Below are 211,384 nucleotides of genomic sequence, written 5' to 3' on the forward strand. Positions count from 1 at the left end.
TGTGGTCGGATTGTTTTCAGATTTAGTCAGTTACTGAATACAAATAGAATTGCAATTTTTAGAATTAGTAATGTAATCCAATGGATTACAATATTAATCTGAGTACTTTTTGGATTATTTCAAAATAAAACACTGAAAAAATTGCACCTTACACTAAAAAATGGAGACAGTAGCAACACTTCCACAAATATTCTTCTTTCTTTTTAAACATCTCAAAACATTCTCGATGCAAACGAAATGCATTTCCATTGCGTTTCCATTTTGTAGAACACTTGCTTAAGAAACCCCATATATCAGATGCACCTTTAATGAGTTGTTAGAGCTTTGTCTATCATGAAAAAGTGTCATAATCTTAAAATCACCGCATCTTAAAGGAGAAATCTGTATTAATTAGACCATCTGTGGCTCCAACTCACTATTTGGAGTGCAGTAATCATTTTTGCATGCGTAATTGCTACATATTGCTCCTTTAAAGATGTATCAACTGTATAATAACATAACCCTTGACAATGTAACTATAATCTAATTGCACAGTTTTCAAATGCAATATGTACTTGTCATAGTTATTTATTTTTTGTAATCTGATTCTCTAATCCCAATTACATGTAATCCCTTATTACCCAACCTTGCCTACTATATTGGAGAGAAGGTAGAATCTCTATGGCCGATATCTCCAAAACTTGGCAACTCACACCAAAACATTCTAGATGGATAAAAGCCAGAGGATAAAATATGTATTTCTGACTCGGGGTTAACTCTCCCTTTAAGTTAATTTTCTACAGATCCATCGTTGGAGAAGAGAGAGTGTGTGCTTTAGACTGAAGTGAGAATTTTCTCAGGGTTTATTTCTGCAGCTGAAATTTTGACAATTGATCTGGCAAGAAAAGACAACTTTTATGTTCAATTCATCTGAAAGATTTTCACCAAGAGGTAGTGGGCAAACAAAAAAAAAAAAACAACATCCATCTGTTTGTTTAATGTCTTTTTGGCTCTGCCTTAAAGCGTATTCACAGCTCATTGGTCTCCTCTCCACAGCACCCTAAACCAACAACCTCCAGGAAACCTAACTAGACTAGACGAGCGACACCGACGGAAGACAGGACCTAAAAGAGGAAGAGAGGGTGAGAGACGGTGTGCAGAGGGTGGCAGTGAGGTGAGTCATGGGGCTACACAGAAAAATGTGAAGAGTGAGAGGTGATGAGTGACGGCAGAGAGACAGACGAGTATTTTATCATCTCTTTAAGTGAAAAAAAAAAAATCAAGAGATGACTTGTGTGGCTGGAAAACAGGGGTAAAAGGAAGCACCAATGATCTAACGTTACCATCTAAAAGAGATTCATTAATTTTGTTGAGTCACACCTTTTCCCCCCAAATGGCACATCTGTAGTCAGTGTACTTAATCAAAAAAACACTATTCAGGTGGGGGTAAATGTTACCAGGAATGAGCTGAATTCACTTTCAGTTCAGTCAGTTATGAAGTGAGCTTTTCCATGATTAAATCAATCAATCAATATGAAAGGATTATATATACAACATGTATAGAAAATAAATAACTAGTGCCACAAATGTGCTGCCATTAAACAGACAAACTGCATCTTCAGTTTCTATTTTGAATCCAACTGAACTGAAAATGAATCAATCCCGATCCTGAGGTGTCGACTTCCACACTTTTAAACAGCATCGTGATCAGAGAGACAGCTTGGAGCTCTGAGGCTGTTCCTTGCACTAATCCAACTCTGCTGCTATGCTGCTGTCCTAAAGGTCAGAAGGACAGAGGTCAAAAGGTCAAAGATCACACCTCTTTCCTCTTCTCCTTTAGTTCACATTATTTTCATTTTTTAGGAGAAGTTGCCCCAAACAGCAAACCACTCACAATATGCTTTTAAACTTGCGTCAATCCTGTTTCTCCCCCCCTTTGATAGAGCCAGGAAGTCAATTTACGAACATGAATTGAATGTGCCTTCGTATGTAAGGAGTTACAGGTATAAGTACAGTGATATGTGGTAAAGTGGAGTTGGGAACAACTTCTCCGACCCTGCTACACACACTGAAACTCTCACAGGGCTCAGGATTCACAGTTCAAAGGCTAAAAGTTCACAGTTCACAGTCAAAGTTTATCAAACCCCTTTTCCCACCCCTTAACCCTGTGTGTCCCCCTGTACTTGTCGTCATCCTCCTTCTCTTTGATACTCTGATTGGGCGATATCTGCAGCCAGCACCTCTCACACGGGCGTGGTCCTGCGGTTGGGGTCCTTGCTGTAGTCTTTAGTGAGCGTGCTGCTCTGGAGGAACTCCCTCTCTGAGTTGAGCAGCCCGCCCATGCCAGCGCCAGCTTTGGTGCTGGCGTTGCCTGCCTCACGTGGGTTCAGCGTGTACATGGGCATCTCGGAGGCGGCGGGTCCTGTGTAGCCGCCTTTCCCCAGCGGTGAGGCGTCGCGGCTGGGGGCCTCGGAGGAGCGCACGCTGGAGCGACGCCGGAAGCGGTAGCGGTAGGAGGGGATGCGGCTGAAGGCGGACTTTTTGATGAGCTCGGTGCGGGACTTGGCCCGTAGCTTGCGGTGCTTCTCGATGAACATGTGCACAGCTAGAACACCCACCATTTCTGCCATAATGAAGGAGAGGGCACCAAAGTAGAAGGACCAGCCGTAGGAGTAGGACTTTTTGCTGTCGCTCTGGCCCGGGTCACCCGAGTTGGCTGAGATATAGACAATAATTCCTATGATGTTACTGAGCCCTGGAAGGGAAGGAAAGAAAAACAAAGGTCATAAGAGTTGGGAGAGGAAAGGGCGCAATTGTGGCTAAAAATTCAGACACGATAAAGAGTTAGATTAGTGAGTGAAAATCTGAGAAAGAAAAAAAATGTTGAATTGGGTAGAGAGGAAGGGTGATGGGGGGACAAAGCAAAGTAACAGAGGAGAACATGAGAGAGAAGAAGTAGAGCTTGACAGAAAGTCATTGCACACAGCTGGGCTCTCTTATTCCATATCATTAGTCCAGAATACAGGGACAATTAGCCAGCTGTAATTAACCAGAATCAGCCCAACACTATTGTGGTAAATAATTGCCAATTTGGCTCCATGCATTTACTACAAAACCCAATGGGACCCTACACATCCCACTAAATAGCAATTACAACCCTTTGTGTGTGTGTGTGTGTCAGGGTGTGTTTATGGGAGACCAAGTGTCAGCATCCATGTGATAGATTATGTGCGCGAGTATGTATGTGTGTTTACACTCTCACACCCTCACAGTGCATCGCAGCAGCATCATGGTATTCTTGCTGATTGATTAATCAGCTGCTGTGTCCAATTTCCACACTCTGGATTCTCACGCAGGCACTTCTGTATGCTTTGGATGCCTAACGGGCTTCTTCTGCAAATATTTGAGTGCTGCACCTCTTCTGTTTAAAGTGGCTCCACAGTAACACAACCACACACTAATACACACATACACGTGTAGCCCCTTGCTGCTGTCTGAGATGCAGTGGGCATTCCTCAAGATCTGACATATTTGAACCTGCTGAGGTCCTCCTATCATTTATGGGTATTTAATGTGGCTCTTACTGCAGCTAAAATGGCTTCTATGTTGTGTTTAACAGTGTTATCATGGGGATGAACATCAGTCCCTCATGCTTTATAAACAAAGCAATTCTCATTTCCACTGCAACCACATACATGGTCTATAGTCGCCATTTTAAGTTTTAGGGGTCATTAATTTTTATCAACACTTTAAATACCAAAATTAAAAATCACATTGTTGCAAAATTGGTGTCTTTTTTAGTTTTTATAGACTTGTTCGTGTATTCATGGTTCTTTCCATGAACGGAGGCTAGGGATGTTAATGACTGATCATTAATTGATTAATCACCATTAAGGATTTAACAGATTAAAAATGAATTAATTGATAAATAATCAATAATCTAAAAATGGCAGTAACTGACAGATAACTTTTGTCAGACAAAACAATGTTTTTTTTCCTTTTTTTTTGGCGAAACCATTTATTGATAAGCAGACTTAAAATTAAACATAAAAAAAAGATTGAATCAATGATTAGTGATTAATCGATTATTAGCATTTTAAATTACTGGTTGAGGACAATGCACAAAATTTGCAATTCAAATGGGGGCATATTCTGAGCTGTTTTCGCCACTAGAGGATGACATCAAGAAATGCCACAACTTTCTGATGTGTGGAAGCAAAGTGGAGAGAAGTGAATTTAAACAGATCTGCTTTTAGTTGAAGTCTGCAAAAAACAAAAATGAAAACAGCAAGATCATGGTACACTTTTCTATTTCTTGTATGACTACGTTCTTCTCATGCTGTTAATTAAGAACTTCTTTACTTTCATGCTTTCTGTGTGGAAATTGGGTCATTACAGTGGCAAAAGTAAAAGGAAACAACAAGCAGACGAACACAATATTAAACATTTAACCACCTACAGTAGCAAACAACTAAAGTCTCTGCGTGTGGCAACTTATGCGTGACTCGAGTCCAAATCACAGAGTCGAGTTCTGGTATCTGTCTAAATACAGGATCTATTTTATGCACTGATGCTCTGATGACTGATTAACACTGCACCTCAACTCTAAGAAGAGGCAGGCACTCTTTATCAACAACAAGACACACACATACAGACACACAGTGCAGACTAACCTGCAGAGACAAAGAAGATTCCTGCACTGAGGATGACGTTGTGTCGGCTGCGGTAAAACTCGCTGGCGGCCACACAGAGCCCGCCGAGGAACAGCAGACCCACACTCATGATGGGGAAGATACTGGAGGCACGCACAGCACCTGTATATGCACACACACACACACACACGCACACACACACAAGAAGAAGAAAGAGCGTAAACACATTTATCACTGAAAGGTATGAACATTTTGTGAAGATGTTGCCTTTCAGACTCTGCAGAATGAAACTGGTGAAACTGGTCATTTGTGTTGAAGTGCAGAATGGAAGCAGGGACTTTCTTTTATCATATATATTCTGGTCAAAATTAGGCAAACCTGTGTGGATGGTTAGCTTCAGCAATCCATCTGACTCCTGATTTTGGAATATAATTAATATATAATTAAAGCTGCAAAGCTACACTTCAGGTCCCATATGTTAGGAAGCGTTCATTCTTAAAAATGTCACCAAAGAGTAAAAAGAAGAATGTTACATTTGTTCTGCTGCTCTCAAAGATCCATAAAGTAGAGTTTATCATTTTAACAGCATCAGCAGTGGAATTAAATGACCTGTCTCAAATGGAAAATGACTTAATAGACAGATAGAGGACAGAATAAGTGACACTGACTTCATAAATCTGCATGTGAAGGTGGTAAAATATCATTAATGATGATGAAGTGTAATTTAATTTTCAAACTCAAAATATCTTCAAACTAAAGAAATATACAGTCATTGGTGGAAAACTTGATTTGATTAACCTACTTCAGGTCTGGAACAATTGTAAACTGTGTTTGTACCTGAAAGAAAATTGGCAAATGCAACACATCCTCTTCATTCACTCTTACATACCACTTAAGAACACATCTGTTTGTATGAGCGGTTCTTGCACGAGGCACATTGTTTCATTTCAGATCCACCATGCTGGAAGACAAAGCTAAAACAATGAAAAATGTGTCACTTTACACACATGCACACACACACACACACACACACACACACACACACACACACACACACACACACACACACACACACACACACACTAACACACACACACACGAGACATGCACAGGCACTTACACATGGGCCACCTTGCTGCTACATGCTTGACTGAGCCTGAATCCAGAACATGTTAAAGCGTTCAGAGGCCTCGCTTAAGAGAGAGTGAGAGATGGATGCAGAGGGAAAAGATGGACAAAAACCAAGACAGATGGAGAGTCGCACTGACACATATGCGAGGCAAAAATAATGAATAGCGGAGATCATGAAAATGAAAGCCAGGCTTCAGTAGGAGTGGAATAGTTGTCAGAACCCCATATGTGTAAATGATGTGATACCATATTGAAGGATATTTGCAAACAGCTTGTCACGCAAAACTGAGCCGCGTGGCATTTTTTGATAACAGCTGATGTGTACCCATACATGACAGGTGCATCATAAAAAAACAAAACAAAAGACGACGTGAGCAACATCTGATTTGAGTTCCTGAATGTGTCTGTTTTCTTTACGTTTCAGTCCTCTTGCTTTCCAAAACATTTCCAGCATGACTGACAGCTGCAGTGACCAGTGGCGTCACGCTGCTGAGCATATAAGCCCCACCCCTGTGGCCCACACCCCTGGGCTGTATGAAATGCCGGTCACTAGGCCCCCGCTCCCCATTGGCTGGCCAGCTCTGAGGCCTGCAATCTAACTGGCTGCCTCTGGGGATGTTGCTCTGTGTTCAGTGGAGCAATGAAAAAGAAGCACAAGCTGAATCCATTTTCCCTTTTTTTCTTTTTTTGTTGTTGCTGTTGACGTTTTCTTGCTCCGTCCATCTTTACTCTGTGTTTACTGTGAAAGAAAGAGCCCCCTCCTCTCTGTTTTCCAGTAAACCATCCTCTCGCTATCTCTGTGGCTGCATCCTGTTTACCTCTGTTCTATTACTCTTTCTGGAAATAACAAGGGGCTTCCTCCTTCCTCCTCCATCATTTTCTCATCATGCCAATGTTTTTTTTCTCATTTTTCTCATGTGTACTGATAAAACCCTGCCATCTGTTTGAATCCCCTGTTCTCTCCATTATACCTTCTCTTTTCATCCATCCCCTCTCTCTTGTTTTTGTAGCTACTCGGCCTGTTCATTCTTCCCAGCCAACATTACGTGAGATGGTTCTATCAATCACATCTGCAGTGATTTCCTCTCTGCTGGTTGTACACAACCCCATGTTTCTCTCCACTGAAGATCTCATTCAATTGACTGTTTGTCCACTCTAATGTAAGCAGCAATCGTTAGCCTGTCTGCCTAACTATCTTACCACCGACTATAGTGACAGAGTGTTGCTTCAAAGGCCAAGGGGTACACACTTTATTACCTAACTACATTAGTTTGTGTTGTTATATTTATTGGAAATGTTCCGATGCCACTTTTTCCTTCCCGATACCAGTTCTGATACCTGAACTTTCAGTATCAGCAGTATTGATCTGATATCAGGGGGTTAAAAAATAAAAAAAACGAGAATCATTATATTTTGCCGGCTGTATATCACATTGTTGTATGGCTTGGCTCAGGTTGAACCCTTTGTAAAACATAAACAAATATGTACAGAGAATGAATGCCAGAGAACATGACTTCACCAAAAAAACGTACAGAGGCGTAAAGAGGGCTGCTGGGAAGTAGCAGGGTTTAAAAAATTATATTATTTTATCTGTGCTTAGATGTTCAGATAGATAATGGTAGAAAATTAGCAGAGCTCATCTTTTCATTGTTGGAGGGTTAAAGGTAATCTGAACCATCTGCCTTAGAAACTGTTTGGAAAAGGGCAGGGACTTAAAAAAAAAAAAAACTTGGCAGGTGATTGGATGAACCATCTGTCTATCACATCTAACACGGGCAAACGTCAGTCAGTCAGATACTACTCAGACACCATCAGATAACACAGCTCTGGTAAAACTGATGCTATTGCAGTATCTATGCTAAACTCAAAAAAATACAATGACATCTTTCACATAACATCAAAACTGTTCTTTCTTCACTGTCTGTTTTCTAATTTTAGGTCTAATAATATAGGTTTAATTTTCTTACATATTGCTCCTTTAAGGTCAGACCCAAATTGAGGCTACTAAATGCCTAAATTAAACATGTTTCATTTGATAAGCAAGTATTTGTAGTTTGTACCAAGATACTTTTGATGTATTTGTGCTGATCTTTGCAAAAGAGTGGATGGAACAAATGCCATACCTACAATTTTGTGATTCTTAGTGGCAGCGATGCTAAAAATCTAAAATTATTTGATTCTAAAAGTAGAAATGGGGTTATCCATTTGGGCAGTGTGTCCAGCAAATTTCAAGGTTATGAAAATCATCATTTAGGATCCTTGCAAACTTCTGCTATGGTTATAATAATTTTAGGACCTAAAAGTGGGGTTAGTGGCCAGTAAAAGCTGAGACTAGATGTGAATATTACAATGTATTTGTGCATGCAATGTGTGCGCGCCTTGTGCTTGCGCTCGTATCAAACTTACGGAGGAGGTATTCAGCAGCATCTGCTTCATAGTCAGCATCCTCTGGGAAGTGATCAATCTTCTTACACACACCTCTGAATGTTCCTGCAAAGGAGAAACACACATCAGTTCCACAAGAGAAAATTAAATACAATTTGTTCTATATAAAACAAACACACACAATATGGAGTAGAATATGGAATAATGCAATACTATAAACGATGCAGACAGATTAAGTGTTGATAGATGATAAATTCTCAGTGGAAGTCAAAATGAAATATATCAGAATATTTTTCATGTAGGGAGTCGCTGTGTCTCAGAGTGTTGCTTACACAATTCCATAATGGTCTGGGCATGTCCTGTACTCAAGGTTGGGAGGGTTACTTTAAAAAATAATTGCCTGTCAGTAAATCTAGTCAGTAACCTAATCCAAGTGTTGCTGTATTAAAGTAATGTAACTTGATTACTTTCTGTTCATTTTGGATTTCCTCATTACCAAATATTGTGGAATTGTTTAGGGTAATAGAATGTGTGTTTTTTTAATCTTCATTGTAAGGTTTATTAATTGTTTGTCCAGCTATTCCGTCCTTTGTTATGCACAAATTCATGTTTAGATTAACAATGGCAACACTCAAACTTATTCTCATCTGGGGCTTGTTGTCAACATCACCACTTACAGTGCCAAAATATTTTTCAGTAGATAACTGCGTTTCTGTGTAGCTAATGTTAGTAGTTGGTCTTTGCTGTAATTGTTTATTTGAAGTAGATGATGAGTTCTTGGATGATGACAGTATTTTCTCAGCTGAAGGCAGAACTGTCACTGTACTGTGATGTTGTTTCATGTTTCCTGATTAAAAGACAAAATAATGGAGAAATTTCAAACCAGTCTTTTCTCACCAGAGGCCATCATAATGACTTGAGCTGGTTTCACTGAGACCACAGTGAACAGAAATACCAATATCAGCTACATTTTCAATTAAATGATTAATTATTACCAGCCATGACAGTAGGCTGGTAGACAAAGTTCTCATTTGTCAGAATTTTAACATGTTAATAGACATTGCAACTGTTTTGATCCCATCGCAAGATGGTCTCTAGTTTAGTAATGGCAATATCAAATATAATAGCAAGAATACATGGGAATTTAAGTTTCTTTTGTCAATCAATAATCATTCATCTTGTGTGATTATACTGCATCAAATCACATTTTCAGGAGTGTGAACATGTACACATCCATATACATGTACATGACTACACATCAAACAGAAAAAAAACAGCAGGGGAGACACAGAGAAGGATGACAGATGATGCAGGACAGAGCTGCAGCCTTCAGGGTATGTGCGGGAAACACCAATGAAAAGCCTTATCACACCAAGCACACACACACACACACACACACACACATGCACACACAAACACCAACTGACACACATACTCTGATATAAAGGCTTTTAATTACATGCATGATTGATAGTGCTCATGTATCAGTTTAATGGGCTTGGTTGATGTGTGTGTATACTTGATGTCTGTATTTTAGTGTGTATTTTTGTTCTCAAAGTGTGTGTGTGTGTGTGTGTGTGTGTGTGTGTGTGTGTGTGTGTGTGTGTGTGTGTGTGTGTGTGTGTGTGTGTGTGCGTGCACGCGCGCATGTGTGTGTTGTATTGACGCAGATGCAGTCTCCTACAAGCGTGCCGTGTGTCAGGCAGAGTGACTCATCCTCCTTAGTACAAGTCCTCCTCAAACACACACACATACACACACACACAGCATCTCTTCTGTGTGCATATGAAAGTGTGTGCCGTGTGTGTGCGTGTGTGTGTGTGTGTGTACACTGCATGTAGCTTAATTCCCACCCATCATTCAGTCCCATTCACACATGGTCAACACCACAGGGGATCTGAGAGGGAGAGATGGGGGTTGACTGAGGAGGGATGAGGGGGAAGAGGAGAGAAAGCGAGATGAAGGAGGATGAAGAGAGAGGAAGTGGTGGTTGAAAGAGGTTTGGTGGTGAAACGACACAGCAGAATTAGAGAGAAATGGGAGGATAGAGGCTGGCGATGAACAACGAACGACTCAACCTAATTGCTTATTTGCATATGAAGAGCTTCTTTCCAGTACCCACACTTAGAAAATCATTCATAAATTGATTCATCCAGCTCATGCAGTCAGGGATAGTAACTAACCTCTGACTGAGACTCTGATTGACAAAAAAGACGTTTATACAGTGTTTGATATCTCAATTTAATAAAGTAATAATCTGGAAAATTTTCATATGAATCAAAGTCTGTTTTGCTGTACTCATAGAGCTATTTGGTCTTTTTTGTGCGTCCATTAATTTACAAACCCGTTATCTGAATAGCAGCATAAGTTGCTCCAAAATCTGTATTCACCTTTCAGCATTAATGGGGCCTTCACAGATGTGACAGTTTGCTGTGCCATGGACACTAACATGACCCCATACCGTCACAGATGCCGGCTTTTGAAGTTAGAGCTGGAAACAATCTGGATGGTCTTTTCCTCTTAGCCATTTTTTTTTATTTTGTGTAAGTCCAGCAGTGTTGCTGGGTGTTGCTGATGTATGACTTTTGCTTTGCATGATAGCATTTTAACTTGATGCAGTGCCAAATTGTGTTAAACAACAATGGTTTTCTACAGTGCTCCTGAGCTCATGAACCCTTGAGGGGTCAAAGGTCGCAGGCATTCAGTGTTGGTTTTTGGCCTTGTCCTTTACCTGCAGAGATTTATTGCAGATGGTGAAATCCCTAAATTCCTTGGAGTTTTGTGTAGAAAAATGTTGTTCTTAAACTGTTGGACTGTGACTGACTGAGCCTTGGAGGATGGCCACAATCATGATACTATCATCTGTTACCAATTAACCTGATTACTTGTGGAATTTTCAAAAACAGTTTTTTGGAAAGTCTTAAGTTGCCCCTTTACAAACTTTTTTGAAACATGTTGCAGGCATCAAATTAAGAATGAGTATTTACAAAAGGTTTATCATTAAATATCTTTTCTTTGTACTGCACTCAATTGAATACAAATCAGAAAGTATTTAGATACCATTGCATTCTGTTTTTTATTTGTTTCACACGGCATCATAACTTTTAAAAAACCATGAAAAAAATACTTCAGTTTCTCAATACTTTCTGACTTCTCCACCGTTTGTGGTTTTCAGTCAGCGGAAAGTCCATTTGTTCCTACTGAGGAGGTATCTTTAAAACTGCTAAAATGCTAAGTCATTTATCCAAACTGCTTACTTAAGTAAGTAAGTACTTGAGTAAATTATCCATTTGTTGAGGGTTATTTTCAGCCGGGCATTAATACACACACACATGATGTGTTATACGTGTTTATGGCAGCTGGATCGTTTACTGGGACTGACTCAAAATAAAAGGCATTCAACAAGATCATTTACTGATGTGTTTTACACAGTTTTTGGAGAACCACAGACCTCTATGGCACAGACGAAAAAGATATATCAGGCTTTGGCTACACTGATAACACTTCGTTGTTGGTTCAATTCACCATTAGTTTTGGCCTTTTCATGAGATTTGTTGTCATTAAAAAAACAGAAAAACAAAGCAAATAAAATGAAAACATCACTCCCTTTATTCTTTAATGTAGCCTAGTTTGACTGGAGTCTCATCAGGTAATTGTTGTCTTAGCTGTTCCTGTTGGATGCATTAAGGTGTGAAGCATCATCAGTCAGAGCTCAGCCTTGTGTCTGTCAGCTGGGAAAATTTATTATACGTCCTGCCTTTTAATGTATCGAGCCATCCTGATATATAGGGCATTAAATGGCCTCATGCAATGAATACCTTCAAGAAGTTAATGGTGTGACATCATCAGGTATACTAACACAAAGCTGTGTGGTATTGAGGGTTGTATGTATGTATGTGTGTATTTGTGTCCGTGTGTCTGCTTTTAACTGCATTTATTCAGTTTTGATTTTGATTCTCGGCCACTAAGAGAGAAATAAAAGCAGCCATCTATCTCTCTGTGTTTATGTGTGTGAAGAACTGCACACACACGCACACAGAGAGTCATTAAGAATGTTGTGTTGGACCTCCAGGTCAGCATGTTCATCATGATAATGTGTGATGAACAAACAGCACACCGGGAATCTTTAAACAATAAAATGCGCGCACGCACACACAAACACACACATAAACAGGAAGGAGAGGGTATATGGAGATATGTGGATAGATGCAACCTACAGTATAAACTGAAATACGTTTACTTTCAAAACAACGTTACAGCACATGAAAATGTCTGTATGAGAAAATGAAAATTTAAAGCTTGAAAAAGAAAAGAACTGAAGACATAATATAAAGAAATTGACAGTTATATCCAAGGCAACAGTTAGCTTGTTGCACCATTAGGGACAATATCCCCAATCCTGATCTGAAAAAAGGCTGCATTAAACCGACAGAAAAAAAAAACTTGCCACTTTGGTATTTTCAACAACCGACTGTTAGTTCATTCACCCTAAAAATAAATGAATAAATAAATAGGGTCAGACTTTGCTTAAAGGATGATTTTGGTCCATCCTCCATCCTAGACCTCTGGTGAAAGTGACCATCTCACATACCATTCGCTATTCAATCTCATTACTACAGGCTGCAGCCGAAAGCACATTGCCTAACATTTGTGCATGAAATTATCGATTGGGGACAATGACCTGGCTGGATAGCTTGCTAGTTTTGTTGTTAAAAATAATGTCAAATTATTTGCTATTATTTCAATAATTAATTGTCACTGAATCTTGAATCTTGCTACCATAACATTAGCTTTCTGGCTAATCACTGAGCCAAAGGCTTCTATGAGCTGAGCGGACTAGAAATATCTCCCGCTGGCAAGTCGTATCCTGTTCATCATATCTGCTGGAGTAGTGAACAACATTTCCATTGCATAAGAACCTGATGGGTTGATGATGGTATTAGTCAAACCCTGATACGATACCAGGGATGAGCAGGATGATGGCCTTCAAGGTGTCCATAAAAGACTTAAGGACTCCATGTTGTCCATGAAGTCCTGATAATAGACACCTTGTTGGGTATAATCCCTTACATAATCAATAAATACCATTAAAAGACCAAAACCAGCAAAGAACTGATAGTGATGAAATATTTACTGTCTAAACCCAAACATGTCTTATTTCTCTGTGCCACAAACCTCAGTTTTTGCCTAACAAATGTTATACACACGTCGGTAAGTCACCCTGTTGTTTATCAGGACTACTTCTTTCCATCACTTGGGGCATTTTCCCATGAACTGGACTTTTAATTTTCATGATTGTCTAACACTGTATTTGTACTTTTACGCAGACGTGGATCCAGATGCAGATTCATATCTAAAAATCATTAAAATAACAAATTTATTTGGCGGAGGTATCCACTTTCCAGTTGTTGTTTTTTGGTAGTGTGCATTCATTCATAAGTTTTTTTTTACACTTGATTATCCTGTTCATTTTCACAGGTTGCCTGGGTTAGTAGTAAAGGTGTGAAGAGGTCGCCAGCCTACTGTAGGATAAATATAGAGCAGAGTTCAATGTAAATAAAAAATGTTTAAAAACTGGTAGCAGAATAACAATTTTTAATCAGTCTGGATCAGGAACACTCACAGGTACCACTGTCAGTCTGCTCATACATTATCACTTCTACACCCAAACGTGTGTGTGTGTGCGTGCACACAAGCGTGTGTGTGTGTAAGTGGGTCACATACTGTACTTCTTCAGACCGCACTTTGGTTTTAGAGAGCTACCTCCAAATGCTGCATCAGTGAGTGAGTCAGTAGCTGTCACACAGACTTATGTCAAGTGTCACAACCAGTCTATGATCTCATCAAAGAGAGATACACTCTTATACACACACACACACACACACACAGGGCCAAAAAATGTATTGTAAATGAATAAATGTGTCACACATACACATTTTATGAATTACAAGAAACCCAGGCTGCAGCAGTGTGTAGGTTTGATTAACATCCCTCCATCTAATTTGTGTTCATCTCTGTGTAGTTTTGTCTTAGTTTTGTTTTCACCTTCTCAATCTGCTTTCCTTGCTCTCTCTGTGTGTCCCCTAAACAGCATACTCTGTGATCGAATGTTAATGCAGATTGATTATGTTGTAAACCTCAACTTTAGTAATATTGGCCCTCAAGGTTTTCGTTCAGGAAAAAAGAAAAAGGAAACAGAGGAAGGCAGAGATAAAGAAAATCCACCTCAAACCTTCTAGAAAAAGTGACAGAATTATTAATTTAGTGGAAGTGTCTTTAATTCAATGACGCCATTACACAGAAGCTCTGACAAAACAATAAAAATTTGATTTATTAAGAAAGCAGCACCCCTGGTTGCAAATTTTGTGCATTTTCCTTGATTGATACTTGAACATGTTAACAATCAATGATCATTTAATCATTAATAATTATTTAAGATATAAAATGCATATCTTATTCTCAGTTTAAGTTTCATTTAAACAATTCTAGTGCCATATTAGTTACACAAAATATAAATCATGACGCACAAACTATTCAAATGAACAAAGTAATAAAACAATAAGGCTCTCACACAAAACAGCTGCTCCTGTCTGTCTGTCCTTATTCAATAAATGGCTCCGCCTAACTAAACTATGCCAAACGGGGCATAATTACTGCCATTTTTAGACTAACAAGGCAGCTCAAACCAAACTGCAAGAAAATCTGTGACCTTTTGGAGTAATGGTGCATAACACATATACATATTGATGGTTAAGAAACTTTTAATCATTTAAATTCTTAACACTGATTAATCATTTAATTATTAATACCTAATACCTAATACCTAATATGCATCACAACACTTTTATGAGAAATGGAACATAGGGGATGCGGCTCACACAGCAAAATTCACTGTTGTATAACTTCATACCTTCATACACTCCTGACATTTTACTGGGGTATATAGTCTTTAGGACTGCAACTAATGATTACTTTCATTGTTGATTAATTGAAGCAACATTATTCCTGCAGAGAAACAACACAAACACTCAGGAGCTTCGCTTTGGTCTCAAGAAGCTGCACCTTTTATTCACTGACAAACCCAAAGCTACACTGTACATTTACTGCCAGACCCACAACTTCACTGCTCACGTTTTCCTTGCTCTATCTCTGACTGAGCCTTAAATATTCCCAAACGGGGGGAGAAGCATTTTTCTTTTTTACTAGTTACTCCTATAACTTTGTCCCCCAGGCTAGGCCTGGGCAATATATCAATATTATATCGATACTGTGATATGAGATATTTAGATATTGATATTGTCTGTGTTATCTTTTCCTAGTTTTAAAGACCGCATTACAGTAAAGTTATATAATTTTCTGAATTTACAAGACAGTTCCAGTTGTTCTATTTATTTGCCCTCACCCCCTTGGTCATTGTATCTATCTTACTCGTGATTATTTATCGAAAATATAATTTTGTTAATAAAAGGCACCTATGATATTTTCACAATATTGATGGAGGTATTGGTCAAAAATATTGTGATATTTGATTCTGTCCATATTGCTCAGCGCCACTTTATATACTGTTAATTACTTTAATCTAAAGCAATACGCCATATTCTATAAGATTATCACTATTTTCAAATTTATTGCATGTTATTTTAGATAAAATGTATATATTGAAGTATATATCGTATATAGCAGCTCAGCCTAAAAATATCGAGATATTATTTACAAGCCATGTCGCCCAACCCGACTACAGACTGGCCTCTGGTGGTGCATGCTGCACACTACAATACTTGACCTCAATACAGCATCTCTGTGTTAGTTTAATAGAAAGAGAAGCATCTGCATGTTTAACGGCACTGAAAATGATACTGTTGAGATTTCTTAATACTCCAGTATACTGAAATACTTTTATACTGCCCGAGGCTACTGACATTACTGCTTTATGCAAGATGTGATTGGCCATATTCAAATAGTCTCCATCTATGTAGACAGATACATAAGGGTGGCATATGGGAAGCCATCATGAAGCTATAAACTATGAATATATAAATACATTTCTCCCTTGTAACCTCTGATTTTTTTTACCTCAAAGATAGGCTACATGTATGCTGTAGCAAACAAACTCTACAGAAATTTTCTCTTCTGTCTGTCTGTTCCAGAGAGAGATAATCCTTTCACACATGCAAATGCCTATGATCACAAGCAACCACACAAACATTCATTTGCACATACAGTAACATTGACATGACAGCTCATTTGTTATTGGGATTACGTCACACTGCTGGTTTGTTTCTCTAATTCAGTGCACCTCGAAGGTCATGTAAGCATGTGCATACATGGGCATTCAAGTGTGTGTGTGTGTGTGTGTGTGTGTGTGTGTGTGCATGTGGGTGGAAGTATGTGTAGTGGATTCAGTCTAATTAACAACAAACTAATGAAGACACACATACAAGGAAAGAAAACAACACACACACACGAAGATAACAAAAACTCACACAAATGACTTTTCACACACACACACACACTCACACACACACACACACACACACACACACACACACACACAGTAGGAGCATCTATCAGGAGACATTTGTCTCACAAAGGTCAACGTGGCCTGAGGGCAGCTGCAACCACAGCCACAGCAAGGCATTATGGGACACAGCGAAAGGGGATGGGAGTCCAGTGTGTGCATGATTGCCTGCCTGTATGTGTGTCTGTATGTTCATGAGGTTTAGTTCCCTCCACTGGGCCCAGTATGCTGCTGCTGTCACTTAGATGTCTGTATAAACCCATGCACATATGAACATGGACATACACATGCACACTCCCTCTTGTGTGCTATCATTTTCCATTAAGGCGTAAAACCATGATGTCATTATTAGAAATCACAGTTACCAACAAAAGACACAGTAAATAGACAGGAACATGTACCTGTACTATTGCTACTAATAATAATTGCCTGTCATGTATGAATATTGGCATCACAGAACATTCACACAATGAAGACCTTTGTTTGAAAGCAAAATGCCATATCTTAAAGCAACTACACTACAGCCACAGCAAGTTTCATATTTTGTTGATTTTTGAGGGCCCTACGGACATAAGCTGACGTGTTTCCACTTAAGCGTGAAGAAATGTTCTAGCCACCTCACTTACAATAACAATGTAACAATAAATCAGAGCAAAAATGACAATTAACCAACATAAACCACCATAAACCATGTTCTGAACAAACATACAACAAACACATTACAAACATGAACAAACAGTTATGTTTGCACTGTGGACTATAAAAAAGCAAACTTCAACTCGTGGAAATGCATCATGGGAAAAAACGCAAATGAGGGTTATCTCTCACCCTATCAGCTGCACATGTGATTGTCACAAGCCAGAATCCTACAGCAGCCAACAATGGTTGAAGGATGCCATTACACCAAGTTACATTACACAAACTACACAAGCTTTCCAGACTGAAGTTTTAGCCACATGTACTTCTACTACTTCCACTAAACAAATAAGTATAAACATCAAGAAAAAAGTGTGTTGGTATCAACATAGTATTGGTATTGGCCAAATTCTGACACTGAACTTGGATTGAAACAGAAAAAAGTGTATTAGTACGTCTCTAATAAAAATCTCCTCCTTCTTTTTATCTGGCCAACATACTCACTGTAAGTTCAAGAAAATCTAAAAACAGGCTAGTTTCATGACAATCCAACCCTGTGGCAACAAAATTAAGAACTTAGACTTACTTATAGAAATGTCCAATCTTCTCATGGATAGTCCTGTTCACTTATGTAGGTCATAAAGAGACATCTGTATTAAACTGAGACTGTTTCATGACCAGTTAAAAACTTGTAGCAGCTTTAACAGACAGATGAAGCCAGCAATGTTACAGCTTCCATTTTTGAAAGGGCTCTTAAGAGAAACACACAGCTGAGCACACACACACACACACACACACACATTTTGAAATTATGTATGAAAACAGTAGTACAGCAAATCCAAAGGCTAAAAGACGAGTTAGAGGAGAGACACTTTCCGTGTCACTGACTCCTGACTAACTGTTAGCTATTCTTTCCCGATACAAACACACTTTTATTATTTAGCACTACATCACATCTTACTTTCTCTTTTTGCACCTCCATACACCTTTTTTCACTCTTCATTCTCTCTTCACTTTGCTCTCTGGTATCTCTTAACTTTCCCTGGTCAGCCTGGTCTCTCTGCTGTCTTTCTTCCATCTATCTTTTTAATTATACTCATCATAACATCAATATAATAGAGATGCACTGATTTCAATTTTCTTGGCTGATTCCGATTTCCAATTTCTTTAAGGGTATGACCTGCCCATTGTGATTTTGGCTGATTCCAATTTTTAGTCTTTCCAAGAATTATAACTGACAGCATTAAAAAACATTTTTGCAGCTTTTCTTGTAAAAAAATAATAATAATAAATAAATGAACAAATTGGATGTTCATAATAAAACACTGATTATTCATTAAATACTATTTTACATTTTCTCCAAAGTCCTCCAGGTTACAGCCAGGCCTTATTATAGTTTTATATTAAGATTATGAAAAGGAGGAACGTGATCTTGCAAGATCATGGAATCTCGCAGGATTTCACGGGACGCAATTTCATGTGATCTCATGAGGAAGCAGATGTAAACAAACCGGAGACTGATGCGGTGCAACGGTTTGCTGCAGTAAAACCATGAGAAAAACAGACACAGAAGTTAAACGAGTCTGGATGAGAAAATAATTTAGGAGACACATCAACACAGGTTGTTCAGTCAGAACAGGAGGTGAGATTTTAACTGTCCCTCTGTAAACAGCAGTCTGCTGCTGGCTAACATTAGCCTGAAGAGCTACAAAGTTTATGGCTATTCTGCGACATTGTCAGCTGCTCTGTCTCGCTGTAGACTGTCTGTCTTCTCTTTACCCTGTTCTTGGAATCTGTCGCTAACACCAACTTCATCCAAGCATGTGTCTGAGTGTGTAGCTGTGATCAGCGCTGTGGTGGGTGTGATATCATGGTCGGTTTGTCTGCTGCGCGCATGACCATCGTACAGAACACGTGTGTGACAGTGACGAGCACGGAATCAGATATATGATGCTGACCAGCTGGTCACCAGTCAGGGGCCAGTCATGCTGAAAACCGGCCGATTCCAGTCTCTGGCCGGTTGATCGATGCATCCCTACAATATAATTAAATCTCATCATCATATCAAAGTCAAACAACTCTCAACAGTTAATATATGATTTCAAATGAATATCTGCCCGCTGTGTCACTGCAGATTTGCTTGTTAAAGTACATGCAAGCAATGCAATACGCATAATAAACAGTGAAATATTCCACTGGAAAAACACATAATGCCCCAAATCAAGGTTAAAAAGGAGACAAACACAAACAACACTGTGTGTCCAGATGCCCCCATGATTGTGACGAGCTGGCCATGAGATGCCAGCTGTTTGTCCTCGATCTCACTCTGTCCTACACACACACGCACGCACCAAATGTACAGCAGAGTTACAGGTAAAACACAGAAACAGTGTAAATTGCAAGATGAAAGAAAGAAAAAACAAAGATGACTGATAGACAACAACCACCCAAGAGTGCTCTGATGTAAACAAGGATTCAGGTTACTAAAATTTATTCAGAGACCAGAGCAACATGCACAGTACAGGATGGACACATTTCTGACAAGTAGGGGATCAAGTGATGTCTTACAGCAAACTGGCGCTAAATAATGTCCCAATATTTCAGGGACAACAATATTCTTGAACAAATGACAAAATACTGAAAAAAATATTTGTGGTCTAGAACTCATAATAGCTGTTGAGCTCTCCTCTGAGGATGTGTACTCAGCCAGGTGCCTCTGGTTCTGGTTTGTTGTATTGCTTCATTTAACTGTCATAGTTTTCTTGTACTTCTTACATATTACCACAGTTTGTTGTACTTCTTATGTTTTGTAATGTTTTGAGGCCACTGCCCCTTTTGGAACTAAGGCTGTGTACTGAACAAGGTCAGAGGTTGGAATTTAGAGATGCACAGATTAAGTTTCTTGGCCAATTACAATTTCCATTTCTTTAAAAGGGTCTCTCTTTTTTTTGGCTTTTTAAGAACTTTAATTGATAGCATTCACAAACTTTTTTTCTTGTGAAAATTAATAATAATAGAACACTGACTATTAAATAACTCACATTTTCTCCAAAAGTGCTCCAGGTTACAGCCAGGCATTAATATATTATTATATTCAGATTATGTACTAGACAGAGCACGATTTCACAGGATCTCCTGGGACATTATTCACGTGATCACCAGAACAGGAGGTAAGATTTTAACTGTCTGTCTGCGATTAGTAGTCTACTGCTGGCTAACATTAGCCTGAAGAGCCAGCAAGTTTATCGTTGTTTGGTGACATCGTCAGCTGCTCCATCTCTTTGTAGACTGTCTGCCTTCTCTTTATCCTGTTCTTGGAATCTATTGTGAACACCAATGTCATGCAAGTGTGTGTCTTGAGTGTCTGTGACCAGCACTGTTGTGTCTGTGACCGCCGACAGTCTGTATCACTGCGCACATGATGTCATCATTGTGCAGAGCATGTGCGTGAATATGACTGGTACAGAATCGGATATGCGTTGTTGACCGGGTGGTCACCAGTCAAGGCTGGTCATGCTGAAAACTGTCCAGTCCTGGTCTCTGGTTTCATCCTATATGAATATTCACATAAATGTGTAAACCAAATTTAATGGCAATTCCAAAGCCTTCTCTTCCCAATGCATAACGACAGCATGTGCCCTCAGCATCTCATACTGAAATAGAAGGTACCTTTTACCTGCAGTATGTGACCCTGTCTGTTTTTAACATGTGATTGACATAGTTTGGTTAGGTTTGGGCACAAAAAAGTACCTTGTTAGGTATAGGATAAAACCATGTTTAGGGTTACCATGACTATGTAATGCTAGGTATGTCATGTGACTCACAAAACAAAAGTCATGTGTCATTGGCGTGACTTAGAACATGAAAGTCACATGACGCACGTAAGTTATGTGTCACTGAAGCAACTTGCGACACAAAAGTCATATGACACGTAACAATATATACCTCACAATTTTTAATAACATTTTGGTTCACTCGGGACACAAACCCTGGTCTCTCAGGTTAAAGTCCTGTGCTCGCTTGAGGCATCCATCCACCACACCTCTTCCATGTGTGGACTCTGTCCCTCCTTAAACTACGTCAGCGGCCCTGGGCATCTTTTACAGCCATGGATGGGTTTACTTTGAGTCAGCTGAAAAGCCTGTGGCATCGGTTTCAGTCGTAAACGGGTACCATCCATGTCCGTAGAGTCGCCAAGGGGCAGTGACTATTCATCTTTATCTGATGAGTTAGGAGTGAGACTGGTCTGGCCAATCCATCCAACAGTTCTCAAGACATTCCACTTAAACTCACAAACCTGAGCCTCATCACCACCAAAGTCAATAGGGTACATCATCTGGAAATCATGAATGCATAATGTCATCGTAATCCATATAGTATTAGTATATTTCAGTCTGGACTAAAGTGTTGGGCTGACTGATAGACAGCCTAATCACTAGTTTGGCTAAAAACTAAGGTCAGGAAATGATCATAGTGATGGTTAAAGAAACCCACTTTTACTGTTGAGAGAACACAAACAGGGGTCTCACTAATTTATAATCCCAGTCTTCACATGCTCAACTATCAGTCACAGCCACCTCCCTACAAGGTTTTCCAGTGCTGTCACAACAGTTTGCTACTTTCTCCTTTGGCTCTGAGAGGAAATAGATCCGCAACAGTAAAACATAAGGTCATTTTAGGCATCTGAACAATTGACCAAAGCTTTAGTCATTGTAGTGAGGACAGCCTTGTTCCCGGGAGAGGTGTCCCTAATCAGTTGATGTGCAGTCCAAAAGCTGCATGTGAGTGGCCTGTCTCCACCCAGCCACATGCACACACAAACACATGCAGTCAGAATATAAAGCGTTTTGTCAACTAGAAAACAGAAGAGACGAAGAGGAGGGAGTGAGCAGGAGCGAGGAAAGGAAGTTGAAAAGCAGAGCAAATTGGACTGCTTGTTTCCTGAGAGCGCCTCTGACAGCTCGGTGTGGGTGACTGTGCCTCTCCCTCTCCCTCTGTCCCTACCTCTCTCACTCTCTCTGATTACCTCTTTCCAGGCGGAGGATAGAGAAGACGGGAAAAGGGGGAGAGGAAGAGGCTAGTTTCCACGGTGATGGCTGATGAAAGAGAACGAGACAGGTTCTGCTTGGTTGCACACCTCTCCTCTTTCTCTATCTTCTTTACCCTCCTTTCTCAGTCTGTTCTTCCTCAAACATCCATGTTCTCGTTCTGTCTCTCTCTCTTTCCCCAAAACACTTCTCTGATCCAAACCTTCTCATCATCCCTCCTTTACTCTAACTCCTTTTCTCTACTCTCATTACCAAAACATTCATTCATCGCCTTCCAATCTCCCCGTCATCTTCTCTCATCTATTCTGACTTTTGTACTAATTGTATTTAGCATCCAGCCACACTACGTTGCCAAAAGTATGTGGACATCTCATTCCAAAACAGTGAACATGAACATGCTGCTATAATAGCCTCCACTCTCCTGGCAAAGTTAAGAGAGTTTTTGAACCTGGCTACATTTTGCTCCCACTCACCATATTCACATGGTAGCCATTTTCCTCTGATGTCACACTCAGGGTGGGAAGTTCAAATGTCATGTGTTCCAGGTTGCAAGTCGTATGAATGTAGGGACAATGGATAGTGAAAATCTGGAGGGACATGTGGTCATGTTTTAAGCTAAAAAACACATTTGCTACCCTGAGACAAGAGCTAATGTTAGTATTTAGCCACTTCGTAGCTAACGTTACCAACAGCATTACTGCCATACAAAACACTAAACACGCTAAATTGCTTGTAACATGCTCACATAAAGTTACTGACATCCAGAACATTTCTGAGGTCAGGTGAAGATACAGCAAGGCAGTTAACGTGAGCCTACACTGCAAGCTTGATTAGGGACAGGTGGAAAAAAAAAACAGAAATCAAAAGGGCAGGAAAAAGATGAAGACAGAAAAAAGAGCAGCAAAAACAAGACAGACAGGAAACAAGTAAACTAAAACCCCAAACCATGATAACTGAGAGATCAAAGGTGTTACAATTTCATTTCTAAATGGGAAATCAGAGGCAACAATTTTCACTCTCCACTCATGCCTTCCTGTGTTTCTGCCATCCAATGTTTGTCTTTAACAGTGTGCCAACTGACTGTGAAATAAGTGATTGTTATTGTAAATTATTTAAGTAAATTATTTAAATTAGAGCATATGTCTTTCGTGTGGCACATTCACCCCTAAAAATATGATGGTTACATCACACTTCATACTACATTACTCACCTTTTGAAAATATAAATAATAGTTGTCAGGACATAAAACTAATGATCTGTTGATCTTAAAAAATAAGAGTCAATATGGCACCATTTTAAGTCAATATGGCCTGGTGTTATGGCCACTAATTTGATGTAGAAATAACATTTTTTCCTTCCAGATACAGATTCTAATACCTGAACTTAGTGTACTGGCTGATATAGAGTACCGATCCGATAGGCATTATTATTTTTTAACAGTCGATATTACATTTTAGGCAGTATCAGAAACAACTTCCAATAATGGTATTGAAATAACACTAATAAGACTGTATGTGGCTGGTTTGAAATTGTTAACACATCACCCAACCCTAATAGCCATCAGTGCTAAAAAGAATTGTTGAAATTCAAAGTCAAATCAAATTGAAAGACTAATTGGATTGTGGATTTTGAGAACTGTGACACCCTTATAAGGGATCTAGCTTAAACCATGAAGAACAGCCTTGGACAAGCATGCAAAGGTATGTAGGTGTAGATGTAAGGGTGTCCACAAACATTTGGCCATATAGTTTGTATAGTGTATCTGTCTTCATCTTGTTCTTTTCCCTTCCTTCCAAGCTTTCTTCCCCTTCTTTTGATTCCCACCTCTGTCCTCCATTCGTTGCCCCACCTCCCTTTTTCTTCTCATTCTCTCCTTGCTCCCACAGCCACCTGGCCTGGGTGATCATTTTTGTCCCCGTCTCTGTTTAAAACCCTGTTCCTTCTCTCTATTACCAGGTGATCATTTAGATCCCCGGCATGGTCAAACACTCCCCAGAGATTCACCTGAAACAGAGGCCATGCGCAGCTCATCCATCACTTTCCACCCACCACCCCTCTTCCCTGCTTCATTCATGCACATTCTAGTCCCTCTTCATTCATGCTCTGTCTCCATCCTCTACCACCCCCCCCCCCCTTTCCCTCCTCATTTCCCAGCTTTCCCACGCTCATTTATCACCGAGGGAACTTCACACCTCGGTACACCTGCACAGACACACAACAACACATTCAATGCATGCCAGAAATCCCAACCTGACCGCACACAAACTATCAATAGGTAGAGGAACCACAAAGATACTGTCACGAATAAAGGGCACATTAAAACAGTAACACAGACCCCATATTAACAAGTGATCTATATCTGGAGGATAAGACATTACAAATGCCTATAAAATATGTGGATTCAGTGAAAACTTATACTTCGAAGGGTACACACTCCTGGTGTTGTATCTCCTAATTTTCCCAAGTTTTTGTCGTGTTGATATATTTAATTATATATAATTTGATATATTATCAGAGGTGGGCCTTTAGTTATCTTTAGTTGTGGTGGAGAGTCCCTGCTCTACAGCTTTTAAATATACTGTATTTTGTGTTTGGTTAGACATGTTGCCCTCGCCAGCTTTGCATTTCACATTGCCAGCATTGCAGCAAGTGTCGAGTTTATCAAGTTATGAGAAATTTAACCATACTATGACTGTTTTTGGCTCATTATTGACTTACTGTGACTTGAACAAGCTGCAGGAGGAACATCACTCTCTCCTTCTCTCTATACTCTCACCCAGATGCTCTTCTAGGTACTGAAATTTGGCACAGATCTATTTGTTGTGAATCAGTACTTGGTAGTACCGACATAATTGGGTCTGACATTAAGAGTACCTGACCCTGCATAGTATACAAGTAGCCCAACTATACCGCAGGAAACACACAAACTATACTTTGGTCACCTTCATCTTAATATTTTCTTCACTAAAATAGGCTCTTTTCGTTTTGCCCCAAATTGTCTGTGAAAGAAACTGTGCCACTGTAAAATGTGCTGCATGCTATATGCTGCACAGTTCATATGCATGACTGCTCTATACATTTCCTGTAAGAACACTGCATACATGATGTTTTTCTACCCCCCTCTCTCGCTCTACCTCTCATTCACTCACTCTCTGATGTCAGGCAGAGTACAAGCCACATGTACACGAGTCAGAGACATCCATTTCCTGTCAGTTTATGAGGCGTTTATGAATTATAAAACCGTGACAACCAGGGACCCGGAATGAGCGAAGGGGGGATAAAGATGGGCAGAATGAGAGAGGAGATAAGAGAACTTATTCACTTTAGTTGAGTTATGATGTGTGTGTGTGTGTGTGCATGAGTGATAGAATGTTTCTGTGTCTGCTGCATGTGTGCCTGTGTGTGTGAGCATGTGCGTGCACTGACATTGTGCTGACATTGTGTTAACTTGGCGTACTGCTCCCACAGCTGTGCTTACTTGGTGGCTTGGGAATATCCTAGAATTTGTCTATTTATTCATTCAATTACAAGTGTGTGTGTGTATGTGTGTGTATGTAAATGAGTGTGTGTGTTCAATAAAGCCTTATACCTGCACCATCTGGCCCTGTAATAGCCTCCTATGCCCCCCAGAATGAGATGGTTATGTCTGGCTGCATCACACACACACACACACACACACACACACACACACACACACACACACAGGCACAAAAGACACACGCATGCCCCTACCAGAGGCAATGTATCTTTTTAATGATAGTTGAAACCAAAGTTTGCTTTCCCTTATGGAGAGAAATTTAAGAGGATCAAAGTCAAAGTCAAGGGCTGCCGTCTAATAGTCCACTAAAATGTTAGTCAGTGAGAACACTCTTTTTTGACCAAGTTTTTATTAATTCACAGAAAAAGAAAAAAAACCTGAAATTCCATTGAGTGCCGTCACGCCTGGGGGTTTGCCACAAGATGGGCCTTTTCTCTTGTAACACTGAAGTCACCAGCACACTGCTGCTAGATATCTCAGTTAGTGGTCACATTAGATTGGGCTAATTTGATAACCAGTAACACAGTAATGTTACTAATGGTGTCAAGATTCTCCAAATCCACAAATCAATTTTTAAGCACTGACAGCTACACCATTGTTAGAATATCAAGTTTTGATTTGAACAGACCAACAGATCATTTGTAGTCTATTTCGTATCAAGTGTGATATAATGGCTGCTGAGCAACATGGTGTTGAGCTGGATGGGGCACAAGTAAGCAGGGGTGGAGAGAGAAACAAATACCAAGAGAACTGCTAATTCTACTTTTCGATACAACCAAAAATTAATATAATAATAAATGTCTTTGGGTTGCAGGCAAAATAAGACATTTCAGGACTTCACGTTGAGTTTTGAGAAACAGTGCTGACATTTTATAGACCAAACAACTAATCGATTAATGAAGAAAAATATAGATTTAAATAATTAAATTAGGCCTGCCCTTATAGTTCAGTTGGTGGAGCGTGCGCCCCATGTGCTGAGGCTGTGAGTCCTCAGCAGCGGCTGTGAATTCAATTCCTGCCTGCAGCCCTTTGCTGCATCTCATCTCACTCTCTCTCCCCCTTTCCTGTCCTCACCTCAGCTCTCCTATCAAATACAGGTAGGAAAAAGCCCCTAAAAATTTATATCATAAATCTTTTGCAGGGGTAGCCCTTGTCTACCCCCTCCTGATGATGTGAATTATACTTCAGTTCATAATGAATAGTCAGATAGGAAAAATATAGATTTACTATCACTTTTTGGCAACACATCCCCAGTCTAAAATAATCAGAAATATGTTTGTTGTCTTGTTTGTTGCTATCAGTTTCATCTCAGTGTGTTCAGTGGCAAGACTTTGTCATGTCTAGCCTAGCTAAGCACAAAGAGCAGAAGCAGAAGGGTACAGCAGAGGCACAAACATATCCTCCAGCAGCTCCAAAGTTAACCAGCGAGCTAGCCAAGAATGATCCAAAAAGCAAACTGTAACTCTTACAATACAAAGATGGAGAGGTATCAATAAATTAAAAGAGCCTTATTTAGAGCCTTTTTGTAGGTCCCTCCAGACAAGTGATTTGACTTTTCTCTGACATAAAAAGCCACGTTATAAAATGACATTGTGGCATCTCTGCTTCATTCGAGATTCCACAGGGAAGGCAACAGGAAAAGTGGAAAGAGAAGAAGGACGACGGGCTGCCAAGGTCAAATCCCAGGCTCAAATCTATGATACACACACACACACACACACACACACACACACACACACACACACACACACACACACACACACACACACATTTATTTATCTTTCTGTTCCAATTATCTCTTCCCACTGTCCTTTTATCTTGGTTGAGGCTTAGGTTTCGATTTTCAAGTTCACCAAATAGCCACAAGACCTGAGGACTGGAAATCAGATGGCTTGATGAACCAGAGAGCTAATCCAATACTGTAGTCAAGGTATCTGAAGCTACAGGCAAGGGATGTGTGTATTGCTGGAAAAGCCATGATTAAATGGGGCAGCCAACCCCTTGCTATCACCCCTCTTAATAATCAACTGATACAAAATAAGCCCACATACCCAACAACAAGTGCTAATGGTGGTGTGCAAACTCAAGCAGTAGAGGTAACAGTACTGAACTCACTACAGAAATGACTTTTATATACTTCTGATGGGGAACAATAACTATTAAGTGGCACTAATGTTACATTCTTAAAGGTGAAGCTCCACCATTACTTCCTACTGGTTTACACACCTGATCCCAGCACCAACCTAGGCTACGCTGTGTTGCTCAAATTAGTATTTTCTGGCTCCCAACAACAAGACAACAAGATGGCTTCAAAAGAACAAATTCCTAACAACACTATGTGCAAGAGTCAACACCGTGCAGATCCAGGTACTTGTTAGTGGTGCAGCTGACTGGCCAGTGACACTGCCAGCTGTTTGTGTTTCTGCCTGTTAGTGCTTTATTTGTACCTTCAGCCTTGCAAAGTGATGACAACAGAGAAACTTGCATCACAGGCAGGTAGGGTGACCAGATATCCCGAAAAAATCAGGAAAGTCCTGAATTACAAGGAAATGTCCCGAATCTTATCCTGTTTCTTGCACAAATTCACCATTATGGTAACAGATAATATGGACAACATATGAATGAGTGAAAATATTCTGATCAGAATCACCTTTGTAAGTTATAATTCCTGCTTTTAGTTATTAAAAATGTTTGTTTTTGTAAAATATGCAAGAGTATTGTTTCACTTGTTTATTGCAGTGACTAAGCTATCATAAATAACAACTGTCATTTGACCAGTTTAAAACAGAGAGTGCAGCCACCACTGTAGAAGGAATGTGTGAAGAAATATCTAAAAAAATGTGTTTGTAAGCACTTACAGCTTAATGACAATAACATCTGCTGAACAGACATTTGAAATGAGTGTGACACACCTCTTACCTGTGTGTACTAGTTCATGTGTCTTGGAAACACAGCCGGGACATGAGCTTCATAATATTAATAACAAATTATCTGAGTTACTCTAAATCAGTGGTTCTCAACTGTTTTGTGTCATGACCCCTCAGAATAATGAGGTTGGGGTTCGAGACTCCACAAAAAAGTCAGTATTGCAGTAAGTCAAGGTGATCCTTCTGAAGCTTAGTCTGAGCTCAGGGCTCTGGTGGAAATGCCCCATGTGATAGCAAAACTGGTTACAGCTGCTTGGTTAAGCATGATACTGTGGCACAAACTGCGGCCAAAATGAAAAGGAGTTTTGTGTGTGTTTGTGTCAAATCAAAACTCATGTGCACACACTCTTTGACTTTCACAGACACACTCAGTAAAACCTGTACAGCTCAACAGTAAGATTCCAGAAGTGAAAATCCCATTCATATTCTGAATATAGCGTTTACATTATTAGTCATGATGTCATGACCATCCAATGTAGACTCACCATGAGCTATGAGATCATGAAACAATGGTATATGCTCCTGTAAAAGCTACAAGTCCGTACAACATCAGCCTTGTTTTCAGAAAAACACATTTCAAATGTGATGTCCTGGCGAAGTACTACACTACCCACAATCCTAAAGTGTAACAGCGACATCTCTGATTGGTGGAGCTCACTGCTACCATGGAAATGTTAACCGCATTTCGAACAGGTAGTTCCCCTAGCAGGCTAGCTAATTTGATGGCTAACACAAGTCATACTAACAATGTCGTTATGCCGCCCTGAATATAAATTATATACACAAAAAACACTGACTAGGACATATTAGTACACTGTTATTAAAAATGTAAATGCCATTATAATGACAAACGTTACATTTAAGAAGCATTATCATTAAAAATGGTTTATGGGAGTAGTCCCTTCACTCTTGAAACAATTATGTCAGTTTTCTTTTTTTGTTGTTGTCGCTGCTCTAAATCCATTTTTTTGTGGTTATGATTCATATTGTAGTTGTTTGGCTCAAAATTCTTTATGCAATCATTTCCTGAAATAAATTTTCTGAATTACCTGAATAAATGGGGAAACTCACTTTTGGAACGAGTGCCATTGAAAAAGTGGACAGTCTCTGCTGAGCTCTATTCTAAGGCAAATTATATGATTTATACAAGCGATGTAATGTTAAAAAAAACACTCTCCAGTCTAAAATATGGCCTCATTTCCCATCATGCTTGCTGGACTGAGTTTGGCCTTTTATGTTACAAAATGCAAATGTTACTTTTTGTTAGTGTCTGTATCTGTTCAGAACATGGTGGTTTAGTCATTAGTCATTTTTGTGCTGGTTTATAATTTTAACCATTAGTGATTATTTTATTCTGAACAACCACCTGGCGACCCCTTGGAGGTCCCAGCCCCCAGGGTTGAGAACCACTCTTTAATCCAACTTCCATGTGCGGAATTTCACCCGTTCTCATCTGGTCACCCTATAGGCAGGATCAGTAAATAAATATTCTGTTTTATGATGTTGCAGAGGAAAGGACAGCTTCTAGAGAAGTAAGTTTCAGGGATTATAGGATGCTGTCACACTCACACAGGCACACAGCTACAGACAGACTGGGACCACTAATGCTCCTCTGGTGTTACATAGACAGAAGCAGACAGCAGGAGACGGCAGGGACAGAGAAAGACTAATACACACATGGATTCACACTAGGAAAAGTGTGACAGAGAAACATGGAGACACAGACAGAGACAAGTCCGTGTCCACAGACAGAGACCCTGCTGTTACAGACAGACAGACAGACAGCCATTCAGACTGATCACGTACCTTCCAGACAGCAGGTTCGCCAGAGGCCGGAGTGCGTCATCACCTCCTCGTTCTTGCGGCTCGTGTCGTTGTCGCCGCTGCTCTTCACGCGGCAGACCCCGCGCGAGTACAGCCAGTAGTCGGTACCGACGGCGATAGTCATGAGGCTGAAGGCGGCGAACGCGCCCACCGTCGTCACGAGCATCTGGACGCCGCGGTCACACATCAGCATCTTCATATAGGCGGCTCCTGTTTGTCTTAATCTGTTTTTCTTCCTCCTCTTCTCTTTTAGATTTTTGTTTCCTTTATATCCCGCGAGACTTGAGGGGTTCAACAGACAGTCAGGCACTCAAAATAGTTCATAAAAATAGAATTATGGTTAAAAAAAAAATGTGGTGGTTTTTCAAATGTGGAGCGAAAAAATGAAGTACTTGGCCGCCTCGTCCGTTGAGTTGACAAGAGGCTCGTGGCAAAGGACGGGAAGGTGGGAGGGCGGCACGTCACTTTCTCGCGCATCAAAAACCGGTTTTCACCACCACCACCAACAACACCACCCTCACACACTCGCAACGGGGGTTTCACGACCACCGGTTGTCCCCGACTACCCGACACTGCTCTCACCCAGTCAGAGTGGAGGGGAACGGCGATGCCACATTCCGCCTCTCCGTCCCCTCCCTTCCTTCCCTCCTTCCTTGCTTCCTTCTCTCCTTCCTTCTCAACTTCTGCTGCTGCTTTCCCAAAACAGCACCCTTATTAATCTGTTAACCATTAACAGCCGAGGTCTGCGTGGGGGGACTCCATCTTTAAAACAACAACAAAACGACGGGTTAGTTTGTTTTCTTCACTGTGAATGAAGAGGTAGTGTGTTTAAAACATCTCTCACTCACTCACCGCTGGATTTCCTGACCGGTGAAGGATCTCCTCCCTCGACAGTCTCAAATTATGAGGCGGTACAGTGGATTTGGTCGCTTTCCTGCTGAAATACTGAATGAACGGACGGATGAATAAAGCCCATACGTCAGCTATGAAGAGACAGCGGACACTGACCGAGATCCGTCGTGTGTTTTCCACTCCAGCTGTTGACTCACTGACATGTTTTTTTTCCTTCCTTCCTTTCCTCCTCGATGTCCACAGTATACAGGCTGCAGAAACTCGTCCAAACACGCAGCCGCTAAAATAAATTCTTTTTTTTTCATAGATTATATCTGCAGTAGAGAGACAAGCAGCATTTCTGGCAGTTAAGTTGGACAGGCTTTAAATAGGCACCAAAAATGAGACCAAGACGGCGTTAATCAAATTTTCTCCTCCAAAACAGCCGTCTTCGTTCTCTCTCACCGCCGAAGTTCAGCCATAACCGGGACAGACCGCCTGCTGATGGAGCCTGTAGGACAGCTACACCCGCCTGGGTTTGCTCCCGAGAAACGTGCCCGTTGGTACAAATGAAAAAAAAAATGACAGCCGTCGCCTCCTCCTCCTCCTTCGCCTCCTCCTCCTCTTCGTCTTCCTCCTCCTCCTCCTCTCGGTCCAACCAACACAAACTAAAACTAACCGCGCGTCTCCTCAAACTCCGCCTGAGGCCGCGCCGCTCGGCTCGGATTGGGCTTGTGAGTGACAGCGCCCTTCAGGAGCTAATCATGTGCAGTCACTGCGGTATGTCCCGCCCACCGCCGCAAAGCCGTCACTATAAAGCATGGGGGGCTCCAGTTAAACGAGGAGAGGGTATTTTGAATTTCAGCAGAAGAGGAGACACTTCTTATAGTGAGGGTATTATCAGAGACACAGCACGGTATTTTTAACAATAGAAGCTATTAGTTGCCAAACTTATTGTGATTAAATATTGGACTACACAAAGGTGTTATAAAAACACTGATGTTGACCAGATTTGTTGACAAACCACCCGCCTCTAATGTGTTAAATGCAGCTCTGAGGTCAGGCGGTGCTGTGCCGCGCCGCTGCCGCGCCTGTTGAGCTGTTCGTGGTGCTGAATGTGCGGCGGAACGCGCCGCGGCGCTGTCCTTGGTGCTGACTCGAAGCTTAGCGTTCCTCTCCTCTCTGCTTTCTTCTCTGCTCCGCCTGCGCGGCGCCAGCAGCCCCCTGCACCGCACTGATTAGTTCGAGGAGAGAGTAAAAGAGAGAGATGTATACATAAAGAGAAAGAGAGGGAGAGAGATTGGCAAGCGATGCATGAAGAATCGCGCCCGGGAGAGACGCAGAGACGCCACTTAAAGAGCCACGGAGCGTTTTTAATGATTCCACTCCAGCGAGGCTTCCACACAAGGCGGTCTGAGCTTCACACTTCACTTAACACGCGGGAGTGCGTGCGTGTGCACGTGAATGCACGAGTATGTGTGCATGTATTGTAGGCGTATGCCTGCTTATGTCTGTGTTCACGTGACTCTGTTGTGTGTGCACATACGAACATGTGTAAGTGTCTTGTCTGTGTGTGTGTACGTGTGTGTGTGTGCCGCAGGCGGCTGAACAGATCTGACTGTTTTAAAGCTCATTGTATTGCCTGTTTAAACAGCAATGAATGGAAGCCCGTCTGCGTCACTGGAGACCAATACAGATGACAGAATGACAGGACTGCAGGGACGAATACATGTATCTTCCCTCACTAATTGCTATCTGTATATGCTTATTTACTGGTAACTTTTCAATATGCAGACCCATATTCATTAATCAAACAGGACCAATGAGTAGATGGCTCTGTGATATCCAGTGTGCAGGTACACATGCTCACATAGGTGTAGATTTCAATGTGGAGGGGACAGATCCCCTTCAATACTTAGAACATGTGCATTTGTCCCTCCCAGGACTTATTAATTTTTTAAATATTTTATTATTCTGACAACTTGTTTGAGAGCATTACTGCATCACATTCTGTTATATTTTGAATTGTCACCTACACCTAAATTTTGTGTTTTCCTTTACATGAATAAAGATATTCCCACCAGAGCCCAACAGATGTATGGGTTGACCAATATTACCAGCCTGATTTTGGTCTCTCACTCCAATATCAATCTATGTTGTCCGATAGGTACCTATATGAATTTGTGTCTTGTTTTTGTGCCCCACAGTTATTTATAATTATTAAATACGGATGAAAATTCAGTTTCAGTTCAATGTTCTGCCTTCATCGCATATTTTTGTCACAAGAAACTACCTTTGAGGCATCATAGCAAAATTGTTACTATAAATTGATGCAGAAAAAGCAAAAGATGGTGCATAAAAATCACAAAATGAAATGATGAATGAAATGAATTTTCTTTCTTTCTGTCTTTCTGTGTATGTTGTCAAGGTGACAAAAGACCAATGAGCAATGATGCCTAGTTAAACATGTTGGTGTCAATCTGGTTCAGCGTGTAAGTGCCATAGCTTACTGACTGATTTACTGAAAGACTGTTAGGCTGTAAGTGACTTAAAGATGGAGTGAGTGATGCTCTGACTGACAGAGAGGCTGGCTGTTTAGCTGATGGAATTGGTGGTCGTCAGACAGACTACAGAATAAATAGAGGAGGAAACAGAGGAATTAAAGCGATCAAAAACAAACAGAGAGGGAGCAAAGTGAAGACAGAGAGGGAGAAAGAAGGATTACAGTTAATAATTAAATAATTGCATGAACAGATCAACAGAGAAAGCAGTGACAGGTCCTATCATCCTTCTCGCTTGCTCTGCCAGTGCGTGTGTGTGTGTGTGTGTGTGTGTGTGTGTGTGTGTGTGTGTGTGTGTGTGTGTGTGTGTGTGTGTGTGTCCGAGGCCTTTGCTGCCTGTGTTATCTCACAAGGAGACTCATTAACATAGAAATGACTTCAGGAAGAGAAGTACAGCGTTTCACCTCTGGTGAGAGACGGGGGAGGGAGGGAAGCTAAAGAAAGGAGGGAGAAGGAGTGACAGCACAGGAGGAGAAGAGGGAGGAAGAAGAGGAGAGGCAGGGAGAGGTGAGAGAGACTGGTAGGAGGGAGAGAAGAAGAGTGAGGAGATAAGGAGGCAAAGCATGAGAAATGGGAAAGACAGAGGGGAGAGAGGCATTGATGGACAACAAATTAGACAGAGTGAGGACGATAGAAGGAGGTGGTAGAAAAGGAGAAGAGAGGAAGGAGGAAAGAGGAAAGAGAAGAAAGAAGGTAGTAGAGGGAAGCAGAAAGCGAGAGGAAAACCAAAGCAGTGGCATATCAGGGTAACCCTCTCTCCAAGAAATTATGTAGGCTACTAATATGTGTTGTCAAATGACAATTTGAGGAAAACTAGTATGCTGCCTGGATTATGCTCACTCCTAGTCCTAACCTACCCTATTGTTAAACTGTAACTTGAACTTTGAATTGTCACCTGGACCTAAATTTTGTGTTTTCCTTTACATGAATAAAGACATTCCCACCAGAGCCCAACAGATGTAACTGTAACATAATAAATGATTTATTAACCTCAATAAGCATTTTTCACACCGTTAATAAGTGCATATTAACAGTTAATAAGTGCATAGTTGACTGTTAGGAAGTTCAAAATAAATGTAATATGTAGAATTTTTTATAAAGCAACAACAAAAAACCTTGTTAAAGTTTAACAATGACTAAGTTAAACTAACTCAATGTTTGTAATGCTGTTATAAATAATTATAAGAAACTCATAAGGCTTTTACGAACATCCTTCAAGAGTGTATAGACTGTTAACAACTTTCTTAGTGCTTATAAATATATTATAATCTAACAATAATCATGTTTATTATGCTATTATTATAACTTATATTGTATTATTAACACATTAATGTTAATAACAGCTTATAATGGCTGTATTACCTACTAATTAATGCTTATTACAAGAGCTTTAATATTGGTGAGTGGATGAGTGTTATTTAAATTTCATCACTGGAACATGAAAAGAAGTACAGTGTAGGCTGACAGCAACTTTTAGATACAACTTCAATTTAAAATCTGATCACTATTTGTTTATGACCCTGGTGCTGTTAGGCAGCAGCAGGGTCACAGGCCCCTGTGGAGAAATGCATCATAGGACGTGCAGTTTGCAATCAGTAAAGTATCTTGTGCTTGTCATTTCTCTCTCTATGTCTTCATTCTCTCTCTGTCCACAGTTCTCACTTTCCTCTCCTCTCCTCTTTTAATGGCTGTAGTACAGGAGGATGAGGAGAGGAAAACGGGGTGGTTCTTGAAGAGAGAAAGAGGAGGAGGAGGAGGAGGAGGAGGAGGACTGCAGGGTTTCTGCTCAGTGAGCCGGAACCTTCTCACGCCTCTGGCCAGTGCTCAGAGACTGGGAGAAAGAGGAGGAGAGGGAGGAGGAGGAGAGCAGGCAAGACAAGAGGAAGAAGTTAGAGGAAACTGAAAACCACAGAGAAATTAGAGAGTGAAAGATAAACTGTATGGAGGAAGAGAGAGGAGGAGGAAGGAAGATGACTGACAACACAAATATACTGCAGAGTGGGTGAGCTGTATACATTCACATTCAGAGGGACACAAACACAAGTAGTTTAAGCATTAAAGTGTGAGTTTGCATTAAATATTATGTTTTTACTCCAACCAACCAGTTTACTCATGTCTTTAGATGCACACGTTTATGAGGATCACAGTGTGGATGTGTAGACGCAGCAATGCATATCTCTGCCTGTGCACAGTGTGGGTGTGTGTATTTGTGTGCACCTGTGTTTATATTTGTTTCTGTGTGTTTGTATGTGTTGTACCAGATGGGAATGACTCCAGGGCAGAGAGAGGACATATGGAGATGTGGCATGATTCTGGCGTGATGCTAATACGTCAAAACTGTGATTTATGACTTAGACACAGACACAGCCTGGGGAAATTCTCTATGAAAGAAAGTGTTTGTGTGTATTTGTGTGTGTATATTGAAACCGAGACATTATCAGATGTGTGTTGCCTCAGTTGTCAGCAGAAGAAGTATGATTTCTGGACAGATTTAAAGGGACAGTTCACCCCAAAATCAAAAATACATATATTTCCTCTGGCCTGTGGTGCTATTTATCCATCTAGTATGACATCATGACTCGGTTAAGCAAGACAATAGACAAACTTTGTTGTGAGAGGTTACTTTCTATGGTAGAATCTACAAGAGCTACTTTTTTCTGCAGGAGAATCCACTGGAACTACTTTCTTAAAGTAGGGCTGCTTGTGACTGAAGATTTTCTTTGTAAACCAATGGTTGCAAGTTTAAGCCAATAGTCAACTATTTATTATATTAATTTAGTAATTTAGATATAAATATTTTGGGGCACAAAGTGAGCCACCATGTTAACCACTAATAGCCAAAAGGGTAATTATTCTGAATGTGTCAGAACAACTAGTGGAACTAAGAGACTGGACATTCTGTTAATTTATTTTAACAGAATGTAATCTCACACAACTCTCACTGTTTAAAACATGTGAATAAATTACCACAAAAATGTGAATAAATGTTTTCTTCACCAAAACAGTTACAAACTCACTCCTCAACCGCTTCACGTCTTCTGTCCCCACCTGAACCCGCTGTGTCTTCATCACCCCTGGGGTCTGGTTGGAGCCACTGTAATGTTAAATAACCTGATGTGCTGTATTCCTTGTCAAAAAGCCTCCATTGATGCCAGAGGCTGTATCTTATATGACTGCTAACTGAGTTAACTAGCTAATGGCGGCTACAGCACAGTTAGCAGCAGTGAACCAGAAAAAATGTCTGTGTTGCTGCAATCTTCAAGGAATCTTATGTAACCAGGTCATGATTTCTGAAAAGTATTTTGGTGCTTTGAGTACTTGAAGTCGAATGCCATTCAGTTCCATTATATTCAAGGGAAAGGAGACATCTTTTTGGCTAATATCTCCAAAACGTGGTAACTCACACAAAAACAATCTAGATGGATAAATAACACTACAGTTCAGAGGAACAATATGTCTTTTTGATTTGGGGGTGAACTGTCTCTTTAAATTATAAAAATTTAATTTTCACTGTTTTGATAATTTTGTAGAAAGCTAAAGGTTCTGTTGATAGCACTCTAATGTGGAGTAATAATGTGTGTTTGTAGGAGTGTAATGTGTAATAGAGGACACTTTTAGATAGATATGAGGTCATATGGAAGTGTTTCTAATATGCGTGCATAATTAAAATGTGTGTAAGGGTGTTTGTGTGTGTTGCACACTGACTGGATGAGGGAGTGACAGTTAGATTGATTGACTGATTAATAGAGAGAGAAAGTGGAGAGAGAGAATGAAGGGGAGACAGAGAGAAAGAAATGTCTCTTAATTGTGAAGGCACATGTCTGATGGTGTGTAAGTGTGTCTAATATGTTTGCCTAATGAAAATGTGTGTAGGGCTGCATGAGAGAGAGAGGGAGAGAGTCAAAGAGAGAGAAAGAAAGATAGTGTGAAATAAATCCAATAAGCCCCTCCGTCATGCTCCCCTCTGGAGCGTTTTTAAGATCCACTGAATGAAATAAATAAGAGATTCTTTTGCTTTTGTCAGTTTTCCCTTTTTCATCTCTCTCTCCAGTGTGCTGCAGTGCCCTGCTGTCGTTCACGCCAGCCCCCATCTTCCCTTCATCCTTTTCTTTTCCATCAACAACTACAGCTAGCTTCTGTGCTAGCCAGCTAACCAGTTCTTAGAGTGCAAGAATCATGATCTGGCAAAACTGTGCAAATGGCAAAAACTTGGGTTTGCTTTGACGAGAGTTTTTTTTTTTTTTAAGGGAATTTTTATTTAAAATAGTTGCTTTTTACAATAGTATAGATGATTGTCACAAAATCCCATGGCACACCTGAACTTGCCTGCCGGCACATCAGTGTACCTCGGCACAACATTTGCGAGTCACTGCTGTAAACTATGAATTTCTGGCATGGTTTACACAGTTATACATCATTTTATCAGTTGGCCTGCACCATAGATTATTACACCACAGTTAAAATACATGAAACTGGAATTGTCCCTTTTTTATTTCATACATTATAACATTTGATATTCTACTGATTTATTGACCACCAAAGTGGAAATGCCCCCCCGAGTTTTCATTTCAGAAATGCGGTCACTTGGTTTATTTGGAGAGCATCATTACCCTCTGGGAAGGGAACTGTTTGGCAGGAGAGAAAGTATTTGTTTATATTTGTTCTACAGGTCTCTGTGTGTATTCTCATATGGAACAAATATGTGTCACAGTACTATGTGTATGTGCCAACTGTGTAGGCAAGGGAGTGCAGCAGTACATTAGCATCCCGTTGTGTTTCTGGTTCTTCATCTCCTGGTTCTTCTTTCCCCATCACATCTTTCTCCTTTTTTTCCATCCCCATGTTTGTTTTAATTTCATCTCTCTCTCTCTCTCCCTCTCTCTCTCTCTCTCTCTCTCTCTCTCTGTCCCTCCAACTTACCTCATACTCTCTGTGGCAGAGGATTATATTGATGTTGTCATTATGGGGAGTCTGATTATTGTTAGAGGCAAATGAAGCCAAGCATAACCATATGGGATGTACATATAGATATTTGTGTATGTGTGTGTATATGTGTGTGTGTGTGTGTGTGTGATGGCTGCCTGCCGACTGAATACTATGCATAATAATAAAAACGTATTCTACATTTGCAGTCAAACCTGCATAATAAAGAACACGTCAAATTCTCAAAATTCTCACTGATAATCAGGAAGGAAGGAAAATCCTATGGGTTTTGTAATTCTGAGAGAAAAAAAGTATTCTTTTGTCGTGGTTAGATATGTTTTTTTTTTCTGGCACTGAAAATCTGAAGATTTAAACAGTTTCTACTAAAGTTGCATTGACAATAGTCACCAGTGGTTAATAAATTCAAACATAGCCTATTGTCAATGGCAATTTAATTTAAGTGAAAACAGGTTGCATCACTGCTGTACTGATAAGACATAACAAGCTGTACTTTGTATTTAATTAGACCTAAACTAGAAATAATATGTTCTTTATTAGTCATTAAACAAACACAGCTATACCCTAATCAGACACCATACAACTAACATAAACTAAAAATACGTCACAACTGGTATTTTGTATCAAATTTGATTAAAACTGGTCGGCCTCTTTTAGACTTTATTATGGACACATTAGGGTCTAATCAAAGGTCTAATACTAATAAAGGACAGATTATAGTTTTCATCTAATTTGATTCAAAGTATAGTCTTTTACATCGTATTAGTGTACTGTACAATAAAGTGTGACTCAGTGATATACTCATTAGTATATTAGTATACTCAGTAGCATAAGACCATATTCATAAATATATGTACTCCTACCTACATTTACAAAGCACTGACAGTTAAGTTAAATATATTGTTTGACCTCCAAAAACTGTTATTTTTGAAATTTATGTTGGGGTCATTCCCATTCTCCTATGGCACTTAAGGCTAAGATGACAAAAGGTCATTCCCAAGGTCATATGTCTTCAGGGTCCTATATTCCCATGTCTGTATTGCACAAAATGGACCATGGGAACAAATATGTTCCTCTTATGTTGCAGCTTGTGATGATACAGTGACTTCCTGTTTATAAATTGATTGCTTTTGATTGGGCAGCACAACAGGTGTTTCCTAACTACAGATTAACATATTACTGAAGTTTACTAAGACATTTATTGTGTTTAAGAGTGAAACAAATCACTTGTTGGAAACTAGCTAGGAGTTACTGAGAATGTAAGAAGGACTTTACACAAAAAAAAAAATCAAAAGAGCTTGTATGTTTTAAGTTGTAGAAACAAGTGATATAAACTTTTAGTAAGACGACAACATAAGAAGCATCAGTATCTATAATTCAGGAACATGTGACTGGAAACAAGGCCATTTTTGATCTTTCAACATGATTTATTATTCTACAAACGAAAACATCACAATACACATTTTCTTAATAGTAAACTATCTCACAAAACACATTCTTACTCTTCCTTTGCAGTATTTTTTTTTGCTGTTATCTGCATGTAAAAATTGTACATTATCTTCAGGTTATGGTTAAACTATTAGTTGTTTAGCATGTAAGCCTGGCTGAAATCAAAGCAGATATAAATTCAAGAAAAAAAAAAACCATCAAATTTTAATTGTACAACTCATAACTCATCATGTTTCAAGTTTTTCAAGTAGCCTCAGCAAGGCCACAGACTGCAAAAGAAAAAGGGTGAAGTGTAAACGGAAGCATTACGGGACAAATTCGGGAGAATGATACAGAAATTATTACAGACAAGAGGAAGCAGCAGAATAAAAACAAGAGAAGAGAAGAGAAGAGAAGAGAAGAGAAGAGAAGGCTATAGAGAGGGGTAAAGGTCAAGAGAAAGGAAAATGAGGTATGAAAAAGACAATGAGGAAGAGGGAGAGGGAAGGAGGATAGGGAAAGGTCAGGGGAAAAATAAAATGACAGATGGAAAGGCGTGATCAAAGAAAAGGTCGCAAAGAAAGGAAGGAGTGAGGGAAGGAGGACACCATTTAAGAGTTGGCACACTTTTAGGCCCTAACTGTTCCACTCTGCAGAGCCTATAAAACTGTATGAGTGGGTGGGTGGAAGGTTAAACAGGTATTTTTGATCTAAAATGTCGTTATATTTCAGTCATCAGATGTTTCAGCCCTATTTGCATGTTTTCTATTGCGACTCATATATATATAATTTTACCCCTAAACACATAAACTTCTCTATGTTAACATGGAATCATGGAAATGGAAGACTCTTACCCCTATAGACTTGAAAAATATTTATATATGTACAAACAAAGCAGAACATGGCCCTTGTATAATATTTCATAAATAAGTTACAATGACATAAGACGTACTTGTATCATAAATTAAGCAACATAAACCCTATTAATGTCTAATAAATAATCACACACCAGTCCATCAATTAACACTTAATATAGGATAAATCCATATTATATGGAACAAGATATGAAAGAGAAAGAGAGATCATCAAATGCATGCATAGTATAATTCCCTATAGTCCTGATCTGGAATTTTTAACACCAAACATAACCATAACGAGTGACAGGCTGATGATTATGTTACCGCTTCTTAAAACACTGTGAATGGAGCTTGATGGTGGAGGAAAAACAGGTTTATGTGTGTGTTACTGTAGATGTGCAGCAGTTCATCATTTCATGTCGTCTCTCTCTGTGCCGTTTGGTCAGGTGCTGATAGAGGTTGTCAGATTGCCAGTAAAGAGAGATTTTTTATAAGATTTAAAGACCTATATTAAATTGTACAGCATTTAAATGGATAGTTCTGATTTTCTAATGTATTTGTATAAGGTACTCATTGATGGTCAGTGTATTATCTACAGTAGATAGAAGCAGAGAGGAGTACCAGCGCAGGGTGGGCATTAAAATGTATTTCAGTCACCTAAAAAAAATTAATATTAGCTTAAGTGTACACTATATTTAAAATATTTTCACCACTGTCAGACAGCCTTATCCGATGGGAAACCACTATATTGCTCTGTACAAACTGACCAAACTCCAGAGGCAAAATCAATCATTTTACTTTACAGAACACAGGAGTTTGTTTGACTTATTGTGTGATTTCAGGGTTTTCAAAGTGTAGTTCAGATGCACCAAATTCATACAATACCACAAACAGACTGAGGCAGTGGTAGCGACCCGCATGTTCTGTGAGCACTGTAAAAAAAAAAAAAAAAAAGTTGTGAGAACCTAAAATTTCAACTTATGTACAGAAGAAAAATAAATTATCTCAGCAAAAGACTTGTAGCTGGTAAAACTTTTTCAAAACCTAAGTTGCTTGTAATTTTGATGTCGCTCACCTTTTTTTTACAGGGAGGTAAAATGAAATGATTTTGCCAATGAGTTGAGTTGAGTAAGAGGGAATGATATTTGGCGGATATGTAACAGCAGTGAAAATACAGTAACTATAGCATACAAATAAACTGACACTAGGTTTTTTTTGGGTTTTTTTTACATTGTCCCTGTCCACAGCACTCCTTTGCTTCTCCAAACTGAGGGCGTGTTGAACACAATCTACTGCAGCTAATACACTGCCGAAAAGTAATTCACACAACCCTACATCAAGTAATTTGAACCATCCTTTAATATATCTGGATAACATGCATGCACGGTCACACACTCACTCATTCACTCTGTCTCACACACACACACAGACACAGGTAGACACAGCTGTCGAGTGCTATTGAATGCTTCAGGGTCTACGATTCCCAACAGCAGATGTTAAGAGTAGGCGTGATTAACATTAGGAGATATTTACACTCTTGACCTGAGCAATATACAGCTCTACACTTGTGAAAGACCAACACACAAATTATACTTTATTATGTTTTACATCAGCTAAATGTAAGAACAGGACTGCACAGTCAGATCAGTGAAATTTCCCAAAAGGTGAAAGAGTTGGGACGGATGCTGTGTGTGTATGTGCGCTTCTATATATAAATATGTACAATATGTGCATATGTACTGTATATAGTATACATGAGGGTACTGTTTGTGCTGATTAAAGAAGGGAACAACAATCTAGGCCTGTGTAATGGACCTACAGTATATGTCTTGTGTGCCTCCAGGAGCGAACATTTCACAGTCATTGTCCGCCTTGTTACGCTTCACCTAATAATTCCAACCCTCAGTCATGGATTGGACTGTATGACTCTGTGTGTGTGTGTGTATGTGTGCGTGTGTGTGTGTGTACAGTACACAGAGCTAGTTGGCATCATAGCCAGTGTAATATGGTTTGAAGCTGGAAGGCAGATTTGTGGAATTTGAGCTGAATTTGAAATAATTGGCTTTATCCAATGAAGCCTTTAAACCACACACACACACATGCACATATACGCATACACACAGACAGACATGTTTATACATGTATTCTAGCATATGGATATTCGTCAAAACATGCACACAAACAGCACTAACACACACACACATACACAGATGGGTTAGAAGAAGGGAGTGCAAAGTAAATAATTGAGAAAAGCAGCATTTGTTATTATTGCCGTTGGTGAAATCGCTCACTTGGGGGTTGTCAAAGCAGCTCCTCATTCACTGTGTGTGCATCTGCATGTGTGTGTGTGTGTGTGTGTGTGTGCTCCACTGGTGACTGCCGCACTGCCAACCCTGTGACACCACGTCATCACAGCAGGCTCCCAGCGAGGCCTTGTCAGAAGTACGGATTAGAGCCAAAACAAAAAAATAAATAAAAGGAGACAACAGGGGGATCGGGGGGTAAAGGAGAAAGGAGAAGGCGAGAGCCAAAGGAGGAAAAAGTAGGAAGAGAGGGAGGAAAAGGTTTGACAGGCTGTGAAGTTTGCTCATTAGGCATATTCCTCTGTGACGGCGCTGTGCGAGACGCTCGGTCTGAGTGTGTGTCAGCATTTCCGCCGTGCACCTCGTGACAGCGTGCAGGCTGGCTGAAACAGGCAGCCATGGTCAAGACACACAAATTGAACTGATACAAAATTGCCAGTCCCTCCAGGAAGTTGCGATGTTGCAATTGCAACAATTCAACCAAACTCTCCATCACCGTACAATTTTGTCCAATCACTGCAACTTCTCTGTAAATTTGTCAAATCGTTGTAGCTTCCCATGAGTCATAACAGTTCCCCGTGAGCTGACTAAATGTTTTTGGTTTTTTATTTATTTGTCACAGATTCTGAAAAGAATGCAAAGTTCCTTGTAATTGATATTTATCAATGCTCTGTGCCCTTTTATATTTAATAATTTTGTGCTTGCTGTTTTGACTGAATTTGAGCTCCAAAAACATTTTGATTCTTTGAGGAATACACCCCAAGTGCACCTCTTCATTACAAACAAATAAACAAATAAAGCATACGCTAACTGTTGTAATCCTGAGACATTTTGGCTAGATAGGAACAGAGTGTGTTTTTCCCTGGAAGAAATTACCTTCGATTTCTAATTGATTTCTAAAAATGCTTAAAAACACTGCAACATACTGCAACATCTCAATTTTTTAGAATAACTGCCAGGAAATTAGGTATTTTAAGGCGCAACAATCCATCAAAGGACCTGCAAAATCCTGGAGGGACTGAATAGGGCTGTCACGATTTCACACTCACGATATTATCACAATCTATAGAAAATTAAAAAAAAAAAAAAAATCAGTGAAATCAATTTTGTATATTTTGCATTTTGTCTCTGTTTTGGCAAATGAGATAAACTCAAAATATGAGTGTAGGGAGGTGGATGTAGAGTCTGTAACCATAACTGTACAAAAGCGTACAAAAAGTGCACTTCCACTTAATGGATAGTGAAAATGTGTGTTTGTGTGTGTGTGTGTTTGGGGTAGGGGGGCACAAAGCAAGAACGGAAACATAACAGAAATTATGTAACAGCATACGGTATGTTTAAGAGGCGCTGGATTATTTACACAATATTATCATATGTATATATTATTAACATGATATCAATATTAAAAATATCACGGTTATTGTCACGACACTCCTAACACACAGTGCTCCTCAAGGTGCACTCTCAGGCCTCTGTTTAAAGGCTGCAGGAGATGCAGGTGTGGATGCAGTTTGTTTGTCTCAGGAAGTTACAATTATTACTCTTAAACAGTTTTACAAAGTGATGAGATTAACAAGATTTAAGTGTATAAAACGTCTGACTATTTGGTCCGCTCATGACGTGATCTAAAAACATCTGCTAATCTAGAGTACATTTTCTGTTTGTTTTGGTCCCATGTCTCCATGTCCCCTGTGTCGGCAAAAAGCATTCATCCATGTATGGACAGGGGACAGAATCAGGACTAGAATGACTGTACCATGTTAAAAAAACAGACTCATATATACTTAAGACAACACTGCTTTCAACTCGTAAATGGCATTTTAACTGCACCAGGCAAATCACACCAGAGACCGCTGCTTGTATCCATTCAGATTGGTTTAACATGGGTTTATGTGGTGTCACATCTCATTGAATAGTTACTCTCCTTACATGGTTTGGTATGTGATGTCACAATGATGCAATTCAGAAAACTCAAAGTAGGTTTTGTTTGTTGTAGCATTTAAGCAGACTTGTGCTATAAACAAGCAAACCAAATTATATTGTTATCATAACCATGGAAGAAAATGGAGCACTTGTTCAGTTGGCAAATAACACTTGGGTGGTGTGGTGTGCATGGCGTCTGTGCTGCCCATATCATTGTGATGCATTGTCTGTATAATTGGCCAATTGTCATATTTGAGAAGTGATATTTTCCCACACATATAGCATGACACAGATGCTTTTGTCCTGTATAAAAAGCACATTTTGACACCTAGGGCATTTTTGATACAATACTTCAAATCTTTGGTATCCAGTCTATTGTGCAAGTTTGGTGTTGTGATACCTTTATTACGATGAAGTATTGGACAAACCTCAGCAGGGCCTAAAAGGAAAGCAAACATTTAGTGAACAAACGCAAAATAATTAGGCTTTTAGTGCTAGTTTGCCTTCCTATCTGCTCAGAATCCTTGTCTTCTACCAGTCCATTGGCGTAATCAAGTGTTGTTAATTTGCAGGAGCCACATATTCGGGGTTAGTGTAGGAGAAGCCGAGGAAGTCGTCCTGGTCCAGGTTCATGATGACGAGCTTGTCTGTCGGCGTCAAGTCCACCGCCATCTTGGTGAACTCCTTGTCAAAGTTACAGGTGTCCCGACGGTTCCTCTGCAGTTTATGAGATTATGAAGGACAGAGGGTATGATGGGAGGGAGAATCGAACAGAGGGAGGACAGATTAAAATGATTGGAGGAGAATGGCATGGATTGGAAAGGACAAGAAGAGAAAGAATTACTATTAGTTATTTTTAATAGAGTATCGTCTGCATAAAAGCGCAAGTCATCTTCATTTGGACTTAACATTCATTCATGTTATAGGTGCATATTTTCAGATAGTTTAATTACTCAGGTGTGTCAGTTTCTATACAAAGGCTGGTGGGCGTATAGACTTTTTAATACAGCTGTATTCTTGTGAAATTGATTCTAGGACTCTGAACAAACGGTACTGTTGTTATAGGAATAGTTCATCTATTTGGGAAATTTGCTTTCTTGTCGAGAACTACGTGAGAGGTTCAATATCACTCTCATATCTGTCCTGTAAACATGAGGCTGGAGCCAGCAGTTGGTTCGCTTAGTGCAAATTCTCTATTCTCCTCCTTATGCTATGACAACAGCCCAGGGGGTCTCACACAGCTGTAGCTGGGTTTACATTCAAGTCACTTGAAAGCCGGGTGCATCTCTTTCAGTTGCAAACAAGTACTCTGTGCATCTGGATGAGTCCCCAAGAGGCAGTGACAAAATGTTAGTATTTGACAAGTTGGGAATGAAAATGGGCTGTGTCCATCTAAAACTTACCAAATTTGCTATGAAGGTGTTAGTAGGCAGACTGTAGACTAGCTGTTTCCCCCTGTTTCCAGTCTCTAAGCTGCTTTTAGCTGCCTTTATGACATTTGGCTTTTGAAGTGTTGATGTCATTTTGGGCTACTTAAATTATATTTTGCTCTCTGATTGGAGAGAATGTTTTTTAAAAAAGCAAATGCAATGGTACTGCTGCAATATATATCCAGAAAATCATACAACAAGTGTCCCTTCAAAACACCTTTTCCTTTTGGGGGTTTCTTTTTTAAATGGATAAAAAAAAGGAGCCCTCAAACTGAATTAGAGAGTTATTTCATTTGATGGAAGACAATTTAAGTGTGTATCTCACACCATTGTTAATGTCTTAAAAGGAATGTCACCATCTCCTTGTGGCAATAATGTTTGCACCATCTGACAAAGCAAGAAGCTGTGTGCTGTCAACGCCATCACCCAGCATCTTGTGCATGAAATACATAGCACATAAAGTGAATCTGAAGTGCTGTCCTTGACTTTTATGTTACTTCCATTTATTTCTCACCTGAAAATCCAAACTCTCCCGCAGCAAATGTCTTTTTTTTTTTTAGAAATCGTTATCTCTATAATGCCAGAACTGTAGGTCAGAGACATCAGGATATTTTTGCAGCTCAACGATGAGCCTCCCCTTGTCCACTGAGACAGGTACAAGACAGGAGAAGACATACTACCTGTATACCTGATGAGGGAAATTGTTGGTACAGTAGCCTATCTATCTATCTATCTATCTATCTATCTATCTATCTATCTATCTATCTATCTATCTATCTATCTATCTATCTATCTATCTATCTTCTGGAGTTTCAAGCATGATAAATAGGTCAGTGGTGTATTAGAAAGTAACAGGAACAAACACAGCATCCTCCTCTTGTCCTGTCTTTACTCTGATGGCCCCTTTTATTGATGCTATTTTTGTGGGTAGGTCTCATACTCCTGATAATTATTTGCTAATGTTAAGATGCTACAAGTTCCACCTGTATGAATGACGGAGATAAAAATATACATGGACATGGTGAAACAGAATGAGAGCCAGTCAGACCTTAAAAGACCAGTCTCTCAGTTGCTCGCTTGTTTCATCTCTCAAAACAGAGATGAAACAAGAAGAACAAAAAGATGAACACAGTATATTTAGGGATAAGCTGGAAGAGTAAGTAAAGAAAGTGTAGAGGACAGTCAACACTACGGTTCTGTTTACACCTGGCATTAAGACAAAATAAAAGAAAGAAGAACAAAACATTGTGTCCAGTTGTCTTGGCTGAGACACATGTAAAGATGCATGTTAATACCAGGTGTGAACTGACGTACTTGTGATCGGATCACTAAAGACGTTACGATCTTAATACCAGGTGTAAACAGGTTGTATGGCCGAGGAACAAGGGACATGAATCAAGACAGGCTGTGATGCATACTTTAGTTGACAAAATATTTTCTTAAAAAATGTATTCAGACCTATACTGGATTTTTTAGACCAACACTAATTTTAGATGGGAAAATTCACAGATTACTGACATGACTATGCAAAGGTACTCAGAACTGGGTGTTTTCTTAAACAAATAACTATTAGTAAAGAATATTATATATTTTACTCTACTGACACAATATGATAATAAAATCATATTGTGATTATTTTTGATGAGACATTGCGATTGAGATATGATTCACGACTAAGAATGATCATTTTTGCATCACAATTTTCATTTTTGCTGGAAAAAACTATTCAAATCCTGATGGTGTGTAATAGTAAAAATGTTTTCTTACATCTTGAGAACAAGAGGACATGTCATGATTTCAAAAATATTTTGATTAATTGTACAGTCCTAATTTTATTTAAACATGTTAAATAATTGAACATATACATATGCCGAATAACTACAGAGAGGAACACTGAGAAATGAAGAATACATAAAAACAAAAAAAGTTAAATAAGCATCCATAGTGTTCAGTATCAGTCAGTCGCTGAATATTTTAATAGTGTCAGTCAGGTGGGGGCAGGATGATAAACAAGAAGCAGTTTCTTAGCATTTACACCTGCGAGGGAAAAACTCTTGTCCTCATACATGTTCCACATTGTGCTGAATCTAAATCACACCAAGCATCGTTTTCTGCATTATACAGTAAGCTAAAAAGAAAAAGGATACCAATATATCTGCAATAGGTCCATGTCAGCCATCAGGACAACCAGGCTCTAATTCAGTGTATAGACTAGACCTTTTTACAATTGGAGAGTGTAAGAATCACTTAGTCCTACCAGTGAAAATTCAAATGTTAAAAAAATAACTGTTAATCACATCCATATAATCCTCTGGAGCCGCAGGTTGCTGACCCCTGGTGTAGGATGTGATGGAAATCTGTGTGTGTGTGTGTGGTTTCTCTGGGGCAGGGTATTGTTAATGCACTGTTTGGCTCAGTTGGTGTATGGACAGAAGAAAGAAAAGAGCGAGTGGGGTGTTTAAGATGGAGATGTGTACGTTAGCGAGGCGGGGGGGAAGGGCCAGTTAGACGCAGTAAAACAGAGAGCGGCTGCCATTTGTTTCGCTGACACTGGCACACTCACACGGTTGGGGATTTTAATTCTGATTGGGTCTGCCCATGCTTTACGCACACATGGTACTGAAAGGCTCTGTGTATAAGAGCAAACACCCAAGGAAAGGTGGCACAGGAAGTCACATCACTGTATGCCATATATGGCCTGCAGGATGTGTGTGTTGTCATGTCATTTTGCTAAAACTCGTGGAGGAGGATTGTATAGGGGCATCCACATACTGTACTTCATGTGCATGGAACATACACTCAGACATTACACACATTTTATCAGGGTAGCCTTCATCAGAGCCAGTGCACATATTTGTGATACAGTAGAAACACATTTAATGTAATTATCATGGTCTGTCCTTTCATGTGTATTGCTAATGTTCTTTTTTTTTTGTCTATGTGCTCTATTTCTCGATCTCTCCAGCACACAGCTCATGAACAAACACCTGTGTGGGCAGGCCGTTAAAGCCCATGAGGTCTTTTTGCTGTATTCATCATGGGGTTATTGTAATTATGCGTTTCCAAAGATGTAGATAGCATTCACATCAACATCGAAGTCGTAATTAGGACTGGGTAAAGCGGGAATTCTCTGAAAGCTCCAGTATATCCAGCTTGGCACGTCTGAAAACCAAGCAGTCAAAGTCAGTTGTTTACAGTTTTTTTTTTTTATTCACTTTGGCTCAATTCTTAAATGTGATCTTTTCCCCAAAAAACATTAAGTTAAATTCTCTGAATAATTAGTTAGTTTTTCATAGCAGACTTGAATTTCTCATTAATTCAAGCTAATTGCATGTGTGAAAGAGTAAGAACAATTGGCTATAATTTGCATAATAACCACTTAACTTTTTAACTCTGACTTTTTATTCTTGGAAGCACACCCTGTTCATTGGAAACTGACATTAGTTCTCTTGTAGAAAGATACAAAAGAAATAAATAAATTCAGCTGGTATCCAGCTGAACCTCAAACTTCTCCTTTCCAGTTTCCTGTACTAAGATATGCCGTGTGTGAGAATCGTCTATGTTGAAAAGAAAACAAAATTTTGAAGATGGTTAAAAGATGTTGCTGAGGGACCTGTGAAAGCCATATAGTCAGTATATTGTCACATCTTAAGTTAACTAAGCTTAGTCTTTTTTTTTAGGCTATATATATTACTTTTACAGCAACATCTGTTAAACATTTTCAAAATTTGGGTTTCTTTTCAACATAGACAAGCCGAGCACGTAGCATATCTAAGTACAGGGAAACAGAAAGTTGACCGAGATTCCAGAAGAGACAGGACTAATGAAGGATCAATTATTAATCATGAGACTCTCACTCATGGGATTGTTGTAAGCCTGATGTGTGTTCTTGTCAGCTCGCTTGTCACTTTCTGGATGAGCTAGCAAAAAGATAAATTGAAAAGTTGTTTATTGACCTAATCTTTGCCTTAACCCTTAGATTAAACCCACAGGAGACCTCATGCCCAACTGTAACTTCAAGCAGAAATTTTGTGATCATCAATTTACAAAGATGCTCTTAGATTTTGACTCCTTGCTGGCACGGCTGCAACAGCGACTAAAATACTTCTTTGCAGATTGTCAGATGACTTTTTACTGACTATGGATGAATTCTCAAATTGACTATCATAACATATATGGAAATTATTAATAAATCAAGAGTGTAGTAACATATCTGATATTGTGTATATATGCGTGTATTATTCTGTCAAGTTTTTCTAATTTTAGAAATAAAACTAGCTGATACTTTGCCACTCAGCCCAACTTTTTTTTGTGCGATCAGAGAACGGCCTGAGATGGTCACGAAGCACGCTCTGTTATTTCCTATAAAACCACGCCCATCTGGGTGAAATACTATGTTTTTCCCTAGTCCCTATTAATCATACTTACCGTGTAGGCCCACATTGGTGCTATCTCACACATTAATGAGAATCAATTCACAGATAGATAGATAGATAGATAGATAGATAGATAGATAGATAGATAGATAGATAGATAGATAGATAGATCTATTCACAGATAAATGATGGGTTAAAGTGGGATAAAGACAGCAGCAGAGAGGGAGAAAGGAAATGGATCGTGTAAAAGCTGGCCACATAAATATTCACATCACTAAGCAGGCAACGGTCACAGAGAAAACCACACAAGGGACAAGCTCAGAAAATCCACAACTAACCATAAATACATCCAAATAAACCCACAAAGTCAAGAGTCAGAGCATCTTACACCATGTATGTTTGAAAAACACACATAGATAATCCCAATCACAGCACAAGGAAGAGGAAGGAGAGGGGTGAAGATAGAAAGAGACAGGACTAAAGAGCTAAGTAGGTGTTTATTTTAACGTTGGTCCCGACACTTCTGAAGGTAGAAGATCGATAGAAACTCGTTTGACAAGAGCGAGGCAGAGGAGGGTGGGGTCAGGAACAACAACAACGAGAGAGACAGAGAGGGACAGGAGAGCTGGATCACAGGAACCACACACCGATGTTGCATCTCCTACCTTCATCTGCCAACCCTCCCATCGCCTGAGAGGATCTCCCTCCATCCGCAGGGACACACCTGCCACTGCTGGCCCAGATCCACCTCACCGTCCTGGGCATGATATACACTACGCCTCGCATCAAGAGAGGCTCCGATAAAACACTCAAGTGGACGTGGATATGATTTACTTTCCAAAATAAATGTCATAGAGAAGTTTATATTTAATTTTATTTAACCTTGTGCAACCAAACACCATTAAAATCAATATGGAGCTTTAGAGGTCCCAAAGATATTAAATATGTCACTCTGGAGATATGTGCATAAACTATTGCCAAGATGTAAAGGATATTTTTATTTCATGGAGGTGGTGCAGCCATAAAAAACATGGATTGAATATTTCACTGAGTATAAACATCATATAGCTTCAATAAAGAGATACACAATTTTGTCAGACAGTGTGGAATAACATGACTTTTCCAGGTTAAAAATACTTTAAATTTATTTAAAGACTCAGCACACTTACACATTTTTAAAATGGTTGATTAGACTTTTATTCCCTCCCCTGGGCAGCCAGTCATAAGTTTGGATTCTCTCCATGTTGAAGCGGTGTGCATGAAGGACTCCTAAGAGTGATACTCTACATGTTAAGAGTTTGTTAATGTGAGCTGTAATTGTTAGCAGGTCTGGCTAAATATTATTATATTATCTTATTACCAACAGTTGTAAGCAATAGTACTCTGAGCGTGGTTATTAATTTGTTTGTGGTTTGTTGTACAGGTCAATTTAAAAAAACTCAAACTAGCCTTGTTCACAATGAGCACATCTACTGTATAGTATTTCTCTACAGTGTAGAAGCTGGTCCTGGGGGCTTTCAGAGCTTTATGGCTAATGTTAGCAGCTCTGTCCTACTCTTTTGGATTTAGGGAAGTTTACACTGCTGCAATGCAATCAAACTATTTTATGCAAGATAAAATAATATTTGTCACAAATCAGTAGCCCTCATGATTACAGCCTTTAATTCCAACATTAAAAGTTAAAACATGTAATTAAGTAATTATACACTACAAGGCTGTTTCACCAAGGAGGATGCTGACTTTTTTCCTGGAACATCAGGCTTTAGCCTCATGTATGTAGCAAATTTCCCTACGCAAACATTAAAGTATATCTTATCCTGTCTGTCAAGTTACAGTGACCAGACATCCTGGTGTGACCTGGACTGTCCCGATTTCAAACTTGGTTCCCCTACGTCCCAGCAAATATTAAACTGTAAAACCCTAAAATGTCAGCGTTCACTACCAAATTGTCCGGGTATTTACCACAGTTATACAGGCCTGGGCACAAAGGCATATGTACAGAGGTGCAACATGCAAAAGGGCTGGGTGGAGGTGAATATAGATCGGTGGGTGTGGTGATTATTGAATACTTTCTCAGCCAGTCCCATCACTGGTTTAAGCGCTCTGAAACAGTTGTGCAAGTCACACATAAACGTGGTAATGGAGAAATATATCTGACCTCGTACATGGCCTCATTAATAATTAATGCTAAACAGCAATGTTTACACTACGACGTGTTTCAAGGATGTTGTCAAAGTTGGAAAAGAATTGAGCCCTGCAATCTCCTTCATTAAAAAAGCTGAACATGGAGTTATAACCAACCAGTCTGACGTGTGTAGAGGTCTGTACGGTTATGCTGTGGTAGCCTGGTGTCACTTTCATGTGATTTAAGTTAAACACAATGAGCAGCTGTGCATAACAACACTGCGCTCTGGCACGGCACTTAGGCTGCTGTTTTATCAACATCAGTTGTGCTATATCAAGTGCATAATTAAGACCCCCTTTTACAAAATTCTTGTTTAAAACAAATCCATTGGAAACATTAAAACATCAGCTGGACTGTTTTCAATCAACTCAGGAGGCTGACATTAGCTATCTACCTACCTACAGCTGACAAAATCTGCTTATGAACGCTGTGATTTCAGCTGACAATACCACCAGTTGCTACTGGCTGGAAGTAAGAAACCTGCTTTTGTTTCCCTCTGTTTACTTCTGCAATCAAGGACTCATTGTTTTAACATTACTAAGCAACTGAGTGGTAAATGCCAGACTGTATGAATATCTGAGGCATCGCAGCAGTAACTAAGGGGTGGTGGGGCTTGGCCAGTTAAAATCACCTGCAGGTTTATCTTGAGTGTGCAGGGCCTTAATTCTGATGGATGGTGTCCATCAGTGTAGTGTGAATACAGCATAGTGTGCCAACATATGCTTTCATTATTATATCCTGCAGGAATACTCTGAAATATTACTCATGCAGTCAGAACTTGCTAATCAATATGCTGTCAAACTAAATGTCACTCAACTTATGACTTGCAGTTAAGACATCTGAGTGGAAATATGAACACATGCACAAAGATATGCGTGCATGTGTTTATGTCTAACCCCCGGTAAATTCACTGTGTACACTGCTGAGGACCGTGCACACAGTTATTTACCAAAAATACACATATAACCACACACACACTCACACATACACACACACACGCACACAGCTGCCAGCCATGTAGGCCAGCTCATAATGTGTTCCATCTCAACACGCTTCAATTGCAGTCAATGCTGTGAGGCAGAGAGACAGAGATATGGAGGGAAAAAAAGAGAGAAAGAGATGCAGCAAAGGACAGGGAGGGAGATAAATATCAGTGGCCTGTGGTGTAGATGTATAGATAGAAAGCTTAGAGTATACAGTGGCATCAGGGCAAACACACACACAATTGTTTTTCAAGTCACTGTGTTCCAGAGGAAGTGTTTTTAATAGAGAGACATGACTCTGAGAAGACTTTGCCTCTTTACACCTCCCTTTCGTCTCTTTTTCTCCTCTCCTCTCCTCTCCTCTCCTCTCCTCTCCTCTCCTCTCCTCTCCTCTCCTCTCCTAACTCCCCTCCACCTCTCCCTTCCTCTCTCACCCCATCTCTTTTCAGTAACGAGAGGATTAGCGGGAGACGAGCCGATGTCAGCTGAGGATGCGGGGAGAGTGGGAGGCACAGAGGAAAGGGGAGGTGAAGAGGAGAGGAGGGTGAATGAAAGGCGGTATCGAACGCTGACCTGTTTTGGGCTGATAAGCGCAGGCTGCTTTGTGCTGAAGCCACTGGCTTTAATTTGGGGGCCGCAACATTTGGAATTAATTATCACACACACTCCAGCACTGCTGCGGCTTACTGTGTACATGGCTATTACATCCACTCCAATACAAACTTTATACAGCTTATGTGCTGGAACTTACTGTTACACAGGAGTTTGTATTGCTGTTATGATAAATTTGCATAAAATACAGCTGCACTACAATGTTAGTATGCAGTTATACAAAGACGGGTGTGGGGTATGAAGAACTGTTCAGGTTATGCACAACAACGAAACAGGAATAAGTTCTTTTTCCAACATTAAAACATAAATAACAGCATATAAAATGTACAAGTTGAGGTAGAATGCAGTAACCAGGGAAATTTCCTTCACTGCATAAAATATAGGCAGATGATATTTGCACCCAGGTTGGAAAAGCTAATGTGGTTATTTACACCCAGGTGTATATAACTCAGCATGGCAGAGGCAAGCACCAAGGTGTCTGTTGCCAACAATGCTATTTACACCTGGAGTGAAAATAATGAATAAAATAAAATGACTAAGATTGTGATGATGGCAAATTTGTTTTATAAATGTCTGCACAGTTAACAGGCATAGGCCAAATCTGCTACACTTTCTGGTTTCGCTTTATTAGTAATTTAATAATAATCACATTGTGATAGCAACTGTGGCACAATTGTCTGATTATGCATATGGAATAAATGCACTTCTTGTTGTTGCACTATTGTGTTATTAACTATGGTTGCACGGGTGCTATGTGATGATGAAGTCTTTCACCTTTGAACATGAAAGACATTTTGTCATTGCTCGGTGGTCTCTTGTATTGGGCTTTTCGATGAATATTCTTTGTCCAAATTCAATAAAAAACTAAACTTACATGAAATGAGCTGTGTGACGCATCTGTTTTTACTGAAAAAATCAACTTTTTCTTGAACACCCCACATATTAGTCTAACCAGAGAAAAAATCCTGGAGCCAGCCATGTGACAAATGCTAAAACCATCTGAGCTAGATGTCTCACTGTTATGGTCGTATGCCTCGACCTTCCTCTCAGATGTAAAGAACTTAAAGGTCATTTCAACACGTTTGACTAACTTCATTAAAGTTTAACCTCACTGGCACAGTTTTTCTTTGAACCATAACCAGTTCAATGATGATCTTCTCACATTCATATTCCCAGTGGATAATTGGTATGTTGTAGACATTTTTATGCATCACGTTGTGCTGTAGCTCAGACCATGACTGCCATGGTCCAAAGTAGTTGGGAGGAATGCAATGATTAGAGAATACTTTTCAACCTATATTCAACTCAATACAGTACAAAGAGGAGATATTTTATGGTCAAACTTAATTGATTTTTACAAATATGCATTTATTCTGAATTTGATGAATGCAACACATTCCAAAAAAGTTGGGACAACCCATCAGATAGCACTGCATTAAACACCGACATGACTGTATCAAGGATACTACATGGGTTAAGTAAACACATTTTATCACTGCATATACAAATCCAATGCACGAAATGTGAAAGCTATAAAAATCAATAACATCCAGAAATGCCCCTGACTTCTCTGGGCCCAAGCTCATCCGAGATTGAATGACTTAAAGTGGCATAGTGTGCTGTGGTCTGACGAGTTCACATTCCAAACTGGTTTTGGAAATTTGGACGTCATTTCCTTCGGGCTAAAGAGGAAAAGGACCATCCAGATTGTTCCCTTTGCAAAGTTTACAGGCCTGCATCTATGATGGTATGGGGGTGGGTTGGTGCCCATGTCATGGCTAAGTTGCACAGCTGTAAAGACCCCATTAATGCTGAAAGGTGCATACAGGTTTTGGAGCAACATACGCTGCCATCCAGACGTCTTTTTCACAGATGCCCCTGCTTATTTCAGCCTGAAAATGCCAAGACATATTCTGCATGTTATAACAGTGTGGCTTTTTTGTAAAAGGGTGCCGGTACTAAACTGGCTTGCCTGCAGTCCAGACCTGGCTGCTCCTGGACATGTGTGGCACACTATGAACTACAACATATGACAATGACTGTTGAGAAACTTCAGTTGTATAGCAAACAAGAACAACATCTTGGTCTCAAAACTTCAACAATTAGTGTCCTCTTTTCCCAAAATTCTTGCTACTGTGTTACTGTCCCAACTTTTTTGAATCGACATAACAATTCAGTGTACAATTACAGAAAACAATAAAGTTAATGAGTTAAATATCTTGTTTGTGTACTGTATTCTATTGAGTTTAGGTTGAAAAGGATTTTTAAATCATTGCATTCTGTTTTTATTTGTGTTTTTACACAGCGTCTCAACTATTTTGGAATTGGGGTTCGTGGTTTGTGCACATAGCTGTAAATACTATACTATAGTAGGGATAGTAAATGGTGCAAGATACAGTAACCCTCCTATTAAAAGTAAATGTGCAGCTAGTAAAAGCAGCAGCAGTGGCTCGACTACAGTGGATTGGGAGCAGCTTTAGAGGCGGCGTGAAGCGGTTGAGTGGCTCAGCAGGGCTGTGTATATGTAGGCCGTGTTCTGCATGTTATTTCCTTGAAGTCATCAGACCTACGCTCCCCCATCAGGGAAAGGCTCTTATGATAAGTGGCAGCCATGAAATATGCACAGCCTGTCGTAGCCGCCTGCCTCGCTTCACAGAGCCTCGCTTTGCCTACTCGTCCCCTCCCTTCCTCCTTTTCCACTGTCCCCTCTTACTACCTCTGCCTCTCTCCTCCTCGCATCTCCTCATCGTGGAACTGCTTCCTTTTTCTTCTCTTTTTCATCTGTGTACCTTTCTTTCTCCCGTTTGGTGAGAAACCCCACCCCATCTACCACCCTCCATAACATTAATTTCTCTTCCTTCTTATCTACCTTTTCTTCACTGTCCACTCGACACTTGTTTTGAAGCACAACAAAATGTATACAACAAACATCACATAAACACAACAAACATCCCCTAACGTATCTTTTAAATTCTTTATTTTAGGTATGCCTGTTTTTCCTGGAAAACAAAAAATTTGGCACATGGAAAGCATTGTGAAGGGCATTTTTTCCTTCTTTTTCTCCTTTAGATATATTTCATTATTTTCACACATAGCGCACACAACAGTAGCTCGGATCACACTTTTTGAAGCACTGCTGACACAGAAAACATGAAATCACCCTAATATGTTAAAGGTATATAAATCCTAACTAATAAAAAGGTAAAACAAAAGCATTTTTTCATGCAGAGTTAATTTTGCTTCTCCTTCAGCAGGAAGGAATCATAGAAACAAAAACACAAATCCTGGAATAAGACTTCTCTCATCCTTTGCAATACTGACCACATGGTGTATAACTATATGGATATATCAACATTTGACACAGCTATATATATATATATTTATGTATACGTATATATAATTATTTGTTGTTGTTATAATACAGGAGACACAGATAATGGACACATTCAGCAGACTGATAACTGTAGATAAAATGTGAACGCACTAAAGCTGCTCTTCTGTGCTGAACTCATCAGCAGTTTAACATTTAAGACTTGAGACAACAGACAGGAACAGACTTGATCCAGATGTTAGTTATGACTTTCCCTAAATCAGTTAATTTATTTTCATGCCAGTCAAAACGTCAAACAGCCACCACAAAGTGCACCGGTGCATCATGGAGGGCCGTGTGTGAAAACATAGACTGTATAGAACGTGGACCAGGTCTCTGTGATATCTTGGGGCCGGACAAGTTGTCATGACCGGGTTCAATTAGAGACCAAAACTGTTCTTTGTATCAGGCTGTAAACATGTTTATTTCTGCTGTAAAGGTGGGCACTGAAATACAAAGGTCAATGGAGACTGACTCACTTTTGTAGCCAGCCTCAAGCGGCCATTCGAGGAACTGCTGCTTTTAGCACTTCCACGTTGGCTTCGTTTTTCAGCCCCGGAGGTTGCCTCTTGGTGAAAACATTCGATTCAGTGATGACACAACTAAAGGGGAACTTGGAAATCTTCAGTGCATGGCTTTCCAATCTGAATTCTTGCCAGTCCCAATGGGATCAGACCTTCACTCCCTCAGCTTTCTGCTAACCCTTTACCATCTGTCCTACTGGTCGGGAATAAGCACAGCACACATTGCTAGCGTCCTGCAAAGATGATATCTTTTAGATATTGATGTTTGTTCAAGTTTAGTTGCAGGTGGGATTTTTTCACCATGTTTCTGATTAAAATGTATCTATATGTCATCAGTTACTATCTTCAAGATAACGTCCTGTCAGTAGTCATGCTTGTGGAGACCACAGGGGTTGTTCAGATGAATTTACTGTGTTACTGTAGAATTATTCCTCTTTGCCTGCAGATACTGTACAGAGAAATTCATGCCACTACTGCTGATAAACACTGGCGAAACTCAATATGGCAGGAAAAACTCCCCTGATGTCCCTCCGTGATGAAGAGTGTGATATGAGGAAGCACTTCAGCCACTTACACACAATTTTAGCTGCATTCAAATGTATCTCTGGCCAAAATAAATATGCCTACCAATAAGTCTCATAGCCTCTTGTATGTAAACTAATGACAGTCCTACTACGAGCTTTCTGAAGTTCAGTTCACTAACACCTCTGCCCTCCTGTCAACAACATTATTGCTAGCTAAGGAAAACTAAAGACGAATCACACACATGCATATCTTCCTGCTTCAGAGAGCCTAGCTTCAATCTGTGTTCACATTTGCTGCTGCTGTCGTCTGGATGGAAATTCTTATTGCGCACGCAGATGGCTACTTGAAAAACACCAATCACAGTGAGTTAAGCCTCAAATCCCTTCTCCAATCATTTGACCAAAAAAAAAGAAAACAGACCACAGAAGTTCAGCTGCATGATATATTGGTCCGCTTATCTTTCTGAAGTCTATTTTTCTACCAGAGAAACTTTTCTCAGGACATAGGAACTTTTTCCAGATGCTCAGGTGCTTCACCTGCATGTCGAAAGAAAGAAGCTGAGTTCAGTTTTCATTTCCAGGCCACACATCCTAACCTGCAAAACATCTCTGGTACTGAGGTGTCTCTTTGGAGGAACTATCAAGATGGAATTTGCAATCCTGAAAGTCAATGCTGATTCAAATGCAAGGTTTAAGGACTCTTTCATACCTGCCTCGTTTGGTCTGGACAATTGGATTTTTCCAGTTTGATCCAAACCAAAATTACATGTGTGAAACATACAGCAGAACAAACAGCCTAACCTTGGCCTGGCTGAAAGAGGTTGTCTCAGACTGGATTAAGATCTCCATACAGACTCCAAGTAAGCATTAAGCGTCTCTTGCATTCTCCTCTTGGCATTTACTGAGACTTCATATTATTTGCTAATTGCTTCCATTTCATTTGCATGCATGCTAAAAAGAATGCAGCTTTTTTTTTCTTCTCTACTTCCATCTTTTCTCTTTTCTCTTCCAGAGTAAAGTAGTATGCGGATCATACCTATACTGCTTCATATGACGGGGGTGCAAACAATCACCTTACAAACAAATGCTAAAGAGGCCAGGCAAGGTGCTGGGCAGGTATAGACACATACATAAATGCAAATGTAAAGTCTTTCATCCACAGTACTTCTTCGCACACATATAAACCATACATGTGCACACATACATTCGTTGTAAACAAACAGGTATCGGAATCATGCTTTTGTCAAACACAAAGAAACTAACTGCTAGTCTCTTTCATTGCTTAAATACTAGATAACAGAAAAAGTATAAGAAGTAGTATAATCTATCTATTCAACTGACTCAAAGCCTATATAAGAGTGCATTTCCCAACAGCATTTTACCATCATGATTTAAGTGCTGAACATCAAATAAGACACATAGAAATTCTAATATTTGTTGAGTCTGATCTTGCACTGTCACACTGGGTAAAATCATATTCCGTGTTTTTTTTTTTAAATACATATTTTAAAATCAAGAAAAACAGCCACACAATGGCAGCAGATGGACATTAGCAGAGATAAGATGCTAAAATGCTGCTGGGAAACCAAGTCCAGGGCTGTTATTGATATAGAAACTCATGCACAAGTATGTGAAGCATTCCAGTTTTAGCTAAGATAAGGATAAACATACAGAAACTATCATTATTATACACTGAATAAAAAGCACACCAGAATTACAGGCCGAACTCAGAATGCGCTGGAATAGCCGAGGAATGACTAAAAGAAAAGTTAAACCACAATTTTCACCAAAAAAAGTCAACATGGAATGTTGAAGATATGTTATATGTGAATGATGCAGTGGTGTATTTGTATGTGCAGGGGGACTCGATATTCTGTAGTTGGGCTGTAAATTTACTGCATTTGTGTCAGTGAATGCATTATTATTCAATCATTTTTGTCCCGCAATTTAAATCCAATTTTTTTAAAGAAGCTTTAAGGGTCACCATTAATTTCTAATCCTCTGATGAAGCACAAACACTTTGTTCACACTGAGTGCAACACAAGTTGAAAATCATCCCAGATTCAACAAACTTGTGGACTTCCAAGCTTGAACAATAATCTGAAAAAGCTGATCACCAAGTTAAATAGGATAGTTTGGATTATTTAAGTGGGGTTGTATGAGGCAGTTATCCATAGTCAGTGTATTACTTAAAGTGGATGGTAGTTGATACGCCCCAGGTTGGACAAGCAGCAGGAGTGTAGGAAGCTAAACACTGTACTGCGGTGGACAGAGCAGCAAAATGTATTTAAGACACCTAAAAAAATCTATATTAGTTTAACTGTATGCCATATTTAAAATATTTTCACCACTTTACCTTGTAGTCAGACAGCTTTTTCAGACAGGAAACCACTAATACTTAAATCTAAACTAATTTTAGTTCATGGGCCACATACAGCCCAATTTCATCTCAAGTGGGCCAGATCAGTAAAACCACCGCATAACAACCTATAAATAAAAACCAATCCAATTTTTTCCTTTCTTTTACAGTTAATAAAACATCCACTTATAAAATAGATAAATGCAATTTCAACAATATGTCTTAGTTTTTTCACATTCAGTCTGATCTACTGTCATTACACATTAAATAGCAAAAACTGGAAATAGGAACTGGTCCATATCTCTTGGAAAACCCAACATTCTGCGTCTATTTCTCTCCTGTATGAACAGTAGCCTACAACTGACAGTGTTATGTCACAAAACCTGTGATCATGTGGGATCTACAAAAGTGTATCCAGCACAGGGCCTGTCGCTGTTACCATCTGCCTGGTGGACAAATCAGGACGAGCGGTGCATTTTATTCAAAAACTGTAATTACTGACACTTTGAAAATCATCCAGAGGGCCAGATTGGACCTTTTGGTGGGCTGTATGTTTGTTTGACAGCCCTGCTTTAAAACATCGACACAGGATGATGCAGACAAACTAACCAATCAAGGCAGCAGTAGACCAGCAAATGATTTTTTTCCTGTTGGAAAGGGCTGTCTGATGGCAAGATACAGCGGGGAAAATATTCCAGGTACAGTACACTTAAATTGATATTTATTTCTAGGTGATTAAAATAGGTTTGGCTACTGACCCTGTCAGCAACCAAACCCTTAGCTTCCTACACCAGTGCCCCTGCTGTTACTTCATACTGGGGGTGTATCGACCAATATTTACTCCAGGTAATAGACTGACAATGGATAAGCACCTCATACAGCCACACCTTAAAAGATCTTTAAATTCACCCTAAGTGAATCAAAATTGTATTTTTGAAGACGCACTAGAGTGCTGCATCTATTACAACATTTTCAAACTGCATCATTTCATCATCCAGGTTGCAGCAGTGTGAACAAATGTGTGCACAAGTGTTATTGTGTGTATGCTGTCTGTGTGTCAATTTAAGTCATAGCTTCTTGGTTCTGAGACAGCACAACTCATTTCCAGGATTTTTAAAATTTATATGGGTTTGTTTGTGTGTGTGTGTGTGTGTGTGTGTGTGTGTGTGTGTGTGTGTGTGTGTGTGTGTGTGTTTGTGTATTCCAGGGTTCACAGGGTTGATAATGGGCAAAATTATTATAAGTATGTTGGTGTGTGTAATTCCATGTGTCCATGCATGAGCTGAAATCAAGCCTGCTCGGTGGCAGTGGTGGTAGCAGAGGCTCCTGGGAACTCTGGGTTGATAAAGGAGAATCCCTGGAACTCGTCCTGGTCCAGGTTCTGAATCACTTCCTCATCGGGAGGGGTCAGCACCGGCGGGTGGCGCGTGAAAAAACGGTCAAAGTTCTCGGCTTCCCGTCCGCACTGTTGAGGAGGGTGGGGAGGGATCGAGTACAAGGGGGGAGGGGGGATCGGGAAGGGGAGGAGCGGGGATGGAGAGGAATGGATGGATTGGGGTGGGGTGGGGTTGAGGGAAGAAGGAGAGGAAAACAAAAGAAGGGGAATGGCAGGGTTGAACCAGGGTGTGAGATGACATTACTTGAACATGGTTTCAAATATGAGAACAAGGTGCCAGTACATGAGGTGTGCTTGATTCAACTCTCTTTGTGAATAAAAGGTCATTTTTATCACCTTCAAAGTGATACAAAAATACCACTCTCAGGAAAGTATAAATCAAGCACGCCTCAGATACATGCTTTCCTTTTTCAAACATTTGAAACATATTCAACTCTGATTTTAAACAGAACATGGTCACTGAAGTCTCAAACGTCCTGAAGTAGTGCACTACTTTGTTTACTACAAAGTGTAAAGCATGGCGCTCTAACTTTTCAGTCTGTCCTCACCAAGGAAAATGGGTGTGGTGGTCAAAAGTGCAAGCAGCTTATTCCAACTTGTATGCCCATTTATTTTAGGCGTCGCCCCCTAGTGGACGTAGTAAGTATGACAGGAGAAGAATAACATTTTACAATGTCAACGACACGTGTAAAGTCAAGTGACATATGTCATCACGTGTATGTTATCACTTCTGTCACATGACATACGTAACTAGTGCAGGGTATCCGTACTTTTAAGGTATCGACTGGTAACTCAGTACCAAGTAGTATTGAAACTTCTCCAGTCAAATGATACCTGCATTCAATCCTTTTGGTAGCCAGATCTAGAAAAAAAATGTTTATTGTTTTGCTTGCAACCAATCACTGCAGGCATTTTTCATTAAGAAGAACCTTTGAAAAAAAGGTACTGAATGAAGTACTCAGTTGGTATTGGTATCACTTAAAGGGTGCTGGTATTGGTATTAGTATCATATTTTTTTAAACAATACCTAGCCATATATGTAACATAGTTGTTTTAACCCAAACCACAAGCCTTTCCTAAACCTAACCAAGTAGTTTTTGTGCCTAAACCAGACCAAACTGTGATTCTTTTACAATATAAACGTGTGTGTGTTATGTCAGGTGACTTTTGTTACATAGTAACGGTACTCTCCACGTTATTTTGTGAGTAACTGACAATCAACCCTTTTATTTGATGTCCTTAGGTTTGAGGATGTGTTGAACTTTTTGATAATGAGAATTTCACTCAAAAAACACTCTAACATGGCAATAAGTAAATAACCAAGAAAAATTTTCCTTTGTATGCCATTTTGATTTTTTTGGCTGTAAAACTTGTATTTAACAGGAACTTCTAAATCTTCGTACCAGAAAAGGCCCAAAGCCATGAGATGATTATGGTGTAATTGTGGGTTAATTGTGGGTTAATTATATGCTGCAGCTGTGGAGACCTGCTGAGATATGATAAACCAAGCTGAGGAGCAGCATAATTTGAGATATTCTGACAATTAAATGTCATCATATTGAAATCACATCCACTAATTGAAAATGTTCACACCTATTCTTGCAATTGAGAATATACACTTAGTGTTCATTGTGCAGTTTGCATTAGGTAGAATTATTTTCTCAAGTAAAAAAAAAAAAGATGAAGTCATTGTTCATTTCAGTCCACTTCATATCCTCGCTATGACCACTGGGAACCCAAAAAGAGCTTATATACCCATGAGATGTGCGTCCATCTAAATACATAAAACAAGTTATTAACTTGAAAACTATATTTTCCCGACAGTATGCCTCGCAGTGACTTTGGGCTGAGCTGTTCCTCTTTTTTCCATCTCTATCACTGCACTGAGCTTTAATTAACACAACAAGGATTCGGTGTCCTCTGACAACATCACCCAGAGGAAAACTACAAACTCATTAAATCTCTGTAACTCGGAAAACCAAATGAAATTAAGCCAGACTGTTTATAGTTTGGGGAAATATGTGAAATGAGAAATACACCAGGGTCAAATAGTATTTGCCGCTAATTACTTGCGTTTGTTTTAACCTGTTTGGGGAACCAGATGGGAAGAGTCTGGAATATAGGGAAATGAAACAAGTGCCACAAAGTTTAGAAGCATCAATTCAGCACACGACACCTCAGCCAAAAATTGGCGGCTGATGTGGTGAGCATCTCCATATGACACTCAAATCAAATACTTAAACAGAGCCAAGAGGAGCAGCACAAGTCTAGTTTTCTCTTAGATCACTTGAATTACATTATGAATCAAGGAGAAATCTGTCATATATTTACTGTAATAAATCACAAAATGACCAGATTAGATTAAGGAAACCTGTCAAGCTGAAATATTGGCTTCTCTGACAACAACACTACAGCCATGGTGTCCTCCTTTGATATTTCCATTCCAGCCTGTAACTTATGTTTTTGTTTGCCCATTCCATATTTATTAGAGCTCAAATTAATGCTGAATGTTCACTGAATAAGTAAATGCCTGTTTATGAGTTGTAACAAATCACTACTAATCTCTTAGATGGAGTAGATATTTATAACGGTTAAATTGAGCAATATGTTAATGGAGTCTGGCAGCCAGTCACTGAACTCAAAATCCAGAGCATGTATTTTTGGAACAGCTTTTGTTTTCAGGATAATGGGCTTAGCTTTTCTGTGATAGACAGCCGACATTTATAAACAGCTGATCAACTTACAGTGTAGGACTCATTTTCACTTGTTATTATATGCCTGAGTTTGCACGAGTCTGAAGACGAGGAGGCTGCAGAAGACCATCTATGGCTCCAACTTGACCTTTTGGACAACAGCACTCATTTTTGGACCCCAGTGACACCAAAAATAAACTGCATACCCCAGCTTTAACGTGGTTTGGTTTTGGTGAAACGCCCCTTTCAAAGAACAAAGGTGATTTCTTTGCATTTGATTCGGGTCAAACTACGAGCCATACAAATTGCAGGGCGAAGAAAGGGTGAGATGTTTCTGTAAGATTTAAAAATTCTGATATAACTTTAACTGCTATACTGTGAGGTTTCAATGAATAGTAGTGCACTCCACAGGTTTCATTTGAGACTGAGCCCTGAGCATGCAAATAAACAGACATAAACATGAGAAAACTGTGAACACAGAGAAAAGGACAAATAAAAATGTGTAAGGACAGGTGGGTTGATGCATGGCAGCGGTGAACAGTGAACAGACAGATGGATTGGTGGAAGGATGGATGGATGGTCTTTAGGTGGATGGATGGATAAATGGACTGACAACAGATTGCTTGATGGACAGACAGATGGACAATAACAAATTAAGATGGCGGTGATGGCAGGAGCATTCTTTATCTGTCGGATGAATCAATAAATCAACCAGTCAGTTGGTCAGTCAGTCAGTCAGTCAGTAACACATTAAAAAGCTCATCTGATCAACCATCAAACAGACTTTTCAAAGGCATTCGCAGTGTGTGAAACCACAAGCAGACCATAATCGCAAAGAGTTAGGAAACTAACTTCTGACCAAAGTGAGGCTGCCAGTGAAAGCATCAAACATCCTTCATAAACAATCATCTGCACAAAAACAGCAGCATACACCACTCTGAAGAAAAATGGTTTGAGTTGGTTTTTATCAGAAATAGCCCCTCTTCAAAACAACACACACACACACACACACACACACACACACACACACACACACACACACACACACACACACACACACACGTAGCTCGAATCGGTCTGATAGCAGAGCACCAAAAAAGATCAAAGGACCACCTTCAGACGCTAAACTGAACCCTAAACTTTCATGCAGTATAAACACAATGGTGCTTCAAAAAATCTGAACCTTTATTTGTTCTAAGAAGGAAAGAAGAAAGACGGCGAGAGATATATAGCAATCGACGGCGCGGAGAGGTGAAAGACAAGAGATGTTAGAAAGACGAGATCAAACGGAGAAGAAGCTGATACAGAGGGAGAGAAGAGAGGAGGAGAGATCAGACAACATGTGTTAGTAGTCACATCAGAGGTCTCTGCAGAAACACACCTGAGTGTTAAAACACAGCCAGGTCCTAATGGTGACCTCTAACATCCACACGTGTAGATCGTATACGCACACACAAGCAAGAATACACACTGCAGCATTAGAATACACACACACACACACACACACACACACACACACACACACACACACAAAACCCCAGCGGGCCAAGACAGCTGCATAAAAAGCACAACTCAGAAAAACTCTTTAGCAGCAGTCTGGCCTAAGGCTGTGTGAGTGTGTGCACATGCTATGGTGCGTGTGTGTGAGTCTCGGTACAAGATGACATCATTCTGACTCTAGTTACGATCAAACTAATTTTGTCGTAAAAAAAAAAGCACAGCACAGAAAAAGACAAACACAGTCGTTTGAGGTCACTGTGTGGACGTCTTCCCTTGAGGTTTTCACTAAACTCAGCATAACCCCGACGAAGACAGAAACTATTTCAGCTCGTGCAGAATGTGAATGCACCAGACACCCATTTTGTGTTGTACTTCAACAGCGGAGGACCGGTCAAACAAATGTGAATTCAAAATTGGTCAAAATATAAAAAACTTCACCACCACAGCCAGTATTGTTGTCACCATTGTTCATTGTTTGTAACTGTCATTCACCATATTCACATGATTTTCCTCTGACATCACATTTAGGGTGAAAGCTTCAATGTTGTTCTGCTGTGTTCTGGGTTGTAAATTGTATAAACATAGAGAATCTGACAAATTGTTAGCATGTCACCGCTTCAAAATTGATCAGCAGTGGAAAAAATGCACACATTGGGCCATTTTACAAGCTAAAACAACATAATTAATAACCCATTAGCTAACAATTACATCAAACCGCTTTCTAGCTAACAGTCCCGTTATTATTATTTAATGCTTAATTCTGGTATAGGGCTGAGACAGAGTGGATTTTTTCTTACAAAGCAACACATTCCCATGGGATGGCAGTTTACCATGACATGTCGTAGCGTAGCGTGGGTCCTTAAAGGGATAAGGCAGTGAAAGTGCTGTAAGGGCGACCAGACGTTCTGAAACATTCAGGACAGTCCTGAATTATGGGCAATTGTCCCGAATCTCGAGTCTTGTCCTGTTTGTCCCAAAAATTATCACTGTTATAGTGATGGATAATACAAAAAAGCTAAAAAGAGAGCTGTCTGTATTCCATCATTTGAAGTAAAAAATGTTGAGGATGCTTGACTTGGTGATACAGTAAAATTTAAAACTGCTGCACTGAACAGTCATCATGTTTTGTTTTCCAAAGGACAGACAGTTGACTGAACAAAAATAACATTTTTGTGTTGAGTTTTAAATGTATTTTACTGTTCACTGACCCTGAATGTAATGTAACGAGGAGGCCACACACACTGCAGCCACATAACCCCAAATTCCCTGTCCAGAATTTCACCCCTTATCATCTGGTTACCCAAAGTGCTGCTCATAGCAGAGCAGAAAATTTTCAATCTGGCAGTAAATGAACAGTACAGGTTACAGTGTGTCAGGTTATAAACGCTGCAGCTTCTCAAGAAAAAGAAAAGTCTCGTCTGTTTCCCCTCGGCTGGAAAAGTGAAGGTAGTTAGCCCTTTAGTAAGTACAGCAGGAAAGGCTAATGCTTTACAAAATACCTTTACAAAATCAGCTCCGGAGAGATTGCACCACTGTTGCTTAGCTTACATAATTGGACAAGAGACAGCATGACAATTAACATCACACTGCAAGACTGTTTACATCTAGTGAGTTTTACAATTAATTAAAGCTTTTTCTATTGTATCATGGAACACTGTCAAACAGTAATGTTAGCCATTCAGCGGTTACATGCTAATGTTAGCTGTCAGTTCAGATTCCCTATCTTTATACCACTTGCAACCTGGAAATACAATTTTTCAGCTTCCTTCTCTGAGTGTGACGTCAGAAGAAAATGGCAGCTGTGCAAATATGGTGAATTGCCAGCATCTTCACCATATTGAGTGTCTTCTAGCAACCCACATCCATCATTGCACCTTTCTCATCATCATCATCATCTTCACAATCACCATTACCGACATTCCTGGTGTTATTATCATCACACACCTGTCACACATCCATCATCATCATCATCATCATCATCATCATCATCATCATCATCATCATTATCATTATTTCCTGACTTACCTGTGTGCATTGTCCCATACAGAAGAAGGGAAGAGACAACATCACATTGGAAGTGAACAGATGAGTATGAGAACAGTAAGAAGAAAAGACAGGTGTCGAAGGAAAATAGAGGAGGTTAGCAGAGGTGGGTAGAGTAGCCAAAAACTCTACTCAAGTAAATGTATTATTCCTTTGCAAAACCAAGTAAAAAAAAGTAAAAGTAGTCAACATAACTACTTGAGAGTACAAAAGTATTTACTTAAAAATACTAATGGGTAAAAAAAATAAGTAAATAAAAGTAGCAACATAAAGTAAGTACAATTTTGCAAACCCACCTCTGGAGGTTGGACTGAAAGAAGGAAGTAAAATGCGTTGTACAACCACAACCAAGCGTCATTCTAAGCAGCATCTTTACCAGGAGTTTAATCAGGAGTTAAACTCCTGGTCTCTGCTGTGCTGGGCAACTAATTAGCCCCTAGTGTCACTCATGTGTTTGTATTTTCTTATCTGGGGGCTCAGGTCGGGTTCAGTGGAGTCAGACTTACAGCTCTGGGTTTGAATGGCGGCTGCACCTCCTTGTTCTCCAGTTTCTCCCAGTCCATGTAGCGGAAGAAGCTGTGCTCCCGGATGTCTCTCTCCCCCTCCGGACCACAGCCCAGCCGTTTCGCTGGATGTTTCGTCATCAGCTGGACGGGCAGAGAGAAGTAAGCAAATTACTGTATGTCCCTCGTTCCTTTGTTCCATCAGTTCAAACCTCTCCTCTGGTGTCTCATGTCACATGTGATTTCACTTATATTCTTACGTCTAGTCTTTATTGTTGATTACCTTTACGCTGTTGTTTGTTATTAATTGAAATCACCTTCTTTCTTTCTTTCTTTCTTTCTTTCTTCCTTTCTTTCTTTCTTTCTTTCTTTCTTTCTTTCTTTCTTTCTTTCTTTCACTGCCTACTCCTTTTCTGTACAGCCTCCATCTTTTGTTCACTATTTCCTCTTTCCTTCCTGATCTGGACCCTAATACCAACAGCCTAAATACTGTAACAAGAGTAAGAGTGTGCTGTAATGTGCGGTGCTGTAAGCCAAATGCTAAAATCTGCTACATTTGGGTACTTGCCAATACCGAGTACCAATACGAGTACTTAATAATGCCATTAAAGTTTTTACAATAACTTTAAAAACATGTTTTATTTTCATTAGATGGTCACTTTCTAAATGTAACAAATCATTGTTGCTGTTTCCTGCTACAAGTGTAACCATAGTTAGTATATACATTGCATTTTTGGGTTATTTGTAGTAAGTTAACTTACTGATTTCAGTGTCATAATTTCACAATATTATTATGGACTTACAGAATTAAGTGTACTGTTACAAACGATAATTATTTCATCATCATTAACAGCAATTTAACTAATACTTTAATTACACATTTTCATGTGTAGTATTTAAGTTTCTTCTTCATGTCCCTCTTGTCTAAGAGCTAATTAGTTCCTACCTGTCATTGTTTAAGGGGGACAGGTATGAGTGTGGTGCCTTGTGTGCAACAGTTTGTGTAACAGTTTTGTTGACCCTGCTGTGAAGTTGGGTGTACTTGGGTGTGCTGTCAGGCCGTTTTGGTGAAGATTAAGTTCACAAAGAGAAGTTGTAGCAGCTTATTACCAAAAAAAAAGAGGGTTACAGCCTGGTGGCAGTTCAGATTAATTACTTGAGGCATTCAACTAGTTTACGCCCGCTGGGACTTACTGGACAGCGGCTGGCTGCAGCCTACAGGTGCACTCCGTGTGTTTATTTCTGTTTTGCACTGACTTACATGGAATTATACGGACTATCTCCAAAGTCGCTGCGGTCATTAGTGGATGATGTTGAGGACAGTGAGTCCCTCTCTGATGATGACGGAGCGTCCAAAAAAAGAGGGTAAGCATCAGCAAACACTTTGGTTCTTTAGATGTTTGCTTGTGTTGAGCAGCTATTTTTCATGACGTGATATCGGGTGTAGGGTATCAGAGTAGTTTTATGAGTATTAGTACAAGTATGTGAGGACAGTATCGATACCCAGTGCTGGTATTGGTATCGGTGCATCCCTATTCATTAGCATGCAATAATATCACAGAGTAATATCAAACAATGGTTAACTAACAGATAACAGGCTAAATGCCTTTACATATTTCATTTTAATGAAATGTGGTATGTTGACATGTTACATTAGAGAAGATGTAAGCAGAATCCTAAACTATAAGATAGTTCTGCATGTGATCTACACTCAACAGTGTGCTGCTGTGATGCCCCAAATTTCCCCTCTGGCATCATTAAAGTTTCATCTCATTTATTCCTGTCTCTTTTCCTCAGTGTTTCTGCCCATGATTCCTTCCGTCATTCATCTTAGTTTATACACACACGTCATTACTACTGTATTATTATCATTTCTTCACTGTCTTTTTTTCTTTCCTTCTTTTTAATCATCTATTAATTCTACTATGTGTCATCTTCGATGCTTCTCCCTGGGGACCAAATATAAGCCACCAAACCACTGCCTGCAGATAAATGAATAACTGTTGTTTTTTTTCCCCTCTTTTACCACAGCAGTTTTTTTCCACAGGCATAATTAAGGACCGTTTACCATGACAGTCCACACAAAACCTTAAGAACAGCATCAAGGCCGGTGACGTCAGTGTGAGTGTGTGTGTGTAGGTGGGGTGTGCCTCCCTCAGGAGCAGCAGTCATAACTCATTACATTATAACTAAAATAACATTTTCCACGGGTCAGTCAACCTTACACAAACACACAAACACACACCAATGCATGTATGTGTGCCCACACTGGCTGCTCACACACACTCACAGACACACAAACACTCGTTCATCCACAGGCACACACGCCTTAATTAACAGGCATTCAAAAAGTCAGCGGTTCAGTTAAAGACTGTTAACTGTTTGTTTGGAATATTTCCTACAGACTCAACAATAATCCATTCCTCATTCTCTCTGCCTCTAACCCCTCTTTTGCTGTGTTGATGTCTTTCTTTCTGTTTTTGCTGGACTACGGCAGGCCCAGTGCCAAAACAAAATGACTGAAATTAGTGGGGCTGCACTAGTATCTACAGTTAGCTAGAAGTCCGAGTGTGGTGCCCTATGAACAGATTATGCTGGAACACGACCAGAAAAAGTTTGTTAACAGTTGTAAATGAATACAGTGCGTCATTCCTTTATAGCAACAGTTTGCTTCATGAGTCACAATGCCGAAGCACACCGTGGTTATTCATGGCTGCTCACTGTGTTTACCTTCATTAAATCATGCAAAAACAACACCAGGCTGCTATACCATAACCATACAGAAATCTTCACACATCAGACTGGTGGCTTATTCATGAACTCATTATTATGCTTTTTTATGAAGGGATTACCAGGGCTCATCATAACCTCCCCAACTTTCTTTCCCAGCAAAAGTAGAAACACAGTGCAGTGCAAACACTGTTATGTGACATTAATTACTAAACTAGAACAATTTTTTTGCTAAAACAGCATCGGTCTGATGTAATCGTCACCAGATGATGGTCATTGTGTCAGCTGCGGGTCATCAGCTGGGAGCACCAGTCACTTCAATTTCCGTGCTTATTATTTCTATTTTTGTCATAATTACCCTAACTACTACTCCATCTGCCTGTCTTTGGGTGTTGATTTGTGGTGATCTGTTTTTCTCTGAACTATTGAGACATTTCTTCAGGTAAAGCTGTCGTTATCACTTTTAACTGTCACTAGTGCTGTTTCAGAGCTTCGTGTTTCACTGATGTGACTGACTGAGAGAGTATTTAATAATCACCACACCTGCTGATCTATATTGATCACCTGCACCCAGCCCTTTGCACATTGCGTGGCTGAGTCAAAATAGAAGATGTACTTGGAGACAGACTGTGTGGAAGATATTTCGAAACAGAGGTGTTTATCGATAGCTCTGTACATGAGCCTACCATGCTGGGTATGGCATTTATTATTCAAATGTCAACTGAGGGATCAAAATATTAAACTCAGGGTGTAATGTATGCTTTGGGAACCTCACAGACCAAGGCCTAGACTATGACTTAAGAGAGCCAAAGTTCCTTACTGACTGACTGTTGACATGCATCGTTGAAAGCACTTAAAACCACACCTGTGATTCTGCAGTAGATTTGGCCTCTTTCTCCACAAGACTCTAGCTACAAATCGGATGGATTTTTGTACTACAGTTACAGCAGCTACTTTCCTTTGGAGAGAGTCTCGGTGTATCTGCAGTCTTCTTCACTGTGGCTGTCTTGAGGGAGTGAGGGGGAGCAGCACGTTCAGCAGAGCACAAAGCAGCCAGACTGAAACAGGTCACTGATTGCAAGGCATAATGGCATATGTGATAATGGCATGGTTTACTTGCTCTGGTCACTCAGCACGAAGGGGCTGCATTCGCCATCTGGCAAAACTGTGCTTACCTAGTTCCTACACAATTGTGGTATTTCTTTTTTACTTTCTGAGCTTGATTTCCATGCAGGCTGGCTATGGAGCAAATACAGTATAATGTCATCATTTCAATAGGTAATTTCATAATTTTTAAAATTACCAAACAGGTGTCAGGACATAAAACTGCTCTGTAGTGGAGTGGTGGAGCTGAGTGTTTGTATTTATGCAGATCAGATGGAGCAGTGGAATTTTAGGTCACATACTGACAGAAAATTGCAATAGCATTTCAATGTGTAGCAAACCTCTTATGCAAAGAAAGATATTTTGTGGCCCGAGTTATTACCAGTCATGTGTTTGTTGAATGCATAAGGCCTTTCCCTTTGAGTTAATTAAATACCTGCAGCAATTATAGAAGGAGGCAGGAATGCTGTAATTCATTTCTAGCGATAATGTGTTTCATCTGCAGTCTCTAATTTGAGGAATGTGTTTTGTGCAGTTATGCAGGGACAAACGCCACAAGTACATGGCAAAACGTAACAAAATAAGGTGTATTCATATTATCACGGGAAAACTAATTTTACACGTGCCTCCTCCTTTATTATGTACGTGGTGTGGTGCAACGGCTCTGCCATGAGAACCTTGCCTTGCTTCTTGCATTGCAGAACGCAGTAGGGAATACCACTGGAAAAAGGCTGTGGATGTGCATGCGTGTGTGCGTGTGTGTGTGTTTGTGTGTATGACTTGCCTTTGCATGTGTAAGGACATATTTGCACAATTACTCTTTGCTGTAGAATCATGTGAAGTGAAGACATCGTGTACCTAACACTACACTGCAGAATATACAGTAGACGCTTGTGTGTGTGTGTGTGTGTGTGTGTGCGTTTGTGTGAATGTATGTGAGGCCCATTGCTGGCTATGAAATATGGATGCTGGTCAGGGTGGAAGCAGGGAAGTGGAAATGTCTCTGATCACTCCCTGTCAACACACATGTGCTCACACACACAAACCACAACCCTGCCCAGTGTATGAACTCAGTACTGTACAGTATGCTGGCAGGAATTAAACTCTTTCTAGTGCTAAATATACTGAAGGAAATAGGCACCTTCAAATGGCTAATTAATGCTACGCCTTGCCCTCCTTAGTTACTGTTGCTAAGCCTGTCAAACTTTCCATTCTTGCACTGCGCAAATGCAGTTTACAGTGATAACAGTGGCAGATTTAACAGTGAAACTGGCAGAGAAGTGAACAAAAGAAGTTTCTCATTTCTAGCCGACAGCTATGGATTAGGTCGGTTAAAATGATGACTGATGCTAACAGATTTCATAAGTGTAACTAGTTAATGTAAGCTAATGCTAATGCTTAAAATCCTTGAGTCAGCTGAGAAGTCCATCTCCGGATGACTTTTTAATGTTTCAATCTGACGCATTTTAAATTGAGAACCCTGTAAAAGTGTCCAAAATATGTAAGTTACTTAACGGCTGTGTACATGATATACCATTAATGCTGAAAGACTGAGGCTAAAGCTAGCTTATATCCCAGCAAACATTGGTCAGACAGTCAAATATGATATGTATATGTATACGATAGATGACAGAAATAAGGAAAAAAAGCGCAGAGATTGAATTTGTGCAGCAGACCATGGGATGGTCACCCAGCCAGACTAGCTGGACTGTGATCACCTCAGGAATAGCGATCAAGAGCTAAGTTAACCTGGCTTAGACCTAAGAAAAGGGGCTAGAGTCATGCAGAAAACTCTTTTGAAAACAATACCTCCTCTTACAAAATTGATTTACAGAACCAAATTAGAACAACTGCTGTCATTTTTCAAAGGTTAAGATGCTATTTAAGCTAAAGTTTTACACACCATCATGTTCAGAGGCTGCACTGAACTTTACATGATATTTTTTTTCTTTTTCAAAATGGAAATATCTTGTAGTGTTTGAAGGGGAAAGCTTCATGTAGTCTTCACATGATGCGCACACACACACACACATATTCACGCATTAAGTTAACCCAGGCAGTGCTGGCAGGGCGCAGTGGGAGCTGTGGGGGTGGACGGAGGCGAGCTTTCATGCTCCACTGAAGATCAACCGTTGTAGCACTACACTACAACCCAGTAATCATCACTAATACATAACACAGCCTGTGTGTGTATGCGTGTGTGTGCGTGTATGTATCTCAATGGACATATTTGTCATCAATTTGAATGCCTTTTAGTGGGAGGACATACGACTAGTCATGCCAGCATAGTCGTGTGTATCTTAATTCAAGCTCGGACTGTATATTGATGTTACTATATACAGCGTGTGCGTGTGTGTGTTCATTGCAGATTTTGTTTAAGGATACAGTTTTAGAAACAATTAGGGGAGAGGTATCTTTCTTTATTGCCACATGACAAGCGTGTGATATGGGTTACAAATAGTAATATATATGCTGCTATATAACTGCTTTCTGCAGGAGGTGCAATATATCTTAAAGGCAAAAGGTGTTTCAAAAAACTCTGACACATATTTTGAAATCATATTGCAGTTGCAATACCAGTCCAAATAATCACAATTAGATATTTTTAGATTTTTGTATACCAGATGGGGCAAACATAAAAATTAAAATCAAATGATCACCATATTTTTGACCAGATATCTTGATATTGATGACAAACATGTTAACCACATACTTTGTGATTGGCACAGCTGTTTCAGAGCTATGAGGTGAGTGATGTGACTGGATGAAAAAGTATTTAAAAAACACCACACTCGCTGATCTATATTCAACTGCACCCAGCCCTGTTGCACGTTGTGCTGATGCACACACATGAACGAACCACATGAACCACGGACAGCTGCAGACACCACAGAGTGCGTGATCTACCGCGTCGCACTTGACATTTATTATTCAAATTCAATTTGTGCAAAATATTAAACTGAAAGTGCAATAAATGCTTTTGCACCCACATAGAACTGGTTCTGAGATCACTGTGAATGATCTCCAGCTACACTGTATGTTCCACAAACAATTTCACTTAAAAACATAATGTATTGTATTCCAGATTGACTTGTTGTTTGGTCCGGACTCACTAGAGTTCAAGAGCTCTAAAACAAAGCTTGGTCAGGTCCTGATGCGTGATTAAATCACTAGAGGGAGATGACCTGCTCTGTGCAAAAGGACTGAATGTGTATCTAAGCATTCCATACATCCTCCAGTGTGTGTGTGCAGTTTGTCGTCATGGTCAGTGAAGCGTAGAATTAGGAGATGAGACAGAGAGGTGGTGGTTTGATAGAAAGGACTCACTCCGTTTATAGCAGTAATCAACACACACACGCGCACACACACACACCAATCCAGTCCAGTTGGGAAGTGTCAGGGCATCATTTGTTACTGGGCGGTCTTTTCTGAAGAGGAGTTTCCACAGTCAACTGAGCACAGTACACACGAGCTTAGGTTATTAGAGCAGTGCAATGTGTGTTTGTGTGTGTGAGCATTTGTGTGTCTATGTGAGAGAGAGGGAGAGAGAGGGAGAATTTGTGTGTGTGCATGTCAGCGTGTGAGAGAGAGAAGATGTACAATGAAAAAAAGCGAAACAGCGGCTTAACAATGAATACTGCAGAGGGAGAAAGACGGGAAAGTAGAGCGTTATGACAGACACACACACACACAGGGAGAGAGACGGAAGCAGGACAGATAGCGAATGCGGACAATGTTGTTTCACTCCAAATAAATGTTCCCCCACAATGGTTTTAATTATGCAGATAATTTTGATGTCCCTCTTTGCCTCCTTCTTCTCTTCCTCCTTCCTTCGCTCACCTCCTCCCTCTTCTCCTGCTTTCTTTCCTCAAACAAATTTAATACCCTCCCAATTGTCTCTTCTGTGTCTGTATGAGAGAAAGAGTGTTGAGAAGAGAGGGAGCGAGACAGAAGGAAAGACAGGGGGGGAGCAAGGTTGAGCTTGCGAGACATACAAGGACTTGTGTTGCACTGTGTGTGTGTGTTTGCCTATGTTTGTGCGCGTGTGTCTTTGTACACTCACCCCTTTACAGATAGCGACAGCCTCCTTGGACATTGACTTGGGATAGGAGACGTGATGCTCCATGATGGACTGAAATAACTCATCCTCATCTTCTCCGTCAAATGGAGGCTGGAGAGGAGAGGAGAGGAGAGGAGAGGAGAGGAGAGGAGAGGAGAGGAGAGGAGAGGAGAGGAGAGGAGAGGAGAGGAGAGGAGGACAAATAGAGGATACTTCAATCATTAAGAGTGATTTTTTGTATGGAGTCCTCAGAATCAAAACACTGCAGGCCTGTGACACTCATGCAATCAAAATATACACTCCAAATGAGATATCCCAGATTTGAAAATGTCACATGTACTCTAACAATTATTAATGCCAACTTACAGAGGAAAAACTCATCAAGGGGTATAATTTAATAGCTAACCTTTCATTACACAATGTCAAATTTTAAAGGCTACGATCACGAGTGTTTGTTTTGTTCACATTCAGTCATGAATACAAATGTTGTTGAGGGAGAAGTTTTTTTTTCTTTTAAAACCATGTTTAATAATTCTATTTGTCAAACTTATTACACCTCCCATTTTTCCCAGCATTCTCACACACTTTTCTTGCTCTCTCTCCTGGTTAAATATTTTTCCCTAAATGTCCTGTATTTTTAACCTTTTTTAACCTTTAAAAGTGGTGGGCATAGTGTTGTTGGTACCGCTAATGCAAAACAGGACATGTAGCTTCAAATTAAAAGCATTTAACTGGCGAAACAAGAGTTTACTTTTAATTTGAAGTAGTAAGAGGAAACAGGATGACTTAGTCAGTAGGCTTAGCTTTATGGCTATCGTTTTTCAAAAATGTGTCTACAAAAATGAGACATGGGTCATTTTCATCATTTTTTGATAATATATAAGTTTGTAAGTTCACAGAGAGTGATGGAACAAGGAGCAGCCACAGTGATCTGTAAGATGAAGAGCTTCAGGCGACAGGCTGCACCAAACTTCTCTCAGCCAGTTAACTAACGATAATTAATGCCATAAAAGAAAATCTTATGAGGAAGTGTAACTTAACAGTAACCTTTCATTACACAATGTAAAAATTGAAAGACTATGACTTTCTTTCTTTTTTTTGACATAACTTACTATGCCATACCTGTCAACCCTCCCATTTTCCCCAGGATTTTCCCGTATTTTTCCCTTCTTTCCTCTTCTCCTCCCATTTAAATATTAACTATTTTTAACTTTTCTCAGGAAAAAAGGGTAGACATAGCATTGCATTATGTTGCTTCTAATGCAGAATGGGTCATTTCCTACAGCTATAGCTTCAAAATAAAAGCATTTACAGGAGGCAACCACAATGAGCTGTTAGATAAAAACCTGCAGGCAACAGGCTGCACAAAACTTCTCAGTGAGTTAACCAACTCCTTTCAATGCTCCCTGCTGTTGAACAGCAGGCTCATGACATGTACAGCAGAAAATCAGATTGTGGTTGATAATGGATAAAGGCCAGTTATTGCCTGACTTCTTTACTGAAATGATTGTTACAGGAAAATAAATATGACATTATTTTGTAAGAAGTGAAAATATTCAACAATAGGCTTATTAGGCCTAATTTGTTTAATCATCATTTGAAAGTTCAGCCCCCACAGTGTCCACTTAGAAAAATTCTTGCCCCTGGACAAATGTAGCTACCTTTCTCAATACAAAATTTCAGTTCTGCACGTAGTTTTATCTATACCTTGACTAATGTAGCACTCAAGAAAGAATTTGATAGATGAAGAGTAAAAAATAGCAAAGGATGGGTAAGTGTTGGTGATGTCGGAGTGGGTGTGGATGGGGCGTACCCATGCATTGACACAGACACACACAGAGACTAACCTGTCCAGCCAGCATCTCATAGAGCAATACTCCAAAGGCCCACCAGTCCACAGATTTTCCATAAGGTTGGTAGGCTATGATCTGAAATATAAGAGACTCTGGTCAGGAAAGTTTCTGTTGTTTTTTTTTCAGCTCACTGAGGCAAGACAAAGCAGTGTACAAGATGTACACTTCTTAAAACGCAAGCTAAAATACCTCAAAGTATGTAATTAAAAGTAAAAAAAAAAAAAGAAAAAGGTTTTTTAGCATTCACAATCAATTGAAATCATCAGTCCATCATGGGCAACACTTTTAGACATATTCAGGATTTGTAAGTGCACACCTCAACAAAATATACAATATATATCTTACAATTTTAGATACTGTAATGCAGAAATGTTACATATTGTAGGTTTAATTCTTGCAAGAGAGCAACTAAGTGTACTTCTCAAAATGTTGAGCTGGCCAGAGCACCTGCGCTGCCAGGCCACACACCACCACTCACGCCTCACACACTCTACCTCAGGAGCTATGTAGTCTGGTGTTCCACAGAAGGTCTTGGTGGTGATTCCGTCATTCATGTTTTCTTTACACATGCCAAAATCTGCTATCTTAATGTGGCCCTCACAGTCCAGCATCACGTTGTCCAGCTTCAGGTCTCTGCAGGAGGGAAAAATGACATTAAAATGGAATGACGCTCGATTCAGTTCATTCAATTCAACTGCCATTTGGTCTGGATCTGGACCTGGGTCCTAACTTTGAACAACCCTGTATGATTAGGGGTGTCTCAATTCTCAAATGAAAAAAATGGTTCAAAATGACCTTTACAAATCAAGACTCTATAGTCTTAAAATGGTATAGCCATCAGTGCCAAAAACAAAAGTTTGAATCAAAAATAGAACTGAATTGTGACCTTAAAATCAGAAGTCAAATTGTATCATCTAACCCCTGTATATAATTATTTGCAGACTTTGATGTTAATGTTATGTAATACATATTATATTAATATATTTTGTATGTCGTGGAGAGGAGGTTACCTGTAGATGATGCCCTTTTGATGTAGGAAGAACAGACCAATGGCTATCTCCGCAGCGTAGAATCTATACAAACACAAGGAGAAACAAAAACTAGTAATTAGAAAGAGGCTGAGGGAAAAGGACAGGAGGAAAACAAAAGGATAATTTGTGTGTGTATGTGTGTGTGGATCTGTGTCTGCATAAAGGTCAGTGCTGTCTCTTCAAGGCCAGAGAGCAGCTGATAAGATCAACAGGAGGAGTCTGGACACACTGACCACACAATCAACCACTGTTTGCGTGGGTGTGCACAATCACTGTCTGTTTGTAAAGTGCAGCTAAAAGATGTCAAGAGGCATCCTGAAGGCGTGGAGAGTAGTCTGTTTAGAGCTGGTTGGATGTTTTATCTGTGATCTGTGAATGACGACCAGGTATCTCTGCAGCTGGAAGGAACGCGGCTTTAGATGCATGAGTACAAAATACAAACTCCAGTTCCAAAAAAGCTGGGATACTGCTATTCAATCGCATACAGAAAGACAATATATTTAATTTTCTGATCTGATCTGATAAGCTTTCTTGTTTTGCTGTAAATATATTCTCATTCTGAATTTGATGTCTACAACACATTTCAAAAAAGTTGGGACGGGGGCAACAAAAGACTGGGAAAGTTGTGTTTGGAGCATTCTACAAGTAAACAGGTTAATTGGTAATAGGTGATAGTATCATGATTGGGTGTCATAGGAGCATCCTTAAAAGTTCACAAGCAAGGCTTTTTGTTTAACAGTTGGACAAAGAGTCCAATAGTTTAAGAACAATGTTTCTCAACACACAACTTCAAGGGATTTAGGAATTTTAATGTCTACAAATCCAAAATACCGTTAAAAGATTCAGAGAATCCAGACAAAAATCTTCATGTATAGGGGCAAACCTGAAACCTGTGACCTTTGACCTCTCAAGCAGCACTGTATTAAGAACCCATTTTTTTGTACAAAGGATACAACGTGGGCTCGGGAGCACTTCAAAAAAGCGCTGTCGGTAAACACAGTTTGTCCTGCATCCACAAATGCAAGTTAACACTCTACCAAAGTGAATATGTATCAAAAACATCCAGAAACGCTGCAGACTTCTCTGGGCTCAAGCTCATCTGAGATGGACTGATGCAATGTGAGAAAATGTGCTACGATCTGACAAGTCCATGTTTTAGTTTGTTTTTGGAAATCATGGACGTTGTGTCCTCTGGGCTAAAGAGGAAAAGGACCATCCAGATTGTTAGTTCAGCATCAGTGGCCCAGTTAATGTTTAAAGTACATACAGGTTTTGGAAGAACAAATGCTGCCATCACGTCTTTTTCACGGACTTCCCTGCTTATTTCAGCAAGACAGTTAGAACAGTGTGGCTTCATAGTAAAACAGTGTGGCTACTAGACTGGAGTAGACTGCAGTCATACATATAGCAAGAATGGGAAATAATGTGTGCTATATTCCACTGAATATATGTTGAAAAGCATTTGCAAATCCTTGCATTATGTTTTCATGTATGTTCTATACAGTAACCCAACACTTTTGGAGTTGAGGTTTGTACAAAAGACAAGGAGATCAGTGCATCATCATTGTCCACAGAGCAAAATATCTTGACTATTGTTTAAAAAAATAACTTAAACAGAGTAGAACACATTGATGGCCTCAGATAAATGAGTTCTTCACCCTGTTCAACTTGCCCTTCAGCAGTCTAAACCCTCTGCCAGAGGGAAGAAACTCTAATTCCCTATAAAGCAGATGAAGGGCAAACTCCTCCACGGCTCTCGCTTTCCCCCGACAGCCCGCTTGTCAAATATGTCAGCCTGCTGGTTTGACTTGACACCAGTGATCTCGCCAGCCACCTTAATTATATTCTGCAGTTTTGGAGGTATTCTACCGCACACCGCAAACTCGCTGCTGGATTACTCTCATTTCTTTGAAGTTCTCCAGAGCAGCAACGTGCATCGGGGCGAACAACATATTTCACCCCCAGGCTCTGCTGGGATTGCTCATCCATCACCTGAGCCCGTCAAAACGCTGATGGCTTATTCACTGTGATTTAAAAAAGCATTACCGCACTGTGAAACACCTATAAGTGTCGGATTAAGATTTTGTGTTATGATGGCATGAGAATGGATCTTTGCCTGAAGTATTCAAAAGCTGCTTTGTGCATATCTGTACTCACACAGCATGGGGCTCTTTGAACTTGCCGACCTGCTGAATCTGATACATGAGATCTCCTCCGTTTATGTACTCCATGACAAAATACAAGCGGTCCTGCGGAGAAATAGAGAGGCAGACAGAGAGAAAGAGAGACAGGTCAGTAAAAGAAAAAAGCATGCTGTCTTCACTTAGAGGCTATTTTACAGACGAGTACAGTTGACCTTTGACCTGTTGGATATAAAACATCATCAGTTTCTCATGCCTATTAGATATTTGTGTGAATTCTTGAGTTATAACCTCTAAGATCAAGTTTAGTCCAAGTGGATGTTGGTGCCAAATTTGAAGAAATTCCATTAAGGCTTCCTTGAGCTATCACGTTCATAAATGGATGCTGCAGACATGAGGTCACAGCGACCTTTAAGCTCCAAAATCTGATCAGTTCATCCTCGAGTCCAAGCAGACATTTGTGCCAGGTTTGAAGAAATTTCCTCAACAGGTTCTCGAGATATTGTGTTCACGGGAACGATCGGACAGACAATCCGAAAAACTAATGCATAAAGAGAGAGTAAGATACTGTAGAGAGAAAAGGATTGTTCAGAGGAGGATAGAGAGTGATGGGTCACATCAGAGAAGATTAAAGGGGAAAGAAAAAAAATAGAGAAAAAAGAAGAAAACATTGAGAAAGTGGTGATTGGGTTGTTGTCTGTGCGTTCAATCAGTCTCCAACTGCGAGAACGCAGCAACTTCAATTTAAGAGCTAATTCTCCTCCATTAACTACAGAAATTGCCAATAAGGTACAGTATGTGAGGGAGTGTGGAGGGATTTGGTATGAGGCCATGTGTGTGTTTGGAGAAAATGTTGTGGAGTGTGAATGTGTGAACTTCCCTGCACTGCCTGATAAGTCTTATGAGCAGTTATCTGTGTGCAATATGCCAGTGACATGATGTGTGATTAAAATGACTTTGTGTGTGTGCTACACATCATATACAGTATGTATGCGTGCATGCATATAATTGCATTTATGAGTGTGCGTGCGCCATAACTGCCTGCTAAGTCCCATATGTACGAATCCTCTGGTCAGAGAATTAGTGCTGAGGAGGATTAACACACTCACTTCTGGTTTGTGTGTGCATGTGTGTCTGTGTGTAGGCCAGGTCAACTTTATTTGTTTAGCCAGGAGAAAGGAGAAATATGTGATGTATTTGCTGCAATAAATCATAAAATTACCATGATATGTCATCAGAGATTAAGGAAATTAAAATACTCACTACAGCCATGGTGTCCTTTGAATTTTCTATTCCGGCCTGTAACTTGTGTTATTGTTTGTGTCATGTTAATTAGGGCTGAAATTAATGCAGAATGCTAATGAAATGAGTGAGTGCCTATTTATAAATCCTAAGAAATCATTTATAATCTTCTAGTAGAGTTGATGTTTATAACAGTTAAATTATCAATATGTTAATGGAGTCTGGCAGGCAGTAAGCTACGGCTCCAGAGTGTGTATTTTCAGAGCTGTTGGCTTTAGTTTTCAGGATAACGGCATTAGCTTTTCACTGACAGACAACTGACACTCATAAACAGCTGATCGACTTACAGTTTAGGACTCGTTGTCACTTATTATTGTCAAATTGCAATTGTCTTGCACTCCTGCAGTGTCCCTGCAGCCTGCCTGAGCTTCCTCCAGTCTGGGGACGAGGGAACGGGGGGAAACAACTCGCTTCAACCATAGACTGTATATGAAATAGGATTTTATCTTATTTAATATGCTGTCTATGGCTCACTATTTGGATTGCAGTCCTCAGATTTGGAGTTACATACTGTTCATTTAACCACAACTGGAAATAGGTTAATTGCACACTATGTTCATCAGTCCATGAAAACATGTACAAATGGTTAAGTGTGAGACTAGTGAGCTGTATTTGCTCTTCTGTTGACTCATCTTTAGTGTAGTATGGATTATTCGTCAGAAGATGAGCATGAATCAAATATGAATCCAGCCTGTGTATTCCAGCTGTGAGCTGGTGACAGCAGGCAGGGTGGCTGCTGTTAAGACCACAGCGCTCACCAGCAGCGCAGCTCTGCCCTACAGCAGGATGCTGCACCGTGGCTCCCTCCATATCAAATATCATATGGAGGCCTATGGGGCCTACAAATGTTGTCAGTTCAGCTTGCAAAGAATGTAAAATGAAATATTTTTAATTTGGCTTCTAGTCGCCATGTGTTAGTGTGTGTGTGTGTGCGTGTGTGTGTGAAACCAACCAAGCAAACATGTTCCCATTAAACCGAAGTACAAAGAGTCCACAGGGTCTGAACCAACAGTCACCCAAAATCTGTATTTCCAGCAATACTAGAAATACAATTCCCAGTTCCACATCATCATCATTCATTTTTCATAGTTTCATAGCATGATGTTATTAAATATTTGGATGTTGAACTTGCATGCAGGTGGATCAAAATCAGTGAGAAAGAACACAATCCTTCATATACAGCCGAGAGATTAAGTGTCTAGTAGTTTTGACTTAAATGCATAATTATACTATGTGTGTGTGTACACTCAGGTGCCACCCATATCAAAAAGACATAGCCACATATTACTAAAAATTGATGTCTTCTTCTGTAAAACTGTAACTTGTAAATAATACAGTGGCGATGACAGTAAATCCACATACAATACTGCCATTTTGAAGATTTGGGGTAAACAAAATAAAAGAGAGTAAAATGAGAAGATTGACACCACTCTCATATCAATTGACTAAATATAGCTACTGGCTAGGTGCCAGCTGGTTAGCTTAGCTTAGCATAAAGACTGAAAACAGGGGGATGCAGCGATCCAGGCTTTGTCCATAGTTAACAGGATCTCTAAAGCACCTCTAAAGCTCAGAAATAAACATGATATTGGAGCACAGAGAAAGAAGGGGCGGGACATAGGTCTCACCAAACAAGCAACAATGTCAATATTAATTTTTTTCTCTTTCTTTTTTTAAAGATATTTTATACAATATCATACAACTGTTGAGAAAATATGTCGGCCCACCTACCATGGTCTGGAAGGTGGAGTGCAGCTGTGTTAAGAACGGAGGTTTTCCAGACAATGCTAACACTCTCTTCTCCACCATGGTGCATTCCACATCATCATCCTGGATCACGACGTCCTTCTTCAGGATCTTTACGGCGAACAACTCCTCTGTTCCTTTACGTTCGGCCAACATCACCTACAGAGAGGAGAGGATAGATGGAAAATACAAGGTAAATTTATTAATATTTAACATATTTATGGCACACAGCTCCTGTCATGCCTTTACACCAACATCACCTTGAAAAAAAGAAAGAGGAAAGAAGGAAAGAAATAGAGGACATATTGTTAAGGGCAGGGATAAAGAAAAATGTCTGACTGTTTTGGGTTAGACATACAAAGTAGAAATAAAGAGACTAAGGACAGCACGGACGGAGAAAGAAAACTGATTCCTCGTCTTTCAAGATGTCATCTGAGGAGAAGGAAAATAGAAAGACAGAGCCAGGACAGACAGAAAGGAGGTGATAAAAGGCTCCTACATAATGATCTAGTAAAATTCTGTTGGCAATTTTGTGCGAGTCTGCTCAATATCAACTTTGATGCATGTCAAATTGTGAGAGAAATGCCTGGTGAACTGAAGCACCAAGACGTTTCAGTAAAAATGAAAGCTCACATGTCATCAACTTGCATCATCTCTTTTTGCGCAGCAAAATAAAAAGCATGTTTTGGCCATAGTGCTGGCATTATTTGTGTTTTCTTAATTATTTAATTTAATTTTTCTAACTAAATATGGGGCTTTTGATTTTATCTTAAACTACACTGTATCTTTTATTTTCCTGTCTTATCTTACTTTTAAACCTATTAAAATGTTTTTATACTGCCTTGTGTTCCCTTTATATTTTGTCATGATGCCTTTTATGTTTTATGTAAAGCATTTTGAATTGCCTTGTTGTTTAAATGTGCTATACAAATAAATTTGCCTTGCCCTTTTTAACTTTCCAAAAACGGAGCTCACTGTCTTGTGTCTGCCAGTGTATTTTGTGTCACTTCATGCATATCCTGAGTGGCTGCTGTGTTGACATCAGTTGTTGCACAGGCCACACTGTGAGAATTGAATGTTTGCTCAGACCCCATGCCAAAAAAAATCATTGTCCAATCATACTGTGAGTGTCTTTTTTTTCTAGCTTCTGGCAAAACAATAGCAACAGTGTAAGGAATGGATTAAACAATGTCTTTATCCACTCTGAGATGCAGTCTGTGCATGTATGAGGCTGAATAGCTTACTACCGACGGTAGGGATGCAACAATTTTAAATACTGAAATTAAAAAAAATGTCTCAATGCTGTACTGGACTGTGACTGTATCTGCTTGTTTTATTATTTGTTTTGGAAAGCTACTGTTTTCACATTACAGATGGTGAAGACATGTGTCCCCGCAGTGGGTGTCTCTCCTGTCTGCTCTTCAGAGCAACACGTTTTTTACAAGGATAGAAATTTACTTAATGTGTTGCATTTAATGCCGAATACACAAGAAGGCACAAAAGATTTAGAATTTGCCATAGCAGTTTCACTACCCCGCTATATAGGCAAAAAATACATTTGCCAAAAGCATTGCTGTTTTTAATCGGCGGCTCAACAGTAGTAGCCATTAACACGCCTCAAACAAACAATCTTTTTTCAACAAAGAAAGAAACATTAAATTATATTTAAGCTGAATTTACAGGAGGGCACAAATAATTATGAATTTGTTGTTGACAGCACTTCACAGTTTGTAAAGTTTCTACCCACTCAACAACTCTGAAACAGCATGATTTTTCAAGGGAGTCTGGGTTCACAAACATCCGCTGAGGGTAAGAGTGTCCAAACATGTAATCTGCATTAAAATGAACCAACTGATGTAACTGCAGCTACCTTTTACGTACTTACTAAGCATTTAATGTGGTCCAGGACACATTTACATCCACACTGCTAAAAGAATGTGGTCATAGTCCACCTTCTGAATGAGAGGACCTCAAATCTGTCCTGGGTGCATTCACACCTGTACTTAGAGCCATCCATCTGTGATTGGACACTTGTAAATACCAGATCTGAGGAAGGTTCCTGCTAGAACAGGTTGACATGCTTTCATGTGTAAAACACTCAAACACAACAGACCCATTCAAAATTCAGTTCAAAACTAGCTGCACATAATGCAAATGTGTTACTTCGTGATGTCACCAAGTTATGGAACAAAGGCTGGATTGCAAACGAGGCATTATAGGTAGATTCATATGGCTACATAGCACATTACAACAAAGGGAAAAACCCAAAAAGCATAAAATGACCACTTTAATGCCACGCAGCTCTGTTCTGTCTTTACTTCACTAAAGAGTTAGAAAAGAGGAAGGGGCAGTGGAGGCATCGAAACTTAACCAAGCAAAGCAAGATTTTTTAATGCTTCTGTATAATTTTATACTGTTTCAGTTTCTCTTTGCCCTTCATGAACATCAGGGAGGAGAAACAGTAGAAAAGAAAGAGAACAGAAAGAGGGGATTATTTCACACTTCTCTTTCTGTAGGGCACACAGTGTGGGGGCGGGTGGAGATAAAGGAAGGTGAATGGGTGAGGAGGGTGGGATTTAAAAAGTGGGGGATAGAATGAAAGAGGAAGCGAAGGGCAGGGGGATTGGAAGGACAGAGGAAATGGTAGAGGAAGAGATTGGCAGCAGTCAAGCAATCCAGAAATCTTATTTGTTTTAATTGTGAAGTCTGGAGGCACATCTGCTTGTAATTACACCTGTGAGATACACACGGGATTCATATGAAATCTGTGGATGTTGATTTCTGAGGAGATCGACCAGACAGATGTTGAGAATGAACCCACTTGCTGTGTATATGTGTGGTTTATCTGTGTGTGTCAGTTTAAATGTCTCATAGCCAAGGTCAGACTGCTTACAGTCTCTCAAACGGAGGAGTAAACATTTCCGTCTTGTCTTCCTCACTCAGGTCTATTCTTTACCGTATCCTGTTCTCCTCTCCTTTTTCACCAGTTCCTCCCTCATGTTTCTCAATTCCTCCCTTTCCTACATTCCTCTTCCTTCCTCCTCTCAACGCCTCATATCTTCTTTCCTGAAGAATCCAGTAGTTGCTGCTGCTGCTGCTGCTGCTGCAAATAGCTGGCAAAATGTAGGTCAAGTCTCAGCTCGCAGGTCATCTCATAAAAGTTGAAGCACACTTGTGACCAGGTCACAAAAGTTCGACTCTCTAGGCTGAAATCTGTGTGAGGGGGATTATGTGAGCAAATGTAACTGCTGAGGGGGTCTGTGGAGCTTTAGAGAGTGAATGACTAAAAAATCACTAAGTGTATAAAATTAGGTGTCAAAATCATATAAAAATGAGTTTACTCTGCTCTGGAACACTGGGAACATCTCCGCTCTGCTGTCTCTGTGTCAAATACCAGCATGACCTGAAAACATACTCAAATATATGTTTCCTGGACACCCAGGACAATTGTCAGAAACTGAGGAAAGTTGTAACTTGTGTAAATTATCAGCAAAGATAGAAATCCTTTTTCTACAAGTGACACAACGACTCTGCTGAAACTAGTCGACTGGCTATATACCCTTCCTCCTCCAATCATTCTTAAACTAAGAAAAGTACTTTAACATTTTATCTTAAGGCAGGGCAGTGAAAAGACAAGAAGAAAACGGCTGAGCTTTACATTACATGGCTAGTATGGTGTGTTTGTAGTTCCCACAAGGCTAATTGAGTTTTGGGACTTCAACAAAGGATCTTTCATCCAATCGTATTTCAAATTAAAACCTTTTATTACATCTCTTTTGTTAATTTGCATAAAACACTGAGTGAACCTAGTGACTCGAAAATTTTGCAGCTGCTCAAATGCTCAAGTTAAGCTGAGTTTGATTGATTTATTGATGTATTTAATATACCATTCCTCTGGGGAAGCAAGATAGACTAGATCTTAGACAGACCACTGTGTAAATGAAACACCACAGGCTTAATCCCCACAGTGAGCTGACAAATTCTGCGTTTGCAAACAGAAACATGACAAACACAGTGAGCAGAACCACAACCTGCTCTTTCATTATAAGTTGCTGTAGATGAATGTCAGTTTAATGATGTAAATGAAAACGTTTCACACTGATTATTCTTTCCAAACCCACCAAGAATAGAGCAATACGTGTGACCTTATGTTCACTTTATAATTTTCTTTCCTAAGAGATCTGAATCTGAAACAGCTTCGCTGTTTATGCCTAATAAATATTCAGGCATGATAATGTAGAGGGGTTATTGGGTTTGGGATACTATGGGGAGTGCAGCACAGATGGACAAAGATGTGCAACAGGCCTGGGAAGTAACGGATTACATGTAACAGATTACATGTAACAGGATTACGTGCTTATGATACAAATAAAAGGTAACTGCATTCCATCACAGTTACAGAGAAAAAAAATACGGAATGAGATTACAGATACATTAAAATTAATAATCCTTTATTGTCCACTTATTAACAGTTAACATTTTTAAAAATATTTTTACTATTTTCAGGCCTTTTTCCTCTGCTAAGAACCTCTAATAAATGCATTATGAAGTATGTACAAGTCTTAATAAACCAACAACTAAAGCTTAGTAAAGGTTTAACAATGACATAATAGGTAAGTTATTTAAACTCAATAAATGTGTTTGTAATAAACAATTAAAAGAAACTCATTAGGCTTTTATTAACATTCTTAAGCAGGATATAAACTGTTAACATGTTTCTTAGAAGTGCTTATGAATGTCTTATTATCTGACAGTAAACATTAATTGTGCTATTATTAACACTTATATTGTCTTATTAACATGTGTTAATGTAATAAGAATCTTATAAGGGCCTTATTACCATTAACTAATGTGCCTTACAAGCACCTGAATACTGATACTTAAGTGCTATCATTAGCTACAAAAAGAAAAAAAACCAAAACAAAACAGGATGGTGTGTGAATAAAAACATGAGCCCAAGAATAAGTTTATGACATTTTACTTTATGTTTGAATGTGAGGTGTGAATAGCATACTTAACAAAGTGGCCTTCATTTAAATCCATATTAGATCCAGACAAACAATAATAAACCTAAAAAAAATATAAATAAATAAATAATAAAAAAAAAAATAGACTAAACTATTTCACCATATTTGGTGTTGCGGTAATCCAAAAACAGAAAATAATTAAGTCACATTAGTTTAATATTGTGATACTTGGATTAGGTTAATGACAATTTTTTTAGGTGATTATTACCTGTATCATAATATTTTTTTTAAAGGAGCCCCTCCAAGCTGTGTGTGTGTGTGTGTGTGTGTGTGTGTGTGTGTGTGTGTGTGTGTGTGTGTGTGAGGGTGTAAATGTTTGCAGAGAGGGCAGCCACAGTTCAAGAATGTGCATTATAATCATTATCATTGAAGTTTAGTTATCTATTAAAGTTGGATCCAAACTGGTGGCATCCTTTGATAGATGTTTGAGGGAGAGTGCGTGCGTCTGTGTGTGTGTGTGTGGGCTCATCACATATGGTGGCAGTGTGACTCTATGTAAATACAAACTCTATAAAGTTGAAACAGAGAGGAAGGACACCATCTGGCCCAAAGCTCATTTTATGCAACCACAAGGACAAGGACAAGACCAGTGTGAGAGAAAGAAGACATAAAACCACAGGGTTTCATCCAAAATCAAAACGCCTCTGCACACAGAGAGCTTTCTGGCATCATTACACACTGTCCACGGTGACACATTTGGTTCATTATAACTTTTATCTTGTGCATTTAGCTTCCGAGCAACATTTCATGATCTCATCGCCGTTCAGTGTCTTACTCAAGGTCACTTTGGTCACACTGTTATTCATAAACTGGCTACTGTACTATGAATTGCGGCATTTGTCACTACAGGCAACACCCTTTTATCCAAGAAAGTTGTTCAGGGTCATTTGACAGAAAAGCAGTCCTCAGGATATTAACTGTCATATGTCGTAAATGATGCCAGTGTGTTTTCTCTGCTGACCTTGGTGAATTTACCAAGGGAGTGCAGTATCATGCAGCACCCTATTCTGACTGCATGAAAAAGTAAACTTTTTAACTTAAATGTCTTTAAATTATGAGAGTTTTCCCAAAATTAGATTAAAAAATAGCTGTATGTCACCTTCCTTACAGTATCACAATATATTGAATCGTAATCCGTGTATTGTGATTGTATGTCAGGAACTTTGTGTAAGACAGTCCACAGTTGTTGCCTGTGTCTGCTCATGAAATACAAGTGTGTGTGTGTGTGTGTGTGTGTGTGTGTGTGTGTGTGTGTGTGTGTGTGTGTGTGTGTGTGTGTGTGTGTGTGTGTGTTATTACCACACTTAAAGCATATCTAGAGTTAACGGCACTATTGTGATGCAGATGTCCTCAGACGCCGAGAGCAGCTCTGAAGGTACCAGTCACCCACACAAACTCAGGAAACTTTAAAATGACACACACACACACACACACCATGTGAATGCCTGTTTATGTGTGTGTATCTCTGTCTAAAAAAACCTGTGTGTACTGTACACAGAACAGGCCTGTGTGTGCATGTATACGTATACATACGTGTGTCTGTGTGTATGCATCGGCAGAAGCTGCACGTGTGTGTCTACATCTGTGCGTTTCTGCATAAGGTGTGTACTCATGCGTATCTGTGCATGTTTCAAGAGTCTGTGTGTGTGTGTGTGTGTGTTTTGGCGTGCGTGTATGTCGGGTATTCCAGTAATGATCGACCCTCGACTCTCTCTACATTGACGCATCAGTGTTGCTTTAAATGCCTGTTACCATGGAAACAGGCTGCCGGCATACAGGTCTGGTACACAGACAATGGTCTCTCTCTCTCTCTCTGTCACTTTCCCTCTCTCTCCCCTGCTGCTCCACCCGTCGTTTACCCAATTTTCCCTCCCGCTCCCCCTCTTTCTCTCTCGTCACATCTTCCCATTCTTTTCTGCTTCCTGCCTCGATTTTCATTCATTCATGTCAGTCTTCCCTCTCCAAGGTTCCCCCTTCCTTTCTGGCGCTCCCTCTTTTCATTCAGTCTGACGTTTTTACCTCTCTCTCAATTCATTCATGTCAACCTCGCCGCCATGCCCGCACATCTCTGTCTCCCTCTCCTTTCATCACTCTCTCTGCTTGTCACGTCATCCTCTTCGTCTCTCTCTCCCTTCATCCATCTCTGTCTACCTGCGCTTCGTCTCCTTTAATTCCTTCTATCTCTATCTTCACTTTCTGTCCATCTTTTCTTTCTCCTAAGCTCCATGTGTGGATATAGAACCGCAACACTCAGTCAAATACAAACACACAAAAGCTCACAGACGTATTTATCATAGCACACAGTAGAGCACTGATATACTGGTTTTAATTATTATCTTTTCATATGTACGATGGCTACCATGCATATAATTCATTCCATGCCAGCACTGGGTGTTTGCATCCTTAAAAAGGACTGCTACATGTCTACAATTAAGTCCATGGAGAGAGGGAGCAGAATATCAGGAATTGTCATGATCTTAAAGTGATAGTTTCGTATATTTTAAGCAGGATGGTATGAGGGACTACAGTAGATACAGTCCCCCTGTTTGATGAAGCAGAGAGGGACACCAGCACTGAAGCTAAGAAATGAACTGCTGTGGACAGTGTCAGCAACAAAAAGGCATTTTAGCCACTGACAAAAGGGACACCTAAAATAAATCACACAGACAAACAGACCAAGACAGTTGTAGGCCAGCAGCGTCTGTGTTCTGCAAAAAAAAATGACTGAGTTCATCTATTGAGGAACAATAGTTGGTTTGGAGAGAACAATATCTGGCTTATTGTTCCTGTCATAAAAGGCTTGCTGAGAGCAAAGTAAACTGGTGAAAATATTCTAAATATAGCGTCCACTTAAACTGATATTATTCTATTTTAGGCAGCAGTTCATTGCTTAGCTTCCATGCTGTTGCCCTGGGGGCATGCTGACCACCATCTAATGAAGCTAAAACACTGACTATCAGTAAGTACCTTGTATAACCTCACTTACATATACACAGTAATACAATAAAACATGCACCTATGGCACAGACTAGTGGCAGACAAGACAGATATAGACGCCGTGGCCTCACCTTGCCGAAGCTGCCCTTGCCCAGGACCATCAGGAAGTTAAAGTCAGACAGCTTCATGCGATCTTGGTTACCATTGGAGTCAAATCGGGCAGCATTGGCCGACTTGCCTTCTGTGTTCTTTCCTGGACCAATCTTAGCCCTCTAAATGAGAACAGAAAAAGAAAAAGAAAATAGTGGGCAGCATTAGACACAACTTCCAAGTAAGTGGACTAATACAGGGTTTACTTGGCACATAATTTTAATATATGTAAGCATGCGAACATCAAAAAAAGGTATGATGGGCTTTTAAATTTCAGTTTGAAATGAATTTGAATTGTTTAAATAAAAAGCAGCAGTACTGCATAACTGAGTCATGTTGTGGGATGTGTGTCTTCCTTTGTAGGAGCAGAATAGTTTCACAGTTTTTAGATAGGTGGGTTATACAACTGCATCCATACAAATGTCTTATTAACAGCGTAGCAGTATCATCAGATACACAAGGTTGTGGTATCATGACATCAAAAAGTGGTATCAAGCCATCCCTAAAAAAAAGGGGGACAGTGGCTTTTGTTTCTATATTAAAATACCTCAAGCTTTCAGAGATTTCTTCAGAGATTTGCATATTGAGACATGTGAAGAGTTAAACATTAATCTCTGCAGCATACCAAGAATTGACCCATCCCAAGTCCCGCCCCTTTCTGTTCTGAGCTCCGACAGTTGAGCAAACTTGGTAACTCGGTCAGCTTTGCTCTTTTCCTATAAAAGCGACATACTGGGTCACATCTTAAGTTATCTAATGCTGGCAAAATGCTAGCCGACTAGCTTGCTAATGATAGATGTAGATTAGTTAGCTAGTTAGCTTTCATTTTCCTATCAGCATTAGAGACAATGTTCAAGTGTTGTTTTTACTAGTCCCACACAACGTCTTTTAACCATCTTCAAAATCTGGTTTCTCTTTCAACATAGAAGAACACACAGCAAATCTAAGTACAGGAAGCATGAAAGGAGAAAGCTGACCACAGTACTAAGCTGGCTCAAATGACATTTGAGCACAGAGCAAAAAGGGGCGGGACTTAAGAAGGGTAATTGACGGCCAAAAACAACATCTTGTTGCAAAAGAAAGCATCAGCGTTTATGTGAAATATTTCCATCATTTATACTCTCACAATAATTATTTGGAAAAGTCATATTGTTTATGGTAAAGTGTGTTGCTCAAGACCTAAGATCCCTGCCAACACTACAATGAATACAAAACATCAGGAGCTTGACTTTCCACAGACATTACACAGAAACACACATTTCCCACGTCAATCTCTAATAAAATATAAGCCTTAAATCTTTAAAATGTCCCCTAAATGTTCAGAGCCTCTTTAAAAAAAACACATGAGAGAGGATATTTTTGTTAGAGAGACAGGAGAGGAATTGATAAATATGTTAAAAGGGGAAAGTTTTCAGCCTTTCGGTTCATTCTATTTCATTTATTCCGTGCAGGCACTTTACACTCCACTTCACACTTTCCATAACAAATATGGCCTCCCTGTGAGTCTGCCACTCTATTCAATCATGACTGTCACCACTTCCCTTGTTTCTGTCCTTCAACCACTCTCTCCCACTCACTCGGAAAGTTTTTCTACCATCTCTCTAAAATTCATTTCTACTTCATCTTTATAAATATGCCCTGTGTCTCTGACTCTCCATTTGTTCATGTCTGTCACTACTTCCCTGTCTTGCTCCTCTATTCAGTCTGTTTCATTTACAACTCTCTCAGTTCATTTGTCTCTGCCTTGACCTTGCCTTGCTCTTTTGTCCTGTCTCTGTCTATTATAATCTTAAAATCTAATCTAATTATAATCTCACTCTCCACTTTGTTAAGCCGTGCTTCAATTTAAAAAAAAAAAACGGTCTTAAGACATTAACAAAATGCCTGCACACTCAGAGACAGAGATACAGGACGAGTACATCTTAGCCTATCTTATCTCAAATTGCTGATCCACATTGAGGCTCCCTGCACTTCTTCTGCCCTGTGCAGTAATTTCTCCGCTGCCTTGTCTCCAAAATTGTCAGAATGAAGCATCCAAATGCTCTGCCGCTCTCTGCACTGTTTGTTGTGTGTGTGTTTGTGTGTATGTGTGTGCATGAGTGGTGCAACCCATACGGTTCTCGACTCATCAATGGATAAAAGGCTCTATCTGTCTCCATCTGTTCTGACACACACACACACACACACACACACACACACACACACACACACACAGAGAGAGAGAGGAGCAGTCGAGGTATTTGTGAGCAGCAGAGCATGCTGAAGGCAACACTCTCAAAGCCTTCAGAGATTAATCCTGCTCTCTGTCTCTCCCTCTCTCTCTCTCTCTCAGTCTACAGCCATGTGTGCACATTACAAACAGTAAACAAAAGGATGAATGACAGAAGCAAAATCTGATATATCAACACAGACTTGTGGTGGGTTTTGCTTTTGTGGATAAAGAGTATTCATACACATAACTGGTGAGGGAAATGCATCTGTACGATTGACCCTCTTCACTCTGTGCTCCAATAACGGTCGAGCAAGCTTGGTACCCAGCAACACTTTCTCCTTCCCTGTTTCCTGTACTTTGATATATGTGGTCGTGTCGTGAAGGAAACCTTCAGATTTGCACATATCATTTCTTCTGGGTAGGTTTAGGGACAAAACGCACTTGGTCAGGGTTAGGGAAAGATCATGGTTTAAATGATCACTCTTACTACATCTTTCATGGGTCTGGATTCCTTTCTAAACACAACCATTCTGTGCTCATCTATGTTGAAGAGAGAACCAGATTTAGAGGATGGTTAAAAGATGTTGCTGGGTGACCTGTAAAGGCAACATACAGTCTCATCTCAATCTAATTTTACAAAAATGTTAGCTAATTAATGATTGATGCACCTTAGTTTTAGTTTTATGAACATAAGTTATCAGAAGTAATTAAACAGGTAACTACTAATGCAGGTTAGTTAGCGTTTTACTAGGAGGTGACTATATGTCAGTTTTACAGGTCCCCCAGCAACATCCTTCAATTATTTTCCAAATTTCGTTATATTTTCAACATTAAGAAGCTTGCCACGTAGCATATCCCCGCCTCTATATTCTTTCCCCATGGACACTCATGGTATTGCAATGAAAAATTCCCCCACAGCCCAAAATGCATTTTTCCGTTTAAGCAACCTTTATAAAAGAGATGTCAGTAAAACCGTTGACAGGATACCTCAATTCAGTGCTGTCAAAAAACCCTGATATACTGATAAATATCAATACTGAATATTTGCAATGCTTTCAATGCTCATTTTTCAGTACTGACACTTGACTTTTCTTGATACTTGACTTTCTTTTCTTTCTTTTCTCTTTGACAGTGATTTGACACACACCGCTGCAGTGCCCACATAGCTCTGCCTCCTCTCACTTACTCGCAATGCTGTCTTCTTGTTGTCATTAACGCCCTCTATGTTGAGTCAGTTTTTCCCTGTGGTATCGAAAATGGTATTGAATACAGATATTTTTCAAGGTATCGTATCAAAATGTAAAATTCCAGTATCATTACAAAACTACCTCAAAGTGTAAACAAGATAATTTATGACTGTTTTTATTATGAATACTTGATACATGGAGTCTTTATATTTGCAAGTAGAGCAGAGAAAAGCAATTTAGTTACCACCAGGTGAGGAACTATGGGCCGAGGGAGAGACACTACTGTGCATATTCAGTGGGCATATCCAGGAAGTAAACCAGGAATATAGAAAACTCATGTAATATATGCAAAAGGAAAGCAACTCTTATTGGACTGAATGGGCACCAACTTTAAGTATTGTATCTAGTTTAATATAATACACCTATAATATAAGTACATGGAATAGAAGTAGGAAGTTGACCAAAGTATTAAGCTTGCTCAACTGCACAACTTTAAGAATTTCATTGATAATTACAGTAGATGGGAACTTGCTGTGTCTTTCTAAATGACAATAAATCCCCCCTCACTCTCCTTCGATTCAGTTCCCTGTATGTGAGTAAGACAGAGAAAAGGAGATAGAAAGAGTGACAGATAAAAATATGAAATAGAAAGATGTGGACAAGAGAAACAAAAAGAAGAAGAATGAAATGAATGAATGTGGAGAAAGAGTAGAAGAGAAGAAAAAAAACGGACAGAGAAATGCAAAGAGCAGGAAATAGTGCCAGTAAAAATTTTTACTGAGTGTTTGTATAGGCTTTGGCAGTGTGTCTTTTGATCAAAACTTCATGCCAATAAAGTTTCTCTAAACTGAACTGAATTGAAGAATGTGTCTCAACTCCAAATGGAGACAACTTTATCGTTACACTAGATTTCTGCCCCCTTACTTCCTCAGTATAACATTTTGAGTTTGATTTGGTCTGTCTGTGTGTGTGCATTATTGATTACTGTGGCTGTCTTGAATGAGTGTTTGTGTGATTCTGGATGGGGCAGGTCATGTTACCAAAGTGCAAGTGCAATCTCCCTCTGTCTGTCTCTGTGTCTTTCCTTCAGTCCACAATCTCTATGAGAGCTTCTCCCTACATGCCATTGTGTGTGTGTGTGTGTGTGTGTGTGTGTGTGTGTGTGTGCGATAGCTGCCCCCCTGAGATTGTGTCTCAGTGAATGTCTGAGGACCGTGACCTTGAGGAGATGGAGGGAAAGAGAAACAGATAAAGAGAGGGAAACACACAGGGGGGCACTGAAGGTGACAGAGGACAAAACAGATAAGTGAAGGAGAGAAAAGGAAACAAAATGAAGACAGGGAGGAGGAAGAGAGGAGGGAAATAGAGGAGAGAGGACTACAATAACTCCCAAATAAAACCAACATCCAGAGTTTAACTAAAAACGCTGTTCAGAATGAAAATAATCCCATTTTACAGCGCTTACCCACCTTTGGTCACAGCATAAATTATGGGGTTAAAATGAGCGTGAAATAAAAGCACAGGTAAAAAAAAATAAAAAATAGGAGAGATGACTATGACTGGGTTGTTGCACCAACAAGGATTAATTTTAAACCTGATTAAAACACAGGGTAAGTTTAATTTATGTTCCACCAAACTTTTAAATTTACTTAAAATTAAGAAAGATTAAATTTAATTCTATTGCATCAAACTTTAAACTTAAATTAAAAATGTGATCCAGTATGAACTTAAAACTTACCCTTAAGGAGGCTAAAATTTTAAATTGGCTGCCTTTTTGAGATGGATTGAGCAAAATCTTCACAGGGCCTTGTAGAGTAGCAAAATGAGGCTAAACAACTTTTTAGCGAGTTGACAATGAGCAATATTATGCTTATGTTGTCCAACAAGTAAATGCAACCAGCATCAGGGCCTGACAGAAGTCCTCATACCTTTCCTGACAGCTGTGCACATGCACACTTTGCACACTTTGCAGGGCTACTGAGATTTATTAGACTTTATAATTATAATAAAAATTGGCCACACCTTCATTTTGCCTTCATTTTTAGACCTCCCACATGGACTAGCTGCAAGTTAATGCAGATGTGGAAAAAATAACAACTGCACCAATGTTAGATAGCAATGCCACCTGCGCCACTGGTTCCATCCACTTTGCACCAGGTGTAAGATAGAGCTCTGAGTATTAAATCATTTTCTGCACACTGTCTGTACCCATATTAGCAAATCACATCAATTTTTGTGCACTCCCTACATCACTTCACATGTCTCTGGGGCATCCCAGTTAGGGGTGCTAAGCTAAGCTAACCATCTGCTGGTGATCCTCTAACTTCAACTGGGGCTAAAGCAGGGACAGGTGGAAAAACAAAAGCAAAATTGCCCCCAAACTGCTCGGCACTTAACTCTGTGATCAACACATTTCAGAATGACTCTGATGTTTTGTGGCTTAATGTCAGTGAGACAGAAGGAGAAGCGGAAAAGAGAATAAAAAAAGAGGAAAGGCACAGAGCAGGGTTATCCTCTCCACTGCCAAATGTGTTAATGAGTGGGCCTACTGGTCAGCCACACACACACACACACACACACACACACACACACACACACGTCTGGACCTGCAGTGTGCCAGACCGGATGGTACTCTAAGTGTGCCTGCCAACTGCTAACAGCTCTCCCAGAGAGGCTCTCACTCTGACACACACAGATGCACAGTGCACACACACACACATTCACAACCATCCCATACCAACACATTAGAACACATGCAGGCACACATTTACAAACGCTTTCGCATAAAAAACACAAATAGGCTAAAGTGACAAATGCACACACACACACCTCAAATTTCTGCCGTAGCTCCTCGTTGCCCTCCTCCCCCTCTGGAGCGACGGGAACATTGAAGTACTCGCCTTCTTCCTGGGAGAGCAGCTTAAACCTGAAGACAGAGAATATTTCCAGTCAAATCAATTCCAAATTAGCTTTACAATTTAAGCGTTTAACTGCTGCCATTAGCTGAGGCTGCTGACAGTTAGTGCACCGCTTTAAAGTCCTCAAGTATAATCGGCTGATTATTTAGCAATTCACTCTCCTTCATGGTGGTCTAGCAGAGCCTGACAGAGACGGGCCCAAAACACAGTCGAGATGCTTAACAGCATTTAACAAAATCAATAGAATATAATTTTTCATATTGGCCTCATTACAACCAACGCCACAACCTCATACCTCCAGCATCACCATCATATTCATAGTAAATAACATTTTGAATGTTTACGCTTCAGTGACACGGATCTCAGCTTTGTACTTTTACACAGTTGATCCTGTTTTTCCTTTTATTCAGGTTTCATCGTCTCAGAGATCCTGTTTGTTGTGAGCACCGACATAATAAAGAGGGACGTCATCCCTTCACAATGACTCACAGTAATGACCTGCTCAGAGCTACAAGGGTATATTAAAATTTCACTCTTCATTTAGGAAGCTTGTTATTGATTGTCACAAAATGTCAAATAACAGTCAGATTTGTCAGGTGAAAGCGGGCAGCAACAGTTTGAAGCCCCTGACAGATATTGTAGCAATCTTTAAGTTTTTTGCAAGCCACACTGTATGGCATGGATCTAATGAACTTGCGTAAAGTTGTGTATCACATCGCATATGTGCACGTCATCAATCTACACTGCTGGTAGAGACACAATAAAATGATGCTAAGCAGGAATCTAGTCCTTGCAATAGTTGCATTTATGTATCTGGAAAAAAAAAGAAGAGGAGGAGTTTGTTTATAGCACCAGCAAAGATTTTCTCTACCGCCAGTGTCATTATGATCATTGAATAACACTAATTTTCTATAGGTTGGTTGGTAGACCTAGGTTGTAGCAGCAGTCACATTGTGAGATGAAATTATCCTAAATTTCTGACACTACCAGACTTTTTGTGACAGGTGTGAAACTACGTCAGATAAGTGAATGTTAATTGCAAATTTATAAATTGAACTTTTTTTCAACTGACCACACAAGGTCCAGCCTGTGGGCCGCAGCACACGGTTTGGGAATCACTGTTGTAGCGGGCAGAAACATATAGAAGGATTTTTAGTTTTAAAGCTCAGCTTTCATGTTCATGTCACTCTTACTGTGCCAGGTGTGAGGCTTACACAGGTTCTCTCTGCTCTGAATATCAGCTTTTTAATGGTGTCTCTCTCGCACCTCCACCATTCCACCTCAAACGACTGGCATCTCATTAAAAACCCTGACAGAGCAGCGTCAGCATAAAGAGAGGAAGATAGAGAGATATAGAGACTGAACTAGAGAGGGTGGGAGGGTGGTGGAGAGATAAAGAAGGAGAGATAAAGAGACAGGGTAGAGATGCTTTGGCACTGAGTACCACCAGAATAAAAAAGAGGGGCTCCAACTGAAGTATTTCTCCAACGGTGCAGTAATGAACAAGGTCACCTTCACTCTCCCTCCTCCTCTACCTGTGCTGTTCCTCTGCCTCACGTCTCTCCACCTCCCTCCATCCCTCCATTCATCCATCCGTCCCTCCTTTCATCTCACCATCCATCCACTCCTTGCTTCTGGAGCTCTGAGATGCCGAAGGACAGTGATCCCATGAAGTCGTTGCGGCTGGTCAGGTCCCAGTCCCACACCTCCACTGACAGACGGCGGTCCTTGTCGTACTCCTTCAGGTGGCTGCGAGAGAAGCAAGGACAATCAACAGAGAGAGATACCTGTGCATGAGTTTATTAAAGTACACACTTTCTTTACTAAAGTAGAACTATAGATTCAAAAGATTCAAAGTAGAAGTTCTGATTCAGCTTCTTTACTTAAATAAAAGTGAAAAAGTACAGGCTCTGAACTTGAACCTAAAATATAAAAGTAAAACTTCGCCCTCTGAGGTACATTTCTACCTGTGGTTTCTGTGCAAAGCTAACTGAACGTCACCTTTTCTCTACAGTCTCCTTCTCTGTCTCTTTCATTTTGTTATGTCTGTTTCATTTGGTACGACTTTTTCTGTCTTGTTACGTCTTTTACATTGTTTTCATCTTGTTATTTTCTTCTTGTTACTTCTTTAACTTTGTTTTGTCTTATTTCTTCTGTCATGTGTGATATGCAATGATGGATATAACAAGGAATTGTCTTTTCTGTGTTATTGTCCCATGTCATTTATGTCTTGTTACATTTTATATGTTCATTTTTGTCTTTTTAAGTCTTGTTTTTGTCCTGTTGTGTCTTTTTTTTTCTTTTTACACTATTTTGCCTTGTTATGTCTTTTCTTGGTTTAGTCTTGTTCCACCGTTGTTTTTATCTTGTTTCATCATTTTTGTCTTGGTTCTTCTTTAATTTCATTTCCATCTTATTACATCTGTCCTCTGTGATATCTATTACTGGACAAACCAAGGACTTGTCTTCTCTATGTGTTTTTGTCTCATCCATTTAGGTTGAAATAAAGTCTTGATGTTGGGAAGATAATCAGTAATTCCCCTTAAATGCATTAAAACTGAAGTAATAGTCTGTTTTGAAAATGTAAGGAGTATTAAGTACAGATATTTGTATTAAAAAGTAGGGAGTAAAAATAAAAAGTACTCAAGTAGAATAAAGATACCTTAAAGATCTACTTAAGTACAGTAACAAAGTAACTGAATTTGTTTAATTCACATCTCTGCATGTCAGCAGTCTTGGATCATTCATTTCCATTCTTGTCCTGCCATAACAATTTGTGGCCAAGTATACTTTCTGTGGGAATCACACTGACCTCATTTTCCAAATACAAGAAACAGCAGCTCTCTGTAAGTCTCCTATCTAGCCTGTGTTACACTGAGACAGCGTTTGAATCAATTTATTTATTTCAATTTGTTGGATACATGCAAAAAAAAGCCTTTCAAACTGAACATCTGCACCCAGATGCCTGAAAATGCAAATCTCAGTCTTCTTCCTAACAAACTGTGATGTAGCTTATTAAGAATGTAATTGGGACCAACTGCAGGAAACGACCCCAAAAGCAAGGTTTTATGAATAGAAGGAGCCAGCGGTTACACATGCTCAGAAAGCCGAGAATAATGTGATGCTTTTAAAATACTGTTCCGAGTGAGTGAGAGAGATGAGGAGATAAAGTGGGAAACAAAAACCTAATGCAGGTGAAGAAGAAAAAAAGGAAAAACAGACAGAAAGATATATAAAACATTGTGTGATGAAGCCTTACAATTTAAAGGTCTCGTTCCAGATGGGGTTGAGGCAGCACTTTATGGTCTTGGTCTTCTGTTTACTCTCGCTGCGGGGATCTGGGATGAGTTTAAGCTTCACGTAGGGGTCTGACAGACCGTTGGGGTCCATAGGAACCAGATTCTTGCCCTCTTTGACTGAGGGAGAAAACAGGAGAGAAAGATGGAGAAGAGGCAGGAACAGAGAGGGTGGAGGTGTGATAGGGAAGAAAGAAATTGGGATAAAAAGGGACATGTTAGACAGATTTGATTTTTACATTATTTTATTATTTATTTAATCATTTTCCAAATTTTATTCCTTCAATATTCAAGAGAGAAATCCTGAATAACTCGTGACCGGGACTTGATTCATGAGCCAGTATTGGGGTGACACAACTTATTTATTACCATTCATTTATATGCATTTATATTCCTCTCTAGTGGACCGACAGGTGAGTTAAAATACATAATCTTATATACATACAACTCAGTCATACACATATTGCATAAAGTTAAAGTAAGACTAGAGGAAATGCAGGTTAAGAGACAAGGGAGATTGAAAACCTAGCTGACAACAGGCTTCTACTACACAAGAATCTATATTGATTGGGTCAAAGCTTAAGTTAAATAAGGAATCAGCTCTGAATATTAGCTTTAAAAGTGAATGTACTGTATCAAAATCCTCTGTCAGCTACCTAGGTTGCATCCTGGGTGGAAACTTAGGGGGAACTTCTATGGCCTTGAAGGTTTTAGGTGAGGTAAATGTCAGAGCTAGATACCAAGCCAGGCAGGCTAAACTGCTGAACAGGAAGTCCCTTAAACTGTAGGCCTCCCACTAAGTCCAGTGTCACCTGGACTTTGCTGTTATCTCATGATACTGGAGCCTTAAAAAAGGCTTGAAACAGAAACTTCAAGAAAGTTGGAGTAAAGTAAGACTCATTTGGGTAGGTCTCAACTTAAACAACTTAATTTGGTTCATGTGATCTTGAATGGTAGAGCCCCTCGTTACCTTGACAATTACTTTAGAAAGTTAGAAGAAATCCACAGTCATAACATCAAAGCTAGAGTAGATAACCTGAGCCTTCATTAATCTGAAATAATGATGGGTGTAGTTTCTTTATGCTGGAGGTGGAGGGCAATAACCTGCCTCTTGCGATCAAGGATGTGCAAGTCTTCAAAAAAAGAGGCCAAACAGAGGCTGTTTGATAACATCTCCAAATAAGAACATCAGCATTTTAATACATTGCAACTGATCCTTCCTAAGTCCCGCCCTTTTCAATCCGTGCTCCAATAACAATAGAGCAATCTTGGTACCTCAGTCAACTTGTGTACATGACCTAAAGCAGCCATGATTAAATGATGGTCTTAATTTGTAATTTTAATATTTACACACATATTTAGCAGGTTGGCTAATTGGTTAATTTCTTGTGAGTGTGTGTGACCTGAATTTTGAGTACTTCCTGTTAGTAATCTACTTAACAAAATTCTCTCCTGATACCAGCCAATTAAATTAGGCATGGTAAACATGTGCAAAACAAAACACACACACACACACACACACACACACACACACACACACACACACACACACACACACACACACACAGCACAACCCCTAGAGTTGTGCTGGGGGTTAAAGCCTTGAGGTTGCCACATCTGTCTGTAATGACCATGTAGACAGATGAAGGTTGCCAGTTCCAACACTAATCCTTCTTTTGTGGCCGTCTGTTATTGGGCTGTAATTGTATTCCAGTGGCGTAAAATCCCCTGTGATCAGGTTGTGTATGATTATGTGCGTGTGTGTGTGTGTGTGTGTGTGTGTGTGTGTGTAGGTGCACAATTATTGTTGCTGGTCAAGTTGTGAGGTCACATCCAATTACCGGCAGCAGTGCTGGTGGTGCCGTGTCTTAGGCAGCTCGCTAGGGAAACACTCAAGAACACACATAAACACACACTGAAGAGCTCTTCCCACCCTCCATACACATACACACACACAACGCAAAGAACTTAGCTGATGTGGCTCAATAATTGTGAGGGCGCTATGATAAGCTTAGGATGTTCAGTGTTGCATGTTTCTGTGTCAGGGCAAACAGTCACACCATGCAAAAAAAGACTGAAACATTTTAGATTACTATTTTTTTCACTTATACTCAAACAAGGGGGACAACTCGTGACCAGGAGTTTGATCATAGACAGTAGAAGTAGACAGCATTCAGTGTCTGAACAGTGAAGCTAATATGGAAATGTCTTAAACCTGATTTTTTTCTAATGGTCAGCATGGGCCAACTACACTAGTTTCCAAAGGAAATCCAAATGTTATTTGGATTATTTGGATTCTTGATCCAAATATAGATCAAGATTCTGTCACCACATTGTATATTTCTTGCTTAAAATGTTTTATGAAATATAATTTAGTGACTGTTCAGCTATGAAATGAGAAAGATCACAACAAGGCAACTGGGTTGTCTCTAGAAGGGAACTCAAGATTTGCTAAATTTTCACAAGATTTGAATGCATTGTTTCTTCAATGCGCACATTGTACAGACTAAGTATGTTTTATAGTGTAATAACAACACATGGTTAAGATGTGGGTAGGTTTAGGGACACAATGCACTTGGTTACAGTTTGGGAAAGATCATGGTTTGTGTTTAAATATTCACTCTCGCAAAAGTTTTCATGGATCTGGTGTTTCCTTCCAAACATTACCAGTTAGCCACCATTGTGTGTCTGGTTTCCAACAGAGCCTCAGATCAAACTGTAAAACTAGGCAGTACTGATCAAATGGTACAAAAAACAAGATAGCACCCCCTGTAATGCCAAAGTCGAGGCTTCAAAACAGTAGTCCACAAACCAATGGGTGGTCATGTTGACTCCACCCACTAATATAATATACTGTTAATGAGTCTAATTCATGAGCCAGTGTTGTTCATAGAAGAGAGCAGCTCAGTGGTTCAAGTCAGTGCCTCTCAGCTTCACACCACAGTTTAGCCTTCTCCCCACCAGAGAGGTGACATAACTTATTTATTACCTTTTAAGAACACTTAAAATCTGGTCTGACCTTACCCGCTGAGCAAAGATACAACTACAAACGTGGAAACCTAAATATATGTCTCTTGATACCTCAATTTAGTGGGTCAGTAACATACACAATGTGGTCACGCTTGTAGTGTACTTTCCTTTCCTTTGGTTTAGCTGGTTTAGGTTTCACACTATTTTGTTACAAACAAACCAATGACCAAACCAAACTCATTCATTGGACTATTTTGAATACTTGTGAGCCTGGACCCTGTGTCCACACAAGGGTCTCAGCCCCCATTAGGGGGTCACCAACCCTTCATAGGTGGTCACAATGTCTTCTTAATTTTAAGTGGTGTAAGAAAAACTTAAAAAAAAAACAAAAAAAACAAGTTCATCTTTTTGCTGAAAATAATTTGTTAAACTTGAGTCAGATCAGACCTCTTGTTCCCCTGCATCATTAGCACAACACAGGCAGAGTTTTGGGTGGGGCAGCAAAATAAAGATAATTATGGTGGCTGATGGCAATTATGCTGCATTTTTACTGCACAGGAGGGCTTAGTGTATCTTCTCTGGTTGTCTGAAGAAAAAGTAAGATTTGAGTGTTAGATGGGATGGCAAGCGACGAAAAGCATTGCTTGAAATTGCTCAGTAAAATGACAGATTAAGAAAACCACAAATATCACAGTTACATTAAAGCTATAATAAATACAATTTCCACATTAAAGCTACTACAAGGAACCTTCACATTGTGATGATTTTGGAGGCCCTGCTGGACAAAAGTTTTTCCACCACAATAATCATGAAATATGACAATGGAACAAATCAAAAATGAAATTATCAAAATAAAACTCTCCTTCTGCTTCTTTTTAAATGACTAACATACTACTAACTGCAACTTTGCCTGAGAAAATGTAAATACACTACACAATACAGAAATAGCCGATCTTGTTGTCCGATGTTCTTGTTTGCTTATGTAAGTCACTTAGAGGCATTAGTGTTATATTGACACAATTTCATAACCAGATAAAAACTCCTTGTAGTAGCTTTAAAAAGTGTAAAAATGCTTGATGGATGTTATATGATTTGTTAGTTTGTTTTCAATAATGGTCAAACCCAGAGAAATCTATAATATATTCCAGGTAACAATGCTTTTCCTACTGGCCAGTTGACACAACTTCCAGGAAAAGACAGAGTGAGGAAGAAAGTAAACATGTCAGATATATTTTTATCAGATATATGGGTTATTGCGAAAAATACAACTCGAATGCTACACTAACATCAAACTTTTGTTATTGTCTTAATATGAGAGATACACCTAGCAGCAGAACATGATGTTGAAATAGCTGTTCTTCAAACTGAAGCGCCCTTTCACAATAAAAGTCAAGGTGCTTTTTACAATTAACAACTGAGATGCAAAGCTCTCAGAGAGCTGCGGGGAGCATGCGGCATCCTTTCAAACCATGACTGAAAGGAGAGCTTCCCAGTGAGCTCGCAGCACGACAAAACCCCAAGAAGTCAGAGAAATGAGGTTTTCACGCTGTTAAAGCCCTATGCTACGCTAAGCTGTGAGAGGTTAACCACAGCACAGACCCAACGGCCAGCAGTAAACCCTCAGCGGAGCAGGTCAATAAATATTAGATGATGCCTGTTAAAGTGACCATCAAATGCTGGTTGAGGGGAGCTATAAAGAGGGTAGCATGCCAAATAGTCTCATAGGACACTTAACAGTAAATAGAGAAGGGTGTGTGTGTGTTTTTGTATTTGCCTGTGTGTGTGCATGCACAGGTGTGTAATATGCATGTGTGCAATTCTCGCTTGCATACAGTATACGCTAATTGTAAAGAGCATGTACATGTCTGTGTATAAATGTGTGTGTGTGTGTGTGAGAGAGAGAGAGAGAGATAACGTGTGTATTTGAGTCTACAGGGAGGGTGAGTGGAGATAAGAGTGCAGTAACAGCAGAATACTGTATGTGCACAGCAGCGTGGGTGTTGGCAGCGTACCTTTTCCCATGTGAAACAGCCTCATCGAATTCTTAGTGGGATTCTTATGTTCAGTCCGACTGCTGCTTGCCTGTATGTGTGCTGCAAATTAGGTTTTTACAGACAATTTCATCTTGGGGAGGGTGAAACAGTATTCACAGCAGATGTATATAATCGGTTTGGCTTGTATATACAGGTGAGAACAAGTGCCACCAGGCCTGATAAAGAGTTTAGATCAGTGGTGGTAAATTTTTTTGAGTTGCGACCCCCCAGAATAATCAGGTTGGTGATCCCAAATATAGACATATATACGTAGATGCATTGGCTTTTGGATCATATGTCAATGTTGCAACACAAAAATGGTGCCTCATTTCCCATCATGCCTAGTCCTGGACTGAGTAGTTTGTTAAAATTTTAAAGTTTATGTCTATCAGAGGATGAGACTTTATGTTGGTATTTGTAATTTTTGTGCTGGTTTATAGTTTGAACTATTATTGAGGTGGCCGTTACATTTCTTTAACCTGACATCCCAGATGGTTCTGTGTAACAAACCACAAACCATCTGTTTGGAAAAGGGCAGGCAGTGTAAAAAAAAAAAAAACAATTGGCAGGTGATTGGATGAACTGTCTGTCTATGTAGTCTAAGAAACAACCCCAGACTAAGTTTAATGCATCCAAATAGACAGATGTTGACTTGACTTTCATTTTAGTGACTATATTCCTGCCTGTGTTGTCAACTGTGCCAGCATCAGAGAGGTTCATTTAGGTGCAGAGTCCATGAGGAGTGTGACTTCAGGGACTGGTACTGTATTTGTTTTGACTCTTAACTTTCCCCTCTGTGGCCCTTACCTGTACAATATGTATTTGGTTAACACAACAACTTACTAAAGACACCAAGACATTACAGCCACTGCCTTTTGTTCATTTCTACAGTAGGACCCCTACTCAGTGGTGACTCTGCTATCATGGACATTTTGGGAGAGCAAGACTGAATAATCTCTGCAGGTTGGAGGACTCACACAAAAAGTAAAAACGTATTGAAACACAACTAAATCCTGGCCTTGTAGTCAGGCAGTCAGCTGCATGGCGAGCTGAACTAATGAGCAGTTAGTGGATACAGTAACTAAACCACTAACAAAGGTTGAGCCAGACAAGCCTGAAGACATCAGATGGTAAAACAGAAAATATTTAATCCATAAAATAAGATCCAGTTTCACCAAAATCAGTGAATAAAGTAGTAAAAGTTGTGTGCTTTTGAACAATAATCAGTTATGCCCAACAGGAAACATGGCCAGGAAAACATTCCAAGCTAATTCTTGTCTCATTTGTTGTCTGATAAACAGTAAATTCGACAAATAAACTGTCCCGTATCACTAGTTTCCATGCTAAGACAGTGCTCAGAAGTGCTGTAGTCTTGCATAGGCAGTCTTATCTTTGAGTTAACTAGTGGCTGAAGTAGCTGCTAACAACAAGTCTGTTCATCAGCGAACTCTGGAAATATATAGTCCAGTTTCACCAAAATGAATGAATAAAGATGTGTTTTGTACTCTAATCAGTGATACCTGGCAACCAACACTCTACTGCAATGTTCTCGGATGGAAAACACAGAAATATCGTACTGCAACCTTGACAATTTGTATTTTAACAGAAACTATTGTACAAGATTTCGTTGTGGGCTTACTGAAATGGCAAAATTATCAAAAATCAATAATTTCTTTCATCATCTTTTTTGGAATTATTGATCACATATTGTAAAATTGTTGACATTATGGTACAAAAAGGATAATTATCGTAAACCCTACAACACTCTGTCGTTATGGGCTTTGGGGGTGGGAGGCCTGAATGAGACAGGAGGAACTTTTTTCTTATATTTTTAAACGTTTTTTCAAAGCTTTACATGTTTTTAAATGTTGCTTTTGAGCCATAACACAGACACCCACAGTCATCATAAGTTTATTAAGGTTCCAGTATACTCCAACAGAAGTGCGTCAAACAATATTTGAACCCCCTCTCCCCACAGTTTTTCCACTTTTTGCTTTTTCCAAATGCAAAAGTCCGACTTTCACAACTTGACACAGCCATCGGCCAAATACGTGAAGGTGAGAGAGAAAGCAGGGTTTCAACTTTAAACTCTCTCATGCTGTGTTTTCTCATTTTTCACACAACTATTTCTGTCACTTTTCATATGAAAGACAGACTGCGAAACCATGAACGCCTCTGAGGAGAGACTGTATGAAAACATGCGCAACATGCGCCGTTAACCCCATATTTAGACAACTTTCGTATCTCACCCCTCTCTATGACTACTGGCTTTCAGAACAGCTACAAACACTTGTGCTGTCTGAGCTGGTCCAACAACATGTCATACAAACTGTTTGTTTTAGAATATTCTCCAGCCATTAGGCAGAAAGCGCAGTACCAAAGGAAAGGGGGCCCCTTTCAAGGCCCCAGTCCCATATGTCCCACTGCATTTTCCCTGCTGGAGCGTCCTTGAGCTAGATGCTGATCCTCCATGTCCATGGGCGCTGTTGTGCCGCTGACCCTGAGCTCTGATCTGCCATTGAAGGGGGTAAAGTGTAACTTTGTCAGTTGCTTTGATCAAATGCACAACTAGTCCACAGCACAGATGCATTTCTTAGTGTAGCAGCCATTTCCACCAAGTCAGGCTACATTAAGCTGTAGAATAATTCCTAGTGGTTCTACAATTCATTCTCTGTGGTGATGTTTTTTCCCACCTCACTGCAATGAGGGAACGTGCTTCTGGCAGCTCAACACTGACCCCTATGGACTAAGATGAGTACTACACCTCCTAGTGCCTCATATTATTGCCTGTACAGATGTGTGTGACAACATTAGTGCTTTTTCTGCCACAAAATTGCAACTTCAAATCAAAGTGTGCACGTGTTGAAAATGCAACCCTTGCTGTTGCAACAATAATAATATTAATGCATTTTGAGACTGACAGATATGACTAAAGTCAGTGGTCACATCCTCTATGTAAGGGTAACAATACTATAATGTACAATTACTCTGTGTAGATGGAAAAATAGCACTGCAGGTAAGAGGAAAAATATGTGTTTTTGATTTTTGGATGAACTGTCACTTTAAAGGTGAAAGTCCTGCATTCAAATTCTAAAAAGTAAGAGTACTAGTCATAATGTAGAATGGCCCATTATAAAGTATAATTAGTGATAAATTAATGATTACTTCACTGTTGCAGCTGGTAAAGGTGTAGCTAATCTTAATTACTTTATATTCTGTTAGGTAGCTTAATTTATAATAATAGTGTATTTGTTGATTTATATTTTGAATTATTCTGCAAATTAACTAAGCATTTTAACTTTGATAACTGAAGTTATCAAAAACTGTAGTGAAGTAAAGAATACAACATTTGTCTCTGGATTGTAATGAAGTATCAGTATAAAGTAGCATAAAATGGTAACCAAAATTTGTACAGTACTTGAGTAAATGTATTAAGTTATATCCAACCCCAGACTTAACTATATAAAATAAGAATTAACTGGCAATTTTCCTTGACAGTTTCTACCATTCAGCTCTATTTTACTTTATTATGTAGCTCTTGTGAGGTTTAGCCTTTATTGCTGTCGTAGCAGTCTGCATGTGATAAGTCTGCTCGCTTTTCATTTCCTACAGTAAATCCCAGCTAATGATCAGTCTACAAGCGTGGGAACCAGGAAGAGAGAGCAGAAGAGCAAAAAAGAAAAGAGGGATGAAGCATAGAAAAAATGCTTTTACATGCAGAAATGGGCACATCTGATGCATGTATTGTCTCTTGTCAGGATATTCAGAAGTTATTCTTGCAGTATTTAGTGGAGACTTTTTCACTGATGAACTGATGCTGTGTATTGATTATATATGCGGTGCAATCCCAGAGGAATCAATCATTTCTTTCTTGCACAGCAGGACAGGAAATCCATTTTTTTCTTCAAACAGGAAGAAATCGTTTCTACCTTCTTAGATCCAAAATCAAAGTCAAGTTTCCTTAGTTAGTCATTAGTAATTTGTTAGCAATTATTTTTCAGCTCAAAAGTATGCATGGACAAAAAAGAAACCAACTAAATCTTGCTTTATGGAGAATGATGCTTTCATTTGTTCAATGGAAACTCTTGCTCCAAGTTTGTAAGTTCAAGATTTATGGCACATTCAATGATGATCTATCCATTTTCTGGATCAACCTTCAACTTATTATAGAATTGGGGATGAAATGTGGCAGAAGCTGGAGCAGACTTTATCCTCAAGTATGATTGGCTGTCTGTCCAGTGAGAGGAGGAGCCATAGGCCGGAGATATACTTGCTGTTTAACCATGCGTTTGCGTTTGCGTATGCGTCGCGTTAATTTCTGAGGACGCGTACAACCATCGCTCCAAATGGACGCAGGATACACAAGGCAACCATGATGCGTAGGGGTGCGTATGCGAATGCGTAGTTTAAAGCAAGTATATCTCCGCCCATAGTATGACATGTTTGACAAGTATTTTTAAATATGCTTTGTTTTCTTCTATATATTTTTTACAAGGTTAATTTTTCTTTATGGATCATTTTACAACACAAGGTTGTAAAATGAGATGTTAGTTGTAGATGTCTATATGCTATTCACAAATAAAATCACCACACACTAAAAATACATACAACACATGGTTAAATAAATAATAAATTGGGATTAAACATTTTAAATCATAAAAATAAAAGTATTTTATGTGTTTGAATACTGAGAATGATTTTAAGAGTCTCACAGCCTGAGGACAGAGCTAAAATGGAGGAACAATTTCTTCATGAGGACTTGAAGAATAAAGTATGTAAGTTTAATAGTCGCATGGTGCCACTCTGTTGTGTTGTGACTGGTGAGTCTATTTATATTTTACATAAAACATTTTAAAAACAGGACTGTAAGAAACTGTAAGATAATGTGATTTTAGTAATTAAAGTAGGTATGAGACAGTGAATTAATGCTATTCTGTTCAATTCTACGTCAAGAAAGTGATATTTTCAGTTTGAGGCACAACTGTAACTGTGTCGACAGGCAGAGAGCAAAGTTAATACAAGCCTCTGCTGCCACCTGCAGGTAAGATGAGGCACAACAAGTAAACTGTTCACTACCGTTTTCCATCAATCAGTGAATAAAACAGGAAGCAGGTCAGGAAACTCTTTCCAGGATTGAGGTGAGCCTTCATCTAACATGTCACATGAAAGTATAGGGATGTGTTACACTGGCAGAAAACATACTAATAATTTTGCCATATGATGATTCAAAAGAATTAACTCAGACCATTGATGAGGTCATTTAATTAACCCACATGATGGTCAGAAAACCCCAAATTTAAAGGGACAATTCCCCCAAATTAAAAATATATATTTTTCCTATTACCCAGTGGTGTTTATCCATCTAGATAGTTTGGTATGAGCTGGATTGAGTTGAGTTGCTGAGTTTTGGAGATATATGTAGAGATGTCTGCCTTCTCTTGAATATAACAAGACTAAATGGCACTTGGCTTGTGGTGCTCAAAGCACCAAAACAATGTAACATGATCTAGGAAGTCTTGCTTGATATAAAGTTATACAGGAAACCACTGAAAAAAAAAACTAAGGCACTCTTCTGGTGAAATAATACTATAAATGTATGCACAAAAAATGGGAGGTTGCCACAAGCAGTTTAGAACAGTGTGAACATATGAGTGTAATTATTAAATAATTAGTTTTTCTAATGAAGCTTGTCTGACAGGGCTGTTTCTCAGTAACAGGCTGCTTCATATTCATACAGCTGCTCTGTTTGATCCGAGGAGCACCTGGAAACTGCCAGGTACAACCACAGAAACCCAGAAATGTGGAGCATCCGGCCTTAAAAATTATCCTCCATAAAATGTAAGCAACGTTTAGATGAAAGTATTTTTAGCTTCTGAAAGCAGAAGCTAAAATTACTCCCTGAAGTACAAGTAAAGGATGTAGGCTGTGATAAGGGGGGACAATGAAATCAAATTTCGCTCAAAACAACTGCAAACAACTATTTCAGAAGGCCTAAATTGCTCTCATAATTTCTGTAAGAAAGCAAAATTAAAGGCTCAAGATATTTTAGGGAGCCATCATAAAAAGAAAGAAAGAAAGAAAGAAAGAAAGAAAGAAAGAAAGAAAGAAAGAAAGAAAGAAAGAAACTTTGCACCCTTTTCATGTTCCCTGGGTTGACCTGCACTGAGGGACGATAAAAAAAAAAAAAAAAAAAAAAGTCTTAAAAGAAAGGATTTCAAAAGAGAAAAAAAAACCTTTCTGTTGTTCTTACACACAACCAGAGGCCAAGCTCTGAGCTGCGATCTTTGTAGCAAAACCTTCCCAGTGGTAATACTGTAACTAAGACCAGTCATTTGGTAACCGGCGTGTTTGTGACAATGAGACTAATGGCTGTTTGTTTCGTTCAGTCATGCCTCTTCTCAGTCATCACCACGACAGTAGAATACAAATGTTTCAGTGGGTGAATGTGTGTGACACGCCGTGTAAATGGATCTGACTCCAGTTGTTTCTTCTGCTGGTTGGACACATAGTGTAGCAACACCTCATTCAGTCGTGAGAAACCATGGACATAATCTTATTTACAGGAAAAAACATCTTGCACTTCATATTTGTTTCATTTCTATGGTCAGATGAATAACAAACTGACAAGGAAGACCAGTAACATACTTATATCTTATAGACTGTTTCAGGGGTCATCTGTAGCTGCTAATTCAGCAACATGGCTAATGTTAGCTGCTTTAGCTTCACCCTATGTACTTTTGCTAGTGGTTTCTGAGTTGGAGGTGAGGTGAGGTGGGTATGTCAGGGTCTCTTGCTTTTGTAAAGTTACAAAATTATCCATTGTGGCTCACAACAATGTCTGTACACTTGGGATAAAAATGCAGATGTTTGGCCAATGTGTTTCAGTGATACATAGCTACGTAGGTCATGTTCATGTATAGGTGCTGCGCAGTGATTTAGCATGTTAGCTAGTTCACACAATTGTGCAAGGATTCATTGGTAGCTCTTTGTAAATGTTGTGGAAATGGCATTTTTGTTGTTGTTGTTTTACCATTTTTTTATGGATAAGCAAACAATAATTTTGGTGGCTTCCTCTGCAGTAACTTTGAGGATTCCCCAGGGGTTACGGACTCCTTTGAAAAGACCCATGGTCTTGGAAAGCCTACTGAATTACCTTTTTAAAAAGGCGAGATTTGGAAAAAGCAAAGGGACTGGACATTTACATTTCCTGTGTCTGACCTGTAATGTTAGAAATAGAAATGTGTAAAACAACAAAACTGGAAAAGAAACATTATGTTCAAAAGTATGGAAAAAATCAATGAACCTTTGTAATTCTTGATTAGAAGTAGCTTGTGGTTTTAATTAACACATTGTTGAATCTAACATTTTTTTCATTCAATCTGAAAAAAGTCCCTCTGCTTAAACAGCCTGAGTTAAAACTTTTTAATAAATAAATGTGTCTCTGTGACAGATAGAACCAATGAATTGGTGAACTAGCCTCTTGCTCATTTGAACAAATAATTTATTTATACTTTATAAAGAATCAAAAGGCTGGATTGAGGTCATTAAAGGGCCAGATTCGCTCCACAGGCCACCAATTAAATTGGCCTGGTCTAGGTCAGTTATACTTGTGTCTGTACCACAAAGCGTGTTTTTATCTTAATGCACACATCAGCAGACCCTCACTGCAACATAGATCAAGAATGTTTAATGATGTTCACTCAGTGTATTCAGTATTTAAGTGACATTGATTTACATGTTGATACAATGCACTCACATGTAATCACAGTGTATGTTTGATATGTTAGAAGATTATAGAATTTAGAATAGAATTTATTATCAAATAAAGTTCGATATCGTGTGATGTCATATTTAAGTTCTGTTAAGCAGCCATCCTTCACCTCTGTACATCTACCAGCAGATGGAGACAGATGACTGCTGCTCTCCAACATGAATATTCAGTCTAATCAAACGTCTTTGTATCTAGTGACTGTGTGTGTGTGTGTGTGTGTGAATGACTTACTGGTAACAGTGAGTACATTAGTCTTGACCTCAGCGGTGATCTGGATGCGACCTCTCCTCTCAGTGTGGTCTGTCCCACACAGGCTTGGCACATTGGCCACACAGCGCTTATGGATGTTCATCATACAGTCTAGAAAAAACACACACACATGCATTTTTAATGTTGCCCACAGAGTGTATTGTCTTGTGCACATTATATTACTTTATTACTTTATTTTAATGTGTATATTATTCAACACTTAGTTCAGGCCAAGTAATTTTGTTTGACCAAATCACATTTGTGCTGATGTTAAGTACAACAGTACTCCCCCTCTTTAAGCATGATAATTTGCCTGTCTGTCAACAGGGCCATTATGTTGTGGGGCTATTTGAAAACCATTTTAAACACAGCAATGTAAGAAACTGTACATTACTGCTTTGCCAGTAATTATAGTGGATATTAGGAATGGTAAATTAATTCTATTATTAATTTATTACTAATGGTCTATGGATTAGCACCTACTTCATGTCAGGGCCACCCCAGTCGAAAAAGTCATTCTTGTACGTCACACTGAGTGAGGCCATCAGTTAAAATTGATGATATCTATGCAAAAGAGTTAGACATGAGTACATACGGTCACATCTCATGCCCTGGTGTATGAGGCCATAGAGCAGAGAGCCACAGTGGTCGCAGAACGTCGGGCTGGAGTAGGTGTGGATCTTAAACTTATGCTTTGCCCTCGGGTCCTGGAAGGAAGACAGGTACAAGGGAAGGAAAGAAGGACGAAAAGAAGGATCAGTTATTCAAATAAATATTCAATCACATTTCCTGTCTCCTTCATAGCATAAAAAATCATCAGAAAACAAAAAAAAACATTTTTTGTCAATCATCTCTTTATGTGCTTGAATAATTTGGTAAATATCATGCAAAACTAAAATAAAAGTTTAATGTTCATCATCATGTTCATATCCATGCTCTTTCATCACACAGGGTTTTAATTAGAATAGGGATGATAACAATTAATTGATGATTAATTATTCAGTCATCAAGAATTTGGTCAATTGAGAAAATTTTATCAATCTACAATCAAATATAACATTATTTTTATGAGTGTGTTCCACGTGTTATCCGACATTCAAGTATTTGTGTTTAATATGTTGCCTATATAATGATGTCAGACAATCTGCAATATGTTGCTCAGGACATAAAGCTTTGATTTAGGGTAAAAAAACACATTTGGTATAGTATTTTTTTTTTCTAACAATTAATTGATTAAATGATTGTTAATGTTACCAATGGTAATTAAGGAAAGTGCTTACAATTTGCAATCCTAATTCATAACATCATTTACTGTCACTATAAATAACTCTGTCTCTCTCCATCTCTTTTATTCTCCACCCTCCACCTCTGAGCACATTCTGCAGCATTTATTTACATGGCATCTGCACTGTAACCTGATCAAGATATGTTTCATCAGAATTTCTTTCTTCATGTCAGTTTAGAAAGACTACAAAGGCAGTGACAGGTGTGTGTATGTGTGTGTGTTTGTGTATGCGTACAATGGTGAAATGAGAGCTCTCTATGGAGTCAGCCTTCAGTGAAGTTTGCTCTATTTAATTCGGAGGTGGGCAAGAGGTCACATCAATCTAACACACACACACTCTCTAACACACATGCAGTTGTGTTTCCATCATTTCAGAGGACATCACATTGACTTATATTGAATTCCTGGAGGCTTACTCATTGACATGACCAAACCTTAACCATTCATCCTGAAATTTAATGATTTACGTTATGGGGACTTGTCTTTTGTCCCCATAAGGCAGGCTGGTCCCCAAAGTGTGAGTAAACAGATGTCCCCATAGTGAGTAATACATGTCCACACATATAACACACATAAACACACACAAACACACAGCACAATGTATTCCATAGCCCTATAACCTTAACCCCATCAGAAAAAAGTGCCAACCCTAACCCTAAATTCATTTCAACCCTGACTCTAAAATTGGATATAGTGCTAGAAGACGTACAGCTCTATAATTCATGTCTGCCCAAAAGATCCTGAACACAGAGAAAATGTCTGAATTTCTTTACAAAGACTTTAAAAGCTTTTATTATGAAACAGAAAAATAAGGAAATGCAAGGTTTTCATGCTCAAACTACTATTAAAATAAGTCAACTAAAATAAATAAATAAATAAATAAACAAAGATAATACACTGAAATATTTTAATCAGTGGAAAATGGATATACAGTCAATAAACAAACTTGAATGCTATAAATTATTGGACAGATAATTTCAATTAACCCAATATTTGACTCAAATAAAACATCCCATAACAAGACAAACCATAAATTGCTCAGCGACTATGAACTCGCTATTGAAACTAGTCACCATAAAACAGAAAGGCTAGAAAGACCCACGAGAATCTGTTCGCACTGTGGAACAGAAAAAGTTGAAACAGAAACTCATTTTCTCACAAACTGGCCCAAATATACGGAAATTAGAGAAGATTACTTCCCCAAATTTAATCAGAACATTTTCCTTTCCAAACCTCCCAAAAGAGAGACAGATTCAAATCATTCTGGGAGAGGAGAGGCCAATTAAACTGGCAGGATAATATGTTACTGCATGTCATAAAACAAGATCAGTTACAAGCACAAGTACTATTGTACTGTATATTGTGTTGTATATATTCTGTATGTGACTTTTTGCTTTGGCAACACATTTGATCCAAAAGTCATACCAATGCAGCCAGTTAAATTGAAATTGAAAATTGAAACAGTAAAATAAAGCAGATACATAAAAAAGACAAAAGAGAGAAACCACACAGAACAAACAGAGACTCCATAACGCTGGTAAGACCCAACAAGGACACACACACCATGTGATCTGGCCTCATAAACTGTCCTTTAAGGTTCAAGGTCAGAAAACTATCACTATTTCCATCATTTGTTGGATTGATTTTTCTCATTTTGATAGTAGAGGAGAAAAGGAACCTCAGGTACCAATTCCTCTTTTATAAGCATTCATAATGATGGCGTAACTAGGGCAGAAACACGGGCTATTTCTGTCTGATGCTTGTGTTCATGTGTGTGTGTGAGAGAGAGAGAGAGAGAGAGTGACACCTGCAACCATGGCTCAGCGGGCATACACACCTGCACATAAGCTCTGTGGTTTCAGCGGCTGACACACACACACACACACACACATACACACACACACACACACACACACACACACACACACACACACACACACACACACACTCTTGTTTCCATCAGTTCAGAGGACATTTCATTGACTTACATTTATTTCCTGGAAACTTACCCTCACCGTGACCTAAACCTTCTCCTAACCATAAACCAAGTCTTCAAACTGAAAATTGCATTTTGTCAAAAAAAAAAAAAAGAAGCTTTTACAGGTGTTGGATCAAAAAAAATGATTTCTGACAAAGCCTGAGGAAGATCTCTGTTAGATCATTAAAATCACTGGGAGCTACCAAAGCAGCATGCAGATCCTGTTTCTGATTTTTTTTTTTCTTTGACTTTCGTTCTGTCCCCATAAGGAAGGTGGGTCCCCACAACGTGAGTGTGTAAACACATTTGTCTCCCCGCAACATGAGTAATACATGAACACATTTACACTAGACATGTGACTGATGGACACTGCTTATTCACACACAAATGCAGCGTTAACCCACGGACTGTGAGAACATCCAGTCCACCGCTTGAGATGGAGCCAGGTTGTGCGGTGAAGCGGGGACACTTCGATGTAGGAGTTAATATATTCCTGCCAAGGGAATCCATCAAATTTACCAAAACTGTAGCTACAGTATTGATCTCCAAATGATCTCCTCAAGGATAAAATGCTTTGATGAATCATCAAATACACGAGTGCTTCCTGCCAAACATTTTGTTGTATAAACTAAAATCAGTTAGCGCTAGTTAATGTTTTCTTTGACATGTGTGTGTTCATGTATTTTCATCTCATGAGACAGAAAAAGGAGCTGATTGATTTATTCCTCTGCTCCTCACCTGTCCTGGAACATAATGTTTAATTTAGGCTGCCACTGCCTGAATTATACCCACCTTCCCCAAGGTGCCATCAGAAGTGTGTGTGTGTGAGTGTGTGTCTGACTGATTGTGTGGCTGCCTGTGCGTAGGTGTGTGGGTTTCTTTGCACAACTGTGTATGTGTTTGCATTTGTGCGTGTGCATCTGCGTGTGTTTGTTTCTCTGCTGGTTCTCGTCTTTCTCAAGGACAAGACCAGCTCCCTGCTTGTTTTTTGTTCCTCTGAAAAACAAGGGAACATTGTGCTGCTGAAGCTCCAGTGCTGAGCAACAACAGACAGGCAGCGGTATGAGACAGCCAGAGTGCCAGCCTCACTGCAAACGCTGACAATTAAAATACGTCCACCTTAAAAATGAAGGGATTGATCAGAAAGGCAGCAAACATGGAAGAAAGAAAACAGGGGATAGGTCAAAAAAAGCCTGTCTTTCAAACCCATGGCATGTGATTTTAATGCCTGATCAGTCAAATCAAAAGAAACACAGTGTACATACAGACTGAAAAGCCTTGAATCAGGGTTTTCAACTTGACCACATTTTCAGAAAGCTTCTAGTCTCAGTGTACACAGTTTTTCTTCTCAGACTGTTTCATCAAGAATTGTAGCAGCCTGACGAGGTAAAAATATCCCAAATCTGAGAAAAAGCTCTCTCTTATCCTTTCATCATCACTGCTGAAAAGTCTCCATCATATCAGTTCATGTCTGAAATCCTAAAAACCTCAGTTTCACAAAACAAGCAAACAAATTTCTGATATGAAGACTTTTTCTTCAACAGGAACATAATGCATTAGTTTTATCAATGGTATTTTATGTATAGTTCATCCTCTTTCTTAATTTAAGTTTAACATATAAACATATTTTGTTATATTTGTATTTTTACTTGTAGTATTTGCAAATATGAAAAATTCCAGTGAAACTTAAAAGCATTTGACATCAATATATCTGCCGATATTTCAATTATCCCTCAAATATGGTTTTGATTACCATATCTGAGACATCAATGCACCTTTGACAAAGATATGTAAATGAAGGCAGGATATTTTCACAGTTTAACAGTAAACGATTTTCAGTTTATCAATAGAGCATATTATACCCCAAGATAACTTTTTCTTTTTTCTTGTTTAAATGAAAGGCCTATTTTTTCATATGATATGAAAATGTCCAAAACAAGCATAAAAAAAGAAAGTTACTTTTATTTTGTCAACAATTATTAAAGAAAATATCCCCTTGGATCCCAAGTGATGTATCCTGAATTATATGGATGATAACAGATGGCCACATTTTTTTTTAACTACTATTACTATTAAAACCTTGATTACAAAACTTTGAAACATTACAAGTTTAGAGTAAATATCTAATTCCATACATACTTCGAAACTTGGAATCAGATAAATGTGCAAATTTATAACAACAGCTCAGATAAATCACTTCACACCATGACAGATACATTGTTCAGTGCATGTAAACGGGCATTAAATCTAATTTTGTATGAAAGCATAAGCTATACATAACTATTAATAGTGTATGTGTATGTATGTGTAATGTATACATGCATATGCACCATAAAGAGTGTGAGCATGTATGCATATATTATGGATACATATTTATGGTTATGAATATACATGATGTATGTATAACCATGTGTCACTACAGTAGGCGGTGTGTTGGTAACTTGAGATCAGCTTTCATTCCAGGAGAACATATGCTGCAAACTTTCTTAACTTTCTTACCATTTTTTGTTCAAATTTTTTCTTTCTCTTTATCCGACAAATATATAGTACCATATATTTTAAAATATACTTTCCCAGCATTTGTCCCAGTTCTGATGAGTGATATGTAATGCTTTGTAAAACAACTCCTTAAGCATTAGATCAATTAAAACACAAAGACATTCCCCTAAATAGATAATAAAGATAATTTAGTCTGTAGCAAAGAGGTGGTAGGACTGACATTTTCACACATAAAGCCATGATGTTAATACAGTGAAGACGCATGAAAACACAGAAAACTTTAACTGTCAATAAAAACAGCTTTGGAGCCAAAGCACTGAATGAACAGTCCTTTCAGACGGCACGATCAATAAAGATAGAGACGCAGTCTGGGACATTTACTGTGATTACTCTGTATGGTTTAGCAGTCGAGCAGCATAACAGTAAACCCCAGAAGTGCTTCTTTCTTTTTAATTAAACTTGATTTACTTACAAAGTCGTTTTTTATTATTTCACACTTGACATTTTGTTCTTCCTGCCTGTGTGTTGCCAACTTTCTGAACAGTTTCAGCCTCTTGTTTCACTCGATTTTACTCACTAAGACCCCTCTAATGAAAAGCAGATGGCACGGTGCGGCGCTCCTGGACAAATGAGTGTATTGGGTGGCATATGTTGTGTTGCTGGGTGTCTCGACTGAAAGCCCGCTCATAACATCAGCACACGATGCCAGAGCAGTGACTACCCATTAGTCAGTGCTAACACACACACTGTTTTGACTGTTTTTTTTGTCATTGTGCTTTCGCTCACTCTCCGATTTCTTTTGTTTTAGTTTAACACAGTGCCATCCATCATTTTCCCTGCCAACATCAGTTAACATGCTAAGAGAAACAGACACACACAAACACACATCCTGTCATGTCATTCATGATGCTGCGTGACAGGCAGGTTGACAGCAGACAACACAGAGTCCTGGCTCGCAGTCGCTGTTTCACTGTTTTGACTTTTTTTTTTCTTTATTGATTTTATCTCCACTCCACTCACTCTTCTCCAGTTATTGCTCACTGACTTCCTGACATTTCTACGTTGGCAGCCATCATCTACTGTTCAGAGCAATCTTATCATCAAACTGTTGTACCTCAAACAGCCATTGGTGGGTTATTTTTAAATGGAGCTAAGCAAACTATTTAACATTAAAAACGTGCGCACAATGGGCTACTGTTAGATGTTTATTCACATTTGCCACTTTATCATTATGACATATCTCATCTTATTAGAGAGTTTTGTCCACTTCATTTTTTCCTAGCCTGATGATGGGATTGTAGACAAACTAAAAAGAAAAAAAAAGCTTGCAGTGCAGCACTGAATTAATTCATGGTTTCATTTGAATGCTGCACTAAGAGGTTAATTAAAGCATTCACACAGCACAAATTTGAATACTCTTCCCAGGTTTCTTATGACCTGCACGTGCAAAAATGACACTAGTTGGTTGCCCACAGCGTCATAGTTTGCGCCACTGACCAAGCGGCCATATTTGATGATCTGGGAGTGAGAACATTATTTGGATGGCCATTATAAAGTTGCAACTGATGTGATTTCTTAATAATGATGGTTATTATAAAGTGTTACCAACAGTTTGAGTGTTCCAGTGTAGTTTTAGTTCACTTCATACTGTGTGATGATACTGCCTTTGCTAAAAAGCACTTCAGCAGCCTAAATAACAGATGCAAAAAAAAAAGAAAGTAGTTCCATGCCTCATATAATTGCACAATGTAAAGTCAATCAAAGTGTTGCCGTGTATTTCCCTTTTTTTGTATTTCCTCAAAATCACATGTGGGGATCTTTCATCCCACTCAAATACAAAACAGACAACTGCACACCATGTCGAAAAAACGAACAAAGGAAAATGTAATATTGCAGACACCGCTGCAGCCGCCTTTTGTGTCCTGATCAATAAAACAAATTCACTGGCATTGTGTTTATTCCCCTCAGGCTTGTAATTTTTCCCCTGGGAGGGTGTTTCTCTGTGAGAGGCTATTCAAATGATTTCTTGTTGATTGGGGAAGATATGCAAAGCAATCATTCTTAGAAAAAGAGGAGTAATGGCATCACAAGAGCAGTGAAGAATGAATGAGTGATAAAAGCAGAGGGAGTAAGGGAGTGAAGAGAGGGCTGAGGGTGGTGGTTTCATCTTCACACCCTGAGTGTAATTCCTCTCCTCCTTTCCTTCCCTCCATATGCTAGTCGCAATCTCTCCATCACTTTGTTAGCTCTCCTCCTCCCTCAAAGGTTACCTTGTGGTTTTCAGTGTGGTTTTTAACCATCTGGTCACACATACTGTTAAATATATCATCGTATTTGAATAGTTTTACTCCTAATTATGTTCTATGAGGTATCACATTTTCAGTTGTTTTAGCATGCAGGGAGACACATTAAGGATCTCCAAATAGAGGAGAAAAAAAATGGAGAGATACGAAGAAACACCTGTAGCCTAGCCATGATGCCAAAGAGTGTCTAAAAATATATTCCGAGACAATAACACTTCTCCATTTATGAAAGAATCCTGAAAATTGCTATGGAACTACAGTCCAAACTAGCATAAAGACTCTTAAAGACTCAAACTCAAACTTGAAGTAAGGAAAGTCAAAGTGATGCCCAATGATTGTTGAATGAGTAAGTGTCTGTCTATGTGCCATAAGAATTAATTATAAACCTTTTAGAATCACTAGATTTTTATGACAGTTAGATTGACAAATATGTCATTGGAGTCTGGCAGGCAGTAAGTCAGGCAGTGACTCCATACGCTCTCCAGGGTGTGTATTTTCACAGCACTGGGCTTTTGTTTGCAGGACAACAGGATGAAATTTACATTGACAGACAATATAGAAGTCATAAACAGCTGATCAGCTTGCAGAGGAGGACTCACTGTTGCTTGTTATTGTCAAATTACAATGCTGCGCTTGTCTTGAGCTCCTGCAGTGTTTCTGCAACCTGCCTGAGCCTCCTCCTCCCCCCTGCCTGCTTCTCCTCTGAGGAGGAGGAGGAAAGGGGAAACAACTTGTTTCAACCATAGACTGAATATTAAATAGGATTTCAACCTTTTTAATATAAAGTCTAAGGTTCCACCTCACTATTTGGATGGCAGTACTCATTTAAACTCATTTTACATATTTCGCTTTTTAGGTTAAACAATTTTACAGATAGATATTTTAGAGTTCAAAAGTTAAAAAACCTACATACACACACACTGTCCGATATAAAAAAAAGATGCAGAATGTTCTTCCTTCTGTGAAATGACAGGAACTGAAATCAAATGTCTTAATTAGTGGCACAGTTTCCTAGTTGTGCTACAAAATAGGAATTAAAAAAGAAAACACTCTACACTCCAAAAATCCCATTAACATGTGTGAAAAGGACCTGGGGCGTCACATCCTTGCATGAAATATAAACTGAGATCAGCTTAGAAATGAACGTGCACTCAGAATGTTCTCCAAAATAGATGAATGCATGAAATATGGTGTAAAACAGGAATCAATAGTTAGGTGAATACTGATCACTGATTCACACTGTCACTCATTCGGCGGGGAGTTTGTTCCCCTTGTGACTGTATGGTTTCCTCTGGGTGCGTCTGTTTCCTCTCACAGCCCAAAGACATGCAGATTAGGTGAACTTTACACTAAAAATTGCCCATAGCCGTGGAGTCTGTTTATGGGTGTCCAGGGAGAAACCTGCCTCTCACATGCTGAGACACACTCTGTGGGGGAGAAGTCATTACCATTCTGCTGCAAGTCTCTGCAGTAAAGCGAACACAAAGAAATCAATGTCTGAAAATGGGAACATGTGTTGTTATTAGTCCATGCATTATTTCTCCATACAGATTGTCAATGAGTGTTAAATGTGTATCAGAACATATAAAATGTGTGTGTGTGTGTGTGTGTGTGTGTGTGTGTGTGTGTGTGTGTGAGGAGGATGTAAATTTTGTCAGCTGCACTATAAAAAAAATCATACAGAAATTTAGTAAAATAATAATCTTTTCTCATTGAGTTATATAATAAATAATAAATAATTGTTTTGTTTATTCTAGTTGCTTAAATTTTTAATTGCTAAAAATTTCTAGTATTTATTTCCAGAAAACTTTTCAGAATTTATAATCATAAGTTTTCTAACTTGAAGTCTTTAGAGTTGGAATTATGAGTTGAATGAATGTACTGTATAGAGTTGAATGAACTCATTAAATTTATTACATTTAAAATTAAATAAATTCATTGAGCAATAATATAAATGGAATAACAAAATGTTTTTGTTTTCATTACTACATTAGCTCAAATCAAGTCTTTTTAAATTAAAATATTGTAAATAATTGTAAAAAAAAAAAAAAAAAAAAAAACACCTAGCAGATCACCAGATATGTGTAGTTTCTTCTTTGACATTCGGTACAAAAATTTAATTTTAAAAAGCTGTTTCCCTGTTTCCAGTCTTTATGCTAAGCTAAGCTAACCGGCTTATGGCTCTAGCTAGAAATTTACCATACAGACAAAAAAGTAGTATGGATCTATGAAAAGTGCTCAATCATTCTGACAAAATTATCAATGTATTATTATTATTATTATTATTATTATTATTATTAATAATAATAACTGTGCTGGGATTTTCTACTGTAAAAACTCCATATGCTGTGATTAACTTTTTTAATCTAATTAAATGGCATTGAATATCAATATTTTTCAAGGTATCACACTGAAATTCCAAATTCCAGTATGGTGACAACTATTGCCTGAGGGAAAAAAAGGATCATTCAGTTCCATTTTGTTGTATCTCTTACAAATCTTTTCTAGAGAATAGATCAAACACTTTGCTCTCCCTCCTGGAAGAGGGATTACACCGCTGTCGCTCTTTCTAGGCCTTCTTTCTGCTGTCTCTATTTGGTTGCAATTTTGTGGTTGCTGTGTGAACTTTTACTATGAGCCAAGTGAAGAAACAAGTCAGCTTTAGCCTCACTTTAGCTGTTTACAAGTTTCATTATTAGAAGATAGGTCAGCTAAATTTATGTGAATGTTAAAATACCCTCTGCTCCCAGAGGTCTTTCAAGTGGACAGGCTGTTAAACCCAACTCCATTCTAAAAGCAGGTGCTTTATGGTTTTATGTCCATTTACTCTGTAAGATAATTAATTAATCTGTGATGAAGTGTTTACCATGGACGCACACTTCACATATTAACTGTCCCAGTGCTACAGCGCTTGTTTTCACCACATGAAAGTGACATATGCAGTTCAGATCACTTAGCTTGATAGGTAGGGGAGGAACATAAATGAAACATCCAAAAAAAATGTTGTTTTATGTGTAAATTATTTAAAGAGTGAAGCCAGCTTCTACTAAATGTGTATTTTCAATCACATAATTTATGTTGAAATAATTTATTAGGCCCCACCCCTGAGATCTGTGCCCAAGGTGGGAAATATATCCTTAATCATAGATTCAAGCTATCTGTATTTCTGTCCTCTAAGCTGGTTTGTATCAGTGCTATCCTTGCATAAGTATCTTACCATTTTCACACACACATACACACAAGCACAAACACATTAAGTTCTATACCATTAGCAGGCTGTGGGCATGAAATGTAGGTTTCATTAGAGGATTTCATCCCTCGACCTCTCCCACAGGGAACCCATTCTATTAACCCAGATCTATAATTGACTTCTTCTTTTAAACATACGTAGCTGACAGAGGGAGGAAGAGAGGGACTGGCATGAGGTAAAACAGGAGTGGTGGGCTGATTGCGGTGAGACAACATCACTGATTACATAGAATCAATGGTCTGTCTGATTTATAGCTGCATATATCTGGTGTCCTATAAAGACATCTCCTGATTTGCTGCTCCTTCATGTATGTGACCCAGAAACACTCGCTCAACACTGTCAGCTTCAGGGACTCAGAGACATGCTCAGGATTGGTCGAAGCCTGACGAGTCATTTTATTCTGGTGAATATGAACCCTATAGCCTTGAAATAGACCTGCAAATAACAACCATTTTAGCTATGTACTAATATGCCTATTATTGTCTTCATTCATCAATTATTTGGCCTATAAAATGTAAGAAAATAATAATAATTCCCAATCACAGGTTCCTAGAACCCCATGATCTTACAGGCAAATAGTCCAAATCCAACAACATTTTCAGTTTACTATTATATAAGACACATAAAAGCAACAAATGCTCACATCTGAGAAGCGAAAACCACAGATTTTTTGGCATTTGTGCCTCATAAAGATCAAAAGTGTTGCCAACTTTTTTTCATGTAAGTACTTCATTTATTTATTTATTTCTGTTGATCATTTTAGCTTCACACTGACACCACTGGCTCCAATAATTTTTTTGGGTTTGTAAATATTTGGCCATTATACGAGCATAGCATTTCTCCTGAATTTGGACGTCAAATGGTGGCACCGAAACCAAGGATCTGCCTCCGTCATATGAATATTCACAACCGTTTTCTCTTAGAAATACAGAATAATGAAAACTGAGGACGATTTCCATAATCTTGAGAAAAAGCACACTAGTGGGGGAGAGAAACACAGCTTTATTTTCCTTTGGCAGCATAGCAAATCTGAATCTTAAACAGTGTGACTCGTCCAATCCATTCATCGTTCTAATTAACTATTTGACAGATGAAACTGTCGAGGACGCCTAAATATGTTGCATGATCGAGCGTAAAATGACCGAAATGCAACTGCTGAAAATATTCTCAGTGCTTCAACTTCATAAAACCACTTCAGTGCAGGTGTGCGTGGGTGAAAACACTGTGTCAAGCAGTGCAAATCTGACGCCATTATTAGAAAATCTTCACCCAGCTGTTCCACAATGTTCCATGACAAAGCCAGAGCACTCATATGATCAAATAATATCATTTGTAATGAGGCCAGTGTGTGAATATCTGTGATGTTCCCTGACTTCTCCACAGAAATGATCAAATCCCTCTTTATTCCAGTCCAGAATAGGTATTTTTTACAAAACATGACCAGCAGAAAACCCTGGTGTTAAAAATCTGAGCCATCTTCTCCTCGTCCTCCTTCCATTATCTCAGAGCACATTACCTGTCTTTCTGTCTCCTATATTTAAAAGTGCAGTTAGTTTGGAGCAGAGATGCTCGTATACGTTCCCACTGTGCAGGAACCGAGGTCATAAGACCATGAACTCATTAAGGAAATGACATAGTGGGGGTGGTGAGGCCCCGTAATTAAGAGCAGGCGCCCCCTGGGTGGAGTGGCATTTAAATAGAGGATGTACAGAATAGAGTTAGACAAAGAGGGAAGGGTGGTGGCGAGAGAGACAGTGGGAGAAAGATTCAAGAAGATGAGCATTAAAAGGAGAAAGAATAAAGACAATACCCACTCCAGCTGCAGCCTGTTCACCCTGCTGGCGTCTGGCAAGAGATACAGAAGTATCCTCTGCCATAGCAGCTTCTTTCTTCAGGCTGTGCATGAGACTAAATTCATCCTCAACACTCAACCATGAAAAGTATTTTTATTTTTATGACTTATTATTTATTCATCCATTTATTTTGTTTTTGCTAACACTAGCATTTCATTATACAGCCCGGTGTTGTATAAAGAAATGGTAAATAAATTAACCTTGCAACCTTTAATGCATGCCAAATTTAGAAATATAGTGCCAGGAAAAAATGAGTAGGCTTTCAGAAGACATAGATACAAGGAGATATATGTTGATTTGAAGTGACTAATGAGGAAACAGAATGTGGTTCAAAAAGGCATTAAAGGAATAATTTAAAGGAAAGTTCAAGAGTCTTGGTGTATGACTTATAAAGACATGGATGCAACATCTTTCACATCCTGCTGTTTCATGCTAGCCACTGATTGACGACTGGAGATAATGCACAAAGCAGCGCGGCAATGTGACCACTAGAACTACAATAATTCACTGATTCATTGATTATTAATTGACAATTTAGCTGATCACCAACTATTTTGATAATCAATTAATCATTTTTAATAAATAAATGTCCAGATTCTCTGATTTCAGCCTCTCAAATGTGAAAATTTCCTGGTTTCTTGACACCACCGTGACACTAAACTAAATATCTTTGGCTTGTGGACAGAACAAGACATTTGAGGATGTTACAGTTCGAAACAGTGATCAACCTACATCACCATTTTCTGTCATTTTATGGACCAAACAACTAAATGATTAATTGAGTATTGTCTCAATTAATCATTTAGTTGTTTGGTTGAAAGATTAATCAATAAAGAAAATAGTTTTTAGTTGCAAAGGGCTGTGAAGAAGATGACTGCATGGAGGCAAACACAAATATAAACAACACAGGAAGTGAACTCAGTGAACTGATCAACATTTTTCATCATTTTCTAGCATTTCAGTTCACACAGTTCATTGATTAATGGAGAAAATGATCAACAGATTAATCAATAATGAAAATAACTATTACAGGAAAGACCTTTGATTATGACAGGGTCAATGAACGGATTAATCAGTCATTTTTTAATTTAAAAAAATATAAATTTTCTGATTTCAGCTCCTTGAAAGTCAGTAATTTCTGTTTCTTTACTCCTCTTTGACAGTAAACTAAATATCTTTGAGTCAAAACAAGACGTAATCTTGGACTTTGATCAATGTGATTCACCATTTTCTAAAATTTTATGGACCAAACAACTAATCGATTGTTGACAGAATAATCAACAAATTAATCAATGATGAAAATAATCGTGAGTTGCAGAACTGAAAACACTATATTAGACTAAACTATTTCACTATATTTTGTAGTGAAGTAATCCAAAAGTAACTGAAAGTAATCAAGTTGCATTTCTTAAACATTGTCATACTTGGATTACATTACAGGTAAATAGTAGCTGTGTAGGAATATATTTTTAAAGAAACCCTCTGTGTATGAGCCGTTGTCAAACAGCTCTTAATATAAATGTGACTCTGTTGCTCTTCCTGAACTCCTGCTACTATTTTCAGCTTGAAAGGGAAATAATACATTTCAATACATAATTTAAAGAACACACTCTTTAAGTTTTTATTTTGACTTCATTTGGACTGTGGATATTGGAGAAAGAAGAAGAGAAGCCTCAGTGTGTATTTAAGTATGCAGCCCTGAAAATGTATGGCCCTGACTAACACAAAAAGAAGAAGTAGCTATTTTTCAATGAACTACTCAAATGGTGCTAAGAAAGAAGGAAAGAAGCAGCCAGGTGATGGAGAACAAAAAAAGACACAAGGTATTTAATAGACAGATAGAAGACATATGATGAGATGAGAGGAGATACTGTGGAGACTAATCAGTTCTACAGAACACACCACAGGAAGCCAAACAGCGAATACCAGAGTTTCCTCTGGAGGCGTCTCACTGAGTGTGCTTGTCAGACTGAAAGGGCACTCCAGAGGGAGGTAAGGACATGGCTGAGGGACCTAAAGACCCCAGGGTTTTTGAGAGCGTGAAGTTGGCATCCTGAGAGGGCTCTTCAGAGAAGAGAGGACAACTAATTTGGTCCACTTGATAAGATAGATTAGAGGATACATTTTAACAATATAAATCAGAGGCTGCTCCTTGAGAGAGTGGATGAGATTATGATAAAGTACCACTTAAAGGCAACCTTCTGTTGCAGCAGATGAGAAGTGAAGACAACGTTCAAGGAGAATTAATAACATAAGCCAGACATGACTTTTAAACTCCAACACTATGTTTGTGACTAAAAGTCTAGTGCATAATGTTGACAGATTTGTTTCATTTGATGTCATTAGATGTGAACAGTGATACGACTTCTACGAAGCACCGTCACACGTAACCACCGAGTCTATATATGATGCTGTTGGAGAGTGTGGGGTGTTTTTCTAACTTTCCAGATACATAAGAAGAGATATACGCGAGATAAGAGTTAAAGTTCTTAAAGGCAAAGGTTTTTAAATTGGGAGGTGGGCCGGGGGAGCTCCAAACAGTTTCAGAGGAAGCTCAGTGAATGCATGTGAAAAAATATTATGTGCTGTCAAAAAGAGATCACGCAGAATAGTCTAAATGTGTGTGATCTAGTTAAAAAAAAAGTCCAGACATACAGTAGTTTTGGGGGGATTTTAATTATTAGTCAGAAATTACACAGTGACAGTCACGATGGATTTGCGAGATTAGTGAAACTCTTGTGAAATTTGTTTTGTCATTGTCCACACCTTTCTGCAGGCTGTACGTGTAACCAAAGCCTCTTATTGCACTCCTTCATAAACAATAGCTCATTTTTATGACTTATTTATTCATCTATTAATATAATTTTTGTTTTGTGAGTAGCTTAAAAGGACTACAACGAGCATTTTGTTTTGTTTTGTCTAACCTTGTGTTACATGACAATTATTCATCCATAATTTATGTTTTACTCGCAGCATAAAGTTGCCACGACAACCTTCTCTTTATACAAGCCTGTGTTGTAAAACAATAAATAAATGGACCTTGTATCATAAAATAGCAAAGTAGCATACAACAGCATAATGTGTCACTTTAGGACTTCTCTGTGAATGTCTACAACGGTGGGATGCACTGATTTCTGTTATTATAAATGTTCTCTTTTATTAGCTCAGCCACAGTCTCATTTGTTTGTCTTAATTGCATCATCACAATCTATTTTACTTTATTTGATAGTGATACACAAAATAAAAGAAACAAAATACTACATGTAATGTTTAATGTTTAAGAAACTTAAATTCATGATCACAGTGGCACATAGAGCCCCATCAGCACACTGCTCATCCATTTCACAGCTGAACAGATCTAATATCTCAAGCTGACATTTCCCATCATGCCAGCTTGGTGGCCAATATTGGTTGCATGTCTATATTTAACATTTACTGTATTGAGTCTATGAGATATAAACACGGAATTCCTGCACGTGATGGTACAGTTGAACTGTCAAGACGGAAAAGGAAAACGAGAGGGGAGAAAAAGATGGAGGCAGCTCAACCGTAACACAGGTGTTGACAGGTGACGGGGGCTCATGAGCTGGACAGGCCTGTGCAGTCTGTCTAGTCTCCCAGCTGTCTCTCATACACAATCTCACACTGTGCTCTGGCATACACTTTTAACAGATGAATTAATTTGTACTCACATCTGATGCTGGTCCTTTATCAGCACCTGGACAGGAGAAAGTGACGAACTCATGGCAACGTTTGTGAACCACGAAACAACAAACTGTGGAGAGAGAGAAAAAAGAAAATTCAACAACACTGGCCTTGGTAATAAAATCTTTACACACTCTGTCCACAAAATATAATGTTATTCTGTGATGTAAGAAACTAAAAAAACGTCTCTTTCTTTACATTTTCTCAGTCAACGCACACATTTCAAGTGTTTCGGGCATTAATTCATTGTTTGACCATTTCTGAGGAAGACTAACTGGTTTGGCTGTTTAATGGGATTTGATGAGGTTGGAAGACCTATAGCTCAATCATGATGAGTAGTATCAGCCAAATTACACTGATCTGGTAGTAACACAGACAAGAAGACTGACATTCAGGCCTGACTCAGCTGGCTATATACCTGAGCTTTTAATCAGCATATTTGCAATATGTGTGTAAGTGAGAAAAACAGTTTTTTTTAACAGCATTAAAGGGAATCACGCTGTGTTCATCAAGATGAAATAAGTTAATGAGTTAACTGTGTCTGATGTGATGGAATCACACAAAATATGAGGTGAACCTCCTCATGCTCACAGCTGACGAGCCTTCACTTGGCTTTAACAAGTGCAATTTCAAAATAAACATTTTTGAAAAACCTCTTGTCTAGACCGCGAGAGTGTTTGTGGCTGCACTCAGAGAAAACAGGTGTTGGAAATCAGAGCAGTGGGATTAAAGTTTAGCTGTGAGGTCGTCTTGTGGCAGGAAATGTACAGTTTACCTATGAGTTCACACTGCAGGAAATTCCTGTGACTTGTTTGCTGACTTAGTAAGACATTCTGCTCCATCTTGGTTAAAAAATGGGGACATTTTCACTGCCTTTTTACTGGACACCAGATTCGTGTTTACACAGTCAGACAGGTTGCAGAGGGCCACGTAAATTAAAATGGTAGCAGTTATGCTGTGTCAAATGTACAAGCAAAGGACGTGTCTCACTTGCTTGCAATCGAGATAGGGGACAAGTTAAAGGACCAGTATGCAGGATTTAGAGACATCTATTGGTGAGTTTACAGATTGCAAGCATGACATCTCACTCTCTGCTTCCAAGCATGAAATCGAACCTTCATTGGCTGTGAAATACCCAATGCCCTATCTAGAACCAGTGTTTAGTTTGTCTGTTCTGGGCTTCTGTAGAAACATGACGGTTCAACGAGGACCCGCACCCACCTCAGACATAAACAGCTCATTCTGTGGTAATGAAGACATCATGATTCTTATTTTCGGGTGATTATATATTCATGAAAACGTACTTATGAGTATTAATCAACATATCTGGCAGATTCTGCCAATAAATCCTCATAAATCTTACACACTGGCCCCTTCAGTTGAAGCAAAATTAGATTTTGAGCGGGAGACTTGATGAAAGCTGAGCTATTTTGCTGTCTCTGAGCTGTTAGAAGCAGTACTCACTTAACCTATGAAAAGCTTTAGCGGTGATAAATGTACAGAGGGATGCTGTGCTTCTGTCTTAACACCCACACACTCTTATTGTCACTCCCGCACTGTTGACTCACTGTCAGCTACTTGGGATAAGAGGACCCTCTAAATGTCTACAATATAATGTAAAATGTAACCTTGTATATCTTCTTATTAACAGAATTTCCTGTGTACAAAGTTTGCTGTCAACAGGATTGGAAAATTTACAACAGACTCAAGGCTGAGCCTTTTTTTTTCATCCCCAGGCGCATATTTGTTGAAAAGAACAAATACACACATAAACACACATGAAAGATCAAAGAAAGTCTGTACAATCAGAATCTAAATGAGACGAAAAGCAGAACATGGCTCCAGTTTTCAGGTCGGTAACAATCAGCCGAGAAGAAACATGTGAAAGCTTCGACACATAGCGAGCCTGTCATCTCCACCCTGATCAATGTCAGCCCCACTGACAGGCAAGACGAACAGGAAGGCTAAAAATATCTCACAATCACACACACATGCACAGTCCTTATGATTGTGCCCCAGAGTATATTTACACAGTGTGTATGTCTGAGTGAGCGATACAGAGGAGTGCTGTAAATCCACTGAACAACAGAGATTCTGATGATAGCAACAGCCACTACTAAAAATAATAAAACAAATTTGAATCATCTTGCTCTTCCTCAGGCTTATGAAATCTCTCAAAACCAACTGTTGTAATTCCATTAAAGTAAAGTAGAGCTACGATGATAAATCAAAGAATCTACTAGATGACTGACAGGGAAATAATCAGCAACTCTGATGAATTGTTTTCCACTTTCTCTTTTGTAAAGACTTTCTGGTTTTCTTTATTTGAATGTGACAGCACACAGAACATCTCTGGATTCTGAGCTGCTGGTGAGACAAAACAAGCGATCTGAAGATGTCATTGTGGGTTTGAAAAAATTGCAACATTTGTTTTTTTGTCTATTTTCTCACATTTCATACCCAAAACAGTAAAGACAGATGCTATTTGCATCCAGATTAAAGCAGCCAATGTGGCTGTTTGCACTGGGTGTGTATAGACAAGCATGGAAAGACAATTCTGTTTGGACCCGGAGTGTAAATAGCCAATAACCAATAACTATTTACACCCACATAGCAAAGACAAACCATAATCTTTCCCTAAACCTAACCAAGTAGTTTTGTGGACAGCCTTAAGCTTACCCATTCATTCATCCCAGTCTCTTATCAACAGTGAATTTGTCATTCTTTAGAGCTAAAGTAAGGGGGTTGGGTGTAAATAGCCAAATAGCTGCTGTGTGCCTATTCACACCTGGGCACAGTCAGGGACCTTCCAAACAATTAATTGATTAATCTAGAAAATAAATAAGTCAATATTTCATGTCATCAAAGCTGGAATTCAACATGTAGCTAAAATATTCTTTATTTTCTGGATGTCAAAGTGCCAACAGACTTTCTGATGTGTGACAATTGTGCCGTTTGAACACAAAGCTGCCTTTTAGGTTTATTTTTATACTCCACTACCGAGACACAAAACTCTTTCTTCAAACTGAATTCACATCTTGTTCAGTGGTGGAATGAAACAAAGTACATTAACTCAAGTACTGTGCTTAACTACAATTTTCACGCTATTACTCTTTTATGCGACTTTCCTACTCCAACACATTTCAGAGGTAAATAATGGCACCATGTTTATTTAATGACAGGGCTGCCCCCTAACAGTCGACTAAACTGTTTTGAGAAGAGTCTTAGTCGAACTCAAACCCTTTAAGTTTCTTTTTTAAGTTTTTCTGCTGGACACAAAATGTTTTCTACTTCTCTGTAAAGTCTAATCTCAGTGTATGAGCACTTTCCACTTCAAGTGTCTACATCACACTTGTATAAAGTTGCAAATTAGACCAGGAATGACATCCAAACTAGTTGTGATGAGCCCAGAGAAACTCAGTAGATGAATGTGAAAATAGCCTTTTAGTGTCAAACTCCACAGATGCATCAAGAACAAGAAGCAAATCATATTTTTGACGAGGCAAATTTTAATACTTTTAGATATTTGCATAACTTTGCTCTTGGTAGAGGAAGTAAGGGTGCATGCATATGAAATAATGAGTGCTGACAACTACAGTTTTGAATAAAAATTTAAATACACTTATTTTTCCCTCTGCCCTTTTGTCTGATGTGCTGTTAGCGTCAGTCATCAGATCAGATATGTTTACTGTCAGTGGTCTCTACTGTCTCACTTACATATTTGGAAACCAGCTATTCTATCATATTCTACCTAATTCTATTCTATTCTATTGTCAAACGCACACTGATGATCACGGAGGTTATAATTAATACAAAGAGTCGCTCTCCAACACACACACACACACACAAACCATGTGCACCTCAGTGGTGCTTCACTCCCACGCAATATCCTCTTTTTGGTCACACCACCCACTCACTGAGATGATGATACCACGCACACACACACACACACACACACACACACACACACACACACACACACACAGACCACCCACTCATTCCAATGATATTGCAGATTGAATACACAGAGTGAGGGTGGAGGGATAGAGGTAGAGATTGAAATGGTGAGATCTGTGTGCACATATTGCTTCAAGGCAACTGCTCTTTTGGAGTATTGCAACTGCCAAATCCCTAATCAAAACACATGCACACACACACACACACACACACACACACACACACACACACACACATGTGCCACTAAAATAGAGTATGCTATCCAATGATATGACCCATGGGCCAAAACAAAATGATACCTCTTAACAAAAATATACCGTGCCAGAAATGAAGTGTGCCCTCCGTTTCTCCCTTTAACCAAACTCTGAACCCCAAACTTTTCATCCACTCTGACTCCATCCACCCCAATAATTACCCCTCTGCTCCGTTTACACATCTGTTAAGTCGACACTGCACTCTTATTTACAATGGCAGAAACTCGCACAGCCATCAAGAACATTGTAAATCATCTTTCAGAGGGCTGAGGGAAAATGAAAAAACAGAAATCGGATATCACTGCTAAAAGAGTCTATCTGATGCAGATGTTTGATTGGCTGTGGGTTTTAAAAGCCCGGCTAATTTTCCATCCGATAAGAAAAGAGCTGTCTTAGTCATTTTCTAAAAGATTCTTAAACTTTCTCACACTTTTACCCTTAAGGAAATTAATTAAGATATGACATGCTGCACAGCTACAATAGCTACTGACTAGCCCAAATACGTACAAGGCACTTTTATTCTATTTGTCTGTCTGCATATTTTTGTTTCTCATCGAGAACTGTGATGGAAGAGAAATTCAAATCCTTTACTTTAGTACAATTTAAAGTTCCAGTGAAACAGATAGCGACGTGCTCATTACGTGTTTCCTGTAAAACAAGCAGTTAGGGTGGGGCTTGTCGTAGACATTGAATGGCAGTTAGTTTTGGTTTTTTTTTAGCAACAAGTAGATCTATCTTCCCTTCATGAAACTCTGCAAACAACTTTGGTACCATTTTCCCTGTCTGTCTGGGAGGCTGCGTTCATCCAGGTGACTGACTGAATGGCTAATTATTGCAAGGCTGCTGGGCCTGTTACAGTTACAGTTAGCAAGTTTAGCAACATGGCTAAAGATAGATCAGGACACTCTATAATTAAATGAGTTGAAGCTAAGCGGGACATCAGCAGGATAACCAGAAAATATTTTCTCCATAAAATATGATGAAATTTTGCCAAAATTAGAGGAGTGGATTTTCACTGATTCCAGTCCCATCCTGTTCCTGTCAATTCACAGTCCACACACAACATTACACACATTTTATATATATAAAATTGACCTATTGTTATTATGATTCCTGCTATCATTGACATTTCCTGTCCCGTCTCAGTCACGTGATGAATAATGAAATTGACTCCCCTCCTGCGGAAATCCCACTGGAATGCCACGTGCTACAGGATTCCTGAAAAAATGTCAGCCTCTAAACCAAATCAGTGAATAAAGTTATAATGTTGTGTTTTTGTAAAGTGGACCCCAGAAACACTCCAATCTGCTCCAGCAGTTTTCTCCTTTTGCTTCTGAAGCATCATAAGCAAGAATGTGTTTAATTGGACAAAAAATTTGTAGTGCAGGATGAGACATCAACATTTTTTTATAATTTTCCAGGAGAAGAAAAAGTAAAATTCCATTCAAATATACTGTTAGGCCATGATACTGTAATATAGGTGGCATATAGTGCAGTACACATGTGATGAACACACTTAAAAATCGATTTTGACTTTAATCATACTCCACTGTAAGTATATTATCAGTATAATGTGTACTGTTATGTCATAATGTAGCATTTGGTGGAAATGGAGCTAATGTAAGTGCTTCACATACTACAGTACAAGGTAGTGCAATTAGAATTAGCAGCATGTTTCTGTATTTGATTGTTTTCTTTTGTTTTGTCTATTTACATGTGTTTTCTTAAGTTGAGCTCTCAGGACTACCATATAATATTTTATACAACAGTTAATTCTGGCAAAGAATATAGTATAACAGCACCAGGACTTTTAACTATCAACTGTACGACTCCTCTTTACAGGCATTATTCTAACCCTTGCACATGTTACTTTAACAGACTGGCTGGAAGCTTTGTGAATTTCTTTATGATGCACTGGCAAACTTTTAGCATCAGATCAAAAATGGAGATAATTTATCTGAAGATCAGAGGCAGGACCACACCTCAACCAGTCCTCTTCCTGTCATATATGTATAAATCTCTTCCCTTCCGCCCCGCATGCCTCTTGGTCCTTCCTTTCTGTGCCCCACCCTCTCTCCTAAATTGTATCTCATAAGGGTCCCAAGAGGTCTGCTGAGCCTGGAAGTCACGATTCTTCCCGAAACTTCAACCACACCACAGCCTCATCTGCCACTTACTGATGCATTTCATGTTCAATAAACAATTAGTTTTGCATCTCAGTTGATGGTGTGGTCCTGGCTAGAAATACCACTCATTTTGTTAGCATTCAACAACTGAAGCTCCGAGGGTCAGGCTCTGTCTTGCTCTGAATGGAGCATGAATCAAACTGGTGTCCAACCGCTTCCTATAAATGTTTTCTGCCTGTATCCCTTACACAACCTCCCCTCCTCCTCCTCCTCCTCCTCTGCTGCCCTCCTGGTGCCCTACGAGTGCTGGTCTCAGTTTGACTCTGGTGTAGCTGGCACCCTGCCTACGTGCCTTCATTATTTATCGTATACATTAAAAATCCATGGGAAACGCACGCACAGACAAACAGCACAGTTACAGTTTCTCCATATCTTTCTCTCTTTGTCATTTATTTCCCTGTCCACCTGTTTTTTTTCTCTTCTCTCATTTTTTGTCTCTCTCTCTCCCTCTCTCATCAGTCTGTTGCATCATGGTGACTGTGACCCGGGCTTAGATTACTGCACAGGTAAGCAGCATGTCGTGTACCTGTAGAGGCTACCTGTAACACTGGCTGGGCATTAAGTTACACTACAGGCTGCAGTTAGCACCTCAGCAATCCTTTCTCAGTCAACAGGGAAAGGGATGGGAATCAAGATCCCGTTTCAGTAAAGAAACAGTGACAAATTGTCCTATTCATCGGAATCAAAGGCCTCCAAGCTTATAATAAAAATAACTAATAACTTAACTATTTATTAACACCAAACAGAGTTTACCAAGTAGGGAAATGCACAAAAAACATAGTTTAAATAAGACAGAATGATAGATGATATAAGAACAAGATGTCACTGATTCTGTGAGCCATGTCTGCTCAGGCAGGTCGTTCCAAAGCTGATAGGCCCTAATGGGAAAAGCACTGTCACCTTTAGATTTAAATGGGTGTGAACTGGCTCATATGAGGTCAACATTTCCGTTATGTAACTTGGGGCCAGGGGCCAACTATGGGCAGGAGCACGCACACTTTTACTTTCTCTGACCATGTGGAAATCTGATATTTTAACATCACGGATGACAAAGACACGCACGAGCCTTAATACTAAAACATAATCATGTAGGCTAATATGAGAGTTAAGTGTGGTGACCAGAAAAAAAGGAAATATATCATAGTGAAGACCAAATCTGATTCAGTTGGGTACTGCCCTACAGACCAGTGATATGAATTATATCAAACCAATGCTGCAAACAAGAGGGAGACTTTTTACTACTCTGTTTCTACACTGTGTTCAGAGAAAATAGGGCCATTGCATTTATGTTGAAGACCTATGTAGGCCTATTTTTTCTACAGAGAAAATTGGTCAGGAAATCGATAAAGAATCAGACAATGAGCAGAATCAATAATGGCATTCGAGTCAATAAAATCTCATCAGCTCCCAGCTGTACGTTCAACAGTCTCTCAATGATCAGCCTTATATGTGCTTCAGTGTTTCTGCAGAGAAAACCAGTTTCACTGGTAAGTCACTCAACTCTCCCACTACAATCTCTTGCTCTGTAATTTTGTGACTTGCATTACTGTCATGCAAGCGTTGACATGTTCTCACATTATCTCAAAAGCAATGATTTTCACAAGCCTTTTCCCAGACAAGAACATGTCACTGCATGCACAATCGCATCAGTTGTCCACATGATTCTCTCCTTTGTATTTCACGTCCCTGTATGTACCAGAACAGTGAAGCTTCTGGGCAAAATCACATTTGCACTATGAGAAAAAGCCGAAAGAAACATGCCTGTTTGTAGCCGCTCATACGTGACGATTTGCTGTGTTTCTTTATAATGTATGATAGTGAGCTGACTATTTTTGGTTTGTTAGATAAAACAAAGGATTTGAAGGCACAACCTCGGGTTTGGAGAAATTCTAATAGGCATTTTTCACTATTTTCTCAAACAAAAAGATTTGTCAAGAAAATGATAAGCGGATTAATCTATAATGAAAACAAGTGTTAGTTGCAGCCCTAGAGATTTGATTCAGTAATTGCTTTTAAGGATGTTCAGTTATCTAATCCCTCTGAATAAAATTAACTGATGCAGGCCAAAGAATGATGTGCAACTTTGTAATTTAATGACTACAGTTTCATCACAAGTATCATATCACATATCACTTCAAAGCCAACTTTTGGTGCAATTATACTTGCATGTGAATTGTATGTATGTTAAAGGAGACATCTGTGATATAGTTACTGTAGTAAATCATACAATAACATATGTCATCAGAGATTAAGGAAATGTGTAAAGCTGAAATACATGCCTCTACAGCAATGCTACAGCTGCAATGTCCTGTCCCGTCCTATTTTTTGCCCAATTCACATTAATTACAATTCAAATTAATGCCAAATGTTCACTTGATGAGTTAGTGTTTATGTTTATGTGTCTGTGTTTATAAGCCGTACAAAATCATTAACAAACTTTTAGAAGGAGTAGATGTTAATAACAGTTTAATTGAGCAATATGTTAATGAAGTCTGGCAGGCAGTCACTGAGCTCGAACTCCAGAGTGTATATTTTCAGAGCAGGGGGCTTTTGTTTTCAGGAAAGCGGGTTTAGATTAGATTGACAGACAAGTGACAGTTATAAATAGCTGATCAGCTTACAGTGGAGGACTCATCGTCCATTGTTATTGTCAATTTACTGGGGAAGAGAGGGGGCGGGGGAGAAACAACTCACTTCAAGAATAGACTGTATATTTCAATCTATTCAAAATACCGTCTATGCCTCCAACTTGCTATTTGGACTGCAGCTGAACACGCATTTAGTTATATATTGCTCCTTTAAATCAACCGCACTTCTCTCGCAGAACAAACCTGCTCTCTCTAGAATGCACACACACTCTGACGCCCACGTGAAACTTGTTTTCGTCAGCTTTAGCTCTTTGAAGTGTCCCATGTGGCCGAGATCCCTCCCCAACAGTCACATGACATCATTATGTAATGGCTGGTTGTCAATCAATATCATCCTCCCATCAAGATTTCTTTACACCAATACAGTGTGAAGGAGGGACGCTCAAACAGACAATATTCTTACATTTCAATAAGAGTGCATCATCTTACAGTCAATACGATGAAAATAATTATTTTGTTTACTTCTCAGCTCACACAAGAGCTGTTTTTTCCCCCTTTCACCTCCTTTAAGAGTCAACATTTACTATCGTGCTTGAAATTACTTATTATTAGGCAATGATTTACTTCGAACTTAAAAAGTATTAAATAGCAAGCAACTTACAACGTGTCACTGATTTGCCAAATGCTCGCTCCTATATACAGACTGAACCTTCAGGGATTCAGATTAATGGAATGATGATCATTATTTTTTCTCCTCTCCTCTCCCTTCCAGTATATTCTGTTTATGAAATGTTGGCAGAACACTGATGTTGTACATAGCTGTTTCCTCTAATGAGCTGCCAATGTGTGTGTGTGTGTGTGTGTGTGTATATGTGTGTGTGTGTTCGCGAGACACAGTGACATGCTGTACAATGATGTCCCAGATTTAGATGCTGTCAGATTCAGTGGCCAGGTTCAATGCTACGGAACACGGAGTGACGAAGCTCTCTGGTTACTTATATTTATTAATCTATAGCTGTAGTAGTGCATCCCCTATAGCGTATCACTGATGCAAACACAGTGTTCCCTGCGTGGTTGAACACCTTTCTCACTGTTTGAGCAGTGATTGTCAGTTATTTTAATTATGTCTGCCTAAGGACAGGATTACCGTCTTGTTCTAATCCCAACTCATCAGATAAAAAAGGTAAAGCTTAACTCTTTTGTCCCCCATATGCAATTATGTGCTGAGATTCACTCCATGCATTTAACCCATCCGAGTACAAGGAGCAGTAGGCAGCTGCAGTGCTGGGGACTGGGGACCAACTCCTCTTCATAAGTCAGTGCCATGGTCAGAGGTACTGACTGGAGAATCTGTTTTGTCATTGGCTCACAAAAAAAAGACTTTAGGTCACCATGACCTTGACCTTTGACCTCATCCTTGAGTCTAAGTGGTCATTTGTGTCAGGTCTGAAGAAATTTCCCTGAGGCGTTCTTGAGATATCATGTTCATAATAATGGGATGACCTAAAAAAAAAAAAAACACACACAATGTCTCTGAGCACAGCTGAGGAGCAACTCCAGGTTCATTGCTCGCTCATTCGTGCATGCACACATACAGAAGCGATTGCATGATCCCGTCCAGGCTTACACCTTGCAAAGATTAAACAAAATTGCACCACAGAATTATTTCCTGAGTGTATATGTGTATTGTTTTGTTTAATTATCAAAACAGGGGTGAGACTGTGAGTCATAATTTTGGAAAAGCCTTCATAATGATCAGCTTTCTATCAGTCCTCTGTGTTCCTCTGTAAAAATACTCTCGATGTGAAGACAGCATGTTTGCCACTAGAAATTATTCACATGTATAGTGAGAACTTCCATTTTGCCAAAAAATACACAAAACCTTTTATTAAATTCCCTTCAAACAACAGCTCAGTATTGTGGTAAGTTCTACATAAATTCCTTCAAATTCACTACATACATTATATGAGTCTGCAACTGTGAGACTGTAATTCTAGTTTTTGATTGCTCTGTTTTACACGACCACTGACAGCTGACTTCTCGGTCTTCTTAACCAGTCACTATGGGGCACAAGTGATCAACAACCGCTTCAGTTTGAAATCTTGTTTCAGCTCAGGACTGCTTATGTGGCAGTTGTGGTGGCATTGCAGTAGGTGCTTCACCATCTGTTGCCTAGTGGGGATCGACACTACTGTTATATATTTTATCTTATTCTATTTTGACTTTAATTATCTGTGTTTTATATGGAAAGCATAAAGGGATCTCTTCTTTTTTTTCAGCCCTGTGTTATATAATAATAAGAAATTACCTTGACAATTTAAATAGATGACAGTTTGGTTTTCACATTTTCTGCTTTACTGACTGACTGACTGGGCTCACTGACTTGACTACAAAACATCTCCATCAGATCTTCTCCGTGACCGAGGCCTGGCAGACCTGGCACAGTGTTTAAACAGCGTGGAGAGAGGTCTAGGCGAGCCAGACTACTGATCCTGTTTCTGTTTCTTGCTCTTCCTACGGTCTCCGTGAACAGGAAACATCCTGATGAGTAGGGGTGAAAGACTCAAAGAAGAAGCTGATGCAACACGCGGAAGAGAAGAAGAAGAGCAAGACGATAAAGACGAGAAAGCATGAGGAAGAAAGTCAATAATGTGAACAAAACAAGCCATTCACCTTGGGCACCTCCCCTTGTGTGTGTGTTTATGTGTGTTTGTGTGTGTGTGTAAGGGCTTATATAAGGGGGCTGAACAACCTACGCCAAAGTATAAATACCCATGATGCTGCTGGTGAAGCAGGGAGAAGGGTCAGAGTGAGTCAGCACACCCATATCACTCCTCCTCTTTCTCTCTCTCCCTTCTATCAATCCATCCTCTCTTCTTCTTCTCTCTTCTCCTCCTCCAGCTCTACATCTATAATTTTTCATGCTGTTGCCGGGTGTCTTTTTCATGGGAAAAACACAGAGGATTTCACTTGGCAGGAAAACTTTGACCTCCAGTTGGTGTTGATCGAGAGACAGGTAACAACTAGTGTAAACAAAACAAAACAATCAATTACATTTTCACACGAGGAAGCTTTTGAATTGTGAGTCTTTGATGTCAAGGCTTTCAAAGAAGATGTGACATCCTGAATTACTGTGCAGGCTGATAACCGCAATTCTATTCATTTTGCTATTCTGTTTTATTCATAGGGGTTTTTCATTTCAAGTTTGTGACTGAGAACAGAATCCATCTGTTCTTTAAGTGGCCGTGCTGTGTTTTTAATTTCAGAATTGCCCAGAGCACAGCGCAGAGAGACACTTGGTCATTTCATTTCTCTCTTCTCAGGACACACTGTAGAAGTGTTTGTCGCACACAAGTGTTAGCTGACGCTGACAACTCAAATGCAATATGCTCATTTGTGGAGTTGTCTAAGTCTGAGCGGTGGCCTTGTCTGTTAGCTGACAAAAGCATTTTAGCGTTTCAGATTCCTCAAAAATCTTGATCTTGATATCCCCCATTGAAATTCTTTCCGGTAAGATTTTTTCTATCATTAGCCAAACGCTCAACAAATGAGTAAAAAATGATTAGCATGCATTTCCTTTGGAAATAAATGGGACCCTTAATTCTCATCAGTTATTTCTGTCAGGTATATTTAGTGAACCACACTTAAACTGCTGAACATCATCACTCAGGTACATTATTCAACACAGCAAGACCGTTTTACACCTGATACACGGAACTGATAACTGATAATTATCACTTAACTGATAGCTGTTTTACATATTGTTTACACAATTATTACAATCGACCCTTCCTCCAATGACAGTTGAGCAAGCTTCGTACCTTGGTCAGATCTCTCCTTTCAATTTAGCAAAACCCATCTATGTTGAGAAGAAAACCAAAATGGTTAAAAGACATTGCTTGGGGATCTGTAAAAGCCACATATTCCGTTCTTAAGTTAACTAATGTTAGCCAAACAACAGCTAGCATGTTGTTAACATTAGCTAGCTAGTTAGCTGGCATTTTGCTAACATGAACTAACTTAAGATGTGACCCCATATGTTGCTTTCACAGAAGAGGGAGAAGATTGACTGGGACAAGTTTGCTCAAATGTTATTGCACAGAGCAAAAAGGGGCGTGACTTAGGAGGGATCAATTTTAAGGACATCTGCTATTCTCTTAGCTAGCTAGCCTAATAGCTTATAGCTAAGAGCAGGGCAGCTTTCAGCTTCTCGACTATGCAGTTGCATAGGGGCCCTGAAGCCACCAGGGGGCCCCCAAGAAGTATACTGTAGTGATGATCTGAGTTTGGTAGCAGATCTACCATTTAGTATCCCTAATGATGTTCAGGCTGTCACTATACTGAGATCAGTAGGGAAGCTTTGCCCTGTCCCTACCCTGTATATATTTTATACAATTAAAATCAACGCTTTAAGGAAAATACAGAATTTGGCTCATTTTGGCAGATGTTATAATGCAGATCTGCAAATCCTGTAAGTTTAGAGTTTTTCATGGCTCTAGCCTCCTTAAATGTTAAATGATTGGCCCCGAACCAGATTAGAGGGCTTGGTTTAACAAAATAGGGGCCTCAAAACAACATTTTGTCATAGAGACTATAAACAGCCCTGGCTAACTGACATCTACTGTAACTACTGTTGTAGTTCTTTTGGATGTACTGACATAACTAATTAGCTTTGTAGCTTAGCTAGTTAGAGTGCAGGTTAGGCCTATTCAACTGACGGTCTGTGAGCTGAATCTGGCCCTTTAATGACTTTAATGATCATTTATGAGCATGACTTAAGGTATTAAGTTTATTAGTTTTTCCATTGTTTATTAGAAGATCATCATTTTATTAGTAGGTTAATAAGCCCGTTCATTGGTTATGTCTGTTCTTACTGTAAGCACTGAGAGCTTTATATTAAAAAGGTTTAAGTCAAGCGATTTAAGCAGAGGGAATTTTGGAGAGTCAAACTGAATGACCAAAGATGCTAAATGCAACATTGTGTTGATCTGTTTTTTTCCTTTGTACATAATGTGCCTTTCCCAATTGTTAAAACTAATAAAGTGGAGAAAAAATTAGAAGTTGCATTGTTTTAAAAATTTAAATGTCTAACTTTATAGGTCAGACATGAAATGTAAATATCCGGCCCCTTAGCAATGTACTTTTTTCAAATCCAGCCTTTTTAAAAGTAACTGAATATTACTTTGGAGTAGATTGAACTAGAACTTATTGATACATGATTAGAAGTAATGTCATCAAGCCAAGAACAGTCTCAGAATGGATTGTGATTAGTGATTGTGATCACACAGTTGAAGTAGACCTAGACCACTAGACCTGTATTATAAAGGTACAGTGCCTTCCAATAGTGTTACACAGACCTGTTCGTCTGTGCCACCTGTTATCTCTTTGAATAGTGTACTATCTTACATTCAATTAGAAAAAAAAAAAAAGAAAAACGGAGACACTACAGTCTGGCTGGCTTCACGCTCCGTTCGATTTCAGTTTCAGCTCTGTGCCAGCGCTGTGAAAGAATTCTGGCACAAGACGATTTTACGTGGTCCAGCTTACACCTCCACCCTTATCCTCTCTCTCATTCACTCCATCTCTCTCCCTCTGTCTCCCATTCACTGCGTTCCCGTCTCTCATTCACTCCATCTCCTTTTCTCGATTTCTGTCCGTCAGAAGCCGTCCGTCTGTGTCTTTGACTTGTTCCTTCCGTCCCACTCTCTCCATATGATTCATTCATCTGTCTCTTATTCTGTCACTTTTGATACTGTTTCCCTTCTCTCTTCATCACTTCTTGTCACCGTCGTTCTCCCGTTCTGTCCCTCATGCTTAATTTCATAGCGCTCATGCTTTTTGTCAGTATTGTCTTCATTCACACTGATACAGTTGCAGCTGACCAATGTCTGTACAGTCTGCAACTGGGCTGCTCCACTGCAGCCTGAGTGTTCAGTGCCTTGAACACCCCTGGGCACCTTGAAACAACTTGTCAAGATTGTAAGCAAACGTGCGACCTCAACTAAACATGACAAGCAGGGAGTGATCATCATCATAGGGCTGTGACGGTATGGATTTTTTTCTTACTGCTGTGAGAAAGCAAGGAGCAATTCCCACGGAGATGGCAGTTTACTGTGATTGCCCGAATAATTATGCTTTATTGGACTTTTTTTGAAGGATACTATCATAGGCATAGCATAACTCCTTTCAGAGCAATAGTATCCCTTTCAGCCTTGAACAGCAGTGCCTTTTCTTGAAACTTCTTAAATTAGATCCATAATGATGAATCCAACACAGAAGATCTTCAGTGATTATTTATAATTTTTTCCTTGTTGGAAACAGTTGTTGGTGTTGCATGCATGTTGTTAGCCATCCAATGGCAATACCATGATGCTTTTGTTTCAGTCAGTCAATGCAATAATGACTAAGGATGTTAATGATTAATCATTTAACGGTTAAGAATTTATCCAATTAAAAAAAATCATTAATGTAATGTATGTTTTGTGTACCATTTCTCCAGAGCTCTCAGGTTTTAAGGTGGACACGAGGAGCCATTTCAAGCAAGGGCCTTATTGTTTTATTGTTATGTTTGTTTAAAAAGTTATTGCTTGTGCCTTAAAAATTCATGTTTCACGTAACTATTGTATCATTAAAATTGTTTAAATTGAGAAACTGGAACACTTGCCAGTGAAACTCATCAACTGTTATGGTCAGCCATGGTTTTGGTTTGTGCACCTGAAACACTTTGTGGTCAGTTGGAAGTTGAGATTTCACTGGGAAATTGCAACCTCCAACACTGTCTTGAACGCAGCATTAGCAACGTGATAATCGAATGACTACGACAGAACACACACAAATGGCTGATTTTAACATACCTTTAAATCTATTTAGAGAATACAACAATTTCGACGAATGGAACGCAGCAGAGGAGAGAGTAATGAAGAAGAAAACAAAAAAACAACAACTGAAAAATGGCACAAGGAACTGACACCCAAAGAGTGCAAAACGATAAAGGAAGAGAAGGATGACATTAATACGAAAGGTTTTGGTCACTTTGTGTGCCGCATAAGCAGCCAATTATACAAAAACAAGAGCAAGAGAGATATGCTGTCGGCTCAATTTGATTACACACCAGTTTGGCTGAGTGACCCGGGTCAGTTCACTTTAACTTTACCTGGGTCCTGCCCCTTTCCCATCTCTGTTAAGTGGTGCCATTTGTATAAATTGTGGAGTGAAGCAAGATGGACGAACAACAAGAAAAAAAAATACTAATAGAGAAGAGGCTGAAGTCCCTTGAGGCTGATGCAGCCAAATGTTTTAAAATAACAACTTATTAATTCAGCGTCGTTACCAGTCAATCATCTGAGCCTAGTGAGCCAGAAGGCACCAGCAGCAGGGAGCGTGTTAGTGGAGGTTTTGCAACTTAAATGGTAACAGAAGACAACAGGGATTAGATGAGCGAGGTCTGGGTTTGGCTGGCTGAAACATTCGACTTTTCATAAATCCAGTGCGCTCAGCGATGTCACTTTTCCTGAACCAACCAATCACAGCCTGGGTGGGGCAGGACATTAAACAAAGGTCGATGTGCTACAGTAAACTTTCAAAATGGTGAACTTGTTGTGTATGAATGCTTCTGATTATTAACAAATTAGAAACTAACAAAATTAAATGAAATGAAACAGTGATGGGAGTGTCATGTTTTGCAGCTATTTCATCAGAAATCAAAGCTCTAGGCAAATTAAAATTTTGACACGATGATGATGTCAGATGTATCTCTGTGTACCATGAATGTTTACATTAAATATCACTACGCAAACCATCCTACCATTGTGAGAAATTTCAGCGCTGCACCAACAGACAAAATGCAGAACACACAGTTAACGTGGCTAAAAATTCTTTCTAAAATCAGCTCTTGGGAGTTAAAGACTTCTGACCACACAGTATGTAAATAGGCCTGCAAGTATCTCAATTAATTAAGATAATTATTTTCCGTATAAATTAATGTATTGACTATTTTAGATTTATCTTTTCATTTATAAATGTCAAGAAGGAGAAAAAAAAAACAACCAGCAGTCTAAAACCCAAAGATATTCAATATTCAATGATAACAAAGAAAAACACAGCAAATGTTTTGTGATCGATAATTAACTAATTAACTATATTGATAATCAATTATCAAAACTGTTGCTGACCCTCTGTGGATGGACTAATTCTTTCAGCTCTAGCTGCAAGGTTTTGTTACTGTCCAGACTCCTATAATATATGTAGTGAAGATTTTGAAGGAATTTAATTAAAGGTGTTAAGTGTGTTTTTGGTAAAAATGATAGTTATCACTATATTGACATCCAGTGAATAAGTGTCTTAACTGTTTACATTAGAGCACAAAGGACTGGTAAGGAATTGAACACTGTGATGTCACTATGAAGTTGGCCTTTGACCTTTTGGATATAAAATTTTGTTTTTCGGGCACATTGGAGAAAGGTCACAAACTTCTTGGTGCAGTGACAGTGCTGCTGCAAAACAGTGTTGCGGGAGAACTCGTTGTGTTGGAATGATTGCACGTTGGGTGGCGAGCTCTGGCATTAAAATGACTGCTTCACTGGTAACAGCTGTTAGCTTGTTTACATTCATACTATTAGCGTCCCAGGTGCTAATTTGCGACTTTCAGCATGCAGGTTGCAGCTCAGAGGTTTTTTGTTGTTTCCTGGGGACTCTGAAAATGTAGACGTAGACGCCGTGATGCTGCTTGGAACATGCAACCAATCCAGGACTTGTACCAGCAGTCTGCATCCTGTGAGTCAGATTAATGACTGTATGCGGAAAGGCCTCCGTGATTCACAATTCTTGAAAAAACATCCTTTTTTTCCATGCCTTTATATTTTTTATGGCTACAGGCATTGTATTTTCAGGCCATCCCATTCTTGTGAACATGATATCTCAAAAACGCCCTGAGGGGATCTCTTGGCATAAACGGTTACTTGGATTTAAAGATGAACTGTTTACATTCTGGTCAAGGGTCAAAGGCCAAAGTCACAGCTAACTCACTAAACATGTTTTTGTCCATAACTCAAGATTTCATACACTATTGACGACAAAATTGCAGATAAATATCTATTAGGATAAAATGATGAGGTGATAACATTTTCTGTAAGGTCAAAGGTCAGCTACTCTCTAAGTGAAAACAGCATGGTCCTCACTGGAAATTATTTACTGGAATCACACATGTAAAGTTATAACTTCCATTTTTGGCAGAATTTTGCAAGTAATCGCTAGGTGCATCTGACAGGTGTGGTGGTAAATGGTAAGTGGACGACCCACTCTACCCACTGAGCCATGACATAGGTGTGGCTCATGTTAATGTCGGCACAAATCTCCGCTGCCAGGTGTGGTCTTCTAGTAAGCGTATGATTTCTTGACTAATGGCCAAAAACATGATTAATGAGGTCACAGTGGCCTTTGACCTCCAAATTCTAATCAGTTCATTGTGAGTTCAAGTAAACGTTTGTACCAAATTTGGAGAAGTTTTTGTCCAGGTGTTCCTGAGATATGATCAGGATGGACGTGTCGACTTACATACATACAGACAACCTGGAAGCATAATGCCTCCAGCCACAACTGCTGACAGCACGAAGGCATATAGAAAACTACCGACGTTCAATACATTCGTACTTATACAAAGAGCTTATAATTTAGAAGCGAAAGAAGGAAGGAGACTGAAAAGCAGCGCTTGTTAATCTCGTTAATCTTTGCACCAACAACAGCTGTCTCTTCACTTTTCCTGTCTCTGTTTGTGTGCAGAGGGCACTTAGTTTCCTCTCGTAGCAGAAGTACATCTACCTCCACAATATGACCTCAATGGGCAATTTCTGAACATGTCCAGCCAATACACACACACACTCTCTCTCTCTCTCTCTCTCTCTCTCTCTCTCTCTCTCTCATACACAACCCTGTAATCTCCTGTACTGTACATCAACTTTTCTCCTGCCCTCCTCCCTCACTCCCTCCACCCTTCGCTGCCACTTTCTCTCTCTTAACTCCCCCGCAAACACTACCTGCTGTTTTGGTCCAGACTGCAAGAAAATAACTGAGGGTAGCAAAGAATAAGTTTGAGAAATAGAACGCTTGGGAACATAAATTATGTATATACAATCCCTGTATTTAATTTGCTAAAGACTATAGTCATCACCCTCACCATGCAGTTTTATCTAATCTGCTGATTTACTCATTAATTCAGAGAGAGAGAGAGAGAGGTGTGGTATGAAGAGGATGAGGGAGAGAGTGGGTGAGAGAGGACAGAGGGGTGAGAGTGAAGAGCTGCAGATATTAACAAGAGAGCTGATGAGACTAACAGGTTTGAATACCAAATAATGAACTAAATACAAGTTGTAAAGATGCTAATATCCAGTGCATGAAAAACTAGAATTATCACTTCACGGCTGTATGCCTCCGCAGTTTATATCCATGTCTGTCAAGACTCATATAATATATATAGTGAAGCTGCTGAAGGAATTTACTAAAAGGTTTTTGGTGGAAGTCGCTATATTGACATGTTTGATTGTGATGAATAATGTCCAGAGAGATGCATGCTTTCTTCACTTAGACACTATTTTTACAGAGTACAGAGGACTAATAGAGAGCTTCAAGTGTTTCTGCAGAATATTTATGATTTCACAGTGATGTTGACCTTTGACCTTATGGATATAAAACATCATCACTTCCTTATCTCATCCTTGGTGTAAAATTTCTTTGCAATTTAGCATCTGCAGTCTTGAGTTATGGTCAAAAACACGTTTTCAGAGGTCACAGTGACTTTGACCTTTGACCGCCAAATTCCAATCAGTTCACACTTCAGTCTAATGCGCATTTGTACCAAATTTGAGGAAATTCTTTGTTCCTGAGACGACATGTCCACGAGAATGAGACGGACCTGAGGTCACAGTGACCTTGACCTTTGACCTTGGATGACCAAAAAATTACTGAATCCTTGAGTCCAAGCTAACATTTGTGCCAAGGTTGAACGCGTTCCGTCAAAGCAAAGTTCTCGAACATTCACAAGGATGGGACACTTTCACAAAATATAAAACCGACAGTATTTTTGATAAATAATCATCAGTAATGTGGATATAATGACTAAACTTGTAAAAGAAAATAATAGAACGACTAAAATAGTTCAGAAAGTTACATGACTTTACTGGAATGTAGCCTTTAAAACCAGGAAAAGACAACATTTATGACATATAATGATAAGAATATTCAAAATCCATGACAATATCTAGTCTTATATCACAGTATCAGTATATTCCCAGCCCTACCCTAGAGGGCACTTTATTATCATAGTCTTACCCCATCCCACCCCTTACTGTAACCAATTCCAATCTCACTCCTCATTACTAAACCCAATCTCACCTAATCAACAAAAGCAACAAGTACTAGCCAATCGAAGTCAGCTGCTGCTGTCCTGAAAAAACAAACAAACAAATAAACAAACTCTGCCCCTGTTTGGAAGTATTTTGGGTTTAGTTCCAATGATAAAGATAAGGTTTTTCTTTTACACTAATACTCTCATATAGCATGTATTACAGTTATGTTTCTGGAAGTTACGAAGGTATGAAAAAATAGATAAGCCTAGAGGTACAACAGCCTACAGTGCAATAACCCTGCAACAAATAGCGTTTGTGAACCTTAGATTTTCATTGTTTTGTTTGCCAAAGAGGTGTGCACTGAAGTCTAGGGTCATTTTGAAGGTGTAGTGTGGTGTGTTTTTGTACTGGATGGCACTGACTGGAGGGTTTGAATGAGAAACAAAAATATGGAGGACCTGTTCTCAACTTTCAAATGCCAGCGATCGACAGTCTGCTGTGTTTTTGTGCTACAATATCCATCTATCACCAGCAAACATAACATAACATTGAACAAACAATAGCCCACTTTGTGAAAGTGTCTACTGCAGAACGTATGTGCTCATCTAAATAGCAAGTGTGTGGTATTTCTTTAAAATCCTGTGGCACACGGAGAGTGATGCATTAAGTAGTCCAAGTGAGCTGCATTTTATATCACACTTTTATCAAAAGCGCTTTACAATATCTCTCTCATTCACTCATTTATATGCACACTGATGGCAGTGAGCTACCATATTCTAACCACTGGGTTCAGTGTCTTGCTAAGGACACTTCAGCACATGAACAAGAGAAGCAATTAATGGACAACCTGCAACTGCCGCCCATTATCTTTTACTCTGAAGCATTAGTCGTCGGGATAAAAGCAATTTTAAATAAATTATGTATTACACAAAAAATTACATAAAAGCTCTTCTTGTGCTATTTTTGGAGACACACGGTGAAAGCTGTCAGGTAATGGTAATTCCAGGGTCCATGTGTCTTGTATTGTTTTGACAGTTAATCCATTACTCAGTTATTAATGGATTATTAAATTAATCGCAACCTGTTCTGATAATCAATTAATTGGTTTGAGTAATTTTTTGAGAAAAAGACAAGTTTCCCTAATTCCAGCTTCTTAAATGTGATATCATGATGTTTTTTTGTTTTCTTTACTCCGCTGGGACACCAAACTGAATATCTTTGGGTTGTGGACAAATCAAGACATTTGATGACATCATCTTGGACTTTAAGAAACTGATCAACATGGAAGCAAAATGACTAAATCAGGCCCTGATGTGTAAATTGCATGTAGCTACATTTACCAACTTCTAATACACAAACTTTTATAGTTACTTGTATGTTACTTTGTAGTTAATTGTAACTCCTTGGCCAAATAACAAGTGGCAGGCCATGTGCATGTGTGTATGCATGCATGTTGAGGGCAAGGCAGGACAGCGTCTACAACAACTCGCTCAGAGCTTGGCAACGCACCGGTGTTGCCTGGTTGCCTTGTCTTGTCCACATGTGCAGACACACTGACACACAAACACACACAAAGTATATATGCAAACACAAAACATAAACATGTTTTGACAGAAAAACACATTTAGCCTTGTTTATTCTTATTCTGTCTGCCCGTGTGTCTCCTGTTTTTAAATGCGCGATTGAAAAAACACTGTTACGGTTTTTAGAGGTTCATCTGCAAAGAAGGAAGATAAGATAATGATGATGTCAAATTGCAGATACCTGTGGGTGGGTGATATTTAAACACACTCTCCTGCTAGTTTTAGTGGATAAAGTCTCAAGCTCAACAATATTATACTTGCAAAGTGACAGACAGACAGAGAAGAATAAAATGAAACTAATGAGCGGCGAGCAGGGGAGAGGCAGACTGCTGGAGCTAGAGAAAGAGAAAGAGGAGGAGGAGGAGGAGGAAGGGACAGATGACAGATGAGACAGAAAAAGCGAGAGATGCGGAAGGAGAGGGACACAAAAGCACAAAGTCAAATAAAGAATGAGACGTACAGATGGAGGGAGAGGCAGAAAAAGAGGTCTGGGATCACTGCTCTCCTGTCGGCTCGTGTCCCTGTTGCTAGGTTACCATCCATAGACGAACGGGTTAAAGTATCTCAGGAGCAACAGTGACATAGTTAGCTGGTCTCCATCACACACACACACACACACACACACACACACACACACACACACACACACACACACACACACACAAGTTAGACACAGAAATGGAACAAGTCTGAAAACTGCTTTTACCCCTATTTAGATTTCACCAGTGATATACAACGTGCAAAGAGACAGACACACAGAAAGACCAAACTTGGAGTTCTTATTGTTGTGAACTGAACAGGTCTACTGTGTTAAGTCTGGAAACACACATGTTCAGATTTTAGTGTCAGGAACGCTTGTAGCTTAAACACATCATAAACTTACTGGAAAACACAGTAAAGTCACCATAAACAATTATCACCACCTTGACAAAACCTCCAATAAACTAACTAAGGCTCTACTGAATAGGTTGAAGCTTCGTTGATAATGTTGACAGTCAAATTCTTAATAAACAATGTTTGAGTGCTACACAGCTTTTTTTTTTTTTTTTGCATGTCCATTTATTCTGTTTAAGCCCAGTATTTCTGCTCAGGTGTAGGTGTTTAAGCTACTTTATGATATGTCAGACAACTACAGCACCAATTCCAAAAAGGCTGAGATGTTGTGTAAAACAAAGACAAGATATTTAATATTCAAACTGTTTAACTTTATTGTTCTTTGTAAATCTACACTCACACTTCTGAATTTGATGCCTACAACAAGGGGCATGTTTACCACTGTGATACATCACCTTTTCTTTTAATAACTCTCAGTTGTAGGAAGCAATGACAAATTGTGTTTGCTGACAACAGTTTTCCAGGGGTCAAAGGTCACCAGCATTCACCAGTCTTGCCTTTTATATGCAGAGCTTTCTACAGATTCTCTAAATCTTTTAATGATAGTATGGATTATAAATGGTAAAATCCCTGAAGAAAAGTTGTTCTTAAACTTACTTAAACTATTTTCCCTCGCAGTTTTTCACAGAGCGGTGAATCTCGCCCCATCCTTGTTTGTGAACGATGGAGCCTTTTGAAGATTCCCCTTTAATCCCCAATCATGATCCTCTCACCTGTTAAGCTTTCATCTGTTTACCTGTGGCATGTTCAAAGCTGCTGTTTTTTGAGCTTCACACAACTTTCCCAGTCTTTTGTTGGCCCTGTCCTAACAAGTTGCAGGCATCAAATTCAGAATTCAGTATTTACAAAGAACAATGAAGTTCAGTTTGAACATTACATACCTTGTATTTGTACTGTAGTAGAATGAACATAGGTTTGAAAAGGATTTGAAAATCACTGAATTCTGTTTTAATTTACATTTTACACAGCGGGCCAGCTTTTGTGGACCTGGGGTTGCAAAAAAACCCCCATCTCCAACAAAAATCTTCAACAACCTGACTTTTAGACATGTATTATAAGGTTTAAGAAAAGAAAAAAAATGCTGTTTCCTGTGCTACATGTATGTAATAAAAAACAGATCCACCACAGATGCCTTGGTAAAGACAAAGCTGCATCTCTGCAACCATGTATAGAGTTTACTCCAAACCTTTCTGATTTAACATCAGCATTCAGTGTGTGAAATTTTGTTCACCAAGAAACTGCATGACCTTTTGTCCTAAAAATTATATCATAGTACATTTTCAAACCCACAACAGCAGCATCTCTCCCCCAGCAGTTAGTAATCCAGGTGGGCCATCCCACCTACACGCCGTGATTCACGTTTCAGACATTTAGCTCATCGAGTCGTCATCGTGTCAAATTGCAACTGATCAGGTTCAACGCGGAGATCACCTACATTACAAACAACAAATACAGAGCGGCACAAAGGTCCTGTGACAGTGATCATGTAGGAGACAAGTGGTGGGAAAGTGAATAATTAGAGAACGGACAAAGCAAGAGGGGGCATGTTGATGTTATTGTGGTGAGAGTGATGTGGGTGGAACGGTGTTAGAAACACACCTTTGGCTTCCTTACTGAGACAGCAGCAGATTTTCCACCTGACCTAACATACCTACTTACTGTCTTATTAATTCATTTTTGTGTGTGCTATCTGTTGTGTATCTGTTTGAGATGTGCTTATTGTTACCTCTTGTTTCTTTCACATTGTCACTGCATGGAGCAAAATAAGACTCCCATAAGAATATCATATTGTGCAATTAATATCAAGGTGTTGCTGTTGTTACTACAGCTCTTTCTGCCTTTATGTAGATGATGGTGTTCAATAGGGCGAACCCTAATGCTGCAAAGGTTAGACACAGTAATGGACATCCAAATCAGTATTCGAATGGTGACGCACTGGTTCGGTTTCACTGAAAAAGAGGCAAAAGACTGATAAAGAGAGAGAAACAAAGCTCCACTATGGGGTTTAATTAGCTTCAAACATGAAAACCAGGTGCACAGAGTGAACATTTCATTTAATGCTCATTACATTATTACAGGCCCTGTGGGGTTATGGTGGACACTTATTAATCTGCTTCAGGGGAGCTTGAATGACTCTCTGTGCAAAGGTTTAAGCTGCCCTGTGCACAGCTTTATGTTAACTGCCGTATGTTTTTTCTGTCATATTGTATGTGTTTTTTTACGCTTGCTGTGGCACAAATTGCCCTCTGGGACGAGTAAACTGAATTAAATTTCTGCTGTGCAAGTACTACCTATTGTCTCCTTTTCTCCTGATTTGTCTTGAGCAATAATCTTATAATCATTTACTGTACTGTTGTTATTGTATCTTTGTCAATTACAGTACAGTTTTTGTTATTATTAAACTCCTAATTCTTGTTTTAGTTATTTTTTACTGTTGTGAAGTTTATGCACAAATGAAAGATGTGAAGTTTGAAAATAGCCTCTGGCTATAAACTTGCATATTTACATGCAAATGTGAATTAATAAGCACTGTCCTTAAATAAATAGATAAAAATAAATTAATAAAGTAGGGCTGGGCAGATACACCTACCTCCTAATCCAATACTATCCTGATATGTGGGTGCTGATTCGATATGTATTGCAATGCTAAATTTTTGTGATTCTACAAGTATAGCAGATTTCCTATATTATGATTTAATGCAATTTGTGTTTCCTTTTTTAATACTAAAAGTTGAATCATAAACTTCTAAAGACTGTATATCCCCATTTCAGTTGCATGAATGGTAATTCCCTTTATGTGTTGGCATCAAGCTAAAGGACTGAGCATTAGTTCAAAAATTGATTCAGCAATCAAAGGAGAAGAAGAATCACAATCCTTGAGTGAAACGTTCTCTTCTCCCACCCCTATCTGTAAGCGCACAGAACACTATCTGCAAGCAGAGAGGCGTCTCTGTGAGGGAGCATTTCTGCACTGCCTGCACAAATATGGTCCAGTGAGCAACAGTTGTTACAGCAAATAACTGACTGACTACATTTACCATAAACATTGACTGGACAGATGAAATGTGGCAAATTTTATTTTTTTTTCTTGACATCTAGCTATGAACAAAAAAGGGCTCACTAGAGAATGAATTACAGCTGGGCCACTATGCCTGCTTGAGCAGGGCGCGTACATGGTGGGACCTGTTGGTTTTTATTTCACCACCCATTTTAATAGGTTAAAGCAGTCACACACGTCATGTGCAGCTGAAGCCATGCTTCATCTAGAGGTTTGGGATCTCGTCTCTTTTTGATGATGATGATGTGCAGGGTTCTTGGCAAAAATACACAGTTAAAATGATCTGTCAATATCATAATAGCAACATGCTATCTTTCACTGCAGTTTAAATGTCTATATCTGTAGAAAATGTCACAGACATGAAAAAACTGCTCAGAGCAGTATTTTTAAGGTGCAATCTCTTTCCCTCCCTCTCTTTTTCTCTGAACGAGGAGGGGGGGTGGCAGTGCTTTCGGGTAACAGCTCTTTTCTTCTCTTGAGAACTCTTCTGCAAACTCAATGTAGAAAGACAGGGCTGGCAGCAGCAGCCCTGCAACAGAAACACTGTCTGTGTGGACACCACAACCATGAGAGCCTGAGCAGTTCAGCTAGTAGTACACACAAGTATCAGCAGGCCGTGAGGCCGGATGAGGTCCAGAGTGACTTTATTTGACTAGTATTATAAAAAGACAGAGATTTAACTTAGTGGGGCTGCACTATTGATACAGCTCACACAAAGAAATAATAAAATGTCATGTTTACACAAAGCAGCAAAGCAGCACTGCAGCTTCTATGCTCCTACCACTTATCCTACCACCAGGAGTTACCAAGTCAGAAACTTTCACATGCTGCTCATACAGACTTTAATGATGCCTGGTTACCCACCAGACTGGCTGGTGGCAGCCACTAATATAGCAGCCACAGGCAGAATGAACCATTTCCCCTCTGTGCTGCAGTTATTGACAGAGTTAAGTATAGACGATGGTCCTCTCTGGGACTGACACAGATTCACAATGAGTTAGCACCTATTCGTGTGGTACAACAACCGTGTAAAAATGTCAACAGCCAGCAAGATTTTGGTTTAATGAGCTGACATTTTGTAGTACTGCACCACAATCTTTGCAATACATAAAAGAGATGTTAACTCGTTCTGAAAAACAGAAGTAAAACAATTTACCACCTTTCAAAATTACTCATATTAGCATTCCTAAAATGAGCTTCATGTTAGGGTATGATCAAGTTTGGTCGACTGAAACTACTTACAGTCAGGGAGAGAGTTGTCCTCAAAATAAACCATGAAGAGAAAGCACTGCCAGTATTGCAACATTGCAAGAAGTTGCTTGTTACTTGAGACGAAACAAAATTTCAAGGCAACATGCAAAAGATTTTTGAGTTTTTGGATCAGCTGAAACTTTCTGAAATAAACAAAAAAAGATGATTTTTGGTACATAAACTTGAATCTTTAAGGTTTTGGCCAGAGATATACTTGCTGTTTCTATCTGATGCAGTAGACCACCGTTTTCTCAACATTTTTGCTTTTAGTGTATAACGGTGCCTGCTTCACATTATGTGATTTTTGTCTGGTGAGGCACTGGTATTTATTGTAACCCCAAACAAGGGCTTATCCTAAACCTACTGAAAGTAGTTTTTTGTGCCTAAACCTACCCAAACAGATACAGTACATTAAAGGGTGCCTCAGTGTGAGTTGACCAGAGAAGTAACATTTCACATCATTTGTTGTTGGTGGTACAGAATTGGGTCTTAACTTTCTATATTCTTGCTTTTTAGTCATGCTAGCGGCGTGGCTCCAGTGACGGCAGTCAATCTGTTAGTGGGTTGGTGGCACCATCATCACAATTCACATTTGTGGTTTTTGTGAAATGTCTCATAAACTACTCCATTGATTTGTGTGAGGTACATACATTGATGTTGCCTTAGGATGAATATCGTGTCATCATGTAGTCAAAATCAAGCCAAATACCTGAGAAATTGATGGCTAACCAATAAGCCTCAGCTGAACTTGCTAATATTAGCTAATTAAGATGAAAACCACCATGTCAGAGTCAGACTCTTTGTCTTGTTTTCAAGTTCACCAGATGAAACATGACATAGTTCTGATGAATTACATTTTTCTTACTTATTCATTTGAGGAGGAAAAACCTAAATTTAGCTGCAAGAGCTGCTGTCCACTCTTTTTTTGTTTCTGTGTGAATGTGTGTGCAGGCTGTGATGTCAAACAAGCTTGACCCACATTGGCCGTCTGATCCGTCCCGATATGTCTCCAAGGTGTCACCGTAGCAACGGGTGTACTATTGCCGCAAATGTCAGCAGCAAGGACAACCAAGCCCTGAAGGAGATAGTCTGTCAATCTGTAACTGAAAGTGAGTACAAGCGCATACACACACAAACAAACACACTCTCAGTGATCAGAGTCCCCAGATGTGTGAAAGTAGATCAGAGCAAAAGGAGCTGGCCCTCACTGACAAGTAAAATTAGACTTTGTCAAACACACACACACAGACACACCTGTGGAATAACAAACACACACACACACAGATGCATCAGATAGCCACCTCTGATGGCTGATAAGCAGAAACAGTGAGAACTCCTGTTTTAAAGATGACTGCTTCATTCTCTCAGTCACTTTCCTGTAGAAGTATACTGAAGAAGGAAGACGCGTGCACATATGCAGTCTCTCACATTAGAGCTGCACTCAAACATGCTCACACACTGACAGATATGCACACGACACCGCTCTTTAACACCCTCCACATTAAACTGAGAAGAAGAGGCAGTCATGGGAGGAAACACACTGGGTGTTACTGTTGAATGACTGTCAGAAAAACTATTACTATACTACAAACAAAGCCGTAGAGTCTGTTTACATGCATGTTTAGTTTAAATTGAAAATCAGCTAAAAAATTAAGCAAATAAGATTGAACTTTTTAAACCTTAATATTCCTTAAATTCAAGATAAAATGAAAAATGTCTTTTTTAATCATTTTAGATCACATCCAGTCATACCATGCACCTCTTTATTAATATGTGCTAAAAAAAAATACATTACTTTGGATTTTTATATCAAAATCATAGGAAATCTGTTTATTTTTTCTTCCTGTAAAATAAATATGACTTATGTACACTAGACCCAACCAGTTTCAACCATTGTTATCATGGCATCCACTTGTCAATCAATCTTCAACTTTTAGCAGCACAGAGCTGAGGTTAAGATTCATTACTTAGCTTATTAGGAACAGTATGGGATGTCAGTGCGTCTTCAGGTGTTCACCACCTTGTTATATTTCCCCTAACTACTGTCATTTTACGGGCCCAGTGGCAAGAATTTATTTACATAACTGGTAGATTATGCGTGAGGCATTTTGCAGTGGTCTGCTTCTTGGTGAAACTAAATAATTTTTTAAAGAAAATGTTCCCTGGTTTTGATGTTCTGCAGAAAACCACCTTTGTACTGTATTCTCTGTCGTCATGCCTCCATCGGTCTTGGAGGCGGTGTTCAGTTCCTGTCTCGCCACATTTCCTGAAACCTCATGGTCCAAGAAGAGTCAGCAAGGTTCATGCAGGGGACTGTGGCTGCATGGTTGTGGGGGCATATCATTAATGCTCATTCAGTGCTACTGGCTGCCGCAGTTCTAAGTTTTTTTTTCATCAATATGTGGAAAAATATAGCCAATCTGATTTCTGTTTCATGTTGACTGTTTGTGCATCACCCCCTTGTTTACTGCAATAATTAATTAATTGTGGTGTTTTTATTTGCATTTTTTAAATGTATAATTTGTATAATTTGGAATGACTGGATAAAATTTGTTTTGACCTTATATTTAACCAATAACTCTTCTTCAGTTCCTCTTTTGAAATTGTGGCACATCATGCTTCACATTTCGCTGTACACAAGCAGCTCCTGCTCTAATTTGTGCAGCAGAACAACTAAATTCAAAATTAATTTCAGGAAAACCTACACAGCAGCAGCAGCTACAGCATCTCCTCCACTAGTATTAATCAGAGTGAGTCTTCCCACCTAAAACATATGATTCATATTAGGTTGTTGTGTGCCATGAGCACAAGCTGCTTAGGATGCAAGTATGTTGTGTCTGAAAAGCACCGGGGGAATGTAGGAAAAATCAATACACTATAATGCTGCAATATTTTTGGCCCTATCAATAAGCCCACTGTGGCTCACTTTCAGAGTTGTTATATGCACTACAGTGGCATGAAAGATGCCACAGTGGTGTTATATAACATGAACGCTTGAAAATGCTGAAAATAATGTCCTTGACAAACTGTTTGGGCGAGGTCAGTGCTGCACTGACAATAATCAGGAGTCAGACTTTAAGAACTCACACGTAATACATCAACAACATTTTAAAAGGTTTTTGCTGCTACTGTGAAGCTTTGCCTGATGTAGGTTCTTAAAAGCCAGTAGCGATAAAACTATTTTTAGCCATGTTAGCAGCAGCTATTGCAGGCATTGCCATGAAATTCTGCACGCACATTTGTAGTGCCCGCATAATAAATCCTGTTGACTTGGGCGATCCCCCTGACTTTTTTAGCACAACCAATAGGTTGTGGTTTTTAGTGAAATGTCTCAACAAATGTTATTTTAGTGCCAGTGTCATGATTACAGTGTTAGCTGGAAGCAAAACAAAATAAAAACAGGCAAACATCACAGAGTATCGAACTACATAACCAAGCAAAAAATGTCATCTTGCTGTGTTGTTGTGTGCCAGAATTGAAGTTCTACTAAACTGCAATTGTATCTGTTGCAGGTATGGATGACGTTATCCTTCTGAATTCAAGTTTCTCTCTTTTACCAAACTAAGATGGGCTCTGATTGACTTGTTAACTGAACAGACAGAAACAAAATAAGACTCACCAGAACTATCTTGGTTAGACTTTCCATTGTTATAACAATCACCAACTCTGGTTTGGTTGAAATAAATCCTTAATTCGCCACTTTAGATGTGAAAATAGTCTAGCCCTACAGGTAGTTTTCTTCTTAGTCATCCTTGCGGAGCAGTGCCTGTCATTCATGCAAACCATTAAATTACAATTACAAGTACAAGACAAAAATCGCCCTAAAAGAACAACCAGTGATGGACTTCGCTTTTAGCTGATATGTTCATCCAGTGGCTCAACCCGCAATTTTAGAAAGATGGCCCATCCATTGTAAGGGCCAGCTCATCTGGTCAATTTTTCAAGTAACTTTCGCTGTCCTGGAGAATGATTGACATTTCAGAAGAGCTTGTATTTTCTTCAGTATTTGTTAAGAAACAAGCAAACCAAAGCGGCTAGCTAATGGAAACTAACTTGTTTAGAGAATTGTTTTGCCTCCACCAAAGCTCCGCCCACAAAAAAAACCTGCAAAATGTTTACCAGCAGAAAAGGTGTCGATTGGACGGCTCACCATATTCAATTTTGTACTGACTTTCATGTTCATGTTAATCACTTTAATCATCCTCTGAACTTTACTTAGTTTGTCCAGAACTTTTCACTACTGACATTCCTACTAGCCTCAGCTGTATTTTACATTACACCTGGTAAACATCAGCATGTTAGCAAGGTCACTGAGAGCAAGTTAGCAGAATGGCTGACATCTCCACCACTGTGCATCAATACAGTCAGCTGCTAGCATGACTGTATTGTTTAATTTAACTACTTTTTGTTACAGTGAAAAACATCATAAGCATTTACTGTTTCTTGACAGAGTGATATTATGTGTGAAGGAGGAGAAGCCTCTCAAACAGCAGTAAGACCACGTGACAACAGAAACTGGCCATTAAAAATGCTCTACAAGTTCAGCTGTACAAAAACAGTCCTCTTTTTCACACCTATGATGTGTTCTCCTAATCGACAGGCCTGATGAGGCAGATGCGAAAGGCACAACACTATCACTTGCAGGAAATGCTGCAATAAATATCCTCTAATATGCTGATCCAGAGCGGAGGGTTTTTTTTTGGGTGTGCAGCAAGCCACTTCTTCATTTTTGAAAAACATCACTCTTATCTAATCATTTACAACATAGACACAGACTATCTTCAGGTTTTTCAAAATGTTTTTAAATAGCTGTGATCAACCTGAATTATCTTGAGGAATGATGTCTCAGATGTGTGATACAGACATGATAGTATGTCTGATTCCACAAGAAAATGACAATAAATGTTTTTTTTATCTCAAGACATATATATAACACAGATTATGACTGTGGTGATAACTTCATTACCACAATACTGCGGTCACGTGATGCCTACTGAACCCATTACAGTCTTCACCACAAATTTTATGTTGTGGGGTCGGTCTCAAGTTATTTCACGGTGCAAAGTGTTTGAGACTAATGCATGGATCTACAGATCAAGAAGAGTCAGGAATATTGGTCGACACTGAACCCAAGGCATCATGGGATAGCCAGTGGACAGCTAACAACATGCTAACAACAACTAAAACTGTTGTCATCATGGAAAAACAAAATACAAGATCAAGGAAGACATTCAGTGTTGGATTTATCATTATAGATTTATTTTGCAAAGTCTCCAAAAAGACGCTGCAGTTAGCATGAGCTTTCCCTGCTCACCTTACTTCGGGCCTAACCCACTTCACTCTTACAGCATTTGGGAAACAACAGACAAGACTTTTCTTGGTGTTGAGAAGCTGCAGCTTTGTAATACCTTGTAACACCACGTTGACAACATTTCTGCTTTGCTAGCAGCTTTGCCACTCATCTACTGCTCATAACCGGAAAAATTCAACACTGTCACAGCTCTACCAAAGATTAGTCACAGGCATCAACCAAATTCACAGAAACTCAGATATTTACTCACTTACTTACTGTAGTCAGTACTTTGCTGACTTATTACAGTGGAGATGCCAAACTATGAACTTTAAGCAACTGCATGTTTCTGAATTGGTTAATTTGAATTGAAATGTCCTTTAAAATCTCCATAATGTCTTTTCAAGGTGAATTAAGACAGCAAAATAAAAATTCCAGTGTATTCAGATGGTAGGTATCTGATAAAGCGCTGCAATTTTTTTCACATTACAAGAGAAAGATAATCAGTCAATCTGATCAATGCTTTTTGCTATCTCAACAAACACCTCTGTCTGCCTCTGTCGCTTTTTAATCCGTTCCTTTTTTCTGGCGCTTTCCAATGTTCTCCCTTCACACCTACACACTCAGCCCTCCCTCCTCTTCCATCCCCCTCTCCACTCCCCCATCCATCCATCCATCCATCCATCCGTCCATCCATCCATCCATCCGTCCATCCATCCATCCATCCATCCATCCATCCATCCACCATCCATCCCATTTGGTGGTACTCTCAGTGGAACACTTGGGCTATTTATAAAAGCTTCAAAGCCCACAGCTTCCAACACACAGCCACTAGAGAGAAAGAGGGGGAGACAGAGAGAAAGAGAGAGGTGGAGGGAGAAGTGGGGAGCTGGAGGAGCGGTGCAAAGAGGCAAGAGGGAGAAGTAAGACCAATGAAAATACAGAGAAAGACAGAACAACGAAGGGTAATAACAGGCAGAGATAAAGAAAATAAAGCCGGAGAGAAACAGGGAAAGAGCAGAAATATGGGGAGAAAAGAAAACTGAATAGAAAGAGGGAATGAGACATAAAGTAGAGAGCGGTAAGTCGAAAGAAATCAGGCAAAGAAAGAGCATAAAGGAGGGGGAAACAACAATAGACAGGATGACACAGTCAGATGTCTTTTTATCCATTTCCTTTTGCTTCAGGATCTCAATGACACACCTCAACATCAGCTCTGTGTGTGTGTGTGTGTGTGTGTGTGCCTTTTCATGCTGAATACCCATTTTGTGTTCGCGCATGCATTTGTGTGATCTGTGTGTGTGTGTGCATGCGTGCGTGCACGTGTGTGTGTAGGAGGCAGGGTTTTGGATCCGGAGACCTCCCGCCCACGCAGGTTGGCGTTGCAGGAGCACCTGAGCTGCGTTCGGCACCACCAACAGACACAGATGTTTGCAAATGTTCGCTAACTCATTTGAACCTGAATAGGCTCATGAAAAGGCAGAGAACGTATTATGTGATTCCAGAGGAACTGTGGGCACCATGCCCAACAGCAGCTTGATGGTTGCTGGTAAAAGCAAGAGACACCCGATTAAACCCGAACACAAAAGACGCCATCAGTCAAATGGAGGTTTGAATAGAGCTCTTGAAGAGTGCTTTTTATAAATACATACATTTTTTTTTCCTTTTGAAGAGTGCTAATAGCTGCAGCAAGCAACACCTTTATGGGCTTGTTTTAGGTGCAATCTACACCCAGTGCCTACACCATTTTATCTCTCCCTCTTCCTTTCTCTCGCGCCTCTTTTCTACCTCCTCTTCCATGTCCATTTTCTCACCCACCACCTCTCTGCTCGAGTGTCATTCCAGCACACCTTTCTCATTCATTTCAACCATCTGCCTTGTTTAATTTATTCCATTTTTTTAGACTATATGTAATTGTCCTCTGCCTGCAGGAACATAGCACTTGAGTTTTGTACAGTGCTCTTGATCAAGAACATGATCGGATTTTTATAAAACGTACCACGATTTGTCTCGATGGCATCCTCTGCTGCAGCACGGCATGTTCACGGCACAACAAGACCTCATATACACTATAAAAGGATTATATTTAGGATGCAGCGTAGAATGGTGGCTTGAATACATTATGGAGAACTTACAGAGGTTGTCTTGTATGTCTTCTATTTTTGCCCTATGTTTTCATCACTTCCTCTTTTTGCAAACAGCCTTCTTTCTTCCCTTTACTCTCTACTGTATCATGTTTTCTGTATAGTATGTTCCATATTGCATCATGCTACATCAGAAGACCACAGAGAAAACACCACTTTTTTGTTATTTCTCTCAAAGGACATGTCTCTCATTCTTCTGTTTTTCCTTGCACTTGCTATGAGGTAACTTTCAAGGAAATCAAATCCTCTCCTTCCTACGCCCTTCCCACTCACTTTCTCCCCCTTCGTCTCTTCCCTCTATGAATTCCACCCCCACTTTTCTTTCTATCTTCCTTCACCTCTCCCTCATCTCTCATCTCACCCTCCTTCTTTTCCATCTTTTCATGCAGCTCTTTTTTTTTTATCCATCTTCATTCCCCTGTTTGCCCTGTTTCTCGCACTTCCTGCCACACAGTGCCCCCCCTCCATCCCTCTCAAGCGCTCTAAAGGGATAATTTGTCCATTGAGTCCGTGTGGAGACAGTGGAGGACACTCGACCGCCTGTTACACACTGAAACCCAACTCGTTATTAACACACTCATTTAGGCTTGTGTGCATAAACACACACACAAAACAAATCACGTGGAAGCGTTAGAGCACACACAGTTCTACACAAACAGCCATTAAGGAAATAAGCACTCACCAGTTCATTAAACAGAACATGATGCATACACACACACACGCAAATTCCCAACACAAAGACGTACAAAATATTCTCAAAACTCACACACAGTTCTTAGAATAACCACATTACTTAATACAATCTTCTGCCGTCCTTTGAGTCCTTAACTCTTTCTAGCGTTTGGAAAACTAGACAGGAGAGACCAGAGAGGCATTACAGTTCACTGTGAGCCAGCAATGCTGTACACAAACTTAAACAATATGCAAAACCCTGCCAGCCTCGCTGCAACACACAGCGCAGACCACCATTCCAACAGCTGGGTTTCTTTTTATTCTTTTTAGTCCTCTTCTGCAGCATTTATGAAGAGGAAAATAAAGGTGTGGAGTTGGTGGACAAGTAAATTACTATAAGTGAAATTATTACTTTCAGATATTTTTCTGATCAATGAAAAACAAATTCTCAATTTTTAATATCTAAAAAAAATCTCACCTACAGGATTCTGAGTGTTTAGAGGTTTTGTCCGTCAAAAACATTTTCTGTTGTGGTCAGCTTTAGGTTTATTTTTAGGCAGATGCTTTTCGCATCTGGCTTGGAATTTTTACCTGGGTATATATAGGCTCACATGGCAGAGACAAGCACCCAGATGTCTGTAGCTAACAATGCTGTTTCCACCCAGGGTGTAAATAACCAAGAAGGTTATCTGCACCTGAGGTAGAATAGCCCATGTGGCTATTTACACCTGAGTGTATATATCCTAGCATGGTAGAGACAAGCACCCTCAAAACAATGTTTTTTGGAACCAGGGTGTAAATAGCCATTTGTTATTTACACCTGCATTGCAGAGACAAACTGTGATCTTTGTTTATTCATATAAACTTTTTTTTTACTCTAAAGTGCTTCTGATTTCTTCCCTAAATAAAATAAAACAAAGTAAAAGTAGCAGCTAAGACCTGAGTATGTGCAAAATATTGTATGAACTGTCTTTTGTATTTGCAATTGCAAAACAAAGATAATGCAATAGTCAATATCTGTCCTTTTATTAAATAAAATAATACTGTAATATAATTAACTGTGTAGTATCACGGTATATATTGTCACAGCACTGTGACTGGGTATTGAGTCATTTACATATTGTGATAGCACAATATTTGATAAATTGTTTTTGTAACGTGTTACATCTCTAAAAATAAGAGGTTTGGTTCTGAACGACTGAATACCTGTCATGTGACCCAGGTACACATACTGCATTATTTTTTTAAGCTGTTACTGTACAGCATGTTTTCTTAACAGCAGACAAGGCAATTCAACATTGATGTGAGTTCAGGCTGGAAGTATAAAGAGTTACACCCTATGTCCTCTTTTTAGGTACACCTGTAAATCAAATGCAATCCAGGACAACAGCTCACCTACATATTCTACCTCTTATTAGCTCATAATATTCAGTTTGTATTAAAGTTTCTGAGAGCTGTTAATTCCTATATATGCTTATTACTGAAGTCAGAGTTAGTGGTGATGTTGTATTGTAGTGCATTATTTCTAATCTTCATCCACCTTCATTATAAATGCTGTGGGTAAAACATTAGAAACACTTCTTGATAAGGCACAGTGTATTCCAGTTTAACAACAGTGCAAACTACAACCTCAGCAATAAACATAATGTAGTTAAATTAATACCTCTCTGGGGTTAAAGTAGGAGACTTTATTGTTGATCTGTTGTTGTAGATTGCATTGCATTTTACAGGTGTACCTAATAAGGTGGCCACTGTGTGTATGCATCACATCAACGGACTGTCAGTAGATCTGAATAACATCAGATCATGTCTGAAACAACTGACAACACAGCTTTTCATACCACATCCTTCTTAAGAATGTATTACCACAAGCTGTTGCTGCATTCTGAAACCTGTTAAAGGCTGCTGTTAGGGGTGCTGAGTTCTCTGCCCAGCCCCCCACCCTCCTCTTGCTCCGTGCTGAACCTACAGCATGATGGTTAGATTGACACAATGGTGCAGAGGCTATGTCCTGTTCTTTTCATTGGAAAGCACAGTGTATCCGCATCATGTATTAGCAAACAGCAACTGAAAAATATATTTAAATGATTCAGCAGAGGCAAATCTAACTTCCCTTTTTCACCCATAACGAGGCACAATGAGAACCAAGGGGAACAAACATGACAATGTCAAATCCTACAAATGAAGCCATTATTTTTGCTTTGCATGTCATCTACAACTACTGAGTACAACACCAGTAGCAGACATGAAGTTGTGGCTTTTTTTTTTTAAGTCAGCCATGCACATCACTTAGAAACAGTGGCATTATGATCATGACCTCGGCCATCATGCTGGGTCTATGAAAATAGCTCGGCTACAATACATTTACAGTGAAGGCATTCAGTTGACATGATAAGTGGGTTGCAGTGCAACAAGTGTAACACAATCTAAAACCAGAGGTGGGAAGTTAAATAAGTTCATATACTTTGTTACTGTGCTTCAGTGGAGTTTTTAGGTATCTGCATTTACTTGAGAATTTATTTTTCTGACAACTTTTTATTTTTACTCCCTACATTTTACATACTTTCTACTCCTTACATTTTCAAAACAGGCTTGTTCATTTAGTTGTAATACAACTGAGTGGAGTTGTTGATTTTTTTTTTTTGTAATTCCATGCCTGACTAAAATAGTAAAGCAACCAAAACTGAGGGGGTCAAAGGTCAGAGAATTTATCAGTTAAGAGAAAAGTGATAAGAAAAGTAAAGAGAGACAAAAAAAAAACGTGAAAAAATAATAGACAATTTCAGAGTAATTGGTGGAATATAACAATATAGGAACCAGGATCTTATTTAGGTAGCAACTTCACAAACAATCCATAAACTGTAAAAGTAACAGTAGTGGCACTGATGCTACTGATACACTCACAACAAGCAGAGGAGCTGTTCAATAAACAGCCTGCCAGGTCTTATTGATTATATTACAATAGTATACAATAAAATCCTCTCCTATATTATCTCTATTCTGATATAAATGGATCTAATCATAAACTACAATGTAGAAGGGCTTGACCCAAAGATTTTCATGGTTGACAAGTAATCATTGATGTTGTTCAAAACACAGGTGTAAATAACTTCCAATTTCACAAACAATCATGCAGACTTATCACCATAAAGGATGTTTACTTCCAAATTAACTCATTGACTTTCATTCCAGTTCTGTGAAAACTATGTTACTGTCAAACAAACACAATCATGTAAACCTCATTGGCAAAGCATACTCGAACACTGTGTGTGTGTTTGTACATGTATTAATATGTTATGGCGACATAAACCTGTTTACAGACTCACATAATGCGGACCACCTTGCCTTATGGGGACATAACGTAAATCATTAAACTTTTAGGATGAAGACTTGGGTTAGGGTTAGAGTTAGAGGTTAGTTTTAGGCAGGTAGTCATTACAGGGGTTAGGGGAAGTCTCCAGGAAATGAATGTAAGTAAATGTAATGTCCTCTGAAGTGATGGAAACACGACTGTGCGTCTGTGTGCGTGCGCACGTGTGCGTGTGTGTGTGACCTTGCAGAGGAATTCCCTTTCTCCCTGAGCTCTAGGGAAGCGATACCCTGCCCCAGACAGACAAATGGGTCGGAGAGCAACTCAGGACACACACACAAACACACACACACATACATACACGCATACCTGAGGAAAGAAGGTAAGTAGAAACTGTTACTAAGTGCTAAGTCAGGCCTTCTAACACTCATACACACTTAAACACATGTGAGATTCAGAAATGTTAGACGTGAAAGCATTTCTCCTTCCCTCTTGCTCTTTTATCCATCTATTAATCTACCAGCACCCTCCTCCATCAGAGTGCACGGGTACCCAACACCTACAACCACACCCCTTCCTCTCCAGAGGCAGCGAGTGTCCCTACAGCGCACCAGATGCTTCCCCTAAAGGAAACTATTGACCCATTACATATGCACATGGGCTAATTACCAGCTAACCCACTGCTGTGTTGAACAGCACCTCTTCCATCCTACAGCATATAGATGGTTGCGTCTGAATATTTCACTGTTGCTAGGAAACGTGAAAATCCTTGAACACATCCACTTGGCTGTTAATACAAGTGGAAAAACATAGACTTCAAGCAAATTGATAAGAAAAAAAAAAGAAAAAACACAAAAGCCCAAAGCACCGTGGCATTTGTTGGCTGGATATGCTTCTCTGATATCTTATGTCATTTCCCGTGGCAACTCCTACAAAACCAGAACTGAATCAAGTCTCTACTGTACGGTATAAAAACGGTGGATTAAATACAGGGAAAGCAAAGAAAGTGAATCAAGTTTTCTTTATGGTGTATCAGATAACACCATGTACAGTGCCAATGAGTTTCATCAGTCTTCTCTCTCTTGATAAAACCAGCGAGAGCCACAAAATCAGATGTTGTTCATCGTTTCAGGAAGTGAATGCTGCATCGCCATTATTGCACTGATCCAAAACAACTAAACCTCTGATGTTAATATTACCGATGTTTTTTTTTTTTTTCAGTTTCAGGTTTCTGGTATTGTACATGCTGCCTCACTGTCACACTGTCAACACATACACTTACATAGAACAGAGCCAATGTTATTAGTAACACCTGTGCTTTTCCAACACATTCTCACTCTCAGCTCATCAAATATGGCAGCTTGGTTAGTGGACCTACACTTCACAGAAAGTCAGAGGAGCCTTACCAAGAATGACCTCAAACTCCAATCTATTAGCACTTGTGTCTCATATACTCATATACTATACTCAATACTGTCTGTGGGCATGTTGCTACGGTGTTTGTATGTACAAAATACTGTAGAATGCATTCTTATCAAGCACAAAAAGTTATTTTACAACTTGCCATACTGAAACATGCTCGTCATTCCCAGCTTTGACTTCCAACTTCTATAGTAAATGTAATGCACCATAAATATGCAACATCTGGGTTGACTTTCAAAATAAAGGCACAAATTTTTTTTGGATAGGTTTAGGAAAAGATCATTGTTTGGGTAAAAATAAGCACGTTAATTATGTAACATAACGACAGGTCATGTAATGGAATAACACAGAACATAATGTAACATTCGTAATTTAATGTACGTAATGTAACGTACGTAATGTATCATCTTAAAAACAGGGTTCATACAGGTGCTGGAAATCCTTGAACTAATGTTTTCAAGGTTTGAAAAGTGACATTATTTTGGATTAAGTGCCTGAAAGTGCCTGAAATTGAAACTGCACAACTTTCATAATAAATCGCAACCTGACTAAATGGTTTGGTCTTCGCCAACTATTCTGATAATCAATCAATTGTTTTGAGTCATTTTTCATGAACAAAAAGCAAATTCTCTGAATTCAACTTCTCAATATGAATATTTTATGTTTTTTTAGACCTCTAGGACAGTAAACTGAATTGCTTGTGGTGGACAAAAGGAGACATATGAAGACGTCATCTTAGGCCAAACAGCTAATCAAGAAAATGATCAACAGATTGATAAATAATGAAAATAATCCTTGCAACCCTACTTTTAAAATAAAGAAGTTAAATACAATGGATATTGGCTCAGCCAGGTGCAAAGTCTACTTACAGACAGGTGACACACTTTGAAACATTAAACTCTGTTGCGTTTTCCTTTTTGTCACCCTTTTGTAGAATTTTATTATTATTTATTAAGATAGTTCTGGTCATATATTGCACAATAACATCTGATTTAATGTGATGAAGAAATGAAATAATCATTTTGAGTGTATCTAAATAAGTGTGTCATTCACAACAGCTGTAAGATTTTGGAAAATGTTAAAAATGCACCTTGAAAATTCATGAAAAGTGCTTGAATTTATCTTTAGAAGTGCAGAAACCCTGTAAAAAGAAAGACTTCTGTGTGCTTGATATTTTGTCACTCGACTTTGATAGCACATTAAAGCATAACACTAGAGAGACGTCTCCAGAAATTACGCCACATTGATCCCAGCGTAATAGTTTGTAGCAGATGGGCACTGACCACGGTACTGTATTTGACACAAGTGGGAGAAGTGAGAGCGGGTTGGTTTTTCCTTCTAAGAAAAGTCAAAATTTCTGAAGTGAGAAATCCCTGTCTTATTATACATTCGACATTTTCAAAAATAAAGTTTTGATTATACGACTGGGAGTGTTTCATGCTGAGTCACTTCCTTCGACATCCTTGGTCATCTTCCTACTATCCATACATACACCTACAGTATGGTCCAGTATGAATCAGGTATCCAAGTCCTGCCTCCACTTCTAGACTTGCCTCTCTTACACTGTTCTCCCAGAAACACAGATTTTACTGATCAATAAGCCACAGCTGCAACCCAAACAACTTCAAGGTACAGTCATTTTCTACTGATCTTAAATGTCTTCATATTTTTCTTTGTTCCCATCAAATCTGGAGGAGTTGCATGACTATTTTAAACTGCTATGCTTTGAATGAATTGCACACCGGGGAGGTTGGTTGGCCTGTCAATCGAATGACGCTCTGAGTCAAGATTTGAGCTTTGGAAATGCTGTTCATTAAAGCCCACTTAGAAATAATATCAGTGAATAAACAATGGCATGCCCTCATTTTATTAAAATGCAGTCACTGTGGAGACAAGTGACTTTCAGAGAATACTTTTGAATCAGAAAGAAGGGCTCAGAACCTCCGTGTTCACTTGAAAGGGAGAGCAGTAGAAAGGAAGAAGATAAAATGAGTTACTGGAGGACAAAGGGAAGAGAGTGAAAGGAAAGAAAATACGTTGACAGAGGTAGAGGAGAGTAGGGTACAATTCAGAATGCAGATTTCAGTGCCACACACCTGTTGTTGATTGAAACAGTTGCCCTTTGGTGCAGACATTTCAGACACATCACCAAACCACTACTTTACATTACAGCAGCTTCCTCTCTACATGGCTCTGGCATGCTGATGTTATCATAAAGAGTGTTAAAACACTGAGCTAAACTGTCTAAACTGAAGCGTGGCTGTATTTCACTGTAATGGATTCCAGCAGCAGGTGAGACCTCCAACAAAATGTTGCATGCAAAGGGGGACACAAAGGGGCAGAGCTGAGGGATGCACCGTGCTTGATTGCCTGACACAGCCAGCAGCGTAGGTGTCCCTGACCACAGAAATGGTGGCGCATCGATATATAACACTAGTTGAGACACGTCTGGGGACTTGACATTAAAATCTATAATGGGAGACCACTGATGATGATGACAGCAGCCTTCATCAGGCTCGACCAGGGGTCAGCAACCTGTGGCTCTGCAGCTACAATCGTCTCTTTTGCCCCTATCCAGTGCTCCCAGTGGCTCTGACAAAAAAAAATAAATGGGAATGAAAAATGGTTCTTATTTTAACATTTTATTTTTTTCACATTTATTGTTGAAGTCCTAAACTGATTCTTACATTCTTCAATTTTAATAATGTGTAGCCAAATTTGCCTTAGCGATGAAAAAAGCTATTCTTAAATGTCATACTCATCATTCTGTGCTTCAGCTTTTTTTTTTTTTTAAGTATTGGTAGAGGCACTATTCAGGCATCAGTGCTATTTTAAGGGCATCGCTTCAGCACCAGTATCGGAAAAACCAAAATGGTACCAAACCCTTGAAGAGAGCAGACTAAAAGAGACAGGTTTAATGAGATGTTGTATGATATTGGTCTTAATAAAAGGAAAACAAAGAAATTTTTAGTAGAAAAACAGAGAAAGAGAAAACGATGCAAGAAAATAAGGGTGAGAAAGTTGACATCCAATCCTTTAGCAATCAAGCACCACCCAACAGTGTGCATGTGTGCGTGTGTGTGTGTGAGTGTTTAATCCGCATACCTTGACACTGGAATCCCTGCTTGCCAAAACCCCTATGGAGAGAACATAGACAGAGAAAGAAAACAGGTTGGACATTGTAGCAGCACAGACGTGTATATGCACATACACTACTCTCTCTCATACCCACACACACACTCGAAGAAGTTCTGAAATCTTATCTCTTCGCCTCAAGACATTTCTGTAGAGGCAAATGTCAAACGCTGTCTGCCATGCATGTGCAGCGCTAAAGCTTTCCAAAAGAGTACAAATTAAATGCATGCACATACACACACACACACACACACACACACACACACACACACACACACACACACACACACACAGAAGTATGCAGGCAGCCAGGACATTCGATTATTGTGTGACCAGTACAGTACATGCACTGAGGTCAACTTGGGTCCATGAACACACTCACGCGTGCAATCACACATGCTGTTCTGTTATAGGCAGAGCTGCAGCTACCCCCGGGGCAAAATGGTCAGCCACACCCAGTGAATGGTATGGAGAATGCTGGGGTGACTGCAGGTACACGCAAACGCACGCACACACACACACACACACGTGCAAATTCACATTCAGCCCTGCTCATTTTCATATTGTGGCTACAAATAGATAATCTCTAGGGGTGTGAAATCACTGAGTGCTCTCATTGTTCTTTTTCATTATTTGAATGACCTATAATTGACCCAGATAGATAGATAGATAGATAGATAGATAGATAGATAGATAGATAGATAGATAGATAGATAGATTTAGAGTTAGTTTGATAATCTAAACAGGTCAAGCAATTACACTGGGTGCACAGTGTTCCTCTATTTAGGGGTATTTACAACCAGTGAGACCATCCGATTTGATTCCCATGAACACACAGTCTTCTAGGTCAAATCATTTAGCCATTCACAAATTAAAAAGCCCATCACAGGACTTAAATAATGGCCGTTTTGGGAATAGTGCACAGTGCAGATAATAATAAACGGGACAAATTAGGCCAACACAGAGCCGGAAACTCATTTAATAACCCAAGCGCTGTCACTGTCTAGCAAACCCTGGTGGGCTGAGTGGTGACACGTCTGCACAGGTGACTGAGAGGAGAGATTGAAGAGAAAAGGAGCAGCAGCAGGAGGAAGGCTGAAGTGGAGTCAGTGTTTGACCCATGTGAAACACTTGTTTTTAACACTTCCTGACGGCTGCAACAAGCTGCATTTATTTGAGAACATGTTTCTTTTTTTTTCTCAGCCTCTGTCAGTTCCTCTGCCTACCTAATACCATCAAACAATGGTCTGCAGCTTTTCCGTTTTTACTGGCGCAGCCCACATATCTCTCCTCCTTGCCTTCTGCCCTACCTTACATATATAGCATCAACAAGTATAGCCCTACAAGAATAAGACTGGAATCAATGTTTATTTTGAGAAAACTGTGCAACCAGTGCAGCCCTCCCACTTTCTTCCTTTCCTGTCGTAACTTAAAGATGGAATCTGTAGTATTTGGTCAAGCTCTTTGGAAATGCACCAGAAAAAAAGCTGATGGTTGAGTCTCATTTCCAGGAGGTCAAATACTGACGTTTTGGGTTGGTAAAGCATCCCAAGCACAGCAAAATAGTGACATAACAAGACAGTACGGGCAGAGGGCAAGGTCTGTGCAGATACAGACGCCACACATTTTTAGTGGGTCAAAAGTGATGATTTAGAGGGATCGTGTTTATATACACATCTATACATTTTTTAGGAACATGTTGCATATTACACCTTTAATTAAGTAATTTTTATCAAACACTACAACCGTGTTGTCTTTATCATATCAATAGATCTAATCTCTCCCTCTAATCTTTTTTACTTTTCTCATTTAAATGATCATTAAATCATTAACTAAACCAGTGGCAGAAGGTAGTTATGAAGGGCCCTAGCCCAATATTGTTCCTTTGACTCCTGTCTTTTCTTACGGCCATTTTTATGTTTGAAAGACATGACTGCTTGCTTGGCTTGCAGATGTGCTCAGATTGTGTGCCTAAACTAGCTGCTATATAACATATTGCATCATCTTGTCTCACTCAAAGACGTGACATCAACATACATAGGCTATCACACAGCAAGCATCATTACACATCTGTATATGACAAAACTACCAAAGAAAATAATAAATTATTAAATTAACTGAATAGTTATCATAGTTTATTTATAGTTTTTTATATATAGTTTGTATAAAATAAAAAAAAATGTTATACTGACTGACTGAACAAAATATATAAAAACATGACTTTTCATAACAGTTGGCACCTTTTATGATTTATAAGCAGCTCTTCTTCAAATATTTCTGAGGGGGCAGTCTGAGTCATTAGCAAGCGCTCATTCTCACAACACACTGTTATGGGGGCTGCTCTCTCTATGGTCCCCTAACCCCATCACTGTCTATAATTACACCCTTGAATTAAACTGAACTAAACATGCCCCCCCCCTTTATATTCCATCTCTCTATGCACCCTTTAATGTCTACTAACTGTATTTTTTTTTTTTCAACAATTTTTATTATAGTCCACACCACTTCTTTGCCTTGTTTTGACACAGCACCGATAAAAGCAATAAACTAAGTAACATCAACTCATTTTTGAAGCCTCCATCCTGCTCACCAGATGAAGTCGGTGCAGTGGCTGCAGAAGGTTGGCTGCTTGAAGAAGCGCGCGATGAATTTGTGGTCCTTCACCTCGTGCACGTTCTTCTGGCGGAGGGCTCCCTGGCGCGCGAAGCCCCGCATGGGCTCGCGGGGTCCATCCTCGCCGTCGCTGTTGGCCGCCGCCGAGTCTGCCATTCTCCCACTTACTACCTGTGTCTTCACCGACTGTCTGTGTCTTTACCTGCACTTTAACTGACCGACGTTAAGTGCTGGCGCTTCAAAGCGGTCGCAAAAGTCGCTTCTTGTGCGCTGGTCCCTGTAGAGGAACTCAAAATCAGCTGGTGGTCAGCTTCAGTAGCTTGTTTGGGTTGTTTGTTTTTTTTTATCTTGTCCTTCAGTTGAGTAGATGAGCGTCCGCTGCTCAGCTCTCCCTCTATCTGCTTCCTCCTTTTCTTCAGAGCGCACGAGAGCCGGTGAACACTGAGAGAGAGAGAGAGAGAGAGAGAGAGAGAGAGAGAGAGAGAGAGAGAGAGAGAGAGAGAGAGAGAGAGCGGGGGGTTGGGGGTGGGGGGCTTTAACTTCCTTGACATTTAAGGTAAGTGTTATTTGGAGAGTGAACCGTAAAAGCTCATTTATCCCTCCACGCTCTGACACTTTCTACCTTAAAGTGCAGTTTAATTAGTTCTTTAAATGTGACTAAAAATATGACTGAAATACCAAGCATTAACAAAGCGAGATGGGTGCATTTGCCTGTTAAATATTTAAACTGGAGCAGCATTATGAAATAGAAATATATACACCCTATCAATTTCCCGTGTCATATTTTAAAGGTAATTCTGACATTTTACGTGTTAAAGATCTAATCATCTGCTTTGATGAAAGCCTGTGGTGATTTTGATATTTGAACTGAGTTTTGCCCATACATGATTTTATCGCCTACTATAAATCAGGGCTTAGCATCTTTGTTAGAAAATGAAGTGAGAAATTATTAATGGATTAAATAACCAGACCGTTTTTAGAAAACATTCACATTTAAGAAGCTGAAATTAGAGAATTTTGACTTTTATTCTCTCAATTATCAACATAGTTGGTAATTAATTTAATAACGATTCATAATAATGATTAATTAATTTGTAGTCTCAGCTCTACTTACTATTTTTTTTTTTACTTTTCATTATTTAATTATGTTTTTGTTATCCAAATGCTAAAAAGTCATAAGAATGCTTAATCATAGCTGTCTCAGGGCCTTCCCATTAACTTGGACTATTCATGAACATACTGCGCATCTGTGGAAATGATGAGGAAGACAGAAGCCAACTCATGTGAACAAACAGCTCAGCGGGGTGTACAGACTGTTGAAAAATAAAGTGAAGCTATTCAGTGGCAAGAAAAATAAGAATCAGGAGAATACCAAAAGACAATGCCCACCCCAGCAACAGTCTGTTCACCCTGCTGCTGTCTGCCAAGAGATACAATAGTGCTCGCTGCTGTACCACCAGACTACAAAACAACTCCTGTCCTGAGGCCGTGAGATGCCTAAATACATCCTTTGTGCTCATCAATCAAACGGATATGGAGGGCCTCATGCCTCAGGCCCCAAAATGACTAAATCCGCCCCTGCTTAAAACAATACAAACATGCCTGTTATGTAAATCGAAATGATTATTAATTGATGTCACTGTTCCGCACTGACTGCAATGACATGATGGGGAGCAAGATTCTTGTCTGTCTGTGCAAATATGCTCAAGGAAATGGTTCCTTGAGAAACTCGAGTCACTCAATTATTAAAAATAATCAATCAAAAATTTGTCTAATCCATATAACAACACAATTGTGATGCAACAGAGTGTAGTTGGTAAGGACTAAATTTAACCATCATATTGTGAAATTGTGTTACTTTTTTAAGTAAATAAATAATAAATAATTCCTTAAATATTAATGCAGAGTTCCAGTTCCAATACTAACAATCACTTGCACCCCAACCTGCTCAACAGAGCAACTCCAGTCTGTCTCAAAGTACACAGTATACCATCATATTGTCCAACACTTCAAATGGAACTTGTGAGTTCATGTTTTCAACATTGGAAGTCGAGACCTGGTTAGCGTTCAAGTGGTAAAAGTCGTGACAAGTACGTCCTTGTGACAGATGCGTTACACCACAGAACTCCATCTGCGGATTTTGTCAAGGACTTCGGTCTGAAAAGACATTAAAAATGTGTTTGAAATTTATGCTCAAACATACTCGCCTTTATATGTCAAACAATGATATATGGGCATGGTCTTTTTTAAGGTTCATCTGCAGCATGTTATGCAAGGGCAGTAATATGGACCAGAAGAATAAACGTCATTTCTCAAAATAGCAATGCATGAAGCCAACGGTAAACACAAAGAATGACTTTCAATATTTGAAATTGGAATGTTCATTTTCTATCTCCCACTTGGGGAAGGAAAAACACAGACTCTCGTCCCTTAAAGTCTGAGTGCTGGCATTGAAAGCAAGCACAGTTGCTGAGTTCTGACTCATCTTAAGACTTTTGCTTTCAAAGGGATTTTGGAGGATCATCATCTGCGATTGTTGGATGAATTTCATGTCACTAAGTTTCCTGAGATGCATTTAAGGCATTAAATTATATGACTTCCTGAGTCATTTGCTCGGTGAATATGGTGCTTCATAGAAGAGCCAAGAATCCCACCTGCATCTCTGAGTATAGTAAATGCAGAGGGATGAATATGTGAGGCGTGATGACAGTGATGCAGGGACAGAGGTTGTTACTGTGAGTGTGAAGCACGACATCCCTGCTGACAGCAAGTAAACATGTTCACCAGGTACATATCCATAATATACATACAGCAGAGTAGTATTGATTTCTCACCTGTTTTAAGGCCACAGAATCTCATTTCAGGACAGAGACAATCATTGTCCCAACTGGTCTACGCTGTACACACACACACACACACACACACACACACACACACACACACACACGCACACACATACACACACATTTATACACACAGTCAGCTGGTTGTGAATGACCTAGATGAGATTGATTTAGCTGCAGGACATATAAAAGTGTGCGCAGTCCACTCTGGTCTCATCAATACAAGGTTTACTCAGATCTCAGTGTTTGAACATTATTACTTTGCTCATTCTTTAATTCAACCTTAAACATTAGAGGCATACATACCTGCACTGTTACGTAAGTGTCTGTCTCGACGGCCGGCAGACTGCAGAAAGATAAGATCGGCTTAATTTGCAATGGTGACAGGCATCAAGAGACACTGGTGATGACGTGAGCACACCCAGCGAGCACCTGAGCGGGCCTGTGTGTATGTATAGACTGTGAGACGGTGACCCATCCTTTCGTACATAAGCCGCTGATCTCTTTCAATTTCATCAATACACAGGGTCTGATGTAACTACTCCCCTGGGCTATTGAACTAGGGCAAGTGTCTGTGCCAGCAAGCCAGATTGGATGTCCAATAAGATGTGGATGACAGGAGGTTTGTCACTGGTGTTACCGTGACCAAAATCACATCAAATCACCCCAAAAAAATATATAGTAGTTGTAGCTCACACTGACACTTTGATAACCTGCTACTATTGAATTTGGTGCATGGATAGACTTAAAGGTGGGCTTGAGAACCTGCCATTTGGCCAACTAAAGAGAAAATCCCCTATCTGGGATGTTTTTTGTATAAATAAATAAAGTCTTGTTTACACACAGCCTGCCCTGCCAGACAGATATATTGAGTATCAGGTTGAGAGATTGATGATCCCGGGTGGTGGCCTATGCCCTCCCTCCTGGTTTCCTGCTGCAGAAAGAACAAATGCATGTCAGACTGCATGGTCATAAGCCAGGGCTGGGCAATGTATTGATATTTTATCAATATCATAATTTCAGTCTAGATATGGTCTTAGATTTTTGACATCATTATATATATTGAAAATTATCAATATTGATATTGATATTGTTGTAAAATTATTACATTTACATTTGATTTGGTCTGTATTGCCCAGCTTTAGTGTATGCATGCATAGGCACTCAACAGTCAGTGTGAGTCACTGTGATGAGTTACTTTGAGGTAGACATCGGGTATGTGGCCAAAGAAAGTATAAATATACTGTTATTTGTTTGTTTTATATTGATATTGATTGACACTGTCTGGCAAGTCTAGTCTATGTATGCTTCAACCATTAAGCAGCTCAAAATGTGCCAACTAGCTGTTGTTTATGTTGCCATCTTCTGCTAATAATGTAGGAATTCTGAAGGAGGTAAAATATAGTTGAGTTCTTGAATCCCATCCACTGAACTTAGAAAAACAGTCCCATCTCCCTGCAGCAGTTTAAATGTTGTCTTAGTGTCTCTATAGCTAGTTAGCCAATGTAATACATTCGCTAGCTAATGTTAGCTCTGTCTTTCTCTTTTTGTCTCTCTCAGACATCAGTAAGATTGCTAGGTAAGAGTTTCGCTGGTTGACATTTATTTGTTTGCATGTATCATTAACTAAATGATCAGTGTGTAAGACCTTGGAGATTTCAACCACTTCATCTCACTCTTTCATTCAAGGCCTTTATTAGAACCTGTGATGGCCGCAAAACTTGTCTGCTCTGGGCTTCTATAGGAACATGGCAGTGCAACATGATGGACTCCATGGAAGAGCAGCGCTAAAATTCTAAACGTCTGAACCAACCTCAGTCATGGATTTGTTTTAAATACATACTATCCCTTTAAATTTGTTTGTGTTCTGTGAGGCTCCATTTTCAACGCTAATGTCAGCATGCTAACATGCTCACAATGGCAATGTTAACCTTTTGATGTTTAGCAGGTACAATTCACAATCTAACATTTGCTAATTAGCAATGAACACATAGTACAACTGAGGCTGATGGAAATGGCACTAGTTTTGCAGGTATTTGGTGATAAACCAAAGTGATGAACCACTTAAATGGCAAGCTGACACTGCCATCCATATAGCCACATTGCTAGCATGGCTATAAATCTATTGGTGTTGTAAGAATATACTGTATTATCATAATCTATAACCCTTAATGCTAAATTTCAGTGCTTTTCCGGGCATGTCTTACACTCGCTACAATGAGAAGTCAAGCATGGAAGATGTAAAGATACCAGTAGACCTTCAGCAAATGCAGATATCAGGACACAGCCAAATAGAAGCTATCATGAATCATGAAAGTTTCAAAAACTGGTGTAAGAAAGATTTACTTCCACAGCCAATGATTCAATTAGGTGAGTAAAGGGCGTAGGCTGTGGTTTGGGCTCCAATAAGTAAAATCCAGGAAGTTATCTCAAGGGGTGTGTCATGTAGTCTGTGAGGTGACTTATAGACCCCTCTTGGGTCAATACCTGGCATCAGCATACCTAAATGGAGCGCACCCTAATGAAATGATCAGTTACACTTGTGTTTGATGGGTCAAAATATGTGTCACTGCTACATTCACATGATCCTTAGACACTCTATTGTCTGAGTTGGGAAGTTGTTCTTCCTCTTGTGTTGTATGCAGAGATGAAGCAGAGCAGCAGCTCAAAGTAATTTAATATGCTCAACTCAAAAAACAAAGTCAAAACACAAAAACATATGGCGGTTTGGGCAGGTGTGGGATATAAACCGAAGGAGAAGAAAAACAAAAAAGGGAGGCAGGAAATCCAGGGTAGAGTTGTTATTGTAGTTGTTGTAGCATGTGGGTGATGAGAGTAGCACCTTAATGAAGATCCATGTTACTATCCAAGTGTGCTGAAACAGTTTGAAACCTTATTTCACAAAGTGATTTCATCCCAGACTTTTTGCTACACCAGCAAATTCCCCGAATCAGTAATTACTTAACCTGATTTGCTATCAGGGTTGATGCTAATAAATCGCTTTTCTAACGAATCTAGATTACTCTATGTTTGTCTACCATGTTTGTGCACATTTGACATCAATAGACAACAACTCAGCTAGTTGTGTACTCGGATTTTTGCCAACTTTCCAAGTTGTTTTTCCAATTTGAGGGGGCGTTCAATTGTCCAAGTCAGGAGCTCAACACAAGTAACAGAAGTAAACACAAGTAGATTTTGTCGGTGAAATGCAGGTACAAAGAAGAAAGTATCTGTGATCAACAACTTTACATCTCTGATCTTTCTTTTTTTTAATTGTTTCTTCTTTCTCTCATGTATCCAATACTCCAAAATCATCACCCCTGTCTTCTCTCTGTCTTTCTCTGCTGATTTCTATTTCTCTGTCGTACCTGCTAATTTTCTGTCTCAATACTCCATCTTGTGCCTCTCTCACACAGTCTCTGAGCATCTTTCCTCCCCGTAGTCCTTTTTTCTCATTTTTTTTCTTCCACAAAGGGAGGGAGTCGTTATATAAACCTGTTGTTTCCTTCGTCATCCTCTGACTACCGCACAGAATACGCTCTGACGCACAAATACAGTTACACAAATGCATGCACACACACTAACTATGCTGCTTCAGGCGCATTGTTGGATTGAGTTCTAATCGCTTGTCTTGACTCAGTTCTTTGATTTTCTTGTTTTTTTTACCTTCATGTAATACATAACACTTTCATCTCTGCAGTATCTGTTTAAACACACATACTCACACGCGTGGCCAGCCATTAGCACAACTACAGCACTTTGTAGCTATAACCCTTAAACACACATAAACACATTTTGTCTACCTACTCCCACACACTGCACACTCTTTGTGGCCTATACCAGCCAGTCTGTGTAGGGATACTGTAAGTCCTAATAGCCCACACACACACACACACACACACACACACACACACACACACACACACACACACACACACACACACACACACACACAAACACCCAGGTATGTTTAGCCAGAGGTAAGTATGTGGCAAACCCACTCTTACAAGCACAATTACGTCACTTATGTAACTTTTGTCTCTAATGACTTAATGAGTTCCTCTGTTCCTTTCTGTCTCTCTTTCTCTCTGCACCCCTCACCCCCTGTCTCTCATTTTAGGAGTTGTTAAATACAGCTCAAACATCATTGATCTGAAACCAGAGAGAGCTCATTCTTCTGCTTTCACATTGCATTTGCATATCTGCACTTGCCTGTCTTTCTCTCTCTCTCTCTTTGGTTGTGTGCACCACAGTGGGTCTGTGTGTGCATGAGTGTGTTTATTGCATACTGTAACTGGTAGGCATGTTTGAAGCAGTGTGATTGTGTCTGCATATGTGTTGTGTTGCTGTTTGACACCTCAAACACAGGCACAGGCCGCGTAAGGGTGGATGGAGTGTGTCCCAATAAACAGTGATCTCTGTAATCACGTTATAGGCTGCATTTCAACTCTCTACAGTGTGTGTGTGTGTGTGTGTGTTTGTGTGTAACTTCAAATTTAAAAGAGAAGTCTGTAATATGTTTACTGTAATAAATTATAAAATGACCATATGTCATCAGAAATTAAGGAAGCAATAAAAGTTGAAATACTGGCTTCCCCAACAACAATGCTAAAGCTGCTGTGTCCTCCTTTGATAATTCTTAATAAATAAATTGTGGTTATTGTTTGCCTGTTTCTTGTTAAATAGAGTTCAAATTAATGCTGAATGTTCACCGAATGAGTGTCTGTTTCTGGGTCGTAAGAAATCATTATTAATCGTTTAGAAGGAGTAGCCATTTATAACAGTTAAATTGAGATATATGTTAAAGGAGTCTGGCAGGCAGAAGACAGGCAGTCACTGAACTCCAACTCCAGAAGGTGTATTTTCAGAGCAGTGGGGTTTTTTTTCATCGGATATCAGGCTTGGCTTTACATCAACAGACAGCTGACATTTATAAACAGCTGATCAACCTCTAAAGCAGGACTTGTTGTTGCTTGTTAATATCAATTACAATGTCACACTTGTCTTGCACTCCTGGAGTTTTCCTGCAGCCTGCCTGAGCTTCCTCAAGTCTGGGGAGGAGGGGTGGAGGGAAACAACTCGTATGGCTGTTCTCATTTTTACACTCACAGTTGTTATATATGGGTCCTTTAAATTCTGGATAAAATTGCATGCTGCCCATGTAAGGCAAGGTCACAACAAGGGCAGATTCTCATAAAACTATCTCCATTAATCCAAAATTAATCAATAACCAATACACTAACCCCGTCTGCCCCCAACAGATTTGTCACTGCAGCCTCATAGGGTAATTTGTTGGAGTAACTATGTTTCAGACTTAGTGGCTTAAATGAATGACAGCTGTGGTTTCTTACAACAACCCAGTTTAGATTGATTGGCAAAGGTTGACGGCTTCATTACTAACAAGGTCAAAGAAACTGCCAGAGATCTTGTTTTCCTCCTCTGAGCAGCACAAACAGGTCAGCTCTGGGTATGTCCACACAACCAATTCTCTCTGTTTCTCATCAGACAAGGAACAACATGAGGGCGGACTGACCACACATACACACACACACACACACACACACACACACACACACACACACACACACACACACACACACACACACACACATACGTACACTGACACACCCCAGAGGCACGCTCCTTAATGTTCAACAGTAAGCACAGGATTTAGCCACTTCAGAAAGTGTATTGCTGGATTGCTCGATGAAAATCCACCAAGAAACTTCAAGGCACATTCATTGCTCCTTTTCAAATCAAACTAAATTAACTTCTGTAGCAAAATGGGGTTTAAAGACCAACAAGTATCATATCTGGAGTAGTTTTTTAAAAAAATGACTGCTGGTACTTAAACACATTTGGCTGGTTTTTCAAGTCATGAGTCATCATAAGACCTTTGCTTACATAACAGGTTTGTTATGAGGGTAGAATCCATCTGTTTCAGATATTGATGGATGAATCTCAGGTGGGTCATCACTTTTCCAAACTGGACCCACAGTATAGTGTTTTGAAATGAAACCTTCAAATGTTGCTGAGACCGTCTATACATAGACAGAGATGTGGGTCAATATACAGCATTTTAAAATTCCTCATTTTAGGAAAGTCCGTCTAAAAAAAAAACATAATGTTAGAAATGATGTTGTCTGGCTTCTTGTAGCTACTTACAGTTTAGTCACTGGGGGAAAAAATGCAGCAAAATTGCCCTTTTGGGATGCCAGTGTGGTTGATGAAGTGCCCTTCCAGTGGAGAAAATGTGGAAAAATGCCCTCTGAAGTCACACAATGTCTACAAAAATGTAATTAAGTGTCCTCTAGCATTACCAAATATCTGAGAAAACTTAATGAAGTGCCCAGAGTGTCCTTCCAGTGGAGAAAATGTAGAAAAAGAGCCCTCTAGGATGCCTTTCAAGTAGAAAGAACATTATAAAGTGCATCATGACTTTGAGTGCACTGGTGGCCCACTGCATACAGCTGGTGCTCTTTTCATTTTTTTGCCCACCACTGATTCTACTACTTATTCACTGTGAAACCAGTCAGCAAAGCATCTTCAGATTGTCTTCAGGACCTTGTTGGTCCTTTAGGAACTTAACAAGGAACAGTTTCTTAATGTCAGTACAAAAAGTTTTACATCAGTTCTACACTGGGCATTGCTTGATGAGCTCACAGTCTTTTTCTCCTTTCTTCTTCCTCTTAATAAAATAAAAACATGTCTCTAGGCATTAATATGTTAGATATTATCCACAAAAACAATTCACACTAAAACAAGTTATACATGTTCATATTTTTTTCTGTAAGAACAAAAAGGAAATGGAGATTTGACTAGATCTAGACACAAAATAAAACAGTGAAATAAAAATAATAATTTATAAGCTGTTTAGCTGTGAATCTGTGTGCACCTTAATGCCTCAGCACACCTGTGTTGGCAAACCTGTTAAGGCTAAAAGCACAAAAGACGGTTATTTGCTGGAGGACATCTCACATTTGTATTTTTCTGCACATTTTCCCTTTTTCTCCCACATCGGAGCAGCCAATTCCCCGCGCACTGTGGTTCTTGTTGCTGCTAACTCCCACTGTTGGCCTGGGGAGGGTGTAAACAACACTTCTCTTCCGATCCACATGCATGGACTTGTGCCAGCTGCTTTGTTTCACCTGAGAAAGAGGAGCTTCAACAGGAGAAAATAACATGCAGAGAGGTTCAGACTGACCCCTTCACACCCACCTGCCCTCAGGCACTAACCAACCAAGCTGTTAGAGTCACTAGTGCAGTGACAAGAACGTGATCCCTCGCTGTCTTCCCAGCGCTGATCACTTCAGGTTGTGTTTGATGGGATACATACTGACACCGTTTCACAGTAGGAGCAACAGGAGGCTGCATGATGACCATGCTTATGTGTTGATGCTTGGAGGTGTTGAAGGCTTACCCCTTGTCTAGACTACAAACATCACATCAGCATCACGCTCACTATACTGAAGCATCTGTAATTCAAAGTGTTGAGGGCAAATGAGCAGCCAAACTTTCCATGCACAGTAGTGTGATGGCACGAGTGTGTTAGTGGTTGCACTCAGAACACGCAGGTGTCAATGAATGGAGCAGAGAGATTAAAGTTTAGTGAAGTTGTCTGGTGGCAGTAAATGTACCGTTTGTCCACAAATAAATGATGCAGAAGAAGTTCAAAAAGTCACTGTGTCTTGCTTCCCAGCTGCTGGGTCTAGCATTACAAACCCAGCAAAATGAGCTGCTCTCTGGCTCAGTAGCACACTTTGTACTGCCTCGGTTACAAAATGTAGATAAATAAATTTATTCAGTGCCTTATTACTTAAAAAAAATTGACATGAAGCCACAATAAACACTTAAGATCACGTTCACGCCTGTAAGATGCAGCTGAGATGTGAAACATACAGAGCAGGTGCAGACAGAATAGGTAAAAATATAAAAGTGTTTCTGTTACATGAGATGTGCAGGTGAAAAAAGCATCTGACTCACTTGCATTCAAGATAAGGCCTTAAAAGTGGTAAAATGGTTCAGGTGGACACTGCCTGCCTAACCTGACACGCTACATGGTTGTTACAGAGAATCATCTGGGAAGTCATCCTTAGAAACAGTTTGGAAGAGGGCAGGAACTTTAAAAAAAAAAAAAAAAACACTTGGCAGGTGATTGGATGAACCATCTGTCCATTGTGTCTAACACAGGCTAATTTCAAGCGATGGGATCAACAAACCATAAGATGTAGTAGGAGAGAGCCAAGAGCCATTTTTGTAAAGGAAATTTGCACACAAAAGGCTTTTTAGGGAAACCAAAGTCACATTTGCTTTAAAAACAGGCAGCAAATTAAGAAAGTGTTTAGAAACGACTTATGTCCTGCTGTTCTCACACTTAAATCCACGCCTGTAGCAGTCAGTAGTCCCTCCTCGGACAGTGATTGGCTGCACCACTTTTGGTGCGGACACAAACGGATAACTTGAAGCCTAGCGAGATGGATTCTCAGCGATCTTGTGATCTCATGAATCCAGCTGCCTCGCAAGTTAACTACCTGCCCATAGGTCTTCATATCTGGAGTTGGAACAAGCAGTATCTATTTTTCACAAACAAGACCTGACAAAAGCATTTGTACGCACATTTTTAGTATTCACTGAGAAACTGGTGAGGGATTTTGCTGTTGCTACACTAACGACTCCTACTTATTGATTAGTGCACCTGTATATTGAGGAGATCATATAACAGACTTGAGTTTTCCAGTGATTTTACATTATAAAATTGAAAGACGGATAATGCGGATGATTACAATTTAATAGTGACACATTAGGTGTTTATTTCGCAGCTGTCGGCCCACCCAGGAATATACATGTAGACTAACAATAATTGCTACACTGACGAAATAAGGAAAAGGACTTATTACACTGTGTACAGTACTGCTATTTATACATGAAAGACTGGAACTTGTGGGAGAGAGAGAGAGAGAGAGATGTAGATGGAGGGAAATAAGGAGAGAGGGAGAAAATAGTGAGAGACTTTCTACCTCCTGCCTGGTAGTGATCTCCATCTCTCATCTAGCAAAACACACCCACACAGCACCTTATTATGACCTCTCTCCCTCTCCATCTCTCTCTTCACTCTCACTGTCTCTCTCTCTCTTCTGAAGCAGTTATTGATCCAAAATGACAAAACGGTGCACTCTAGTGGACACAACTTGTAGTTTTGAGCTAGTGATCAGAAATCTTCTCTTTACCCTTCTCTCATTAGTTCTCCTGCTTTAGTTGTATGTACTTTTCCACCTTTTTCCATGCGCCGACTTCTTTCTTTCCTGTCTTCCTCGTTTATATTGAACAATGCCCACAATTCTAAAAAAAAAAAAAAACATGAGACGAATGTTTCAACAAGATTCAAGTATTTAAGGAAGGTCATTTATTATCATTATACAATACATAGTTGTACAAAAAAATTTGAGTTGCAAGTTCCTTCATAAAATACAACATATATACATATAATTAATTAAATTAAAATATATATATATATTTACATACACGTGTACACCCAGGAAATAATACTGTAGTACATTTTTTTAATTTCCATTAGATTTAATGTAAACAGCAGCTACAAAATGATGATGATAATATGGTTGACATCTTACCATCTGGGAAACAGTGACACACTGTGACAGTGTTTGAGCACCAAGCATCATTAATGTAAAAACACATCTGTCCAACAGCATTTGTGGATCATCACATGGTCTTCTGCTCTTCGGTCCAACTCCTGTGCTTCATTTTGTGTGCGCCTACAAGTGTATTTGTGTTACAGGTGATGAAAAAAAAAAGTTTACAAGAAAAGTAGCAAAGGCCAGCAGCCAGCAGCTGCTGCATGTACATGTACAGCTGTTACTATAGTGAGACATCAGACTGCTCTCACAATTTATCTACTGAATACTTTTTAAAGAATAATCACAGTTATTTTATGGTATTGTTAAACTCACATGACTGAAACTTACATTTTTTTTTCAGTGACATTGCATGGCCTAACTGTAGTTCTTTCATTGTCCACTAGGGGGGCACAGCCCTCATTTTGGGAATCACTGTTATGCAGTATGACTCTGGGAAGAAGGGTTGTTAGTTAAACCAAACTGGAGTTCACTGGATGGACAAATGTGCATTGTGTCCAATGCTGGTGTTATGATTGTGTCAGTGCAAAATATATGTGATATATTCACAGTATTGTATCATAGTCCTGTACAATGTGGTAACCATCTTTAATCTGCATGTGTCATAAAACTGCAACCTATTTTGAGACAAATAACACCCCTAAAAAAAAAAAAAAAAAAAAAAAAATTCTCCACAATTGTCAGCACTGCACACCAATCTAGTAGCTCCAAAACTAGACCTCTGAAATACTACAACAAATAGTATGGCTGCAAAATTTCAAAATGTCAAGAAGAGAGAAAGCAAATATGCTTTGATTTCTGTCATAAATGTGCATTTTGCTGGTAATAGATTCCTTGTGTCATATATTTATTCATGTATGTACTCATGTGTTCATGTACACACACACACACACACACACACACACACACACACACACACACACACACACACACACACACACACACACACATTCTTACTTACCACTAGAGGGAGACATTCATGATGTTGCCAACTGACACTGTGCTCAGTAACTTGACAGCCAGTCAGAAATATGAAGAGTTGACCTCATCCCTGAGGTCACATGGTGTCACTTCATAAGAAGACTTGGTCACAGGACATTTTTATACATATTGATGCTGCTTATTTTTTCTCTCTTCATACTCTCCATACACACACACACACACACACACACACACACACACACACACACACACACACACACACACACACACACACACACACATTAGTTTGTGTGTGTATTACAATAGATAGATAGACTCCCAACCTTTAGGAGCCTGCTTGTCTCAATGAAAAACTTTTAATTATAATCACTTTTTTATTTTGTATGTTTATTTACAGGGACAATTACCATTAATATCTTAAAAAGGCTGGTTTTATACTTTGGCCCTGGTCCATGTGATTAAGGGCTCCTGTTACAGTAAATCAGGTCCGTTTTTCAAAAGCAGGAACACTTCTTTTTCAGCAATTCCTGCAAAACTGGTACTGGTATTCCGATACTTTTCTAGCTCCACCCAAACCAGTGGGAAATAGGAACCTAGTTAAAGCACACATTCTCAGTAAGTACTGCAGTTATTGTAATTAATGGGCACCGATTCCACTGGATATTTGTTGTTTGAGGAAACATCCAAACTCAAATACTTGCATGTCATTAGTCTGTGATGTTCAAAATATTCCAGAGGATAGTGCACATTTCAGCATTTATATTGCTGTAATTCCAGTGTGATTTTTCCCACAAGAAAGCTCTAAGCTCTTATGTTTTCTCTTTTACTTTGGAGTACAACTGAAAAACCACAAATGCCGTAATATGGCATATTGTTAAAGTGAAAACACATTAAACTGATTCCTAGAACTTTGCTGATGCTTGTGAAAGTAGCCCAGTTCCATGGAGGTAGAGCTTTTATGCACTGAACAACAGAACTACCATGTGACCAAACAGATCCCAGACAGAGAACCTGACACTGACTATACAGGCTTTGTGCTGACAGCGCTATTAGTTTCCCATCCACAAAAAGAAACCTGTAAACAATTAACTAAACTAACAAGTCATCAAAAAAACAGGGGACTGCATGTTTAACTGAAATTATCAAATGACCCACTGTTATATAAAATTTGGTTAATTTTGATCAGGAAAAGAGAAAGATAAAGGAGAACCAAATAAAATTCAGGCCAAAGAAAAAGTTATTTATTCCTTTTTTGACTGACAAAAATTCTTTAAACTATACTATTGTCCCACATACGTAAGCAATCATACAAACTGTTTTTCTGAACATATGTCAGTCATCATATTTTAGAATCCCCCCAAAAGCCCTCTGCTCTCAGGCAAAACTATCAGTGTATAAACATTTCCCTATTATTGAGAATTAAGGGGAAAATATCTTGACCATGGACTTCCTGTTAGCAGATGTTACATTTTGGGTTAGTTTCACTGTAACCAGACATGTGGTGTAAGAATGAAAGGGGTAGAAAGGAACGGTTTTGGAAATACGCTTGTTTTGTTAAACAAAAGCATTAAAATGACTATTTCTGGGTCTTAGCCAGTAAATTCCTGCACTGGGTTAAACCAGCTACTTGTAGATTCTCTCCTCAGTGTTTGTGTCACTAGTTACTGTCTTTTGTAAATGCAGGCATCCAGTTTATTCTTGGATGTTTTCCACCTTTGAACTACAGTCGGACCCTTTGTCGCAGCAGATATTGTGATTTTTCAAAGTAAGAGAGGCACAGATGGTACTAATGGCGCTGACAGTGGCTGCTGATGTTGAAGTGAACCACAGTTATTAAGTTATTAAGCCTGCAGTTTTTTATTTCTCATTAGGTATTTGAAGTTTATGTTTTCTGTTAAAGTTATTTTCGGTTAGTTTCCAGAGTGAGGTTGCTTGTTTCAGCTGCGTTTTGTGTTTGAAATATTTAGTTTTACTTTAGTTTTTATCAGTTTCAGCATTAGGCTTTTTTTGTTTTGTAATGTGTGTACAATGTAAACACACCACCTTGAGAAAACAATTACATAGACATCTCCGTCTCAATTAACAGATGCTTCAGTGCCTCCTCATGCTTATTGTGATGACAAATTTGACCAGATTGACAAAGAATAAAACTAAAGATATTTCCTGTATATGTTTATTTTTATTTCACTTAGTTTTGCAGTGTCTTTTCAGTTAGGTTTTTGTTTTATTCTAAACCAGTTTATTTGTTATTTAATATAAAACATTTCTTCACACTTAGTTTTAAGTTTTAGTTCAGTTTTAGTAAACTACAATAATCGTGGTTTAGACAGGGTCAGGCTGGCTGTTTCCTTGTTGTTTTAGCGAAGCCACCCTACAAGGACTGTGTGGCTGCAACATCGTGATTATGACATTTGTTCATTTACGATGTGGTGGTGCTACTGCAACACTGCACTTAAAACATTACACTGCTGCAATGTTCTTGGAAAGACTCTGTCTTAGTAGAGATGTATGCAATGTCCCAGTTATATAAGGTGATGTTGACACATGTTCAGAAAGTAGTACACAACATACCAGGAACCTGTCAACACAACACTGTGGAATTTCACTCGGTAGGCAGGGTAAACTTTCTGGCTGCTGGCTCCTACTTCATTTAACTGTATAGACTTGAGAATAGTAATAATATTCTTGAACTATTCCTAAAGTCGAATAATAGCACTGTGCTTTCTGCAGCAGCTTAATGGAATTCAGCCATTGTTCATATGATTATTTACACCAGTACTTTTCCGTCTTTGACATGGGCCTATCTGGGAACCTCTCAAAGCCTAAATCTGAGCGTGCTGATGCACCTGATCAACAATCTTAAATTTAGACAGTGTCGATGAACAGACACAGCTCAGTGATTATTGTTGTTATTGTAGTCTTTCTCCATCATCATATCTTAGGTGTGAGTAACACAACAGACTGCATACTATTTGCCGATCAGATTCTAATCTCACACAAACAAAACGCCAGCTCTTAATGATCCATGACTCTTCTGTCAACGTGCCGTCTTTCGTTTTATTGGCAGCTAATCTTGACACGAATGTCTAATTAGGTAAACACAAGTTCACTTAACATTTCAATGTTAAATCAAAGTTTTTGTGTGTGTGCGTTTTTGTGTCTGTCTGTGTTTGTGTGTGTATTTGTACTTACTGTAAATGGTTTACATAGATCCTCTTCTTCTGAAATGCCAAATTATTATAGAGAAGTACCGTTTCCCTCTTTCTATGGCTTCAAGCATCCAAACAGACACAGCAAACAATTTGGACGAAGGCAGACAGCAAATATTTGACCGCCATGATGATTCATTGTTTTAGTAACAGCAATAGCCTATTCCCTTTTATTTTAACGACAGGCAGCATGACACCAACTTGACTTTCATTTCATCATTTCATTTCTTTGAAAGTGAAGAAAAGGCTTCATAATTCCAGTAGCAACAATCATACGTAATTCTCTGCACAGACACTGTTTTTAACCACGTGACATCATATAGACAGATGAGATAAAACCTGAAGTGGGTGTCAGGTCTGACGCTGGTGTTAAAATAGATTCACCCCATAGTCAGTAATGATGCTTGAAAAGGACGAGATGAACCAAATAATATATATATATATATATATATATATATATATATATATATATATATAGCCAATAAACTCTGCAACTCACATAAAAAAAAATCTAGATACATAAAAGGCTCTATGGAGGTGAAGAATCCTTTCAATACTCAATCATGATACAATCACATGTCAGATGTTTGTTTGTTTTGCTCCTCTCCCAATTTTTTTGAAACATGTTACAGACATCAAACAAAACAAAAAACAATAAAGTTTGAACATTAAATATCTTGTCTGTGTACCGTACTCAACTAAAAACCGGTCAAAAAGTTTTTGCAAATCATTTATTTACATTTTACATAACGTCACAACATTTTTGCCTTATGCAAAAATGGCAAACAAAAATAGCCTTTGTTGCAGCATTTATGATGCATTTATTTGATTCTACTGTAAATAAATAAATAGATAAATACATAGAATGTATGTCAAAGACGCCAGTGATACATGTAATTCTATCTGTTGTTAGTGACCCTGTAGTGAAGGACAAAGTGTTGGTAGATAAATGTCATCAGAGTTCTGGTACAAGAGTTGACCCTGACATCAAGTGTTTCGTTTCCTTTAGTGCATTTTGGACTCGAGATAACAGTAAATGTTGTACAGCGCAACGTGTTGGTAAAACTCTAAATAGTTCTGAAACCAACCTAACACCAAGTGCCAGATATGAACATGCTGACAGGAGGATGCATGACTTCATAAAAGTCAACCAGTCAGTGCGAGAGACGACCACAGAGCTGTGGTGTGTTGGTGTGTGTGTCTGAATGTGGGGGTGTTTTTGGTAGTGTGTGTTTGTCGTAGGTGAACTTATGACTGAGTTTAGTGGAAAGAATACAATATGTGTGTTATGGTGCGCATGGGTGTGTGTATTCCTGTAAGTCATTCAGTCTGATGGTCATGAGCGGAGGCGGAGCCAAAATATTTATGCTTCAGCAGAGATCATTAACTCATTATATGGAAACACACACAGATAAGCAGTAGTAGCAGGATTAGTAGATGTACTGTAATTACAGCAGCAGTATTGTTAGTAGTAGTAGAAAAAATAATAGTGATAGAAGTAACAGTAATAATAAGGCAGTCCTCACAGGAGTACTATCTGATGTTGACCCCAGCTTGGTGCTCCCATGCTTGTCAGATAAAACATGATGAGGTGCCCTCTAGGGCAGTAGTCGGACCCACAGGTAGAGACTGTGGAGGAAACTTAAAGATATGTATCTGCAGTTCATCTTTTATAACATATTTAAAATGTGTATATTGTTTTACTAAATGTACTTATTTTGTTACATTTATGAAGCAGGCTAAAATGTCCTGATGTGAAGAAATAAAAACAATGAGATATATTCGTTAACTAAATGAATTTATTTCTCATTTCTTAAGTTTTAACATGTGTATATGTTTCAATAAAGCATCATAATAATATAAGGTGATGCAGAAAAGGTAGTAAAAAATGGTCAGGAATGTTTATTTATGCATAAATGAACTCTTCCTTGAATTTATTGATATAGCCTATTATGAATTGGGTGACTCTTGTTGGTGGTTCAGGCTGCAGCACCTGCAGCTGAACAACAGCAAGACGAAGGAGTCTGTTGTTCAGCTGCAAGAGAAAGCCTCCTCTGACTGCTGCATTCTGGGTGGTGGTTTGCTCCTATAAAGAGTGTGAGCTGGAAAGCCAGAGGCCCTCTATAAGGAGGGTCACACTTCCTGTGGCTTCAACAACTGAAGAAGTTAGAAGAATGGACTCTTTCTTTAATGCAATGGTAAAAAGCAATTGTATCTCCAGCCTAAGGTTCCCTACAAGCTAGAAAATGAGTTGGCCACTACGTGCCTGTAAATGCTTAAAAAGTTAATAATTCCCAGTGTGTTTTGTTACACTGGTGTGGTAGTTAAAATCTGGTTCAGATAATAAAACAGTTTTAATCTTAACAGGGGTTTGGAACCAGGACCATTTACAAGCAATAAACACTGGTTGTTTAGGGCCACAACCGTTGGGAGGGATGGGGGTGGGGGGGCACTCGATCAGTGTAACTTTCTCTGTCGCTCGCTCTGCAGCCACAGCGGCCCAGCTGATTTTTCTGTTTTCTCCTCTGCCTTTTTCCTGTCCATATGGTTGATACAAGTGAAACACTGCACCCTCAACAAGTGGTGGGTTTAGATTTCAAGCCTGGTATGAACCGCAGGAAAACATCTATTTAAGTGTGACCCTGCCTTGCAGCAGAGACGGTGAGAAAGAAAGTGCTCAGATGCTGACGACATGATGCAGACTTTCTATGATCATGCAGCCTGTTTGTTATTCTCAAATTCTGTGGTTTACACTGCAGTGTGGAGTCTGTGTGACACACATACAGATTTGCGCTCTACGCTCCTTTGTGGAACGTTTCATTGCACTGCTGTCCATGTGATGTCTCTCTCTCTATGAAAGCCCATTTCTGCCAACGTGGAAAAAAAAATTAACATGACATTAAAATAAGAAACTTTATTAGATATAATGACTTAGTATCTACGATCATGAGAAACATATAGTGACTCATTACTCAATCATTATTTTTGGATACTGACTAATATTTTTATATATAACATCTAAAAATAATACAAATGAAATCATCCTTATCTCTTCAGTTAAATTAATAAATTCCATGCACTCATTGTTTTATTTGATTTCTGCCACGGCATTTGGTCTTTTTACCCTCAAAAAACTGACAATACCTTAGCTAGCAAAGCAAAAAGAATTCAAGCTTGTTCTAATAAAAAATGTTTCAGCTAGAATGATTAATTCTTTATTTTCCATGCAGCTTGCCAAGTTAAATTATTGTGGCTGTTTAGTTTAATTCAATCATTAATTCAGAAAACCCTCTTAGGTAACATATTGAACAAGCAAACCACCAAAATCCTAGGGCCGACTCTATTTGGAATGGTTCCATCATAACTGCATCACACCCTTGAGTGCACATTGTGCCATAATATGTTACACCTGCAATTAAATATAGAAAACACAACACCTCTAGAGGAAAACTGTGGGAGAGAGAAAGGGTAGAATAGTGTCCATGGAGTTGGCTACGTATGACCCACGTTAAAAGAACAAAACTTGCACTTACCATATAGCAAAGGAAGTCTAAAATGACCAAACATACTTTGGTATTACTGGGCTGTGCAACTGAGGTCTATGAAATTTTATTTTGTAACAAGAGATAGTCCTCAATGGAAAGAAATGGAATCGGAAGGTTTAAGATTACCGCTACCCTTGTGTTTATATTCAGATACATTGCGAAACTTGATTAGACAAACCACTAACCCAGTTGTTAAAAACATGATCAAGGTGTGGTTTGAAGTGAGGAAATTGATTAAAGAACCTGACTCGCTATCACAGTACCGCTCTATATGGGGAAACCAGCAGTTCGCACCAGGAAGAGCAGATGCTATATTTAGAATATAGGCATCCAAAGGATTAGAAAAAATTCAAGATTTATATCCACCTAACACAGACCATCTGATGACATTTGAAGAAGTGAAGCACAAGTATGATATTGACAATAAATATTATTTTAAATACCTTCAACTTAGAAACTTCATTAGAACGAGCCAAAGTAATGTTTGAACTAAGCCCTCAAAATCTGACTTGGAGAGAAGAAGAAAAGAAGAAAAGATTCTTGCAACATATATTCCATTAGATCCTGGGTTTTTTATTTTAGGGTTGTATCCAGAACACCAAAGTATGCCAAAAGTGAACGAATAATGATAGATTTATGTCTCCTGCATGCTGAAAGATTGATTGCAATGTTTTGGAAGAAGACTAACAGACCAAGTATCACATATTGGGTTCGGCAAATGTTAACAAATTTTCCATTAGAAAAAGTGATGTATATAAGACGAAGGAAGCAGGACATGTTTGAAAAAGTGTGGGGACCATTCACTGTTTTTATCAAAAATATGGACTTACTAGATGATGAAGAGGAGGACTGAATACTACCTGAAGTAAACCTCGCAACAAGATTATCTTGTGTTTAATTATGGGAAGACTATGATGGATAACTGGAGGACTGTGTATGTATTTAGGATGTATATGTATGTATATATGTATATATGTATATATATATATATATATATATATATATATGTGTGTGTGTGTGTGTGTGTGTGTGTCTCCAGGTGTTTTTGTTTGTTTTTGTTTTGTTTTTATTTTTACGTTGCTATATACGTATGTGGATAAGCATTTGTATGTTTATGAGAAAAAACATTAATAAACATATTGTTTAAAAAAAAGAACAAAACTACAAATAGCACAATATAATAATACAAACTTTATAGAAATGTTTTTTATTTTCTCTGTGCTGCCTACACACAGTGAGTCTGGACACAAGCTGCACTAAAACACTGTGCAGCCTGCAAATACAATCTCAGTCCACTTCCGAGCCAACTTTTTTTCATGTGTATTGTGAGCTGTTTGACAATCTCAAAACAAAAGCTGGATGAGTTTGAGGAAACAGATCCTGACCTTTCATAACCAGCAGATATCTTGGAAAATCTAAGACAGCTACCTGAAAACAAACAGACAGGCCCAAACATGTTGCCTTTTCCCCCCCCTCCCTTTCTTTTCTGTCTTCCTCATTTGGGACAAATGGATCATGGCACAGATTGGTCATTCAGGACCAGGTGAATTCGCAGGACTTGAGGTCAGATTTGGTTTGACCTCTTTGCTGTAAATATTTCCACCCCCACAGCATGATGAGTTTTCAAACCAGCAAGTAGCGAAAGCAAATGTTCTTTTGTTTTCTTGAGCGAACCTAAAAGAACCAAACATTTTTTTCTCTTGTTTGGAATAAAGACAACAAACTCCCTCTCTCAGCAGTAGCACTTCTGCTCGGTTTCATGTTCGTGCGTGGCGTCTTGAAACATGATAGTCCATGGAGAAATTCAAGATCAAATCTTGAGAGAAGGGGAGTCGCTAAAACAAAGGCCGGGCTGTGTATTTGCATTTGTATAGAGAACAGTGAACAAGATATACTTAACTTTATCATGATAACATGACTAAACAAAGCAGTGCAGAAGGAGAGGGAGTAATCAACATCATAATCACTGTTTTTACTGTGCAGGATGTTGCATTGACGTAAGCAGGGGATATTCAAAGTGATACTGATTGTAGATTTGGACTTAAAAGTGTTTTAGAAGTGTGTATTTCTGTAATGAGCAACCACTCAGAGGCATATATCCTATATCTATACTGTTGCCAAATACACTCTGACTTTTATATCAACATGTTATTTGACCGTCTCTCTATCTCCTGCAGCGATCACATGAAGCAGTTATTTTAAAAGGGTCATAACATGGTGTGTGTGTGTGTGTGTGTGTGTGTGTGTGTGTGTGTTACGTAGTCTGAGTTGAAATTCCACCTGCCATTACACAAAACAAAACTGAAGAAAGCCTGAAAAGAACTGATCTTTTTGCAGACACTGAATGATCAGATTTTAGAAATAATGTTCAATATTGGAAATGATGAACAACGTGTAGTAGGTGCTGGACCAATAGACATAAGATACATGCTGTTCTTTGGACTGATGAAGAGCATTAGCTTGAAACATCACTTGCGGATGTGGATTTTCTTAGGACTCAAGAACAGACAGTAAGTCAGTTGACGAACATTCTGCATTAATTTGAACTCTAATAAAATGCAACTGGCAAACAATAACCCAAATTATGCACCAGAATAGATAATTCAAAGAAGGAGACTGTAGCTGTAGTGTTGTTGCTCAGGACGCAAGTATTTCAATTCATCATGTTTCCTTAATCCCTGATTACATATTATGACCATTTTATGATTGATTACAGTAAACATATTACAGATGTCTCACTGAAATAGAATGACAAGATGTTTTGGTATGCAGGGCACATGCGGGCATGTGACACACCGTTTAATCAGATAACAGTGTTTCAGACTGGCCTTCTCTAGGGTGTTTCCTGCTGAATGGTGAAGTAAACCCTTCCAGGGAAGCTGAAATCCTATGCTGTCCTTTGGTCTTTCACTTTGTACTAAGATGATAAATCCCCAAAAACTACCTCAACGTCAACTCACTATTCCGGGTAAGTAAGAGAAATGGTCTTTTCAAATGAACGTGCACCAACAATATTTCCCTTTGAGTCATGTCATTATTTTTCAATGCTTGAATAAACTCTAGTTTGCTCGTTCATGATCTAGAAATAAGACACTGTACACATGAAGAAGCAAATATAGTTGTAAAAACAACATGGCTAAAGTGGTAGAAATTAATAGGCTTCCATCATGCTCTTGATAGTTAAATTAAAGGACCAGTGTGTAGGATGTAATGGCATCTAGCAGTGAGCTTGCAACTTGCAAAGACATTGACTCACTCTCCCCTTCTGACAACTTCTTCCTACAGTTCAACTCACGCAAAACCTAAAAGGCAGTATCTAATGCATGTGTATGGATTGTCCATTCTGAGCTCCTGTATAAACATGGCCATGCAACATGACGGCCTCTCTCTGTAGATATAGACAGCTCATTCTAGGGTAACAAACAATAATTCTCATTTTCAGGTGATTATACACAAATGAAAACATACTTATGAATATTATATTCCATTTCTTCCATATTCTGCCAATAAGGCCCCATAAATTTTACACACTGCGCCTTTAAATAATTTGCTATCATGTAGGTCCTGTTCATGTTTTGAAGAAACACTGAAAATTAAGTTTTGTATACTTTTTGTGTGAAAAATCCATTGATTGTAATTTTTCCGACAGTCCCTGAAGGCAGCGTAGAGCAATGTCAGATCGGGTTGACTGCAGAGGAAGTTACTTTCACTTTCGCTTTCCTAGAAAAGGAGCATTTCTATTGCAGGGAGGCTGCTCACATGGGCACAGTCCACATGCAAACATACACAAACTGTGTTTTTGCTTGTTTATTTGTTTTCCAGAGAAGAAGTTTGTACATCCATGCTTTGTGTTATTGTGTGATTTTGTAACTGCATGCCAAAAAGTGTGTGTGTATGCAAACACATTTTGGGAAGCATAGTATTTTGTCTACATACAACTTATGGGTGTTGTCATGGAGACAAAATTTGAGGTATCCATGGGTAGAGGCTGCTTATGGAGGGTTAAGACTTGGTTTTAGGGATTAGGTTACGTGTGTGTGTGTGTGTGTGTGTGTGTAGTTTGTCTCAGAGTATATGGCAGCTACTTTGGTGTGACACAGTGATAAATATTTGTCCTCCATCTGTCCAGTTACACGTTTGTGTGTTAACACTGAATACAATTGCTGCTGACAACAAGATGTTATCTGCATTTGTCACTTCAGTAGCCCAGTCCTTACTTGGTTTCTTAAACAGTCAGTCCTTTTCCTAGAAAGAGGAGGGAGTAGAGGAAACCTAACCTCAAATCCATATCTAAACAAAATGATGACCTTTAATCTTGAGTCAAGCTGTAACATTTCAGTTTCATTCTGATGACTTACCTTTGACACGATACCAGCTTCTTACTCTCAAACAGTTGCAAAGTTGTGCAGCTTACAGAGCTCAGGCTCACACACTGTTTTTCTCATTAGAAATTAAGTTTTGGAAAGGCTACTCGCTGCAGTCTCAAATAAAATGTGAATCTGGGTGGGCTTCATCTCTGCAGACGTCTTGATGCTGAGTAAATTAACAAGAAAGAGACAGCTGTGTGCACATTAGCATCTGCACGCAGCGATTATAAACCCTGATATTTTTCTGTTGAGGGCAAGCTTTTGTCTTGCACACTGTCTCCCATCTAAGAAATATCTGCTGGGATTGGCTTGTGTGTCCAGTTTGTAGAAGGGTGGCGGGATGCCGAAGTTCGAACAAACACAGAAGCGTTGCCAAATTGCCAACAGAACCAACACGTGGTATGAGCAGATAGTACAGATATAAACAGTGAAATGGATCGTTGACATGATAGGTCAGAACCAGGCACTAGCACATGATTCATTCCTGCGCTGCCAGCAAAAGAAAACTGAGCCAGGATTAACTAGAATGTGGTGGAGCTAACAGGTCTTTGTCTTTCACAAGAAGCACAAATAGAGTAGGCAAAACCTGACTGAAAACAGGATTCTTATGTATCACTGCTTCTTCCTTACAACAAACCATGATTAACTTTAGCAATACATTGTTGTGTAATATTGGGAAATTTGATTTTCCACATCCTGGACACAACAGATCCACAGAACACATTACACTTTCAGTTTAGGACCTTTGCGGTAAAAGTTTTTGTAACAGCCCCAAATGCAGAAACAAGCTGAAGAACCACAGGTTTTATCCTTAATTGACAGAGACAGATTGACCAAAGGGTCTTGGAGGTACTGGCAACTTCAGGAGTAGACTGAGGGGAGGAGTGATCCTCGGTGCACATTAGGTAAAGAGTACAGGAATAGTACAGTAGGAAACTTGATAAAGTCACAGGAAGTGCCCAGAGACTAAGCCTTAAATAGACTTAAAGGCGTAGTAGTTTTGTTGAGGCACTGACCAATTGCCAATGAGTCAGTACATTTTGTTGCTGACCCTGTCCACAGCACTACATTGCCTCTACAGTCTGGGGGTGTCCTGACTGCCATCTATTGTCAGTAATACACTGAGTGTGGATAAGTACTTCATACAAACCCACGTCTCTCAGCAGTCCTTGAAGTAACAGGCCCTCCCAACTCAGGCCACTGCCATTTTTAAATTGCTTGCTGTGTTTTTTTTCTGAATGCCTGGGACAGTATTGGTCAGTTGGGATTAAAGAAATCCAGGAAAGCTCAGGAGCTTTCAGGTGCAAAGGCCTGGCTCGACCCCACATTAAGAACCAAGGGTCTAACTTTACTTCTTGGGTCATTTATCAGAAACGTTTAGTCATGCTCCGACCTCAAGTAGAAGTATCTTATCATTTTCCCCGTATGGCCATTTTCACTTTCAACACAGATTAACTCTGATTGTGAGTACTGAGTATGAAGTATTATGATAAAGTGATTAAGATAAACTATGGGTGTGGTTTAGTTTTACATAGAGATACAGTATGGTTTTTAAATGTTCACATAAAAGTATAGCGTTTTCATATAGTTTAAGCAGCTGGTCACATTTTCACAAGGAAGATTTTCCCTTTAAATGTCTCATATTGCTTCCTTTAAAGAACAGTTTAAGGGCTCAAGGAGATAGAATTATCCAATATTTCCACAAAAATGTCAAGATTAGAGAAAAGATTTTAGCAGATTGTTTTTTCTTTTTTCCTACCCCATTAATTATCTCACAACCCCTCAAAAAAAATGCCCATCAAATGGTGTCCAGGACACTTATTAATTAGTCCAGTTTTGAAAATGCAGAAAAGCTGAGATGAGATCATTTAAGTGAATGCAACTGAAAATATTAGACACATCTTTCCTCTAAAGGTAATCTTGAGGATTTCTCTGTAAATGATGTTGTCAGTGATGTGAATAAAAACATTCTCCCTAAACAAAACATGGCTCTTTGTCAAGCGGCAGAGCCAGAGTTGCTCACTTTGTTGCTGTGCTGTGCAGGCCGTTTCATGTCTGCAGTCAACAAACACCAGCGTATTGTTGATAACAGTGACATTTTTTGATACCCACTAACTAATCGAAATTTAATCTTGCGCCTTGGGAGCAAGCCAGTGCATTTCACTGGGGAAGCGAGAGCGAGACATTAGTGAGACATTAACCTCTTACTCAGAGTGCTCCAGAAGACATTTCATGAGAAGCTTCATGCCAAGGAAATGACTTTTATCAGTACAGCTGTCCGACTGGTTTCTTGGAGCCACTTTTCAACTAAACCTGTTGATTCCCATGCTACGGGTGTATTACTGTAAATTGTTTCACTTTTTGAATTACCTTTGTATAACGCAAGATATCTGTTCCAGATAAACAACAGAGATTTCAGTGGCAGCTGTGAAGATGTGTTCCTGGGCAGAACAATGCATCAGATCCAGAGCTGCTTCTGTTGTGCTGCCCACTTTTTTGGAAACAAACACACACTAACATCGAATTGTTCTGTGAGTACAGAGGAAACAAAGGCCCGTCAGTTACTGAAATATGAGCCGCAGGATGATTGAATAAGGGCACAAGGATAACTTTTGTTTAAGCGTGTGCATTTGCATTATTTTCCAGTTTTGGTCATTTGATCATCCTCCTCCTTGAAAATAACTGTTCTGGTCGGTGAAGTGTCTACCCTCTTAGAAACAATTGAGTTAACTACAACTTTAAAAGGTTCAATAACAATAATAAAGGTTCCACTTGGAACATTCTGAGAGGGTTCTACCTAGAACTGAACGTAAAGGATTATACCTAGAAGCAACAGAGAAAGATTTCATCCAGAACTATTACGAGAGGTTTTAAAGGAGAACCCTTTTATGGTTTAATGGTTCTGCTCAGAATCCTCTCTGGGGGTTCTATCCAGAATCTTTTTATCAAGTTTGCTAACAAGAAGTCATCCATGCCGCATTTACCAAGAACCCTTTGATTCTACAGAGAACCATTTTATATTCCAAGAGTTTTTTTTTATGTAGAACTCACCCTGGGGGTTCTTACTGGAACCCTTAGTATTACAAAGAATACTTTTAAAAAACTTTCTTCAGAAAAAGGATGGAGGAGGAACCATTTTGAGTACTTGTTTCTAAAGGTGGAGGGAAAAAAAAAGCTTAATCGAAGTGAGACTGAGAGGATACTCATTTAAAATCAGGCAGGCAGCAGTATAATCTAAAAATGCTGCAGGGCTTCCCATAAGCAATCTGAATTTATGGAAGACATTTGTACTTTCACATTTAGCAGAATTACCTTTGGTGCACAGGTCACTTATTATCATATCACAATCTCGATTGCGCAACAGCTTATTTGTCTGTATTTTCCACTTTATGAATTAGACAGTCATAATTGCCCCAGTGAATTTCTAAAGGCCCTTTACTATAATCAGTATAGATTCACAGAAATGAAGCCTCTCATTTCGTTGCACCTCTACTTCCACTTTCATCAGGACTCAATTGTGTTTTGACACATGGGTGCAGGAACTGCTGGATCAGATTTACTGGATTTGGAAGTCAGTCAGGTGCTGCCTCTTGTCTTCCCTCCAGCCACCACTTACTAACAACAACATTCACAATGGAGCTAAAAGAAAGTGCCCTAGTTACATTCCCATCTGGCTGAGGTGATTTGGCTGCAGGAAAGAAAACTTTATTGGTCTGCTTGGTTGAAATATTAAATTAATTTACCGGGAAGAGAAACAACAGCATTGCCTTTACCAACTGCGGTAGGCTATTTATTTTTTTTTTTATTTTTTTTTTTACAGTAACAAGCACCCAAACATGATCATCTGCCTCCTGGAAAAAATGACATACCCCTTACAGCAAACCTTTCCTCTCCTTTTCACTATAGCATCATAATAAATGGTTTTAATAAATGTCATTAATGTGATCAGTTATTCTTCATTTATTCTCTTCTGTTTTCTTGTGCTACTATTTTCTTCCTTTAAAAAAGTTAGTATCCAGGCTGCCTTAAAATTTAAAGTTGACTCAATTTGAAAAGATAAGTTAAAGTAATTTTTAAATGATGCAAAACAAACTCTTCAGTCATGCATTTATAGCATGTAACGTTTATTAAAATATATTAACTTTTAATTATTACATGACTTTGTTAAATACTCAATTCTGATTGGTCAGTTACAGCATTCTTAGGTGTTATTTCCATATAGCAGACCATTGCTATGTAAAACAGACTCTGAAATAATGCATGCTGGGAAGTCTTCTAGTATGCTGATCATGTTTCTTTAGAACCTTAATTTAATGAGTTGATTGAACTCTGTATTGTACATTCATTCAACTCCTCATTTCAAGTAGAAAGACTTCAAGTTAGAAGAACTCATATTTATAAGTTTTAAAGTGATCAGTAAAAGAGAAAATTTTAAGTTGAATAAACTTAAAAAAAGAAAACATGCATGTTTAGGTTAAGTTAGTGAGAAAAGATTTGTTGATTCCACTAAATTCCTATATGATTACCACCTCTGTTTGTGCTTTGATGGTGAAACTAATTATACAAAATGAAACTGTTGTACACACAGAAAATAACCCAGCAATTAAAGTTACAAAGGCCTTTTTATGATGATTTAGTAGCTGTTTTACCACACCAGGGCAAACCAGGACAAATTCACATCCACAGCATGCATGGTTCACAGCAGGTTTATGGCAGGTATGTATGCTCTGTAATGTTTACTATAGATAACTGATAACTACTGACTGTAGCTGCTATTCACACCTTATCATTGTTGCTATATGGCCAGAATAATTATCAGCAGTCCTTATCAGTGAACGTCCATAAAACAGAAAGTATAGTACAGGAAACTGAAAGGCCAGGAATTAGTGTACAATATAATAATCATAGTACATTTTTGTTCAGATCTTCATCTTACTGAAAGTACATTCTCTTATGGAGCAAGGTCTAACAGCCATATGTGGAGGGGGAAAGGGAGTTGATGTTGTCCTTACCGTAATAAAATTCATTATCTGGAAATTTGACATAACAATGAAATGTCTGGATCTGAAAACAATAGAAATACTCAATGAAACAGCATGGAAAACTTCTAAATCAACAATCTACAAGTACAAGTTGTTGTTCTTGTACAAGTACAACAATGGGGCTGAAACAAGACAAAAGAAAAAAAAATAAATAATAATGTTGGCGACGTAAAAGGATATGATAGCCAACATTAGGCATACAGCAAAGAAAAATGCACATTAATTTCCCATCAGCAGCTCCTTTAGTCATCGTGCAAATTTTATCACAGCCAAACAAGAAGAACAAATAGATTTCACATTTGGAAGAAAGTGGAGTTCCTGTCTCCAAAACAAAGAAGTGCTGGTTTTTCTTTGTGTGCGGGTGGAGTGAGACGGAGAGTCGATATGACCAGACAGTGTCGATTCACTGGACACAAAGCCACATATGCGGACACACCCACAGAGACAAACACAGGCCTATTTCATCACCTATTATTTTTCTGTGCTGTAGGAAACACGATCTGATCTTTTTTTTTTTAGCTGGAAAACCGAAGGTCTACAACACACTGATGCACTTTAGTAGTATATTCATGTCCAACTTCAACTTTATTTTAAGATTAAGGAAACATTAAACACTACAGCTGCAGTCTGCTCTTTTGAAATTCCCATCCTGCTCTGTAATTTGTGTTATTGTTTTCCCATTTTGCATTTATTATAGTTCAAATTAATGCCGTATGTTTGCCGAATGAGTTACTGTCTGTTTATGAGTTGTAAGAAATCATTTATAATCTTTTGGAAGGAGTAGATGTTTTTTTAACAGTTAAACTGAGTAATATGTTAATGGAGTTTGGCAGGCAGAAGGCTTTCACTGAACTCCAACTTAAAAGTGTGTATTTTCAGAGCAGTGGGCCTTTATTTTAAAGATGACAGTTATAAGCAACTGATCACCTCACAGTGTGGGACTTGCCGTTGCTTGTTACTACATTACAATGCTGCAGTGTTTCTGGAACCTGCCTAAGCTTCCTTGTATCTGGGGAGGAGGAGGTGGTGGGAAACAACTCGCCTCAACCATAGACTGTATATTAAACAGGATTTCAATTTATTTAATATATCATATATGGCCACAACTCACTGTTTGGACTGCTGTACTTATTTTTGGATATGCATATTGCTCCTTTTAGACTGAAAAATAAAAGTATCAAAGCTCCACCAGAAACCTGCATGCTTGTGTTGTTTCATCTGTTAATATTCAGCAACTAATCCGTGGTCCAGTCTCAGGTTGTTCTACCAAACTATTAAAACTTTTAGACAGGCTCCAATTAATGTCTAATCCTTAAGTATGACTTAAGCAGAAAACCACGTATAAGTTATGTATAAAACCTTACTTTGAGAAAGGAATGATGTTATCTCCGAGCAAAGCCTAGACTTGACTTAGGTTTTTTTCCAGCTGTCTAAGCAGAGGTTTGTGGTATGCACTGTGGTGAATTTTGCATCAGCTGTATGAACATGTGATAGGAATTATTATCACATTATTATCAATTACAGGCATGAGGAAATAATGGCGACACAATCCCGAGCCACGTTTGTTTTTCTTTGTCAGCTCACTAGTTGGTGATCTTAAGAATAGGTTCAAGTAGAAATCTAAGAATATTTTAATTCGAGATGAGATCCCTGCTCCTGCATGGCTAAAAACAATAAAAATAGATTTCCCCCGCTCTGCATGTTTTATCCATGCGTCATCCGTCAATGAACCCTCTCACCCTGCATGCTCTCATTCAAAAGAAAAAAAAAACAGCAAGCTTCAGTTAAAATTCCAGAGTGGCTACAGCAACACATAGGCCTACTGTCCTACTGTCCTTGAATAACTAAAATTCATTCCAGATCATTTAAACTGCAACAGTACGTTTATATATCATTTTCTACATTAATGCATGCGTTGTTAGTATTTGATGGCTTCATTTAAACATGCAGATACATTCTCAAAGGTCTGCAAGGATCAGTAACTAGACACAACACGCACTCTGTTAAGCGGCCAAAGCATGCTTTTATACCCTTTTCACAGAAAAGAAACTCAGGGAGCGTGCACGCACATGTAATAAACACCAGTTGCAAAATAATGGCCGTGCAAGATACATGTACACAACAATAACCTGCATTCATACAGGTGAACACACTGACAATAGCTGGCAAGGATCTGCAATTACACACAACATGCATTCTGCTGTGTTTCAGTCTCTGCCTTCTCTCCCTGTTTCACAGAAATGAAACCCATGGAGCATGTGCAGCGCACTCATGTAAATAAACATGCACACAAGATACACAACGGCAGACAGTTACAAACTGCATCATAAACGATGGGGTGTTAGTGAATATGATAAGTCTGCTCGTGAATATAATACATCTGCAACGCATGCAGGAACTCCAAGGCAGACATGCAGCACATCCACAGACAGAAGTGGCAGACATCCAGCGTAGGAGCTTGTGTGTGTTTCTGATTAAGCTCAATCCTTTAACCCATGTTTAACCAAACAACACAGA

At 39.2% G+C, this 211,384-nt stretch overlaps 2 protein-coding genes across 3 annotated transcripts; both read right to left on the reverse strand.

Moving 5' to 3' along the window:
• Positions 1-590: 590 nt before the first annotated feature.
• Positions 591-32,016, reverse strand: cacng3b (calcium channel, voltage-dependent, gamma subunit 3b). Its single transcript, XM_084743882.1, has 5 exons — positions 31,491-32,016; positions 30,621-31,400; positions 8,169-8,252; positions 4,653-4,793; positions 591-2,734 (listed from the first exon to the last, which is right to left on the reverse strand). The coding sequence occupies exons 2-5, from the start codon at positions 30,835-30,837 to the stop codon at positions 2,223-2,225; spliced, it is 954 nt and encodes a 317-aa protein (XP_084600008.1). The 5' UTR covers positions 30,838-31,400; positions 31,491-32,016; the 3' UTR covers positions 591-2,222.
• A 13,507-nt stretch (positions 32,017-45,523) lies between these two features.
• On the reverse strand, positions 45,524-179,716 carry prkcbb (protein kinase C, beta b). 2 transcript variants are annotated; one of them, XM_084743391.1, is made up of 17 exons: positions 179,244-179,716; positions 176,624-176,655; positions 133,558-133,640; positions 117,293-117,404; positions 116,680-116,808; positions 103,638-103,794; positions 101,993-102,127; positions 100,290-100,386; positions 94,043-94,183; positions 85,933-86,106; positions 82,916-83,007; positions 80,738-80,800; positions 80,222-80,360; positions 79,722-79,802; positions 77,878-77,985; positions 69,984-70,124; positions 45,524-46,199 (listed from the first exon to the last, which is right to left on the reverse strand). In XM_084743391.1, exons 1-17 carry the CDS (start codon positions 179,420-179,422, stop codon positions 46,044-46,046), a joined length of 2,019 nt encoding a protein of 672 aa, XP_084599517.1. In that variant the 5' UTR covers positions 179,423-179,716; the 3' UTR covers positions 45,524-46,043. The 2 variants fall into 2 exon arrangements, with proteins under 2 accessions (XP_084599517.1, XP_084599516.1); XM_084743390.1 differs by lacking the exon at positions 45,524-46,199 and adding an exon at positions 62,975-63,310 and having other exon boundaries at positions 179,244-179,714.
• Positions 179,717-211,384: the final 31,668 nt, after the last annotated feature.

The sequence above is a fragment of the Lutjanus erythropterus genome, chromosome 19 (assembly GCF_056507025.1).
Source record: "Lutjanus erythropterus isolate fLutEry1 chromosome 19, fLutEry1.hap2, whole genome shotgun sequence".
NCBI classification, from domain to species: Eukaryota; Metazoa; Chordata; class Actinopteri; order Lutjaniformes; family Lutjanidae; genus Lutjanus; species Lutjanus erythropterus.

Bases quoted from the DNA above. Each gene is read 5' to 3' on its own strand.
- cacng3b (XM_084743882.1), bottom strand. From the start codon at position 30,837: ATGAAGATGCTGATGTGTGACCGCGGCGTCCAGATGCTCGTGACGACG. The intron at 8,253-30,620 runs GTACGTGATCAG...TCTCCTTTGCAG, and splicing joins GCGAACCTGCTGTCTGGAAG to GAACATTCAGAGGTGTGTGT. The intron at 2,735-4,652 runs GTTAGTCTGCAC...CTTCCCTTCCAG, and splicing joins AATCTTCTTTGTCTCTGCAG to GGCTCAGTAACATCATAGGA.
- prkcbb (XM_084743390.1), bottom strand. From the start codon at position 179,422: ATGGCAGACTCGGCGGCGGCCAACAGCGACGGCGAGGATGGACCCCGC. The intron at 103,795-116,679 runs GTAAGTCATTCA...TTTCTCCCTCAG, and splicing joins TAATGTACTCACTGTTACCA to TCAAAGAGGGCAAGAATCTG. The intron at 70,125-77,877 runs GTGAGTGTACAA...CTGCCCGTCCAG, and splicing joins CTGTCGCTATCTGTAAAGGG to CTGATGACGAAACATCCAGC.